The sequence below is a fragment of the Crinia signifera genome, chromosome 8 (assembly GCF_055691185.1).
Source record: "Crinia signifera chromosome 8, ASM5569118v1, whole genome shotgun sequence".
Taxonomy (NCBI): domain Eukaryota; kingdom Metazoa; phylum Chordata; class Amphibia; order Anura; family Myobatrachidae; genus Crinia; species Crinia signifera.
This window is the reverse complement of record NC_139224.1, coordinates 154846028-155134385: the sequence shown is the minus strand read 5'-3', so window position 1 is coordinate 155134385 and position 288358 is coordinate 154846028. Positions and strand designations below refer to the sequence as shown.

The 288358-nt window shown below is 46.2% G+C and overlaps 1 protein-coding gene across 1 annotated transcript; it reads left to right on the top strand.

Moving 5' to 3' along the window:
• Nucleotides 1–57692: 57692 nt before the first annotated feature.
• Nucleotides 57693–273658, top strand: ERI3 (ERI1 exoribonuclease family member 3). The gene is made up of 8 exons (XM_083157464.1): nt 57693–57844; nt 72829–73115; nt 99885–100001; nt 108055–108114; nt 108747–108838; nt 125485–125557; nt 178123–178222; nt 271139–273658. Exons 2-8 carry the CDS (start codon nt 72858–72860, stop codon nt 271219–271221), a joined length of 783 nt encoding a protein of 260 aa, XP_083013590.1. The 5' UTR covers nt 57693–57844; nt 72829–72857; the 3' UTR covers nt 271222–273658.
• The last annotated feature ends 14700 nt before the right edge of the window (nt 273659–288358 follow it).

Genomic DNA, 288358 nt, shown 5'->3' with positions numbered 1-288358 from the left:
GCGATACATGGGATATCATTGTCCGTACAGCGCTACATGGGATATCATTGTCCGTACAGCGCTACATGGGATATCATTGCCCATACAGCGCTACATGGGATATCATTGTCCATACAGCGATACATGGGTTATCATTGTCCATACAGCGCTACATGGGTTATCATTGTCCATACAGCGCTACATGGGATATCATTGTCCGTACAGCGATACATGGGATATCATTGTCCGTACAGCGATACATGGGATATCATTGTCCGTACAGCGCTACATGGGATATCATTGTCCATACAGCGCTACATGGGTTATCATTGTCCATACAGCGCTACATGGGTTATCATTGGCCAAAAAGCGCTACATGGGTTATCATTGTCCATACAGTGCTACATGGGTTATCATTGTCCATACAGCGCTACATGGGTTATGATTGTCCATACAGCGCTACATGGGTTATCATTGCCCATACAGCGCTACATAGGTTATCATTGTCCATACAGCGCTACATGGGATATCATTGTCCTTACAGCGCTACATGAGATATCATTGTTCATACAGCGCTACATGGGTTATCATTGTCCATACAGCGCTACATGGGTTATGATTGTCCGTACAGCGATACATGGGTTATCATTGTCCATACAGCGCTACATGGGTTATCATTGTTCATACGGCGCTACATGGGTTATGATTGTCCGTACAGCGATTCATGGGTTATGATTGTCCGTACAGCGATACATGGGTTATCATTGTCCATACAATGCTACATGGGTTATCATTGTCCATACAGCGCTACATGGGATATCATTGTCCATACAGCGCTACATGGGTTATCATTGTCCATACAGCGCTACATGGGATATCATTGTCCATACAGCGCTACATGGGTTATCATTGCCCATACAGCGCTACATAGGTTATCATTGTCCATACAGCGCTACATGGGTTATCATTGCCCATACAGCGCTACATGGGATATCATTGTCCATACAGCGCTACATGAGATATCATTGTCCATACAGCGCTACATGGGTTATCATTGCCCATACAGCGCTACATAGGTTATCATTGTCCATACAGCGCTACATGGGTTATCATTGTCCATACAGCGCTACATGGGATATCATTGTCCATACAGCGCTACATGGGTTATCATTGTCCATACAGCGCTACATGGGATATCATTGTCCATACAGCGCTACATGGGTTATCATTGTCCATACAGCGCTACATGGGTTATCATTGTCCATACAGCGCTACATGGGTTATCATTGTCCATACAGTGCTACATGGGTTATCATTGTCCATACAGTGCTACATGGGTTATCATTGTCCTTACAGCGATACATGGGTTATCATTGTCCATACAGTGCTACATGAGATATCATTGTCCATACAGTGCTACATGGGTTATCATTGTCCATACAGTGCTACATGGGTTATCATTGTCCATACAGTGCTACATGGGTTATCATTGTCCATACAGCGCTACATGGGATATCATTGTCCATACAGCGCTACATGGGTTATCATTGCCCATACAGCGCTACATGGGCTATCATTGCCCATACAGCGCTACATGGGTTATCATTGTCCGTACAGCGATACATGGGTTATCATTGTCCATACAGCGCTACATGGGTTATCATTGTCCATACAGCGCTACATGGGTTATGATTGTCCGTACAGCGCTACATGGGTTATCATTGTCCATACAGCGCTACATGGGTTATCATTGCCCATACAGCGCTACATGGGCTATCATTGCCCATACAGCGCTACATGGGATATCATTGTCCATACAGCGCTACATGGGTTATCATTGACCATACAGTGCTACATGGGTTATCATTGTCCATACAGCGCTACATGGGTTATCATTGTCCATACAGCGCTACATGGGTTATCATTGTCCATACAGCGCTACATGGGTTATCATTGGCCAAAAAGCGCTACATGGGTTATCATTGTCCATACATCGCTACATGGGATATCATTGTCCATACAGCGCTACATAGGTTATCATTGTCCATACAGCGCTACATGGGTTATCATTGTCCATACAATGCTACATGGGTTATCATTGTCCATACAGTGAGACATGGGTTATCATTGTCCATACAGCGCTACATGAGATATCATTGTCCATACAGCGCTACATGGGTTATCATTGTCCATACAGCGCTACATGGGTTATCATTGTCCATACAATGCTACATGGGTTATCATTGTCCATACAGCGCTACATGAGATATCATTGTCCATACAATGCTACATTGGTTATCATTGTGTATATACAGTGCTACAGTACATAGGTTATCATTGTCCGTACAGTGCTACATGTGTTATTATTGTCTGTACAGTGCACAGAGGAAGGTTATCATTGTCCGTCTAGCACTACAGAGGAAGGGTTATCATTGTCCGAACAGTGCTACAGAGGAATGTTTATCATTGTCCGTACAGTGTTACAGGAAGAGTTATCATTGCCCGTACAGTGTTACTGAGGAAGGCTTATCATTGTCCGTACAGTGTACTGAGGAATAGTTATCATTGTCCGTTATCATTGTCCGTACAGTGTACTGAGGAAGGGTTATTATTGTCCGTACAGTGCTACAGAGGAAGGGTTATCATTGTCCGTACAGTGTACTGAGGAAGGGTTATCATTGTCCATACAGTGTACTAAGAAGGGTTATCATTGTCCGTACAGTGTACTGAGGAAGGGTTATCATTGTCCGTACAGTGTACTGAGGAGGGGTTATCATTGTCCGTACAGTCTACTGAGGAAGGGTTATCATTGTCCGTACAGTGTACTGAGGAAGGATTATCATTGTTCGTACAGTGTACTGAGGAAGGGTTATCATTGTCCGTACAGTGTACTGAGGAGGGGTTATCATTGTCCGTACAGTCTACTGAGGAAGGGTTATCATTGTCCGTACAGTGTACTGAGGAAGGATTATCATTGTTCGTACAGTGTACTGAGGAAGGGTTATCATTGTCCGTACAGTGTACTGAGGAAGGGTTATCATTGTCCGTACAGTGTACTGAGGAAGGGTTATCATTGTCCGTACAGTATACTGAGGAAGGGTTATCATTGTCCGTACAGTGTACTGAGGAAGGGTTGTCATTGTCCATACAGTGTACTGAGGAAGGGATATCATTGTCCGTACAGTGTACTGCGGAAGGGTTATCATTGTCCGTACAGTGTACTGAGGAGGGGTTATCATTGTCCGTACAGTGTTACTGAGGAAGGGTTATCATTGTCCGTACAGTGTACTGAGGAAGGGTTATCATTGTCCGTACAGTGTACTGAGGAGGGGTTATCATTGTCCGTACAGTGTTACTGAGGAGGGGTTATCATTGTCCGTACAGTATTACTGAGGAAGGGTTATCATTGTCCGTACAGTGTACTGAGGAAGGATTATCATTGTCCGTACAGTGTATCCGCATCACTTCGCGGGCTTCAGAGGTATCTGCGTCCCCTCGCGGGGCTCACTGCGCTCGCCACGCTTCGGGCTTGGTGGCTCACTGCGCTCGCCACACTTTCTATTCTCAACTCCACGCCGACGTGGATAGTGGTGGTATGAAAAGGTCGGAGGACGCGTACCGCCGCACCTCGCGGGCTCGCTGTGCTCGCCACGCTTCGGGTTCACGTTTATAGTGGGGGGGGGGGCATGGGGGGGCATTTAACATTGTATAAGCACCCATTAGGGTGCTTATACAATGTTTAATCGCATCGCATTGTATGGCATTGTATGCCATATACAATGTCATACAATTTTAACATTGTATGACATTGTGCAATATCGCATCGCATACCATACCATCACATGCCTTATGGTATGCGATGCGATAGGCGCCGCCAAAATACACAAGTACCCAATTAGATTTCAGTTTCAACACACCCGCCAGGTCTCTGCAGAATCCATGCGGATGGCATGGAATCAGCAAAAACAGCCTCCCAAAAATGGGCATCACCTTCTAGAAGACAGACGCTAGAGGTCCCACTAGACCTAGCGTTTGTCAGGGTAAGGCAGTGCGCACAGCGCTACCTGGAAGTGCGGATTCTGGGAGCACTAGTGCGCTCTGAGCAGTAACCACCTGGCAATGAGCATGTAACCCCATGACAATGAGAAGAAACCCCCTGCCAATGAGCATGTAACTCCAGACAACGAGCAAGTAACCCCTGGCAACGAGCACGAAACCCTTGGTAACAAGCACGTTATCCCTATAAATTAGCAAAAAACCCCTGGCAACGAGCATGTAACCTCCAGGCAACAAGCACAAAACACAACTTAGGTCGTCATCCATTGGGTCGACAACTGATGGTTGAAAGGGGTAAGATCGACACATGAAATAGGTCGACATGGTGGGATTTTAACTTTTTATTAATTTAGCCGACATGTGCCGACAGGCGGTATTTCATACCCTACCATCCACTACAGTGTGGTGGGAGAATAAAATAGTGTGTCCAAAGCATGGCGAGCACAGCGAGGGGATGCAGTACACTTTGACGGTGTCCATGTTGACTATGTCAAATTTCAGGTAAAAAAAAATGTGAAAAACCCATGTCGACTTTTAGACTGTCGACCTTTCCATTGTCATCCTAATGCTTGTGACGACCATACAATCCTGTCAACCTTAGACACGTTGACCTATTTCATGTGTCGAACTAATGTGGCGTACACACCAGGACGATTTGTCACAAAATGAGCCAATTTCGACCGATTGTATGTAAATTGGCCGTGTTTTGGGCCATTTTGCTGCCGTTTTGATGCGATCCCGATCCGATGCACGGCCCCGCGGGTCGTCAGGTCTTTTCTGAGATTCTACCTGCAGCAGGTAGGATCTGAGAAACGAGCATTGTAGTGGGTGTGGGTCGCAATGGTGCCTTTTCTGTGCAGGTCGGCGGCTCCGTCAGCTCGCGAGCGAGTCGTACGTTCCTGTGATGACCCGCTTAGGAGCAGCATCGTGCTGGTGTGTACCCAGCATTAGCCCTGTCGATCTTCAGTGGTTGTCCCAATGGATAGACTACAGGAATAGGATCACGCCTCTCTCCGGCCACTGACAGTATATGCAACTAGTTCTGTCTGAGTATTGGACTTGCCACTGATCTGATTTCTTATGCAGGAGCCGGGCTAGGGGGCCACAGTACGTACAGTATCTGATCGCAGCTACAGTATATAGCTGTTATATGACCTATTACATCGTGACAAAGAAAACTGGTGCTGCAAATTTGGCCTTTTCCCCGACTAATTTGGGGAAGCAAAAATGTTAAATAGTTACAGCAGATTTTATTACAAAAAATAAATAAATTTAAGCCTTGTGTTTTATTCAAAAACTTCATTTTTTGTTTTGTTTTAATAAATGTGTAAATATTTTATTACAAAATGATGATTCAATAACAGAATAGATGTACAGATATCACCACTATACATGTTATTAATGTTCCGCCATGCAAAGCCAGTGGTATCGCTGAAGGAGGTCACACACTTGTGTGACTTCTCCGAGAAAAGAAATTGCACGCGATCCCCCTTGAGCTGCCCGGTAACTTCCTGGCCACCAGGATTGCATACGATACATCGTATGCGGTCCTTTTTGCATTGGATGATTCGTATGAGATCCCAGACCTTAACACTAATCCGTAGGTATATTATACTTGCCTACTTTTGAAAACTAGTTTCAGTGAGATTATAATTGGTAATAGAATTATAGAATTTTGCAAAGTGCCCCATTGTGGGGGGCGTGTCATGCTCCTCCCAAAGGGCGTGTCTAGTTTCATATATGGAAAAAAGTTTGTGAAAGTGGCACCTAGAAGCGTGGGTGTGTACTGCTACATCTGAGAGGAATCTTATAAAATGACTTATATCCAAATGTAGGTGAGCCCCAAAGCAGTTGGTAAGAGCTACTGTACTTGGTAATGTGCTGGGAAATGGTGCAGATGATTCAATGTAAATGTATCTCTCATTCCTTTTATTCCCAAAAATGTAACAGTGTAATGTGGGCTAGCTGAAATGAGGGAGATTGCTAGACTAATGATGGAGAGAGGGAGATCGCTGCTTTGTCAGGGAGTCTCCAGCAGAATGCAGGAGGGGAGGTAACTATGATGTAACAGTGTAATGTGGGCTAGGTGACATGAGGGAGATTGCTAAACTAATGAGGGAGAGAGGGAGATTGCTGCTATGTCAGAGAGTCCCCTGCAGAATCCTATCTCCAAACATGAAAAAAAACAGCCGTCAGATGCTCATTTGTCATGGGTTGTACCCGGGAAACATCTCTCTGTGACTGTGACCAATAGTAGCTCAGACTGCTGTCGTGTATTTCCTCTGTAGCTGTGTAAACAGTCCTGATTTTATTTTATTTTATTTTTTCACTCTATAGCATAACTTCAACCCTCCCAAGACCAAGCTTATCAAATTCCAGACCCACCCATGTAACCTCCGTAAGCTAGATCTAGAATTACCTCCGTTTTACACGGGTATGGCATACCTTACAGACAGTCAGGATTCTGACGGGCATTTCTCCAACATCGGAATCCCGACTGTCAGGAGCCGGACAGGGGGTTGAACACATTCAATCCCCTTGTGGGCACACTGCCCTCGCCACCTACTCTATTCTCCCTCTATGTGGGTTGTGGAAGGGAAAATAGCCCGGTATTCTGACTGTCGGGCTCCTGCCAGTTGGGATTCAGATGTCAGAGAAACGGAATCCTGACTGTTGGTGAGACACCCGGCACCCCTTTTACACAGTCACCATCATGGGCATGGCTAGGAACTTTGTGGGCCCCCTAGCAACATTGTGAAGGGGCCCCTGATGCTCCTAGAGAACCACCCAGTACACAATCCTTCTAGAGGGCCTCCTCTCCACAGCAATTGTTGTGTTATACCCCATAGTAGTGCCTTAGTTCCTATTATTCCACATTGTAGGGCTGCCAGAACCCATTATGTCACACACTATCCCCAGTTCCCATTATAGTGTCATACAGTGCCCCAGTTCATATTATGCCACCTGATAATGCCTACACATCATATTATGTAATGTATTGTATACATCCCAACAGTTCTGATTTACGTGGAACAACCCAATGCATACAGGCGCGCACTAAAAATAGGTCATGTCAAGGGGCATGGCCTATGATCACAGCACTCCTGCAAGGTAACACCCACTTTTTGCCACTGTGGGGGTATGGCCAGTGCTCCTTAAGCTGATGGGCATGCCCCGTCTATCTGTCTTCTGTAAATAGACGCTGAGCACATGCGCACAGCATTTATTCCCCACTGCTCTAACCAAGCAAAACAATTGGGGTGATTCAGACCTGCTCGCTGCATGCCGAATTTGCTCCCCTGTACGATGGTTGGGGTTTGCACATGCGTGAATATACGCTGGGCCGTTCGCTTAGTGGTGGGCGGGAAGGGGGCGGGCATGGGTCAAAAGCAGCGGTGGAATGCCCAGCGTTTTATGGGCGTGCCAATAACATCGCTGGGCGTACCCCTGCAGATGCAGGCTTCTCGCTGCCTGCTTAGTGCGGGTGGCTGACATCACATGACGTCAGCACCTGCCCCTTTTTCTGCCATCTCCGTCCAGGATAAAAGTAAATATAGACTTACATTTGTCCATGAATGGAGACAAAAATCATTTGACGGTGAGTGCGCATCGAATGCCTTTGCCCCCGTGCGGCAGCATGCAAGTAGATGTGTAAGCGTACACATCCACCCGCATGCTAAGGAGCAGATTTGGGTGCCGTGGGCTTGCGTTCGGCAGGGCAGAGTTTTCCTGCTCGCTAGGCTGCGAATACATGGAGCCCAGCAAACAGGTCTGAATCACCCTGAATGTTGTTTGCAGGGCTGAAGATGTTTGAATGGACGCAGTGAAGGAATGGGTTGAGAGATGGTGGCAAATAGCGCGCTGGTGCACCTCGATTTCCAGAAATGAGATTTCATGTTGGTAACCCAGATGACCATAATGAGGGTGGACTTTATACTTGCACTGGCACTCACCAGGCTAAGGTCGGGTAACGCCCTGTAGTTTTAATGATGCATTCTTTGTCCAGTGTGAAAGCAACTTCTCAATACCCAGGACTGCCACGTGCACTAAAGTCCTGATGTCCCCACAATCTCATGATTCAAATAAGCCATAAATGATTCTAAACCAAGCAGTCTATAACGAATACAAATGACAACTTTAGTGAGAGGTATGTTGCTAAAGTGGTCAGAGGGTTTAAAGTCATGTGACTTACCATTCAAAAATCCCCCCCCCCCCTCTGTTCCGTCATATTGGTGACCCTCTATTTAGAGGTGTCTCTCTCGTGTTCTTCTCTAGTTCACGGCCCTAGACCCCATTGGAACAAAGTTGTGACTAAACTTTTATGATAGTCAAGAAACTTTATAGTTGTCAAATGTCTCTATTGCCCAAGGACAGTGCCACGATTTCCAGAACCTCCCTTTCATTTCTCTTTTCTTTTTATGTTTAGTATATTTGTTTGTTGTTGTGAGGTTTGTGGTGCACTGGAGTGGAGGAAGGCCATAGCTGTCAAAGTATTTTCCTGTAGAGGGCCACATTTATTTGCCATCTCGGTGGGTGCACAAACAATGTATGCCAACGATGTTGAAACTGTGAGTGCCTATTGATGGTTTAACCCATTGATGGTCATCCCTATCCTTTCAGTGAATGGCCTTCAGACCAGTCTTTGCCTGGGGGCTGGGCTTTGAGGGTATAGGGGGCGGACCTATGCTCCGTGTCCTGCCACCTTTGCCATCGATGGAGGGTAACCATCTGTTTTTCTCACATGAATGGTAAAAGCATTCAGCATCGGTCATAAACTATCAATGATTGTGAATCATTGATAGTCAATGGCCATTCCTAGCTTCCATCCCGATTCCTCTCGCCCTGCAGTCCCCACAGCTAACCACTTTGGGCACAGGTTGCAGGACATAAGGAGTCCCCCCTAGCCATGACTGCTGTGTGCCTGGACATAGCATTAGCAGTACAGGGAAGATGTCCAGAGCAGGATGCCATAACGGCACAATGCTGTCATCATTTCACATGTGGAGCCAGTTGTGAGCCCTGGCTATGAGCCAATCTTAGTTTGCAGACCAGCAGCCAATAAGGAGCTGCAGCTTCGGATTGGAAAGTCCACAAGCTCCAATTGAATCTGTCCGGTACCAATTTCAAAATACCATTGGCGTTATCCCTCTATTGCGGTCATCCCGGCCCCTTTGCAGCCTGTGACTCCATAGTGGCCCTCGGCTGCATGTGGCAAGGGCTACATGTGGCATGCAGGCTGTCACTTGAACAGTCCTGATCTACACATTACTATACACTTTGCTTTCATATAACAAGTGCAGATTCCCGTTCTGTTCAAGTGTTGTGAAATAAGTAAGATGGAGCAGGGTACATACGCCAACAGACACAATGACAGACTGGTCATCTGAGCAGAGCTGACAGTGGGAGATGGATCCAATATCTTATTTTACTATAGGGAATTTTTCAATCATTCCATTGACAAACACTTTACACCAGGCAGCTGCATTATTTCTTGGTAACAATAACGCACAGCGGTCTTCTGCAGAAAATCAGGGACAGAAACATGTGAAAGGTAACAATTTCTATAACAACTGAACGTAATATTAGTGTAACATACTCTATTGTATGTGACTTTTAGCAACTGCCTTTCTTTTGTTTAAAGTTTGTTGGCTTTGAGTTATTATTAGCTGTTACGTGTTCTGGTTAATAAATACATGTTATGGACCTGGTGTGGCACGGGTGTGGTATGCCGTTCTGACAGTCGGGATCCCGACAGTCATTAGGCCGACGTTGGGATCCCGACTGGCTGGACTCAGACAGCGTGGCCAGCGCAACAAAGCCCCTTGCGGACTCGCTACGCACGCCACACTGGTAAGGTGGTTTGCTACGCGAGCCACCTATTCTATTCTCGAATATCGCACTATCCCCGTGCGCTAAAGCAGGGGATAACGTTTCCCCTCATCTATTAAACCTGCTTTACTAATGGCGGCGCTACGGGGGAGGAGGGATAACGTTATACGTTATCTAACAGTGGGCGCCTGCCTAATATTCCTTATATATTAAGCTCCTGGATGGCTGCGCGCTCCTTCTTTTTAGCATGTACATAGCGCCAGAATTATCTGGCGCTGCGGGCGCACGCCACACTGGTAAGGTGGTTTGCTACGCGAGCCACCTATTCTATTCTCCCTCTATGGAGGTCGTGGACCCCCACGAGGGAGAATAGCCTCCCTCGTGGGGGTCATGGACCCCCACGAGGGAGAATAGCCGACGGCCATCGGGAACCCGGCCTTCGGTGTTTTAACAGTTGGCATAGCGATGTCGGGTTAATGACTGTCGGGATCCCGACTGATGGGATCCCGACTGTCGGGACCCCGTCCGGCACCCCTGTGGCACACTCTCTGCTTCACACCTTGGGGTCGATTCTGGGTCATTACCAATGAACCAAAATCACCCCCTGCCCCAATGATCGGGGTTTGAGCATGCGCATTTGTGCACATGTGCAAAAGCGAATGCTAATGGCCTCGCCGATTTACAACATCGCCGGGCCGTTCACACCGGGAAAGGAAGGGGGCGGTATAGTTGCAGACAAGGGGCGGTGGTGGCGATGGGACATTTGAATGCCGAGTGTTTCATGGACGTCCCCATAATAACACTGGGCATTCGCATGCAAATGTGGACGGGACAAAGTGTGCTGTGGGCAGGCAGCTTACCAAGTCAGCCAGAACCAGGCCCCTTGTCCAGCTGCCTATGCAGTGATTTTAATTAGGCCACGCGCCGACTCTACGGACCTGGAGATGGACGTAGTTGCATCATTTGTTGATGAGTTTTTACACTTCGCAGATCTGTGAAAATATGTGACTGACTCAACCGCAGGGATTTGTACAGATGAACCCGTCACTTGTGTACAAAGATGACCAGTGCTATTTTTCAGCAGGAACTAGCAGGAACTCTGGGGTAGATTTATCAATTGGCGCTGTGGGGCATATGCACTATCCCTGTGCGCTAAAGCAGGGGATAACGCTTCCCCTCATCTATTAAACCTGCTGTACTAATGGCGGAGCTACGGGGGAGGAGGGATAACGTTATACGTTATCTAACAGTGGGCGCCTGCCTAATATACCTTATATATTAAGCTCCTGGATAGCCGCGCGCTCCTCCTTTTTAGCATGTACATAGCGCCAGAATTATCTAGCGCTGCGGGTCTCCTGCTGTGTTCGGCGCCGCTTGCTGGTCTCCGGCGTCTTCAAATTCAAACTGCGAATGCGCAGGGTGCACAACATCCCCGGCGAACATTACCAGGCACATGCACAGTTTGAATTTGAAGATGCCGGAGACCAGTAAGCGGTGCTGACCATGGAAAACTGCGCTTGCGCCGGTGACACAGCGTGTGTCAGGGAAACTGGCACATGCGCAGAACAAATAGCCAGGGAGGAGCGCACACGTTATGGGAGGATGCGTATCTCCGTCCGCAGGGGATAACGCACTCCCATAACGAAGATTAAATGATTGATACATCAGGGCGAACTGCGGGGCCGCTTCACCACGAAAAAGTGGTGAAGTTAAAGTAACTTCATAAAGTACGTTAGGGACAGGTTAGTAAATCTACCCCTCAGTTCCTGCACCTCTTATTAAATATGACATCATCAGGAACTGGCTTCCTCAACTTGCTCTGGGCCAAAATGTACTTTGCAGTGCCTTTGTTTCTAAATACAAGATATACATCTCTCTCTCTCTCTTTTTATTTCATCGACCACCCCCAAACCCTTTCCTGGACCTATTTTTCTAGAAAACTAGTACTGAAGATGACCCATCGGTTGCACCGTTGGACCATTGAGTGATGACCATCACACATGAGCCACTGGAGCTTTTACAGTAGTGAATCCAGTCACATGACAGGGAGGGCTGGACGGCGCGCGCAGGGGCGGAGCGGGGGCCATGCTGCATTGAGCAACATGGCCAGCCTTTCCATCTAGCAGATCGAAGCAGAAATAGACTTTCCTGCATAGTCTATTTCTGCTTTCACTCCCGATGCCGCAGACCGCCGCTGTACATGTGCGATTCAGGGTCACTTTCTATTCGGTTTGGACTATACAGTCCAAATTGAATAGAGAGTTCCCCTGAATCGCACCGTGTGTACACAACATTAGACGCATCCCTGAAACGGTCACAGCACATCTGCATTACTTTGAAGCCACCCCTTTTACCACCAAGAAATGGTCAATCACCTTGTTAGTAAATCCCTACTGTGCCCACTGCGGCAGATGTATTAAGCCTGGTGAAGTGATAAAGTGGGCGGTGATAAAGCAGCAGCCAATCAGCTCCTAATTGTATTTTTTTCAAACACAGCCTGTAACTGAACAGTCTGATTGGCTGGTGCATTATCACCGCCTACTTTATCACTTCACCAGGCTTAATACGTCTCTCTGTACCACTGTATAAAGTGCGGTTTTGATGCATGCAGTGTACAGGAAAATCGCTCAACTGCGCAGACATCGGCATTGCGTGCACCACAGTGTCAGCTGCGTACCAGGCATTCCTCCTGTCACTCCGTGGCTGGAAACTGGTCACTTGTGACATGAAAACACAACTAATAAAAGCAAGTCATCAATTACCATGTGAGAAGTGGGAGAAGGAGTCATTTGTATTCCAAGCAGATGTCACTGTTAGCACTGTGCCCCCTGATCTCTGATTGTCTCCTCTCCCTTACACATTGGAGCATCTATCAGGGACAGACGGAGCTCTCAACTGTAAGAGCCGTATAACCTGCAAGGGTTAAATAGTCCCATTCTTTGTGTCATGTATGTGGCAGAACTACCCAGATAACAAAGCCAGCCAGCTGCCTGTAGATGGGGCATCAGTAAAGACCTACAGTATTACACAGGTAGTGGAAGGTTTAATAAAAAGTGACCATTTCTGGCACTGACCTTTGATGTGGGAGGTGTAAGTCGTTAGCTTTGATTATGTGTCACTTTTGTCGTCATTCGAGCATTGTAGTGCCAAACTATGAAGCCATACATTGTTGTTATTGCGGGATTTTTCATGTGCATTGATTCATTTACCTGGTTACATGTTGGTAAATGCAGATGAAGAAAATCTACAAAAAGTGTTTATATTTTATGTCAAATTTAATACAAAAGATCTGAATTTCTTCAATTATACTGTGGCTATCATTTTATCATATTTACATTGAGTAAATATATGATCTGTTAAATGTCCCGATTAAGGGCCAAATGCAGTGGTGTCTAAATGAAGGGGGGGGGTTATGCAGGTACTAATTACCCAGGCCCGGGCTCATTACCTGTCAATGGGGTGGATGTATTAAACCTTATCAAGAGATAAATGCAAGGGTGATAAAGTGATAAAGAAAGATAAATGTCCAGCCAATCACCTCCTAACTGCCATGTTACAGGCTGTGTTTGAAAAAAGTTAGTAAGGAGCTGATTGGCTGGATGCTTATCTCTCTTTATCACCTTTTCATTTATCTCTTGTTAAAGCTTAATACATCTGCCCCATTGTGTGGAAGAGCTGGCTGCGGGCCAGATGCACTAAGATCTAAAAGTGATAAATAACAAACCAATCAGCTCGTACCTGACATTTTTCAAACACAGTCTGTGACATGGCAGGTAGGGGCTGATTGGCTGGTTGTTTATCACTCTCCATTGTATCACTTTTGAAGCTTAGTGCATCTGGCCCTGAGTGAGGAGCAGATACTGCTGCTGTGGCTCCACTCTGTGTGGCTGAGCTGCCTGACCGCCATGCCTGCCGGCGTCTGATTGTAGTAAGGTCTCCCGCGGTTGCGTGCTACCCCCATAGGACTAACAACAGTGTTCTGGGTCTCGGCAGGCCTTCCCTGTGACACGCCAATCTGGCAATCATTGCCCAGTTACCTGAACACCGACATTGGTGTGGTTACCAGTGGCCCCAAGATTACCCAACGCTGTACTTGTTGGAGGAGAATGGGTCCATGCTCCCCATCCATGCTCCTCCCCTTACATGTCAGGGGATAAGGATGATGCAGAAACACAAAAAGGAGGAAGTACAAGGAGAGGGGTGGCCATAATTGTGTCATTGTAGCCACGCCCACTGATTTACAATGCTGCATTGTAAAGGGGACGTGGCTACAGTGACACAATCACGGACACCCCTCTCCCTGTCCCATCGATGGAGGGAAACCATCTGGTTCTCCCCCATCAATGGCAAAAGTATTTGACGTTGGCCATAAACCATCGATTTTGAATCATCGATGGCCATCTCTAAACTGACCTAATTATTGCTATCCTGGAGAGTGCAGTCCAGAGGCTCACGATGCAGGTTCAGGTCAGCACATTAATATTTTTTTGCATATTTTTCAATCTAATCATGGACATGTGGACAACCCCCCCCCCCTTTAAAAATATCTACAAAGAATATGTGTGGGTCCAACAAATGTGTCCAACTTTATCTGGGACCAGGCACTCTCTCTATGGCCCTGGCCCCACGGGCTTTGACATAAAATGCATACCCTCCAACATGGCCCATTCCATTAGGTACAAAATGCTCTGTTTCTGGCCTCCTTACCAGTGGCAGTTGTAGAGGTGAGGCTGCTATCTGTATTGTACAGGGGCCGGGGCCATGATATCCCTTCTATGGGCTGTTGCCAAAGCAGCCCATAGACGCTGGCCGCGTGCACAGTACAGAGGTGGATATGTGACAGTGCCCCTGTACGGTGTGGTGCAAGATGGCGTACCTTAAAACTGGAGCTGGTGACGGCGGCGGCTTCTGGATTCTTCGCGGCTTCTGCTGGAGAACCTGTGGCAGGGAACAGGACAACCCAAAGAGACCCACAGAAGACAACACTAAAAACGTTTAGCAGCGACAAATATTTATTAAGGAAAACACCTGCACTAGTCACTGTGTTACACTCGTACACATATGCAAACATCAATAAACAAGACAAAAAAACAACCACAAAGAAAATGACATCAAAGAGAGAAATATTAAAGACAATAACATGACATCACTAGAATGCTTCACTACACCTGTAATACTATAACTCAAGGTGTCCAATGGGTGGCGCTGCACACCCTTTAACTACAGTCTCAGATATCACACGCAGTTCCTGAGAGCAATCATGGTCCCACGACGCACAAATCCTCACAGGTGAATTAGGCCCTAACAGTGTGCACACTACTTTTAGAGATATCAATAAAACAATCCTCATTCAGAGGGACAAGCCGATTCCCGTTACCTAGGGTAACCGCTTGTATTTAAAGGCGAAAAGACAGGCTTCAGGCACACTCTCTTTTATAAAGCTCTATCAGCAAGGAGTCTCACTGGATGCCTGGTGCAGGGCTTTCAGGACAGCAATGGGACAACACAATATCCCTGTAGCTGGGGGTGACTTGGGGAATCTGTGATGGGGCAATATGGGTACAGGCTGGGTGGGGTATAGAGCACTCCAGTACCTTATATGTTGCTGGCTCCTGCCAGTTGGACCACCAGCTGTGCTGCTCTTGTGTCTCCAGGTGCACCATGCACCACCATGCGGCTCCCAGCTCTCTGTATCACATGCAGGGGTATGGGTCTTGATGTGTGCCTCTCCACTGTTCTCCTCTCTCCCTCTGCAGGGTCACTCTTCTGCCTGCTTCCAGGTTCAAGCTACAAGCTGTCCTCTTCTCCCATTACTCTCTGGGCTGCTCTTCACATATCCAGCACACTGCTCTGCTTTGATGCTCTCTCTCTTGGTCTCTCCTGGCTGCTGCACTTCACGCTGCCCAGCTCTGGCTACTGGACACACACACACTACACAGTGTCTCCTCTCTGGCAGCACATGAGTCTCTTCTCTCTCACGCTGCTGCAGACTTCTCCCTCTCATCAGTTTCAGTTTCAGTTCCTCCTCATGCTCCCTCAGCCAGCTAATCAGGAAGGTGTCAGGTTCTCTGCACGTGGATGTGAGCTGGGTCTGTTAACCCCTCACATCCCTGCAGTGTCTATGAAGATGCAGTCTTTCCTAACAGCAGCATTGGCTTCAATTAAATCCTTGTGGCACAGGCACACCTCTGGGGTGGACTGCCACATACCTCCCTGCTGGAAATTTGCCTGTCCGCAGGCAACTTACCCGGACCAATAACTACTTGACAAAGTCCTGTCAATAAACATCCTAACGGCAAAAATAAAAAAAAATTGCAAACACTTACATAATAATACAAATGTCAAATTACTCCCTATCACCTGATATCTAATGTGGGCTCCCCGGGTCAACCATCCCTCCGCCACAGGTCTCCCATCCCTCTGCGGTCCAGGTGCTTCATCGACGTCCATGGATGGCGCCCACTCTCACGGCATACGACCGGCACTTAAGCACGTCTCGCCTCTCGATCTTGCCTCTTGGATCGCAGAATCGCCTGCTGTATCTGGAAGGCAAATTCTTCCCCGGAGATGGTCGTGTACTCGCCGTCCTTTATAGGCTTCCCATTGATGAAACAGGTCTCGGCCTTCTCATCTCTCTCTGCTGTTTCTATCTTGGCCTTGGGTTCAGGCAACGGTATAGCTGGTTCCACTTCTGATGGCTCCACGGTCTCTGTCACGGCCATATGGACCACAAGTTTGGGGTTTCTCTCCGGTTCAGCCATTCTGACATTTCTTGGCCCTAGGTTCGCCGCTCGGTAACCGGCATCATCCATCCTGGGCACATACTCCCGCGTCGGCTCTGGAAGTTGAGGCCTGGTCGCTTCTTGCCAGTTCTGATGGACTGCCTCACTCCGCACGACCGGTTTCTTGCTTGACCTCGTGATGTCAGGTTCTGGTGGGCGGGTCATCTGTCCTGGTCGAGGAGGGTTGCTGTTCACTCTTTCTTTTTCTAGCTTGACCTCTCTCAGTTCAGCTGTACTTCCGGTGTATTGGCGGTATGGTGGAGGCTCTTTACGGTGCGGGTAGTGCCACTGTTGTTCTGGGGCATGTCTGTTGCGTAGCACCGGCGTTCCATTCGGCCCCGTCACTTTTGCGGCCTTGGTGCCTTTCTTCCCGCTTGTTAATTCGAATTCGACGGCTTCACCATCGCTCAGGCTCCGAAAGCAATTCTGGGGGTCTTCGTTCTGTATGGCGGTGTAATGGACATAGACGCTACGCCCGTTGTCTGCACGTCTAATGTATCCATATCCGCGTGGCACATCAAACCACAGGACACGACCTGTGATCCTTCTTGGGCCGGTTCGCGGCCTATCAGTCATCTGCGTTACACCGGATGCTCTTGACGTGTTCTGGAACACTGCCGGTGGACCTCTTCTCCCATGCCATCTCACAGTCTGTGGGCATACATCGGCTCGGTCACGGTGTAGTCGTTCCGACCTCCATTGGCGATTCTGTTGCCATCTATGCCTTCTGCCACCTTCACGTTGCTGTCTTTCCTTTTCATCCTCCGCCCATTCCTGACGCATCTCACGGATCATCCTGGTCATTTCGGTCATCGCTTCGATGATGGCCCCAATCGAGTTCTGATTGGCTTGGGCTGGTGGAGTGGCGGTTCTTCGCATCTCCAGCGGTTCTATGTACTGCGATCGCCACATCTTGCCGTTCACAGGGGTCTTGTGCAATCCTGTTCGTAGACGCCAAGTGTGACAGTGCCCCTGTACGGTGTGGTGCAAGATGGCGTACCTTAAAACTGGAGCTGGTGACGGCGGCGGCTTCTGGATTCTTCGCGGCTTCTGCTGGAGAACCTGTGGCAGGGAACAGGACAACCCAAAGAGACCCACAGAAGACAACACTAAAAACGTTTAGCAGCGACAAATATTTATTAAGGAAAACACCTGCACTAGTCGCTGTGTTACACTCGTACACATATGCAAACATCAATAAACAAGACAAAAAAACAACCACAAAGAAAATGACATCAAAGAGAGAAATATTAAAGACAATAACATGACATCACTAGAATGCTTCACTACACCTGTAATACTATAACTCAAGGTGTCCAATGGGTGGCGCTGCACACCCTTTAACTACAGTCTCAGATATCACACGCAGTTCCTGAGAGCAATCATGGTCCCACGACGCACAAATCCTCACAGGTGAATTAGGCCCTAACAGTGTGCACACTACTTTTAGAGATATCAATAAAACAATCCTCATTCAGAGGGACAAGCCGATTCCCGTTACCTAGGGTAACCGCTTGTATTTAAAGGCGAAAAGACAGGCTTCAGGCACACTCTCTTTTATAAAGCTCTATCAGCAAGGAGTCTCACTGGATGCCTGGTGCAGGGCTTTCAGGACAGCAATGGGACAACACAATATCCCTGTAGCTGGGGGTGACTTGGGGAATCTGTGATGGGGCAATATGGGTACAGGCTGGGTGGGGTATAGAGCACTCCAGTACCTTATATGTTGCTGGCTCCTGCCAGTTGGACCACCAGCTGTGCTGCTCTTGTGTCTCCAGGTGCACCATGCACCACCATGCGGCTCCCAGCTCTCTGTATCACATGCAGGGGTATGGGTCTTGATGTGTGCCTCTCCACTGTTCTCCTCTCTCCCTCTGCAGGGTCACTCTTCTGCCTGCTTCCAGGTTCAAGCTACAAGCTGTCCTCTTCTCCCATTACTCTCTGGGCTGCTCTTCACATATCCAGCACACTGCTCTGCTTTGATGCTCTCTCTCTTGGTCTCTCCTGGCTGCTGCACTTCACGCTGCCCAGCTCTGGCTACTGGACACACACACACTACACAGTGTCTCCTCTCTGGCAGCACATGAGTCTCTTCTCTCTCACGCTGCTGCAGACTTCTCCCTCTCATCAGTTTCAGTTTCAGTTCCTCCTCACGCTCCCTCAGCCAGCTAATCAGGAAGGTGTCAGGTTCTCTGCACGTGGATGTGAGCTGGGTCTGTTAACCCCTCACATCCCTGCAGTGTCTATGAAGCTGCAGTCTTTCCTAACAGCAGCATTGGCTGCAATTAAATCCTTGTGGCACAGGCACACCTCTGGGGTGGACTGCCACAGATACTGCACATGTGCTGGACCCGGCGTCTGCCATCATAGTACAGGCACTGGGTATGAGAAAGCTGCGGCGGGGACCAGGAGGAGTGGACGGGGGGGGGGGGGGGGGTGCCGGTACTTAACCATGGAAGAATTGTCAAAGAGGGGAGGCAGAAGAGGTTGGGGGGGGGGGATTCTCTAACAATTGCTGCGAGTCGTGCTAATTTCCGGGTATTTACCACTTGTGCATCACCGCATTATGTCTCCCCTTTTCTCCATATTCTCTGTCCTTTAGCTTAACACTTGCAGTTAGCGTTATAGAGTGCTGCGGCTTTGTGTTGCACCACACATTCTGCATCCATTTCTTGAATATCTGCCCCTCTAGAGTCCCGCATTGTAATTTTTCTGGAGTCCTGCACATGCGGAATAGTTTCTGGCACAGCGCTAGGGTCTTCTAGTGACCCTAGTGTTCAGAAACGAGTGTGCTACCAGCTAGAGAGGAGGGGGCACAGATTAAGCCTGGACACACCAGAGTGGGTATGAGAAAGCTGCGGCGGGGACCAGGAGGAGTGGACGGGGGGGGGGGGGGGGGGTGCCGGTACTTAACCATGGAAGAATTGTCAAAGAGGGGAGGCAGAAGAGGTTGGGGGGGGGGGGATTCTCTAACAATTGCTGCGAGTCGTGCTAATTTCCGGGTATTTACCACTTGTGCATCACCGCATTATGTCTCCCCTTTTCTCCATATTCTCTGTCCTTTAGCTTAACACTTGCAGTTAGCGTTATAGAGTGCTGCGGCTTTGTGTTGCACCACACATTCTGCATCCATTTCTTGAATATCTGCCCCTCTAGAGTCCCGCATTGTAATTTTTCTGGAGTCCTGCACATGCGGAATAGTTTCTGGCACAGCGCTAGGGTCTTCTAGTGACCCTAGTGTTCAGAAACGAGTGTGCTACCAGCTAGAGAGGAGGGGGCACAGATTAAGCCTGGACACACCAGAGTGCTCTAATATAGACTTATGGATGGTCTACGGTGATAATAAGTATCATTTAGCTCTACAGCTCTGATGGAGCAGATAGGGGAATGGTTCCAAGGCAAAGGCACGATGACAACTAGGGGTCTCAATACTATGAAGGGGGAGCAAAGACAATGACAGACTAACGCTTGTGGAAGGAGAACAATGTCACAATGACACTTTGAGTTCCAGAACAATGGGACACTGACCAGAGGTCCTAGAACAATCTCACACTGACACTTGGGGCTCCATAAAAAAGACATGCTGACAGTTGGAGATCCCGGCACAATGACCTGCTGGAACTAGAGGTTCCAGGACAATGGTACACTAACCCTTGGGGTCCCAGGACATATATTGCATGCGATCCCAGCCAAGCCCTCCAAGGAATGTTTGTGCAGCCGGTGCGACTCACAACTTACAGTACGATGCGCATAGGACTGCGCATCACATTGGACCTGCTGTCATTACTTGTAGGTGAATGCCATAGTGTATAGGAGGCCTCATATATATGATAAATATAAAAGAATACCATTGTCCAAATCAAATTCAAAGAAAGGAAAAGTGTCTGGAAATAGGTAAACCTGGATGTAGTTTTAATTTTTTTAACATGGAGCACTCATCAAAGGCGCTTCTTGGGAAGGGTTGCCTACTTTTATAGTCTCCTCTCTGGGAGAAGCCCATAGAGGAAACTGTCAGCAGCACTTCGGGGGGCGGGGCCTGATGTAGACGTTATAAAGCCCCACACACCCAGTACTGAAAATCCCGCAATTTGAGGGTGTTTGAGGAGGAGGTGGGGCTAAATTATGCAATTTGCATCTTTAGCCCTCCCTCTCCCCCCCCCCATAAAAGTATCAAATACTAGTAAGTTACCTAGGGAGATTCAGGGGTGCTGCCGGTATCCGTTAGGGTTGCCCACCTTTCCGGCATGGCCGGGAGGGGACCCGATTTTCGGGAGCCACTCTGCCATTCCGGGCGGGTAGCCAACCCTATTCTAGGGGAGGAGACCCATGTGCAGACTCAGTCTGGCCCTCCTCCTCTCTAACCGGCAGTGCTTTAGACTTTTTTGTCGCAGTGGCCATGTTCCCCAAAAACGGATTTTCAACTAAAACCCCTGGATCATCGAGTAATTTGCAGATCCTCATGTTTTCCGACCGTGACGATTTTCCCAACAGTCACCAGCCTCAAACAACCTACTTCTGTTGCAGATTTGTGGAACGGTCAAACTTACTCACATTTGCACAGACTGGGAAAATCATTTGGTGGTTCTTGAATTGCGTATGGATGTGGGACTGGATACTGGAGAGCAACCATTCGCAAATCACTTGCAGACTTGCACAGTGTGCGTTTCCTTTCTGTCTGGTGGCGGCTATCGACTCGCAGTTATCTGCAACTTTGCGATCCAGTCTGAGTTCAAAAGAACTATAGAGTAGGGATGGCCATTGTTGTGCACACCTTTGATAGGTAAATCAATGTTGATGCTTGGAGTGGCCATCAATGGTAAAAATCTGTGCTGTGGACAACCATCTTTGGTTTCATAAACCAATGGCCTTTTCTATTTTTTTCCCCGCTGATTGACCTGTAAGCCAATCACAGCCTGTGGGGGGCAGAGGTGAAGCTATGCCAGTGCTCAGATTGTATTGAGAGGTGTTGTGTACGATATTTATATAGAATATAATAGAAATATTATGAAATAATCTCCAGTGATTGGATCATCTGAGGGTATAGTGTCCTATGTCTATATAACATCTAACATAATTGTATGATGATTATCTTCAGTGGCTGTGTAACATTTGTAGGAAGGTCCGGCATCTCTTTAGAGGGTTGTGCTGAGACTACATATTCATTGCTTTGTCTAATAGGGTAGGGATACATACCTGGATATTGGTTGGAATGCCGGTAATTATGCTCATCAATCCTATTTATTTAAATATGTGAACTCACAGTTGTCCAATCTCTGGTGATGACTTTGTCGCCACAACTACGGAAAAAGTGCTTAGTTCCACATAATGATATATGTTAAATGGAGCCACAGCATTATCCTAATAACTAGAAAACTGTGTAATTATTTTACGGACATCATTAATATTATCTTGTCACCACAACAGCCCCTGTCTGCTCCTTGCATGAAAGATTTGATGGCTTGGTGAAATATTAGCATACATAATTACATTTGATTAATACAATTATTGCATGGTATGCTAATAGTGTGCTAGTCCAGTGTAAAATTAGATTTTCAGCAGGCGTGTGTGTTTCTGCATGTATATTGTTTATTCAATGTACAGTGACAGCTGTGTATATAGCATTATATAGGACAATGCTTTGTGTATAATGCAGACAGGCCCTATAGGGCTCACATACCTATTGTACTAGGTAATATGGAGTGGGGAATATGGGACAGCTACTATGCAATAAACCACTGACTAATACATACCCTCCAACTGTACCTTTTTGGCTGGTACATTATTGTTTTTTTTTATGGCCTGTGCCATTTTTTATGGCCTGTAGGAAAGGGGGCAGATCACTTTATCTGTGGCCATGCCCCCTTTCAGAATTTGTAACGGTTTTTGCTCTCCAGATGTTGGAGGGAATGGTAATATACTCCAGGTAATAGTCACTGGGTAGTATGAACTGGATAATATGCGCTAGGAAGTAAAGGCCATGTAATATGGGCCAGGTAATACTAACTTATATGAACGCACCATCCCTGGCTACCATTAGTGATCCCCTCGAGACCCAGTCATTGGCCCCTACACTTCCTCACTTTGGGAACTTGCTAGCTATTTTAATCTGCATTACTGTCTTTATGCTGATTATGTCTAAATAGGTGTGGTGTAGCTCACAGACAATGTCAAGATAGGCAGTCAATAAGTTTGACACCTAAAATTAAGACATGCACTATTTAGACAATGACAAAAGTTAGACATGCATTAGTTAGACAATGACAAAAGTTAGACATTTATAAAAGTTAGACATGCATTAGTTAAACATTTATAAAAGTTAGATATGCATTAGTTAGACATTGACAAACAGACGTGCCTTAGTTAGACATTAATAAAAGTTAGACATGCATTAGTTAGACATTGACAAACGTTAGATGTGCATTAGTTAGACATTTGTAAAAGTTAGACATGCATTAGTTAGACAATGACAAAAGTTAGACGTGCATTAGTTAGACAATGACAAAAGTTAGACATGCATTAGACACTTACAAAGGTTAGTCATGCATTAGTACTACCTGGGTCCGCAAATATCCCCCGCCCTCCATACCTGTCAGCAGCAGCTACGTTCTCGTGCCAGCAGAGGGCAGAATTTGACCCTGGCTAAAGGGCACTATAGCGCCCTCCAAGTCTGTGCTCAGTGCTGCTTTGCAGCATTGGAAATCATTTTTTTTACACACCCATTTGCATAAAGGGGTGTGGTCACTCCTCCCACAATTAGGTCATGCCCCCAAACAATTACCTGGGCCCACCACAGCTTTCCACACCCCTGCATTGACAGCAGCTATGTACACTACCTGTTTCCCACTGCTCTGCTGTGCAGTTATCAAATTGTTCTATTACTGAGAATGTGGCTGGTTGTGGATTGTGTCATTCACAGTTTATCGTGTTACACACTAAGAACATACAATATAGCGCCATTGTCTGTCTACTTTGATGCTTTGCCAATTATAAGGGTTTAATAAACCCATATGTTGGCAGATTTCTGATGTGCTACATAAATGTGGAGCAAGCATCAGATCTGGAGTCATAAAAATATGTTACAAGAGGTGTTACCTCCAAGTATTGGGGTTAAGGTGTCTGACTTGGCAATATGTGGGTGCAGAGACAGGGGGTTCTGTGATGGTAAGTAAACATGGATTTATATAGTACTTTAGAGCATACACAGGAAGATCTTATGTGCAGTGATTAACGTAGCATACATGTACTGTACCAATACCTGATATTTATATTGTACTAGACAGGAGCTGATTTATATCGGATGAGAATCACTGACAAACATCTGACCGTCTTAGGATTCCTGATTGAATTCTGACCCCTGAAAAGCTTTCCATTCCCTTATGAAAATAAATGGGTTAAACGGCAGTGTGTCCCCCCCCGATCTGTCATTTTTGGAATGAGAAATATAAATTGATGCTTTCTGTAACACACACAAAATCAAATCTTTGAAGCTTCACAACATCCCTCTAATGTGACACAAAATTAAGAAAAACAAATGTTTAAAAGGGCTTTTTCCCCAGATTTAATATTCCCCTGCCATGTACTAGGTTGGAATTAATCATGGCATCTCAAATCTAATTGGTGGTTGGAATTCCATATCGCAGCTTATTTTATGACCCTATTACATTTATTCGTTATTATTGCATTATTTTATATTACAGAGGAAGATTTGAGAACTCCCATAATGGCTCATTTCTTTCAGGTTTTTACCTGGGTTCCTCATGTGCTAAATATACAAAGGTCCTTTCTGTAACCCACGCATAGCTCATCTGGTTTTTACAGATTGTACGTAGGATTCGTCATCATTAGGGCAGATATCCAGGAATAAAAAGGGAAAAATTAAAGAGCAACATTTTTGTTAAAAGGAAACTTTTTTTTTATATAACTGCCAAGAATAAATCAAATAGACAAATAGAATTTTTTCTCTTATTAAAATTAAGTTAAAATACAACTATAATGATCTGTTTGCTAAAATGTTTAAACCCCTAACACAATATGGAATATTTACTATTGTCAGTAGACCATTGCCGGAATATTAACATTGATGAGGATGCTGGGATCCTCATCATATAGTACTGCTATAAAGTGCAGTACTGGTGTTCCTGACCACTTATCTTATTTAAATGTTTGAAACAGCCTATACTAAGTATAGGCCATCTGTACTGTTATAAAAAATACCAATTTTCAGGGCTGTTACCACTCCCCCAGATTCCTGTACTTACTCCAATGTGCTGCAGAGTCAGAGATTTTGGGGTACATTTGGAAACCCCCCCTCTAAAAATCATGCATTTGACACTGGGTTTCGGCACTCAGGGGAAATTAGGGTTAGGCTGTGTAGTGGGTACAGTTAGGCTGTGGGGAAGTATGGTTAGGCACTTAGAAGGGGCGGTTAGGCTTGTGCTGTGGCAGGTGGTGGTGTTAGGATTATGTTGCAGGCAGAGGCAGATTTAGACCTCATGGGGCCCTATACACGATACTGGTTTGGGGTCATCCTCCCACCCACAATCCGTAATACTACATATATATATATATATATATATATATATATATATATATACTAAATATATTTTTGCTGCTGATTGCAGGTGGCATCCATAGAGTACCTTGGTGCATGCACAGTCTAATGGAAGCTCTGACGAGCAGGGCCCTCTGCCACTGTTATAATTGCATCAGTGTCCGTTGCTGCAACTGGCTTTTATTTACCATGTACTTGTCCTAATTTGCATTTGTACTGTAAATCACTATTTTCTTGTTTTCTACGCATTGTTGGGCTCTGCAGAACCCTTTATGCATCATATAAATAAATCATAATAATAAAATGCTCAGCTGTGTGCACATCAGCATTGTGTACATATTTGAATAAAGGCTCTAGGCCTTTTGGAAGTAGGCCTAATGTCTGTGCCACATTTAAAGTAACCTGACGACCCACATACAGTGAATAACAGGTCATGACGACTTGCATCTCTGGGAACATTTGGGATGGCTACGATATCTTTATGGGGCCCCTTGGGACCTGTTGGGCACTAGACAAGTTGACTTGTGTAAAGTCTGCCTCTGGTTACAGGGAGGGGGGAAGGTAAGTATATTTATGTGACCCCTGTCAGGATTCTCTCCATCTGGATGCTGTTGTTGGTATTCTAGCCAATGGTCTCCCCGTCACCAGTCATCCTTATGTATCCCCCTAAACTAATACCCCTGTACCTCCTAACTGTCCACATTTTTTGTGGGAGCTCATGATGACAAAAATAAAACACGAAAGATAAGAAATTACACGCTACATTTGCTGATAAGTGTTCGGATGAATGGCCAGGAGGCTCCCGAAAATCAGGTCCGCCTTCCAGCCCCCCGGAAAGGTGGGGAAGTCTCCCTCTTGCTGCCCAGAGCCCCCCGCACACCCCTTCCCCACTGATTCAATGACCGTAATGCCCGGCTGTTCTTGACCCGGCATGTGGCCTGGGCAGCGTGACCTATGACCAAATCACGTTGCGCAGGCCGCACCAGAACCCTCCACCATATGACCTCTTCAGGCCCAGGATTGAAAAAAGACCCCAGGATTGGCATCCCTAATGAGCAGCCCCCCCCCACCATTGGAACGGGGCCAAATATGTCCCCTTCCGAATGGTATTGAATCACCCCCTATGTCAACATTTCATCAGTGCCGACATGTCCGCCATGTCATCATATGACTAAGTTGTTATTTTTATGTTGATGTGATGCATGTTGACTAAATCTATTGCATCCCCGCCAAAAATCCCACTCCATTATATTTCCCCACCAAGTTCTACCCAAGTGCTTAACTAGATATTCGCAGGCCCAATAGCAAAAATTTGTAAGGGCCCCCACAAGAAAATGTTGGTGATAAATGTATGTAGAAATCTTACTTAGATAGTAAGGATGGGCCCCCTTCAGCTCTGGGCCCCATAGCAGCGGCACCCCTTGCACCTATAGTAGTTACTCCCTTGCCTCCCAGTTTGATACAGCAAGACAACAATGAGGAGTAAAGAAAGAAGACGCAGCCATTGTGTGCTCTGTATACACCTGACACATCATCGCACTCTGCTTAGTTATGGCCCAGAAACCTGGTTAACAGTTACCAGCAAAGTTATGTATCATCTGCGGCCAAAATGTGTATTCACAATACGTCTCCTAATCCACAAAGAGAAAGGTTTTATAGAATACTTAACAAAACTGGAGGAATGACAGAGATACATTCACCGCCGTTCCTGTGTGTCCTTGGGCTGCTTTATAAAGAATGGATGAAACTAACCATACTGGAAAGAAATGAAAAGACATAATTTGATTCTGACCCGAAAGGCACTTTTAAGAAAATCGTGATTTAAAGAAAGAAAAAGTTAAAACTTTCCTGTGATGTCGGTAGGGAGTAGTGCTGGGGTATTTCACAGGATTCGCACACCGGAAGGAAAGAAAGAAGCAATTTTCTAAAAAAGAAAAAAAAAACGGGGGTCTGCGATCGTGACTTTATGTGACTCAAACAAAAAATACTTCCCTCGGCTGGTTACAAACTGCACTCATTAAAAACCATTGTACATCGAGTCTGATGTTTTAAGCCCATTAAACACATATGATATTGCTTAAAAGAATGCAAGGAGAAATGTTGCTGATTGGCACAGCTGAGCGCCCTCTTCTCCGCCCCTGCTACAGAGACTCGTAAAACACTGCCTGCGTAGGGGGCAGGTCCGCTAAACTCTGCTACAGCTGAACCTCGCGGCCTGGACTAATTGCTCTAACACTGTCCATTCGATGGCAGCCTGGCGTAATGAGGATTAGGGGGAGATGTTGGGCTGATAATGTAAGGTGGTGACTATAGATGTCACATATCAATTAGGACACACATAAACAATTCGCTTGTATATCATATAGGAGACAGAGATGTCGCTGCCTGGTTTGATTATCAGTTCCAGAGAACAATAAAAGCTAGCTGACACAGCCATAATCTATTAGATCTTTTTCAAGGGGGTGTTTTTTGGGGGATTGTGGAGGAACAAGCGGAAATGGGGTTTCTGTTAAAATAAACACAAAACCCCCCAGAGATTTTAGTAACTAAATTGTATGTGCTGAAGAACACACACACATACACACACACACACACACACACACACACACACACACACACACACACACACACCTGATCGCAGGACAAATGTGTTCTCAAAATGGACAAAACCATGCTTCACTGCAGGTGTGGCAGATGTAACATATGCGCAGAGTGTTAGATTTGGGTGAGCTATTTTGTTTCTGTGCAGGGTAAATACTGACTGCTTTATTTTTACACTGCAATTCAGATTTCAGTTGTAACACACCCCACCCAAATATAACTCTCTCTGCACATGTTACATCTGTCCCACCTGCGGCGCAGCATGGGGCCTAATTCAGACCTGTTCTCTAGGCTGCATGTAATGGCCTAGACTGACTTTTCATTTACATGCTGTCCTCTGAATTCAGGGCGGACAGCATGTGACTTCAGCCGCCGGCCCCAAGCAGGAACCCGACACACCTGCGTGACTTCAGCCGCCGGCCCCAAGCAGGAACCCGACACACCTGCGTGTGCAGGGGAACGCCCAGCGTTTTTATGGGGACGCCCAGAATACAATGGACGTGTGAAACTCGCCGAAGGCGTTACGATCAGGGGGTTTGCACTTGTGCATATTCACACAGGCGCAAAACCCGTACAGCGAGTACTTGGCCGAATTCGGCCGCATTTTTTTTTCCATTTTGAGAACTAATTTGCCCTGCGATCAAGTCTGAATTAGACCCTGAAGGTGACCACACACGGTGCGATTATCGAGTGCGATTTGAACTTTTGGTACTTGTTTAGTTTCACGGCGGCCGATACCGCATCTGATATATTGGCCGCCGTGAAACTATATAAAATCAACGCCATACGTAGTGGATAGTGGGGTTATGAACAGATAAAAAATTGCATCGGATCGCATCGGATCGGCCGATATGTATATATATATATATATATATGCAGAATTGCGCGCTCCCGTAGACTACATACGAGATCATACGATTGACCGTGCTTGCACACTCAAATAATGGGCCTAATTCAGCACTGATCTCTAATCTGCAAAGTTGCAGTTTACAACCAACCGCCACCTGGACAGGAAGAAAAAACGACCCATGCAAATCTGCACATGAATTGTGAATGGAACACGGATGCACTCGCAGATCTATATGCAATTCGAAAGAACTTTGCCACCCGTTCAAATCTAAGTAGCTCTGAAACTTCCACTGATCTGCAAATGAGACAGAATGGAACTGGCCGGAGCTGACGTCACAGACCCTCCGTTAAAACGCTGACACTCCTTGAAAAACGGCAGGTAAACCCCCACGAAACACCGGCTTTCTGTCAGTCAAATTGCGAGGTGATTGCGTTTACAATCCATACGCGTTTTCTGTTGCTATTCATCCTCGCACATAATCACTTGATTTGCACATTTCTAACTAGTGATACATGCTAGGCTGAAAATCGTGTGCAATATTGTATATTAACGAAGGACTAAATGAAAGATATTATATAGTTATTTATTAAATCACTCGGTACAGGCAATCTGTGAAGGTCTGGGGTGAAGGGCGAGCACCCCCACCATCATCACGATTACCAGACTTTCTAATGTGTATTTGGCCTTAGCCAGAAGTTAGCAGAAATGGTGAAACACCCAGTGGCGTAAGTTTGTCCCAGTTGCCCGGAGGCAAGATGAATATTGGTGCCCCCCCCCCCCCCACACACACACACACACACCACTTTATTCAAAATATATATAGTCTGTTATGAAATATATATTATAACTGTATGTAGATACAGAAAGAGAGGAAAAACACATATATATTTCAGAAACTATTTTGATGGCTTTCAATTAATGGATTTAAACTGGCAGTGGTGGAGAGGTGCCCCCTTGAAAGCAGGAGCCCGGAGGCAGATGACTCCATTGCGTCCCAGAGTTCTGCCTCTGGAAACACCCCTTCACTTTGATCTCCCCTTCTTTCCCTGGACTTCTCTCACAAGACTCTTCTGAGTAGTACCATGGTCAGAAGAGGTCCCGGCACCTCAGAGAAATAGAGAGGGGACCACAAGGCTAGACAGGCGTCATCTGACCCCTACTCAAATATTGTTATTGCGTCATACACTATTCTGCCCTGGACATATAGATGACCGGTTCGGATTTACTCGTTTTTTTACCAAAAAAAATTGCACCACATGTTTTGAATAGCCAATCTCCAAGATCCAGCTTTGAGATCATAGTAAATTGGGTAAAATCGAACTGGCACATCTCTAATACCCCCTTTCACATCTGTGACCCGGAAATTACGCTGCATTTTGAGTGACGGGTCATTTTGTCAGGTGCAGTCTGACCCCCTTTCACACTGAGCAGCAAATTACCAGGTTAAAGCTTTTCAACCACGGTAATTTGCTGAATAACATGGGTTTTTCTTCAGTGTGAAAGGGTCAATCCAGGTCTTAAATCCTGGGTCACCAACTCTGGTAAAGAGCAGGATCGGCAAACCGGAATTTAAGACACGGGTTGACCCTTTTACTGTAAGGAAAACCCGTGTGTTAGTAAATGACCAAGTTGAAAAGCTTTAACCTGGTAATGTACGAAAAGATGATTTTCATTGATATTTATCAAATCATAATTGATTTGAATTGATTTTGTGTTATCAGGAATACAGCACACATTTACTAACTGATGGTTTTTTTATATTAATTTTTTAATGTTAGTAAATGTGTGCCCTGGAAACACAACATCGATTTAAATTATTTTCATAGAATGAGACAAAGCAATAAAATCAACCTGTAGTAAATAAACATACACCTTAATACATTATTATTATTGTTTATTTGTAGGGCAGGACAAAGGTTCCACAGCGCCTAACAATACACAATTTAGCAAAAACAGATAACGAATTACAGTCCAAGACAATTTTGGACAAGTACATGGTAAATATGGAAAAGTTGCATCAGGGACAGGACACTGAAGCAATCATTAGGGTGGCAGAGGTTTATATATTCTAAGAAAGGCACATGAGGAGAGAGGGCCCTGCTCATGAGAGCTTACATTCTAATGGGGAGGGTTAGACAGACAGGGGTGACACAGAAGGGGAAGAAGTGAGCATAAACAGAAGGTTAGGATGAGAGATGGTCAGGTTTTATACAGGTTTTCAATAAGGACCATGGCCCTTACTCTGGTTCACTCGCAAAGGCAAATTCATTCTGAAATTCCTTCTGCACGTTACATCTGCCCCACCTGCAGTGCACATGGTTTTGTCCATTAGATAAGGAATTTGCCTTTGTGAGTTAACCAGTATAAGGGCCCATGTTTGCGTTTGTGAATAAGCCTCACAAGATACGTAATTGCGAATAGCAAAAGTGCAGTTCGGGCCAAAATATAAGCATCTGGGCTATTGTAAATGCACCTCTGAATCAGTCATTTCATTCAATGAACATTGGAAATAAAACTACAAAAAAAACACCTTTGTTTTTTCTACTTTTTTTAATAAGAGTCATATTTTCTTTTCTGCCTGTGTGTCACTGGGGAGCATTTACAAAGCTGACACAGTGCAAAAAATAGGGTAGCTGGTATTGTGGTGAAACAGGAATTCCTGTTCTTCAATAGCCAGTGTTTATCAATGAGTTAAACCGCTCCATTCATTGTTGCCATTTAATGTCCTCATTTAGTTGTTTATTTATCTTTAACAACGTTGGATCAATATAATCTACCCCATTTTACAACTAAAATTGCAAAACAGGTGCAAAAGTAAAAAAAAAAAAAAAAAAAAATGGAATAAATAAAATTTGTATAGTCAGTACTGGTTTCCTAGCACGGTGCCCCCGATTTTGATCGTAGTGCATCTTATGCAATCGCATCGCATGCCGCTATATTGCATGCGATGCGATTGCATAAGATGCACTACGATCAAAATGATTTTTAATGGGTGCTTACAATGTTAAATGCACCCCCATTGTTAACACCACCCCCACTATCAACACGAACCCGAAGCGTGGCGAACGCAGCGAGCCCTCGAGGGAGTTGATTTTGGATAGTGAGGGAGCGCAGTGAGCCACTGAGCCGAAGTGTGGCGAGCGCAGCGAGGGGACACGGATTACTTTACATGTATTCCGCGTCCGCTCGCCACACTTCGGGCTCGTATTCCGCGTCCCCTGCGCTCGTCACACTATCTAAAATCAACTCCACGCTGACGTGGATAGTGGAGGTATGAAAAGGTCAGAGGACGTGCACCGCCGCCCCTCACGGGCTTCCCTGCGCTCGCCACGCTTTGGGTTGACGTTGATAGTGGGGGTGTCGTTGACAATGGGGGTGCATTTAACATTGTAAGCACCCATCAGGGTGCTTGTACAATTAAAAATCGCATTGCATCGCATGCCATTTGCTGGCATGCGATGCTATGTGATATTTCATTGTACAAGCACTCCTGGTAATTTAATGGGAATATCGCATCGCATACCACAGAAATACGGTATGCGATGGGCGCATACAAGTACCGTATAGTCTACAAGTACCGTACAGTCTACACAGGAGAGACACATTGCATTGGAGGTGCATTTTTTGGTCCATTTAAGAATAAAGTATCACCCGTTCCTGATTAAGTAATCAGGGGCACATCATTTCACTTTCTTCACAAAGACTTTTCTATTCTGACTTTTATGAACATCTGTTTGATCCATTGAGTAAGACCTGAAACAAAGAAATGCCCCTGATGAAGTCTTGTATCGACGAAACGAGTTGGTTTATTACCGTTACACTCTCCAGGGAATTGAAGATGTATCTTCTTTATGAAAGCTTAAACCTTAGGTGTGAGAATTGCCAAGCAAACTGTTTTATTAACCCTTTGAGTACCAACGTTGCAGTGAGAGATCCTCAAAAAATCCGTAAAACTGCCAACGCCGCCCACAGCGACTGTTCTTTTTTTTTGGGTGCAATACTCAACTAAACTTCAATGAATTGACTTGTCTGTATCTGTATTTATTAATTCTAAAAGAACAGTCGCTGCGAGTGGCACTCAAAGGGTTAATACATTTGTATATATATATCTATATATCTATATAGATATATATATATATATATATATATACATAGAAATCCGCACTCCAGATAATAGTTCATCCAGGTAGTGCTCACTCCAAGGCACTCGACCATCACATAGAATATTTGAAAGGAGGGCACTCACCAATTCGCAGTTAAAACTTCATATTTATTCAAACCTTTAAAATATTGAACATCAGGTTGTTGTCAACGTTTCGGTCCGCATTTCAGACCTTCTTCAAGACAGAACATGCAGCAAGAGATCTTACTCCAATAGAGACCTAATTGATACTGGTTCCATGGTGAACTTATATACCCACCCACTCAGGAAATGCCTTATTCTGACCAATGTGCAGTTATTTAACCTAATTAGGCTGAAATCTTTAGAAGCAAAAATTGCTCAACACAAATCCCCAATTCATATCCAATAGTTACATCTCCGAAAGTCACATCATTATATCTAAGCCTGTTAAGTAATAAACTGGCGTAGTTATATCAAATAGAATATACTGGCGTGCGTTCCAAATCAATGGAACGCACCGCCATTTTGTTTCCTTTATTTACAACAAACCACGTATGAGTATATTAATATCTCCATTCAGCCCCCACTCAAATAACAGGCGCTCCACTGTAGCTACTATTTGATATAACTACGCCAGTTTATTACTTAACAGGCTTAGATATAATGATGTGACTTTCGGAGATGTAACTATTGGATATGAATTGGGGATTTGTGTTGAGCAATTTTTGCTTCTAAAGATTTCAGCCTAATAAGGTTAAATAACTGCACATTGGTCAGAATAAGGCATTTCCTGAGTGGGTGGGTATATAAGTTCACCATGGAACCAGTATCAATTAGGTCTCTATTGGAGTAAGATCTCTTGCTGCATGTTCTGTCTTGAAGAAGGTCTGAAATGCGGACCGAAACGTTGACAACAACCTGATGTTCAATATTTTAAAGGTTTGAATAAATATGAAGTTTTAACTGCGAATTGGTGAGTGCCCTCCTTTCAAATATTCTATATATATATATATATAAATACTGTATATAGTGTTTATTGGAGTTGGGTAGGAAATTCTGTCATCAGAAGATGACAACTGAGTCCAGATGGACAAAATCCTGATACAAGCATTTAACCCTCCCCCTAACCTACCCTTCCCGCAGACTTACCCTGTGCAAATTTTTTGGTCATCAATGTCGACATGGACCCCCATGTCGATCTTGTCATGTGTCTACCTTTTCATTTTGACCTTTTGACGCTGTTCACATTTTGACCCTGCCGACTTCTGGGGTAGATCTTTTGACTATTTATACACTGCAGATCTATCAACCAGATGCAGTCTGGGTAACTCCTTCGCCGTACCAGTTATCAGAACTTTCCCTGCACATGCAGTTGCCAATAACAACTGAACTACACGAAGATCACATTACATAAATCCATAGAAGTAATCATTCAGTGATAAAAATCACTTTAACACCAGTTTCTGTCTCTTATGTTCCAATGAGCTGAACTTTCTCTACGTCTAACCTCTGTGGTCACACAACTCCACTGGTGACATCTGCTGGCTGTCCGACACCTGACATCAGGACACTGGAAAATCCTAGCTGTGCCACATTGCAGAGTTCTAGAAACTCTTCTATCTGGGTATCTGCAGAAACCAATGACAAAGTAAACTTTAATTTGGTTCCGCTACATATGACATCACTATGAATGCAGTGCCAGTGTGTCTCTATAAATATAAAACACAAAACGCAACTGCAGTGCTGATACGAACTGATGGGCAGATAAATGCAGCAAAGAATATGATAAAGTTGGATACGCCTTGACATTCTGACCTCAAACTTGAAATAAATCCTTTATGTGAATTTATCTCCTGTGATATTCTTGGATAACAATGATTTGCCCGCCCCGTGGTCTGTGTAATATTAAATGATATTGCTGAAATAACTTATTTTTACCTAAATCTGACCAGCGGCTTTTTTTCTGTCAGGAAAGTTGACTTCTGATGATGGTGACAGGCTTTTCAGTCTTACATACCTCCGAGGGCCTACTGTATTGCCTTTCAGTCTCCTAGGTAACACATTCTCTGTGCAAACTAGAAGTATGTTAAAAGGACTGACATAACTGGCATGCTGAGCTTTATTATTTCACTGTTTTTACTTTACCTAATGCCAATCCAGACTGCTGCTGGAGCGATTTAACCTATTTATCATAGTTCTGCATACAAACCAATACAGTTGTCAGCCTGTTCATCTGATATTGGGGGGGATGGGCCCATGGACCAGTACAAAGTTGTTCTCAAAATGGGCAAAACCATGTGCACTGCAGGTGGGGCAGATGTAACATGCAGAGAGAGTTAGATTTGTGTGAGTTATTATGTTTCTGTGCAGGGTAAATACTGTCTGCATAATTTTTACACCGCAATTTAGATTTCAGTTTCCACACACCCCACCCAAATGTAACTCTCTCTGCACATGTTACATCTGCCCCACCTGAAGTGCAGCATGGTTTTTGAGAACAAATTTGTACTGCGATCAGATCTGAATAAGGGCCCAGAATAGTTACAACTGTCGCTTTTAAAGGGAACAAAGTATTTATATAATCTGTAGTGGATGTAAATTGTAAGGATTTCCATTATCCTTTACATCATAAATAAAATTAGCAATTTTATTTCAACATTTATTAAAGCATTTCAATAATAAAAAAACACAGACCTAAAAGTTAAGGGGCATACACACGGGGCGATTTTGACCCCATTTCTAAGTGATCTGACTAGATTGCTTATAGATGGAGATCTGATCGCTGGTCCCGCGAGTCGTCATCGCCCGCAGAGACAGACAATGCTTGCACCGTCTTTCTTGATAGATCCTGGGGCTTTGCCCCGCTCTGCACAGATTGCTCAGCTCACATTGCTGTGTGCATCGTGCGTGTGCCGCGTTGTGCGCTGAGCAATCGAGCTTTAGTCCGTCGCTCAGCGCAGGCTCCCCAGTCGCCCCATGTGCACGGGGTTTAATACTGAATAGAAAGTACAATTCCCAAAAACAGACAAAAAAACAAAGAACATTGGGCCTAAATTATTGGAGGATTGTGCGGGTTCGTGGTGAGGGGCGGGGCTAAAATGATGCAAATTGCATCATTTCAGCCCCTCCCCCAATTAGCGGACCCGCAAATTACGTTGTTTGACTGTCATGGGGGCAGGAATTGATGACGTCTGCCTGTTCTGCCCCCCTGACATGCTGCTGTCGGGTCTCTACTCCGGGCTTCTACCGGAGAGGAGAAATAAAAAGTCGGCAAGTATGATTTTTATTGATTATTGCGAAGAAATAGCGTATGACAGTGGTTCCCAAACTGTGTACCGCGGCACCCTGGGGTGCTTTGGAGGACATGCAGGGATGCCCTGGATTGGTGGTCCATGACTAATCCAAATTTTTTATGTGGACAATCAAAAAGGTAAATTGTGGACAAACAGAAGAGGATCCTGTCAATTACTATAAAACTGACCCGACGGGTGACATATAAACACATTTTACTTAGCTTAATATTTTTTTCTGACTTTATTAATGAGAAACTATTGACCCCAGGGTGCCTTTAAAAAGATTCTGATACTCCGGGGCTCCGTTGTTCAAAAAAGCTTGGGAACCACAGGCCTATGTATAACAGCTGCAGAGCAAGTCGGCATTTAAGGGGCGTGTACATCACATTCTCTGGGTGCAAATGCATATTTGGGGTGAATTGCAGGCGTTCCAAGGCATATTTTGGGTGACTCTCTGACGTCAGTGATGACCATTAGGATAAAACTGCTTGATGCCTCAGTGTTTGTGAATGGATGTGCGAATACATTGCTATTTGCGATGCATTCCCAATTTTGCAAAGGGCGTTTATGCTCATTCTAGTTTTGATTTTGATCACAGGCTTTTTCTCTAATTAGCGATTCAAGCTGAATTAGGCTCATTGTTTGAGGGGGTGGCAATAGGGTTCTATAGCCAAAAGTATATATACTTTGTTTTCTTCTGTGATTGACGTGTTTGACCATCACGCTCATTTCAAGCTGCACCTTCCGGTGTGATTCTCAGTAGAGTCATTTGGTGTATTTACTACGAGTTCATCTATGAGCCGGCTGACACCTTATCGTATGCTCACCTCCCAGTATCCCTGATGCTTTTAATGACTGTGATGTAACGGAGATTTATGCCCTCTCCTCCAAGCCTATGGAGGAGCTGCTTGATGCAACACTCAGTGATGACCACTGCCAACAGTTGTCTTGTATTTTGGAAGGAATCTTCCCACAGGCTTCACCTTCTAGGGTCGTGTGAGCCATTGGCGGATTCAGGGGGGGGGGGGGGCACCTGGGCACGTGCCCCCCCTGTCATTTCATTTTGTAGCTGAGGACCAGAGCTTTCCAACGAGCCCAGCCCCGTGTCTCTAGCCCCCCCGGGAACCAAAGATATCGCCTGGCAAAGCTCTAACGTTTTTTCCCCATAGGATAATATGGGACCCGGCAATTCCGATCCCCACCTAGTTCCGACGGCTGTCAGTTCCCTCCCTGGCATCGCAGATCTCATTCAATTCCAAATCGCTGGGCCATCAATATGATACCAGGCTGGTCCATATCGGTCAATCGGTTCTAGAGATATTGCATGTAAACCGATTTTTTATTTTTGAAATGTAATTTCATGGCTGTTCATGTTCTTTGATGGCAGATTACTCTGGAACCAAACGTTCCAGTTTCACTGGACCAAAATTATTCAAAGCCCACTCAAATCAAATCAATATGATACTTGTCTCATGTAAATGGGTCAGTTGGTTCCGAAGATATAGCCGGTTAAATGAGATAACTGGTTAAAGAGGGGGAGGGGTGATTTTCTCTCCCCCTCACACCAGAAAATGCAGGGACTAGGCTGGTGTAAAAGGGGCCAACCTGGGAATGCATTTTCTGGTGTGAAAGGGGTATTATTTCAATTAGCCGGGACCTGCAGTGCTCTGAACAAAGCCAGGCTCTGCCACTGTCAGTGGCTGTCACTTCTGCCTGGCGGCGGCTGTCACCCATTTACCGCGAGCATATATTCTCCCTTGGCAATGAGCATGTAATCCCAGATGGCAAGGAGCATGGAACCTCTGGCAATGAGCATGGAACCCTTGGCAATGAGCATGTAGATAAGCAGCACTTATGTAGCATAATTTTTAATAGGCATTATGGTGTTTGGCATAATACATAATGGCATGTGACTTAATGTGTAATGGACATTATGGTGTAAATGTTTAATGCGCACCTTTGATGGACAATGTCCCTGTTTATGAAGCGTATTGGGAATTTTGGCTTAATCTGTGTGGCATTATGTGAATTCTGGCTCAATCCGTGTGGCATTTTTTGAATTTGGCTCAATCTGTGTGGCATTATGTGAATTTTGACACAATCCATGTGGCATTATGTGAATTTTGGCTCAATCCATTAGGCATTATGTGAATTTTGGCTCAATCCATGTGTTATTATGTGAATTTTGGCTCAATCCGTGTGGCATTATGTGAATTTTGGCTCAATCCATGCGGCATTATGTGAATTTTGGCTCATTCCATGCGGCATTATGTGAATTTTGGCTCATTCCATTTGGCATCATGTGTAAGGGGCAAGTATAGTGGGGTCTAGTATTTTGTTGCATAATGTGTAGAAGTTGTATATAGTGTTGTACACTACACTTAAGGACATGCCCCTTGTTGAGTGGCCACACCCCCTTTTCCGGAGCGCGCCTAACTGCATCCTTCGCTTTTGTCGCCATGGTGAGCCTGCGTACTTTAAATGCCAGGGCCTATTTTTAATCCCATTCCCACCCTCTCTCTGCCGCTCTCTTAGCATGTACACTGGCATTACTAACACCGCCCCTCCCCCACCTAAACCCTCTTTTATCATGGTGCCCCCCCTGTAATTTTATCCTGGATCCGCCCCTGGTGTGAGCCAACATCCTCCCCCTCGCCTGACAGCAACTGAGGATGTCAGAACACCCATCATCATGGTCAATGAGTCTGCTGAAGAAGGACCTATTGGGATGCAGGACAGTTCCATACCTGTACCCAATAATAAGCCTTATTAGACACAGGGCACACCTTTCTTTGCCACCAGCTCTGGGAGAATCTTCAGACCTAATCCAACAATTCTGGACTGTGTTATTTCCCTTTTTTCCAATGTCCTCGCATCAGACACATGTCACAATGTATTATACCCACACATCTGGTAATTGTTCTTTATGTGTATGGTACAAGCTACATCATTAATGTTTGTTATATATGATATCTGTAGCTATTGTTCAGCAGGGCTGATTTGCAAACAGACTACTTTACAGGCACCTCACCCCCAAATAGAAGTCCTGCAAATTGGCTTCCCATTGCCCCCTACAACAGAAGTCCCTCAAATTAGCAGGAAAGGGGGAAGACCAGGGGGGGGGGGGGGGGGGGTGAGGTGACAAGAGGAACAATGGTGAGAAAGGTGGAAGACCATGGGGGTGGAGGTGACAAGAGGAGCAATTGTAGGAAAGGGTAAAGCCCATGGTCAGGGGAACAAGAGGGACAGTGGAAGGAAATGGGAAGGAACTTGGGGAGATGGTAGGAAAGGTGGAAGACCATAAGGGATGACAAGAGGAACAGTGGAAGGAAATGGGGAAGAACTTGGGAAGATGGTAGGAAAGATGGAAAGAACATGGAGGATGACAAGAGGAACAATGGGAGGAATTGGGGAAGAACATGGGGAGATGGTAGCAAAGGGGGAGGATTGTTGGACACACACACAAGAGTAACAGTGGGAGGATATGGGGAAGAACATGGGGAAATGGTAGCAAAGGGGGAGGGTCGTGGGTGGGGGGCACACAGAAGAGTAACAGTCGAAGGAAATGGGGAAGAACTTGGAGAGATGGGAGGAAAGGGGGAAAACCATGGGGGATGAAAAGAGGAACAATGGGAGGAAATGGGGAAGAACATGGGGAGATGTAGGAAAGGGGAAGATTATGGGGGGGGGGAGAAGAGGAACAGTGGAATGAAATGGGGAATAACTTGGGGAGATGGTTGGAAAATGGGAAGACTATGGGGAAGACACAGGAGGAACAGTGGAACGAAATGGCGAAGAACATGGGGAGATGGTAGGAAAGATGGAAGGCCATTGTGGGGGTGAGCGAGAGGAACAGTGGGAGGAAATTGGGAAGAATGTGGGGAGATGGCAGAAAAAGGGCCGGATTATGGGGAAAACAAGAGGAACAGTAGAAGGAAAGAGGAAAGATTGGAGGAAACAAACTAAGAGGAAAGGCACAAAAACATGATGGAGATTGATGAAGAATAGAGGAGAAAGAAGGTACAGGGGGAAGAGAAGGGTTTGATGGGAGAAAGTATGGGAATAGATCTATCTATCTGCAGAAGACTAAGAGTAGACTTTATCTAGAGCAGTTGTACTGTGCATGTCCTGCCATTGTGGACCTGAAGAATTACATTCAGCACATAGAAAAAGGTGAGTGATACTCTGCAGTTCTAAGATCCAGAGATTGTACCTGGCATTGCTGTTGTTAAAGCCGCACGGGATCTGTCTTCCTGTGTCAATGTACCACTTCTCTTTCTTCCTCGCTCCAGGCAAAAGCAATTTCTCCTGCTGTTAATCTGATTTCACCTGACCTTCCTCGTGTGGGTTTCTGTAGGCCCACAAATTTCCTCATCTCGGTTCAGGATAGTGCTGAGATTACTGTGATTGACAACACCACGCTGTTGTAGATAAACTGGGTTACAACCACCCTGGCTCTGCACTCACACATATGAACATAGCGCTCCATAGCTTGCAATAGGAATAGCTAAACTCTTTGTGACAGAAGTTGTCATGTTATATTGGTGTAGCATAAGCTGGATATTAATTCTGCCTCCGTGACGCCAGCCGAGGCTCATCTGAGCATTAGGGGACCATAAAGGTTTCTATTTAATGTAATTTCTACCAAGATTTGACTGTGATTTGAAAGCAAGTAATATGTTTGCTGATAAGTGCGGCATTGTGTGTGCTGTTATTATGCTCAATGTAAACCACCTCGGTACCAGACGACAGTGCTGGCACACCAAGGCAACCCGTGTCTATAGACAGTGGCGGATTCAAGGGGGGTGCCCTTATGCTAATCTGCATCCAGCAACCGGAGCCTAACATACAGATCAGTGATTCGTTTGGGAAAACGACACTGTATGTTCACTCACTTGAATGGAGGACAAAGGTGCTAAAATCGCCAATGGTCATCAACATCCCCCATATACCTGTAATCCACTTAGTAACAAAGTGGGGGTCATTTATGAAGAATATATAATGCCCAAATAGCCCTCTTTTTCCTCTATCGTACTTGGTGAGGTTTTGCAGTGTAAATAATTACCACTTTTTAAAAGATGGGAGGACAAAAGGCCTAATTCAGACCCGATCGCGGAACAATTTTTTTTTTTTTCAAAAATGGAAAAAAACATGCTTCACTGTAGGTGGGGCAGATGTAACATGTGCAGAGAGATAGATTTGGGAGAGTTATATTATTTCTGTGCAGGGTAAATACTGGCTTCTTTATTTTTACACTGCAATTTAGATTTCAGTTTGAACACTCCCCGCCCAAATCTAACTCTCTCTGCATATGTTACATCTCCCCCACCTTCAGTGCAGCATGGTTTTGCCGATTTTGAGAACAAATTTGCCCTGCAATCAAGTCTGAATTAGGCCCAGAATCCTGTACTGCCTGCAACTTGCGGACTATTCAATATCACCTTTGGGATCTCATTTGAACAAACACTTTTCCCAATGTTATTCTAATTAATGGAATTAGAGTTAATTGCATAATGTTCTGCTTAATTAACATTATTAATATCATTATTATATAAATTCTTGAAGCTCCACATATGGCATACATACATATCTCACCACATAGTACAATTTTACATACTGGCTACCACATTTTAATAAATCAAATACCTGACTCAGGCTGCAATTTTTACAGATGGACAAATCCAAGCTGCGCTGCAGGTGTGGCAGAGCAGAGAGTTAGATTTGGGGTGTGTTCAAACTGAAATCTAAATTGCAGTATAAGAATAAAGCAGCCAGTATTTACCCTGCACAGAAACAAAATAACTCAGATACATCTAGCTCTCTATGCACACCTCACCTGCAGCGCAGCATGATTTTGTCTATCTGCAAAAATGGCAGCCTTGATAACAGTCGAATCAGGGCATATGCTTTGATTTACCAGCATCAGGACATCTTAATATTATTATACATTTTATAAATATATTATTGTTTATTTAGTGACACGCCTGCACTAAGTGAGAGGAGTAGTTCTAATTATTCAGGACTGTGCCTGTTAAATGGCCTGACGCTGGAACTAAGGATGAAAAATGGGCTATGGGTAAAAACTGGACCAGGACAAGACCCCCCGGACCGAACATCAAAATCTGCAGTTTGGAGCTTGTAGCGTGCGGTCCAGGGGGTGTCCTGTTTGGGGGGCTGCCTGTGACACCTGTCATCAGGGAGTGGAGGAGGGGGAGAATAAAGTCTCCCTGTATGGTCCGGGCATGTAGAAAAAAAAGGACGGTCCGGAGCCGGGAGGCTGTAATCTCCCCTTACCCATGTCCCTAATGATAGCTATCACAGGGACCCCCCCGGACAAGACCCACCAGACGGGACACCGCCCGGACCGGACACTACAAGCACCGGACTGCTGATTTTGATGTCCGGTCTGGCGGTCCGGGGTTTAGTCCGGGTCTGGTTTTTACATAGTCCCTGAAAAATGTGCTTCTTGCAGCCCATCCAGCTAATTCACGGCAGTGCGTATACATTTTTATTTTCTTGCCATGCCCCTCCGATTTCAGAATCTGAATCAACTTCATTGGTCATGAATACTCGCGTATACTAGGATTTTTTTGCGGATTACAGTGCAGCTACAAGCAAGGGAACACAAGGCGAGGCGTGACATACAAAGACATTGCATCTTTTTCACATACATGCAGTGGATGTTTTACGTTTCATTGATAAGCATGGTTAGACAATCATAGTTAGACAAATCGATTAGCATTAGTTTGTTAGTACATTGTTCAATAGCTATCGGAAACAAGCTTCTCACGGTTCTGGATGACTTGGCAGGGACCGACCTGAAACGCCTACCCAATGGGAGAATGTCAAACAGGTTGTGTCCAGGGTGGAGCTTGTCTGCCGCGATCTTCACCGTACGCTTCTTTACCCAGGCTGAGTGCAGTTCCTGTACAGGGGGGAGGTCAGCACCGATGTTCTTCTCTGCTGTAATCACCACCCTTTGCAGTCTGCAGACTCGTGTGCCCCTCCGTACCAAATTGTGATCGAGGAGCATAGGACGGATTCCGCGACTGCTGTGTAGAAGATACGCATTAGCTCTTGAGGGATGTCAAATTTCCTGAGTTTTCTCAGGAAGAATAGCCGCTGCTGGGCCTTCTTGATGATAGTGTTTATGTTGGGGCCCCATTTGAGGTTGTGGGATATTTTTGTCCCTAGGAATTTGAAGGTCTCGACCTGCGGTACCACGCTGTTGGAGATGACTAGTGGGACCACGGTGTTCGGTTTTCTTCTAAAGTCTACCACCATTTCAAATTTCAACTATCTTGGTGGGTTCAGGTCAAGGTTGTTCGTGGCATACCATTTGGTTAGCCTCTCCACCTCCCTTCTGTGTGTGGTCTCGACCCCTTCCTCAATTAGGCCGACGACTGTGGTGTTGTCTGCAAATGTTATGATTTGTACTGGCTGCTCAGCCGAGGAGCAGTCATTGGTGTAGAGGGAGAAGAGCAGGGGGGAGAGGACACAAGTGATGTTTATTATTTATTTATATACAGTTTCTTATATAGCGCAGCAGATTCTGTTGCGCTTTACAATAGTAGACAGTGATAAAACAAACTGGGTAACAACAGACAGACTTGGAGGTTAGAGGGCCCTGCTGCAAGCTTACAATCTATAGGAATATAGGAGGGAAAAACAATGACAGGCATCAGTAAAAGCATAGCAGTCCCACCAAGTTACAAGTCCAAAAGGGAAGCTATATAATACATAAGTGCCTTAGAGGGTTATGCGTGTAGAACGTAAATATGATAGGCTTGCCTGAAGAGGTGAGTTTTCAGGGAACGCTTGAAAGTTTGGAGGCTAGTGGAGAATCTTATTGTGCATGGAAGGACATTCCATAGGATGGGAGCAGCCCGATGAAAGTCCTGTAATAGTGAATGGGAGCTAGTGATCCGTTCAGAAGAGAGATGCAGATCTTGTGCAGAACGGAGTGGTCGAGATGGGAGATATTTTGTGATAAGTGCAGAGATATAGGCTGGTGCAGTATGGTTAATAGCTTTATATGCGAGTAAAAGTGTTTTATATTGAACACTAAAAGATACAGGTAACCAATGGAGGGACTGTTCAATAACCTAGGTTAATTTTCCGAGCGCCTATATATGAGTTGTTGCCTTATTAAAAGCAGCTGCTTAAGGGGATGGTCAGTTCCCCAAACACATAAAAAAACAAAACAACCAGAAAAAGCAGCTCTAAAAAATAACATAAAGTATATGCATCAATGAAAATGTAACAAATGTAATGGCATATTAAAAATACATATGTATAATATATAAAATAGCAATAAATTAATTAGTTGGACCTAATTTGGAGAGTTATAGTCACTACTGGTAAGGTTGATGTAACCGGCACTGATCAAAGGCTTGCGTCCAGAATAATTCAGAGGAAGTCATGTGTTTTACATGGATATCCTGATGGATTCTTGGTTTCAGACCCGTTGTCAAGAGTCTTGTTCAGCCCGCCCAGGGAACCTTTATGTGGATTACGGTTTCAACACTCAGGCGGTGTCTGGACCAAGAACCAGATGTAGTGTTTATCCAGCACCTTTGCTGGGAGAGGACACAACCCTGGGGCACGTAGGCGGATGTGTAGGCTCTGGCTTTCACAACCTGATCCCTAGCTGTTAGGAAGTTCACAATCCAGAAGCATGTTGGTTCTGAGACTCCAAGGGCAAGACGTTTGGGCTGCAGGATACAGTGTTAAACGCCAATCTTTTGGCCCCACCCTCACCATATCACCCAGGGTATGTCTTGATGACCAGGCATAAACACTAGGGTTAATTTGGCCAGTATGCATTTGTAGTTAATAAATAACAATATTTCCTTGATTTCCCTACATGCTCGTGTGACTCTCAATTTTATATAATGCAAAGTCTATTATGGACATTGTAAAGTCGCTTATCTTCTCAGTGTCCATTTTTAGTAGTAATCAATGGCCACATTCCTTCCGTATTTCATTGGTTGCAGTTTCATGCATGTACTGGATCAATTAGTCCATTGATAATGATTGCTTCAGATATCATACAGGTAGAGTATGCCTTATCCAAAATGCTCGGGACCAGAAGCATTTTGGATATTGGATTATTCCGTATTTTGGAATATTTTTATATTTGAATGAGGTAATTTGAGGTATCTTGCATTTATGTTGTACAAACACATCAGACACATGAAATACACACAATATATTTGAGTTGTGCTTGAAACAAGGTTTTAAAACATGAAACAAAATTTGTGTACAATAACAGACACTGACTTTGAATGCTAAGCAATCATTTTCTTACACATATTTAGTGCCAGTTACATCTAATTTTTCCAGTAGTGCCAGTTACATCTAATTTTTCCAGTAGTGCCAGTTACATCTCATTTCCCCAGTAGTGCCAGTTACATCTCATTTCCCCAGTAGTGCCAGTTACATCTCATTTCCCCAGTAGTGCCAGTTACATCTCATTTCCCCAGTAGTGCCAGTTACATGTTATTTTCCCAGTAGTGCCAGTTACATATCATGTCCCTAGCATTGCCAGTTACATATCATGTCCCCAGTAGTGCCAGTTACAAGTTATTTCCCCAGTAGTGCCAGTTACATATCATTTCCCCAGTAGTGCAAGTTACATGTTATTTCCCCTGTAGTGCCAGTTACATCTCATTTCCCCAGTAGTGCCACTTACATATCATTTCCCCAGTAGAGCCAGTTACATGTTATTTCCCTAGTAGTGCCAGTTACATCTCATTTCCCCAGTAGTGCCAGTTACATATCATTTCCCCAGTAGTGCCAGTTACATGTTATTTCCCCAGTAGTGCCAGTTACATGTTATTTCCCCAGTAGTGCCAGTTACATATAATTTCCCCAGTAGTGCCAGTTACATGTTATTTCCTCTGTAGCGCCAGTTACAGATGTTCCCAGTAAATTTTTAGCAAAAAAAAAAAGTACATTCGGGAGACTATGGTTTTCAGAATAATTTGGAGAACAGATATTTGGATAACAGATACTCAACCTGTATCTACAACTGGCCACACATCTTAACGTATATTTCCAATGAGTTGGCTGGTTGGGATGTAAATCTGGTAATTGATGAAAGCAAATGACAGTCGCCCATTTGCTTACAAATGCCGAAAATGGTCAAAAATGGTTCAGACAAATTGGTTAAATCCAACCTGCCTGAATATATTTTTCTCTGTTTTTGGATTATGGTTTGTTTGCATTCATTGCCAGATTTTTGTTCCAACCAGCTAGCGAGTTGGCCGGCTGGAACGACAGTCCATCTTTTAGATAATAATTTTTCAGCTTTAGAACCCAATTGTAGATTATCAGTGAAACTTTCACAGAACTTGTGATGCTTCCAGCTCCAAGAGGGAATCATTCTCCAACTATCTGCTCTGCACAACAACCTCATGCGGTGAATATCTGTAGCTTCATATATTGTCGGACCCAGCAGGCTGCAGCTCTGGAAGTTTATCATCTTAGCCGTAGAAGGAAATTTACAATAACGGCATATAGCTTCAAGTTCGCCTTTTAAGGACACCAACAAGCCTAGGGCAAAGATCCAATTAGTGGTCATGGAATACTTTGTGAAACACAGTGGGCAGCTATAACCCAAAATAATAAAGTAAGAGTGAAGACACAAGACATAAAATGGTACGTTTATAGGACTCTTTGTAACTGCATTTTACAGACCTATGTTACATACCAAAATGTTTTTGAGTTTTCTCTAGGTGTAACACGAGGGTCGGGATTTGGAGCTGGGCTAAAGCCTTAAATCGCATTTCTCTATTTATTTGACCAGTAATATCTATGCATCCTGCTGATTTATTTCATGCAGATGGTAGCTACAGATGGTTGGACTTCTGCTCTGTGTCTGTTTCCCACCTAATCTTCATCCCACAAATATGTAACATACTTGTAAATACAGTGGGCAATTAAAGTTGGTGCAGGGGGTCACACACGCTTAGACAGCGGTTTTTAACTGTAGAGTGCCTTGAACTGTTCTCAAGTGTTCCACCAGAGGTAGATATGCTCACTAGCACAAAGCAGGGGACACACTAGATCAGGGGTGGCCAAACCGGTCCTTGAGGTCTACCAACAGTCCACGTTTTTCAAATCACCTAGCTGGTGCGCAACTGTAGTCCTTACTAACTGTCACATTGTCAAACCTGCTGCATTCATTCCTACTATAGATCCACAGGTTACCTGAGACACATGAACTGTTGGTATATCTTAAGGACAGGTTTGGTCACCCCTGCGCTAGACGATACGATATCATTGAACGATATCCCTTGAACTTCGTCTTGGACAAACAATATAGTACATACCCACTGAACGATATTGTTCAGTGATGTCATTATGTACTCATAAATGCATTTGTTGATGATATTGTCAAATAAACTGACGGCCTGTTGAGCCCTTCTACAGCTGCTGTGTAGCAATGATAAAGATGGCGCCGCTGATGGGTGCCTAGGAACTGTATCTGCTTAGTCATATGTAACCCTGTGTCTCCCCTGTCTTGTCCATCAACCTCCCAGGGTACATCTAGTGCACATCCGTATGTATCTGTATGTGTCCTATATCTATACCTATGTCCTATATCTGCACTGTCCACTGTTTACTTGTTACCTATCTGGCTGTTGCAATGACCAATGGCGCCGCTGATGCCTAGGCGCTGTGTAGCTCGGCGGGTAGATGTTCCCTGTGTGATAACTGTACTGTCTCTGCTTATATTGTTACCTACCTGGCTGCTGCAACGACCAATGGCGCCACTGTTGGCTGCCTAGGCGCTGTGCAGCTAAGCAAATTTATGTTCCCTGCGTCTATAACCCCCAGTGTACATCTATCGTATACCTGTATGTGTTATGTATATATGTACTGTCACTGTTTAACTGTATTAACTGGCCGTTGCACAGCAATCCAAATCTAATTTCTAGTATATGCAAATATACCTGGCCAATAAAGCTGATTCTGCTGTACAGATGATTAAGGACATTTTTAAAAACCCGCTGGAGCACACGCCGTCGTCTATATTGAGCATACACAGAAAGCAATATTACATTGCTCAGAAGGGCAAAATGAGCGATACTGTTTTAAATACGGACGGTGTAATAGTTAGCATTACTGCCTCACAGCACTGAGGTCATGGGTTCCATGCCCACCATGGCCCTAACTGTGCGGAGTTTGTACATTCTCCCCGTGCTTGCGTGGGTTTCCTCCGGGCACTCCGACTTCCTCCCACATTCCCCAAAAATATACTGGTAGGCTAATTGGCTCCCAACAAAATGAACCCTAGAATGAATGTGTGTGCGTGTACATGTGGTAGGGAATATATTTTGTAATCTCCACTGGGGTAGGGAGTGATGTGAATGTTCAAATATTCTATGTAAAGCGCTGCGGAATATGTGTGCGCTATATAAGAAACTGTTAATAATAATAAATAATAATAAAATAAATAAATATTGCTTAGTGTGTATGAGGCTTATCCAATGATTCCCAGATGTTCATTTTTACTTTCGTAATCGGTCTTGATTATATATATTTATAAGAAGTGTATACAGCCTAAACAATGATCCAGCACGATGTGTATTTTTACCTATAGCTCTGCCTGACTCTGTAAAGAATTTTGCATTACGTAAATAATATAAATGTCACAATGAGGAACCTAATTCCAGCTGCACAGGACTCTAGTGTGATATTTAAATTGGAAGGGATGGATTGGGGCAGGAAAAGAAAAAGATATTGAGAATAATATCATTGCACGGTATACTGTCCTCAGGAGAGCTCGCACTGTAATCATCGAGCTCTATATAATACTATTTGTTTGCTAGTGTGGCAGGTTTATAGGTACTTGTAGGGCTGCAAATAAGGACACCAATTTGCCACCGCAGTATGTTTTGATAACCAGCCCTCTCCATAAATCTGTATTAAAATCAAAAGGGAAAATTTAAGGGGGCTGGGGCGGGGAGACAGATGGAAGGTCGCCTGTCTTCATGGCTTCAGTGTCACCAGTGCGGAGTCTTTGCTGCGGTTCAGGATGCGGTCACAGAGCCTGGAGATGTATGGGCAACCGGGGCGAGAAAGAGGGATAGTGCAGGTGTCTAGGGCAGGTCAGAGGTCAATCAAGTGATTGCATCTCCCTGTGAGTGCATCAAAAGAGACCGGAACATAAAAAATATGGGATATAATCAGCCGTGAGATTTATTTCCCTGCCCCTCCTCCTGTTACTCCGCGCAGACTGTGGGGACAGAAATGAAAAGTCCACATCCGTTTCAAATTTTAAACTGTCAGCACGGAAACGATAGTAATTCTAATGGCTATAAAGTAACAAATCTGCCTTGTTAGGGGTGTAAATAGCTGTATTAGGCAGGTTCTAAGAAGCAGCAGAAATATAAAAGAAATGGAGAGAATATTTATATGAAACTTGACTAAATGAGGTAAAGGGCCAGACTAAAAGCAGAGTGGTGGTGACTATGCATTATATACAATGATAGATATAGATATATAGGACACCCGCAATAATGTTAAATAGCGCCCAAATGAATTGTATTATAATTACATTTTTATAAAAGAAGAATCTGCACCCCTGATGAAGTCTCTTCGCAAGACGAAACGTGTTGGGTATATGTTTCATCTATGAAGCTTAAGGATTGAGAAAAATCACTCCAATTACAAGGATGTACAGTGGTATAAAAACATTTGACCTTTTTGTGTTTTAAATAAATGTTTTATAAAAACGTACTTATGTTTTTGTGAACCATGAGAAGACGTTACTTATGAAAAGGTTATTATATTTGGGCGCTAGTTAACATTATTGTGGGTGTTAAAGGATTATAGCGTTCCTACTAGTCGGGGACCGAGTGTTATCAGCCACCAACATTCAAATAGTGCGATTTTGTCTTGTATCTTGTATATACTGTATATATATATTTTTTAAATGTAGGTACATATAGTCTGACAACTATTATTTAAATATAAAGCCTTCTTTGTTTGCAAGAAATATTTGCTAATACCACTAACAACCTGTGTATTATTCATACTAGGTGATTCATTGCGCCCTACGGGAGCTCTTCACACCGTCGTAAGGGGCTGCGCCCCCTTAATTTGTGAACGTTTGTATTGTGAGAAATATGGTTAGAATTGTATGAAAGATGGCCTGTATTGCAACTTGGGTTATAGGTGTGCGGTGTGGCGCGAATTGTGGGGGGGGGGGGGGTTGGTTGTCACGGGGTGGGGGGTGCTGCGAATCGCGGGGTGTGTGTGTGTGTTGGTGGCTGCCTCGAATCGCCACGAGAATAGATAGACACATAAAGGTCAACACATGTAAATGTTGATATAAGTGTGGCACTTCATTGGTGTCCATGTCGACACATGAGAATGAATCTGAAAACATTCAAAAATGAAAAAGAAATCTTCAAAAACTCATGTCAACCTTTTTCATTGTCCACCATAGCCATGTCAGTGTTTTGCTTGTGCCATTTAATCCTGGGGTTGCCGTGAATCGCGGGGTGGGGGGTGTCCGCGAATTGCGGGAGGGGGGGTGGCGGGGTTGCTGCGAATCACGGGAGGCGGGGTTGCGGGAGTGTGTGTGCCGCGAATCACGGGAGGGGGGATTGCCGCGAATCGAGGGAGGGTTGGTCACGGGGGGGGGGGGTGTGTGTGTGTGGTGGATTGCCGCAAATCGCGGGAGGGGGGTGGTCACAGGGGGGGGTGTGTGTGCCGCGAATTGCGGGAGGGGGCGAAATGCGGGAGGGGGGGGGGCGTGAATCGCGGGAGGGTTGCGTGGGGGGGGTGCCTGGAATCGCGGGAGGGGGTGCTGCGAATCGCGGGAGGGGGGGTCGCGCGGGGGGGGGGGGGAAGTGTTGCGGGGCGCTCACCTGGTGGCTGTGGAGTAGGTTCCTGGGCAACATGGGGAGGCAGAGGGTGTCTGCCACTGCGGGCTCACTGGGCTGGTTCTTTGTCATGTGAGTCAGTCATGTGAGTCAGAGGCTTAGAGGCGTTAGAGACACACTCACACACTTTGAGTGACAGATGTAGCCAAATATATAAGAGATGGTGCCAATGTACATTTATGGGATGCATTCAGCTTCCCGGTGGTCTATAGAAGACCGGTCCCGAAACATTGAACATTTCAGGATGCCAACACTGGAATACCGACAAGGCGTATGCAGTTCGGGTTAGGGTCAGACTGGGGATGGAAGTTAGGTTTAGGCACTAGAGGAGCGATGTAGGATTAGGCTGTGGGGAGGGGTTTAGGTGGTGGGGTGCTGGGGGTTAGGCACTAATTAGAAAGATTAGGGTCAGGCTTCAAGAGGGGGTGGAGGGGTGGTAGAGTTAGCCCACTGGAAGGCAGGGTGGGCATGGGGAGAGTATGATTCTGAACTTGTTGGGATTTCCGTCAGGTTTTTTGACCACCTACGACGGTCATCCCTATGAGTCCCATATTTACATAGTATCTGTATTTAGCATTTTCCTACCCTCATTCTGCACCACATAAATGCTCTAATGGTTAGGATAATCCAAAATAAATTAGCTACCATTATATTCTTTGATATTAAAGAATAAACCCACACAAGCATTGGTCTGTCCCCACACATATAGGCATATAGGGCCCTGGATTTAAGGAACTCAAGCACTGAACAGAACTGCTATCCACAATGCCACCGTGCCATAACGCTCTATTTTCATGGACCACTGATTTGTGACATTCTGCCCAATGTCCACCTGGGAGTTGGTAGAAGAGTAGGTGAGTCTCATGCATGATCTACACTGTCTATACCAGGGATGGCCAAACCGGTCCTCGAGATCTACCAACAGTTCACATTGTCCAGACCACCTAGCTGGTTCACAGGTGTAGTCATTACTAAAGGGCCCATACACTTATCCAATTTGGGCCAATTTCCCTTGATTCAGTCTGATCAGGCCGAGAAATCTGCCAAAATCAGATGTGTTAGACACCCCATCCAACCCGATGCGCATCGGGTCTGACCCTAAAAACTGAACCTGCTGCAGGTTCAATCTGTTGAATCGGACCCATCAGAGGCACATTGTGGGTGATTTGTTGTGTTGGTCCGATCCAGAGGTGTGTGCCAGCGGTGAAGCACCACTGGCACACACCTATGTAAAGGGGGCGGGCAGCATGGGGTCCAGGCTGCAGGTGCAGCATGGGGTCCGTGTGTGGGTGCAGCGTCGTGCAGGGCGGGCAGTCCGCAGTGTCTGGGAAGCGCTGACTGGACACCACGGACAGCGGCGGTAGATCGTAAAAAAAATAATTCAAAAGATAGGCCTATTGCTGATTGGCTGAGAGTGCTTTCTCTCAGCCAATCAGTGGTCCTGTTCAGCGTCTTCGTAGGTAACTGCTATCTGCAACACACCCACAACACATCTGCAACACTGCTATAAGACCCAACATTTCCCTGCATCCGCCCGTCAGAGTGTGGCCACCAGTGTAATTGATTAAACACCTGAGTTTGACAGTTCTGCGGCACACCCTTGACACATCACACGCCCATATACCGGTGTATCTGAAGAGCCCCCTTGTAATCACTGTCTAGGGATGCCGAATACATTTCTGATATGGTGCATCACAATCTCTACTGCAACATACAGACTATGCCAGTGACTGAATCAGGCCCAGCATTTCCCCCCTGCTACGATATTCTCTAGACATTCTATAACATAATGGAGATATTCCCTGACACATATTATTCTTCTAGTTATCCTTTAAAAATGAGGCAGAACAGTGTCTTGATCAGATGTCTGGGTCCTCTCATCAATAAATTAAGCTCTTGACATTAAAGTGAATTCATTTAATCAAAATTTTCTGTGTTATAAGTTATAACCTATAAAAAGATCTATACATCATAGTGAAAAATCTTTTAATGCACAGATATTCGTTTTTAAAATCTGCTGATGTCTGTTATATGATTGATCTGCGTGGAGCGCGTACTGGAAGAGGCCAGGTCACCGGGAGATGACGATTAGCCAGTTCTATGCTTGGAAAAACCATGTACCCCAATTAATATAAGGCATGTTCATGTTGGGGCGTGTTGTTCTAGACTAGAGTCTTTCATTGTGGATTTTTGTTTCTATTATACAACTGGTTGCGTGTTGCAGCGACTGCATCCAGAGAAACGCTATTAGATATTTATAATGCGCCTATTCACTTGTGAAAAGAAAGGCTCTAAAAATGTTTCGTTTGTTAATCTATTTTACCAGCACAAATGTGTTTGTGACATATATTGGGGAATATTCAATGAGTGTTGAAACTGCCGTCTTGCAGAAAAGATGGCAGTTTTTGCCATGAATAGATCGGAAGGGGTTCCGAACTATTCAATGCTACCTGTTATTTTGCGGATGCAGAGTCCAAGAAGACCCTTCTTGGGAGAAATGCTCTTTGGTCCAGAATTGGACAAAATTGTGGCTACAGTGGCCACAAATGTAGATGGAAATGTTAACTGGATAGAAAATAAAATATTATAGAATCAAGATAAGGGAGAGGTAAAAGGAAAGAAAGATGAAGAGGTGGATCGGGGGGGGGGTGGGGGGGGGGGGGGGGGGGTGAGAAGAGGTAGGAGAGGCTGAGTCCGGGTTTGAATCGTAGGAAATAAATAAAGAAATCAATCAGGGTGTAAGTGGCTACTCTTAATGGGGACCATAAGAAACATGTATTCTAGTTATAACAAAAGGTCTGAAAAACCAGACGGGAGGCACCATGGGGGGTAGTGTCATTATACAGGAACCAAAGACACCAAACCTTTAAGAATTGATGGGACATATTGTGAAGCTAAGCCAATATTTTCTCCATGGCTGCCACATGCCATATTTTATGTATAAGTTGCTGGCAAGAGGGAGGAGCAATACATTTCCATTGTTTGACAATTAAACAATGGGCTTTGTTCAGGATGTGCATTGATAATTTGTCAGCAGTCTTATCTAGACCCTCCATAGGACAGCCCAGTAGAAAAGACCAGGGTGATATGACTGTGTACATGAAGAGCCTCAGAAAGTAGGTGGGAAACAACATCCCAAAAACTAGCCACCAGATGTGTATGAAAGTGCCCTCCGCACAACAGCCTCTCCAACAACGGTCAGAGGGGGTAGTATACATTTTAAGTAGACGGGTAGGTACTAGACACCAAACACAGTAGATTTTGATCTTTGATTGAAGAGGAAATAGAGGCCTTGGAAACCCTTCTGCGAATAGTGGGCCATGATTCCTCATCTCGTGGGTCACCCTGGTCCTTTACCCACTGGAGCTCATGTCTTGGTGCGTCTGGGAGTTTGTTGTGCAGCAGAGAATTGCATAAATCTGAAATAATCCCTTTACGAAGAGGATGGTCTACATTTGGAGATGAAACCAAGAGGTAGAGAATTAAAAAAAATGGCAAATTTGGATATATGAGAAACAGCTAATAGAGAGGAGGTTTAATGATCACGTAAAGAATCCAGAGAGGCCCAGCGGTTGGAGTCAAGGAGGTCATGGATGACCCTGATACCGTCTTCAACATAAGGGGCAAAACATCTATAATTGAAGCCCAAAGGGAATGCTGGATTACCCCAAAGGGGATCAAGGGGACAAGGATAGGAAGTAATATCAAAATGGGATTTGCAGTAATCCCAAATGGAGCAGGTAAAGGCAATAATGGGGTGTGAATTGGTAATTGAAGGTCGGTACTTGTTTCCTAGCACGGCGCCCATCGCATACCGTATATATATAGTGGTATGCGATGGTATGTGATGCGATATTCGCATAAATTAACAGGAATGTACAATTAAATATCGCATAGCATTGCATGCCAGCAAACGGCATGCAATGCGATTTTTAATTGTACAAGCACCCTGATAGGTGCTTACAATGTTAAATGCACCCCCATTGTAAACGCCACCCCCACTATCAGCGCACACCCGAAGTGTGGCGAGTGCAGCGAGCCCCCGAGGGGTGGCGGTACGAATCCTCCGACCTTTTTATACCCCCACTATCCACGTTGGCGTGGAGTTGATTTTAGATAGTGTGGTGAGCGCAGCGAGCAACCGAGCCCGAAGCGTGGCGAGCGCAGCGAGCCCCTCGAGGGGACGCGGAATACATGTAAAGTAATCCGCGTCCGCTCGCCACGCTTCGGGCTCGGCGGCTCGCTCTGCTCACCACTCCACGCCGACGTGGATAGTGGGGGTATGAAAAGGTTGGAGGACGTGTATCTCCCCCCCTCGCGGGCTCTCAGCGCTCGCCACGCTTCGGGTTGGCATTGATAGTGGGGGTGGCGTTGACAATGGGGGTGCATTTAACATTGTAAGCACCCATCAGGGTGCTTGTACAATTAAAAATCGCATCGCATGCCACTATATTGCATGCGATGCGATGTACTGCGATCAAAATCGGGGGCGCCGTGCTAGGAAACAAGTACCTGAAGGTCTTTCTGAGGGGGTTACCCTATTATAGAAGACATCAATAAGACGTTGCAAGAGTTAGCTTCTATGGAGACCCAACTAGGAGAGTGAGAGAGCATAGCTATAGCTTGGATTAGGTGAGTTGCATAATAATAGAGGTTGACATCAATCAGAGTATTTCATTTTTGAGGGACGCCAGTGGGTAAAGGTCGGAGGTCTAAAACTGGCGGTGGGACATTAAGAGCTAAAGCTATCTGGTAGCCTGACAAAGCACCATCTTTTTCTAAGGCCTGAAAGAGACTAGGAAGGGATGAATGCAGTTACGTTAAGGTGAGGAGGACATTGTCCGCAAATAGAGATATTTTATATACATCAGTACCAAGGGCTACTACTCTAATATCGTCATTAAGGCGTATATGGGCAGCGAGTGTTTCCTGCGCTCAGGTGTGTTCCTGTGCTCCGGCATTTGGGCGCGTTCTTGCACTCAGGCGCATTCCTGCGCCTGAGGGGGGGGCGGCGCGCAAATTGTGGGGAGCGGGGCAAATTGCGGGGGTGTGTGTGGCGTGAATTGCGGGAGGAGGGGGGTCGCGGATCCTCAAATCGCGGTAGGGGGTGCCCGCGAATCGGGAGGGGGGCGCGCGGAAAGGGGGGGCCTGAAAATTGCAGGAGGGGGGACCATGAATAGCGGGACGGGGGGGGGTCCGTGAATAGCCAGAGGGGGGCCTCGAATAGCGGGTGGGGGGGGGAGGGGTCACAGGGGTGTGTGTGTGCCGCAAATCATAACGTAGCATTATCAGCGTAGGCTGGCGCCGTGAAACTACACAATTAACTACCGTACTGTTGCCAGGAACTGCATCTCTGTCCCCGGCAAGCCTAGTCAGCGCCTCTCTCACACCGCCGGCGCCAGCATGATCACCTCTCTTTGGTGGAGAGGTGATCATGCTTTGCGCTGGTGGAAAGGCGCTCCATCTGTTTGTGACGCAGGAGCGTCTCAGACGCTCCAGCAATGCGACGCTCCCACGTCTGAGGAGCTATTGCTGAGATATGATATGACAGGTGTGAATGTGATCCTGAAACACCCCCCACTATCCATGGCAGCCCGAAGCGTGGTGAGCGGACGCGTTACGCGTCCTCCCGACCTTTTCATACCCCCACTATCCACATCGGCGTGGAGTTGTTTTTATTCAGTGTGGCGAGCGCAGCGAGCCACCAAGGCTGAAGCGTGACGAGTGCAGCGAGCCCCGCGAGGGGACGCGGATTACATGTAAGGTAATCCACGTCCCCTTGCTGCACTCGCCACACTATATAAAATCGACTCCCCGCCGACGTGGATAGTGGGGGTATGAAAAGGTCAGGAGGACGCGTAACGCGTCCCCTCGCCACGCTTCGGGCTGCCGTGGATAGTGGGGGTGTTTCAGGAACACATTCACACCTGTCATGTCATACATCTCAGCAATAGCTACTCAGACGCAGGAGCGTATCATTGCTGAAGCATCTGAGATGCTCCTGCATGTCAAACAGATGGAGCGCCTCTCCGCCGGCGCCAGCATGATCACCTCTCCGCGGTGTGAGAGAGGCGCTGAGTAAGCTTGCTAGGGACGCAGGGGACAGAGATGCAGTTCCCGGCAACAGTACGGTAGTTACTTGTGTAGTTTCACGGCACCAGACTACGCTGATAACGTAGCTTACGATGCCGGAGTGAAACTACACAAGTGAGCACAAGGGACGCTACGCTACTTCTGACTGACTACGCTAACTATGCTGGGTGCGGGAACACTACGCTGATTCTGACAGGTACGCTACACTGACGGCGTAAGCTGGCTCCGTGAAACTAAACAAGTACCAAAGAAAACCTTTAATTTAAAAGAACACATTCCAGTTGACCTAAAAAAGATGAGAGAGAGAGATAGAGATGTACCAGCTCTGGAGATCACAAGGCTCACTTGCAAGAGTCATAAAAGGGGCATGCGAAGCCTCTCCCCCACAATGTACACACAGCACCTGGGCTTGAGACTCAATTCTGCTCAGTACAAGAGAAGTGATTCTTCCACCATTCTGCTCAGTACAAGAGAAGTGATTCTTCCACCAAACCACCTAGCCGCCCTGAAGCCCGGCCTGAGCTAGCACAGCACAGTCACCTCTCGGAGACCCAGGCGAGGACACGACACAGGGCCATGTGGAGGAAGACTACAACTCCCGGCATGCAGCGCGGATGACGCCATGTTGAATTGACATTCCCACATGAATCCATGCAGGAGAGCGGTCTGAGCGCTGGACCCGCCCTTCTGATCGCTGATTGGATGAGCTGACCGGCGGCGCCGGCGCTGGTTGGCGGGGGACGTGTGCTCGTCACGGCCGTCTCCATAGACAGGGGGAGAGTGAGAGGTGAGTCGCGGGTTGTTCTGTGTGTATGAGGAGGGCTGAGAGGCCTATGTGTCGCCGTCATGCACATGTATGTGCCCCTCCTTAGGGGGGTAGCTCGGTGGTCGTGCTACAGAGGGGTCCAGGCCCGTGCAGGGGCCTGGGAGCTCCGAGCAGCGTGTGGGCCTGGTGGGGGGCGAGCTGTGAGGGGCTCCCGTACAGAGCAGGGCACTTGCAGCCACCCCAATGAGGAGTCATGGTCAGGAGGTGCATTGTGCATGTGCTCATTTATCACGTGGTCTGTGCCATGCTGGGGCCCCACATGTTCCCTCTAGGGCCCAAGCCTTGCCACAACTCCCCTCCCTCCTGTCTTGGCCTAGTGCTGACTGTCCCTCAGTGGCCATGCTGACATGTAACATATTCTTCCCAGAAGCCTCCATCCTGCTGCATATACTGTGTCTCCTTACCTTGCTCTGTGGCTGTTTATAGCTTGTGCACTACAAGTCTAAGCATGGAAAGGCTTGAATGCCGCCAGTTGCCTCTGTTGGATTTTTGTGGGATGTGTACCTGGGGACTTGTAGGTGGTGAAGTTACTATACTGTGCAATTCTGCTGTCACATTGGTTGTGGTATCTTCAGAGGTTACATGCCTGTACTTCCACCTCTGGGAAATGTTTTCCTACCAGTTGCCTCCGCTGGATTGGTGTGTAGCATGTGCCTGGAGGCTTGTAGGTGGTGTGGTCACTGTACTGTGCAATTTTGCTGTCCCATCGCTTGTGGCATCTTCCCAGCACCCACCACACTACTTCCACCTCTGGGAAATGTTTTCCCACCAGTTGCCTCTGCTGGATTGGTGTGTAGCATGTGTGTGGGGGCTTGCAGATGGTGTGGTCCCTGTACTGTGCAATGCTGCGGTCCCATCGCTTGTGGCATTTTCACAGCCTACATACCGCTACTTTCATTGCTGGGAAATGTTTTCCCACCTCTTGTCTCATAGATGAATATTGCTAGTCTCCTAGTCACAGTCCTACCTTCTGGTACACAAGGTAGATTGTAACTATAGCTGTGACTTCTTCCACCTGCCACTGCAAGTAGTATCTGTAAAACATTTCTACAAACCAATTCAGCCCAGTTGTCAGTTACTCTGTGCCTGCTGTTGGAGAAGCCCAACTTTCCTAATATGTCCGCCTGCTGCAGGCCAGTGACTGACACTTAAACATACTCCATAGGAGTTAAACATAGTCCACCCAGATTTTTTGTGCCCTGTCAGCTCGACACCATCCACTTGCCTCCATTTATAGTTGATGTGCTTTAGTCATTTACTGGTTCTGTGGTAGAGTTGGCTAATCTTTGGCAAAATGTCTGTCTGCCCAAGGGGCTCTGATTTATCTCAGGGTCTCCTGCATAAAATATTTATATTTAAGTATTAAACCTACAGATTATATAATGTGGCTAGTGACCATGTGACATAAACACAGTTGGCCAGACTATTTTTGTGGTATGTCCTGTAACATTGCAGCGCTGCACCTTCCGCAAGGCAGGGGACAGCCTTACTCAAAGTGGCAGCACTGCAAGGCCCATGCGAGGGGCACTGCCATGTTGGTCGATTGCTAAGTTACAGATGATACTGTATATAGGCAATGTATCTGCTTCCAGGTGTCATCACCAGAGTTTGGGTCATTCTTGTTAATCATAATTATTAAATCAAACTTATGCACGTTCTTAGAGGCTCTGCGCAATACATACATGTAAGATGCAAGACTGATAACAGCTTGAATAAAATTGATTACGGTATGTCTTTATTGGGCATTCTGGAAGACCCACATGCATTATAATGATCAAGGATTTAAATAGCCTTGAAAAGAGAAATGTGAATGTGATATACGCCCAGTCAATCAGCACCTTACTGTCATGTTATAGGCTGTGTTTGAAAAATGGCAAGTAGGAGCTGATTGGCTTTGTTTATCACTTTTTATCCCCCTTGCATTCCATGGTGTTAATAAATGATGCCTTTTCCATGTAGTGCAGCTTTTCCACAAATTTCCTTATGGTGCAATAATTGCGTGCATTTTGGCCTAGATCACATCGCATGCGATTTCGGTACCTACTTCAAGAAGTATGTGCAGCACATACTTTTTGAACTGTGCAATGGGATGTGCGCGGGAATGCGCATCGCACCCGCGAAACACACCTTTTTGGTGTGTACACACGGTGAGATTCCTTTTCTATTCGACTAGATTTGATTGATATGCAATTTTTGCTAACTCGTTCTATTAACATACAATTCATACTATCTACATTCAATCTGCACCATATAGTCATTGCTGCACTGTCTATTTGCCTTTTGGTTTTCAGCTGAACGGGAGCGCGCATCTGCAACGGATTGGAATAGAAAGTTTAAAAACATGTTCCATCTCCATTCGATGTCTATGCAATTCCGATTCGATTTTGACTATATAGCCAAAATCGAATGTCAAATTGTACCTCGTGTACACAGCATTATTCTTCCTTGTAATGTCTCTTTATATCATTTGCCATTTTAAAACTCAATATATGACTTGCATGAATGATATGCGTGATAGCGGATATATGTATGTACCCACTATATTGTTATAGTCGTCAGTGATTGCATGTGTGGCGAGGGTCCCACGACACTGAACGATATCATTATATGGTTCAGTGTTTAACGGCGGGTCATTCGTTTTCCCGACACTGACGATATCAGCGGCACAGCATCTTGTGCTTTTGTTCGGACGTTAAATGTGGCTAGTACAGCTTTAGCTTTTGCCCTAGTGTACGGTGTCCGTGATGTGGGTTGTTTGGCATTGATTCAGCCCACAAGACAGTTTGCCTCCACTGGCTGCCTGTACATAATGCTGTTTAATATTATATGTGGCCTCCCCTATATTTACACATGTAATATGTCACATAATTTTCATTATCATGAGTTCATTGTCAGTTCATGAGTTCATTGGGTCCATTACTTTTTATGTGGCTTGTTTGATCAATGGAGGTAAAAGGTGGCTGCTACCATACCAATAATAGCACTCAGAATGATAGTGAAGGCAGGTTGATCCGGCCTTTTCATATGCTCTGAATTTAAAACTGAACCAAACTCCAAACTGTATGTATCACTTGTAAGTTTCTTGCTATGTCCTAAGGACAAGTCGGACCTAATTCCCCTTGAGCTCCCCAGGAGAGTTCACTGACGATATATCCCATGTAAAACTCCCCAAGACCTGCAGGTGAATTCAGGTCAATGTCCAGTCCATCGGGGATGCAGAGCGGGGGGAGCGCCTCTTCTGCCCGGCGCTTCCCCGCTCTGCAGATAGGTGTTTTCCATCGGACTATATCGGATGCAATAAATCGCGGGTGCTAAAAAGCACCCACTACGTGCCAGTGCCAGCTGCATGCACATTATCTTATGTGCAGCCTGTCCAACCTCTGAATCCAGTCCAATGCGCACATGACTACGCATCGGATTGGTATGATTTCACACGATTTCTCTGCCCAATCCGACAGAATCTGGTAAAATGGGGGCTTTTAAACTGGGTATGCACCTAAGGATTTCTGTATAATCTGTCTGGGGGAAACAAATCTGGGAGTGTATGGGAGCAAATGACAATAAACCATTTGTTCCCTAACGTGGTAAAATGGACAATGGATGGTTCCTCAGACAAATTAGTTAAATCTGTTTAATTTAATAAAGTTATATGAACAAATTTTTTTTGTCCATTTTTCAGCATTTGGGAGCAAATCGTTGATTGCCATTAGCTCCAATGCATTACCAGATTTGTGTTTCCAGCAGATAGATTGGACAGGTAAATCTTATGGTGTGCCCCCAGCTTAGCTCACTCTTTCCATGATGCATCTATACTTAGTACAGGCATGTTCAAACTATGGCCCTCCAGCTGTTGTGAAACTACAAGTCCCATCATGCCTTGCCACAGTTTAGCTATTAGAGAGTGCTAAAACTATGGCAAGGCATGCTGGGACTTGTAGTTTCACAACAGCTGGAGGGCCATAGTTTGGAAATGAGTGCCATAGTATCTTGTTAACACTGCTTTGCACAACGTGCAGTATGTGAGGTGCATTGGAGAGTGGGGTTAACCATTCTCAGCCCCAAACCTGGCTGTTACTGGCCATACGCAAAGTATTGGAGGCAGCTGGATGACACCAGGTGGCTGATTTGTGTTACTTCTATAAATAATAGAAGAATAATAGCCGACAAGTGTATTTCCCACAAATAAAATTCCCCAGAGCATTTGGAAGTATATTACAAGATCGCTGAAGTTATTGGGAACTTTGTATGGTACTCTTTACCTAGCACGGCGCCCATCGCGGGCATCGCGGCCATCAAATGCACTAAAAAACGGGTGGGACGCGATGGCAGGGATGCCCGCAATTTCCCATAGGGAACAATGTTAAAAGTGTGATTGGACGCGATTTTACTGTTCAATGCCCGCGATTTTTCCATAGGAAACAATGTTAAATGGGCCACAGAGCCCAAATAGTGCCCCTGAAGTCTGAAATGGCCCCCACAATTGTTAACGCCACCACACGATCAACGTGAACCCGAAGCGTGGCGAGCGGCGGTGGTACGCGTCTTCCGACCTTTTCATACCCCCACTATCCATGTCGGCGTGGAGTTGAGAATAGAATAGTGTGGCGAGCCACCGAGCCCACAGCGTGGCGAGCGCAGCGAGCCCTGCGAGGGGACGCGGATACCTTCACAGGTAAACGCGCCCCTTCGCGGGCTTCACAGGTATCCGCGTCCCCTCGCGGGGCTCGCTGCGCTCGCCACACTATTCTATTCTCAACTCCACGCCGACGTGGATAGTGGGGGTATGAAAAGGTCGGAGGACGCATACCGCCGCCCCTCGCTGCGCTCGCCACGCTTCGGGTTCACGTTGATCGTGGGGTGGCGTTAACAATTGTGGGGGCCATTTCAGACTTCAGGGGGACTATTAGGGCTCTGTGGCCCATTTAACATTGTTTCCTATGGAAAAATCGCGGGCATTGAACCGTAAAATCGCGTCCAATCACACTTTTAACATTGATCCCTATGGGAAATCGCGGGCAACGCTTTTTTAGTGCATGCGATGGCCGCGTTTTTTTTTCCCCCGATGACCGCGATGGACATCGTGGGTGCCGTGCTAGGTAAAGAGTACCCTTTGTATATACAAAATATTGTTATCTTCCTTCTGCAAGTTCCGAAGCCTCTTTCCCATCAATACAACACTTCTGTATACATGCCCCACGGCGGCATTTGCTCCTCGACATACCTGCATTTTAGAGGAGAATGACTTCAAAAATGCCCTTTTAATCAACATTGTAACGGAGCACTAAAATATATCAGCTTCACTATAATATTGTTACTCTTATGGAGCTGCTCAAATACACAAATTGGCACAGTTAAACTTTTTGTAATCATTTTTAAATGAATGAAAAATGCCTTAACTTTATATGTTACTATGTTAAAACCCCTAGTTATGTTATTATTAACTGGGAGGAGTGTACCATTGGTACTGTACCGTACTGTGCCACTAAAGCAGGGGTTCTTGAACTTAGTCCTCAGGACCCCCCCCCCCCCACTGTTCACATTTTCCAAGTCATCCAACAGGTGCATTCGTTACTCACTGACACACTTTAAATGATCCACAGGTGGAGCTAATTATTTCACTTGTGATTCTCTGAGCAGACCTGCAAAACATGCACCGTGTGGGGGTCCTGAGGACCGTGTTTGAGAACCTGCGCATTAAAGCAATTGAATTGCCCCCATAGTGCCCACTTTGGTCTCGGTATTAAAAATGGAATTAAGGTGAGACTGTGTCCTATTTGTCCACGCTCAAGACCTAAAGTGTATGCTATGCTCAATAAGGGCTTATGGGCCCTATCACAGCTTTCAACACAGAAGTCCAAAATTCGCAAATGGGCGATTTTTATTTATTTATTTTAAAATTTTTATTTTTTTATACTTTTGCAACGGCTTCAGGGTGCCTGCGCGATCGCATCCTGGACGATGGTGGACAAGGGGTACAACTCAGTATCCATACACTTCCTGCTTGCAATAATGGCGTAAGAGTGTAGACTTCACTTTAATTCTCAGGAGTTTATTTTTTTTTTAAAAACTCTTTCTGAACTGGCGCAGGGCTCGTGCCAAAAAAACTGCTTCTCTCGGCCAGCCTGGATTGTAGACTGCAAATGGAACGCCTACAATGTAGAACGGAGATCATTTCGCTGTATATCAGTTGGAGATAATACAGTTGAACATACGTGTACGTTAGGAGATGTGATTCCTCTATTCCATATGTTACAAATCAGCGCCTTCATTCTCCCCTGAAGATACATTCTGATTAATTTTCTGTTAATTTCTGATCAGATTACTTCATTTAAGAGTGTGACATTTTGAATATTTGTCCCTAAAGCCCTAACCGGGATATCGTCTTGGTTTAATCAGATCTTATCCTGACGTTTCGCTGTTTTTCTGTTTCTCGTGGTTAATGAGCAGACCTCATTAGAGTCGGGGGGAAACGAGGGGCTTGGCGATGTGACTGAGAGTATCTCAAAGCTGTAGCTGTTTTGTACGGTAGCTCCTTATACCAACTTCTAGCACTGCAGGCATTGTAAATGTACACCACGTAATATACATAGGGTGATATATGAGGGTGGGACACCTCACTCAGGAGTGGCGCTATGAAATCACTGGGTCACACGTTTATTAGTTGTGGGAAATAGATCACAAATCATCTCTTTCTACCCAGGGCTCATATGGTCCTTTGTCCAGTGTGGATACTTGAAGCTCAAGGTAATATATCTTTTCTACAGGGCTCTACAGAAGTAAACTTCAACATCAAAGATAGTGTTTTTTTTTTTTCATTGAGTATGATTATTTAAAACCTCACATTAAGGGAGGTATTCAATCCCTGCCGATATTTCCAATGGGGAAATAGCGGCGAGTGCCAATGCTGTTGTTCCTGACAGCATTGAAGAGGCAGGTTGACAGAACAGACCCGACTTTAAAAGCAATCTGGCCAGTTTTGCAGAAACAGCCGTGGATTGTTGAGATCATGGCTGGATTTCGACAATATAAGGCCGTTTACGCCTTTTTTCGCCAATTGGCAGATGGAACATGGAATCCCGTTTGCTGATAAACTGGCGAGCAGGACAAAAGCGGGCCAGGGACCCGATATTGAATAACTCCCTTAACCTGCTACCTCTAATTTACTTGTGTAGTTTCATGGCGGCCATTACATAGTCAGCGTAGTGTCCCTGTCAGAATCAGCGTAGTGTTCCCGCGGTCAGCGCAGTCAGCTTGTGTTTATGACTGTGTGTACCGGAGCTTGCGCAGTCAGCGTTGTCAGCGCTTATGACATTGTGTGGGAAGCATTGACCATTTTTAACCTGCATGACATGACAGGTGTGAATGTGTTCCTGAAACACCCCCACTGTCCACGTCAGCCTGAAGCGTGGCGAGTGGACGCGGTACGCGTCCCAACCTTTTCATACCCCCACTATCCATGTCGGCGTGGAGTTAATTATTAAAGTGTGGCAAGCGCACGCTGATTACTTGACGTGTATTCCACGTCCTCTCGCCACGCTTCAGGCTTGTTTTACGTGTCCCCTCGCGGGGCTCGCCACGCTTCGGGCTCATTGGCTCGCCACACTTTATAAAATCGGATCTGGCGGTTACTGGTGCTGTGTGAGAGGCGCTTACTAGGCTTGCCAGGGACGCGAGGGGCCGAGCTGCAGCTCGCGGGGACAGTCCAGTGACTACGATGCCTGGCGGGGACACTACGCTGACTACGCAGGGCTGCCGCTGGGACACTACACTAACTATGCTAGGCTGCCGTTGGGCTACGCTGACAGTGTAGCTTGCCGCCGTGAAACTACACAAGTACCCCCACATCTACTCTACTCTCGCTGATAAACCTTCACCAACCTTATTTCCACCTATACTGCATGTATTGGTATACTCACACACCTACCTTACTTTCTCCTACTCAAACTGGTTCACCAGCACCCGTGCTTCTCTCACCTGTTCTATTGTAATTTATACACTTGCACACATGCCCTTTTACACCTGTAATACCCACACTGGTATATCCTCACAACTACCCTACTTATTCCTAACGATACACCTGTATACCTGCCCTACTCCCACCTATACTATTCTCACACCAATCCTACTCCACATATACTACTCGTGCACCCATAACCTGGCTTACTCCAACCTGTACTGCTCCCACCTGCCCTACCCCAACCTGTACTGCTCCCACCTGCCCTACCCCAACCTGTACTGCTCCCTCCTGCCCTACCTCGACATGTACTGCGCCCACCTGCCCTACCCGAACTGTACTGCGCCCACCTGCCCTACCCCAACCTGTACTGACCCCACCTACCCTACCCCCCAACCTATACTATTCTCACTGATATACACTCACACCAATCCTACTCTAGCATCTAGAGTAGTGCCTGCTCTACCCCAACCTGCACTGCCCCCATCTGTCCTACCCCAAACTATACTGCTCCAACCTGCCCTGTCCCACCTGCCCTACTCTGGGATCAGTATGAAATCCCGACAGTTGAAATACCAATGCCGGAATCCCGACCGCCGCAATGCCGACAAGGGGGGCTGTGGACCGCCTCCCCCCATCCGGGCGCGCTGCGCTCGCCACATTTTTATTCTCCCTCTATGGGTGTCGTGGACACCCATAGAGGGACAAAGTGCCGATCTGGGCGTGGTGGGTGAATAAAATAGTGTTCTGAGTGTAGCCCAAAGCATGTCGAGCGCAGCGATGCTACGTGTCAGTGTCCATGTCGATTGTGTCGTCATTCAGGTGAAAAAACCCATGTCAACCTTTTGACTGTCGACCTTGCCCATGTTGACCTAGTGGTGTAGACCAAATGATCCACACTTGTGCACCCTTATGCCTATACTGCTCCCACTGGTGCACCCTCATACCTACCCTACTCCAACCTATACTGCTCCCACTGGTGCACCGTCATACCTACCCTACTCCAACCTATACTGCTCCCACTGGTGCACCCTCATACCTACCCTACTCCTACCTGTGCTGCTCCCACTGATGCACCCTCACACCTGTGCTGCTCCCACTGGTGCACCCTCATACCTACCCTACTCCAACCTGTGCTGCTCCCACTGGTGCACCGTCATACCTACCCTACTCCAACCTATACTGCTCCCACTGGTGCACCCTCATACCTACCCTACTCCTACCTGTGCTGCTCCCACTGATGCACCCTCACACCTGTGCTGCTCCCACTGGTGCACCCTCATACCTACCCTACTCCAACCTGTGCTGCTCCCACTGGTGCACCCTGACACTTGTGCTGCTCCCACTGGTGCACCGTCATACCTACCCTACTCCAACCTATACTGCTCCCACTGGTGCACCCTCATACCTACCCTACTCCAACCTATACTGCTCCCACTGGTGCACCCTCATACCTACCCTAATCCAACCTGTGCTGCTCCCACTGGTGCACCCTCACACCTGTGCTGCTCCCACTGGTGCACCCTCACACCTGTGCTGCTCCCACTGGTGCACCCTCATACCTACCCTACTCCAACCTGTGCTTCTCTCCCACTGGTGCACCCTGACACCTATGCTGCTCCCACTGGTGCACCCTCACACCTGTGCTGCGCCCACTGGTGCACCCTCATACCTACCCTACTCAAACCTGTGCTGCTCCCACTGGTGCCCCCTCACACCTGTGCTGCTCCCACTGGTGCACCCTCACACCTGTGCTGCTCCCACTGGTGCACCCTCATACCTACCCTACTCCAACCTGTGCTTCTCTCCCACTGGTGCACCCTGACACCTATGCTGCTCCCACTGGTGCACCCTGACACCTATGCTGCTCCCACTGGTGCACCCTCACATCTGTGCTGCTCCCACTGGTGCACCCTCATACCTACCCTACTCCAACCTGTGCTGCTCCCACTGGTGCACCCTGACACCTGTGCTGCTCCCACTGGTGCACCCTGACAGCTGTGCTGCTCCCACTGGTGCACCCTGACAGCTGTGCTGCTCCCACTGGTGCACCCTGACATCTGTGCTGCTCCCACTGGTGCACCCTCACACCTGTGCTGCTCCCACTGGTGCACCCTCATACCTACCCTACTCCAACCTATACTGCGCCCACTGGTGCACCCTCACACCTGTGCTGCGCCCACTGGTGCACCCTCACACCTGTGCTGCTCCCACTGGTGCACCCTCACACCTGTGCTGCTCCCACTGGTGCACCCTGACACCTGTGCTGCTCCCACTGGTGCACCCTCATACCTACCCTACTCCAACCTATACTGCTCCCACTGGTGCACCCTGACACCTGTGCTGCTCCCACTGGTGCACCCTGACACCTGTGCTGCTCCCACTGGTGCACCCTGACACCTGTGCTGCTCCCACTGGTGCACCCTCACACCTCATGCCATCTATAGTACTTTGTTACATTACTGTTACCTAACAACTGTCTAAATGTTCACACTGAGCAGCACATCGCTCTGATCTCCGATAACTATTTAACATGCCTGGATTTATTTGGCCTGCCTTGTATACATCCCTGGTAATGTATGTCCTCTGTCCAGCGCTTCGTAGCTTTGAGGTTCCTAGAAATGAACAATGAATAACTTGTTATTAACAGACTCCTGTTGGGCTCCTGATCTTTGTATAGGTGCACACAAGTAGTATAGTAGAGTTGTGTCACTGATGCTCCTATAAACATGTAAAGCAAGTAGGAGGCAGCAGCTGTCAGGGTAAATATGAACCTGTGCACAAATAGAATCCTTCGCACAATGTGCATGGGACTACAGACATAGTTCTGCTTTTATAGGATAGACATTCCACCAGTAATGTCTCTTGTGTATTCCGGTGTGTGCTGCCCTATCTGTGTACACAGCATCCACACGTTTCCATTGCGCCACGGTCTAGTGTCTTTACACCACTCAATTTGACACTCTGCATTTGATTTGCCGTGGAAACCCGTTCTTTTAAGCTCAGTTATGGTTCTTACTTATTTATTTTCAGTTTCTTATATAGCGCAGCATATTCTGTTGCGCTTTACAATTGGAAACAACAGTGATTAAACAAACTGGGTAGAAACAAACCGACATGGAGGTAGGAGGGCCCTGCTCGCAAGCTTACAATCTATAGGGATCCATAGCATGGCAGTCCCATCAGATTACAAGATCGTCCTTATGGGATGCAATTAGATATGAATGCTACTGGAGGTTGTGTGGGGGTTCCGGAATATGGTACGCTTGCCTGAAGAGCCAGTGGAATTTTGGAAATCTTCAGCTATGGAATCAGCAGAACATTGGAGACTTTTACGTACTATGCGCCTTAGCAGCTGTGATTATGAGATCTTCCACTTTGTGGCTGCATTGCTGCTGTTCTATATGCGTACACTGTCATTTTTTTTTTTAAATAAATATTTCTTATGGAAGCAAATCGTATATCAGATAGTCAAAAGATTCAGCATGTTTACAAGTGTACGTTGTTGAAAGAAACATCGGTACTCTTTACTTAGAAGGGCGCCCATCATGGCCATCTCGGGCATTGAATGCACTAAAAAATCGGGTGCGATGCGACCGACGAGATGCCCGAGATTTCCCATAGGGAACAATGTTAAATGTCTCAATTGACCCGATTTTCCTGTTCAATGCCTCAATTGACCCAATTTTTCCATAGGAAACAATGTTAAATGGGCCACAGAGGCCAAATAGGCACCCTGAAGTGTATAAAAGCCACTTGAATTGTTAACGCCACCCCACGATCAACGTCAACCCGAAGCGTGGCGAGCGGCGGCGGTACACGTCCTACGACCTTTTCATACCCCCACTATCCACGTCGGCGTGGAGTTGAGAATAGAAAGTGTGGCGAGCCCGAAGCGTGGCGAGCGGACGCAGATACCTTCACAGGTATCCGCGTCCCCTCGCGGGCTTCACAGCTGTCCGCGTCCCCTCACGGGGCTCGCTGCGCTCGCCACGCTTCTTGCTCGGTGGCTCGCTGCGCTCGCCACACTTTCTATTCTCAACTCCACGCCGACGTGGATAGTGGGGGTATGAAAAGTTCGTAGGACGCGTACCGCCGCCCCTCGCGGGCTCGCTGCGCTCGCCACGCTTCGGGTTGACGTTGATCGTGGGGTGGCGTTAACAATTCGGGTGGCCATTATACACTTCAGGGTGCCTATTTGGCCTCTGTGGCCCATTTAACATTATTTCCTATGGAAAAATCGGGTCAATTGAGGCATTGAACAGGAAAATTGGGTCAATTAAGACATTTAACATTGTTCTCTATGGGAAATCGCGGGCATCTCGTCGGTCGCATCGCACCCGATTTTTTAGTGCATTCAATGCCCGAGATTTTTTACTAACGATGCCCACGATCAAAATCGTGGGCGCCGTTCTAAGTAAAGAGTACCGAAACATCAATGCAATTACATCAAATAATCAGTGTATCCAGGATGGTTGCACATATACGTTGTTAACAGGAGCATAAATGCAAATGTAAGAATCTATTGTCAGTGAAGACATAAATACATTAAAACATTGTTTTAGCACTCACAATCCAACGTCTTATGATTTGAATAAAAGAAAATAAATTGTACGAATTAAAACAAAGAGCAAGACGTCCTAATAATATCACTTACAGTTCATCCAGCAGGGATGAAATTCAAAAACGGTTTTATCTCAAAGGTGGCATCCTACCCCACAGTACCACGCAAAGGTGGCATCCTACCCCACAGTACCACGCAAAGGTGTCATCCTACCCCACAGTACCACGCAAAGGTGGCATCCTACCCCACAGTACCACGCAAAGGTGGCATCCTACCCCACAGTACCACGCAAAGGTGGCATCCTACCCCACAGTACCACGCAAAGGTGTCATCCTACCCCACAGTACCACGCAAAGGTGTCATCCTACCCCACAGTACCACGCAAAGGTGTCATCCTACCCCACAGTACCACACAAAGATGGCATCCTATCAGAGTGCCACGCTTGAAGTTACACAACAACCATTTTGTACCACAAATAGTTGCAGACTGTATGGCCAGGTGCTTAATGTTATACACCTGTGGAAACGGGTCTGATTGAAACCCATGAATTCCATAATTAACAGCTGTGGTAAAATACTTTTTGTCCATGCCAACGGTTCTCAAACTGTGGGTCCCGACCTTCTCAGCATCGGGTCACGACTCCATGTTGCTGACCATCAGGCTGATGACTTTTCTAATCTCAGTCATACTACTTTCAGACCGCAAATGCCGTGTCACACACGGGATTAGGACACGGGTCCCATCCCCAGAGCAACACGGCAATGCGGTCTGAAAGTTCCGACACCGACACGGCATATTCGTGACGTCACATGGGGCGGTGCTGGGCGGCGGCGCGTCATCGGGGGCTCGGGAGGAGGCAGTACTTGGAGCTGACAGTGCTGCCTCCTCCATACTGTGAACGGGACACGGGTCGCTCGACCCAGGCACCCGTTCACACTGCGCTTGACACGGGTCATAGCCGTGTTCAACCCTGGTCATTACCAGGGTTGAACACCCGTGTTGCTCGACCCGTGGTGGCCTTTTCAGACCGCACCGTGACCCGTGTTTAGGCCCCACTGCCGTGTTCGGAGTGCGGTCTGAAAGCGGTATTAGTGATTCAAGGAGTCTGAAAAATCGGTTGCGTTGTCTGTTATGTTAGACTCCTCCCATTATTTTGTGCCTCCACAATGCTGCCATGTATGTGCTGTCTGCTGACCTCACATGTGATGTGATGGCATTCTGCAGTAACTTGCTGGGGTCCTGTCATTAATTTATTGTCTGATGGGGTCCCAGAGCAAAATAGTCTATGGTCTATGTAGTGTTGTTTCCAAAGGGCTAAATAGGGAATATAGTAAAACAATGGTACAGTGACTGTAAGTGACATAACTGTGGTACAGTGCAAAGTAAAAAACCTTGAAATAGGAGGGTATGCATCATTGGACAGACACTGACTAGGTCGACATGGGTTAGGTTGACAGGGTCATTTGGTCGACACACGCATTGGGTCATTATGGGGAAGGTCAACAGTCAAAAGGTCGACATGGAGTTTTTCACATTTTTTACCTGAATGTCGACACCGTGGACATGGACACTGAAATGTAGCACCGTGTCCCCTTGCATGGCTTGCTGCGCTCGCCATGCTTCGGATACGGTGCTTTTATCCTCCCAACACGCCCTAGTGGATGGTAGGGCATGAAATACCTGTTGGCACGTTGGCTAAAGAAAAAGGTGAAAAACCCCATGTTGACATTTTGACTATCGACCTAATGCTTGTGTTGACCTAATGACCCTGTCGACCTAACCTATCTCCACCTTGTCAAGTAGTGCTCACTCTAGCAATTAGAGCGGGCAAGGCGTGTAGGTGGTGGACCGGGCCTGCCGACGTCACAGCTGGGGGTGGTCCTGGGCTGCCGACGTCACAAGAAGGGCGTGCCTGGGCCGCAACGTCATCAAAAGAGGCGGGCCCGGCCACAGCCGTCACCAAAGGGGGCGGGCCCGGCACCACCGAAGTCGCCGTGCTGCCGGGGAAGCACCGGGCATCGCCGTCTACGGCGGCGCTGGGCTTCCCAGTGAGGCTGTTTTAGCGGGGAGCTGCTAGAGCTGCTAAAACAGCCTAGCGGGAACACTATCAAGTCGACCTTCCTGCATGTCGACCTAGTGACCGTATCCCAAATAAGAGTAGTAGACAAGTAGTCGTGGATGCAAGTATAATGCTATTGATGCAATATGAGGAAGGAGGGCCCTGCTTTTAATGGCTTACATGCTAAATGGAGGGGATAATAGTTGCAATGGGATTTGGGAAAAGTATAGGAAAGGGCAGGAGGGATGGTCCACAGTCTGTGCATTGATCAGAACATTGGATTATTAGGATTACCATGTGATGGCAGCCCGTTTATCAGTGTTTAAGCAGTGTTGTTGTATCTCACTCTGCTTTCATTTCTCCACAGGTTTCCATGTAAATGCAGCAGGGGATTCAATGCAGTTATTGTCCCTCATCCGGCCACCAAGACTTCCCTCGCTACTGCTCTACAGATCTCTGGGTTCTTCATCCTCCGACCCATTCTCTGTCCTCAGCCTTGAGACAGGATTCGACCCAATGCTCAACAGAAAGCTGGGCTGTCAGGGGTTCGGGGCGTCCGTGGCCGCGATGACCTCCTTCCCTCCACAGAGATACCATTACTTCTTAGTGCTGGATTTTGAGGCGACCTGCGACAAACCCCAGATCCATCCTCAGGTAGAGTGGTGAGATAAATGGGAATTATCTCTCTGTCCTATATCATTGTGCTGACAAACTATTTATAATGTTATAATGTCTTCCAAATACATCCTGCGACGTAGGTACAGTAGTGTCTATTTTGGGGAGCACATATAAACTCCGTTCTAACACATGGTCCCATTCACACAGTTTCAGACCTGTAATCCTTCTGTAGAATATATATTTCTCCATATGATGCAGTAAGCACGACGTCCAACAGAGACCTCCTACCATAAGAATGGATGGTGTCTGCTGCGTAGCCACTTTATCTGCAGCGTCCTGAAAGAATGAAGTTTGGTTTGGAGCATAGAAGTTAAACATAATGATTTTGGTTTGTTGAGGACTGTGCGGGAGTGACCAAATTAGGGTAAATGGTAAATGCTGATGTAATGTTTTAAATTGCATTTAAAAGGCAATAGGTTTTGACTTTTAAACAATTGCCCTTTTTAAAAATTCAGCAGGTTTCCCTATACCCACAACTTACATATAAGCCAAGGTCTTTGATTGAATTAAGTTTGATCTGGGTACTGTTGGAGGAGTATGGCTGCTACTTTAATTGATTTGATTGGGTCTTTGGGAATTTTTTTTTATCATGAGGTATCTTTGGGTACTTGTGTAATATCTGGGCACCCGATTTTTTCATCGCATCGCATTCAGTATAGTGGCATACAATTCATGCGATGCGATTTTTCATTGTAAAGACCCGATTTTTAATTGTATAGTCACCCATGGGTGATTTCATGCCCCCTCTATCCAACTACGCATGGAGTTGATTTTATATAGTGTGGCGAGCGCAGCGAGCCACCGAGCCTGAGGTGTGGCGAATACATGTAAAGTAATCCGCGCCCCCTCGCTGCGCTCGCCACAATATATAATATTAACTCCATGCATAGTTGGATAGTGGGGGTATGAAATCACCCATGGGTGACTATACAATTAAAAATCGGGTCTTTACAATGAAAAATCGCATCGAATCGCATCGCATGCCTTAAGTAGTGGTATGCGATGAAAAAATCGGGCGCCTAGATAATACACAAGTATCTATCTTTGTTTTAATCACTTTGATGTTTAAATCCGTTGTTCGGTCCTGTAACATTGGGCCAGATGTATTAAGCCTGGTGAAGAGATAAAGTGAATGGTAAAAACACACCAGCCAATCAATTCCTAACTGTAGTTTTTCAAACATAGCTGATTGTTTGCTGCCTTTCCTTCCACTTTGGGGAGGTTTCAATCTCCTGCCGCTATTCCCGACTAGGATAATAGTGACGGGGCCCTAATCAATGCAGAACGGGCCCGTTCTGCCGAGAACGGCCATGGATTGTCGAGCACCCAGCCGCAGCTTGACGATCCACGGCCATATCTCGCGGCCACGCCCCAGGGCAGGTTTGTCCAGCCCCAGCAAAACCGACCACAGATCGTAGGAACCCCCTCAGCCCCACCTAACCTTTGTATGCCGGAGGCTGAGCTCCTGTGCCATTGCTGCCCCAGCCGCCAGTCACAGCAGTGACCTTAGGTGGCAGGCTCAGCCACCACGAACATCCCCGAGCCTGCCGCCTACGTCACGCTGTTAAGTGAATGTTGGCTGGGGAAGTGGCAGTCAGGGGAGCTCCGGCGTACAATCACCGAAGTAGAGGTGTTGGGGGGTGTGACGGGGTGGGGGGCTCTAGAGGTGGTGTGCCAGTGGTGCACACCTGGACACCACTGGCACGCACCTAATCCATATTAGTGGTATGCCCGGAAATTTTCCGAGACAGCCCGCTGCTGCATTTCCGGGCATACCACCCAAGGGGTTTATACATCTGGCCCATTATGAGGTATAGGTGACATTGATATACTGTCTATGGGAGCTAACGAGGGATTTGATGAGTCTCCTAATGGCAAAGTGATGTTTTGTGTGAGCAGGTCATGTCTGACGTCTGCAGGTAAAAGGTGCTGGTGTACTAAGTTCAAATAACACTATTATTCATGTAAACGCTGCAAATAACATGGGATAATTGAGATTCTTGGCTTATATTTGGCCAGATATGTGAGCCCATCCACCACGTCAAGTTGACCCCCAACAGATGAGTCCCTAACGTTACCAGCCCTATCAAATCGGGGGGAATTAATTTGTGATGCTTGTCACCTGCTCGCTGTATATGGTGATGACGCTTATCTTAGCTATTCAATTGTTTCTCCGATAGATGGCCGTTACCTGCAGCATTTTTCCTTGCTGCTTCCACAGGTGCGAATAAAAAATGTTTTTCACCCTAGTTCTCTAGTGTGTATGAGGCTGTAATCCTATTAGAAAATGACTAAAAGACACCATGGTTTCAGTGGGCACCAATCTATTATGGAGCCAGGAAGTGTAATGGATGGAGGATGGATAGATGCAGTACAAGGAGCAGCCCCTGCCACAGGTCAGCAGTGGTGAACTCATGAAACATAGCATATGCAAAGGGATAGGAGGAAGTGTAGGGTAAGAAAGTGAATAAGGGGACTGAAGGAAGTGGTATTAAATAGGTGGGAGTGTAAACGGTGGAAAGTGAAAGAAGGGTGAAGGTGTGGAAGAAATAGAGTATAGATAGGGTAAAGATGAGAGATGAGGGGGAGGTCAAATGTGTAGGTGATGTATTAAAAGTAAGGTCATGAAATATGATTTCGGGAATTTGTATTGATGGTTCTTTTTTCCCCAGACTCCTGGTTAGATCACAGACCGTTCAGTATAATAATATTCTGGGTACAGATGTGTCCTACTTCATCCCACCTGAATACACCATACAGCTCAAGATGCCTGGCGTGAGTGAGCATCAATTCTGCTAATGCCGGGCATCTCTTCTTGAGGAAATGCTGTTAGGAGTCTGTATACGGAGCAGAACAGAGCCAGAAACAGATATAGCTGCTACATTGTTACAAAGCATCACATTAAGCAGCACCGTCCCCTTGTGCGTACGAGTCATATCTCGCTGCAACAAAGACACATTTTCTGCATAACAGGGACCCTATGTTAGGAGAGTCTCACAGGACCTGGTGCGCTGTGATGGATTGTTTGGCGTGACTGCAGCAAATACATTTGGGGTCACAACTGTATGCCCTGTACAGTTCCAAGAGCGCTGAGTACAGGTTGAGCGTCCCATGTCCAAAATTCTGAAATACAAATATTTTTTCATTCTTTTTATATTCTATTGTATTACAAATTATTAAAAATATTGTATTAAATGAGCTTTGGGCTGTGTGTAAAAGGTGTATATGAAACCACTTGTGACCGGTATTGTACTGTATTATAAAATAATGTTACTCACACACAAGGCCATAAACCAAACACCAACGTACATGTCAAATGATCTCCTTACCCGATCTCTCCACGATGCTTAAGATCTACGTTTCTCATCTACACTCATTTCCCCATACATGATTGCAGCACTTTCTTTGGGCTGCACCCACTCTGTGGAATGCCCTCCCACGCACAATAAGACTCTCCTCCAGTCTCTAAACCTTCAAGTATTCCCTTCAGGCAGCTTATGAAATTTTGGAACCGCCTATAACCTTTATAAACATTCCGATCAATTACATCCCCACTGTACAGTGCAAACATATCCTCACATTTTAGTTTTTTTTTTTTTTTTACTTAAATCCTCCTGACCCCAGGCCAACATTGCTGTGTGCTGTATCATACAGCCCACCAAGAACGTTTGCTATAATAGTGGACCATTAGATAACACCTATCCTTGTGTATCAATCACTATTACCCTAAAGCAGAGGCTGGCGGACTGGGACGCGCAAACATCTCACTCGTGCGGCAGCTAAACGGCGGGGAGCAGTGATCGGTGGTACCCCTGCTCATCTCGGCTTCAGCCTGCTGGGGGCAGCCTTTTGTGGATAGGCAGGGATTGAGCGTGACGGATGGAGGGCTCCGACAGAAGGGGACATGCGCCCCCTTCTGACGGAGGACGGCGGATGGCGATTGGTGATGGATTCGCCAGGAACAGCTCAATTGAGAGCTGCTCCATCCGTATGTGATCCTTTGGTTCATTTATGTGGTAAAGGACACTATGTGGTTCTGTGTGTGCACATTTTTTATGGCAGCCACCAACACTGGGTTTGTCCATGAAAAATTGACCATAAATATTTGAATTGGTCCAGGTTTTTGTCTCGTGGACCCAGGTCAGCATCAGTGTAAAAGTGGCCAACCTAGGTCCATTTACACTGAAATCCTACCCTGGCGCACATGGGAGATTTATTAAGCTCGGTGAAGTGATAAAGCAGTGGTCAGGGAACTCGGTCCTCATTACCCCACACAGTGCATGTTTTGCTGGTAACCCAGCAGGTGCACAGGTGTACTAATTACTCACAGACACATTTTATAAGGTCCGCAGGTGGAGTTAATTATTTTACTTGTGATTCTGTAAGGAGACCTGCAAAACATGCACTGCGTGGGGTAATGAGGACCGAGTTCCCTGACCACTGTGATAAAGTGTCTGGTCTTTATCACCGGCCAATCAGCTCTTACCTGTCCTTTTTTAAACCAAGCCTGTAAGTTCACAGTTAGGAGCTGATTGACCGATGATAAAGTACCAGCCACATTATCACTTCACCAAGCTTAATAAAATCTGCCCCTCTGTCTGTTGCTGCAGGGGAAGGGGGCTGGGGGGAGCACATGGGAGATGCTGCACTTTTATACCGCTATGTGTGCTTGAGCACTGATTAAATCTTTTTGAAAAAATATTTTACAAAATAAACAAACCAACATTTTTCAATGCTAACTCGTCATGTCTTTCAATTTTTTTTTTTAATCATTGAGGGAAGGTTGGCTGACAGTTTATCAGTCCTAAATCTGACATTTTTAATGTCATCCATAGGGAAAAAGCAGGGCTGACCCGGGACCGACCTGGGTCACAGTGCTGTGTAATAAATGGGGTATGAAGCTGAGTCCGACCCTTGAATCTCCCGTGTTTCGGGCTCGGTGGCTCGCTGCGCTCGCCACACTTTAGAAAATCATCTCCACGCCAACGTGGATAGTGGGGGTATGAACAGGTCAGCAGAACGCGTACTGCGTACCCTCGCGGTACTCGCTGCACTCGCCACGCTTTGGGCTGACGTGGATAGTGGGGGTGTGCTAAATCGCATTGCAGATCAAATCATATGCAAATCGTATGCAAATATTGCATACGATTTGCATGCGATCCGCTGGGGAGTGCCGCCGTACCTATTTTTTGGGGGGTGCAAACCAGTGTTGTTGGGGGAGGGGGGGGGATGGATATGGAAATAGCAGTCTCTCAATTCGTGTAGGAACATATTGTGGGGGCCAGAATAAAATCTGCAGACAAATACAAGTAATTGGAATGATGGCCTGGGTTCTCCTATGCACTGTACAGTTCCAGCTGATTCCCGATGTGCGTCAGCGCAGGATTTGGTGATTGTCACAGGTGTCGTCTTTGAACTTTTGGTGGCAAATATGAGGTTCTAGGTACGTGCGTCACTCGTGGGGAGGAATTCAAAGGATTGGCAATTTGTTATGCTTCTGGGACCAAGTGCCCAGAACCTGCCTGGCTGTGTCCTGCTACTAGCGGATTTCTGCCTGCACCCTACTGATTTGTGAGCGGAAATCCACGCTATCTAGTACACTGGGACTAGCACCACGCCCTGCACGTGTTCTCAAACGCAGTTGTGTGTAGCTAAGCCCCAGCATTAACTACATCTCCTGACTCAAATGGGTTTGTACGCCGCGGGAAAAGCATGCCGGGTGACCTAAAAACATGAACTGTGCGGGGTCCTGAGGACCGAGTTTGAGAATCCCTGCTTTAGGGAATCTTAGACGTGCTCTGAATAAGTTTCTCTCCAAAGATATTTAGGTGGTCTCCCGGTTATCAGGTTCTTGTGTATGGTGGCCTTGCACACAGGTTCTCAGTCCTCATGACCCCTGACAGTGCATGCTTTGCAGGTCTACACCTGTGCACCTGCTCGGTGACCTTTAAAAAAGGGGAGCATAGCGTGTTACATGTTCCTGTGGAATCCAATGTGCAAGGTCTTGGAATATTTGGCCAAATGTATTAAGCTTTAACAATTGATAAAGTGGAGAGAAAAGTGACTTAGCTGCCATGTTACAGGCTGTGCTTGAGAAATGACAGGAGCTGATTGTCTGGTCCTTTATCTCTTTGTTACTCTCCTCTTTATCACTTGTTAAGGGTTAATACATTTGGCCCAATGTCCCCTTACAGGTGTTCAGTGGCCCTGTCTCAGCTCCTACATGATCGGTGCCACATCAGGGAGAATCTGCTTAAATTGCTGTGGTCAGTACAATTGTGTGCATGGAAGCGCCAACAGCAAGCCAATTGTGTGTGTCCGATGCAGCCCTAGTTAATCATTGTGCGGGTATAAATCAGTTATGACTGCAGTGGTTTTCATTTTAAAGTTGGCTTGGTCCGATGTTTGTCCTTCACATGGCGGCACCAAGATGTGACATTTATGTGACAAGAGCAGTGATGTGTTTTTATAGGTCTATTTGCAACAATCATTCAGTGCTGGTAAGGGAATCTTCCTGATTAATGGGCAATTCAAACTGATCTTCATGTAAAAAATGTACACGTCACACCCCTAGTTTGATATAATCCTGTGGATCCTCCCCCCCCCCCCCCCCCCCACTGCAATGGTCTGCTTTACGTGCATTTGTATTACAGTTCCGAAAAATCTGCTTGTTGGCTTGACCCTGAGTCTACCGCTGCTGTTACGGTGCTGTGTGGGTCAGACAATGCTGGTGGCAGATATTGGGGAACACCTAGTACCAATCTGCAAATTCATTTTTTACTTAAATAACCGCCATGCAATTTTTACTATGGAGTTTTCTATTGTCAGACCACCGTATGATCAGTGCTTGATATTATGAGGGTTCAGACCCGGGCAACGTCTGCAATGCTGAATGTCACACATCTGTAAATAACCCTTCACCCGCCCTGAGAGTAACGCATCAGTTTTCATCTGTCAATGTGAAAATCAGCAATTAAAACCCAAAGAGGCAAATGTCAGAGATGACCCGCAGCACAAGGCAGCTGACAAACAAGGACGGACAAATCGACGGATAATTTATAAGCTTTGCCCTAAAATCTAATTATTTGGCAATTTGACTTTCCCAGCCAGCTTGGGCTTTGCAATAAATTTAACCCACCATAAATTATTTAGGGGACTCTGCCCATGGTGTAAATCAAAAAAGATAAAAGAGTGAAATGAGTTTTGGTTTAGTACATCAGCTTTGTGTCAGCCCTTCTGTGTAATGAAGTGTAGGGTTGCGTCCCCCATTTATAGGCACAATTGAGGCTTATTATCCGGTACAATGCGCAGGGTGTGTCTATACGGAATCAAAAAATAGTTTTCTTTTTGTGTTCTATGTTGAATGTTTTTTTTCCCCTAGTTTAAAAAAAATATATATTTACATTTTTTTTGTTTAATATCTATATATATGCAGCAGAAGGATGGCTATTATGAAGTGACATATTTGTACATGCAAGGCACATCAAGCAAATTAATACCCCTTTCCCACTGCTGCTCTTAAACGGTAAACTGCCGGTTTTTCTGCCTTTTTTTAAACGGGTAGAGCTGCAGTAAAAAGCAGTGTCCTACACGTTTAAGACCCATTTTTTTTGGCAGTGGGAAAGGGTCTTAAACGGTATTTAAGATCCCACACTAGTCTTACCCCTCCCCTGGTACCTGTCCTGCCCCCCCCCCCCCCCCCCCCCGGTACCTTGCAGCTGTACCCCCGCAACTCCCCCTCCTCTGGTACCTGGCAGCGATCCATTCGGGCAGCGGGGAAGCACGGTAGGCAGAGTGGGCAGCAGGCGTGCCAGGGCTCCTAGTCCGCAGGTCCCGGACTGATGCATGAAAACATCATGCAGGAGGCGGCTGCAGCTGGTGCACAGACAGCAGGGGTTACGGGCAGGTCTGTGCTCAGGAGGAGGAAGTGGGTCCATTAGGAGATTGTCATTTCATCGGCAGGGGTCCCTGCCGCAAATGGGAAGTAGCGGAGCCGCTCATTAAATATGTGCATATTTATTTAGCAGCTCATTACATATGCACATATGTAATGAGTCGCTCATTACATATGTGCATATGTAATGATCGGGCCCGATGATCGGGCTCAAGCTGTCCCTACTGTTTTTTTTCTCAGACCCGGTGTGTCATTTCACAGATCCCTACTTGCTCTAGCTGCCAAGTTGGGACCTAAATTCTTAGATTCCCAGAAGCCTTATAGGCCCTACATACCTAGCGATGTGTGTAGGGGGACCTAGCTATGCTGCAGTGCTCTCGCTCAGCACACATCGCTGACAGCCCACACACATCGCTGACAGCCCACACACAGCGTGAACTGTCAGCTTTGTGTGCTGAGCGAGCTGACGGCGCCGGTCTTCTCCGGTGGAGAATACTGGCGGACAGTGACACGCAAGGACGTGCTTTGCTCTCGCTATAGCCCCTACACACACACACACACCGATGTAGGGGCATTTTCAAAGTGACTTTGCCAAACTAAGCAAAGTCTCTTACAAAATTCCTTAATATCAGCATCTGTGTAGGCCCTATTAGAGAGACGGCCATGTCTTGCTGTGTGCTTGGTCCACTTTGTATTTCTCTATTCAATATGTAACCTGGCTCTCCACAAGTCATACATCCCCAATCTATCCCCTAGTCATACCGCTATCATTCCACAGCGCTGTGTGTTATTGTGCATCTGGCCAATTCAGCAGCCAGAAGTATGCAAAGGAAGCGCTGCTTGCATTCACATGAATAAAAATAGGAGCCAGCAGTAATATTTTACTTGGATTATCAGTCGGACTACTGGGATTTGTTCTGGCTTTAGGTACACCATTTCATTATTAGGTTTTGTTTGTTGTCGTGAATCATCTTTTTTTCCCGCCTAACCACATGTTTTCCGACTGCCGGAACGTTTCCGTCAGTTGGAGATTGAATAGCTTTTTATCAAATCTGCTGATATTTCTGACTGCCGGAAATGTTCTGACAGTGGCAAAAGAGACTGTAATACCCCTTTCAGACAGAAAAAAAGACCCGGGAATTTCCCTGCTCTTGCCGTGTCGACCCGGGTTTTTCTTCTGTCTGAAAGGGTCAACACGGGTCTAAAGTTCCGGGACTTCGACCCAGGTATTTACCTGGGTTTTTCCCGGGCCTGTATTCCAAAAACCCGGGTCGCCGGCTGTCTGAAAGGAAACGACCCTGGTTTTTGGGATTATGACACATTGTTAGGCACTGATTGGCTCTCCTGGTGGGGTGCTGGCTAATTGGTTGTGAGGATAGGCTTCTCTGATTGGCTGGGATGGCATGGCAATGGAGCTGGCCTCTGAGGTCATTAGGGAGCTGAAAAAAGGACAGCATGACCCACTGGTAGAAGCAAGAGGTGAGAGCTGCTGGCAGTGAGAGGGGAGGAGGATATCGGCAAACAGATGACTGGGACAGTCAAAGATGCCACAGTGTACTCAAACATTGCAAATATACTGACAGCCATGTCAGGTAACATGTACCTTTCAGTATATAAAAACAATAAAACTTGTTTACAACATATCCTTGTGTCATGCCATGGTTAATGCAATGCAGTGAGCAGACACCTGCCACTTTTGATGACCTCATCTCTGTGTGCCTTTAAAACTGTCCTATTCTTATGACACACAGAGTTTTGCAGGAAAAATCCGGCTTCTGTGTGAAAGGGGTCGACACGGAAATACCCGGGTTTTTGCTCCTGTGTGAAAGGGGGTCATTACCTTGCTGCCTAGTTCTACCCGGGTTTTTGTATCCGGGAAATACCTGGGTTTTAGGGATTTTTCTGTCTGAAAGGGGTATAAGATGATTCAGATAAACAGCCCTAACAACCAATAGGAGTCCTTATCTGGAGACTGCTTCCTATGCAGAGCATGTGTGTATGTGGGTCCAGTATAGAAGCAGTACCAGGAAATAAGCCGAGTATCTATGGAGAGTGGATTTAGTCCGACCATACGATATATCGCCCAGTGTGTGCCCGACTTTAACGAGAACCATTGTGTGGCGATCTTGTGGCTGGTACCGCCTGCAAGATGCCTTATGTATGCTGGGTAACCGGATTTCTCTTTCAATGGTCCTGGTGACACAGCTTCACATTGGGATGTAGGAGGGTCCGCAGGAGCCAGGCACCTATCCTAAAGCTTTTGGAGGGTAGGCTCCTCCCCTACTGCATCCCAGATTCCTCAGTTCGTGTTAGGTGCCCACTGGAGTGGGTGCTATTCTAAAGGGCTGCTGGAGCAGCCGAAGGAGTAGAGTTAGTTAGGGTTTTTATTATTTTATTAACTTCTACACTAGCTAGGTAGGCACAGTGTGAGGATTCTCATTAGTGAATCCTCACACTGCTAGCGCAGCAGGAGCTGACAGAAACGAGTCCTGTCAGCTCACTGTGCACGAGGGAGACGCTGTCTGGCCTCCCTGTGCAGCGCTTACAGCTTCTTTTAAGAAGCTGCCTGGGCTCCGGAGCGCTCTGAAACCGGCTTCACGCTAGGTGGGGATCATGGGGGACAGGCGCTCCGTGATGGCGGCGGCCATTTTCTGCGGAGCTTACACACTGAGCTCCTATACTGAGAGGACAGCAGTGTTGTTACAGGCATGTTCCGAGTGGTCCCCAGCTGAGGGGGAGATACTGGAACGAGGAGATCCTACAATGGGAGCGGCTGTCTGGGGGTAGTTGGCGCCAAAAGTCACAGACCCCGCAGCAGCAGGGACTTGGTCCCTTCCCTCACTCTGTTTTTGGCGCCATTCAGAACGCTTGCAGCGGAGCTGAGCTGGCTTACTGATCCTGACAGAGTGATTGGATTTCCTGGGCTTCGCTTTCCCCATTCTGAAGACTACAGAAAGCTAAGTGGCTGAGTACACTGTATATAATGTATGTACATTTAATGCTGTGACTGTGTTATTGAGAACATCATGTCTGAGCAACAGTCTGTGGTTTTGGGGGAGGGAGCCTTTAATGCAATGAGCGCTTGCAGTGGTTGTACACTGAAATTTGTCCCTAAGGGGGGCTTTTGTATTTTATGCGCTGCTGTGAAACCCATGGGGAGTGAACCCCAGAGGGTAGTGCATCGGACCTTGCGAGGGTTAAGTCCCTGAGACAGGTCGGAAAATGCTTTGGTGCATTACTGGACAGGCAGAGTGATGGCTGGTAATTCCCCTAGACCAGGGCCATTCTCTCAGCAGTCCGGCCAGCTCTTTGCCTCGGACCCAGACAGATCCTGACTTATACAAGTCATGCAGGATACTGCTATGGGAATCAGCAGGTTTAAATTACTTGTTTGACAAGCTTTATGGTTACTCTGGGGGGACCCCTAAAAGGTCTGATTCAGTGCCATTATTAGCTGCTGATGAGGAGGGAGAGTACACAGACATACCCTGGGTTCAGGGTGATGTTTCTGTAGAGTCCTCACCCTCAGGGGTGGAGGATTGGATTACTGCTGTAAACAGGCATTGAATTTGTCTGTGAAGTAAAAAAACTCCTGCTAAGGTTGTTTTTAAGAGACAGCGTGAGGGATATGATATCTCTCTGCAGACAAGGGTTTACAAGATTTATTGGAAAACCCCTGATATCTCTCTGCAGACAAGGGTTTACAAGATTTATTGGAAAACCCCTGACAAAAGGCTTTAGATGCCAAAATAGATGGTTAAGCCTGTATCCCATGCTTGAGGATCATGCAGACCTCTGGGAGAAAGTTCCAGTGGTAGAGGCTTCTGTGGTATACTTGTCAAAAACCAACTGTGCTACCAGTGCAAGCCTTCAAGCAAGCAAGTCCTCTGATTGGCTTCAGTCTGGGTCTCTAAGGCCAGGATTGGTGGGTCAGTGACCTGTGCTCTAGTTGACATACTGTCTTTTGTGTGTTGTTACTAGGCAGAGAAGTATAATGCTGCTGCAGAAATGTGATTCAGGCTGAGCAGAAAGCTCTCAAAATGGCTGCCAGAGTTTCCTCAGTGTTTGGAATGCCAGGAGAGTGCTCTGGCTTATAGCTTGGAAGGCAGATAACAAGTCTAAAAAGGCTTAGAGGCATTTGCTTTTAAAGGAAAGCTGTTATTGGTTTACAACTGGAAGAGATTAATAAGCAGGCCACAGGTGGAAAAAAGCACTTTCCTGCCTACCCCTGCAGCCATAGCAGACATCAAGGTTTTCTGCTTTCAGGCCATCCTTTCGGCCCTCCCCTAGAGGAGGTGCGTCCTTTTGAGGACAGTCTTTTAAGGGATAGTCTCAGTCCTCCAGGGGCAAGGCCCCAAAGTCAAAGTTTGGTTCTTTTTATAAGAAACCATAGGAGAGGAAAAATCCTCCGCATACTGCCAGGGGTTTTGCCCGGCGGTGTTTAAGGAGGGGGGACGTCTGTCACTGTTCAGAGACGCAGGGGCACTGTTAAGACCGGAACGCTTGGGTTAGAAATATAACCCAGGGTTAAAAGATTCCCTTCAAAGTTCTTCCACCGAGAAGGTTCATTCCTACACCACTGCCAAAGGAGGCTCGGCTCCGTACAGCTCTCTTGGGAGCGGCTCATTCTCTTTTAGAGAAGGGTGTGGTAGTCCCGGTCCCCAGAGCGGAGGGAAAAAAGGCTTTTATTTCACTCTGTTTTTGGTGCCCAAACCAGACGGGTCTTTCAGCTGATCCTAAACTTAAAGGCATTAATAGCTTTTTGTGGGTAGACCATTTCAAAATAGAGTCTCTACGGTCTGTGCTGCTAAGCCGGGACCAGGGAGAATTTTTAGCGTCCATGAAGGTCCAGGACGCATACTTGCAGGTTCCTATCCACCCGGAACTATTGGGGTGTGCAATAGGAGACCTTCTCCTGTAATTACAGGCGTTGCCTTTTGGTCTGGCCACAGCGTCAAGGGTATTCACCAAATAATGTCAGAAATGGCGGATGTGCTTCGACTGACGGAAATCATGGTTATTCCATTTTTGGACGACCTGCGGTTTAAAGCGGAGTCAGCAGACAAGTGAAGAGTCACTTGGCAGAAACCATCAGGTTTTGCAGATTCACGGCTGGCTTTTAAATTTACAAAAATCTCAATCGGTGCCGTCACAGAGACTCCAATTCTTGGGGATTGGTCTGGATACCCAGTTGCATTGGGTGTTTCTACCAGAGGCATAGGCCAGGGATCTGGCTGCCTTGGTACAGGAGATCCTAGGGTCTCAGAGCACAGCAGTATGGAGGTGACTCAAACTGCTGGGGAAGATGATGGCGTCTTTCGAGACGTTACAGTTCACCAGGTTCCACTCTAGAGTGTCCCAGCGGACAGGGAACTCTCAGACCATGAGGTCAGAACAAATGGTGTTGTTTTCAGAAACACGATCCTTCCTAAAATGGTGGATGGAGGTGGATTCCCTTCGGGGGAGTCGGTCCCTGCAGTCCTGGAGCTGGGTGGTAGTCACTACCGACGCCAGTCTCAGAGGCTGAGGGGCAGTTGTCGTGGACCTGCGTCTGCAGGGCTTGTGGACTTTAGAGCAGAAAGACTGATACTTTACAGTCTGCCTTACTGATCAACATCTTGGAACTGAGGGCTGTGTGGAAGAGGTTTTCTCTGGCGGGAGAAATTACAAGAGCTCCCTTTTAGGCATTCAGACCGACAACGTCACAGCTGTGGCGTATCTGAATCACCAGGGAAGCACACACAGCAATCTGGCCATGTGGGAGGTGTCCCGAATCTTCTTGTGGGCGGAACAGAATGTTCTAGCATTATCAGCAATCTTCATACCAGGAGTGGAGAATATAGAGGCCGACTTCCTGAGCAGGGAGAAACTGATGGAAGGAAAATGGAGGCTGAATCCACAAGTATTCCACTAGATTACAATAAGGGGGAAACCCCGGATAGGGACCTGAAGGCATACAGGTTCATCCATCAGGTACCCAGGTTGTATGACAGGACGTGGGATCCACTGGCAGAAGCAGTGGATGCCATGACTATCCCCTGGGAGGGGAAGCTTCTTTATGATTTAACGCCAGTTCCAATGCTGGCAAGAGAGTTGAAAACAATACAGGCCCAGACAATTCCAGTAATTTTAGTGGCCCCAGATTGGCCAGGGAGATCCTGGTACTCGAGGCTTCAGAGATTCTCTGTGGACTCGTGGCGTCTACCTCTGAGGTCAGACCTTCTAAAACAAGGACCGTTCAACCAGCTGGATTCAGCTCGATTAATTTTGACGGTCTGGCTGTTGAAAACGCCATTTTGAGGAATATAGGATTCTCAAAGGCGGTGGTTAACGCAATGAGGAAAGCCAGAAAGTCAGTGTCTTCTGTAAATTATTTTGGGGGCCTGGAAGACCTATATTTGGTGGTGTGTAAGACAGAGGTCACGCACATCGAGATTTAAAATGGCTAAATTGTTGGAGTTTTTTACAGGAGGGCCTTTCCTCTGGGTTAGGCCTTCAGTCACTCAGAGTACATATCTCGACCGTGTCAATTTTTCTTTCCAAAGAAGGATTGCGTTAGAACCAGAAGTACAGACCTTCCTGCAGGGGGTTTATCTATTGAAACCTCCCTACAACCAACCAGTAGCGCCAGGGGAATTATCTCTGGTTCTGGAGTACCTTAAAGAGGCGCCTTTTGAGCCGTTAAGGTCGGTTGACTTTAGTTTCCTTTCAGGGAAGCTGGTATTTTTGTTGGCGGTGGCGTCAAGAAAAAAAAAAAAAAAAAATATCGGAGTTGATTGCTTTGTTCTTCAAGTCTTCCTCCCTTATATGTCACGATGATAGGGCTGCCTTTCGGACAGTACCCTTAGATTTTTACCAAAAGTAGTCTCTGCTTTTCATCTAAATCAGGAGATTGTTCTGCCTGTGTTTCAACCCTCAGAGGGTTGTTAGGAAAAGGGACAAATTAAGGAATTTGGAGGTTGTGCGCGTCTTGCGCGTTTATGTGGACAGAGTTAAGAGTGTCAGAAAGACTGATACTTTACTGGTTTGTATGACATACACAAACTTAGTTGGCCTGCTTCTAAGCAGACCATTGCTAGGTGGTTGCGCTCTGTTATTGCGTTTGCATATACTAAAGTTGGTAGGCCTGTACCGGCCAGGATTAATGCGCATACCACCAGGTCGGTTGCCACCTCTTGGGCGGTTCGACATGGGGCAACAGCTGAGCAGGTTTGCAGGGCTGCCACTTGGTCTTCTGTTCATACTTTTGCCAAATTCGATAGGTTCCGTGAGTTCGCGTCGGTGGACGCATCATTCGGGCAAGCAGTGATGAAAACTGCAGACCTGAGCGTACCCACCCAAAAGGACCGGCTCTGGAACGTCCCAATGTGAAGCTGTGTCACCAGGACCATTGAAAGAGAAAAAGGGATTTTTGTAAGAACTTACCGTTCGAATCCCTTTCTCTGATATGGTCCTGGTGACACAGCGATCCCTCCCTTACGCTCAGTAAGTATGCCAGTGTTCATGATGTTTCATGTTATAATTGGTTGAAAAGTTAAATTTAAAATTGTGCATATAATATGTGCAGGTGTTTGTACTGAGTTAATGTATTCCAGTGGCTTTGAAAGATTGAACTGAGGAATCTGGGATGCAGTAGGGGAGGAGCCTACCCTCCAAAAGCTTTAGGATAGGTGCCTGGCTCCTGCGGACCCTCCTACATCCCAATGTGAAGCTGTGTCACCAGGACCATATCAGAGAAAGGGATTCGAACGGTAAGTTCTTACAAAAATCCCTTTATTTTATGTATGATTAACGCAGGGACCTTGGGGTATCCTTTACTGATGGTAATTGCTTCATGAGTATATGGCATAGAGTCGCAGTAAACCTCATTTAATATTTCTCTGAATTAGCTGTGTAACTCTGTCTGTGGTTACATGCTTCGTGGTGTCTAATAGCTGACACATAAACCTGTCTGCCTATAAAGACCTTTGTCTGGCAGAACACTAACATCCCATGTGCATTATCTCATTCTGGTTGGGTGGGAGGTTTCTTTTGTCTATTTAGATGTGATATTTAGTTTTTACCCAGGAATGTCAACCTGTAATTTCATAACCGAGTGCGGCTTTAGAAAATTGAATTGGATAAAGAGATGAGATGAATTGAACCTTCAAAAGGTCCTAACACTTGTCTTTATTAGCCGGACTAACAGAAGACCCTCGTCTCTCTCCCAGGATGGCTTCCTTCCTAATGAAAGTTTAAATGAAAAGTCCCACCGTGTCACAGGTTAAATGGCATTGTGTTGCTGCATGTAAGTGTTGCGGAGGCGCCTGCATCTCTGATGGTGACCACCGACCGGGAGAGCTTTGTTCTATTAGAGATAAATCCTTCCCTGAGACCCCACAGAGCAGATGCATGTATTTTTAATGTTCTGCGCTAATCCCCTGCGGAAGGTTTCGACACCAGAACATTATTTTACAGAGGATTTTTGTAATTGTTAGCGTGCTCTATCTTCTGCCTGGCCTCCCACTTCCTGATGGGGTTTGGTGGCCGTGGTACCGCTTTTCACTGTGTATGCCTGACCGTGGAAATAAATAGCTTTATATTTTATTATGTGCATTCGTTACTGCCCCCTATCTGCTGCACTTACAGGAGAACAACCAGTTTCTTGGGAAAGCAGTTGAGCAGTAGGGAGGGGTCAGCATTACTACCCATAGATCTGGTTCAACCGTCATGAAGGGGCTTATCTGTATGGAGTTTGTTATCTACATATTTGCGTCACTTTATATTTTTCACAATCCGAAAACCACTCTAGTAGGTTTATTCAGTGTTCATTGTAGCACCCAGCAATTGTCACAACCACCTGCAGTTCCGCTTCCTGCCTGGGGTGTCACTCCCTGCCTTGGTGCTTTTCTACTCTGGTGCTTCTAGCACACAGTGTGCTAGAAGCACCAGAACAGAGAGCGACACCCCAGGCGGGAAAGATGAACTGCAGGTGGTTGTAACAACTGCTGGGTGGTAGAATGAATTAATTGGTTGATTGGTTCCTGACAAAAAAATAAAGCTTAGCGTGTTGTGTTTCCATGTAATAGGAAATATAGATAGTAAGCTCCGCTGCAAATATGTCCCATTTTATATGTAATTAAATTTTTCGAATCATGCCCTTGACGCAGCTCCGCATTGTTAAATTCTATTGAAATACAAACATTATGAAGCCAGCACTTCTATGGGGCCCTCCCACCAGAGCTGCCTTAGACATGCCTACGGTTTGCTTATGGTTACAGCTCCGAGGGTATTGACAACCGTAGGCATTTAATTGTAATTCTACAATTAAACTTGAGCACGTCCTCCTATAACGTCCTCCACGTGACTTGCGCCCGTCCTCCTATACCGTACTGTCCATGTCCTCGGAGATCACGCATCTCATCTCTTCATTGAGAGCAAGAAAACACATAACTCACATCCACTCTTTACACAGGGATAATTGGAGCAGAAAAATACCATCAATCTCTCCGACAATAAATCAAACAAAATCATATTAGTCCATTAAAAGACAGTTCCATAACATTTAAACCCAAACTCTACTGTTGATTTTCATTAGTCTCTTCCATTTCTCAACCTTTCCACTGTGATTTTACAAAACTAAATAAAAGCTGAATCTCTTGACCCCTCTCTTGTGCGGGAGATGCAGCCGGCGAGATGTACACATGGCGCTCGTAGCCGGCGTAGATGTGCGCGGATAAATTACCTTCCCATTAACCTGGCATTAAACATACACAGCAGGCCGCATACGTCTCAATTTACCATTGCCTGGAAACGGACGGACCATATATCTCGGGTAAAACTGTTCCACCCGTCTCGCCGATAATGTGAGATCTGTATTTACTAATGGGGTCTTTGTACAGCGCAGTTAATCGCAGCTGACGGGTCTGGCTGGAGCACCTCGCTGTGAAGACGGATAGGATACATTATACATTGATATGTCTGCTTATCTGCGCCATACATTTGCATCGCCCCCCCCCCTCCTCCTCCTCAGTGCACAGCGTGAAGGTTCCACATTGAAAACAGCTTATTTTTATATTGCGTTTCTTTTATGTTAATTGTCTAGTAACAAATGAACATAGTTTTTAGCATGTGGAGAGCATGAAGCCGTGCGTGTGTCTATGGGCGCTGCCATATTGCTGCCTCCTCGGAGGAGGAAAGGAAAATGTGCAGGGTGAACACTCTATTTAAAATGTATATACCACAGGGCCTGACCAGTACTCCTAAGGATCGGCCTATGCATTGAGTACAAGCTTGTGGCATCACTACGGAGTCTGGGTAGTTAGCATCTGCAGTGTTTTCCTAGAGTACGGTGCATTGTTATTTAAAGAATTCAGTACAAAGGGCCTGTTTCCTAGAAGTACACAAAAGCAAATGTCGCTGCCATCTGGATTTGTATTGAGACTCCTACCTGGCAGCTTTGTATATCCCAGCGACTCCATACAACGATCAGTCGGTTATAGTAGTTCTAAGCAGCTGGCCACAGGAAAATAAAGGCCTATACACACTAGACCCATCGGCTGCGGACGATATTATTAATATCGGCCGCAGGTCCTGATATTGTGCATAGAGACTGAATGATATCAGTAAACGATAAGTGACTTCACCCGGACCCGCTGAACATGCATGTATACCGACCATACCTAGTGCAGACCACACTAGCAGCAGTATACCGACCGTACCCAGTGCAGACCACTCTACTCTAGCAGCAGTATACCGACCACACTAGCTGCACTATACCGACCATACCCAGTGCAGACCACTCTACTCTAGCAGCAGGATACCGACCATACCCAGTGCAGACCACTCTACTCTAGCAGCAGTATACCGACCATACCCAGTGCAGACCACTCTAGCAGCAGTATACCGGCCATACCCAGTGCAGACCACTCTAGCAGCAGTATACCGGCCATACCCAGTGCAGACCACTCTAGCAGCAGGATACCGACCATACCCAGTGCAGACCACTCTACTCTAGCAGCAGTATACCGACCATACCCAGTGCAGACCACTCTAGCAGCAGTATACCGGCCATACCCAGTGCAGACCACTCTAGCAGCAGTATACCGGCCATACCCAGTGCAGACCACTCTAGCAGCAGTATACCGGCCATACCCAGTGCAGACCAATCTAGCGGCAGTATACCGACCGTACCCAGTGCAGACCACTCTAGCAGCAGTATACCGGCCATACCCAGTGCAGACCACTCTACTCTAGCAGCAGTATACCAACCACACCCAGTGCAGACCACACTAGCGGCACTATACCGACCATACCCAGTACAGACCACTCTACTCTAGCGGCAGTATACTGACCATACCCAGTGCAGACCACTCTAGCGGCACTATACCGACCGTACCCAGTGCAGACCACTCTAGCAGCAGTATACCGGCCATACCCAGTGCAGACCACTCTAGCGGCAGTATACCGGCCATACCCAGTGCAGACCACTCTACTCTAGCAGCAGTATACCAACCATACCCAGTGCAGACCACTCTAGCAGCAGTATACTGACCATACCCAGTGCAGACCACTCTAGCAGCAGTATACCGACCATACCCAGTGCAGACCACTCTAGCAGCAGTATACCGGCCATACCCAGTGCAGACCACTCTACTCTAGCAGCAGTATACCGACCACACCCAGTGCAGACCACACTAGCGGCACTATACCGACCATACCCAGTACAGACCACTCTACTCTAGCGGCAGTATACTGACCATACCCAGTGCAGACCACTCTAGCGGCACTATACCGACCGTACCCAGTGCAGACCACTCTAGCAGCAGTATACCGGCCATACCCAGTGCAGACCACTCTAGCGGCAGTATACCGACCATACCCAGTGCAGACCACTCTAGCGGCAGTGTACCGACCATACCCAGTGCAGACCACTCTAGCAGCAGTATACCAACCATACCCAGTGCAGACCACTCTAGCGGCAGTATACCGACCATACCCAGTGCAGACCACTCTACTCTAGCAGCAGTATACCGACCACACCCAGTGCAGACCACACTAGCGGCACTATACCGACCATACCCAGTACAGACCACTCTACTCTAGCGGCAGTATACTGACCATACCCAGTGCAGACCACTCTAGCGGCACTATACCGACCGTACCCAGTGCAGACCACTCTAGCAGCAGTATACCGGCCATACCCAGTGCAGACCACTCTAGCGGCAGTATACCGACCATACCCAGTGCAGACCACTCTAGCGGCAGTGTACCGACCATACCCAGTGCAGACCACTCTAGCAGCAGTATACCAACCATACCCAGTGCAGACCACTCTAGCGGCAGTATACCGACCATACCCAGTGCAGACCACTCTAGTGGCAGTGTACCGACCATACCCAGTGCAGACCACTCTAGCGGCAGTCTACCAACCATACCCAGTGCAGACCACTCTAGCGGCAGTATACCGACCATACCCAGTGCAGACCACTCTAGCGGCAGTATACCGGCCATACCCAGTGCAGACCACTCTAGCGGCAGTATACCAACCAGACCCAGTGCAGACCACTCTAGCGGCAGTATACTGACCATACCCAGTGCAGACCACTCTAGCGGCAGTATACCGACCATACCCAGTGCAGATCACTCTAGCGGCAGTATACCGACCATACCCAGTGCAGACCACTCTAGCGGCAGTATACCGACCATACCCAGTGCAGACCACTCTAGCGGCAGTATACCGACCATACCCAGTGCAGACCACTCTAGCGGCAGTATACCGACCATACCAGTGCAGACCACTCTAGCGGCAGTATACCAACCAGACCCAGTGCAGACCACTCTAGCGGCAGTATACTGACCATACCCAGTGCAGACCACTCTAGCGGCAGTATACCGACCATACCCAGTGCAGACCACTCTAGCGGCAGTGTACCGACCATACCCAGTGCAGACCACTCTAGCGGCAGTCTACCAACCATACCCAGTGCAGACCACTCTAGCGGCAGTATACCGACCATACCCAGTGCATACCACTCTAGCGGCAGTATACCGACCATACCCAGTGCAGACCACTCTAGCGGCAGTATACCAACCAGACCCAGTTTATAACTTTGTAACATGTATATAATATGAATTAACACCAGCAGTAATTTTCCACCATTTCTGTATTTATTCCAGCTGCAACTTTTGTGCCATCCCTTTACGTAACCCTCTTCCATACAGTCCGTCTTAATCGATGCCACCGAAGGGTTAAAACATTCCTAATGGCAATTTCGGTTAAAAAAAAATGTGCGAATTTGCTCATAAAAGTGTCAGCGAGTAAAAATGTTGCTTTTGGCTGCTTTGATTAAATTTTGCTAACTGTTTTTGAATATTAAAGAGCCGTCGTTATCAGTTGTTTTGCTAATGCAGCAGCCCCATTTACATAACCCCGGACCCTGGCATAGAAATATATAGGGAGCGGAGCCTCATTGCTATGCGTCTTTATTAGGGAGAACTGACCAATTCATCTTCTGGAGGCACAGAACAAATTGTCATTCTTCCTTTAGAATGTGCAATCGCCGGAAACACAGGGACATAAAAAACTGGGATTAACAACCAAAAGTAATGATTATGCTTTTATCTCCTTTGGTTTCTTGCTGTTTGTTTTATCTCCCTGCTATTTGTTACATGTATATTGTTATCATTGTGAGCGATCGGCTTTTTATTTATTAGCGGTATCCGCTTGCTAACTGGCTGCAAAATAAAACGAGTCGTACAATATTAAATGAGGCCTCGTTTATATATGTAGATAAGTTTTATTTACATCTAGTAGTTTATATGGCTCTCCATGGGGACAGCGCACAGAGGCTGGAAATAATAAGTTTATGTAGATATTAATGACATGCTCGGTGCATCTAGATGTTTTCTGCCACTGCACATCCGCTCATTAATTCCCTTCTCTTTTGCCTTTGTGAAATCATAGAAAGTTTATTGTTTGGATCTGTAGATTGCGTTACCTCGTCCTCTACTCGGCGGCTCCCGGGCGGCTGGACAACATCCAATACACTGTATGCGGTTCTTTTGCATACGATTTCATGGCTGCAGGATCCCACAAATATTCATGGTAGCCATGACGATCCGTGACTCCGATCTGGTGAGCACAGGAACGCACCTGGGATCGGAGTCAGAGGAACATCACATGGTGATGTGACACTTTACTTTCGATCGCAGATCGGAATCGGATGAAAAGTGGCCATATTGCACTAGTGGATGGGGGACCTGAAGTCTTTCTGGTCATTCTGGGGGATTGGTATTGTTTTGAGGCCACAATTTTGAGGGTACTGATAAAGTTAGAGGCCCATCGACTCTCGTGTGCATGTGCCTTGGTGCAATTTTTCTGTCTGAGTATTACCTCTTATGTGAATGATGAAGAGTCTGTGAGTGTACTTATGTGGTGTATCCGCAACACTTCCATAACTATGCTTATTCGTGTAATTTCTGCTAATAATGAAAACAATTCCATAGCTTTTTTGTTATTCTGGGATTAAAAAAAAAAAAATCTCAATCCCGGGTGTTCCTGGGATTGAATTATTCAAAGACATATGGAAAAAACACACACACATACACACAGGCTCCCACAGGGAATGAAACAAATGCACACATTCGCCCCAACTCGAATTGAATCATGCATGCATCTGCCCCCTCAGGAAATTAAACGCACACGCATCCGTCCCCACAGGAAAGGAAACACGCGCATCCATCCCCACAGGAATAGAAACACACACGCATCCGTCCCCACAGGAAAGGAAACACGCGCATCCATCCCCACAGGAAAGGAAACACACACGCATCCGTCCCCACAGGAAAGGAAACACACGCATCCGTCCCCACAGGAAAGGAAACACACACGCATCCATCCCCACAGGAATAGAAACACACACGCATCCGTCCCCACAGGAAAGGAAACACACACGCATTCGTCCCTACAGGAAAGGAAACACACACGCATCCATCCCCACAGGAATAGAAACACACACGCATCCATCCCCACAGGAATAGAAACACACACGCATCCATCCCCACAGGAATAGAAACACACACGCATCCGTCCCCACAGGAAAGGAAACACACACGCATTCGTCCCTACAGGAAAGGAAACACACACGCATCCATCACCACAGGAATAGAAACACACACGCATCCATCCCCACAGGAATAGAAACACACACGCATCCATCCCCACAGGAATAGAAACACACACGCATCCATCCCCACAGGAAAGGAAACACACGCGCATCCATCCCTACAGGAAAGGAAACACACGCGCATCCGTCCCTACAGGAAAGGAAACACATGCGCATTCGTCCCCACAGGAATAGAAACACACACGTATCCATCCCCACAGGAATAGAAACACACACGCATCCATCCCCACAGGAATAGAAACACACACGCATCCATCCCCACAGGAAAGGAAACACACGCGCATCCGTCCCTACAGGAAAGGAAACACACGCGCATTCGTCCCTACAGGAAAAGAAACACACGCATCCGTCCCCACAGGAAAGGAAACACACGCATCCGTCCCCACAGGAAAAGAAACACACGCATCCGTCCCCACAGGAAAGGAAACACACACGCATCCGTCCCCACAGGAAAGGAAACACACACGCATCCATCCAGACAGGAAAGGAAACACACATGTATCCATCCCCACAGGAAAGGAAACACTCGCATTTTCTAGGGGCAGATGCGTGCGTTTCCTTTCCTGTGGGGAAGGAGGTGTGTGTGTTTCCTTTCCTGTGGGGAAGGCCACAGGAAAGGAAACACACACCTCCACCCCACAGGAAAGGATTCACACACACTCCATCCCCACAAGAAAGGAAACGCACGCATCTTCCCCTTAGAAAATGAAACACACGCGCATCCCCCCCACAGGAATTTAAACACACATTTATAACCACATCCCCCAATGATGACTGACCTGTCACCTGACCTCACCTGCTGTTGGTTTCTCACTGCAGAAAAACTAACTTGTGGTTGCAGCTATCAGTGTGGTTTCAGGTAGTGTGTTTGCACTATGTTTGCTTTTCTTGTATGTGTACTCTCCACATGGATCTATCACTCTTCCTATAATCCCATGTTCCCCCAATATCACTCTGTGTCCCCATATTTCCGCAACACTCTTCGGTTGTCTTGATCTCTAGAATTATAATATTTAGTGGTCACGTCCCCTGTTCTTATCCCTTAGCCCAGGGGTGGCCAACCAGTCATAGACAAAGAGCCAAAAAATATGCTTTGGGACGACGAAGAGCCAACATCATGCGCATATGTACATATATACATCGCCAACCTCATACATACATTTATACACCGCCATTCACATACATACATACATACATACCATTTATACACCGCCACCCTCATACATACATACATTTAGACACCGCCACCTTTATACATACATACATACATACATTTATACATCGCCACCCTCATACATACATACCATTTATACACCGCCACCCTCATACATACATACATACATACATCACCACCCTCATACATGCATACCATTTATACACCGCCACCCACATACATACATTTATACACCGCCACCCTCATACATACATACATACATGCATTTATACACCGCCACCCTCATACATACATACATACATACATACATACATACATACATTTATATATACACCGCCACCCTGATACATACATACCATTTATACACGCCACCCTAATACATGCATACCATTTATAAACCACCACCCACATACATACATGCATGCATACATACATACATACATTTATACACTGCCACCCTCAAAAAAGTGTGTTTGTGTGTGGGGTGGGGGTTAACACTATAGAAGCCAATGGGGTTCACATTGCTATTCTCCCCCACCCACCCAGTACTAGCAGTCAGGTCTCATGTGCCCTGATGCCGGCTTCCATGTTCCGCAGCAGTGGGGATGGACCATGTTAGAGCGAAAGAGGTGGGGCAAGAGAGATGACACAAAGAGGGAGTAAAAGGCAGGTAGATAGAGAGAGGTGTGGGGGAAGAGGGGTGAGGGGAGGAGTGCGAATCTAAGTAAGGCAAGGCAAAGGGAGAGAGCATGGGTTAGAAAATGGTTGTCCCACCCCCCCAGATCTCCTGGACTACTGTACGTCTCCTTCTCACCTGCGGCTATGTAATCAATGTCAGGTCTTCTCTATGCCCCGGCGCCGGCTCCCGCGCAGTAGCTGGCCTCCTCTGCTTCAGCAGCAGCTGGACTTCCCTGCAGCAGCAGCTGGCTCTCACAATGGTTGCTGTTCCCTCAGCCCTGGAACCTCCATCGGCTGGTCTCCTCGGCCCCATCGCTGGCTCCCGCAGCATTATCTCCTATGCGCCGACGTCTTCTCATCGGCGTGGGTAAGGGGGCGGGGGGCAAGATGATGGATGTCCATCATATATTAGGAGGGGGGAGGGGGCTTTCTCCGCGGCTGGACCTGCTATGCAGCCGCTCACTGTGTGGGGAGACGCGGGCTGCCTGATCACTGCTGACCACAGTGATCGGGAAGAACTTTAGCGCTGCGACGGGGGGTGATTGAAGGAGCCTCAGCTCCTTAAGCAAAGAGCCGCATGCGGCTCGAGAGCCGCGGGTTGGCCACCCCTGCCTTAGCCCTTTCACATTGCATAAATAACCTAGGTCGGACCCTGATTTTGCAATCTGAAAGGTGTATTATTAGCTGGATGTGTCCAACTTTAATGCAAGTCCCTCCTGAAAAGTTTTCTTATGCAGCCATGCACAGTTATATTCGTCTATCACTGAGTTTTTGTTTAATGTACTTTGAAATGGAACTCCAGTCCTGCACACAGTACATTGGATGAGGTCTGACAGATAGTAGAATTATTGACTGGTTATGAATGCCTGATGGATAACCTTTTTGACCAATGGATTTATGACTGCATCTGAACTAAATGCTAATGCAGGCTGGTGTAGAATTCCTAAATGTTGTAATTTTAAATCCATTGGTCAGAGCTGCCAATCGCCAACGGCTTTGGAACCCCTTTACCAATCGTTCTCAAACTGGGTGCTGTGGCAAACTGATGTTCCTTGCAGGGGTGGCCTGGCTTGGTGGTCCAGGACCAATTCAGATTTTTCATGGCCGATGCTTGTGAATCCCGTCCTTCACCGCATAACTGAAACTAAAGGGGCCCATACACGGTCCATTTAACGGATCCGTTTGGGACTTACCGTATATACTCGAGTATAAGTCGACCCGAATATAAGCCGAGGCACCTAATTTTACAACAAAAAACTGGGAAAACGTATTGACTCAAGTGGGGACCCTCACTCGAGTATAAGCCGAGGGGGGCTTTTTCAGCATAAAAAATGTTCTGAAAAAGTAGGCTTATACTCGAGTATATATGGTAATTAGCACACATCGTATCGTATCGGATCCCTAGTGCATGCAGTGTGCATGCACTGTGATCCGATGCGATGTGTACCTAGTACAAAAAGTATGTGCAGCACATACTTTTTGTACCGTACGATGAGATGCGCGGGAGCGCGCATCTCATAGTACAAAACGGACGGTCCGGGAACGGACCGTGTATGGGAGCCTTAAGAATGACCTGTAAACAAAGTTGACTTAATTTTATGTTTTTCTGTGCAATTCTCAATAAGAAACCTTTGCCTGAGGGTGCCGCGATTCAAAAAAGTTTGGGAACCACTGACCTATTCTGTAGTAAATACATTTTTGACTACAGTACATACATCATTATAGTAGAACTGTTGCTTGTACAGATGTTTCCTTTGTCTCCACCATATTTCATTCCACGCATATAAATATGTTCTGTAATAAATACATTTTATTTTGTTTCTTACTCCTAGGAAATTATTGAATTTCCCATCCTGAAGTTAAATGGCAGAACAATGGAGATCGAGTCGACGTTTCATACATATGTGCAGCCTGTGGTGCACCCACAGCTCACCCCATTTTGCACGGAGGTAAGCAGTCCGGGAACTGGTAGATGAGAGGTGGGAGTGACGGGGATGCATACGTGTAATTTGGCCAGTTAGGTGCGTTAGTCTGGCCTGACCTTGAAGTTTATGAACGCAAATCTTCTCAACATTATTCCAATTTGTGGGATCAATTCAGCATAGACCCCCTGTGCTTATGTAACAATGGAACAGATGTATTAAGCCTGATAAAGTGGAAGATTATAATGGCTACCATGGCAACTACAGTCACGTGGCACATGATGCACTAAGGCTTTTAACACTCTCCTGAGCTCTGTCTTGTCCTCCCCGACAATCCCTCCTAACCCAACATATGACCTCCTGTTTTGCAGTCACCCCTCAGAGAGGTCTTTGAAATAGAGATAATTTGTAGGAAAGCTAAAAAACATCCGGATGCTTTAAAGATGCTGAACCTATTTGTATAATAAATATGTATCTTCTATATGTGTGTATTGCTTTAAAAGTGTCAACAACAGATTATAAATACAATTAGATCTGTTCTTAATAGTCGATATTTGTACACTGTTTTGTGTCATATGCTATCTAGTTTTGTACACTAAACACAATGTTATGTCAGAAGGTCAGTTCAGTCAGGGGGTATTTGTTGGGATTAACCACCTGTATGATAAGGTCAGTCCTATTGTAGTAACCTATGTTCCAGTGTCAGGAAATAAGAGACGTATCCATATGCTTCACTATAAATCAATTCACCCGAAGCAGAAGAATCGTTGTTAGTTTCTGCTACAATTAAAGCTTTGGAGACGAAATACAAGGGAGAACCTTTGTAGACATAAAACAAGGTGTAATATTTCTGAGGAGCGTAATACATGTACTATGCTTAGCTGTATACCACTAGACAGCTTGGTGATGCTTTAGAATAATTAGATGAAGAAACCCTTTATTTTGTTGCTTTTGATTTTATAGCCTTTAAAGTCTGTTTTTGTTGTTTGGTCTCATTATGCGATTTTCTGTGTCTCGGTCAATGTGGCGAAAGGGAATGTGTCGTTGGTTGAGATCATTTCTATTCAGGAAAGAGAACGCTGCTATTTGCATATCTTTTTTATATCAAACACAGTATTTTTCCACCTTAAGCTTGGGGAGAGAGAGAGAACCAACCAATCAGCTCACAACTGTCACTTTTCAAACACAGTGGTCTAATCACTAAACTTCAGAGAGAGATAAAGAGTACGGAGATAAAGTACCAGCCAATCAGCTCCTGAATGTAGTTTTTTGGCAAACAGGGTGTGTAAAATGACAGTTAGGAGCTGCTTGGCTGCTACTTTGGGGTAGATCCTATTAAATTAGATAAATTCGCCAGTACGAAACATCTTGGCAGCGGCCGCATTTTGTGGAAGCTGGAATTCGCACAAAGATGCTCCCTGCCCCACAGGGCCATGAACAATTTTGTTTGAATTCGGGCCGAAACCAACCCATGATAATAACAATTGGGTGCCGTTGGCAGCGTTTAAACTTTGTGACAACGGCATCTTGCATCCTTTGCATTTAATAGTATCCACCCCTCACGGGGTATCAATTAGCGCCAGTTTGTGTGCTACAAGTGTGGGGTGGGGGAATCGGGGTCAAAAAAGGCAATATCTTCCAACAGAGTTTTTAAAAACCATGAGACCAGGGAAATGCCAGATTAAAAATAGGGTACTTATGTAGTTTCACGGCGCCACGCTACGCTACGTTGTCAGCATAGGGCAACTGTAGCCCAGCATAGTCAGCATAGTGTCCCCACGGCAGCCCTGTGTAGTCAGTGTAGTGTCCTCGTTAGGCAGTGTAGTCACCTGTGAGCTGCAGCTCTGTCCCCTAGTGAGCGCCTCTCACACAGCGCCGGTAACCGCCAGATCCCCTGCACTGGTGGACGCCGGCGGAGAGGCGATCATGCGGGCGCCAGCGGAGAGGAACTCCATCTGCCTGGGATGCACGAGCATATCTCATACGCAAGTGCATCTCAGTAATTCATGCGGCAGGGTACAGCAACCCTGCCCATGTCCACTTCAGGGAGACAGTCAGGGTTAGGGGTTTGGTAGTACATGCACAAAGGGGGGGGGGGGGGATGGCACAAGTGCGTCTCATGCACAGTAAAGGATGCATTTGCCAGTGCTCTATGTTACATGGAAAAAAGGGGGTATACCCTCTCTAGGACAGCTATACGGGCGATACCCTCAGGCTCCTTTTTTTTTTTTTTTAAAGCAGCAGCTACAAAGATGGGGGTTGTCGGTCCCCTGTGAAAAGCTTGTACTAAAAAAGAAAAGTACAAGGCTCCATGTTACATACTGGCAAATGCCTCCATTTCAAACCTCCACTATCCACGGCAGCCCGAAGCGTGGCGAGCGCACGCGTTACGCGCCCTCCCTACCTGTTCATACCCCCACTATCCACGTCGGCATGGAGTTGATTCTTTAAAGTGTGGCCTCAACTCCACGCCGACACGGATAGTGGGGGTATGAACAGGTCGGGAGGATGTGTACCGCGTCCACTCGCCACGCTTCAGGCTGACGTGGATAGTGGGGGTGTTTCAGGAACACATTTACACCTATCATGTCAGGCAGGTTAAAAATGATCAATGGTTCCCACACAATGTAATAAGTGCTGACACAACACTGACTGACTACGCTAACTGTGTAAGCTCCGGTTAGGCGCAAACTTACACACAGTTGCTGACTACGCTTACTACGCTGGCTGCGGATACATGATGCTGATGCTGACAGGGACACTACGCTGACTAAGTTGCGCCGTGAAACTACACAAGTACCAAAAATAGTTAATTCTCGGGTGGGTGTCGCCAGATCTGACTATAGACCAAGGGTTTTATAACCTTCTAAGCGCTAAAGGAAGATGCTGCTTCATCATCATTATGTGTCGCTAAGGAGGGCAAATGCACAGACAGGTATAGTTTAAATTTGTCAAGTAAACTGGGCCAAACTTTCTTGTGGTCATTGGAAAAGGTGGGGTTGGAAGAAGAGGCTATACCCGCGATTGCTGTCTTTATTCTCTTTTCTGAATGCCATGTCGATACAAAGCCAAGCTGGTGTTCCGTCAAAAGAGCAGGGAGAGTAGGCTCGCCAAAAGTTTGCCCGCTCATAGCCCCATTTATAAAATCAAGACGTACTATCCTGGAATGGAGAAAAACTGTCAAGAAGTTGTCTAGCCCAATGGTTCCCAACCCTGGTCCTCAAGTGCCCCCAACAGTGCACGTTTTCCAGGTCTCCACTTAGAATCACAAGTGAAGTAATTCGCTTTACCTGAGGATTTTTCTAAATATGTGTCTGAATAATGAGTGCATCTGTGCACCTGCCGGGTGTTTTGGGAAAACGTGGACTTTTGGGGGTACTTGAAGACCAGGGTTGGGAACCACTGGTCTAGCCTGATAGAGTTCCTCAGTCTGATTAGGCACATAAGGATTACATCTACCATACACCGGAATAACTTTCCTTAAACCTTCCATACCATATGCTCCCATACATTTCCATATTTTCATTCCAACCAGCCAACTAGGCCCCTTATTCTAGTTCACTCTTAGAGGCAAATTCCTTCTCAGATGGACAAAACCATGTGCACTGCAGGGGGGCAGATGCAACAGGTGCAGATAGAATTAGATTTGGGTGAGTTATTTTGTTTCTGTGAAGGGAAAATACTGACTGCTTTATTTTTACACTGCAATATAGATCTCACTGTGAAGAAAAACCCCACCCAAATCTAACTCTCTCTGCACATTTTACATCTGCCCCCCTGCAGTGCACATGGTTTTGTCCATCTAAGAAGGAATTTGTCAGAGTGAACCAAAATAACCCCCTAGGTGTAAAGTATAAAGTTGGTCTTTGTGTGGCCAGCTTTTGAGGCATTCAGACAAAGGGGTCGATCTTATTAACCCCGAAGGGCACTCGAAGTTGCCGTTCGAGTGCCGTTTTAACGCTGAAAACTGCACCCGAATTAAACCTATCACGCACCCTTTACAGGGCCAAATTAGCTGAATATTGCTCACACCCCTATGGAGGTGTGAGCACTTTTCAGCGAATTCAACCCACCTTAAAGTGCGCCCAGTGTCGTGTTGATTCGCAACTCACAAATCATCCGCACCCTTCGGGGGTCAATAGGATGGACTCCAAAGGGTGTCTTAGTTTAGTCCTATATTCCTTAATGGAATTAGAAATATATAATATAGCCACATAGAACCACCTTCGATGCCTCCTAAAATAATATTGGAGTGTCCCAGATTCAAGCCACTTATGCCTAAAGGGGCATACACATGGAGCGATTTTGTGCTATTTTCTAAGCAATCTGACTAGATTGCTTAGAAAGTAAGCACAGATCTCTCCATGTGTATGCCCCTGCTGGCATTAATTATATCTTGCTAACTAAGTCAGTGCATGCAGTCAAAATCTAGTAAAATGCTTAGGAAGTGACTGCAAATCTCTCTGTGTGTACAGAATGAGAGATACTGATCACAATCTCTCATTCTGAACCCACTGCCCGGACTTTTTTTTTGCTTAAGCAAAATTGCTTAGCAGAAATCATTGCATGAGTTATGTGGTCCACATGGGAGATCTGGACACAGGGAATCGCCTACCCTAAATAGCTTAGCACACATCTCTATGTGTGTACGCCCCTTTAGGTATCGCTGAAAATCCTCAGAGCGATGCAGGTGGGCAGGCAGCATCTAAGATCAGGACTCAGGACCGGGCAAACACAGCTGAACAGAACTCATGGTGTGAGATTAAAATGACTTGTGTATGTCAGAGTCAAGTGTTTCTTACCAGTTTGTCAGAAAAGAGCAGGAAAGAACATTGTGGACCTCCGAATACAATGTACCCCTAGGATGACGTCATTTCTGTGGTCCACTCGCCCCTGAGTGACTTTCAGTCGGAAGATGGGACAATCCCTGTAAGATTGTGTAATGGGCCAGGACAAGGTCGATACCCTGATTTAAAGGCAGGTCGTTTTAATGCAGCGGCTGATCGGGGGAATGTCACAAAGTCGTAACTTTCTCACTATAGATATCTTTGATCTCAGCAGTTAAATGGTTGATCCGTGTGGAGGGCGCTGCCTCACTCTGCACCTGATTCCAGATTGTCAGCTTACGGCATTAGGCCCGGCTTACGGGCTGATCCCTTGCTCTCCACACTACGGCCCTGATTGCTATAAGTGGCAGAAAGGGGCTTTGCCACAACACCTGCCCTTGTGAGGCTGAGATTTATCGCTTCCATTGTCACAAAGAACGGCAGTGCACCGCTATCAGATGGAGCAGCCGAGGGGAGCGTTTAGCCGGCACTGCCATTCTCTGCAGAGAAAACGTCACCGCAAATCCCACTAGTAACCTGCTGCTGGGTGCACGATCCTACGTGTGTGCCTGAATATTGGCTTACTGGTCAAAAATCAGGTCTATAATAAAACAAATCTGAGAGTTTATAGATATCAGGCCCAGCTCTTTTTTTTTTTATGTCTCCTACCCCCCCCCCCCCCCGAATTAACATCGGAAGCCCGTGTTTAGCAATCTAACCCAGACTAATCTATAAGGCTGTCATTCTGTTGGCAGTAGAAGGGTTATAACCAATTACAGGTGGTTATTGGGCCAGTTCACAGCAGATTAAATGGAGTTTGCAGCAATGTTCCCTCTAATTTTATGAAGCCTGTGTGTGGCAAAAGATTTTGGCTGTGCAACTTTGTAAGGAAATTTTAAATTTTGTGCGTCACTTACATATAACTGGAAAATGATGTTCAGCATTTGTGTTAACGTTACTTCAAAATGATATTAAACATTTAAACATTCAAAACACAGCACACAATGTAGTTATTGGGTGAAACACACATTAATTGAGTCCACAACTGCAAAAAGGGACCACTGCTGCTTCGTGCGCTCTGTTGTAATGTCTGTGCACACCCTCGTCGAGTTGTGTGCGTGCGCACGTGCGCACAGCTTAGAGGGAACACTGGTTTGCAGCAACATTTACCATTCAGTGACTGACCTCATTCTCTCTCCTCCGGGTGCTCAGAGGTCAGTGATTTTGTGGATTCCCCTCCATTGATGGACCGGTAACTTCTTCAGAACAGTTGAACTTGTGTTCTGTGTAGGATTGTGCCTCTTCCTAGCAGTGTGTAACACAGACCTGTATTAGAAATAACACAAATATAATGCTGGACATTTCCATGTTGAGTCCAGATGAATTTACATGTTGGCAAAATATTTCTTTATGCTGAATATGATTTTCTTGTAAATAGCAGCGAATGGTTACATGGATTACAGGGTTTTTCTTTTGCATATGGGAGCTCTCAGATTACAGATATGTATAATATGGAATCCAACACCATGAATGCAGAATCTCTGTGCAGTGCAGTGTACTGTATGTGATCCTTTGACATGCAATCAGGAATGTGCAGTTAGCCCTGACTGATGTGTTATCCCATCCATGTATAATAGTTTAGTATTTCCTGTAGTGTTATACTGAGGACAAACTTTGTAAAACTCTCTGACTGGAATTCACTCCCGATGCTGGGTCAGTCCAATTAGGGCTGATCATCGTTGCCTTTGCCATCGATAGTGTATAACTATGCAATGGATGACCATCGATGTTTTTACATATTGATGGTCATCCGTTTTCTCCATCATATCTGCCCCACTGATGTCAAAAGTATTCGACATCAGCCATAAACCATCGATTTTTTTTTTCTAATCATTGATGTCGATGGCCATCAAGACCAAGAAGATGTGAAGGGTGCACGTTGCAGCAGCGTTTTAATGCTGGCAATTGCACCAAATCTCGCACCCCCTGCATAAAGCAGCTTGTGCTACACTAATTCATGGGTGTGAGAAACTCGCACCTAATTGGATTGTCCCTATGAGTTTTATTTTTTTTTGGGGGGGGGGGGGGGGGGCGGAGTTTAATTTAGTAAATTATTTTATTTACTGCACAGCGCGTTATTTGTCCATTCACATCAGTCCCTGTCCCAGTTTTATCTTATTCTTTTTCCCTGCCACCTGTACCCACACAAACACGGGGAGATTATACAAACTCCCCAACACAGTTACTACTACTACTAACCCATCCACCCTGTGTATTCATACCTCCCAACTGTCACGATTACAGCGGGACAGTCCCGATTTTCGGGTCCTGTCCCGCTGTCCCACCCGCGGCAGGCATTGTCCCGCTGCGGGGGGTGGCAGTTGGGAGACCCCCCAATCTAATAGAATAGACGCTGTGCGCATGCACACAGCGTCTATTCTCGTATGAAAATGAGGTAGTGGCTAATTAGCATAAGCCACACCCTCATTTGCATACACCCGCCCCCTTTTCTGGCCTGCGCGAGTGTCCCTATTTCCCCAACACAGAAGTTGGGAGGTATGGTGTATTGTGTGTTTGTATATGTGCTCACTGTATAGACTTCTCATTTATAATACACTGAAAGGTCTCACATGTGTCTGAATTGTATAGTGTCCGGGTTTTAGGGTGCGGGGTTGTGTAATTACCACCTGTAACCCAGACAAGTGCTGATGTTTCCATGGCAGACCTTTTTAAGTTCCACATCGTAATGATTTAATGAACTGCAAAGGAAAATCCTAGAGCGTCCTCTCTCGTTTTAATTAACATTTTCTCTCTGAAAGGTATTTATTACCGTTCCTCGTTAATCATTAGTAGAAAATAAGTTTGCCTTTAAGTCTGAGTTCTGGTATTCATTACAATTAATTAAACTCATATTGTGAGTTAATAAACGGTCTCATAGATAGAATGAGGTTATAATGAAAGCGCCGTGTGAAAATGAACTTAATATGTATTTTAAGTCTTGTTTCAAAGCAATATGTGAGCTGCTTAAATTAGACTGACGCATTCAAGGGAGACTTCCCAATACAAATCCAGTTGCTCTCAGAGAGACGTAAGGACCTTCAGGACCACCTAGCCTGCCTTTTTTTTTTTTGGGGGGGGGGGGGGAGACGACGACGACGAACGACACGTATAATAGCACCTTCCCTCGGATTGATGCTGAACAAAGCACTTTTTATTGTCCTTTTTAATGATTCTCAACCTTTTCCTTCTCGCAGCTGACGGGCATCATCCAGGAAATGGTAGACGGGCAGCCGACTCTAAGTCAAGTTCTGGAGGTGAGTTCCACGTCTGTCCTAGAAGCGCAGGGTGGGAGGGGTTGGTTTACTAGTCTGAGCCACAATAGAGCAAATTGGGGCTCATCTCCCACATTTCGTGCACCGTTCCGTGATCTCTCTGCGGCACCTGCGAGGCTGCCGTGTTGCAGGTTCTGTGTGAAACGAGGCCGCGTGTTTTAATTGCGTGTCAAATGCCGTGAAGGGGTTACACAATGTGGCCGGAGAATGTCACACAGGGAACAGAGGACATGTCCCTGCTGTGTCACCTTGATGAAAGTTAGAACCTTACTATGAATGAATAACCTATAAGCAAAAGTAAAATGATCAATGATTCCCGCTGGTCACAGGCTGATCATAATCACAGCAAGTTATGATAACATCCTCTGTTTATTGCTGGAGGATTTGGAAGAGTATTGTGACCTTCTAGCTTGTCCCCCTCCTGGACTCCCACCTCCTCTACCAAACAAGCTCTGATGCTTGTTAATAACGGAGAGAGTAGAGAATGGGACGGATAAGATCACAATTTTCTCCCTCTTCTGATTACATTGTCTTATCTGTGTAGGAACTGGTGTCTCTTCTAAAGCCAAAAGCGGCACCTGACATTTCCTTTGTGTCTCCGTCCTGTCTTTCAGAGAGTTGACGAGTGGATGGCCAAGGAAGGCCTCTTAGACCCCAGTGTCAAGTCGATCTTTGTCACTTGCGGAGACTGGGACTTGAAACTTATGTGAGTATAATATGTGGGATACCCTGTATCTGGAGGGCATCATTTTATCTAAGCAAGATTATCATTAGAATGAGTGGTTTCTAGGCATCCCCTTATAGATGAATGGACTGTCTGGACTGAGGGCCTTTGTAGCCCATTTTATAATCTTTTTGTATGGGGATTTGTTTTATAGTCCTTTCACCCTCATGGGCATCTGGTCACATGGTCTAGAGTGACCATGCCAACGTTCATAGAGGTGAAACAAGTTTGTCTATTACTCCAAATGTCAACACATTCACTGAGGATAATGTTGGTTAGGGATCTGCCGGGGGGTGGGGTTTTGGGCTGTAAAGGGGGAGGAGTTACGGTTACTCTTAGGGATAGGAACCGAATGCTTGCTGGAACCCTCCTCATCATTCGCCTGGGACAGAACTGCACGTCACATGACTTCTGGGACCGCTGCAGCTGCCGGGACCATCAGTGCTCAACATTCTGTAGTGCCGACATGTCATCCATGTAGACATGATGAATGTCAACATGGGAACTGATGGCCGAATACACCACCCCCACCTTCTCGAGCTACCCATTTACCATATGTAGGTTCCCATCAGCCACGAGTGTAGCAACTTTTCACCTTCGGTGGCTGACACTAACTGTTCTACTTACACAGACGTTTATTAACTTCTTATGTTACGCTTTTATCTTTGATTATTATTTTTATTATTTGTTTGCATAATGCTAGCATTCAATCTTTGCACTTTACAAATAGGCAGGAACACTTAACAAGTCAACACAATTTAAGGTCGAAGTGCACGTTGCCGACACTCAGCACGAGTTTTTTAAGTTTTTTTTTTGTGTAGACCAGGCATGTCCAAACTATGGCCCTCCAGCTGTTGTGAAACTACAAGTCCCATCATGCCTTGCCACAGTTTTGCTATTAGGAAATAGTTAAACTATGGCAAAGCATGCTGGGATGTGTAGTTTCACAACAGCTGGAGAGCCACAGTTTGCACATGCCTGGTGTAGGCCGACTTGGTTCAATATAATAGTGTGCTGAGCACAGCAACTCATGCGAGGGGAAGCGGTACACTTATATGATCGTGTCGACATATGTCGTGGAAAACACCCTAAGAAAGTGGAAAGAAAATTCCCGTCCATGTCGACATTATGTTTGTTTCCACCATATGTCATTGTCGACCTATTGTATGGTATGTCGACCATTTTCAGTTGTCGACGTAGACATTGTCAACCTACTATACCGTAACAGATAAAAGAACTACAATTTATTTTGTTACACAGCTAGGACCCCAGTCCCATACAGGATGGACAGCTGCAAACCGCTTTCAGGCGGTCATGGTTTAAATGCCCCGAAATCCTGTGCAGTAGCTGCCGCTAATCCAGGAGGTCCCGTCTAGCGTGTATCATTTGTACTTCAATGTCCTCCCCACTAAACTCCACATTAGCCCAGCAAAAGCCCTGCTCGTATTACCAGAGACGTTCTCCTTCCAGGCCAGCGGACGCACCTCGCAGATCACCCCCCCCCCCTTCCTTCCCCTCTCTCCATTCTTCAAACATTATGTTTAATGATGCTCCTGCTGACATTAATCATGTTTTAGGTGGGAAGTGGAGAAAAGTGTGTGTTCTCGCTGTTATTTTTATCACATGTTGGAAGGACCAGCTGACAAACGGCAGTAAATTGATATCTGGAATGTGTTAGCGCTGGTTAGTTTTATTTTGACATCAATTTTCAAATTTAGTGCTTAATAAGAAAATAAAAAAATAACAAGGGGCAGACAGCAGATTGCTATTCTTTACGGCGTCCTCTAGAGAGAGATGGAAACTTACAGCGTGATTAAAGGAGACTTAGCAAGGAATAACGAGATAACGCCGCACGGTCTGCCTACGCAGAGCACGGAGGAAGCCGGGAATACAGATGTAGAAAAATAATTTCACTGGTTTTCAACAGTTGAGGAAGTCATGTGACTGTTATACCCATTAATAAAGTCCGGCTCAGAGAGAGGTCAGCAGCGCCCGGAGAGGTCAGTGTGTTGCATTAGAGCGAACGGTTTCGGCAAGTTTCGCATTCGCTGGGCGGTTCGCTCAGGGAGCGTAGGGAACGGGTCGGCTCCAGTGCATCCCCATAATAATGCTGGCAGTTCCCCTTCAGTCGCAGACGTGGCAATGCCTGCGTCTGAAGGCGCTGCCATCACCCCAAATTCGGCACTGCCATCATGTGATGTCAGCCGCCTGCCCCAAACAGGCATCGCCGTGTCTGTGTCTGAAGCGCACATTTACGCATGTTCTATCTTTGGTTCACCATGCATCAGATGGACGTCTTTTGTGCTTGCAACTCAATGTCCACCTTCACACCCTCTCTCTAAATGTATCTTGCATGCAGTCGTCCTGTCGCCACCCAGTTATGGTAATTCTGCCACAAATGGAGGCGCATGCAACTCGTAATCTCTCTTATACCGTATGTGTATGCTTGGACAAGGTAGAGCACTAATACTGGTGAGATTGTCTAGTGGCCACCTTAAGTACTACGCCTGCTTATTAACTCCAATCATGGGGCAGCCACTCGTTTCATTAATGTATGCAGACGTTTACATTTACCTGATCGTTGGGCTCCGAAGATTCACAGCCCAGTGATCAGGTCTGAATGAGGCCCATTATGTTGAACTATGTGGATTGGTTACAGCAATGGTTCTCATGTACCCCCAACAGTGCACATTTTACAGCTCAGTTGGCAGGTGCCCTGGTGCACTCATTTATTCACTGACACATTTTAAAAGATCCACAGGCGGAGCACTTATTTCACCTGTGGTTCTGTGTGGAGACCTGCAAAATGTGCACTGTGTGGGGGCCCTGAGGACAGAGGTTGAGAACAACTGGGTTACAGCAATAAAAAAACACAGCGGGTTCCACTGCTGTCAGTAAGGACAGGACACTGAAGCTGCTGTGGGTTTAGCATCGCTGGGCACCTGAGGCCTGGATAACGTTACCTGGCTGGCGTCTCTTTGTTTTCTGCTGCAACATTTCAGTGCTATCTGGCATAAATAACATGAATACATTTATGGACCGAGTCGCCCCATCTTCTAATGGCTGCTTCCAGCAGGATAATGCACATTTCAGATCATGCTGGTCCCATAAACGTGATACAGTGTTTGGTGTACTCTAGTCGCCCCACCAGAGTCACCAGGCCTCATCCAGTTGTGTAACGGGAGCTTTGCAGTATGAATGTGACACCAGCAAATCTCCAGCAACTGTACCAGAATCTCTTAAGGAAAGTGTTCATGTCTTGAAGAATTCAGGCTGTTCTGGGGGGCCAACGGTGGTGGGAGAGTGTCATACTGAGTTTGAGGAGGGTGTGCAGTCCTATTTGACTGAGTACGTGCTTCGGATGTGTGAGATTCACAATAGTAAGTCAAAGGGCAAAACTTGTGCATTGGAAGCAATGGTTTTCTGTACCAGGCGTAATATAACCTTTACAGCATAGCTGAAGAACTGCCAGTACAAACTTCTTTAGGTCACATACCTGCCAGAGCATTAAATAACTACCGTAAATGTATATAACAGGGTGGGGGGAAATTCAGTTGCTTTTATTGTGGTCGTTTTCAATGGCTGCCTGATGGATCTATTTAATTAATCAGCTATGTTAGCGCAATTTGGCTTTTTTTTTACCCAAGTTGGGAGCGGGTGTGCTCAACAGGGCTTTACATAGGGTAATGCTGCTTTCACATCGCAAAATGTCAGTTTGCATCGGCCCTTTGAAACGTGTCAGCCCCGGCGCAAACCTGCATTTTGAGATGTTCACTTCCCCACAGCGAACCGGCATTATTGCCGGTTCGCTGACGTCATCTGGGGACGTGGCGGGGAGTCGGTGCGTCATCGGGGGCAGGGGAGGAGGCAGCAGCGCTTAGAGTTGCCGCTGCTCCAAGCGCTGCCTCCTCCATAGTGTGAACTGGAAACTGGTCGCTCGACCCTTTTAACCCGTTCACATGGCCAAGCAACACGGCAACAAAATGGTAAGGACTCTGCATTTTTACCGGTTCGTTTTGCCATGTTGCTACCCATTTTCGGGACATGGTAGTAACCAATTTCACATCGCCGTAATTACCGGATAAAACCGACTTGTACGCGGTAATTAGTTGCGCTGTGAAAGGGATATTCGTTGCTTTACACGTCTAAACGGGTGCATTTTGTTTACATAACAAGTGAGAAAATTAATCCAATAACATCTGATTTAGCAAAACAATCAAGACACTCAGTCAGCCACCCATTACTTATCGCCACACAAAAAAACAAATTAATATCCCCCCCCAAGAACCACAAATATACTGAAGTGTGTTTTAACTTATTGACTGGGATCTTACACCTAATGGCAGGATACAGTTTCTTGATTTATGTATTATTCTTTATTTAATATTTTTTTTATTTTAAAGAATATTTATTTGTTGTGCATGTCATGTAAAGTCTTGGGAGGACGATTGTTGTCAAAATCAGCACAAGTTTGGCGAGTGCGGCGGGTAGCAGGGGGTCTACGTTCAGTGCAGTTCTTCTTCCTACAGCAATAGCTGCAGCACCTGGAGGAGTTTGGAACCTGAGTTACAAGATGGGCTCAGGGTGGTTAGGTAGTGTGCCATTGGTGCAGGATGACTGCTGAAGGGTACCATACACGAATTAGGCAAGTACGGGGTCCCTACAGCCGGAAAGATGGAGATGTGTCGCACAATCCAGGTCGCTGTTGTGACATCAAACATGAACCAGCAGAGAGCAGGAACCAGCAGTAATGATCTGGCAATCAGGAAGCCATATATATATATATCTCACCAGGAACCTGGATAACAAGAAGCAGGTGCTGGCAGCTCATTAAGGACCATTGATTGCTCAGGCACCGCTCTAGTCCTGGTCTGCTCTAGCGCAGTGATAAAAGGGTGTCATCACAATACGCACATTCTGCACAGCACCCAACACATGTTTCTTGATGATTTTTCGCCTTTAATAAAGGACAATGTATCCGGCACAGGGAATATGTCTGACACCCAGGGCGAGGAACGTGGCGCGTTTTACTGACTATTGGGTGTGCTATGCAGTTGCTCACACTTTAAGTGAGTATTAAATGGCAAGTGCTGCTGTTGTTGCTTTTAATACAGTTATAAAGCAGAGTCTGTGCTGAAGTGTTTATAGTGCGGATCCCTCCTCTTATGTGCACATTAGTGAAAGCTCGTCAGTAAATTATGCCATTCCGTTCATTTTATTTCTCTGTATAATTCTTCTCTCGCAAGCGCTGCTGCTGGCTGAGAGGCCCTCGGAAACGCCAGTAAATTAAGGCCTTTCCATTTGTTTGATATTTATTAGTGTTTTTAGATATACAAGTGAAAAATTTATTTTTTTAGAGATTTTTCTGCTGGAGACACGTGAGTAGGGGCAGCGGATCTTTGTGGTGTTGGGGATGATGAGTAGAATCAGACGCATGAGGTGTTGGGCTGGTGGGGGGGGGGGTATCAGATGGTTGGGCTGGTGGGGGGGGGTATCAGACGTTTAGGGTGTTGGGCTGGTGGGGGGGGGGGGCGCATGTCACATTTTTGGGGGGTTCAGTTGGTCGGGCAATGTCAGGTGTTTGTGGTGGGGGTCTGGTAAAGATTTCTCATGCATTACTAGAGATGGAAAAGACTTAAGTCAGGTCTCCTAAAATCGAATATTGTTGTTGCTTAATTGTAAGTTTTAAGTATGAACAAGTTCTTATATAGAACATATATAAAATAAAAGGAATTTTGGGCCCGATTCAGACGTACTCGCTAGGGTGCATATATTCAGAGCCCAGCTAGCAGGTTAACGCTATCCCGCCGAACGCACGCCCACCCTGCTGCCCGGATCCCCTCGCAAGCGCCCGCGCAGAGGTAAAACCATTTGATGGTCGCTCACCATCTGTTCGCAGCAGAATGGTATGCCAGGACCTTTCTGCTGCACATTCTTGTCCGAATTGTGGGGGGGGGGCGTGCTGATGTGGTGCCATCCTTTCCCCTTGAGCAGGCAGGCCCGCATTCCTAGGGGCCTGCCCAGTGCTTTTATGGGTGCGCCCAGCGCTTCTGTAGTCGCGCCCACTGTTTTTGTGTGCAGGCCCATGAAACGCCAGTTGTCCACCCCGGTGTGCCCCCTGTAATAGCACTGGTAAGCGCTTCTCCCCATATTCCGGAGCAAGCCCTTCACTGGTGGTAGCTAACCGGTTCCCGAGTCTCGGTGCGCCCCCCTTCCCCCAGGAGCAGACTATAAAATCTGGTTGGTCCTTTGTGGGTTTGGGAGCTGGGATCAGGACTCCCACTATAGAAACATGGTTAATGTAATATTCGGGTGAAGCAGTCGGTGAACCTCGGAAGAACAGAGTTCGATCTCTGAGAGTAAATAAATAGAATCTGAAGATAGAGCCGACTAGTTGAAAGGACAAAGCAGGGGGAGATTGAAGAGGTGGATTCTTCTCTAGGCTCATTGTCTCTTGCAGGCTGCCTCAGGCGCGCTCTGTGTCTTCCAGAGAATGACAGCAGTGTGACACCGGGAAAATAATTACTAACAAATCCCACTGACTGCAAACAGTTCCATGTCTTCAGAAGCGTGTCATGCTGCATTAGAGATGGAAGCGTCCAGGAGTTGCCTTTCCTAAGCTGAAGGCCTGTGTGAGGTGTATTCACACTGCTGCTTTCATTCCCCTCTCCAGACTTCTAACTAGACCAACGCTACCGAGCGCGCCACCTAAGGAGAGACAGGCGACCTCTCTATTGGATGCTGTGGGTCCGCTACTACAAACCGTTCTGCCCTGAGACGGCTTTCAGTTGCCAGATCTTTACTCACACAAGTAGAGTACGTCGCACTTTAAGTCGCGGCAGATATAGGACTTAGACGCGTTACATTTGATAGTCGATCGTATTTTGTTTATTTGTATAATATATAAAACCACAGTTGTGAGACTAAAGGGCTAATTCAGAAAGGATTGCACAGGTCCGAATTCATCTTCGTCCCCAAAGGCGGGGTCAGCGCATAGTTGTTAAGGCGCATGTGTAAACCCCTGGTGGGAACGCTTTCGGAGAGTTTTATACTCGCCGGGGCGTTTGCAAAATGATTGGCAGCCAGGGGGGCGGTTGCTGAGGTCTACCGAGTGTTTCATGGGGCGGGTGGTTGTCGTCACATGACCTCAGCACCCGCCCCTAATTCGGCGGAAAGGAGCCATATGAAAAGTAAGTCTAGGCTTGTCATACCAAAAAGAATAAAAATCGTTCGATTTTTCTTCTGTGCATCCGCATGCCACTGGATGTGTAAGCAGCGTAGCACGGGGGTCGGGCAGCAGAGTGGACGTGCCTTCTGCGGGTCATTAGTTACCTGTTTGCTAGGCAGAAAGTACACGCTGTAAAGCTATCTGGTCTGAATTACCCCCCCCCTTTGGGACACATGGCGACTGCACTCTAGCACCAGTTCCTGTTCCTGCCTCAGCCTTTCGCTATTACATTGTATCATCGTTCCCCTTTATACACATAATGAAGGCCAGGGTGGTCCTGTCACAGGAAGCCCTATCCCTTCTGGTGGGATTTGCCCTTTCCAAACACATTATATTGTTTTTGAGACGTAAATCCAATCATTGGTGTCAAGATGCATTTACGTCTCAGAAGATGATGGACTCATTGAACACGACGCAGGGAGCTATATGGTTCACGTTTGTTGTAAAGTGTGCTCCTATTCGCTCAAAATCCTTGTTTTATTAATTACCTTAAACATTGGCATGTCTAGGGGAATACAAATCTTAATGGGTCATGTGTGAGTGTTGGACTGATAAGGCAGATAGCTGGTGCGACAATGGCATGGAGGTAAAGACTGTCTGGATTGCTACATTATAAATCCCCTTAGCTGTGCATGTATAAGGTCATGAGACACCATTAGGGGCGCTTTGTGTTGTGCTTACAGGGTCCCTTATTGAGGATAGAGTGCCATGGTAGCTGTAGCTACTGTAATATAGGTATAAGAGGAAAGCAGTCAGACATATACATTTCCACCCAAATATAAACCTAACCCTCCCCCTAGTGCTTAACACTAACAGTCCTCCAGGTGCATAACTCTCCCCCTAGTGCCTACCCTTCCACTCCCTTTAGTGCATAACCCTATCCCCCTACCTAGTCCCTAACCCTTCCTCAAGTGCCAAACCCTAACCCTTCCTCAAGTGCCAAACCTTAACCCTTCCTCAAGTGCCAAACCCTAACCCTTCCTCAAGTGCCTAACCCTAACCCTTCCTCAATGCCTAACCCTAACCGTTGCTCAAGTGCCAAACCCTAACCCTTGCTCAAGTGCCTAACCCTAACTCTTGCTGAAGTGCCAAACCCTAACCCTTCCTCAATGCCTAACCCTAACCCTTGCTCAAGTGCCAAACCCTAACCCTTGCTCAAGTGCCTAACCCTAACCCTTGCTGAAGTGCCAAACCCTAACCCTTGCTCAAGTGCCTAACCCTAACCCTTGCTGAAGTGCCAAACCCTAACCCTTGCTCAAGTGCCTAACCCTAACCCTTGCTCAAGTGCCTAACCCTAACCCTTGCTCAAGTGCCTAACCCTAACCCTTGCTGAAGTGCCAAACCCTAACCCTTGCTCAAGTGCCTAACCCTAACCCTTGCTCAAGTGCCTAACCCTAACCCTTGCTCAAGTGCCTAACCCTTGCTCAAGTGCCTAACCCTAACCCTTGCTCAAGTGCCTAACCCTAACCCTTGCTCAAGTGCCTAACCCTAACCCTTGCTCAAGTGCCTAACCCTAACCCTTCCTCAAGTGCCTAACCCTAACCCTTCCTCAAGTGCCTAACCCTAACCCTTGCTCAAGCGCCTAACCCTAACCCTTGCTGAAGTGCCAAACCCTATCCCTTGCTGAAGTGCCAAACCCTAACCCTTGCTGAAGTGCCAAACCCTAACCCTTCCTCTAGTGCCTAACCCTAACCCTTCCTCTAGTGCCTAACCCTAACCCTTCCTCAAATGCCTAACCCTAACCCTTCCTCAAGTGCCTAACCCTTCCTCAAGTGCCTAACCCTAACCCTTCCTCAAGTGCCTAACCCTAACCCTTGCTCAAGTGCCTAACCCTAACCCTTCCTCAATGCCTAACCCTTCCTCTAGTGCCTAACCCTTGCTGAAGTGCCTAACCCTAACCCTTCCCCAAGTGCCTAACTCTTCCCCAAGTGGCTAACCCTCCTCTAATGCATAACCCTAACCCCCCCCCCCCATCAGTGCCTAACCCTAACCCCCCTAGTGCCTAACAGTCCCCCTAGTGCCTAACAGTCCCCCTAGTGCCTAAAAAAAGCAGTTAAAAAAAAAGTGGTGAAAGAAAATGAGGGGAACTAACAGAAGAGGGCATAATCGGTGTCGACCCAGGTTGAGCTGTGGTGTGCAAGAGCCACTGTTAAAATTCCTGGGTCAGCAACCTGGCATTTCCAAGGTTGGACACGGTTTTGACGGTGCAGTGTGAATGGTTAACACGGGTCAAGCGACACGGGTCCCATTCACACTATGAAGGAGGCAGCGCTTGGAGACAGCATCATTTCCAAGCGCTATCTTCTCCCCGGTCCCTGATGTTGGATGGCCGCCCCAATACACACCTGACATCAGCAACCCAGCAATATGCTGTGGGGAGCTCCCGGGACACCCCGTGTCCAAGTTCCACATGCGATCCGGCATTTGACGATATTTCAACCGGATACTACTGCACATGCTGGAACCGGGCGGCTTCTCTGCTGTAGGAGTTCAAAATAATTTGTTTCCAGGTTTCCCAGTGATGGAGATACAGCTGATATAATACATACTCCAGCTCCATCAAGATCTGCTCTGGTCAGCTATGGCTTGAGAATGAATGGCTGGTACCAACACATCTCACTATAGAACAAATAAAAGGTAGGTAGTGAGATTGCCGGAGCCCAAATATTGATGCTTCAATTCATTAGTGCCGGCTGACAGCAGATTGAGCCCCGGATCCGTGTATCTCCGTTGTCATGTTTACAGTTCACGCGCAGTGATATTTAAAGCTGACACTCCGCTTATAGACTTGTTGTACCGTGACAAGTCATCCTGTCACACACCCAGTAATAAGCTCCATCTCTTTATGCATGTGTTGTGGTAATTATTTATTTGATACAAGGCTGTCACTGTAGATGCTGAACATGTGTATGGTGCAGGGCAGGATTAAACAGGTAGAAGATTGGGGATAAAAATAGAAAAAAAATAATAATCCAATACAAATGTACAAGGTATCTGACAGCTACGAGGAAGAATTGTCCCAGCTAGACTGTCACCGCCCGGCAACGTGAGCAGTAACTTTTTTTTTTTTTTCTTGAAGTCCAAATCGCCAAATGAGTATTCCTGCCATACATACTGACAGCGCGGGACCGCCAACCTCTCCTGTAAAGGGAAAATCATACACTTATCCAAGGGAGTCTAAGGGGGGTATTCAATTTTGGGCGCTTATTTCCCACAGAGGAAATAGCACTTGCGCCTCTTCACTGCTGTCGGAAAACGGCAGTCGGAAGCCTGGATTGTATACTGCCCTAAAGGTTCATATATACGGTGCGATTTGTATTTACGATTTTGACTATATAGTTCAAATCGTAAGCAAAATCACAGCTTGTGATAACGATGCGCTGCCCCGTGAGGTCGGTATCGCAAGTAAAAATAGACTGTGCAGGCAAGACAATTCTGACTATATTGTGTACAATATATTTGGCCATCACACTTAATGTGTGTACACACGGAGCAATATGATTGCTGGCAATGTATTGCTCATCATATTGCTCAGTGTCTCCTTTTCATCAGCGACCAGAGACCAGAGATGAAAAGAAGCCACTGCTGGGGGAAGCTGAAGAGGGACACAGCCAGGGCCGGCACCGCTCACCTGCTCCACTGGGGGAGGTGCAGGCCGCCATCGACATGCTGCTCCCCGGGGGGTGCGGGCGCCGCTCACCTGCTCCACGGGAAGCAGCATGTTGGCTTGCGGCAACCGCCACCCCGTATGCACGGGGATATAGTCGCTCAGCGACCTTATGCCCAGCGATTCTTGCTAGAATCCCACCGCGTGTATGGGGCTGTAGTCCTTTTCGCAAGTAAATATAGTCAAAATCAGTGATTCCATGCTCTGGGCAGGTCAAGGGAAATTGCATAGTCAAAATCAGCCACATTTCGCACTGTAGGCATGATCCCCTGCTGGGCTGGGAGTGTTCGGAAGTCAGTAAGCAGGTAGCCGCCCGGAACCTTCAATTTGTTGTGATGGATCGCATGCGTCCCCGCTCCCCATCTGGTTCGGCGCCGGGAGGGAGTTCCCAGGTCGAGTGGTTGGACGGCCAGCAGGTCCGGCCACCAGCTCAGGTCCGATGAGCACATGACCGCGCATCGGACATCAAACTGACCTGATTTGGGACGATTTGACGGCCGATTCGGCCCAAATCAGCTCAGTGTATGGGCACCTTTAGGTATAATCTCGCCCCTGTTTGCTCCTAAAACTTGATACACATTATAAAATTATCTTTCCAATCTGGTCGGTTGTAATTTGTTCACAGACATTACCAGATTTTCATTCCAATCAATCATTTTTTCCCAAAAGATGGAAAACAGCCAAAATTGGTTAAATCAAAATTATTTAACCAATTTGTCTGAACGACCATTTTTTTCTGTTTCTCATGTTTGGGAACAAACGGTCTATTGTCATTTCCCAGATATTACCAGATTTTCCTTCCAACTAGTATTTGTAAGGATATCCATATGCTAATCAGAAGCACGTTTAACTGTACTTTTATAAGGTCCCCCATACACTATGCGTTTTGGGCCCAATTTCACCAGATTCTGGCAAATTGGGCTGAGAAATTGGATGAATCGGTCCAGAACGCATTTGTATGACCTCCGATCTGATGCGTGGTCTCGTGCGGATTGGAGCCGGAGATGATACGTGCTGCACATAAGATAAATCAGCCGTCAGCGACACATCGGGTGCTTCTTACCACTCGTGATGTATCGCATCCGAAGTGTGTGGGGGGAGCCATTGTTTAAAAAAAAAACAATGCAAATGAATAGGCGGCGGCTGTTTGGCAGGGAGAGCTCTCTCAGCCAATCAGTGGCTACCCATTCATTTGTATGGGTTTATTTGTATTCTCCTGCAGCTGGGCTCTTGCTGTGGCCAGGCTCTTGCTGTTGCCCAGCTCCCTCCTCCTCCAGGCTGGCGTTTCTGGGCGAAAACCTGACGTTTTCTGGGTGAAAACCTGACGTTTTCTGGGTGTGTCCGAAAAAAAGCAGGTGTGCCCAGGCGGTTTTGGGGAGGGACTTTGATGTCAGCGCTGACCACTTCCACCCAGTCTCAGAGCAGATTAGTGGCTGTCTCAGACCTACTCACATTTACTTGCATGGGATTTGCATATAGAACTGCGTGTGGATAGCAATCTGTGATCCACTGCAACTTCTCAGATTAGCGACCCAGGCTGAATTAGGCCCATTGTGCAGTACATGGAGACATTATTGATATAAATACATTGTATCTGTGTATTCGCACCAGTTATGTTCTGAATGCGCCGTCTACTGTATCTTTATTTAAGGGTTTGTTGCTACAGAATGATGCTGAATAGTCCATAAAATGTGTAGTTTCATTGATTTTATATGTAACTATTTTGGCAACGAGATATTGTGTATTCAAGAAATATTTTTTCCATTATGTTGTGCCGTTAAATAGAAGCTCGCCTCCCTCACGGTCTATAGCACATCGAAGCATTATTGTAGATTCCTATTTCGTTTGACTGACGATAACATATGGGATCGGGCGCTTATCCCCAATCCCATGTGATTTTTTTTGGCAATAAAAAAGGCCGCTTACTGGACACCACAGTAATGACCATCTGTCACTAATCACAATATACGGCCATTTTTATTGTCCGAAACGGCATTGGGTCTAAAAGGATACCGCCCTCTTCTACCCCTTTCAGATCGCACCTAATTACTCGGTTTGTGGCGGTTTGTTGTCGTTTGACCAGGTAATAGTCGATCTGAAAGGGCTTACCGGGTCCAGCAAACCGGCACCAACCGACATTACGAACTGGTAAGTAAAAAAGGGTTCTTACCGGTTTGTTGCTGTGCAGTGTGAATGGGTTAATCGGTTAAAGCGAGCCGGTTTCCGTTCGCACTAATGGAGGACGCAGTGCTTAGAGCAATGCCAGCACTGAGCGCTGAATCCTCCCCCACCGCCGCATGACGTCAGCTAACTGGCAATATTGCCGGTTCGCTGAAGGGGCCAGAAAGAGCAAAATGCAGGGTAGCACCGGGACTGACCCATTTCAAAGTCCCGGTGCGACACTGCATTTTACGATGTGAAAGCAAAATTTTACTTATTAGATGATACAATATCATACAGGACAATAGCACTGTATTGCCATACTAGTAACCCCACTTGAAGCAAATGCTTCGAAAGCTAGTCTGCTACCTTGTGATTGCCTCTGTGTTTGTGCATGTATGAGGGAGATGTAGTTTCACTTACTGCCAACAGATGGCAGTGTTTTGGAGACACACAGACACTAGACATATGTATAGATGATAAGTTGAGTGCTGCGCTACTTAGCTTGTACACATGAAGTCTATGGCTTTATACCCCATTACCTAGGGACAACTTGTATTCTGATACTTTCTCCCAGTTGTATTAGATATTTATTCCGCTCCCTCTCCCTAGTGCTATAATGGTGTTTAATTCCAGTCTCTATGGAGGGACAGTCATGTTGAAATATGCCATCTAAATATCTGCAGTTTATCATATAAATATCTGCAGTGTCTCCCACTCTGTATTTTACATCCGTTCCTCGCACCGACCCCACCCCATTATCCCAGGCAGCAGATGGACATTAACCTGCTTTGATTAGTTGGTAGACGGCAACATTAATTTTTGATACGCTGGGACCACCTGAGATACAGAATTCAATTACTGCTGCCTCCCCCACCTCCCTCTTCCCTTTCACCCCTTCTCGCATTTTATTTCAGCAGAGACCTGCAGAACCTGTTGAAATTCAAAACCCTTATTTCCAGTGCTGACCCGCAAGATAATTAGGGTTAAATTGATAAGCTATCACCTCAGTGACACGTTTTATCATCCGCTGTTTGTATGAGAGGATACAATACAAAGGGGAGCCGCAATTCATGCTGCGCTGTCACTCTCCGGGCCTAGATAAAGGTGTTACAATTTAGATAACACGCTCAGTGTTCTCCCTGCTATTGTTGTTCAATTAGTGTCTCCACTCGGCCTCCCTCCCTCGCTCATTCTCCTGGTACCCGCCGCAGTTTTTCACCTCGTGCCATCTCTTGATAATGACGCCCTGCTAAGTGTGCGATGAGATAGGGCCATGTAACTGCTGCTTGCACAATATATTCCGCTCCAGCACTGTACTGGCTCTGTGTTCACGTAAGGAAAGTGATAAGGAAGATGGTGGCATCTATCACAGGGAGCTCCGGTTATCTCCTGCGGAGGGGAAACACGAGCTCCTGTGTGTCAGTAACTTTGTGTGTTGCCTGTAGGTACAAATTATTAATGCAGTGAAAATTATAACTGTTCCATGTAAAAGTATAAACACTTTCCAAGTACTTGGTCCTTTACTGGACTGGAACGCTTTTCATTGGGCATTAAGTGACTATTGGTTGCTGTACCTCTAAGGGTATGTTAGATTAGAGTGCAATGCTCTCCCTGGGTACTTATGTTCATAATACGGTAACACCGGACAAAGTTTGCAACATATGGACAAAGAGTGGAATAAGACGGTTACTGGGGCACACCTCAGTGATGGGGGTAGATCACCAGTAGATGGCGGAAGCAGGCATATCTCGGTGGTGGGAGTAGATCACCAATAGATTGTGGAGGCAGGCGTATCTCAGCGGTGGGAGTAGAACAACTGTAGATTGATGGAGGCAGGAATATCTTGACATTGGGAGTAGATCACCAATAGATTGTGGAAGCAGGCACACCTCCGCGGTGGGAGTAGATCACAAGTACATGGCGGAGGCAGGCACACCTCGGCTGTGGAAGTAGATCACCAGTAGATGGCGGAGGCAGGCACACCTCGGCGGTGGAAGTAGATCACCAGTAGATGGCGGAGGCAGGCACACCTAGGCGGTGCAAGTACATCACCAGTAGATGGCGGAAGCAGGAATATCTCGGTGGTGGGAGTAGATCAACTGTAGATTGACGGAGGCAGGCACACCTAGGTGGTGGGCGTAGATCACCAGTACATGGTGGAGGCAGGCACACCTCGGTGGTGGAAGTAGATCACCAGTAGATGATGGAAGCAGGCATATCTCGGTGGTGGGAATAGATGTCCAGTATATGGCGGAGGTAGGCACACCTTGGCGGTGGGAGTAGATGACCAGTACATGGAGGAAGCAGGCATATCTTGGCGGTGGGAGTAGATCACCAGTACACGGCGGAGACAGGCACACCTCAGCGATGGGAGTAGATCACCAGTAGATGACGGAAGCAGGCATATCTCGGCGGTGGGAGTAGACCACCAGTATATGGCGGAGGCAGGCACACCTCAGCGGTGGGAGTAGATCACCAGTAGATGGCGGAAGCAGGCATATCTCGGCAGTGGGAGTAGATGAGCAGTACATGGTGGAGGCAGGCATATATCGGTGGTGGGAGTAGATGAGCAGTACATGGTGGAGGCAGGCATATATCGGTGGTGGGAGTAGACCAGCAGTATATGGCAGAGGGAGGCACACCTCGGCGGTGGGAGTAGATCACCAGTAGATGGCGGAAGCAGGCATATCTTGGCAGTGCGAGTAGATCACCAGTACATGGTGGGAGCAGGCATATCTCGGCAGTGGGAGTAGATCACCAGTACATGGCGGAAGCAGGCATATATCGGCGGTGGGAGTAGATCACCATTATATGGCAGAGGTAGGCACACCTCGGCGGTGGGAGTAGATCACCAGTAGATGGCAGAGGCAGGCACACCTCGGCGGCGGGAGTAGATCACCAGTAAATGGCAGAGGCAGGCACACCTCGGCGGTGGGAGTAGACCACCAGTATATGGCGGAGGCAGGCACACCTCGGCGGTGGGAGTAGATCACCAGTAGATGGCGGAAGCAGGCATATCTCGGCAGTGGGAGTAGATGAGCAGTACATGGTGGAGGCAGGCATATCTCGGCGGTGGGAGTAGACCACCAGTATATGGCAGAGGGAGGCACACCTCGGCGGTGGGAGTAGATCACCAGTAGATGGCGGAAGCAGGCATATCTAGGCAGTGCGAGTAGATCACCAGTACATGGTGGGAGCAGGCATATCTCGGCAGTGGGAGTAGATCACCAGTACATGGCGGAAGCAGGCATATATCGGCGGTGGGAGTAGATCACCAGTAAATGGCAGAGGTAGGCATACCTCGGCGGTGGGAGTAGATCACCAGTAGATTGCGGAAGCAGCTGGTTCTCAGTGATGGCTGAATTACTATGAATCTTGGATCACAGTAGAGGCCTCTGACTGTCTGACAATGAGTACACCGTAATGCTGACCTATGTACAACATGGTTTCCTAAGTGTTCAGCCTTCCGTTATGTACTGATATTACTGCCAGGGGCTGAGGGGTTAATGAAATGGAGGCCTCTAATCCAGATGAGACTAAATGTGTGTTTTTCTCCTTTATACCCAACAGGCTGCCAGGACAGTGTGAATATTTAGGCCTACAGGTTGCAGATTACTTCAAGCAGTGGATTAATCTGAAAAAGGTACTTTCTTTACCAAATCCCCTTTTCTTTTAAATGTATTTGTCCTCGGGGAGGTGTTTCACAGTCGCTGTCATTTGCATGGAAATGAAGTGTGATGATTTTTTTTTTTTTTTGCTGCCTCTCCTCTGGGATAGTTCAGGTTTCATTGTGCACTGCTAATGGGAGTGTGGTGCCACTTAATGCACTGTGCCAGAGGTTCCCACATGTTATTATATATGTGCTCACATCATACATCTTCTCGCAGTTATTAGCATATACCGCTATGGGCTTCAGTCATGTGACTCGAACTACGTCAGACACTATAGAAATATGCAATGTATGCAGTCTAGCAGCCAACAGGACAAATTGTGATTTAAAAAAATAATAATAATTGTCGCCCTTCTAGGGGACAGTACAGCTGCCTGAATCTGCATAATAACCTATTTTCTTTTTACTATCACCACCTCAATTCACTTCTTCAGCCCCCTCCCCTCAATCCATTACTTATGTGTGCTCTAAATTGTTAATCTTATAGCCCTCCTCCTCAATATCTTCATTGCTCAGTCAATCATCTCATTGCCATCTCATAATACCCTCCTCTGAATGTCCCCTAATCACCTTCTTCCGCACTCCTAATCAAACCAACCCCCCCCCCCCCCCCCCCCCCCACAATATCTCATTATCACAACCAAAACTAGTAAATTGGAACCAGCATATGACTGGACAATAAAGTTTAAACCAAAACTCCTTTTACTCCCTACTATACTTACCGGTCCTCCTTTCTGTGTCCCATCTCAGCTAACCACTTTTGGAGTAGGTGTTCTCCCACTGAGCATGTTGGAGATATAACCGATAACTCCCCCCCCCCCCCCCCCCCCTCCCCTCCCCCACACACACACACACACACACACACACAATTCATTCTTAATCTACATTTCCTCTCCTGATCTCTCTGCCTCTCTCCTCTCCCAAGTGTCTGACCACCTGTCTCCACTTGACGGGCTGTTGCCTAAGGTTCCACATATTAAAGACTGAGAGGCAGATTTTTTAAGCCTGGTAAAAGTGATAAAGCAGTGATGAAGTTGAAGGTTGATTGGCTGATGCGTTATCCCCTTCCACTTTATCTCTTCACCAAGCTTAATACATCTGCCCCTGAGTTTGTGGTGTGTCAACTGCTCAGAATCACGTCACCTTCTTCTGTCGCCCTTTTTAGCTTTTCCGTCTTCCAAATTCCCCATATGGTCTATATGGAGGTCATCATGGACTCCGCCCTCAATCTCACCCTACACATCACGTGTTCCGTGCCCAGTCCTGTCTATTCTATTTTTGACACATTGCCAGGATCTGACTTCTCACCTGTGGCACATTAGAAATCCTTAGCCTTAGTTGGACTTTATGGTTTTTGGTTATTTTCACTAGCAGTTTCTTATATAGCGCAGCATATTCTGTCTTTCTCTTTACAATTGTAAACAACAGAAGAAAACTGGGTAATAACAGACAGATGTAGAGGTAGGCGGGGCCTGCTCGCAAGCTTAAAATCTATAAGGAAATAGGCATTGGTACACAAGGATAGGTGTTCCCTATTGCATACTAGTCCACTAGATGGCAAAGGTTCTGGTGGGCTGTGTAATACGGTCATGCAACCATGTTGGGCAAAGTAAGAAAGAGAACAAATAATGAGAGGGGATGTTATTGGCAAACTAGAGGCGAGTCTTGAGGTGACCATATACCTGAAGGGTCCATCCCCTGAACCGCTCACACTGCTGTTCCATCGACCAGATGCGTCGATCTGCTGGGGGATCGGGTATTAAGCGTGTTATCTGTTTGCGTGGTTCCCACCAGAATTAGTTTATCTGTATTTTTAAACATGTTTAATATACCTGACAAGGTGAAAGTTTATGCTTATTCGATTCTTGTTCCACATACCCTTCCCAACCACATGAGGGCAAAAGCTGCTGCAGCAGCCGCCAGAGCAAGTCTCCAACTATCCACCTACCCTTCCCAACCACAGCAGGGCATACGCTGCTGCAGCATCCAGAGCAGGTCTCCGACTATCCACCTTCCCTTCCCAACCACAGCAGGGAATACGCTGCTGCAGCAGCCAGAGCAAGTCTCCGACTATCCACCTTCCCTTCCCAACCACAGCAGGGCATACACTGCTGCAGCATCCAGAGCAGTTCTCCGACTATCCACCTTCCCTTCCCAACCACAGCAGGGCATACGCTGCTGCAGCATCCAGAGCAGGTCTCCGACTATCCACCTTCCCTTCCCAACCACAGCAGGGCATACGCTGCTGCAGCAGCCAGAGCAGGTCTCCGACTATCCACCTTCCCCTCCCAACCACAGCAGGGCAGGAGCTGCTGTAGCAGCCAGAGCAGGTCTCCAACTATCCACCTACCCAACCACAGCAGGGCAGGAGCTGCTGCAGCAGCCAGATCAAGTCTCCAACTATCCACCTACCCTACCCAACCACAGCAGGGCAGAAGCTGCTGCAGCAGGTACAGAAGATCCTGAAAACCCTCAATGAATAAGCAAACAGTCAAGAGAAAAAATAACTGACTGGGGATCGATCTTCACAACGACATCTACAGTGTTCCATTCACAGACCACTCTGCCGATGAGTCGCTTATTAATTTCAGTTTGTCAAAAGTTTTGTAAAGTGAGACTGTTTTTCATTTAATGGACCCTTATAGGCCTTTAATGGTCCACTTAGGGGAGTCTGTTTTATTGTGTTGTAGTCAGTAAGTCACAAGCTTTCCAACAACATATCACAATGCATGAAAACAACAGATATCATGGACCCTTAGGGCTATTTCACACGCTCCAGCTCCTGCCAGGCGGCGAAACCCCGTACAGCCAAGAAGCCGTGCCTCACACAGAAGTTTAGAATGGTGGGGATGGCCACCATCCCGGCAGCCGTCCTTTCCAGTGGTGATATCCGGCTGCAACCGTGGCCGTCCCATGTGAATGGACACAATCGTGTCCATTATTAACTACTGTGTGCGGTACAGTTTTTGGCCGTGCGGGGTTTAGCCGCCCGGCAGGAGCCGGAGCGAGTGAAATAGCCCTTTTGACAGCACCCTTAAGGGCTCGTCCGATTAAATAAATTTTCGAACTATGATTGTCCCTTAAGATGATAAGGTAGTGTGCAAAGTTTGAATACTATTAGTTAAAGCGTTCGATAGTTATCGTGAAATAAACACACACACACACCGTTAAGTTATACTTCTGTAGATCGCACGACGGAACTGTCAGGGTATTGCCCCAATACACCACTAGTGTATGGACACCATTACTGTGTATGGGAGGGCATTCCACAGAGTGGGTGCAGCCCGAAGAAAATCCTGTAACCTTGCATGGGAGCAAGTAATGCCTGTGGATGAGAGACATAGATCTTGTGCAGAGTGGAGAGGTCTGCTTGGGAGATAGTTTGGGATTAGCGAAGAGATATATGCTGGTGTAGATTGGTTAATAGCCTTGTGTGTAAGTAAAACTATTTTATATTGAATACGGAAGAAAACCGGTAAGTAATGGAAGGACAGACAGAGCGGATCATAGCCTTTTGTCATGAATCCCATCTTTTACTATTCGCTCCTCAATCCTAGACCCCTTCCCTTTATGCACTGCTGCTCCGAGGTTACACAGAGGCAAACCAACCCTTGGTTGCTGCCACCCTGCTACCTATTTGGTTGGTATGCCCTCTGATGCGGCAATGTTTATGAACCACGTCCTTGTTCTGCAATGTTTTGTACAGTGTGACACAGTTTTCTTGTTTAACTCATGTGTTTATGTACTCTGTAAGGCCTTGCGGAACCCTTGTGGCACCATATAACGATAATAATAGGTCCTCTATGATGTAATGACGGAACAGTAATTTCCGCACCAGCTGTTTTGCATGCCCAAACAGGGTAACACTTAATTGCTCCATTGTGCACCATCTACTGGCCACCCACAAGCATAACACTTAAATCTCCCCCATAGAGGTGAGGAGCAGTGTTTTCCTTTTAATTATATATGATGTGCAATTTGTGCATGCCCAGACCACAAAGGGTATCTGGAAGCGACATTCTTTTGGAAATCTAAAATGCTGATCTTATAACGTGGTATAAATAAACTGCTCAGACAACAATCCAGATGGAATTACCGGGATTATACTGCAAGCTCTGCGATTGGCCGATGGACGGTTATCATCAATGTGGCTCCCGATCCTTACCAGTCACATCAGATTACATTGTGTCAGGTTGTCTTGATGGTCAGTGTTTGCCATTTTGGGCAAAGCCAGACCGCACATTTACACAGGCCCTCAGGCTCTCCTGTTGCACCACCATTTCTCTGCTGTTATGTTTTTATTTCTGACTCCTCTTATTCACAACAGATGACTGGTGGGGAAGTCACGGATCAACCCAGTAACTCCCGAGAGTAGATTTACTAAAGCTTCTGAAAATAAAAAGTGGTGGTTGTTAAAATTAATCCACCATTCAAAATATTTCATTTCTCTGTAGCACCCTAGAAAACTATAGAATCTGGTTGTTGTGGACAACACAGTCCCATGGACAGCCCCCAGTGTCATTGGCAGCCTACACCCTGTTTAATTATTGTTCCTGACACTGCAGCTGCAGTGATGGGGTAAGCTTGGTAGTCATGATATGTCTAATGGAGTTTTCCAGTTGCTGTTTGTTTTTAGAAATGTTTTACTTTTTACAGTTGCTGTTTGTTTTTTTAAATGTTTTACTTTTTTACAGTTGCTGTTTTTTTTTTTTTTTTAAATGTTTTACTTTTTTTTTTTTTTTTGCTCTATCATTTAGGGTTAAATATTAAATCTGGCTCCTTGTATTAGTGCATTTGTTAATCGCTGCCATCAGGCAGACTTGCCTTCACATCCTAGCCAAGCACATGCCGCATGTCCGTGCCCCGTCTGTCTAGGAGACGTGATTGTCATGTGCTGTCACAGCAGATCTTCTCGCTGATTGCTGGCCCTGTGTAAATGCAATGTGACGGCACACTGAGGCATTGTGCAGTTCACTGACCATTACACATCGCCATTTGAAGTTCAGTAAACTTTTGCTCAGCGCATAGCAGCTTGTAGCTGGCGAAGCAAGTAACCTGGGCTGTGACTTGTGTAATCAAGAGCTGGGCGCCAAGCCTCCACCCACCTTCTTTCTCCCCCCGGAGGAAGCATCCATGCCCGTTCCCCATTTGTCTGGAGCTACTGGCACAGTCACCAGCGTCTTGCAATTATTCTGACATGGCATGACAAGCAGTGACAGATGATGGGTTGTTGTGTGCAGGCAAGAAGGGAGATTACGGTTACGGTATAGATGATAGACAATGTCTAGGTCGACAGTCACTAGGTCAACCACTAATGGTTGACAGAGACTAGGTCGACACCTAAGAGTGATCGACATACCCTACGTCGACATTGACAGAAGGTCGACACAAGATTTAGGTTGACATGGTCGGCATGATTTTTTCACGGTTTTTGGGTCTGTTGACATGGACAAAATATAAGTGTGCCACGTCCCCTTGCATGGTTCGCCATGCTTCGGGCACGGTGCCTCGCAGCGCTTGGTGCATTATTATATGTTGACCATTCTTAGGTGCCAACCTAGTCAGTGTCGACCAGTAGTGGTAGACCTAGGACTGTCGACATTGTCTACACAGGGACCGCATGCCGTGGGCAGATGGAGGCCCGCTGGTATCGTCAGCTGCCCACCCTCCCAGAAGCTGGGCGCCACCTACGTTTTCCTGAACTTACCTAATTAGTGTTTATACTGTATGTCATCCTTATGTGGTGGGGACAGGATTCACGTCTGTTGGTCTACATATTTAACCCTTTAGGTGCCAACGTTGCTGTGAGCGGTTCTGAAAATATCCGCTAAAAATGCCGGCGCGGCTCACAGCGACTGTTCTCTTAGTATAAATAAATACAGATACCGCCAAGTCAATTCATGGAAGTTTGGTTAAATATTGCACCCAAAAAAAAAAGAACAGTCTCTGTGAGCGACGCTGGCATTTTTGACAGCAATTTTGAGGATCTCTTACAGCAAAGTTGGCACTTACAGGGTTAATGACCGGAAGCCACAAGTGCTGGTTTTGCCTGTTACATTGACCATAAATAATTTGAATTGGTCCTTGACTACCAATCCAGGATACCCCTGCGAGTCCACCAAGGAGCCCATGATGCCACGGTACCCAGTCTGGTTTATATCATTGCTAAATGGTTTCTGTCTGCACACATTCCAGTTTTGAGCGTATACAATAAAACATTCAGCGCGTAATGTAACAAATATTATGGGGGAGATGTATCAAAACTTCTAGAGCGATAAAGTAATCAATCTGTTCCGAACGGTCCTTTATCAAACAGACTGTAAAATGACAAGAGCTGATTGGTTAGTAGTTTATTTTTCTCTGCTTCATAGCTCTCCAAACTTTGGTAAATCTCCCCCTTTGTATGGTGTGATACATGCAAAGAAAAACAAGAGCTGCAATAAATTCCAGGTGATACATGCCAATAACTAGCCGGTACACCGTTCGTCTCTTTATTTTCTGTTCAGTGGATTGAACTAATAACTGCCTAACAGGTCGTCGCCTTACATATCAATGCATGAAAGCGGTTTTCTTCTAAAGTGTCCTGAGGTCCGAAGCGGCGGCTGCTGAAGTGTCGCCGGCAGATTGCGCGGCTAATTCCCCCTTAATAAGGAAAGTTTATTAGCTGTTGTATGCGCTTCCGACGCGCTAATTAATAAGACAATGTGAAATAACACCTCCAGTAAACATAATCACGTGAAATTAATACACAATTACACGGGTCAGCGTGCTTCGGATAATATTATGTAAGAGCAAATTATTTAATTAATGTTTAATTGCAGAGTAAACATAATTACAGGTAATGAGTGTATAAGTATGTGCCGCGTGAGTATATACTCTGTAGCCACAATGTAATTAACAGCCAAAGCAGCGGAAATCTGTCGCCGTGTCTTCTGGCCGGGGAGATTTGTTAGTGGAACCCGGCTAATTTTCAATTAGACATAAAACCTTCACCCTAATAGAAGCGAAAGCAGAACAATAGCAAGCAAAAGCTGCGGTAATACAGGGAAAAGGACGAGGCAATAAATTACACTGCATCTTTTTTTTTTTTTTTTTTTCATTTTTCAGTCGCAGAAAAAAAGAAATTAGATCTCGTCTTTTTTTTTTTTTTTTTTTCTTTAAAAAACGCCTCGGAGAAAAACTGAACTCTGAAAATCTCTTTTCATTCCCTCCTTTTCGTCTTGTTAACATGTGTTGCCTTTGGGGTAATCAGGGAAAAAATATTATGTCCTTTTACAATTACCGGGGTTTTGGAATATTAAAATGTCTCAGTGCATCGCTAGTGTTAGTTTGATTGGTATTCTAACCTTTGACTAGACCATAAAGTGAGCCGCTCTTCCAGCCAATATCGCTGGCCTGAAATTTAATTCCGAAATCATTCCAGATAATAGGCAGACAGATAATATATGCATGAAGGATATTATGTTTGGTATAGATGCAGCAGGCTGGGGCTCAGGAGTTGAATAATAGCCCAGCGTGAGTTATAATCTGTGGGGTAGAAATACCTAACTGTCAGCACTGGAATAGGAACCATTAAATCAAAAGCTGATCACTGAGTGCCGTTGGATATGAGTTTACTGGCCTTTCCCGTACTTGCTCCTTCAAGTTGGGAATCTGAATTCATCCGCCGACTACATATCCCGGAGTTCTACTGTGCCACTGCGACTAAGGGAAATAAATACCCCCGCCGCCTCCTTTATTTTCACCCGCTAGAGGCTATTGTCGACCTAACTCAATATTGGTTTGGAAGCCGAAGCTCTCTCCCACCTTCTACGTAGCAGGTTTGATTGATAGCTTATGTCCGTTGCTGATTCTTACGGTGCGATTTGACCGAACGACGAGAGAAGACTTTTCAGCTGAACAAGACTGTGCGTCTGTGGCCGGCTGATCTCTTGCGGTTGACCCACACATTGTTAGATTTGATCGGTTTACCCTTTCGGCTTTTATTTTTTTAGTTCCCTAAACTAAATCTGTGAAAGTTTGGTACTTGTTTCCTAGCACGGCGCCCATCGCATCGCATACCATAAGGCATACGATGGTATGCGATGCAATGTTAGCCGATGTTATACAATTTAAAATTGTATACCATCGAATTGTATGGCATATACAATGGTATACGATTTTAAATTGTATAAGCACCCTAATGGGTGTTTTCAATGTTAAATGTGCCCCCTATAAGATAAATAATTGTATGAGCACCGTAATAGGTGCTTACAATGTTAAAAGCACCCCCACGCCACCCGTACTATCAACGCCAACCCGAAGCGTGGTGAGGGCAGCGTTACGCGTCCTCCGACCTTTTCATACCCCCACTATCCACGTCGGTGTGGAGTTTAATTCATATAGTGTGGCGAGCGCAGCGAGCCACTGGGCTCGAAGCGTGGCGAGCGTACGCGGAATACATGTGAAGTAATGCGCGTCCCCTCGCGGGGCTCGCCATGCTTCGGGCTCGGTGGCTCGCTGCGCTCGCCACACTATGTAAAATCAACTCCACGCCGACGTGGGTAGTGGGGGTATGAAAAGGTCGGAGGACGCATACCGCCGGCTCGCTGCGCTCGCCACGCTTCTGGATGGCGTTGATAGTGGCTGTGGCGTGGGGGTGTATTTAACATTGTAAGCACCTATTAAGGTGCTTATACAATTAAAAATCATATATACAATTTAAAATCGCATCGCATTGCATTGCATTGTCTGCCATTGTATGCCATATACAATGGTATACGACTGAATATCGTGGGCGCCATGCTAGGAAACAAGTACCAAAAGTTTTATAGGTGCACCTATATAACAGTTATTTGGGGTCACTGGGACTGACTGTACAACAGGGTCATCCAACATTTTTAGTTTTTAAAAATAATAGACCTAAATTTTATTACTAATTACAAGTTATTATTAAGGTGTGTACTCAGGTGCGATATGGGCTATGGCTGATTTTGGCTACATTTACAATTGATTTTGCCTATGTCTATTTGTTCCATGGCCGAATACACTGCAGGTGACTGTTGAATATAGAAAACAAAATATTAATTTGACAGTACAAAAAATAGGGGAAAAAATGGTTTATTTTAGTATAAACCTGGGGCGATGTGCAACAATAGACATAAAAGATCATACAATTGCTAAGCTTATTTGGAGGAGGAGGTAGTATGCAGCTTCCAACGCGTTTCGTCAAATAGACTTTTTATATTATATATTTTATTATGGGTGGAAAGTTGATGTGAAAAAACAGATGAATTCTTAAATTTGACAATACTGGAAAATAGGGTGCTGTACAAGGTAAAATGTATGGTAAGGTACAAAATTGAATAGGACAAACCTAAAATTAAATTTCACACTTATTTTTAAACTTTTAGTGAAAACTGTAAAAAAAAAATACAATTAAAAGTATTAAAAATATAAACATTTTTTACTTTACTGAAGTTTTAATTCCAATACCAAAAAAACACTTTTCAGATTTATGCAATTTTTATTTAATTATTTTTTTAATTAAAAACAATATATATTTTTAGGTGTCCCAATTATTTTTTCATTGGTAACATTTTCGTGGCCTTACACCTTGTGCAGTGCAATTTTCTCCCCTTTGCAGGTATAAAAAATATCATATTTTATAGCATACTATTCATGCCTTGTGTTGTACACTCACTAAGGTCCTTATTCTAGTTCACTCTTACAAAATCCTTCTTAGATGGACAAAAGAATGTGCACTGCAGGGGGACAGATGTAAAATGTGCAGAGAGAATTCGATTTGGGTGAGTTATTTTGTTTCTGTGCAGGGGAAATACTGACTGCTTTATTTTTTCACTGCAATATAGATCTCACTTTGAAGTAAAAACCCCACCCAAATCTAATTCTCTCTGCACAAGTTACATCCGCCCCACCTGCAGAGCACATGGTTTGGTCCATCTAAGAAGGATTTTGTCAGAAAGAGTGAACTAGAATAACCTCCTAAGTTTGGTGGCATTCTGCCCATCAGTTAAGTTAGCTGCAGATAACTTTGTATAGGAAAACTTTGTGTGTGTGTGTGTGTATATACTGTATATGTGTGTGTGGCTATTTTGTGTCTTCTTCTAGATATGCCAAGTCCATTTGTGTTGTACAGGCTCTGCTTGTTTATCTGTGTTATGGAGCGTGCCATGCTGGTGATGAGCCTGTATTTATTCCGATGACTTACGGAGATCATAACTCACGATGAATGAAGAGATTCCTTGTAAATCTTCCTCTGTCACCCTCTCCGCCTCGTGTCTTGTGCTTCGGGGACCTTGTGATCCATGGAGCCCACCACATTTTGTTTAATTATTATAACTTCAGATAAATATCCATTGATCTGTAATTAACATTAAGATGATTTAATGTGCCCCTACAGCATAAAAAGCTCTTAAAATGGCTTAAGCATGCTACATTTAACTTATACTTACTCCCAATTTTTCTTTCTGAGCGCAGACTAATGTTTATTGGACGTGATAGAACAGACGTTCTTGCATTAAGCGGGATGTGGAAGTTTGGCTTCTGAAATTTGCCTTTTGGGGTCAACATAAAGTCGTCTTATGCTTTGTAGCTCACGGATAATCTTGCCAAGTCCTCAGCCCATTTCTCCAAAAGTTTCTATCTGGCTTTAAAAGTGAGCAGCTGGTACGTGTGCGTACACATGGAAACCGAAATCTGTGCAGGAACGGTGTAGCTCATGTATATGCCGTTATGCCTTGCAAATACCAGCATATTACAGCCATTGTGTCCAGCATATTCTAGTTCTCAATAACCAGCATTTCAGGAACCGGTGTTTTATAGCCAGTAATAAGTATGCTCTGTGCCCAACCTTTTTGTAGTAATCAGAGACCAGCATATTAGTCCAAGTATTTTATAGTCCTAAATAACCAGCATAGTATATCTAGCATATTATAGTCCTCAGTGACCAGCATTTTATAGCGAGCGTTTTATACTCAGCGTAATATATCTAGCATATTATAGTCTTCAGTGACCTGCATATTATAACAATCATATTATGTTTATGTAAATACTGACATAAAACGATTGGCATAATATGCTGGTCACTGAAGACTATAATATGCTAGATATACTGTATTATGCTTGTTAATGTTGACTATAAAACGCTTGGTATAATATGCTGGTCACTGAGGAATATAGTATGCTAGAAATACTATACTTGTTATTGCTATCTATAAAGTGCTTGCTATAATATTCTGGTCAGCGACAACTATAGTATGCTAGATATAAAATGACCTGCTCCAGTAACCAGGGCTGGCAGTCCCTGGAAACATAAGCCATCTCTGGGCAATATTCAATGTTTCGGCGAGCGCAGCACAGCGTGCGCCGTTTTTTCCACCCGTCGACATGCCTCCCACTCACACTATTCAACGTGTCAGCTGCTTGCCGCCCCTGATGACGAGCATTGACCAATGCGGCGTACGAGGAGTAAATGGCTCCATTTGTAGACAGTGTTCACATGTTGCAGATTAAATGCGAAAAAACGCAAATTAGCCTAAAAAAACGACTCCTAATCAGCAGACTGCTAATGCCATGTGTTTTTCATTAAAGGCCAAACGAAGGTCTGAGGAAGAAGAGGTGAATCATGGGTAATGACTGAGAAGAATCATGGGTAGAATAAACAGTGAGAGAAAAAAATGCATCATGGGGGGGGGGGGAGAAAAAAAGAATATAGATGCATCAAATAATAAATAAAAATAGACTTGTAGAAACCAAAAAAAACCCAAATTAAATTATTTTTTAAGTATGTAAGTTGAGTTCACCTAAAAAAATGCAGAGAGGAAAACGGAGAGGCATACCATAAAAAAAAAGAAGAGGTGAGCAGCCTTCTCCGTTTTTAGCATTGAATACACAAACAGCGAGGTACGCAAAATTTCTCCTAAGAAAACAACGGCGAGGAACAAGTAGCGAACAGGGCAAAGCTTGTTCATTTTTGGCCGGGAGCGTTGAATAGGGCGAGGACCATTTTTAGCGAGAGGACTGGCCTGCTCGCCCAAAAAAAAGCGGTCCTCGCTGGAAAGAAAACAGGGTACTTGTTTCCTAGCACGGCGCCCAACGGGTTGATCGCATGCCTTAAGTTTAAGGTACTTAAGGCATGCGATCAACCCGATGGACCCGATTTTATGTCAATCACCAGTGTATTTGCCGGTTTAAGGTACTTAAGGCATGCAATCAACCCGATGGACCCGATTTTATGTCAATCACCAGTGTATTTGCCGGTGAAAGACAAAATCGGAGGTACGCGTCCTCCGACCTTTTCATACCCCCACTATCCACGTCAGCGTGGAGTTGATTTTATATAGTGTGGCGAGCGCAGCGAGCCACCGAGCCCGAAGAGCGGCGAGCGCACGCGTATACCTGTGAAGTTATGCGCGTCCCCTCGCAGGGCTCGCTGCGCTCGCCACACTATATAAAATCAACTCCACGCCGACGTGGATAGTGGGGGTATGAAAAGGTCGGAGGATGCGTACCGCTGCGCTCGCCACGCTTCAAGTTGGCGTTAACAATGGGGGGCCATTTCAACCATCGGGGGGTTTGCTATTAAAATGGGGGGTTTTGGGGCTTTTTACATTGAAATCAATGTAAAATCGGGTCTCAGGGACCATTTTACATTGATTCCAATGTAAAAATCGGGTCGGCCGCATCGCATGTGATTTGGTTGGTATGCGATCGACGCGATTTTTCCGACCCGATCAATACCATCAAAATTGGTGGCGCCGTGCTAGGAAACAAGTACCGAAAACAGCAAACTGGGAGCATTGAATACTGTCATCTATCAGGAGAGGATTGGCTGGTAATACCAGCAGATGAGTGGCATGGCCAGCGATGAAGCGGTAGCGCACAACAGCTCACAGCTCATCACTGCCCAGTACACACTTGGCAGCTTTCGAGCTGAAAGCAGCTCAAACGATTTAACTCAGCAGCTTTCATAGTCGCGCAGTGTGTATGGGCCTATAGCTGCACAAGACTACTTTCATATGATCTAAAGGGGGCTAAAATAATTTTCAGTCAATGGATTCATCATAGATTTAAGGATTACAGGTTGTGTTTGAAAGAAATGAGAAGAGCCGATTGGTGCTTTCATCTCTCTGCCTATTCATTTGTAAACTTTATTAGAAGGGGAACTACCTGAAATGATTGTGTAAGAAGCAAAAGTTTGTCATGTTCCTGTGCTCTGTATACTCCAGTGAGAGAAATCCGCTCCCTGCCTGTCCGCCTGCCTCTCTCCACTATTGTCCTGCGTACGGGTGTTCTGTCTCTTTTGCACAGTGCTGAGGGAAATGTTGCAGCTTCATAAATAAGTGGTCAGAATGCTAATTTGACACCGGCGGTAGATTGTGCGCAGGGCTGGTAATTTCCTAGATAAGATTAACTAATCTCTTTAGGTGTTGGAGATTGTCCGGTGAATTATTATAGATTGGCAAGTGTTTAATTATTGGGTTTTCGTAACAAAGAAATCTTTGTTTAAGTGTTAAAAGAAATATCTGTTCGGATGTTCTTTATTGGGCTCTGTAATGAGTCATAAATCCCGTGCTCCGATTCAGTCCATTTTTAATTGTGTCCGAACAATGAATCTTATGTCTCTTTGTCCTGTCTGTTTCAGACCTTGTGATGAGTTTGGAATCCGTTATTATATGTATTCTGTGACCGAGGAAGGAATAGAAAAGTTGTCTCTTCTTGTCTTTAGGGTCATCCTTATTTTTTGATTCCATAAATGAGAGCACTATACCACCGCTAATATTTTGGACCCATGATTTGCTGGGTTGGGGTTGCTTCCCTATACGCTCTCCTCTTGTTCCTCCCCATCCCTCTGTTCTGTCCCTCTACCCATGTTCGTTGTGTTTTCCCAATATTCTTTCCCTTTCCTCCAATCTAATCCTGATTTGCCCATTTCTTCATTTTCCCTGTTTTTTTTCCTGTTCTTTGCCCATCTGAACCTTTTTCCCCCCTCTATTCCCTTTCCTCCTATCTCATTCTATTTTTCCCCATTCCTCCCCTTTCCTCCTGCCTCCACAATATCCTTCCCATGTTCCTCCTGTTTCATCCCTTTCTCACCTTCCTTCACCCTGTTCTTCCCATCTCCAGATCTCTTTTCCATTGCCCTAGTCTTTATCCTCCTTCCATCTACCCATGTTTCTTCTATCGCTCTGTCTGTCTAATCCCATATATATTGTTGTCAGCCGTAGATCAGCCCGTGTGTAGGCCCTATTACAGTTTTCTTCGATCGTACTGCTCTGTCCTGTTTCGTCTCTTTCACTACGTCCTCCTTGAAGCAGTGGATTAAGCCCATGGCACTGCAGGTTCTGAGAATGTGATTGGCTGGCTCAGTGGGTGGTTCTCTCCAGCAGCTGTGTAAGAGCTCCTCCTCTCTGCAATCTTAACAGTTGATAGCCAATAAGATCCTGCTTATATCAGAGTAAATCAGAACCTGCTCATCTCTAGTGGAAATCACATATGTCGACAATGTGACTTCATATCGTTTGATATCAGTTAGGGATTCGTCATTGAGGGGCAGATTTATTAAGCTTGGAGAAGAGATAAACTAGAGATAAAGCGGAGAAAAGGTAAAAGGAGATAAAGCACCAGCCAATCAACTCCCAACTGTCTTTTTCAAACACAGCTGATTGGCTGATGCTTTATCTCCTTTTACCTTTTCTCCGCTTTATCTCCAGTTTATCTCTTCTCCAAGCTTAATAAATCTGCCCCTGAGTTTCACTTTATGTAAGAGAATTTTTTGTTTGGATTTGCGACCATTTAGGACTTACCCCTAACTAGGAACGTATTCGCCTCACCCCTGTATTGGCAGATCATGTTCCAGTTCACACGCAGTGTCAATGCCACATCCATTTGGCCAATGTATAATGTCTGCGCCTTTTGTTAGCACTCAGAGATGCAGAACAGGTTTGGATGCAGTCTGTGGAATTCAGCGGTTGTTCCTGGGAGGTAAGAGAGCGGTAGGGCAAAAATGGGCGTGTCACTGTAAACGGCTGATGTAATGTGAAGGTATGATTGGGCTACAGCAGGCATGTGAGGAAAGAAAACTAAAAGAAATGAGCGCACACTGTATTGATCTATGAAAGAATTTAATCAATATAATGATCAATTTAAAAACATAAAATAAAACACTGTTATATCATATACACTAATAAAAAACTATTATAAGAACACGAAGATGTAAATGTCCAATATTAATCCACACCAAGTGAAGTTATAACCCCACACTGTCTTATAAAGTTAATATTACCGGATTGGGTAGCTCCAAAGTAACGTATTTGTGTCCACACAAGGTCCTTAGTACTTTATGGCAGTGAAGTTTTGTTGCTCCTTGATTTATAGGGCACTTGATGGTAAAAGAGTATAATGAAGTCGTCTGAATAAGTTTTTTCCTGATCGGAATGAGTATCCCCAATTTGGACAAGTCACGTCACAAGCTGGAGGGGGGGGGGGAGAGTGATAGCTGGCGTTTTCAGGTCGTTACTACTGGCGTGGCTTCGTTGTAGTGGGAGCTGGCACCGGGAGCAACCGCTGCCGCAGATGAGCCGCCTCTTACCAGTGCAGGGAGCGAGTGTCAATCTCTGAAAATACCCGGTCAGGTAAACCGCGAGGATCGCCGCAGGTCTCCTCTTATGTACGTCCGCCCTTGAAAGGGTGCTCCTGGGGCACTGCTGCCAAATAATCCGGACCAATTGGAAAAGGTTGGGGGGGCTTGGTGGGTAATAACGGATGGTGATAACCCCGGTCTTGATGCGTTTCTCCATCTACAAGTGCTGACGGTTTCCCCAGAAGATGTGAGGAAAGAAAGTGATTGTGTGATGGGGCTACATAGTGAGAGGATGGGACTATGTGGTGGTATGAGCATCACGTCTTGTGCTAGAAGGATTCCAGCAATGTGTATGATGCTGAGCGTGTGGATTGTTGTGTGGTTGGGTTGCAGATTTAATAGCAAGCTTGGTGGTGGGTTGTAACATGGAAACAGAGACACAGTAGCATATTTACAGCTATAAATAAACATAGCGGGGGAGCGATAGTTCTCACAGATCTGTGACCCTGTGTGTGGGATGCTTATAGCCACATGACACATCTTAGGTCGACACCTCAAATAGGTTGACATGCTTAAGGTCGACAGGGTTGGAAGGTCGACACAAGCATTAGGTTGACAGTGTCTAGGTCAAAATGTCGACATTAGTTTTTCACCTTTATTTTGTCCCGAATGTCGATATGGTTGTATCGTTTCACTGCGACAACTCCATGGCTCGTGCCCGCCATGCTTCCGGCAGTAATATCCCCTGTCGGCACACGTGGGCTCAAAAAAATAGGAGAAAGCCCCATGTCGACCTTTTGACTGTCGACCTAGACACTGCTGACCTAATGCTTGTGTCAACCTCCCAACCCTGTCGACCTTAAGCATGTCATGTATTTGAGGTGTTGACCTAAACTGGGTTTAGTGGTCAACCCAATGCATGTCGACTGTATACTGTATGGCAGGGATGGCGGACCTTTGGCCCCTTCAGCTGCTGTTGAACTACACATCCCAGCATGCCCTTCTACAGTTTTTATATTTGGCAATGCTAAACCTGTTGCAGGGCATGCTGGGATGTGTAGTTCAACAACAGCTGGACGGCCAAAGGTTCCGCATCCCTGCCGTATGGGAGTGTATATTCATTCTATAGGTCAGTGTTTAGCAGCCATTAATATCAATGTCATTATTTGGCATCATTACTATATACGTATACAGACTCCCTTACACCTGTCGCTGTCAGGAGATTTCGGCATAAAAGGATGTCCTAGCTGCATGATATGAAGGACGTCCTGGGGAAATATGCGTTTTATAGTCGCCTCATTCAGTCTGTAACAGTGTCACATCAAAGTGCTGAAATTTATAGTCCTCTTTTAGGGTAATTCCCTTCTGTAACGTGCTGTGAAATGAGCAGCCCACACAATGACACCTCGACTTATTTATTTGTATTTGCCGGCTCTATTTTTTTGGTGTCACATTTAATCTGACTGTACTTTACATAGATGTGTGTGTTTTATGGAGCAGCGTGCGTGCCGGCATCGTAATTCTCGCTCTCGTCAATCCTGACACTTGTCCATTGGATGCAACCACTTCATTTGCGGCTTTTATGGCAGAATGAAATATATATGAGTATCGCACCGAGTCTTTTCTTCCAGGCTGAGGGGGCAGAGCAGCACCGGGGTGTAATGTAGTCTACCTGCTCCTTCGTTACATGGCTATCTGCTCTGGGGTCAGTTCCTGCTGGTCAGTGGCATCTGATTGGAAACTGAAATCGGTTTAACGGACCACTCTCTGTAGAGGTGATCACTCTTATGAGGACCAGCAAAAAATAAAGTAGAGCGTGGAGAATATAGCAAATCTTGGTGAATTTGCTGTTTCCAAGAAAGATCTCGCCCCCCCCCCCCCCCCCCCAAGAATAATTATAATATTTAAAAATAAAATTGACTAAAATTATTAAAGATAACAACAAAAAAATAAATAAATGTGGTCACTTCCCATAGTGGTTACAGATTCCATAGTTAGTTAATGACAATTGTTCTAGTCTCTATCCCAGTCATTCCCAAACCTTCTTGACCAGGGTGCCCTAGAATATCAGCATTTGTTCCAGGCACCCCTTATGGATAAATAAAAAAAATACAGTCAATTGTGCTTAACTGTTAAGGCCCATTCACACTGGGTGACTTTAAAGTCGTTCAAAACAGCTAGTTTGAGCAGCTTTTAGCTCAAAGCCACCCAATGTGTATGGCCCAGCGGTGAGTGCTGCTGCGCTCTCCCGCATCATCGCCGGGAAAGCTGTTCATCTGCTGGAGCAGCTTTCAGGACGGCTTTGCATAGCGCTGCGCTATGCAAAGCCACCCCCCACTCCGTCAGCTGCCAGCAGGGGGAAAGCCGCTCAGTGTATATGCACTGAGCGGCTTTCCCCGCAGCGATGATTGGCATCATCGCTGTCCATACACGCTGGGCATAGTCACCCAGTCTGTATGGACCTTAACCCTCAGGTTCAGTTATGTGGTGGGGAACATAGACTGTAAGCTTGCAGCAGGGCCCTCCTACCTCCAAGTCTGTCTGTTGTTACCCAGTTTGTTTTATCACTGTCTACTATTGTAAAGCGCAACGGAATCTGCTGCGCTATATAAGAAACTATAAATAAATAAATAGCTGTGGTTCTAATTGTCCATACATTTTATAATTGGCAGCCACCAGCACTGGTTTTGCCTATCACTTTAAACATACATAATTTGTTTTGGTCGTGGACCCCCATCCCAAGGGGTTCGGGGTCCCCGAGACACCCCAGTGTGCCTAGGCACATAGTTTGGGAACCACTGCTCTATACTGTACTCAGGCTACTTTAGCGGACTCTAGTATAGGAGAAGTATCTTGTGCGGACTGAAACCCTTGGTGTTTGCATACATAAGAAGAATGCAGATATCCTCTCAGACACGGTGGTGGTGGAGGGAGTGTTACACATGGGAATGGGAGGGTTTGTACTTCAGCGTTATCCCGATTTAGCAAAACAGTAAAAAGTTGTATGCTACACCTGGAGGAATTTAGCCGGTTTGTAATTATAAATGATTTTTGCAATGCAAGGGGTGCTCTATAACAAGGCTGAAAGTAGGATTTTTGTAATTTGGTGAAACAGATTACTGCACACAGCAGGCGCCAGGAAATCCTGCCTGTAACAGATTACTGCGCACAGCAGGCACCAGGAAATCCTGCCTGTAAAAGATTACCGCACACAGCAGGCTGCCTGTAACAGATTACCGCGCACAGCAGGCACCAGGAAATCCTGCCTGTAAAAGATTATCGCACACAGCAGGCACCAGGAAATCCTGCCTGTAACAGATTACCGCACACAACAGGCACCAGGAAATCCTGCCTGTAACAGATCACTGCGTACAGCAGGCACCAGGAAATCCTGCCTGTAACAGATCACTGCGCACAGCAGGCACCAGGAAATCCTGCCTGTAACAGATTACCGCACACAACAGGCACCAGGAAATCCTGCCTGTAACATATTACCGCACACAGCAGGCACCAGGAAATCTTGTCTGTAACAGATTATTGCGCACAGCAGGCACCAGGAAATCCTGCCTCTAACCGATTACCGCGCACAGCAGGCACCAGGAAATCCTGCCTGTAACAGATTACCGCACACAACAGGCACCAGGAAATCCTGCCTGTAACAGATCACTGCGCACAGCAGGCACCAGGAAATTCTTCTAGGGATGGCCATCATTGGCAAAAGTGCAACTGGACATCGATGGTGTATAGCTATGCAATGGATGACCATCAATGTTTTTACATATTGATGATCATCCATTTTCTTTGGATGATTGGCCCGGGGGGGGGCGCAATCATAGTATGGAGGCGGGGCTTCACAGGTTGTGGGACGGAGCTATACTCCGGGTCCCAGCCCCTTATGCTTGACTTCAATGGTGGGAAACCATCTGGTTCTCTCCCATTGATGGAAAAACTATTTGACATCGGCCATAAACCATCAATGTTTTAAAAATCCTCAATGGTCGATGGCCAACCCTACACACAGCAGGCACCAGGAAATACTGCCTGTAACTGCAGTATAGGACGACAAGCATTGGGATGACACCATTAGGTCGTCAAGGGTCTAAGTCGTCATGGGTCTAGGTCGGCATGGGTCTTTTTAACCGTTTTTTTGAGCCGACGTGCCAGGCGGTATTTCATGCTCTACCATCCACTATGGCGTCGAGGGAGAATAAAATAATGTGCCGAGCGCAGTGAGGTACTGTGCCCGAAGCATGGCGAGCGATGCAAGGGGACGAGGTGCTACATTTCAGTGTCCGTGTCGACTGTGTCGACATTCGTGGGGAAACCGTGAAAAACCCCATGTCGACCTTTTGACTGTCGACCTAATGCTGGTGTCGACCTAGACCTTTCAGCATGTCGACCTAATGGTGTTGACCCAGTGCTTGTCGACCAACTTCTTGTAGACCTAATGATCCATACCCGTAGCTGCATACAGCAGAGTATCCTGTAAGTGCAGAATTCCCAGTGTCTGAAGCTGCTTTATACCGTCCTCAGGCAGCAGCAATATTGCAGCATAACTATGTCACTGTGCTGCACTTTTGACCCCCTTTTGCAGCTCTGGTCACCTTAGAACCCGCAGCCAGGAGGAGAGCACCTGAGCTATACGACATGATCCGACCACAGGGTGACCGAGCGGCTGAGAGACCTTGTGATTGTATTACTCCTGAGGCATTACCTTCACTCAGGCCTTTTATTCTCCCCATTTGCACATTTATGATATATTACCTGTATGTATAAAATGGTGATGGTCCCGTGGAACAGCCGTATTTATTATCATTGTTCTTTTCTGTTTTTACTTTATTAAATACATAAAGAGTTTGCTCACAGCACAGACTGAATATTTCCCATAAACCAGCAGTAATGTCCCAGCTTCTATTCTGCAGCTGTGTCCTGGGCAGAGAGAGGGGATTCTCTGGTTCTCACTGGCTACACGGAATCATACTGGGACCATACAGGGATAACAATGGATCATTTAGTGGTATATGGAGGGCATAGCTGATAATTGCCTAATTTCCATGTGGTGTAATAGTGATGTCATCACATACAGCTTTCCGTGCATGATAACACACATTTCCTGGAGAAGCCGTGTGGACTGTCCAGCTTGTGTGTGCTACCAAACCATTTCTAGAGCAGTCCTGGCCAACCTGCGGCTCTCCACCTGTTGTGAAACGTGGCGGCGTTTACCGGTGTATTGCCAGCCAATCTGCTCCTAACTGCCATGTCACAGGCTGTGTTTGAAATATGACAATTAGGAGCTGATTGGTAGTTTATATCTCTCCAAGGCTTAGCAAATAGACGACACGATTATTTTTGGCTAATTTGACATGTGTCTGCTTTGGACTGTTTTTATAAGTTTAGTCACTGATATTTATGCATGGTTTTACCTTAGGGTGGCCAATCGGATTTGGCCTCCAAATATCCGTGATTTCAATCCCGGGATTGGCGTATCCAATCCCAGGATTTCGGGATTAGACTACGCAGTCTAATGTCGGGCAGCGTCTGAACACTAGCTCAGACGCTGCCCGGCTGTTCCCGACCCTGACCTGCGGCCTGCACAGCGTGACTTGGTCATAGGTCACGCTGCGCAGGCCGCACCTCCGCCACCGGAACCCTACAGTGTACACTATTGCACTATTACTGTTATTCTAACACTTTTTATCCTCCAGATGTCTGACAAAGTGTCAGCAAACTATTCTTTTTAAACATATTTTTATTAAAGCACTGCACAATAAAAGGTAAAGATAGGTCATTATTAGGAAATTGTCAGTATTATAGGTACAACTATGATACAAAATTTTCACATACATAATAGATGCCGGTATATTTACATATTAATAATATTATAGTACATATTTCAATTATACAGACATAATAATAATAATGGTATAGTGAATGCTATTTATTTGACATAAGTAAAGAGAATGCTGCAGCATAATCTAGCAGTTTTAGTCACAGTTACATTCAACATAGAAACAAAAAGAATTAAAGTTAAAAACAAAAAATACTTCGGTACTTGTTTCTTAGCACGGCCACAATCGCGGGCATCGTGTACCTTAAAGTTAAGGTACACGATGGACCCGATTTCCTTTGAAATCAGGTCCATTTTGCCGGCAAAGGCAAAATCGGGGGCATCGCATCGGTCGCATGCATTAACATGGACCCCGACGCGACCGATGCCCCGATTTTTCCATAGGCTTCAATGTTAAAATATTTTTAACATTGAAATCGGGAGCATCGCGTCGGTCTTGTGCCATTATAATGGCACAAGATGAGATGGACTTGATTAAGTCCATTTTACATAGGAAACAATGTAAAATGGGCCAATATGACCCATTTCACATTGTATATGGCCCCGTCATGGGTAAGCGTCACCCCACGATTGACGCCAACCCGAAGCGTGGCGAGCGGCGGCGGTGCGCGTCCTCCTACCTTTTGATACCCCTACTATCCACGTCAGCGTGGAGTTGAGAATATAAAGTGTGGCGAGCGCAGCGAGCCACCGAGCCCGAAGCGTGACGAGCGCACGCGTAAACCTGTGAAGTTATACGCGTCCACTCGCGGGGCTCGCTGCACTCGCCACGCTTCGGGCTCGGTGGCTCGCCACACTTTATATTCTCAACTCCACGCCGACGTGGATAGTAGGGGTATGAAAAGGTCGGAGGACGCGCACCGCCGCCCCTCGCGGGCTCGCTGCGCTCGCCACGCTTCGGGTTGGCGTCAATCGTGGGGTGGCGTTGAGGGGGTAAAATTGGGTGTCTGGGGAATACTTTACATTGAATCCAATGTAAAATAGGGCCCCAGGGGCCCTATTCACATTTGATTCAATGTAAAAATCGAGTCGATCGCGTAGGTCGCATCGCATGCAATTTGGTTGCATGCGATGCGACGACGCGATTTTTCCGACACGATCACCCCGATGCAAATCGGTGTGGCCGTGCTAGGAAACAAGTACCAATACTTCTTTGTCCAGAGTGACCTCAACCCACCCAGTCCATTCTAAAGGATGGAACAAGGTATATTTTTTTTAGCAGGAATGTCGAAGGGGACGCAATGTCCACTACTGCAGTTGCACTACTTTTATATTTATTTCCCTCTCCTTGTAGCACTACCTTCCTCCAGTCGCACTACTTTTTGTGAACCTCTATTTTTACACCTTTGGTGAAGCATTCACAGCATCACCACAGGAGTAAAGCAGACAATGTACATTACACCACTAGACATAAGATTTAAAGCTATAAAGCAGGGATGGCCAAACCAGTCCTCAAGATCTACCAATGGTCCATGTCTTCCAAATCACCTGGCTGGTGCACAGCTGTAGTCATTACGAACTCACATTTTGCTGCATTCATTCGTACTCTAGATCCACAGGTTGCCTGATATACATGGACAGATCTCGAGGACAGGTTTGGCCACTTCTGCTACAGAGGAGGTAGTTGCAGAAACCTTGAAGTGCACCATTACATATGCGTTTGTAAATTACCTCAAGTGATAACGCAGAGAGGAAAACACTCATTCGTTTTGCACTTGGCAGTTAATTCCTATATCTATGGTCTGGGCTCCGCTCCCATCATCCTTTTGGTTAATTGAGTACAGATAGGATTCTTGGATGCAAAACATTCTGCCCCTACATACTACTGTTACATGAAGTGGCTACCGCAGAGTACTTCTGTGCCGCAGACTACAGTATACAGCAGGGCTGGGCAACACCGGCCCTCCAGATGTTAATGAACTACACATCCCAGGATGCTTTGCATTAGTTTTGCTATGTGGCCATGCTGAAACTGATGCAAGGCATGCTGGGATGTGTAGTTCATCAACATCTGGAGGGCCGGTGTTGCCCAGCCCTGGTATACAGGGTCGATATCCGGTCGATTTATAGGCAATTATGGAATTTTTTTTATTCTTTGGACTTTTTCATAGTTCACCATCCACCCGGGTTCCGATTGGGAGCAGTAATGTGATGACATCTAAAAATTTACACCCAAAAAGTGCACGTCGACCTGTTTCACGTGTCAACTATTTCCATGTCGATTGAACGAGACATTTTAGACCGTGTATACCTTTTCCTAAATGGTCATTGGAACTGTTTACGTTTTGAATCGAACCTCCTGATTTTACACATCCGGGCACCACATACACCCACACTTATGTGTTGAAATATTCCATAAAACAATGGTTGCACTCTACGCACTGGTATTCGTGTATTAATAACCTCACTTCAAGCAGCGGGCATCACTTTTACTGGTCTGCATTTTATACGTATACAGTGCAGCTGCTAAACAGCAATAACGTCTGGGTTTCTGAGCAGCACCGTGGTCATTGTCATCTGGTTTTGAGGTTTACTACATAGCAGGAACATTCCTGTAGCCATCGCCGATATTCCAAAAGCTCTAACACCTATTCCCAACCCCCTCCCACCTCGTCTTCTGCCTGTGACCCTCTGCAGCAACTGATCCCCTAGTGATCATCAATACCCCTTTCCTACCTGAGGGCAATACACCCGCTCCCCTGCAGACAGACACTGGCCCCTTCAGTCATCGTATTACACATACGCAGTTGCACCCACACTTACCGGCCTCTTAGAACCTAAGCAAAATTATTCCTCACAGCTAAAACTGTGGCATCAATAAAACACCACAAATTACGGCATAAAAAAAAGACAGCGAAGAATAAGAAGCGGTGCCATAAAGCGCTAGTTGCAGGCTGCGTATGAGAAGTGTGACCATTTGGAAGGCGTCATTACAGCTAAAATGCCTAAATTTCTTTTTTATATATTTTTTTCTTTTTTGCAATAATCATTTTTTCTCCATATATTTTTTTTTTCTTTTCATTTTTTTTTAATTATTGCAATACACCTGCAAGTTCATTTCTTCCCCTGCATGTAAAGACATTATAATATGTATAAATTGGTTTATTATCGGCCTGCAGCTGTACTTTCTACCTAGAACCCACCGTTCTTTGCGGCTTCACGTGCCTGATAAAATATATAGCCTTAGAAAAAACACAGGATGATGTTTGTTCTGCCTAATTATCAGAAGTGTTACTTTACGAGGATTCCTGCACATTATACTTTTATTGTGGTGTAATTATACCAGCTGCCTGTGGTCTGTGTCATAAAAATAGGAAAAAAATGGCTCATTATCCCTCCAAAGAAAGCTTTTCCCTCCTGTTTTTATTATTGTTATTTTTTTCCCCTCTCCCGCTTTTGTTTTAATTTTCGGAGCGTAGAATTGTCTGGAGATCCCGGGGGAATCGGCTGTTTTAACTCCTGTTCAGCCGCGGTCCTAGAAGTGTAAGCTTAGATAGACGCGTAATCTAAAAATACATTTATAATACGTCCAGCGCCACCATAAAATGTAAAACCTTTAACTTTGATTATACCCTCGCTGGAATCTGCTACTGTTCTCCATATGTGTTTTTAAACAGTTTTTGGTACATCTTTCAAGATCACTAAAGACAGGTAAATATTAGAGAGAGATCGGCATTTGCCGTATCGAAACGATAAATTGTGCATATTGTCTAACATATTGTCTAACATGCATCTTTTGGTTGGCCGTGCTCCATGGCCAATCAGAAAATATCTTGTGCGACCCTGTACAGTGTAATGAAAGACGGAATGAAGTTTCATTCAGTCGTTAATTGCAACATGTTATGGGTAACGGCAATTTGCTAGAACGATCATCGGAACGATTGCTAGTCGTGCATGGTTGTATAACTTACAGAAAGTCGGGATTCCGATGGCAATTAATCCAACATTGGAATCCCGACTGTCAGGAGGCCGACAGGGGGGCAATCACATTGGGGCCCCTTTCGGGCTTGCTGCGGACAGCTCACCACCTATTCTATTCTCTGTCTTAAAGGGGGGGGGGTCGTGGACCCCTATGAGGGAAAATGGGCAGTGTAAATCAGGATTCCGACTGTCGGTCTCCTGACAGTTGGGATTCTGATGTCGGAGAGTCATCCAGCACACTTCTGAAGATCAGGAAGTCAAGGGCGCGTAGCAAAATTACCTCCCCCATTTAGAATTGGCTATCAGTGTGGTTGCCATCAATAGTGATATGTCACGTGGCCAGCATTGGCCACCAACTATGCAATGGATGCCCATTGAACCTGGGGGCTTGGCTTCTCAGGTTTCTGGGGTGGCTGAGCGATTCTCTGTGTCCTGGGAAAAAAAAATTCGGTTATGCTGTGCCATCGATGGAGTTGAAACCATTTGGTTCTCCCCCATCGATGAGAGAAAGAAAAATCAAGCCCACCCATAACCATCAATGACCATCCCTACCCCAAATGAACACAGGCTTTCTGAAATATTCACCATACAGTAGATAAGAGGCTAATTCTGAGTGGGATGCTGTTTCTTTTTGCAACAAGGATATCTCAGGGAACAATCATCTATATATATATATATATATATATATATATATATATATATATATATATATATATATATATATATATGTGTAGTGTCTGTGTGTCACCAAAATGCTGCCATCTGTCGGCAGCAAGTGAAACTACATCTTTCGCTCTCTCGCAAAGGCTGCCTTACTAGCTTTCGAAGCATTTGCTTCGAGCGGGCTTACTAGTATATAATAATAAAAATAATGATCTCTTTCAGTGTATATGCTCTTAATCTATTATCGATGTTGTGAGCGATCAAATCTTTATTCGGTTAATAGCTAGAAATATATTTATATAATTCAGTAGAAATAGTAAATCACTTACTAGTCGGGGAATCAGTGAATAAAAATAGATAATCCTGATCAATGCCCTATAAATCAGCACTTAAGAAGTATGTGGTCCGAGTGTAACATTGTACGCTGGTAGATTCTATAACACTGCCTTGTCTATAGATGGACACATAGCACCAGTTACCTGTCTCTCATGTGAGATCCACTTGTGAGGATTATTGAAATAGTAATGATACCTGCCGCTTGTGTGCCATATCTTGTTCACCGAGCGGTTCCGTACACGCCTTTATCTCTATATACAAGCGGCAGGTGACCACCGTTCACAATTTGCGATGGTTTCAGGCAATCGGCAGCCTGCGTAAGCTGAAGTTTACTGGACGTAGGATCTGGACACTGGGGCCAGGAAGTCAATGTCTGGTGATGCAGACCCAGAACCTGTGACGCTCCCGGCCTCAAACCTTACTGCATGTCAATCATGCTGCGGCTGACGGTGCTGCCAGACACATCCGTTCGGGGTATGGTCGCTAGGTCGACGGTCAAAGAGGTCAGACAGTCGACACAAGCATTATGTCGACAGCCAAAAGGTCAGCATGAGTTTCACACTCTACCATCCATTAGGGCACCGTGCCCTAAGCATGGCGAGCGGACGCGGTACTCTGCTACGGGGTCCATGTTGACTTACGTCGACATTCTGGACTCAAAAAAGTGAAAAACTAGATTTTGTATTTTGAAGATTGCTCATTGTACACAAGTGTACTGAGACACTGGCTGGTTGTCACTCCTGGTTCTAGCTGAATCTAGAGTCCCCATTGCACATCTTGTATTGGGATGATACAATGATGGTACTGCAGGCATGTCCAAACTATGGCCCTCCAGCTGTTGTGAAACTACAAGTCCCATCATGCTTTGCCACCGATTTGCTATTAGGGAGTGCTCAAACTATGGCAAGGCATGCTGGGATGTGTAGTTTCACAACAGCCGGTGGGCCACAGTTTGGACTTGCCTGCAGTATGTAGTTTGCCCAGGTCGCTACAGTTTATGAGCCAGTGGAAAAGACAGCTAGTGTTAAATATCAGGATGACCCTGATCCGTACTGGGGAATTCTGAGCGCTGTAACCTGTTCTTCTCAGCAGGACCTTTAGTTCAGGTTCTCTTTACTACTGAAAATGCTCCACTTTCTGCGACTCCGATAATGCTGGCATCCTCTCCTTTTCATGCATGTAGCGTCTGTGTAGAATCACAGAGATACATATGTTCGGTGCCCCCAATCTTGTTTAATTCTGTGGGGATTACGGACTGGCGGCAGCTCCTGAATCCATTCTCCAGGCAGCTGGTAATGCATTGATTGACTGGGTAAATGCTGTGCAAGTTCGGATCGATGAGTTATTGAGATAACTCGGAGTTTCGCATTCACATCATGCCGGATGAGACATGTTTTCTATACAAGGAAGATTCCTCTTTGTGACAAAAGGTCAATGTCCAAGCTGGAGTGAGCCCAGAGGGCTGCAGCGTGACTCGGTCAGAAGAGGGTAAGCTCCTGTGTCCGGGCGTTCTGATGTAGTTCAATATTTCAGTGAATGTTTAATCTGTCAGCTCCTCATACATCTTGTCTGTTGTACCCTCTTGATAGAACAATGTCAATAATTAACTCCAGCACATCTGTCTCTGAGCAAAGTAAAACTTCACAGGGCTGCAGTATTGAAATACAGATTTATAGCAATTAGACTTAAGCCGGTATTCTATTAGGAGCTATCCTTGTTCGGGACAATTTAAACGGCCGATGGTCATTTTCGTGCTATATAAATTGTAGGTCGGCCTATAAAGGACCCATGATCCAACATAACTTCCCGATCCCATGTGGTTTCCCGACTGTGATGGCTGCTTATCACATGGGGTACTAAGAAGCACAAAGACTGCAGTGAGACATCGGGATTAATAATTTTCGGAAAAATCAGAATAAAGGCCCATACACAATGGGCGACTTTGAGCTGAAAGTCCCTCAAAACAGCAGGTTTGAGCGGCTTTCAGCTCAAAGCCACCCAGTGTGTATGGTCGGGCGATAAACGGTGAGCTCTGCTGCGCGCTCCCGCAACATCGCCAGGAAAGCCAACTATATACCAGTAGATGAGCGGCTTTCAGGGCGGCTTTGCATAGCGCTCCACTATGCAACGCCATCCTCCCCCCCCCCTCGGCGCCGGGAAGGCTGCTTAGTGTGTATGCACTGAGCGACTTTCCCCGCAGTGGTGATTGTCATCATAGCTGTCCATACACGCTGTGCATAGTCACCCAGTGTGTGTGGACCTTTACTCCGGAAGAGGGAGAATAAAGACTCAGTCATTGCGTACCAATGTGGGTTTTCAAAATTCACTCTGGCAATTGAAATAGCCATATACAGATGGAGCCCTCCTCATTTAACCTGTTAATAGGATTAAGTGAGTAATAGGATTACTATGCTAATCCCCTACTGTATTGTAGTGTTCATTCTAGCACCCGCTATCTTATATAAAAATAAATAAAATTTTACTAATTAAGTTTTTTATTTATTATTATTTATTTATTATTTTTTATTTTATTTTATTTAATTTTTTTTATTTTTAATTTTATTTTATTTTATTTTTTTTTTACTTTTTTTATATTTATATTTATTTTTTTATTTTTATTTATATTTATTTATTTTTATTTTTACTTTTATTTTTATTTTATTTATTATTTTTTTTTTTTTTTTTTTTTACTAATTAAGTTTTTTGTGCCTTTGAAAATTTTATTAAGGGAAATCAAGGCACATTTGGTCTTTTAAATCTGTTAAATACATCCCAGCTAATATAGGGGACTGTAATAAGATACGAATCATCCTGCTAAATGCCATATATTGTCCCTATAGGTATTTGCCACTTGCTTCCTGTGGACAATAGAAAAAAACTCTCCATCAGATTGTGAAATATTTTTCTTTTATGCGTGGTATGTAAAACTTATGTCTTCACATGTTCCATAAACACAGTAACAAAGTGGCATCTATGCTAATTATATACTATCTCCCAATTGATAGGCTTATAGCCTTTTTAAAGGTTGTGGAAAACCCTCACTACTAGTGGGAAGGATCCTTCTACCCAATTGTTGGATAGATCTCCCCCCACATGCGGTACGTAAGACCTTTGTATACTGCTTATATACCTTAATCAAGCAGTTTAGGGTTAATATTACACATTATGCGGTACATAAGACCTTTGTATACTGCTTATATATCCTAGTAAGCACTTTAGGGTTAATACCACACACTCTTCCTACAGATAGGCTACCTCGCCTCTCCTATAATCCCTCAAAAAGGGCCACGAATAGTGAAAAGAACGATCCGGGCAGTTCTGCCTTCGGACCCCATATTACCACCGTAGGTACCATCTAATTCTACATGCTATCCTCCTCATAGGTTTTTTCCTCCTAAAAACCAGATTAAGAAAATTACTTTATCTCTCTAGATTGTGGGAAGTTCTACTAAAAATCTACACTTCCGTCAGTGATTGATTTTACACTGTTCTTTCTCGGTATGTACCTACTTCATTATTGTACCACATCATTGTATATTTTTAAACCAAAAACATTGAATGAATAGTGTGATTTATTTATTTATGTTTGGCATTCTTTCTACCACTTGCAGTGCATGTGTGCATAAAAAAACCCCTGATGAAGCCTTCCTGATAGGCGAAACGCGTTGGGTTATTTTTGTTGATATCTCGAAAGAACACAACATTGGATTTTTAAAAAAAGTTTTAATAAAACATCCTGTTTATACTAATTCGTATGTATCAATTTATGAAGTGAATAATTACACTCATATCAGGTGGTGGAATACTACTTATATATATACTCTCTATATTTTGGTTTCTACATTTCTCAGTTTTGTCTCCCGCTAACAAGGGTGACATATAGAGTAGCTGCTTCCTGGTGGCGCACTTGGGGTCATCACCCATTTTATATATATATAGGTGTATATATATATATATATATATATATATATATATATATGCAGATAAGAACAAAGGGCCCTCAGGGTCTTTTTTCAGGTGAAATAAGTCTGTTTATTCAGTCATAGAAAACGTCCGTCTACGTTTCGGGGTCTCCCCCTTCGTCAGGACAGGTTAGTGGTGTAGTGACTACACCACTAACCTGTCCTGACGAAGGGGGAGACCCCGAAACGTAGACGGACGTTTTCTATGACTGAATAAACAGTCTCTTTTTTCACCTGAAAAAGACCCTGAGTGCCCTTTGTTCTTATCTGCATGTACCAGGGGCTGCAAGGTCCCAATTGTAGGCACCGGGGCAGATCAACCATTCCTTGGCTACCCTTAAGACCTGCTGTGCCGGATCTATCTTCTGTCTAATCGATGTTTCAAGACCTACAGGTCTTTTCTTCAAGACTCGTTCTGTAAAGTGAAATTAGTGCTGTGCTCATGACAAAAAAGGTGAGTTGTATACACTCTTACCTAGCAGATGTATGAAATGTGAGGTGTGCCGTGTCTCTCCGGCTCCTGCGTTTCCGGAAGTGCAGGTGACGTCATCTGAGTTTAGCTTGGTGATGTCACCTGCACTTCCGGAAACGCGGCCGCCGGACGCTGGAGAGACACGGCGCACCTCACATTTCATACATCTGCTACTTAAGGTAAGAGTGTATACAACTCACCTTTTTTGTGACAAGCACAGCACTTATTGCACTTTACGTGATTAAAAATGTTCTCAGAAAATGATTGTAGTATCATCAAATTCAAGAAGACTCTCTTCCAATATTCTTTACAAGTTGGTGGTAAGATTCAGAGTCCAGCGCGTTTCATCTCCATAGAGACTTCATCAGAGGTCAACGTGGACTTCTGTATATTTTACTTGAAGGAAAAAAGTCCCTCTAAAACAAAGGCTCTAATCTGCCCGACATACGGGACGCAATTGGCTCCATCCTACTATTGTTTTCTATATTCTGTATTTGATCTCTAACCACAGGGAATTTTAGTGGGGAAGGCTGCCATATTATAATTGGAGACAACATCAGAAGTGTGAGATAGGATTTTTGTATGTATGGTATGTGTGTGTCCTAGTGACGAAACGTGTTGGTGCGTGACCTGGCGACGGAGAAAGATTGAGAGTGTTACCGCTCCAACAAAACCACTGCGTGGAGCAGATCTTGTATGCTGTAATCACCTGCGGTTGTGCTAACCGCCTCTTGCGGTACGTTGTATTTTATCCAGTGTATTCCTGGAAGGATTTTTATAGAATAAGTCTTTTATTAATGCTGCTTTCAGACCGCATATCTGGCTTTGACCCTGTATTTGGAAACGTTTCCAAAAACGGGTCTGCCAGATAAAACCCCTTTCACACCACAGCACTTAAACGGTATATTACCGTTTAAGTGCCGATTTTTTGACACTGGCAGACCCGTTTTTGGAAACTTTCCAAATATAGGGTCAAAGCCAGTGCAGCCTTCAGCCCTCCCCTCCGTGCAGCTCCCCCCCCTCGCGCGTGTCGACCGAGAGCGTGTCGACGCCCCCGCGCATGTCGACGCCCCCGCGCATGTCGACGCCCCCCGCGCGTGTCGACCCCCCGCGTGTCGACCCCCCCCCCCGTGTCGACTTACCCCGTGCCGGTACCTCCGTTGTGGATCCCGGCACTACAGCTCAGTATGCTCGGAAAGCACTTATGAAAAAAGTGTCTTCCAGAAAATGGCTGCCCCATAGGAAACCCAGTTTAAAAAAAACTGTCTTCCGTATGGGGGCAGCCATTTTCTGAAAGACACTGTTTTCATAAGTGCTTTCCGAGCATACTGAGCTGCAGTGCCGGGAACCACAACGGAGATACCGGGGGGGGGGGGGTCGACACGCGCGGGGGGCGTCGACACGCGCGCGGGGGGTGTCGACACGCACGCGGGGGGGGGCTAAAGTGCTGTGAATACTTAATAAGTGCTCATTAAGTATTCACTGTGCTGAATTTAGGACCCAGCTCATTGGCTGGGTCCTAAATACCGTTTCAGAACCGATTTTGAGCCTAAAATACCGGTTCTGAAACGGGTAGGACCCTGCATTTTAACCGGTTAGAAAAAACGTTTTTTTCTAACCGGTTAAGTGGTCCTGCCCCTTTCAGACCGCACACATTACCGTTTTAAAACGGTAAAAAAACGGCAATATACCGTTTTTAAAGTGCGGTCTGAAAGGGGCATAAGTGACTTTTGTATATGGTACTGGTGTTCAATGCGCAATTAAGTATGAATTAGCAGCCTGCTAGCTTCCCCAAGGAGAGATACCGTCCTCCTTAAGCAGAATATTGGTACAAAAAAATTGGGAATAGCTTGGCGCACATTCATAAATAAAATGTGAGTTGTTTAAATTTAAAAACAACAATTTATTGTAAAATAAATTAAAATACAAACATATTTACACCAGGACACTTGTACAACACTGGGAACAAACAAAGCAGATATTTGACCTCACCCTGAATGGTGTTTGCGGTGGGCTTTTTCTTAAAGCAATAAGATCTGCGGCACCACCGCAGAAGACTTGAGGGTAAGGGTCCCAGGCGAAAAAAGTGCAAAGTGCGTCCTTTCTTAAAGTGTCCAAGTGGCAGATAAAGTGCTGGTGCACTGGCAGTTGAAACAGCAACGCGTTTCGGAGAGTGCTTCTCCTTCCTCAGGCTGTGTAAAGTGCCTGTGCTATGGGAGGTAATTTATACCCCTATACAGATAGCTCACCGCCAATGAGCATTTGCGGGCATAAGTGATGCTGTGCACTATGGAGCGCTCCTTTGTTTTGTTGTTCTAGGATGTATATGTATATATACACACTAGTAAGCCCATTTGAACCTAATGCTTCGAAAACTAGTAGAGATGTAGTTTGAGTGAACGTCACGTGATGTTTGGCAGCACAGAATGGAATCTGGCTCTTTAACGTCTGTTTTCACCTGAATTACATTGAATCAAGTACATCCTGCACGTAACAGCCGCTAAATGACAAACTGCGCATCTTTTCTCCAGACCTTGCGATCTGCCTGGTAGAATGGAAGTTTAGGCAACAAAGTAGACAGACAGCAGCAGATGTATACAGTTTGCACATACAGATAAATGCTTCCCCGCTTTCCGCGTCTCACACAGCGCTATTCAGCCTTCCAGAACGTAGCTAAGTTTTCCTGTAACGTGACACAAAGTGGATTCATTTCAGGAGCTTGTTCACTAAGTAGTGAGCGTCTTTGATGGTTTTGAATAGCCAGTAAATGGCCATCACTGCTTAATAACTAACCCCCTGCAAGAGGCAAGCCTGGCATCTCTTGCCCTGCACAGCTACCCGAGCATCCTTCTTCCCCCAACACTCGCCTTTTGTCTGGGACACGCTTTGAAGCTTGGCCTGCTCCAGACACTGCTTGGGATTTCATTAGGAGCAGAGATGATACCGGTTTCTCTGTCTCCTTTCATCCTCCTTTGCTCTTCATTATTGTGGAGTCACCGTGGCTTTCCTCTCACTTGTACCGATCCTTTTGTTCTGTCTTTGTCTATTTATCACACTGTGAAGGTTGAAAGAGATGTTATTAATCTGGGAAAATGAAGGCAGGATTAGTGGTATGAATCGGATTTTGAGAGGTGTAATGATAGAAAGACTCGCTCGGCTGGCGGGCCGGGCAAGTTTGATAAATGGGGAGCACACTATACTGACTCACATTGCCGATGCTGCTCGCTCTTGCCCACTGGGGCGAACCTAGCTTCTCAGATCTGCCAGCCGTCCCACGGTCCCCTCACCTGATCCGAGACATTGGAACATCAGCCACAAATATCTCCCCCCCCCTTCGCAGCAAGTTTAATGTGAAACGAAGACACACAGAGTACGAAGTGTCATTATTATTGTGTCTGCTGTGACATTCCTCTTCTCCAGTCTCTCCCACAAACCTAATTCTATTATGTGAATTCTGTAACATGATGTCGGATGCCGCAGTATCTAAGAGCAACATCGATCAGCGTATTGTGCTTGTTAGGGCTAACCCTAGTCCTGGTATTCCAGTCAGTGGGAGATAGCACTGGTTTATAATGCTGTAACATTTAGCCGGTCCTAAAGTCATCCTGCTGCTGTTAATACTTTATGCAGTTCACACGCTACACTGTTATTTCATTATAAAGGCACAGGGTGAAAAGCAGCAGCACACGACACCGTAATGATGGCACTACATACCCTGTACATCACGCTTGTCATTACATCCTTATACGCAGGAAAACCTTATAAGCTTTCTGCGCCAAAACCTAAAGGAAAAAAATATCGTTGTCTGACCTTCGTTTCCCATTGTGTACCGTTCCACGCTGACTGCGGCGCCAACAGTCGGTAAAATAGAACGGAGTATTCTGGGATCTCAGAATGTAAACTACATGCCTATGTGTGGGTGGCCAAAGGATGTCCTAGAAACATGAACAAGATGGCCCTTTAATGGCGCTCTTATCACCTGGAATCCAAAAATGTAAAAGTCCCCTCCTGGTAAAGTTCTCCTTTGCCTAGTTTTTTCCTATTTAATTCTTTATTCCTCTCCAAAGTAGTTCATAAAGGGAGGAAAAAGAAAAAAATATAGAGTGTAGTAGGTCTATGAGTTACTGTAGTAGATGAGTTACTGTTTTTTTAATAGTTACAATGTATACAATGTATAGTAATACTCGACAGATACGTATTTATACTACACCCTGAACTTGGTTTGTATTATACTACATACATTTATAAACCCTTTTATCAAAATTCGATGCAACAATGCTTTATTACATATCTATATCACTGCATTGTCTTTCCGTTTCCTCCTAGTGCGTCTCCTTGAACCAGTCTTTATTAACTCACCATTTCCTATTAATACCACGCTGGACTTTATTCTAATTGGCTGGATAATGCTGGACCATTAAATGAAAACTTTTGGTTAGAGATCATAATTAGCTTCTATCCTATTTAATGTTTGTGTTTCCCGCACAAAGCATTTACTTTTTGGCGGGAAAAACCTGGGTCTGACTAGAATTTAAATCGTTCCTGTTTGTTATGGTTACCGCCTATTTTATCGTTTAACGTGAGACGGAACAAAATTAGTATATTTTAATTAACCTTGTCAGAGTGTCCCGCTCCTGTTGTGTCCCGCTCCTGTTGGAGTATTTTTCTGTTCCCTTGGGGAGAATGTGGGACTTTGTGCGGGTTCTAAAATATTTTTAAAGCGACAATCCTTGGCAGGACAAAACAAGGTTGGGTTTGCTGCGTAAATGATTGCCGCTTTGAAAACACATATGAACTCGCTCTCGTTTACATTACCCAGTTTGGTAGAACGGTTGGATTCCCCCTAGTTACAATGACTGAAATAGTACCAGTTTTGTCATAAGTGTATTAGGGATGTTCCCTGATACTTTTTCCATCCACCCAAGTTCTCGTGCCAGGATTGCTGTCCCAGCGGGAAGATGTCAGAACTGATAACGAACGCTAAAAACGTTGTTTGCGGAGATCTGTTTTTCAATTGGAGAGCGTTGTCTTTTGTCCGCTTTTTCAGTGGGTGATTTAAAGTATACCCTGCACGATACCCACCCGTTTTAGAAATGAACGATTTAATCTGCTGCGCTTTAATTGTGCCGTGAATAATTAATGTTGTTTATGTCCTGGGGATTATAGGAGACTTGGGATACAAGGGGTTAAATAATTATCTGATCAGCCGGTACGATTGGTTGGCAGACTGCGCTGTAATCTTCTTGTTCCTTGTCACAGCAATCATAATTTTTTTATTTATTTATTTTCAATTAAACCCTCTGTTTGTTGTCAGCACTAATCTGGAGCTTGTGTGTCAGAGGTTGCGAGATAAGACCCCCTGACAGCGTGTAACCAGCCTGGCAGGACTTTATTCAGGGGGAGAGTAACAAGATGTAACGACAGCGCGCTGCGTGACAGTCCTGTGACAAACGGCCTCTAAATATGCTAAAATCTTCCCTGACTATTTCACCTTCACAGGGCAGCCAAAATAAATTGGGGAAGTGATCAGTGGAACATTTCCGAATGCCTCCTCTAAAAGCTAACAGCTTGGGCACCACTTCCAGACAGGTAATGAAGCTCTGTCTCTGGGTATAATTTAGCATGGAAATTACCTGACACAATGGCTGGAGCTGGCGCTGGGTGCTGAGGGTTACGCAGCCCAATGTCAGGAGTGACTTGGGGGGGAAGGGGGGGGGGGGGGTAATTCCACAGTTGTCAGTTTCCAGTGCCCAGGTGCAAAGCTACATGGAATGTGTCTGAGTACAGTACAGTAGAAAGATGCAATTCAAGCAAACGATCTGTTGGGTGAGGAATGCAAACACTTAAAACAAAGTTGAATGCCATTGGTTTGCATTGAAGTTTTGTCCCATTATAGTCCTGAAATGTCGCCTAAAACTGTCCGTGTAGGTTCCAATTTCAGTATCCATTTTTCTGTGACTTGAGAGAGGCCGCGAAATGCGTTAGCCTGACATTGATTCTCCTCAAGGCACCTCTGTATTTTTATTTAATTCACTGCTTATTTCCTCTTATTTGGTTTACCGTTTCTCCTTTACACAAAAGAACATTGGTACAGCTGCATTATTCTCCATGTAATGGAATACACTGTAACCTGTATGTTGATTTTAATAGATTTGTTCCTTCTTGAGAACATTTTTACCAAGGTGTTTGAGTTGACCCGTGTCTGTTCGTTTAGCTGTAGCATATTTTGTGTGTATGTATGTTATGTGTATGTATGTGTGTGATACTAATACTACTATTTAGTTGATTGTTGGTTTACTTTCCAGCAAAACACAGGAACACAGCTGTTAACAGTCACATGAGGGACTCTATGCAAAGTAAAGGCAGGGACTTCCATACAGGATGAGATCATGCATTGGTTAAGCAAAGAACATCCCGCAGTGATCATGCTTACCTATCATGTATATGTCTAGTGTCCGTTTGTGTGTCTCTGAAAGGCTGCCATCTGTAGGCAGAGAGTGATAATACATCTTTCTTTCTCACACATGCACAAACACAGAGGCAATCACAAGGTACAGTAGCGGCCTAGCTTTCGAAGCATGTGCTTCGAGGGCGCTTACTAGTGTGTGTGTGTATGTGTGTATATATATATATATATATATATATACACACTGTGCGCCCGGTGCCTTCCCAAGCTCTAGCCCGGCATGGTTGGCAAATATAAACTGGAAGACTGGCGGCACTCAGACCACTTGAAATAATAGGAGACCACACAGGTTCAAGATCTTTCGAGATTTCCTGATGACGAGATTAAATCTCGAAAGATCTTGAACCTGTGTGGTCTCCTATTATTTCAAGTCGTCTCTCAATAAAAGGCTAACTACTCCTGACCACTATGAGGTGAAGTACCGCCTCTGACCACTATAGGCCACTCAACAGATCAAATTACGCAGAAGGTGAAACCAATTTTTGCAGGGACACTGATCTGTTTCAAACTTGCTGGATATGGAAGGAGGGAGCTGTGAAGACAGATATTGGAGGTAGGAGCAGTTAGGGACTGGGGTGGGGTCGAGAGTTTGGGGGCTAAAACGGTCACAGTGCAAAGTGAAAGTAAAAACTGTCACAGCTTTGAGTGCGGAAGCCGTAATTTTAACTAGTGTATAATAATACCGGAATACTCTGGTTATTACAACTGAAAGAGAAGAGTTCTGCGGCTTTGCAAGAGGGGTGTTGGTTGGAATGAATGTGAATTGAATGTGTATGGCAGGCAGGTGGCTCATTGGTCAGCAGCTCAGTAACCTGATCATGTTCAGTTCCTTGAGAGCTGGAAATGATTTCCTATACTATCGGGTGTTACAGTTTACTCTTTCTGTACCATTTGATCAGTGCCTTATTTACCTGCATTTTCTATGGCAGACCCTGTACAACCCCTTATTCCATTAATCTGTATTTAAAATGTTCCTGTGTTCAGGTTGTTGAAACTGACTATTTATTTGTTTTGAACCCGGCAAACCTACTCGGGTAAAAAAGAAAGGTTCTACCTGGGTCGGGCCCAGGTTACCGGACAGTGTGAACAGATAACCCGGGGTGAGCGTCACTTATTACTGCCTACTCCCTCACCTAACCCGCCTCTGCGCCCCTTTGGATGACGTCAGTGACTGGGCAATAAGCGGGGTCACTGTGAGCCCCAGTTAGCACAAATGCCAGGTCGCTCCGCGGGATGGTCCCTTGTCCATATCCCAGGTGTCATCCGGCATTTGCGATGTGAAAGCAGCAGTAGTGTTCATTGTAGCACCCTGTATCTTTCAATACCCTTGCAGTACCTCTTACCTGCCTGGGGTGTCGCTCTCTGCTGTGATGCATCTAGCACAGTGTTCTCTGTATTTCAGCACTGATATGCAAACCAGACCTGAAGCACCACAGCAGAAAGCTACACCCCATGCAGGGAAGAGGAACTGCAGGAGTTTTGAAAGATGTACAGTGCTAGAATGAACACTATTTGTGGAGAATGTACAAACTCCACACAGTTAGTGCCGTGTTGGGAATCTAACCCATGACCTCAGTGCTGTTAGTAATGCTAACCATTACATAGGATCTGCTGTGCCATCAATAGAGGAAAACCATCTGGTTCTCCCCGATCGATGGCAAAAGAATTAGACATCGGCCATAAACCATCGATTTTGAATCATCAATGGACGATGGCCGTACCTAGGTTAAAGCGCATTGTTGACCAAAGGGGCAGCAAAGGTCCCATAATGACTAGGTGACCATGTTTTAGTGCGATATGGCAATGTGTTCTAGGAGCTGGGAGAAGGGGACTACAGCGCCTCCTGTTACACTGCATTATTTATACTGTGGGGTAACCCTAAGGACTGCACTGTTATTTGTAAGTCTAAAATGAAGGTCAGTTTGCTCTGTGGATATGAAGGCTGCTCACGCACAGGTCCTGAATGTAAGCGTTTAGCGCTGAAATTGGCGGCTCTTAGTAAACACACGTGTAACCCCACAAAGATAGATCTTATTATTATATATCCGTAGATAAACATCGACGTTGGCAGCAGCGTTTGCCTTTCTATAATTAGATGACTTGTAGTGTGGACCCTCCGTTATGAATGGTTGAATAAACCGGGGCTTGATAACTTTCCCATAGAATTCTGTGACAGCGGACGTTCTTTATTTATGTTTATTTGAGTGCGGTATGAATCCGTATTCTTCCACCCTACACTTATGCGCTACAGATAAACAGCTCCCGCGGTGCACACAGCTCCCATAATGGTGGGTGACGGAGGTGATATTGATACAACCTAGTGCAAAGGCCGGTAAGCAATAGACAAATATTAAATGTCACTGACGGTTCTTTGTATACGGAGCGGTTTTTTTGACACTCACCAGTCGGATTAAATTACCGGTGTAAGCAAATATGGTAATGTTACAATAATTCCCTTGTTTAGCCAAAGTGAGATTCTAGATTTCCCTGTAGATAATTGACAAAATGACATCAATTTACAACAAAATAATTTTTTTTTTTTAGTGAGGGCATAAAATCGGATCATGGATGTATTTTTTTGCGGTTTCAAGACCCATAGTTCTAGATCGGGACCCCGGCAGAATTTCAGGTGTTGGGACACTTTTTCTGCAGATTTCTGTTCGCTAATTATTTGGGTGCGATAATGCAGTTAGTACTAATAAAAAAAAACAACCCCTGATATGATTAGTATGGATTTAATATCACATGATATATCATTATATCGTTACACGGTGACAGATGTAATTGAAACTCACTTATTGCTACCGCGGGTCAACTTTCATTCAATCACCAGCACCTCAGGGGAGATCCGGGACATGTAAAAATAATCGTCAGGAGAGAAAATTGTAATAAAAATAAAGAAAGTGGCAAACCCCTCTTTCATCTTCCTTACATTATTTGCTAGCGACCCCCCCCCCTAATCCCACCACACTGGGACGTCCCTGCCACTCAGGGAGCTGGGATACAGCTTCGGAAAAATGCGCGCAGATAGTCAGATATGACGGATATCGCCGCCGTTTCCTTTTATGTGCCTAAATTGCCTTTTTTTCATTACGTATGTAAATAAAACGTGGAATTGGGATACACGGAATATGAGTTTAACTGTCAAACCTCGTAAGGGTGATTTCTTTTTTAAATTTATTTTTGTTTTATTTTTTTTATATTTGGCGTAAATAGAGATCATTAAACTCAACATATGTCATTGGGAAAATTGCATCGTTTTGATTATATTTAATGTTTCATCATAATTCTGTTCATAGGAAATGCTTGCAGAGACTGATGCTTTCTACAGGCGGAGGTGTTATAAGCCAGGGAGGGAATTCACAAAAGGCCCATTTATTATTTATTTATTACCAGTTATTCATATAGCGCACACATATTCCGCAGCGCTTTCCAGAGAATATTCGAACAATCACATCAGTCCCTGCCCCAGTGGAGCTTACAATCTATATTCCCTACCACATGTACATGCACACACAGACATTCTAGGGTTAATTTGCCGATTGGCCTACCAGTATATTTTTGGTTTGTGCGAGGAAACCGGAGTACCCGGTGGAAACCCACGCAAGCACGGGGAGAATATACAAACCCATGACCTCCGTGCTGTGAGGCGGTAATTGTTAACCATTACACATTGTGCCCCCCGATTTTGCCGCTTCACTAGTTTTCCTGTTAAAAGATGAACGAGATTTTAGATCCTAGTTGCAAATACAAAGAACCAAACACATTATAAAAATCAGTTCTTTAATAAAAGATAATTGAATAATGATTTTAAAATGTAATTGTTTCGTCAGTTACAGTATTACAAAGTGGTACAGATATTTTGAGACTTTCACTTTTTGCCCCAAGGTTTGTTTTAAATGTTGTGCATTTGGGCAAATACCTGTAAGAACTGATTTTGTATGGAAGGTAGCCTTTGTCTGTAATTTGTCAATGTGTAGCCGTACTCCAGGACGGCAGGAACAATTCGCTGCCCTACTTTTTGCAGGAATGTTTTCTCTCGTGTACCAAACTCCTGTTATTTCCTTATTATTGTTGCTAACCATTTTTGAACAGTATTTTGGCAACATTATAGTTGTTGGACAACGTGTTACACGCCCGAGCACTCTCAATTTATTGCACAGCGACTGTGTGCAGCTAAACAAGGCTGGCAGCTTAACAAGCATCAGTCTAACTGGATTTTGATCCCTCTTCTTCCCTAACAGAACCTTGTTCTGGGGGGAGGGTGTGCTGATCAATATTTCAGAGAGCCTGAATTTACAGGGCCCCATATTAATCATATTCCAGTTTGTGTTTATACTGCACGGTGTGTGATTTTTCCAGTGCTCCCCCTTGAGGAGAGACCCCCAAAGTCAGTCACCCTTAATGTGCAAGGTCTGTCAACATGAGCCTACGACACCCCTACAATCCACAGCTATGTAAAGGTCCCAATATTAGTGTCCCTCTAATGCTCATTCTTGGAATGTTTTTGCATTTTCCGTTGAAGGTTCTTTGCAGAATTCACGTAAAATAAATACAAGATTAATGACTGACGACTAACTATTGTAGCGACGTTAGTGACTAGTTACTATGACCGCAATATATATTATATATATATATAATAATATATTAAGAAGGGTTAATTTGTAGACCTTTCATCCCAGTTGCTACGACGGACGTCTGTCATCTGAAGTTATGTCCCATTATACGAGGGGTAGAGGCGGTGCCTGTATTTAAATGAAGAACTGTAGTTACATTTTAGAACATTAGACATTTAATTGTTGTACATCTCCCACACGTGTAGATGACAATTCAGGTCCCTGCAGGATTGTTGTTGGGTTTAATTGAGTGGAAAGCTCCAATCACCATCGTTAGACAAGGTTAATTAGGGATTGTATTGAGAGAGCTCCGTAATACTGAACAGTCACGTTGAAGTTCAAAAGGCTGAGAGGCTAGGAACGGATCACCCCTCTTTTTTTCACTGAGCCGTACGGGGGTGGTCCCATAATTATATTTGGAAATGCGGGACATCTGTGGAAATGGAACCGTATAGTGCACTAATATATAAATCCACCCGTATGCATTTTATATGGCAGTAGAATAGCACATTGACTTTTAATACCCATAGATTTTGCAGTCCAGTGACCATTTTGCCAATACAGTAATACAGTAAAGGGGTTCTCCGAGGAACACACTGGGATATGTATCATTCTGTGGCAGTAAAGCGCACAGGATTTCTGTATAGTAACTGGCACAGGATAGACTCTGTAGCATTACAGTAGGTGTCGGCTCTGCTGTGCCATTAATATTAGAATAGGGGCTTAATTCCCCCGATTGTCTCATTGTGTCCCGCAGGCTTCCAGACTATCATCCGTCTACCGTGAGACAATCGCTCAGGATTCTCTGGCTCCGTCTATTGTAGCAGCAGATGAGTTAAAGCGACACTAGTTTGTGATTGGCAAACAGCGTAGCAATAAGTGAAACGTCTGTAGATAAATAGGTGTAATCTACGTGTAATCTGTGTTAGCGCACACTTGTAGCCGCGGCAGGCCAGAGCCAGCCGTAAGCCCTTCCTCGCTGCATGTTTGTGATGCGGCTGACAGTGCATAGAGCAGGCTGATTATACACAATTCCATTTTAGCAATGTAATTTCACAGGGCGATCAGTCTGTGAATGTAATGGCAGCCTGTGCCGGGTGTCGGAATATTAAAGGGGCTAATGGAAAAGCTCCCTGATACACAGGAGGGGGGCGGGGGGAGCATGGAGGCGAGGGAGATGCCACACATGGCTGGGCACTCAGCTAATGGGGCAGGAGGCAGGGAGTGTTCCCAGAAGCCCAGGGCACCTGCTCCCCACCACTGAATCAAAATTAAACCTTTTCCAGCCTCGCAGGCGGATATTTGGCAGATAGACGGCTGAGCCTTATGCAGACAGGAGGTAACGTTTATACCGCAATCAGCTTTCCGTAGTGTTACCGTTATAATGGGACAGTTGCAACATAATTAATCCTTTTATTACAGCGCAACCTCTTTTATATCGTGCCCACTAATTATGCACCGCCCTCAATATAGTGCCCGCTCTACCCTGTGTACAGTAAGGTAAATAAATATCTTTGTGATTATGTATCATCCTTATATAGCACCAACCATATATGAAACGGCTTTATAGGTGTTGTATAATACTTCACACCATCCCTGCCCGGTCGGAGCATTCTATTGCGTTATTTCCCTCTGTTACGCTTCCCAGTCATTATTTGACAGCATCAGGCAGAGTCCTTCTCTCTGGCTGCGGGATATAACGCCCAGCTGCTCGCTGGATACTTATGAGGGGTTTTCAAACCCAGACGATATTCAATCGGATTTCGGCCTGGACTCACCGCTACTATTTTAAAAGTTGGATCTGCATCGTCAGAAATGGATGATAAATTGACGATTTAGCAGTCGTTTCCGGCAAAAAAAAGACGCGGATTCGCAGATCCACACCGTTTTTGCGTTTTGGAATGGACTTTGAATAGTTCGAATGTACATTCGGCCCATTCTTGTCGATAACGGACAATATTTGATAGAAGTGGAAATATTGTCTTGGAATGAATGTGTGAGTTTTTAGAAGTGAGAAATATTGCCATAGCAACCAGTCAGATTCTAGATTTTATGACCCACCCCTGTTCTAGAGGATAAGCGGCCTTCAGCTGTTGATCAACTACATATCCCAGCATGCCTTGCATCAGTTTTAGCATGGCCAAATAGTAAAACTAAGGCAAGGCTTGCTGGGATGTGTAGTTCATCAACAGCTGGAGGGCCGCTTATTGCCCCTGCCCCCTGCTGTAGAAGGTGCTAGATAAATAATATGAGTTTGCTTTGGGCAACATCTCTTACTTCTAAAAACTCACACTTTAGTAAATTGACTCCTTAGTAGGGGGTATCTAAAGCTGTAAATCGGTGAGAGTTGCAGGAGAGCACACAGACCAGTAGAAGGAAGACATGATAAGGTGGTAACCCTTATTGCAGGCATGTCCAAACGGTGGCCCTCCAGCTGTTGTGAAACTACACATCCCAGCATGCTTTGCCATAGTTTTAGCATTTCCTAGTAGCAGAACTGTGGCAAGGCATGATGGGACTTGTAGTTTCACAACAGCTGGAAGGCCATAGTTTGGGCATGCCTGCCATATTGGATTTCGGAGGCCTGGATACATTTCAGATCTGTGCAGTACTGCATATGTTTTAAAGTCCGTGGATGTGTTTGAGGTCGATGGATTTGTGTGACTGGGGCCAGGGAACCATACTGGTGTTAGGGTCTGTTATTGTCTCCATATTTGTATGTGCGTTGCTACCATGTAATGCTCTCCTCCATTGAAATACAGTTTTATCCTACAGTGCAGTGTCCAATAGGGCCTGACTCTACGGAGACCGCTTGATGACTCACCGACAGTTGGGATTCCGAAGTCGTTTCTCCGACTTCGAAATCCCAACTGTCAGGAGCCCGACAGTCGGAGTCCCGACTTTTCCCTTATGTGGGTCCACGGCCCCATAGAGGGAGAATAGATAGGTAGCCCACAGCGTGGTGAACCTGCAAGGGGCTTGAATTCGCTCACCCCCCCTGCCGGGATTCTGATGTCGGAGAAACAACCGACTGTCAGGGAATTATACCGTTAACCTTTATACTCCTATACCTAGCAACTAACTGTGCGTGTTTTATGTCACAAAACCAGGGACACGGTCATGCACCTTCTCCTTTGTGACTATGTACTCCATATAATAGATGTCTTTATACAGTTGGCCCCTCCTACATTATTGGAACAACCCTTCTCGCTGCAGGCCAGGTCCCAGGAGAGTCTGGTAGCATTTGGTGTCTTGTTTTTGGGGGGCGTAAAATCTGTCCAATCGCAATGCAGTGTGACTAGGATGCACCAGGAGACTCTGCTGATTCATTTGATAGGCAATATTTTTATATCTGTGTGCAAATGAGTCTCTTCATCTGCATATGAAGTGTTAGGGTTCAGCCGCCGTTGTGCTTCATATCACACAGACTCAGGCGCACAAGGATCTTACAAGTTTCATATATCAAAGAACTCCACACGGTCTTCTGATGCGTCCTGCTCGTTTCACATTGCGACGACTATTCGTTTTCGGCGAATAAAAAGACCCCGATGCTATCAGGCTTGCACAGGACCAGGCGTATCACTTGAGCGAGGCATCTCCCGCTGCATGGCATATTGAGAGTAGCTATATCAGGACACATCTGTATATACCCATGCATGGTACCTCTCCTTTGTCTTCTTTTCTCTTTATTTTACAGTTTACTTTATATAATGTTGGGGTCTTTAATCGCACCCATGTAATTGCCGAGAACCTCTTTGCACAGGACATCAGCGTAACGCTGATTCGCGGGAAGGGTTTTGAGCTTGCAGCGATGGAAAAGAACAACTCTGGTGTCAGGATTGCGATAACGCGGCGTGCTTTATTTGGGAATATTAAACTGCATTGCATGAGATCCAGAGGCAGCCTGAATAGATGCGCCAATTCATCTCCCACTCAGGCTCTGACAAGCTAGACTGCCCTTCTTGAAAGACATCCGTCAAATTGGTCTCCCCACTTCTACCCCTCTTAAGATTCCCATGCACACAAAAAATGTGGAAAGCCACAAAACAAGGGCAAACATAATAATGTAAGGAATAAAAATCCTTTAAATATCATTTTTTTAAGTATCCCCCCCCCCCCCCTACACGCTGCTCTCTTTACAATAGAAAATTGATAAGAGCCCAAGTGTATTAAGGAATGTTTAGATAACATTGAAAAGACCAGAATGGCTGAAACCAGGACAGAATGAATAAGCCGGGGGAAAGTGACGGCACATCGGCTAATACAGGCGTTTAATATTTGATGTGTTGGGATAAAGAGGATCACCTTCGAATCGAATGGAGTGTCAGTCTGAGAATCTATTACTGAAATTCCAGTGTGATTTGACAGAAAAGCACACTGTGTTATTCTTGACTAGTTACGGCAATCTTCTCCCTCACTTAAATATTTTTTCCTTTGCATGAGTAAACACGCATTATGCCTGTACTCTCCCCCCTCTTCCTCTCTCCCCGTGCCTGTAACCTTAAATCACAGCTGCCTTCCTTATAGCTGATGGGGGAAGATTGTTATTTCATTATTTGCCCTGATAAATTGAATCTCGGACCATTTACTGTTGCCATTTCTCCCCTCTGCTTTTTGTGACTTATAACGGAGGATGGCCCCGGTTCCATCGATTGCAATTTTCTTTATTGCGGAGCGATTGCTTCCTCCCGAAAAATTTCTACCAGCCGCCGTGCGCTTCTGCACCCGGGAGATGAGTACTAGTTTAGCCGGGACGGGACGCGACGCTATATGTTTCTTAAATAGAGGATTATTTGTTCCCACAAATGTTGTTTTTCTCTTGGTCGGCGTGAAAACGTCTTCGATTTTCGCTCAATAATTGATACGGCTTGATGTTCAGCGGCATTCCAGATCTCGCCCTGTTCCGATATTAAACCCTCTCTGTATTTCTCTTTAACGCATTTTGCCCTCAAAGTCCTGCACATTTGCATTTAAATGAATAACGGATGGGGATTTTATCCCTCTAGCGGGGAGAGTTGTTTGTCTGTTTGACAAATAAATTCTGACTCCCCCGAAAATCGTCAAGTTACACTACTAATAGCTCATCCAACGGTACAGCCGGGTTGAAGCACTTGCTCTGCGTATTTAGAAGCTTGCGTATAATTATGCAAATAAAAGTTACAGGGACGTAACACTCAATCCTATAGGCGGTATAGTTTGCCGATCCTGGCGGAAGGTGCGATACGTCTCTAGTAACAGCCGGTGGGATTATAATAATTCAATCAGTAATAAAACAAAGTAGAGACGGCTTTCACTCTCCCGGACTTCCTTACTAGTTAACCTTTAGGTTCTCTGCCTGTTACCGGGGAACTCTGCAATTACCCCTCATATGAAAATATGTCTGGTGATAAATTAAATCATTTGAAGGCATCGATTAACAGTTTAGTGTGCTTCCTCAGTAGGGATCCTCATCAAAATGTATGTATCAATGATTTATATAGTGATTCATTAGGAGGGCTCCTGTCTGTGTAGCCATGTCCTGTCCCCCCCCCGCTACATACTAAGGATGAAATCGCTGCTCGTCGTCATCCCAAGCATTCTCCTTATCTCGCTTGAAGTGTGAGCAGCCTCGTCTGGAGCTGATCAATGCCCCCAGCACTTCCTTCCAACACCCAGGAAAAAAACAATTAAAAGCCGATCGATCCGGCAGGCGCACTCTGAATATTCATAAAATGCTACCTGACCTTCAGTAGAGGGGCAGCTGCTGCCTGTGCACGGACACCGGGGGTCTGTACTGAGAACTGAGCCGCAAAATGCATAGATGGACCTGGCGTATAGACTCTGATATATACCCACACACCTGACCAGTCACCATACACCAGTCATCAGCCACATCGGATACATTCAAGGGCTGCATTTTATTTTATTTTTGGGTTGGGGGGGGGAAGGGGGGTGCACTATCATGTAAAAAATGATTCTGAAATATACTTACCTGTATTGAATAATGATTCAGAGGTTGTCCGTGTGTTCAGTGGAACACAGTTGGTAATTTTATGGTCTGGACTAACATTAAACACGAGGTATGGAACACAGAGAACCTCAAGCCTCAGTGATTTATCCGCTTCCTACTGATTACGTGCCTCACACTTCTGAATTGTTACTGTACAGCAGGGGTGGCCAAACTGGTCCTCGAGATCTACCAAAGGTCCACGTTTTCCAAATCACCCCAGCTGATGCACAGGTGAAGTCATTACTAAAGATGCCCATACACGGTACTATTGTTGAGTGTGATGAGACGCTCGCTCCCGCACACATCTCTTCGCACAATTCAAAAGAATGTGCTGCACATACTTTTTGTACTAGATTGCATTCCAAAACATGCGATGTGATCTAGTCCAAATTGCATACAATAATAATCACCTTAACTGTCACATTTTCAAACCTGCTGCATTCATTCCTACTGTAGATCCACAGGTGGCCGGAGACACGTGAACTGTTAGTAGATCTTGAGGACAGGTTTGGCCACCATGACATCAAATAAAATCTCCCCTGTAAACTTTAATATTATTTCTTATTTGGTTTATGCCACTGAATTGGTAAAGTCAGATCATTGAAACCTGGGTGTAGATAAATCCTCCTACCTATATGAAGAGGCGGCAGGATGCTGGCATTTATGCAACTGGCCTCAACATCTGTTCTTACACCACAGTCACGAGCGTGCGCGTAACCCAGCCCCGATGTACAGCAGGCTGAGGTCTAGGCTGGGGGAAAATAATACACAATAAAGATATCAACACATATTTGTGTAAGGCCAGACAAAACCAAACAAACTCCCCTTTGTGTACATAAACTGTAATTCCAGTGAATTATGCACAGACTTAATTAGGAGTTTTAATTGGTAATCATCTCCCAATAGGATTAGCACTGTTATCTATTAATTATCCGCAGAGCCGCATGTTTGGCTAAGAGGGAAGCGGGGTGGCTGCAGAAAGTGGTAACGTATGCGGGCACTTAATTATGTGCTAACAGGGAAGTAAGAGACAGGAAATATGGCATTATTAGGTTATAAATGACAGGAGATCTCTGTCTGTCTCCCTATATCTGTGGCTGATCTTCTCCTATATCGTGCCATAGAACAAAGCACATTTTATTATTGCGGTTAAATGCTGAAGACACTGAAGTGAAATGAAGGGACGAGACCTTTAGGGCCTTATTCAGAGACTTTAGGGACCCCCTGCCTAGGATATATTGACATCTCCAACTGATGGCAGCCAGATAGAGACCGCATTGACGGCATCTCTCATCTGGATTTGGCCTTGAGCCAATTGGAGCTCGCGGACCGACAGCCTCTGATAGCACCTGATTGGCCACTGGTCTGCGTGTTCTGATTGGCTCTGTATTGGAAATACTGCCGATGCTGTCTCTGCCTGGCTGCCACCTAGTGCTCCAACTGCAATAAGTTGGCAGCACCAATAAACACTTTTGCCCCCTCTCTTTTCTGCCTGGAACGCCAGCCCCCATAGTACCCACCTGGATATGTGTACCCAGCCAATGTAACAATACATCGGCCGTCCCATACACACATAACGCGCACGTCCGGATGGGGTGGCGCTTGAGCCTCAGAGTGTGCGGTAGTAGGTAAACACTAGACAATGTGCTTGACATGTTGGACCGATCCGTTGGATATCACTTAATGTGTACACAACTTTATGGTTGGGCTGCAGGAGTGGACAGTTAGGTTTAGGCTGTGGGAAGGGTACAAGTAGAATTCGGCATTGTAAGCATCGTGATTCTGTTCTTCAGGATCCCAAACACCGGGATTTCCTACCCAACCCCATACTTGTGACAATGGTGCGCCGATGGTGACATGTCAGGTTATAGTGTACAAAGACCCTGAAAGTGGCATCAGATCTCAGACGCAGGCCACTATACCAAGGGAAAGCATATTCCAGCCGGAACTCTTGCAACAGCAGTATACACCTCTGAATCAGGCCCCTAGCCATTGTTTATACAGCGATAGCCCACAGTGCCTATAAAAATGGAAAATAGGAAAGTGGTAAAAGTACATCTACAGAATTGTCCATAATTGAGAGACACTGATACATAATACCAATCAGTTTTCAATGTACAAAAAAAAAAAAAGGTAGTAATGGAGTTGGTGAAGATGCAAGAGGTAAATCCTGAACTCTGTGCTGGGGGTTAGAATGCTCATCATATATTACATTGGGACTGAAGGCGGTGTTTGGAGATATCTGGTGTTATATACATCAGACCTGCCACCTATGGGCAGAAAACATATCGTCGGAGGCAAATCTACACATACATATCAGTACATGTGCAATGGGTGATCTAGCAAGCCCTGGGTTAGATTAGATCGCTCAGCACACCAGGCTCAGACGCACCTCCCTGTGTGTACGAGCCGTTACTGTATATCGTTTTAGGAGCCTGAATTCATTATCTCCTACTTTTTATAGCTAGAATTATGTTTTTCAGAAGAATTCTTCTTCTAGACCAGGGATGGGGAACCTTCGGCCCTCCAGCTGTTGTTGAACTGTGGTTCATCCCAGCATGCCCTGCAACAGTTTTAGATTGTCCAAATAGCAAAACTGTTGCAGGGCATGCTGGGATGTGTAGTTCAACAACAGCTGGATGGCCGAAGGTTCCCTATCACTGTTCTAGACAGATCAACAAACGGAATGGGTTTTATACTCCTGTGTTTTACGGTGACTGTATCCAGCAATATACATGGGACAGTTTATATGGACCGGTGGGTTATTTTATAACATGGGTTTGCCCACTTTGTACGATAGCTTCCTGCCACCTCCATCAGCTGCATGAGACGTGCACTGCTGCTTATTTATACAGTAAGGAGATTGTGTAGGGGTTGACTCTGTGCCAGCTGCTTCCTTGGCATCCTTCCCCGAATGCCTGTCCGACCACCAGGAATCAAATTCTTTGTGTCACACTCTTCTGGCCGCCTCGGTAACCACCGATACCTATTGTGCCCTTACACGCTTGACAACACCTATTGTCTGCCTGTGCCAGCCTGGTGACACTGTACCTACATCTCCAAGACCGCCGGTGCCACTCTACAAAGCGTATCCCCCCCCCCCCCTCAGACAATTTACATTTCAATCTGCAGAGGGCCGCCGTGCCCGGGGAAAAGGGTTTACAAATGAAACAGGGATATCTGTTGCCAAGTCAGAGTCTCTCCTCTCACATTAACAACTGTAGCTTACCGTGGAACAGGCCAGAGAATATTAACAAGTTTAGTATCCTGGCGATACTTTGTATTATGTGCATGTACCCATCACTCACTGTCATCTTTGTTTATCCGTAAATGGATTATTCCCTGAGCAAGACATAACCGCGTCAGGTCTGCCATAAAGCAGGATGAGGCCTCCGCTGTGGAACTACAAGTCCCAGCAGGGCATGCGGTAAACATTTTGTAGAGCTGCGGGTCTCTTTCCCGGAGTGACAGCCGGCTGTGATTCTGGCTTTCTGTCACTTACCTGTTGTAGATGTTTGTGGCCACTTACCTTCCTCAGAACGGCGTTATTTGGCACAATGGCTCAGAAGGAAGAAGAGAGAGAGAACCCCAGCGCGGGAATGAGGCAGACGGGATTTGTACGGCTTCGTGCCTTCTCCTCGTCACACTTATCACCCCCTGGAGACACATAAACATAGTGCTTTTATTATGATCAATGACAGGAGCCGTGTTGGCTGTACAAATGTCAGATATGATCTTAATGCTGGAGAGGCACTTTACAAGTCTGATGTTATATCATTTTACTATGTTTCATCTCCTTCCTTACTGTGCTCCACACAGCAGTAACGGGGGGCCTGGAGCAGTCAGTGTGACTTATGTGTGGAGAAGCGCACATCGCCCAGTGTAAAGTATTGCTAATTTAGCACACTCAATCACCACAGCCTCTCGATGCTGTTACGTTAATGTGGGTTTGCTTCCACCTGCCACGGTCATTTGGGGATGGTTGGTGTTCGCAGTGTTCTATTAGTATTACATACATCATTTGGGAATGCATATTGCACCGGGATCACGTTGACAACATCTTAAGGTGCCCACACACTAGAACGATTTTTTTGGCCGATTTCTGATAAATCGTCCGTTGTTTACCGATAATCGTCCGAGATCGGTCCGATGCCCGCTCCCATGGATCTTTTGCTAAATTTTCTGATCTTTCATTCTAAGATCAGATGATTTAACAGAAGATCCATAGGAACGCACATGGGATCTTAAGAAAAATCTTTGGTGAAGATCTGAAATCTTTTGTCCAGGACGGACAGATCACAGATCTTTCTAGTGTGTGGGCACCTTTACTCTGGTACTGTAATTCTCACTCGCACCAGTTTACTGTAAGCCTACAATAAGTATGAAAGTGACGTTCCCCCGTCATGTCTCCCACCCTGGTGGCTGGTGCCATTGGGGCAGATGTACTAAGCCTGGAGAAGAGATAAACTAGAGAAAAAGTGAATGGAGATAAAGCACCAGCCAATCAGCTGTGTTTGAAATATGACAGTTGGGAGTTGATTGGCTGGTGCTTTATCTACCTCTCCAGGCTTAATACATCTGCCCCATTGTGTAATATATAAGGCTGCCGCCAGTTATAGGGTAGATGCATTGCCCTATATGATACAACATTCGATGCTGACATCTTTCTCCTCTCCTTTCAGGCGTACAGTTTTGCCATTGGCACTTGGCCTAAGAACGGACTTCTAGACATGAACAAGGGTATGAGCCTGCAGCACATAGGGAGGCCCCACAGTGGAATAGGTGAGTACAATTTACGGCTCCGGGACTGATGTGTGCAGTGCCGTAATCACCTGTGGAAGAGATGGTGATAATAAGAGACCTGGGGGCAGCTTCTAGAACAGCCTCTACTGGATGAGGAAGCGCAGTGGAATCACACAGCCAACACCTGGTTTATTACCATACTTACCTACTTTTGAAAACTAGTTTCAGGGAGATCCTAGTTAGCAGTAGAATTTTGCACAGCACCCCATTAAGGGGGCGTGTTATGATCCACCCAAAGGGCGTGGCTAGTTCCATATATGGGCGTATATGTGCTTAAATGCTTATTGCAAGATATTCCTAGATTATATTGTTAACTATATACTATCGGTAATGTAGCGAGTATTGATAATAACAGTCCTGCCTGCAATATTGGATTATTAGTTTGCAATTATTTATTGTGATATTTATATTTTTCTCACTCAGCATAATATTCCTGATAGTAAATGTGATGTCTATGCAATAAATTCCAAGTGCTAATGCCAAACAAAGAATGCAGCTGCATTATCTAGGTTAGGAGAAATCAGGGAGATTGCTAGACTAATCAAGGAGGGAGGGAGATTGCTCCTATTTCAGGGAGTCTCCTGCAGAATGCAGAAGGGGAGGTAACTACGGTTTATACTGGTGTGTAGGCGATGCTGCTATTGAACGTCCGTGTACGCGTTCGCTCTCCATACCAGAACCTAGACACAGGCCCTGAGATGCGCGTAGAGGCGAAACAATATGGACGGGCATATATACAGTATAAATGTCTCATTAGAGTCCATCTCCTGCCACCTTATTACAGCCACTTCTATTACATAGTGATTCCCCTATACTGCTGGCTGTATTGGTTATTGGCTTAAACAAGTAATTTTTGTAAAAGTTTAGTTCTGCCAAGGTCTGGTGTACTTAGCATGTATGGTTTTTCCTGGGTGCTCTTATTGAATATACTGGCAAAGCAGCCTTTAATGTACCTTCCCCTAAACAAGATCCTGCATCTCCAACCAATATAAATGTAAAGGTGCCTACAAACTGTACAATTTTTTGACCAATTTCTGAACGATATTGATCAAAATATCTTTCAGTGTGTACACTGAAAGACACTGATGACCAATTCCCTTGAACCCAGTGTCCTGGACAAAAGATGTTGATGAAAGATGTTGACGAAAGACGAATGATATCCAATTGAGCTGCATGCACAGTTGACAAATAACTGGCGGGTATGCACATCATCATGATTCGTTCGTCACATACACACTGAAAGATATTTAGACCAATATCGTTTAGAAGGGCCAAAATGAACGAAATTGGTCAAAAAAATTGTACAGTGTGTATACACCTTAATAGTCTTGAGTTGCTGTAAGTGCTGAGGTTCTGGTAGTTTTGCAGGCTGTTATATTTGGCCCCTGAAGTCCTCGGACCCAGTCTGAAACCCCCAGATCTCATCTGTGCATATATTTGCAATGACCAGAAAAGCTGTATACAAATGATGCTAGTTAAATATGGTGCATTAATGTTCCGAAAGTGATCTATTTAATATTGTGCGCAGTATATGAATCACCTCATGTTTACAAACCCTAAATATGCAGAGACTGACTTCGTGGTTAATGACCATCCATCTGCGCTGTCTGCGTCCCATTACCAGCGAAAGGGTTAATTTTGTTCTCAGCCTCCAACCGCAAAACTCTCAAATCAATACACGTTAAGGAGATGAATTATTTAAATCTCAGCAGCATTTAATTAGTGAGACTGTTCTGAGGGATGGCTCTGCGAGCGCTATTGACAGGACTTGCATTAAAATTTGGTTTGGGCTTTGAGTGGGCATTCATTTAACTGGCGTGTGGGGACAGCCCTGGAGGAGCCCAGTGCTGAGATTACCAGCAAGATCTGCAGCTCCAGACATCATTTCACTCCACGTCCTCCATGCGTTGCTCCGTAAACCAGACACATGCGAGTCGTCGCTCCTTGTATCCTGTGTTATGTAACGAGCGTTCAGCTTTTTCTCACTTTCAAGCTGACACAGTATTAGTGTACATCGTATTACATTGCTGAGTGCTTAGATTGCTGGGCATTGAGGAACTACTGTACACACATGGACTAATGTGTTGTTTGTGTACAGACGGATCTCACGTTTGTACTGCGCAGCCGACTGTATACACTTACAAGCGATACAGGGTTCTAGGCAACTGTTTGTGATTCCACTCACGCTGGAGCGTGCAAGGCCCGAGGCCTGTGCATTAGGGCGGAGTGAAAAAACTGAAATTGAGAAATTCAAAATCGGCTAGTGTGGGAAAGTTGTGACTTGACCTGAATAAGAAACGTGCAAAGGCATTTTGATCTGAGTCAACATCTTCTGTTCTGGCAAGAGGCCTAAAGTTTCACTTTTTAGGTGAAAATGACGAAACCTATGAAGATGCTCCAATCTAGTTATGATGTCTTAGAGTGGTTCATTAATATACTTTAGCATAGTAAAAAACAGTACGAGCTTGTCCTAGTGCAAAGTGACTGACTGGCGGGAGAAAAAATCCCTAATAATTGACCCATTTTCATGGTCACAATTGTGAATATTGTGTGTTTTCTCCTGAACGTGTTTATAATAGAAGAAGCACAAATACTCTAAATGGAATTTCATTGACACTGTGTGAAATATAACACTGCATAATAGCCCTTAATCAGACCTGATCGCAGTACAAATTTGTTCTCAAAATGGGCAAAACAAATGCTGCATTGCAGGTGGGGCAGATGTAACGTGCTGAGAGAGTTAAATTTGGGTGGGGTGTGTTGAAACTGAAATCTAAATTGCAGTGTAAAAATAATGCAGCAGGTATTTACCCTGCACAGAAACAAAATAACTCAACACAAATCTAAAGGTGGCCATACATCTACAGATCGATTGTCAGATCTGGCTGGTTGGAACAAATACCTGGTAATATCTGAATGACAGTTTTTGGCAGTTTTCCAGCATTTCAAAGCAAAGTTCTCTCATCCATTACCAGTATTTTGTTTCAAACAGACAGATCGGACAATAAATCTGTAGATGTATGGCCACATTAACTCCCTCTGCACATGTTACATCTGCCCCACCTGCAGCTGCATTACAGCATATAATTATGCCAAAGATAAGCCAATATATTAACAGTTAAATACATTAAAGTGCATTATGCTGTAATAAGTATTGCTGATCAATACTCGCCTAGCAGGGCCGTCTTTTTGTATGGGCTTAATGGGCACTTGCCCAGGGGCCCCAGGCGCATAAGGGCTCTATGTTGATAGCTGAGGATCCCCTTTTTCCAGGGATACCAGAATTTTGAAAATCGGCCCTGGGGAACTGCAGATATCCAACTTCAAAGCAGCAGTCCACATCCAACCTGTTAAATACAATTTCCAGTCATATTTCTCAGGTTCTCTCTGACACTAGCGGCTTGTCTCTATCATGCCCAGAACCAGAGATATCAGCCTTCAAGCAGCCGGTTCCTGCTCCAGCTCCAAACGTCTGGTGTAGTTTTATATTTTTGTCAATGGATTGCTCTGGCTCCTGATCTCTGATACCCAAGTTCCCAGCACCTCCTGAAAGTTGGGACTCTGGGTTTTTATACTAGGCTAAGAAATCTATTTCCAGATAATGGCGATATCTGCAGTCAAACAAGCTGCCCTTCCAGTGGAAAATTACGAATATTAAGCCCACTCCATTATCCAACCGTCCCCTGTGTATAAAACACCCCCTACCTCCCTGGAAGTCATTTACAAGGGACCCTTCATACAGCTCAGTGCCCCCTTCCACACGTTAGTGTTCACCCTCCCACCACCTGTGCAGTAAAGGAGTAATTAGCAGAAGTTACTGCTCCAGGTCCTACATGTTGAATGGAAGATAGAGCACCCCCTGCCACCCGTGGGACATCAAAGCTGCTGCTGATACCACCCCCCACCCCTAGGAGGGGAGAATGGGTAAGGGCGCCAGTGCATTGCTTTGCCCAGGTGCCCACACTGCTGTTAAGACGGCCCTGGTGCCTAGAAATGAACACAGTGATTGGCATATATGTACTGCTGGACACCACTCATAGAATGATTAACCTGTTATTTTTTGAATCAATGTTCTTGTTTTTTTTCCCCCTAAACATTAGATGTATTTGTTTATTTATTTATTTACAGTTTCTTATATAGCTCAGCAGATTCCGAAGCGCTTTACAATAGTAGACAGTGATAAAACAAACTGGGTAATGACAGACAGACTTGGGGGTTAAGGCCCCCATACACTAGGGCGACTTGTCCTTAGGACAAGTCGCCCCCGACTTCCCCCTGAGCTTCCCCGGCTGCTCCCTGGGGGAGCTTGATTAGATTGGCACTTGATGTGCCATTTTTTACATGTGATAAATCGTCTCGATTTATCACATGTAAAAAACCCAGGGAGCAGGGGGGGGGGGGCTAAGAGGTGAGAGCAGGGGGGCTGGGGACGCTGCGGGGGACACGTCTGTGTCCCCCGCTGCTGGGGACGCTGCGGGGGACAGCGTCTGTGCGGCGAGAAGGTAGAGGGAGCAGGGGGGCTGGAGACGCTGCGGGGGACACAGGCTGCATAGAGCAGGGCAGGGGGAGCCGGCCGGGAGCTGTCAGTAATGAATAAAAAAAAAAAGCCCATACAATGAATGGGCAGCCTGTGATTGGCTGCTGAGCGCTCTCTCAGCCAATTGCTGACTGGCTGAGAGAGCGCTCAGCCAATCACAGGCCGCCCATTCATTGTATGGGCTTTTTTTTTTTTATTCATTACTGACAGCTCCCGGCCGGCTCCCCCTGCCCGGCTCTATGCCGCTTGTGTCCCCCGCAGCGTCCCCAGCCCCCCCTGCTCCCTCTACCTTCTCGCCGCACAGACGCTGTCCCCAGCAGCGGGGGACACAGACGTGTCCCCCGCAGCGTCCCCAGCCCCCCCTGCTCCCTCCACCGCCGCGCCGCCCCACTAGGTCCCAAGTCGGGTGGTCGGACGTGCAGCAGGTCCGACCACCCGACGCAGATCCGATGCGCACGGGACCGCGCATCGGATCTGAGGGGACATCAAAACTAGCCGATTTTGGTCCGATTTCGGCCAGATCCGACTGATCTGGCTGAAATCTGACCAAAATCGGCTAGTGTATGGGGGCCTTTAGAGGGCCCTGCTGCAAGCTTACAATTTATTACATCATAATACACTTCAACGTATTTAACAGTTAATATATTGGCTTATCTTTGGCATAATTATATGCTGTAATTCAGCCCAATCATGTTCCCAGTATAGGGGATGCAACACTGTTTTTCTGTCAATAAACAGAAGTGATGTGTAAAATGATACATTAGACAGTTTACACTTACTTGTAATACTTATTGTAACAGTTACTGTTTTTCAATAACATACTGCAACAGTTATTTCTTATTTATGTACACATGATTGTCTATCTTTGTATATGCACTGCAAAGAGAGCAGCATAAATCCAATTTCATGTATTTCAGTGACACTGTGTAAAATATAACACTGCATAATGGCCCTTAATTAGACCTGATCGCAGTACAAATTTGTTCTCAAAATGGGCAAAAAAATGCTGGACTGCAGGTGGGGCAGATGTAACATGTGCAGAGAGATTTAAGGTGGCCATACATCTACAGATTTATTGTCCGATCTGTCTGGTTGGAACAAAATCCTGGTAAAAGATGAGAGCAAATGACAGTTGACCATTTGCTTTGAAATGCTGAAAAACTGTCATTCAGATATTACCAGCTGTTTGTTCCAACCAGCCAGATCTGACAATCGATCTGTAGATGTATGGCCACCTTTAGATTTGTGTGAGTTATTTTGTTTCTGTGCAAGGTAAATACCGGCTGCATTATATTTACACTGTAATTTAGATTTCAGTTTCAACACACCCCACCCAAATTTAACTCTCTCAGCACGTTACATCTGCCCCACCTGCAATGCAGCATTTGTTTTGCCCATTTTGAGAACAAATTTGTACTGGGATCAGGTCTGATTAAGGGCTATTATGCAGTGTTATATTTCACACAGTGTCACCGAAATTCCATTTAGATTATTTGTGCTTCTTCTATTATAAACACATTCAGGAGAAAACAAACAATATTCACAATTGTGACCATGAAAATGGGTCAATTATTAGGGATTTTTTCTCCCACCAAAGTCATTCACTTTGCACTAGGACAATCTCGTACTCTCTTTTACTATGCTAAAGTATATTAATGAACCACTCTAAGACATCCTGACATAATTTTAACTAGATCGGAGCATCTTCATAGTTTTCGTCATTTTCACCAAAAAAGTGAAACTTCAGGCCTCTTGCCAGAACAGAAGATGTTGACTCAGATCAAAATGCTTTTGCACGTTTCTTATTCAAGTCAAGTCACAACTTTTCCACACTAGCCGATTTTGAATTGCTCAATTTCAGTTTTTTCACTCCGCCCTACTGTGCATGGTGTCACACCGCCAGTGGGTTTGTGTACTCCACAATCGCCGCACCATTGCGGGCACCACTGGAACTTGTAATGCACACACGCCTCTGTGACTCTGCGAATTAGAATGTATCCTCTCGTCCATGAGGGTGGCCTTCTCCTCACAGTCACTGCACAGGAACACCCACGGTTTTGTATTGCCAATTCTAATACCAGCGACTCCGAATGCAGTAGCGCATGTGCCATAGGGGGTTTTATAATCTTAAATACATGTGCAAACAAATAATCGCTCACATATTTGCTCCTTGGTACATAGATGCAAAAAAAAAATCATGCGATGCGACCGACGCTATGACCGCGATTTTACATTGGGAACAATGTTAAATGGCCCACAGACCCCAAATACCCACCCTGAAGTGTGAAATGGCCCCCCCAATTGTTAACGCCACCCCACGATTAACGTCAACCCGAAGCATGGCGAGCGGCGGCGGTACGCGTCCTCCGACCTTTTCATACCCCCACTATCCACGTCGGTGTGGAGTTGAGAATAGAAAGTGTGGCGAGCGCAGCGAGCCCCTGAGCCCGAAGCGTGGTGAGCGCACACGGATTACTTAACATGTATTCCGCCTTCCCTTCGCGGGGCTCGCTGCGCTCGCCACGCTTTGGCCTCACTTTCTATTCTCAACTCCACGCCGACGTAGATAGTGGGGGTATGAAAAGGTCGGAGGATGCGTACCGCCGCCCCTCGCGGGCTCGCCCCGCTCGCCACGCTTCGGGTTGACGTTGATCGTGGGGTGGCGTTAACAATTGGGGGGGCCATTTCACACTTTAGGGTGGCTATTTGGGGTCTGTGGGCCATTTAACATTGTTCCCTATGTAAAATCGGGTCAATTGGGCCATTTAACATTGTTCCCTATGGGAAATCTGTAATCGTGTCGGTCGCATGGCATGTGATTTTTTGGCCGCATGCGATGCGACCGACGCGATTTACATTTTACCATGCATTTCTATGTAAAATCGCGGACATCGCATCGGTCGCATCGCATGCCATTATAATGGCATGCGATGCCCGTTCTAGGAAACAAGTACCCAACGCTGTATATAGAACAATATCTGCATTTAATTTTGCCGACTGTGGGCGTACTTGCAGCTGACCGGCATTCAGCTCTGCATCTTCCTCAGAATTTCCAGCATAAGGGGAGCAAGTGCATTTTGACTTTTTCTCCCTGGCTTTGTCCATCTATAGCCAACATAAAAGGATGATGGCTACTTGGTAGTAAAGGTGCAGCGAGAAGTTATGGGGGACGTTGGACAGTGTCCTGTACTTTCTGGGTTTGTAAATAAAGCTGTCTTTGCTTCCCACAATGCACCAGGTTTTATTATGCTAACCACTAGTGGCTCCATGATATCGCCAGCAAATGAAAATGTTTTGCGCCTAAGTTATTTGCCGTGCAAATATAAGTACGGCGGGAAAATATTCCTTCTCCGCTTCTCTTTCACAATTCATACGTTTATTTCAAGACATTGTGTAGGGATTCAGGGAACTTGGTCTCTTTGTATCCATAATGAATGCATAACGTGTTCTTAAATCCAAAAGAAACGCTTATGTTCACAATTGTAGTGGAAGTGGAGTCTCCCGAATTTCAGGAGCTATTCTCTCTTGTGGGGGTTCACTACCCCCACAGAGAGACAAGAACCTGTGGCAAGCCACTGAGCCCACAGAGTGGCGAGCCTGCAAGGGGCTTCGTAGCACTCGCCCCCCTGTCAGTCAGGATTCCCACCTACAGGGGCTATTCTCCCTCGTGGGATCCACAACCCCCGTAGAGGGAGAATAAAACCTGTGGCGAGTGCAGCGAACCACCGAGTGGTGAGTGCAGTGAGCCCGCAAGAGGCTTTGGAGCAATTGCCCCCCCCCCCGTCAGAGTCTCGGCAGTCGGAATCCCGCCCGTCGGCAGCTCATGCCACACCCCAAACCACAAGGTCGCTTTCACTGTGCCACCTGAGTATTGCATTGACAAGAATTTTGATAAAGTGAACCCATCTGAATTAATGAATGGATTAATTATTGGATAGCTATACAGATAATATAGGGAGAATCTACGGAATGCCCCCCCCCCCCCCCCCCCCCCCTACACAGTTTTCAGATAAACTTTATTTGCGTAAAACGGTTGTCAAGCCTTCATTCCATACTGTTCTAAAGCAGAAGTTTTTTTTGTTCTTGGTCCATTGCAATCCAGTGGTAAATTATTCTGTTCCCAGTAGGTTCCCTGCAGTGAGTGTGAGTACCAGTAGCCCCTCAGCCAATCACAGGCTTAGTCTCTCATGCTTGCTGTTGGTTAGTGAAGTCCCGGCCAGTGCAGGTGACACTTAGCAATAGGAGCTTATGCTATAGACATTATTATGTATTACCGCTCCACTTCATCCTTTATCCCGGGATTAATTGTCAATGTCTGTTTGCTTTCAGTTTGTATGTATATGTGCAGTGTCCGTGTTCTCTTCGCAAGGTGTAGTACTCAGAATTTGTTCTTCTTCTGTATGCACCGATAGCTGCATGCATGGTACACGGTCTCTTAGCTTTGTTATATGCAGATTTCTGTGTCTGCTTGTCAGTATATTAGCATAGCTACAGATTAAACCTTCTCGTTTTCTGTGTAATGTAAGAACTCCTATATTCTTCTGTTTAATTACTGGAAATGGTAGTTGAGGGCAGTGGGTGATTCATAACCAGTACCTGGCACTGTCCACAACAGAGTCATCAGCTATACGTCCATTAAAGGACATTTATACTGTATTACACCAGAGAGGGCGCTGTTCCCATATGTCTCTGACCACTGGCTTCTCTTCCTGTCTCTGGGACAGCTGGGGCGAAATGTAATAGGGTGCGATTTTTAGACTAAAAAAAAATCGCACCAAATCGCACCTTTAAAAATTGCGTTTTTTGCCGCGAATTCGCATATGTAATGAGATGCGAATTAGCGGCAAAAAATGCGATTTGCCGCGATTTTTAGTCATGAAAATGTGCGCATTTTCAGTCATGAAAATGTGCGCATTTTCATAAATGCGATTTTGTTCCAAAAAAAAAAAGTTAAAAAAAAAACGGCGTAGGGTCCCCCCTCCTAAGCATAACCAGCCCCGGGCTCATTGAGCCGGACCTGGTTCCAAAAATACGGGGGGACAAAAAGCATAGGGGTCCCCCGTATTTCTGAAACCAGCCCCGGACTCTTGGACCGGTCCTGGTTCCAAAAATACGGGGGACAAAAAATCTGGGGGTCCCCCGTATTTTGAAACCAGCACCGGGCTCCAACAGCCCGCGGTGTCATGCCACAGCCGGGGGACACTTTTTATACAAGGTCCCCCGGCCAAAACATGAGCACCGTGGCTGGTCAGCCTTGGACGGGGTACCTGGAGGAGTGGGGACCCCCCCAATAAAGGGGTCCCCCCCCCCCAGGCTTCACCCGTCCAGGGCTGAAGCCCGGGGCTGTCACCGGCGTCCGTGGCCAGTGGACGCCGGCCTGATAGGGTTAAATTCATCATACATATCATTACATTGCTTTTTACCGGCGAACTACAAGTGCCAGCAGACCTCCCCCGCATGCTGGGACTTGGAGAACCACAAGTCCCAGCATGCGGGGCATTAATGGGCCCGCTGGGACTTGTAGTCCACCTGTAAAAAGAATGTTTATAAAAAAACACACACACAGAGAAGTACAAGTTTATTACACACACACACCTCAATTTTACACCAGCGCTACTTACCATTCCTGGATCCAGCGCTGGTCTGGCTGCTTTACAGCCGGCTCCCCCCGAACTGACAGGCAGCGGGGAGAAGCGGCTGTCTCCGTCGCTTCTAACAGCCTCTGTAGCGCTGTCCGAGTGCTACAGAGGCTGAGAGCGTGATTGGCTGAGCTATGCGTCTCCATGGAGACGCATACTGTAGCTCAGCCAATCACGCTCTCAGCCTCTGTAGCACTCGGACAGCGCTACAGAGGCTGTTAGAAGCGACGGAGACAGCCGCTTCTCCCCGCTGCCTGTCAGTTCGGGGGGAGCCGGCTGTAAAGCAGCCAGACCAGCGCTGGATCCAGGAATGGTAAGTAGCGCTGGTGTAAAATTGAGGTGTGTGTGTGTAATAAACTTGTACTTCTCTGTGTGTGTGTTTTTTTATAAACATTCTTTTTACAGGTGGACTACAAGTCCCAGCGGGCCCATTAATGCCCCGCATGCTGGGACTTGTGGTTCTCCAAGTCCCAGCATGCGGGGGAGGTCTGCTGGCACTTGTAGTTCGCCGGTAAAAAGCAATGTAATGATATGTATGATGAATTTAACCCTATCAGGCCGGCGTCCACTGGCCACGGACGCCGGTGACAGCCCCGGGCTTCAGCCCTGGACGGGTGAAGCCTGGGGGGGGGGACCCCTTTATTGGGGGGGTCCCCACTCCTCCAGGTACCCCGTCCAAGGCTGACCAGCCACGGTGCTCATGTTTTGGCCGGGGGACCTTGTATAAAAAGTGTCCCCCGGCTGTGGCATGACACCGCGGGCTGTTGGAGCCCGGTGCTGGTTTCAAAATACGGGGGACCCCCAGATTTTTTGTCCCCCGTATTTTTGGAACCAGGACCGGTCCAAGAGTCCGGGGCTGGTTTCAGAAATACGGGGGACCCCTATGCTTTTTGTCCCCCCGTATTTTTGGAACCAGGTCCGGCTCAATGAGCCCGGGGCTGGTTATGCTTAGGAGGGGGGACCCCACGCCGTTTTTTTTTTATAAAAACACTTTTACACATTTTTATTAACAGAACCATGCACAGATCTCAATGATCTGTGCATGGTTCTGTCAAAATCGCCTGTCAGAACCTGGTCTATTTTTTTTGCGATTTTTGGTAACATTGACCAAAAATCGCACCCTATTACATTTGCGAGTTGTATACTTTATAATGGGAAAACATCTGGATGCGAATTGAAATGTGACTAAAAATCGCACTTAGAAAAGTGCGATTTCGCGGTAAAAAGTGCGATTTTTTACCGCGATTTTCAACCTATTAAATGTGCGATTTTCGGAAAATGTGCGATTTCGGCCGTTTTTGACCAAAAATCGCACATGTCTAAAAAATCACACCCTATTACATTTCGCCCCAGAAGTCTCCACTAGATATTGGAAGCAAATCTCATTTCAGAATCTCTGGGCCTACTGGGCAATAATAGGCTGCTGATGAGAGTACCGCTGTTACTTAGTAAGGTGCTGTCCACCGCCATCAGAAAAGAGGGCCTAATTCAGACTAGATCGTAGGACAAGTTTGTTCTCAAAATGGGCAAAACAATGCTGCACTGCAGGTGGGCAGATGTAACATGTGCAGACAGAGTTCGATTTGGGTTGGGGTGTGTTCAAACTGATATCTACATTGCAGTGTAAAAATAAAGCAGGTAGTATTTACCCTGCACAGAAACAAAATAACTTGCCCTAAATCTAACACCAGGACGGTTTGGCCTAAAATGAGCCTATTTAGATACAATCTCGACCGATTGTATGTAAATCGGCCATGTTTTGGGCCATTTCACTGCCGTTCCGATGCACAGCCCCGCGGGTCATTAGGTCTTTTCTGAGATCCTACCTGCAGCAGGTAGGATCTGAGAAACGACCATTGAAGTGGGTGCGGGTCGCGATCGGATAGCGATAACATCAGGTGCATTTTGCATTGGTCATAGGCTCCACAAGATCGCGGCGGGGCGTACGTTCCTGTAACGACCCGCTCACGAGCTGCATCGTGCTGGTGTGTACCAAGCATAACTCCCTGCACCTGTTGCATCTGCCCCATCTACAGTGCAGCATGCATTTTGAGAACAAATTTGCTCTGCAATCAAGTCTGAATTAGGCCTTTTGTTCCTGATGGTTGTGGACAGCACCATTGTCAGTAACAGCGGTACTCTCATCAGCAGCAGCCTATCATTGCCCAGTATGTGCCCGCTGACACATTACCAGTCTCTGATACACAGCGTCCCAGCCATAGTAGATAATCTGGCGCTGTTAATAAATCGTCAGGAAGATTGCAGCACTGGCTCAGGGCTCTGCCTGGAAGATCTTAGTAAAAATGGCGGTCATAGGTTCAAATCCCGACCCGCCTGACCCAGCCGTTCATCCTCGGGAGGCAGTTATGGGGCTTTTCCAGTTATAATTGAGTCATAATATCAATCACTTGTCAGGCCGAGCTCTCTGCGACGCATCTGTGAGTGTCTTTTACCTCCATTCCGCAGCTTGGGATACATCCCATTACACCCTAAGAGTTCCCAGCACTCCTTCGATCGATGCTTTAATTGATACTTCATGCAGTTAATGTATCCAAGAAATGAGTAATATCGTCCCCTCAAATTGAGTTCTGTGGTGACACCGAAGTATAAAGCGCTCACACTTTGTTTGTCCGATCCGGGTGGTGCTTGGCGCTGTCTGGAGTTATTGCTGTCCCGGGATACTCTCTTCTTGAAGCTGATAACCCCCCCCGGTGCCCACTACCCTCACTCCGCCGCATGAGGCATTACAGAGGCAAGACGTAAATCCAGGAACACTGTACATTTCTGTTTTATAAATAGAAGAACTGGGGCTGCAGTGTGGATCTGCTGCATTATTTAAATCAGAAAGTACTAAAGGGTTCCTATTAAGTCATTGTTTTGTAGCACTGCACAGATATATAGCTATATGTGTCTGTTTGTATCCTGCCAATTTCCCAATAGGTACCACAGTTTCGTTTTTTCCCTGTGGGCATAGTGGTATCACTGAGATAATGTCCTGTCGACCTAGACACATGTCAATCTTGACCCATGTCGACCTAGATCCATTTCGACCTTGCTGCCTGTTGACCTAGTGGTGTCGACCCAATGCTTGTCTACCTAGTTGTTTGTAGACCTAACAACCCACACCCAAGATAACAATGTAACTGAAATACATTATTATGAGGTTTTAATTTATTGATTTTATTTATGTTCAAAACTGTGTCGATGTCCGTGTCCCCCCCCCCCCCCCCCCTCCGGCTTTCCCAAACCTACATACTTCCCATCCTTGGATTTAGTGTCAGCTATTTTGCCTTTTATTGCAGGTGTAAAGACATATAACATGTATCACTAGACCTGTCAGGCTGCTCAGGGAACTGGTATATCTACAGAGATCAGTCCTCTGATGCTTGGCTGTGATACTAGTGGAACACAAGGAAGGCAGCAGTCACAGTAGATAAGGAAGTTGGAGGAATAAAGGAACATCTTTTAAATGTTTGACATTCGGATCAATAATCTTTTTTTACTGCACACAAAACATTCACAATAATCGCAGTCATCTCGGTGACTGGCCGAGACCTCTGACCCGGTTAATGGTCACAGTCCGGTAACCATTGTCTAAGATGCAATAAATCGCTCCTGTTTGGTTAGAACTATTTCATTGGTTATTATCATTCGTGTGGAGTCGTTACTTTGTGTCCCGTCTCTCCTTTCGGGGTGTGGATTAAAAGATCAAATGTCAGTAGATATATATGGTAAATGTAGATGCACAAATGTTTGACACAAGTCTTTGGTGTCCCCCCCTCTTTAACCAGAGGTGAAGCTGCAGCACAGTCTGAAATTCAAATAGGAGAGCCACACCAACTGCCAGTGAGTCCAAGTCTATGATGTTGGAGTGGCTGTTGGTGTGACTCCCCTTGTTTGAATTTCAGACTGAGCTGCAGCCCTGCCTCTGGATCCGCCACTGTGTTTAACCATATTGAACCAAATTAGTGTATCCGTGTACTCTTGTGGGCTCTCTTCACTCGTCATTATTCGGGCAAGGTTATTGTTCTCAATCATAGCCCAGGTGAATATTAACTTATGAAAAAGTTAAGAATTGTGATAAAAAATGTAAAAAATCCTGTGAACATCGTCATGTTTACCGTTGTTCCTGTTGACACTGGCAACCTTTCAGGTCGACAGTCAAAAGGTCGACATGGGGTTTTTCACTGTTTTTTTATTTTATCTGAATGTCGACACAGTCGACATGAACACAGGTTGAGGTGCAACGTGTCCCCTCACATGGCTCGCTGTGCTCAGCGCACAATTTTTTTTCTCCCACCACGCCCTAGTGGATGGTAGGGCATGAAATACTGCCTGTCGGCACATGTCGTGTCGACATAGACACCGACACGTAGCACCGCATCCCCTCACATGGCTTGCTACGCTCGGCACGCTATTTTATTCTCCCATCACACCCTAGTGGATGGTAGGGCATGGAATACTGCCCGTCGGCACATGTCGGCTCAAAAAAACAGTCAAGAACCCCATGTTGACCTTTTGACTGTCGACCTAGACCATGTCAACCTAATGCGTGTGTCGACCTAATGACTTACCGACCTAGACCCATGTCGACCTAATGGTGTTGGCCCAGTGCTTGTAGACCATCATGTTGTAGACCAAATGACCGTATCCCATCCATATACAGAGAACTAAGGTTCCGTGTCCTGAATGCCTCTGTCCTTTGTGTTTGCAGATGAGCCGTGATCTATACTTATCACAAATAAACCTTACTTATAAATGTTTGTGTTTTCCCCCGCTGGGCCCTAACGCTGTCGTGAAGATAAGTGTCCTGATCCGCAGCCACTCTGCTGATTTCAGAGATGAGCAGCGGCGATAACACTGATAGATTAACACTTTGTACATGGGCCATTGATGGATTCTGGACATTATTCCTGAATGCGGCTGTTTGGAGTTTTTCTGGCATGTCACGGCCGAATGATGTAAGGACGCATCTTCATTTAGCTGATAGGGAATAATGTCTGATGACATCATGAGCTGGAGAAGGGATTATAGAAGTGGATGGCAGGATCCCAGCCAGAGTCATTTGTTCTCCAAGGAAAGCAGAAGATGGATCCGCAGAGACAGAACATCAGTCCATTGTTAGGGGGGTAAGAGTATGTGTCTAGGGCAGGTCACAGTGCTCTGACGGGGGCAGCCACGGTCATGGAGACTTGGCGAAGGGCTAGCGCTGTAGGGTGAGTTAATTCTAGTAATAAAGTATAAATATTATATATGGGGGCTCATTTATCATGGATCGCATTTGCAATGCGATCTGGGTGGAATATTACCACCCAGGACTGCAGTGTAAAATACAATCCTAACTGCGGGATGTATCATCTCTGCGATGTGCTGAGCCAGGCGAATCCACTGACCGCTCTCTGTAATGCAATACTTAAGTTTTGTTAATAAAGTTTTTATTGCACTGCAATGCAATTCCACATATAGGCTGTGTCATCCTCTAACGACAGGTGTTAGAGCCGGTCATGTAGAGCTGGTCAGCATGACATGTTAGCAGGATCAGCCGAGGGATTGCCGATAACTGGCTCAGCAGAACACCGAAGACTATGTCATTGTCACACATTGAGCCCCTCTCATGCGTGTGTAAGTATTGGCAGCTATGGACAACATGCAACCATAAGAATGACAGCAGAACATACTTAACAGCCCAGTGTCTGTGTCCCTTTCATCTGAGCCAGGAGAATGTGGTCTGCAGACATAAATGGGACTTCTTCCTTCTCATTTCCATTCCTGCCCTTGATGTAAAAAAATCTGATATATATTAAAAACCTGAAGAGATATTGCAATACGAGGCGCAGCTTCTTTCTTAAAATAAAATAAAAAAGTGGCTTTGTGCGAATGGCATATTTCCCTGCGCAAAACCCACAAAACACATTCTTCAGTAAAAACCTGATCATTATATATATCCTTACACCTGTCTGTTTTCCTGTAGTGGAGACGGAACATACAATAGAGGAGCCAGTGCTGAGATAATGGCATCCTATCCCTCTTATTTAATGTATGCAGCTAAGACCTCTTCCAACCTCCATCTGCCGCCTCCGTCCCGCAGTCGCCGCCTGCCGCCACCACCGCCGCACACAAAACTTTCCACAAATCAGAGACTTTCTCCTGTGCTGGAGGAAACCGACAAAATCTGCATAAGACGGGTGCGAGAAATTCAAATGAAAGGCTTAGTCCTTCCAGGTGGCAATTAGGCAGACGGTCTGCAGGGAACGAGAGGGTAGAGATCACCGTGTATGTTGCGATGATCCGCTGATAATGTGGCTCTGCTCACAGGAATACAAGCGTTATGTTTATGCATCAGATATACAAGGTGTCCTGTTCCTGCCTGGGGTCAGTGTAAAAGTGCCTGAGGTCGAGGCTCTAGAACCCAGGTAGCGCTGACACTGAGTCGGGGAATTACTGATGTGACTCCGGTAGTATTGCTTTATCCTGGCTGCGTAACATAGTTTGGGTCTTGGACTTATTTTATTTCTCGCTAGTTTTATGCCCCCCCTCCCCCCCCAGATTATATAGTGCAGGAACAGCAACGTAAATATTAGAGACAGGCAGGCAGGTATGCTGTGCCATAGACTTTATTGTGTTGTGGGTTCGCTAAGTTTTATGTATTTTCTGTGATTCTTGAAGACACTTTGGGTGGTATTCAATTGTTTTTCACCAGCATTTCAGTTTGCTATACCTGGGGTTGGCAAGCTGAAATGCGCAAATGCGTGGCTAAACCTTACTATAATGAGCGCGATACGTGCAAAAAAATGTGATCAATTGAATATCGCCTTTTGATGTCCCGTCACTTTAGATGGGAAATCAGGTGCTATAAAACAATTGAATACCACCCTTTATTTGCTGATGCTTAGCTCCTGCTCTGGACTAGAGAACAGGATGGGAGAGAGATGGAGGGGCGATGTAATGTAGACGGAATACAGTAATGGTGTAAAATGTCTGTACTCCTTTGAGTTGGCGTATCGCTTGCAGGTTGCTGAGAACCGGCGTAAATACACACTGATTGTGGCAGACCCCATGGGGCAAATGTCATTGGGTCTTAGTTTACAGAAGGTGCTGTATGTCAGCCAATCTAGGATGTTTATGTTTTTTTTTCGTTTAATCCTTTATAAGGCCATACAACGTTGGTTTTGAATAGTAAAGGCTTGCCCCATTAAAATAAAAAGTCCAACATCGGCAAACTCGGACCCTATTACATGCGCCCCTCAGACTGCTCTAGATAGCTGACTGGTTCTTGTAGTGTACACACCAGAACGATTTGCCCCAAAACGACCCGATTTAGATACATCTCTCAATTGTATGTCAATTGGGCATGTTTTGGGCCATTTCCTGTGCAGGTCGTTTTTCAGATTCTACCTGGAATAGATCGTGAGCAGGTCATACAATCGTCTCGCGACCGGCTCCCGATCTGCATCGTTCTGGTGTGTACCCAGCATTAGACTGCTAGGTGCTATATGTATTGACCAGGCCGCTACCGTAGTATATGATGCTGTAGGCATATTTTACATTAAATAGTTTTTAGATTACTTTTTTATTTTCTGCTGTAACTTACAGGTGAGGAGAAAGATTATAGCTGCTGTTCTTTAGAGGATTTTATTTTTTTAAATCAAATAGCAAAGTTTGTGTCACTACGGAATATCACGTGTACAAGCTTTCCCTGTTCTTACGCCTTGCGGCCTTTATAAGTGTATGTGACGTAGGTCCAATGATGTTTTTATGTGCTCCTGTATAGCGCTACATTTTTGGGCGCACACGTGCCCTGCTCTGCGTTGGACCCTCAGTGTCAGAGCCATTGAAAGGTGTCATTTTTTTAAATGTATTTAACTTTTGAAAATCAATTACTGAAGCCACATGTGCTCGCTAAGCCGCGTTTTAAGCTGCGACCTGCTCACAGAACATGCCTGTTCCCTGACACTCTTTCATGACTGATAATAAATATTAATGAGCGGGGCCCAATAGGTGTAGGGCCTCCTCTGTTTGAATTTGTATTGTATGATAACGGTCAGAGTTGGGGGTGTAAGGCTTCTTTAAACCCCTCCGTGGATGGTGGTGTTGTGTCGTGGGCTGTCACATTGTACAACGCACACCGCTCCCTGTCCCAGCTGATGCTTTTATTAAGACGCTGGAGGTACGGGCGGGTCAGGGTGTTATATTGGTCCCAATACAGAGTATTAATTAGGCTCGGCAGTGAAGGGAGAGGAATAGCTTGTGTTATTTTCTGAATGAAGAGGTTAATGGGATGCTCGGAGAGGAGACAGTTTTAATGAGCTTCAACTGGATGTGCCGGGAGTTTACTCTTTGTGTTAAAAGGGTCACACTGCAGTAGTTTGATGTGGATTGTCTTTCGGACCCCCGGTGTCAGAGGTCAGCGTCTGTCAGATCCTAGGCAGAGCTGCATTCACTTAGTGACACCATTCTAATTAACTACTGGGGAGACAGGAGCGGGTCTGATGAGAGGTGCAGGCTTTTCACCTCTCCAATCCCGCTCTCCACATACAGATCTCTATTTATTTTCCGGAAGAACAACGCCATAGACCTCTGCGGTGACATTAAAGGAGTGAAAGGGAGGAAAACACATTTACTAAGTGCATGAGCCGGAGGACAGAGTGCGGCGGATCCTGCGACTTCGCTCTACCCTCAGTCCTTCTGCTCTTACTCCCGCTGTCCATCGTACACCAGTCAGTGTCATTCCCAGGCCGTGCCCTGTCACTCTTTCTTCTCGTTCATTATATGCCGGCGTGTGCGGTGGCAGTACTCAGTCTGGTACAGCGCTCGTCCCAGCCTGCTCTACCAGCCGCAACGCTCTACTTATCTCTGTCCAAAAACAGTAGCAGAACAGGACTGGATATTAACAAGGTGGCACCACAACAAGTGGGGAATATACTAAATCCCACATGGCGTACGGTAACCAGATTGATCCTATTTATCATGGCTAAGGTCAACAGGGTTGGAAGATCAACACAAGCATTAGGTCGACAATGGCAAAGTCGACGGTCAAAAAGTTGACCTTGCCATTGTGGTTTTTCACTTTGTTTGTTTGAGCCATGTGCCAACATGCGGTATTGCAGGTCCTACCATCCACTAGGGCGTGGTAGGAGAATAGTGTACCGAGCGCAGTGAGGCACCGTATCTGAAGCGAGGGGATGCGGTACACTAAGATGGTGTCCATGTCGAAAATTCGGGACAAAAAACCATGTGAAACTCATGTCAACCTTTTGGGTTGGGATCATTGGGTCGACCTAATGGTAGTCGACAGTCATTAGGTTGACACTGTTGGGTGAACATACTGCAAAGGTCGACAGGTGTCTAGGTCGACATGGCACAAGGGCGACAGGTGTCTAGGTGGACACATGAGTTAGGTCAATGTTTTTTTTACCCGAATGTTGACACAGTTGACATGGACACTGTTTTACATGCACCGCGTCGCCATGCCATGCTTTGGGCACATTATTTTATTCTCCCACCCTAGTGGATGGTAGGGCATTATACTAAAACCATCAATGCAAAAAACGCTCCTGTTCCCTGTTCCCACCTGTGACTAAGTCATGTGACTGATTGTTCTGCATCATCTCTGGTCTATATGTGTGTTACATGTCATGTGACTCGCCGACTGCTGGTCTTGTCCTCCCAGGTGTCCAGTTTCTGTTATGGCTGCAGGTGACCTCTGCAAGAGAACTGGTCTTCTGGCGCAGGCTAGTAAAGCCGCAATACCTTTTTCGCTTCCATTTGTCAGCCTCTGATCCCTTTTGATATAACACGTGTTTTATAGGGAAGCGTAAGGCAGCAGATGCCTGGTGATAATCGGCACGGCAGAGGTCTTGCTAGTCTCCAGCTAGGCTTGTGTGGGATTTTTACACAGTGCTGTCAGCATGGTGTGTCAAAGGTCGCACCTGAATCCACAGACCAGATACAGGTGATGTCAACTTCATCTTCTCTGCCGACTGCGAGTCATTAAATAACCAGACAGCTCTCTTAACCCGTGGTCAGCCGGGGGAATGCGGGCAGCGGATCACAGCATCCAGCAAGGAGACAGCAGAAGAGGAGGGAGGGGGCAATGGAAACAATGAAGGAAGCAGGTGGGACAACGGTCCATCACAGTCCAGTCAGAGCACATTAACTTAGTGACATGTTTCTCATTAACCAGCCTGAGAGGTGTCACAGCTGGGATGACAGCACAGCTAAGACAGCTTGAAAAGGCGGAAAGAGACCTGACAGCACCTTCCCCCCCTTCCCCTCTCCTTCACTACCTCTGCTTCCTTTAATGCTGCCATCTCTCCTCCGTGTGGGGGTGTAGCTATGAGATAATTAGGATACCTGTCTTCTTTGGTAGGAAGTCTACGGGATGGGGAAACATCTTCCTGTTCCTTTGCTGTTCAGTGCATAGGAAAGACACCGTGGAGATTTTAGTTGTAACCCACAGTGCTCTGTGGTCACCATGTCCTGCCCTTACTGTGACATAACAGTAAGGCTGAGTACATAAATTAGACAGTATTTTGAATGATATGCATGATAACAGCCGGTCAGAACGAGAACGCCATTTTTTGCCTATCATTTAGTGTGTACGCGCTATGGGAGTTATGTAATCCCGGATCACGGTTGTCGGTCCCTCCTGACAACCGTGATCCTGGCACGTTTGCGGTTTGCCCGATAGCAAATCGGCAGGCAGTATTCAATGTCCCATCTGCCTATCGGCGAAAAGGGGGCGTGTCTGCGTAAACAGGCATGGATTGTAGATTTACGGCTGGGATAGTGATTATCTATGGCTCTTATTGGCATAACGGGCCCGACGGCTTTTAAAATCGAGCTCGTTCTGCCACGATGCCTCTTCATTGCTGTTGGTAAAGGAACAGCATTGAATAAGTGTCCGCCGCTATTTCCCTTGTCAGAAATAGCGGCGGAGGATTGCATACCTCTCTATGGGCCAGATTCTCTAAGCTTCAAAAGTGATAAAATTGAGAGTGATAAACAGCTAGCCAATCAGCTCCTGTCTGACATTTTTCAAACACAGTCTGTGGCATGGCAGGTAGGAGCTGATTGGCTGGTGGTTTATCACTCTACATTTTATCACTTTTGAAGCTTAGAGAATCTGGCCCTATATCTTTAACGATCCACAGTACCGCAAGTCGTTAGCGTGGTTTACTGACGTCGGTACATGAAGCTCAATATGATGATGTCGCCAGCGGCTGCATATTATTGGATGTGGCACTTGCTCAGTGTTATGTACTATATCGTTTGAGTTCAAAGGAAATCATTAATGACATTGCACCATCTGCAGTGCCATCTAGTACGTTCCCAGCTTATTGTGATGCTTATCCTTCATTTTACTAATTATTCCTTATTTTAATGGACAGTTTATAAAGGCCCTAAGTCTTGTGTGACCTCAGGAGATGAGTCTCTCGTTGTCTTGTGTTTTTAGGCATGTTTACCAGAGGTCAGTGATGACTCCCCAGGAAGTGTGTGTAGTCCATTACATTGTCTGGTGCCCTGTGCCCATGTATCATCATTAATATCACTGCTTCCAACTGCATTGATTTTGTATTTCTTCCATGGTGGTACAATTGTCCTTAATATTGTGTATATTTATATATTGGTTCAATTCAATTCAATTTTTTCTTTAGGTCACTACATGGTTTGCTTGAGCTGATTCGTTGTGTGCAGTCTCTACTCCTCCTGGTGTTGCTGGGCTTGCTCTTAATGGAACATCTAGATATTTATCACATGATTTGTTTTGGTTGGTTCTTGGTGTGGTGTACGGTCCTTAATTGGTTTGGTCATTTTGATTATAGCTGTCTTTGACCTATTTAGTTATTTTGTGTGCTGACATCTTGTAGTGTGTGGTGCATGACACCTCATGGCACGCAGTCATTGTTTGATTTGGATGTGTTGACATCTCATGGTATTTGTTTGGCAATTCCTTGGTTTGGGTGTGTTGGCACCTTGTGAGGTTTGTGTGGTAATTCTTGGTTTGGATGTGTTGACAAGCCAGGTGGTTTGTGGTAATTTTTTGGTTTGGGTGTGTAGGCACCTTTTGGTGTTTGTGTGGCAATTCCTTGGTTTCAATGTGCTGGCACGTCATGGTGTCTGTGTGGTTATTCCTTGGTTTGGGTCTGTTGGCACCCCAGGTCTTGTGTGGCAATTCCTTGGTTTGGGTGTGTTGGCATGTCATGGTTTTTGTGTGGATATTTCTTGTTTTGGGTGTGTTGGAACTTTGTGGTGTTTGTGTGGTAATTCCTTGGTTTGGGTGTGCTGGCACCTCTTGATGTTTGTATGGATATTTCTTTGTTTGGGTGTGTTGGGACTTTGTGGTGTTTGTGTGGTAATTCCTTGGTTTGGGTGTGTTGGTACCTCATGGTGTTTGTGTGGAAAGTCCTTGGTTTGGGTATGTTGGCATCTCATGGTGTTTGTGTGGCAATTCCTTGACTTGGTTGAGTTGACTCTGTGGCGGTTGTCAGTGTAACTGACCATGGCAATGTTTTGGCATACCTTTTTGCTTTTCATATTAGCGTTTGAATTTCTACATACACACATTACAACAACCTACCTGAATCGTACCTATGAGTGAAAGTTCCGACATGTGCGAGTGTCTGATCCCTGCCAGCAGGACTCCGTGCGAGGGTTAATGGGTGGCTCTGCCGTTGTAACTACCATTGATCTGTTGCTGTCTTCCCCATCCTTGCTGTCTGCTTCCTATTTCATCTCACAGCAATGCTTGCACACACAGGCTAATCAATGTCAGACAAATTATTACTTGCAGATAGAGACTTCAGTTGGGGGATAGAGGACACACATTTACTGATGACCCTGCACTTCATCCAGCAAGTTCCCTCCTTCCCCGCATGGACATTGCATTAACTCATTCACTGCCACCGCTCAGCAATGTGAGTCCCGGTCTGGACTTGGATGGCTTGGGTTTGGGGGTGTCATTATTCTCGGGGGTGCCAGCAAATAATACACTTATTAGTTTTTTTGCAATCCTCTTGGAGTAAGGCGTATACAATAAGAGTTAACATCTCCGCTTCTGCCATTGTATGGGGTAACATGTTCGTTACCACATGTACACATGCACTTGGAACTTTGCAAAGAAATATCCTAGTATTCTATGCATGGGTTATCTCCATTACCTACCTGGCCTTACTTGCCCTGTCCATTGTTCTGCAGTATCTATGTAATGTCTGTACAGTTTGGTTTACCTGTCATCGTTTCTATAAGTCCCCCCCCCCCCCCCCCCCCCCCCCGCGCTCTTCGCTCAGTTCCGTGTCACATACGGCATGATCCGGGCGCGCACATCACAAGAAATTGAAAATCACACCTGACTCTGTTAGATGAGAGCCTGCGATTTCCCTGTGTCCATATCACCTCCCTGTCTCTAGGTAGAGCGGAGACACTCACCCCACAGCAAATTCCAGCAAAGCTCTCGCTTCATCAATATTCACAAGTCATTACCAGCAAAGGCAGTTCAAGGTGAGACGCCGGAGTGTCAGCAGCCCGGCCGTGCCTGTGTGCAGAGCTACTATCCACAGCCTCCTTCTCCTTTGGTTAAGCCTAGAACGGCTTTTGGGGTGCCCCATGTGATCCTCTTCAGTTTCGCAGTATGTGTAGCTCGTCCTTTCAGAGTTAAACCGTCACTTTAATTTCTGCTGAAACATTTTGCCAGTGAAAAGTTCCCATTTGCAATATGTCTTAAAGGAATAGGGGCGTTTAGTTGAGATCCAAGAACACGAACAAGATCTCTCGGATATGCACATGGTGTACAAGTATCAGTGATAGCTGCATGTATGTTTCCCATGTAACAACCCGGACTGTAAACTGACAGTTTGGAGCAGAGTGGCTGCTGCTTTATCGCCGGCCACTATATCCCTTCACCAGGCCCTCTGTCTCATACACAGGCGTGATGGAGTCAGGATGATCTGCCTGATTCATCCATTGGGCCACATACACAATCCTATGTAACGATCGTCCAATCGCGTTTACCCTCTGTCTGTTGTGACCAGTGATAGAACAAGATCAGTTGTTGCCTGAGATCAAAATTCTTTATGGACCTAAAGGCTGTGCAATTTGCGACCATGTCTGGAAGATTGGAAGTATAGGCAGAAGAGGCTTTAAGGCCAGATGTATCAAGCTTCAAAAAGTGATAAACTATCAACCAATCCGCTCCTACCTGTCATTTATCAAACCCAGCCTGTAGCATGGCAGTTATGAGCTGGTTGTTTTTTACCTCAGTTTTATCACTTTTTGGAGCTTGATACATCTGTCCCTTAGCCCCGTACGCACGGTTCAGTTTTGCTTATATAGTCAAAATCGAGCTGTTTTCATCCGCATTTGATTCCGATGCGTGGCCCTGCGGATTATAAATCGGAAAATTAGACTGGGCAGACAACACTATATATAGTACAGATCTGTACTATGTCGTCTAAATTGAATGTGTTAACTGCGCCGTGCGATTCGATCCCATTTGAATCGGAATTGAATATAAAATTAATCGCACAGTGTATACAGGGCTTTCGAAGCTTCTATCTGATGTACTTTACAACCACAGGGTCACACACTATTAACAGTTAATTATATATCGTAGCATATTCCATTGCGCTTTACAATAGGAGACCGTGATACAACAAACTGGGTATTTACAGACAGCCAAAGGTAGGAGGGCCCTGCTCGCAAGCTTACAATCTATAGATCTGTGTTGAATGCCAATAAATATGATCAAATATTTATCAGATGCTGCTGTACGTAGAAACATGCCCAGATCATTATATACAATTATATACATTTTTTTTTACTATGTATAAGAGGAAATTCTCCTTTGTCGACACCAGAAATAAGTCTAGTGGCTGAGGAACCTATGACTCTGCATAAGTCCCATTATTACCTCACGATTTGCTGGTATAAGATCATTAAACGGGAAGTGCTTTGTGTAAACTAAAGGTAATAAAACCGGAGAGAATAAACAGCCTGACATAGAAGCCGTTCTCCACACCTACGTTTCAGGCAGAAATCAGAACACGCTGAGGACCAGGCTGGCCTTGCTGCTGCTTTCTCCTGGGCTCCTGCGGTGAGGACCCTCCCTTAACAGAGACTTAACAAGAGCTTCTGGTCTGCCTGGTGACCTACTGCCTCCGTGTCTGCTGGAGCTTTCCTTCATTAAGCCGGACTTGAAGATTCCACCTCCTTTAACTAGTTTTACATGGCGAAAAAAAAAAAAAAAGGTTCTCTTAATTGGTGCTGGCCTTTTTGTGCTCTCCATGAAAGCTCTGATCAGGGTAATGAAGTTGGAGTGTACAATCAGGAGCGGGCAGGAGGAACACGGCGGAGCACAACTCTCCGCTCTCATTACAGGACAGCCATCTTGTGGCGCACACAGAATTCTGTCCACATCCCACGCATGTTATGTGGATGCGGGATGGTGGAATTAACAATAGTATTGATAGTATTTTCTCTGAGCTTTGATGCTAAAATTAGAGCCTTGTAGTAATATGTAGGTGTAACTCTTATTCTAGTTTATTTTTCATTTATATCTACAGTAAGGGTCCGATACAGTAAGGGCCAGCCTAGCGCCGCCTGGCTAAACACACCCCCCCCCCCCCCCCCCCCCCCATAGCACATCACCTTGCATGCGGCTGAAAGGGAGAGAAAACATTCGATGGTCCATTGAAATATTTCTCTCCCCTTTGGAAATAAGACCTTTATTTCCGTCGGAGTCCGCCAAAGAGGGGGCGGAAGCTGATGTCATGCCCAGCAGGCATCGGGCTGCCTGCGTTCCCAGGGCCCCTGCCTGTCCCCTCCTACCCTTGCGAACGCCTCTGCCGCTGTGGTAGTATACAAATAGGCACGTGCTAGCGGTTACATTTTGGAAATCACATAATTATCCAGATAATAGTAAATAAATAACAGGTTTCTGATGTTTTCTTTTTCTTTTTTGGAAAGTTGCAACAGACATCGAACTCTTTAATGATATCATTGTGCATAATGTTCGCTGTGTGCCCACTATATCGTTAACGATAACCCCCGATCGGCTGAACATGCAGTCCAACCTGACCATGTCCTCAGTGTGACTGCATGGCTGCCAGGGTTCCGGTGATATCACCGAACGATACCAATAACAATATCGTAGAGTTTTTATCCGCAGGGTCATTTGTTTTCGCGGCACTGTCATTAACGATTCTTATTAAGGCGCTCATGCTTCCCTCTCATTTGCCCTCCACATACACAAACTTCTTATCTATGTACATAGAGGTCATGTCTCCTAGTATAGTCTCCAGACTTCACTGACGCGTTTCGCCACTCCAGGTGGCTTGATCAAAGGTGATAATAAGATTTGGACCACCAACCCCCGGAACCCAGCTTGGAATGATAGATCTGGAGAAGTTTTGTGTTTATAGTGTCTAATTGCGTTTGAGTTATGTTTTGTATAAAAACATGTATATTATAGTATATAAATATGAAAAGGTTATATTACGTAAATATGTACAAGTTACGCATCAGGAGAACAATTCGGTGCGATGATGTTAAATGACTGATACCCACAATGTACAGGGCAGCAGGCGGGGACAGGGTTAAGAAGATACAATTATCACAGTGCTGGCTGGCTGTATGCAACAGAATGGGGCCAGCGCTCCCAGCCAGTGATAATAACTGCAGGTGTGACCTAAGTGGGTTACAGCAGAGTGATTGACAGCGCTTCTTCCCAAGAGCTCCTGCAGCAGCTTGGTGCTTAGGGTTTTGTTTCTCCCCCCCTTATTTATTTATTTTTACATGTTAATACTTAAACTGAATCCTGAATCATTAAAATAAAGACACATTAACAATCACAGCCACCTCATGTTAGCTATTCCCCACATTGATCAGCAGCTTCTAGAATAACACCCAATAAGGCACATGTAAAATGCATGATATCTAGTGTGTGCAGTAGATGGTGCAGTTCTGCCTTTTATCCACTAGATGGCACGACATTTGTATTTGGTGGAAAGCACAGCAGGTGAATGCCGCCTAGGTGTGCGGAGACCGTCGCTACAGAGCAGTGTAACACACTGCACTTATCCTTCCACAGGATTTAGCTGATGATTCCTGCACACACAACAACAGATCATAGGGGCGGGCGAGGGGGTGTAATCAGTAGATGAGAAGAGCGTGCTTGATCATATTATAGAAAAAGAGCATGCTTGTGTCATATCTGGCAGCCAGAAAACCTGCACTGTAGAGAAAATTGTGGTCTGTTCATACAGCGCCGTGAGAGGTCGTGGAAAAGCTGCGAATAAAACCGCACAATTATAGGTTTTCAGGTAAAATCCTCACATGCACATTATATAGTTAATGCGCATTAGGGATCTGCAAAACACCTGGCATGCAGTGATACAGCGTCTCTTTGCTGGGCTTGGCATTTGTCATACGCTCAGTGTCCCCTTTTTTTTTTTTGTTATTGCCATGTAGTGGTCATTGGACTGGCGTCGAGGGGTTAACAAAAGACATTGGGCACGTTCCTTTTTTTTTTTTCTTTCTTTTTTTTGCTGGCTTGTAATCTCCACTCTCCTGACAAATGGGGCTTCTGATCACAGTTATTTCGGCACAATCCGATCTCCTATAGAGCCGCTCTCGGCAGGCCCGGCTCCCCGCCACACACAGTCCAGCTCCTAATGAGGAGACGGCAGCTAGTTAGCAGAGGGGTGTGTGTGTCGCGCTAAAATGAGATAGTTAAACTGCAGTGATTGAAGGTGGAGGTCGGAGGTCAGCTCAATTATGTGCTTGCAGAATAATCGCTGGGTCGTTTGATATGGAGGTTCTAAGCTATCCCAGCGGCTCCGGCAAGCTGCTTTTTGTCTGCGCCTGTGTGTGTGTATGTATGTGTGAGAGAGAGAGAGAGAGAAAGAGACGTACATACAAAACGAGAACTATGAGAGTAGTTAAAAATCATTAGAAGCCATTCAACTGCCTACCCCGATACGACATGATTTCAGCATCAGGACTCCTACTGCGAGTGGAGCGCAGAGTCTGTTACTCGCTCCAAAATAAGCCTTACGTTCCCCATCATTTACTTTGTAGAAACTTTGCCGGTAGTAAATAGGTCTAGTCCGCATTAAAGGCGGGCACGTTTACTGTAAACGAGTCCAGAATCGCCAGCGCGTGTCTTCCTCCTTCATCAGCGTGTCTAAAAATAAACACAATATTCCATCACGGCATTAAGCACCGGAGACTGCTGTGACATACGTGTTAATAAGCACTAACGCGGCAATTTGTTTGGTTTGATGAGAAATCCCTGCGCGCATTGTGCATGAGCTCAGATACATCACCAGAAAACAAGCAGACGGTCAGGTATTTGCATACACGATGAAGTTTATCAGCGTTCTAGCCTCTTGCTTTGACCGTTACTGGTGACACGGACAATTGCAACGCAGGCCTTCTAATTGATACCAGATATGTGCCACATTAACTTAAAAGGAGACCAGATATTTCAGTTTTGCGGAAACAAAGCGAACTCTGTTATCCAGGGCCAGCGCCACCACTAGGCAGCCTTAGGCATTTGCCTAGGGCGCCGGCCACTGGAGGGCGGCAATTGTGAGCAGGACCCCCCAGGATGGAGGTAAGTGCTGCCGCTGCTTCACCAACCCCCCCCCCCCCCCCTCCGTGGAGTGATTTGGCGGCATCGCCCATGGAGCGATGCAGCATCACCCGCCCCCCACCCCCGTGAAGTGACCCTGCGCACATCCCCCCCATGAACCAACGGAGCCAGCAGCGCTGCATCACCCGGCGGCAGCTCAGCATCACCCGGGCACATCGCACCCCACCATGGAGCGACGTGTCGGCCGCAACACAGCTGTCCCCCCGCCCGTTGGAACAGGTGAGCACCGGGGCGCCCCCTCCCTATCCCGCCTGGGGCGCTCCGGTGACTTGCACCGGCACTGCTGTTATCGCTTCTTAACCCTTTGAGTGTCGACATCTCTGTGAGAGATTCACTAAATATCCGCTAAAATGCCAACATCTCGGGTGAGAGATGCGCAAAATATCCGCTAAAAATTCCAGCGTCGCTCACATTTGTTATATAAATTCAAATAAAAAAAAAAATGTGTAAAAATGACAATTTCCTATATAAGGTAAACATCACGGTTCATTACGATGAATAAAAATGTTGGTGTAGCAATTTTCACACCTGTTTTGACAAATTCACTTGGCACTCAAAGGGTTAAATGGCCCATTTTTTTGGGAACAGAAAAGGATGACAAACTTGCTTGTTATATGGTGCCACATTGATGAGAAAGTCCATCCCACATCACAAGTTGCTGTCTTGGATCGATAAATTAAAGCGACCAGTCAGTGCTAATGTGTATAAGAGGGAATGATTGGATTATGTTCTGCTTAGGTGTTCCGTGAGATATGAAAGAGTCGAGTATTTGACTCGTTAGCCCAAGCATTCCCAACCACGGTCCTCAAGGCACACCAACAGTGCAGGTTTCAAGCCCCGTACACACGGGGGGAGATATATTGCTCAGCAATATATTGCTAGCAATATATTGCTGAGCAATATATTGCCCAGTGTCTCCTTTGCATCAGCGACCAGATATGGTCGCTGATGAAAAGGATCCTCTGCTGGCGGTGCCGCAGAGGTAATTAGCTGGTCGCAGAAGCAAGCTCCTGCGACCAGCGATTAGAAAGGGGCTGAAAACGGGAGCGCGCACCTGTCGATTTATCGCCAGGGCACACTCCCAATCACTGGCAATATGGTGGCCAGCGACCATATTCCCAGCGATTATAGCCCCTATCGCCCCCGTGTGTACACAGCATTAGTGATATCCAGGCTTCAGCACAGATGGTTTAATCAGAATCACTCAGGTACTAATTAAGTCACCTGTGCTCAAGCCTGGATATCACTAAAACCTGTACTGTTGGTGTGCCTTGAGGACCGTGGTTGGGAATGCTCACGTTAGCCCTAGAACTTCTTACCGGTCGGTACTGTAAATAGTTATCTAGCGTAAGAGCGTGTGTTCTGATTTTGGAAGTAGGCAACGATAAATGACAAAAGAAGACAAAGCGTGCTTTGCTTGGGTCAGTATGGAAAAGGGATTATATTTATAAGTTATTAGAACTTTCGCAATGTCTAGATCAGGCATGTCCAAACGATGGCACTCCAGCTGTTGTGGAACTACAAGTACCATCATGCCTTGCCGCAGTTTTGCTATTAGATAATGCTAAACTATGGCAAGGCATGATGGGACTTGTAGTTTCACAACAGCAGGAGGGCCACAGTTTGGACATGCCTGGTCTATATGTATAATGAGAATCTATTGGCTACTGCTGTAGGTACAGAATGAAAGCTGGTTGCAGGTATTCCGTGGTCGGCGGTGCAGGATGTCCGGCATTCCCTGTGATTCCAGTCCTTTCTCTAACCACAGCCCGGAATTCTTATTGTGGAGAGAGGGGAGGGGGGGGGGAGGCCCTGTGAGATAAATGTTAGCTCATTTCTTAAGTAATTAGTTACCTCCTCATCCCCGTGTTGTAATTGTGAAGAAGCTGTAATGTTTAATTAGTCTGTAAATGAAACCCCAATTTCATAATGGCTGCGTTGACAGCGCTAAGTGAGACGGGCACAGAAGGGGACGCATTGTTTCAGCAGGAGATGAAGCCGTCCGTCAGGAAGCCATGCGTCTCCGGGAGAAAATGGAAATGATAAGCAAAGTGAGGCTAATTAGCAAAATCATACAGGCCCCTGCTGATGGCTCTCAGGAAAGAGGGGAGGTAATGGAGCCTGGCCGCTGAGAGCTGGATTAATTTAGGCTGATCTCTGCTCCTGTGCAGAACGGAGAGGATATAGGCAATGTCCGTCCATTCACCTTCACCGCACGCTGCCGGGACCTGATACCCCAAGAGCTGCTTTTCCGAGTCTTCTCTTTCCATATTTAGCATTGTGGCCGAAAAAGTTTAATTAACGATCACTCCCAGGCAGCGTGCAGCGAGAACTACCATAGCTACGGCAAGAATCCTGCAAATATTCCTATACACCAGGGCATGCTTACCTACCTGACCCTCTCCAGGAGGGAGAACACGCTCTGTTCCTGGACTTCCCTGGTAATGTATGATTGCCATCACCTGTGTTGACACACCTTTCTTATAAATTTACTAGATCAACACAGGTGACGGTAATCATACATCATACTTGCCTACCTGACCCTCTCCATGAGGGAGAGCACGCTCTGCTCCTGGACTTTCCTGGTAATGTATGATTACCAGCACCTGTGGGAGTTAGGTGCTGTGGTGATGGCAATCCTACATTACCAGGGAAGTCCAGGATAAGTGAATTGTCTCCCTCATGGAGAGGGACAGGTAGGCAAGTATGCGCCAGGGGTGGCCAAACCAGTCCTCTACTAGGGATGCAGTCAAAATCCTGACGGACAAAATCTTGAAGGGGTCAAAATACCGACAAGGACAAAATCCCGACATTTAAAATCCTGACAAGGTCAAAATACCGACATATAGAATGTACAGGTTAAACAGTCAACATGACTTTCGGTCGACATGGGTTTTTTCAGTTTTTTGAGTCGATGTGCCAACAGGCGGTATTTCATTCCCTACCATCCACTACGGCGTGGTGGGAGAATAAAATAGTGTGCCGAGAGCAGCGAGGCACCGTGTTCGATCGCTTTGCGAGGGGCTGCGGTACACTTCCAACTGTGTCCATGTCGACTGTGTTGACATTCAGGTAAAAAAAAACCAGTGAAAATAACCCAAGTCGACCTCGCGACCTGTTGACCGAAAGTCATGTTGACTTTTTCACCTGTACATTCTATATGTCGAGATTTTGACCTTGTTGGGATTTTGACCCTGTAGGGATTTCACACCGAATCCGTCTACTAACGGTCCATGTTTTCCAAATCTCCTAACTGGTGCACAGCTGTAGTCATTACTAACTGTCACATTATCATACATGCTGCATTCATTCCTACAGTAGATCCACAGGTTTCCTGATACACATGAACTGTTGGTAGATGTTGAGGATAGGTTTGGCCACCTCTGCCATGGGTGTGGTATAGGTTTCCAACAGTCGGGATCCCGACAGTCATTAGCCCGATGTCGGGATCCCGACTGCCTGGACTCAGACAGCATGGTGAGCACAACAAAGCCCCTTGCAGGCTCACCACGCTGTGGGCACGGTGGCTCGCTCCGTTCGACACCCATTCTATTCTCCCTCTATGGGGGTTGTGGACGAGGGAAAATAGCATGTGGCCGTTCGGAACCTGTCTGTCGGAGTTTTGACAGTCGGGATCCCGACGTCGGGTAAATTACTTTTGGGATCCCGACTGTCGGGCCCGCGTCCGGCACCCCTCTGCTATACACTAATGGTCTTCAACCCAACACTTAACTTCCTGATTACCCAACATTTCCAGCATTATTTCCCAGTAAGTAGATAAAGATGATCTATATACTGGCCAGTACCTGTGGCCAGGAAACAGCGCATAGTGAACTTATAGGAGCAATGTTATTTATTTAATTCCAACTTTTTTTAAAAACTTCCAGCAGTTATTTAGAATCTCTGTCAGCCATAGACAGTGACGCCAACACTGCTCTTTATTGTGCGGGAGACAGTCAAAAGGTCAACATGGGGTTTTCACTTTTTTTTGTCTCAAATGTCAATATAGTTGACATGGACACCGCATTGGTGCATCGCGTCCTGTCGCAAGGCTCGCTGCACACGCCATGCACCATTTTAATCTCCCTCCCTAGTGGATGGTTGGGCATGAAATACCTGCCGCCTGTTGGCACATGTCTGCTCAAAAAATCCCAGAGAAAAAGCCATGTCGACATTCCCAGTGTCGATCTAATGCTTGTGTCGACATTAGGCATGCCGAACTTTTGTCTGTGTCGACCTTCAGTGGTTGACCCGATGTAAGTCAACTTGAACCCCTTCGCTGGTACTCCCACAAATTTTCTGGGTTAAGTTTCAGTGTACAGACTGGCAAACCCAGAAAATTCTTGGGAGTGCCCCTGCCTGCGCTCCCTCCAGGGCTGATCCCTGCTCTCAGCTCAGTGGTGCTGCCCGGCTCCTGCTCCTCCCCCCCTCCTCCTCCTTCCCCTGGCTGTGTGCGGCATGACCTTGCTAACGTCATGCCACATACTACCGGGGGCGGGGCAGTGGCTGAGTGAGTGCTCAGCGGCGCTGCCCGGCTCCGGGAAATGCGGTGGGGTGGGAGGTGTTTATGGAGCACTCCTAATCAAAAAAACTTGCCCAGTGGAGAGCGCCCCCCCCCCCCCCCCCCCCCCCCCCCAAAAAAAAACAAAAAAAAAAACAAAAACAAAACACCACTGAAGGGGTTTTTTGGTTTCAACGGTGTCAACCTAATGTCTGTTTCCCGATTTAAGTATATTAAGTGTCATTTCGTTAGCGGTCTCCCATAGCAGCGCACTGTTAGGCTTTAGAGCACAGTACTAGAGAACATATCGGCTCCTCCTCGCCTGTCCGGGTGAGTCTAATAAGCTCTTCCAGGTAATCACCATTCCCGGGAATCGCACCAGTCACTGTCTCTGACTCCTGGTAAATGGATAGAAAATATTACTTATTCAGATGTTTACAGAAGCCTTTGACATCCAACAGTTGCTCACTGCCAGCCCGTTGTGTATTATTCATTGCAATAATCTCGGCCGATTGTTATAAAGTGTACGAGCGCCGGGCTCAGAGCATCGCCACGCTGGGTTCAGCCGCTCCCCTGCCCTCGCCGCGCTGAAATATTGGCATCTGCAGCCATAAATCTCAATTTACAAGTGTGACTATTGCATGGGGAGTTATGGTTATACTAATGATTGCTTCGCAGTCTTATTTTTCATGTTGCAACAGAGTAATAAATTTTTAAGAACAGCACAAGCAGAGGTTTTAGCAGAAGTGTGTTCCAGCTTTAATTCCTGTGTAGTGTAACCCTTTGTAGTCTGTCTGTTAATTGGAGACACTTTTACAGTTCTCAGGGTGCTGGTTATAAAAAAAAGAGATTGTCTTGCCCTGTCCGCAGGGGAAAAAAACCTATGTTAATTCTTATACCGCAATCTGCAGCTTTTTTTAACTAGTAATAGATGCCTAAAAATAGAGATCTAGAATCAGGCATGTCCAAACTGTGGCCCTCCAGCTGTTGTGAAACTACACATCCCAGCATGCCTTGCCGTAGATTTAGCATTCCCTAAAACCAAAGCTTTGTCAAGGCATGATGGGACTTGTAGTTTCACAACAGCTGGAGGGCCATCGTTTGGACATGCCTGGTCTGGATTGACCGAAACAGTAAATTGTCACAAGCAAAAAGGTCGACAGGAACGGGGCTGGCAGTGAAAATGTCAACACAAGTTTTTCGGTGTCGCCATGTCACCGTTATATGCGTACTGCGTCCCCTCACGTGGTGGGCAGCGCTCGCCCTGCTTAGGGAACCATGCCTCGCTTGGCACACTATTTTATTATCCCTCTATGTCCACTGGGATTGTAAGGCATGAACAAGTTGGTCAAAAAAAATAAAGAAAAATCACCTGGTCAGTGTCAACTTTTTGACTGTTTCGACCTTTTGTCAATGCCGACCATTTTTAGGGGGGGGGGGGGGCTATTCAAACCCGGATTCCGACTGTTGTATTCACTGTTCCAGTTGTCGAGTGTTGAAAAGTCTACCAATTGGCGGAAACGGACGCGGATTGTCGAAAAATGGCGGTGAATTTGTTAATCCTCGGCCGTTTTCAACACAATACAATCTGACTTGTTTTGTCGGAAACTGCCTTCAATGCTGTCGATAACGGCAACATTGAATAAGCGATGGCCGCTATTTCCGCTTGCGGGTCCGGGTTTGAATACCCCCTTGGCCGTCTAACTTGTCGCGGTCGTCCATTGTCGATCTATACATCGGCGACCGGATATGGGTAAAACTAATGCTAGTTGCTGGCAATCCTATTATTATCCTGTTATTTTAAGACATCCTCCCTATAAAAGTATGTATATCTATAATTCAGCACAATAGCCCATTTCTGTATTCTTTACGCCTTCCTGTAGCAGCTAACAACTGTGCTGAATAAGCATTTATTGTGGTGCCTGAATCCCAATGTATTTTACACCCCAGTGGGTATAGCTACAATGAAGCTATTCTGGGGTTACCCTTAATATGGCCTGGTGCGAAGTAGGTTCTGCAAAGGTTTCTGCACTGATATATCCGCAGTAAATGATAAAGAACAAGATATAGTCCACACACGCGCGCACACACGGTTAATGTCCTTACTGCTGACATGTGTTGACTAGTGTGTGTACATCTCCTAAGGTGCAGTCTTCCAGTAAAGGTATTAGGTCAGGGATACGGTTGTATTGTCGACAGCACTTAGGTCAACAGTCATTAGGTCGACACCGTTGGGTCGACAGGTGGCAAGGTCGACATGGGTGAAGGTCGACAGGTGTCTAGGTCGACATGGGACAAGGTCGACATGGTTAGGTCAACACGTCGTTGGGTCCACATGGGTTTTTTCACTTTTTTTTCGAGCCGGCATGTGCCGACAGGCGGTATTTCATGCCCTACCATCCACTAGGGCTTGGTGTGAGAATAAAATAGTGTGCTGAGCGCAGCGAGGCACCGTGCCTGAAGCATCGAGAGCGATGCGAGGGGCTGCGGTTCACTTCCAACTGAGTCCATGTCGACATTCGTGCCAAAAACCCCTGGAAAAAACCCATGTCGACCTAACGACCTGTCAACCTAACACATGTGTCGACCTAAACCCATGTCGACCTTGTCCCATGTCCACCTAGACACCTGTCGACCTTCACCCATGTCGACCTAGAACCCTGTCGACCTAGCCACCTGTCAACCCAACGGTGTCGACCTAATGACTGTCGACCTAAACGATAAAACGATCCACACTCATTAGGTCAGGCATGTCCAAACTATGGCTCTCCAACTGCTGTGAAACTACAAGTCCCATCATGCCTTGCCACAGTTTTGAAATTGGGGAATGCTAAAACTATGGCAAGGCATGCTGGGATGTGTAGTTTCGCAACAGCTGGAGGGCCATAGTTCGGACATGCCTGTATTAGGTGCTCGCCTAAAGTGGCTAAACAGGTCTATATTGGAGATTGTGTGTTATTATACATAGTATCATCATAGTGGGCTCTGTATAGGTGATATCTCCCCATCGTTTATTTTTATTTTTTTAAATCGATATGACAGGTGTTAGTCATGTGACCCTGCTTTGGTTTGTTCCTTAACAACATTCATTCATCGTGTTCTGTATTGAGCTGCGGCCTCCGGGTCCAGCCTCAGGTCTCTGCTGATAAATCACCGGAGGTTTCCCAGACCAAATCCGAGATAGGCCAGGCTTCAGCAACCTGCGCCTTTTACATCTCGTTAAACTACAAGTGCCAGCAATGCCGGGCCGCCGCCTCTGTAAGTACAGCATTACGCCCCACAACATCTACAACGGCCGATCTGGACACTTAACATTTGCTGTAATGGATGAGGTGAATGAACTGGACGATCTTACGGTCATTTATCTCCTGATTGAGGATAGAAAAGGAATAAAATATAATGGGATTATATCCGGCTTCATTATCTAAGAATTTATAGGCAAAACAGAGCGTATCTTTGGGGGGTAATTAACTCTGCACTTTTCTAAAAAATGATTGCCCTCATTTGCTATTGTTTAGCCTGTCCGGGGAGCGTGAGTAATCGAGCGGCTGGTTTCGCGCACGTGGCCGATGCAAAAATTCCGCACACGTTACCTAGGAAACGATCTGCTAAGCGTGTAGTACATACAGGTGGCACACAATCAGCAGCCGCATAACCCAGTGTATATATAACGGCACATGACCGGTGATGTGTGCACATAAACTGGTACCTCCACCTGTTGTGCAATAAGTGCTGCGGGCAGGAATTTACCGCAACGCAAGACAGAAGTAACAGATCAATCCCAGAGCAGACGTTCCCGCTCCCGCTCTCACCGAGAGATGTCTAATGACACATTCATTCTTCCCGGAGAGCCGGACCGGTCATTGGATCAAACATCGCATCGGAATACAGAACCTGGACGCATTATTCCACGTGGAATCCTCTTAGAGATGCAGCTAAAGGGATCTATCCCACTGAGATGCCACAATACTTCTCAGCACACGGCCATCCATATAACGGGTGCCGGACGGGGTCCCGACAGTTGGGATCCCGACAGGCATTTACCCGACATCAGGATCCCGCAAGGGGCTTAGTTGCGCTCACCATGCTGTCTGGGTCCGGCCAGTTGGGATCCCGACGTCGGGCTAATAACTGTCGGGATCCCGACTGTCGGACCCCTGTACCACACCCCATATAACACATTATGGGCCTTGTTCTGAGCTGTATTTCCCAACTGTGCAAAAGGGCGTGTCGTGGGTGTGCCTTGCGGCTACATTATCAGATGCAGGAGGAGATAGACGGACACTGCAGCTGCGGAATTCTATTTTCGAGGGCGTGTCCGATGGTGGCGTATAAGAACGCAGCAATCTGTATTACAGCGTGCATGGATGTTCTTTAGAGAAGGCTGTTGTAGCATAATTATCAGAAAATCTTAGATGTGCCACCACCAGTAGACCCGAATCAGCCACCTAATGACCATCCGCTTTGTTATCCCGTGTACTGTCACACTACAGGATAAGGATTTATGGAGGAAATTTACTAAGATGGGAGTTCTATTTTACATGAGATGTTGCCATGGGCAACCAATCAGAATCTACTTCTTATTTATTTGGCACATTCTGGAAGATGGATCTGATTGGTTGCAGAGACTATTTCAGTCATTCACATCAGTACCTGCCCCATTGGCTTTGAAATCCTTAGAAATGCTAGGAAAAAATACAAACGTCACACATATCTACATCTTGCTGCCGAGTTATGTAAAAGCCTTTTAATTGTAGTGTCAGCTAAGCATTCAAGTGTCCAGTACCATGTAAGTAGACATTGAGGAATCCAATATACAGGTCCCTCCATGGCATGGAAGGGTGCCCCTAGAGTGCCATCTGTTGGTAGCATAGCCTCTAGCATTACATGGTTGTATAATTGTTTATTTATCAGACAGGTATAAATGGGGGTGTTTCCACCTGAGTTGCTATCCTGAACACTAATGTGTACCTGTCATTCTATAGGTGATTCGCCGCTTTGTGACATCACAGAAAGTTTTCAGGTCACTAGTCACATAAGCACGCTCTCTGACATTCCCGGTGAGAGACCATTGCTCAACAAATGGTTGTTTTGCAGACAGGGGCAGTGACAGATTTGTAGCTGGCAGGGCACAGCCATTAAGTCAGTATTGTGACTCTGACCTACGAGCGATGGAGTGATAGATGCAAGTAATTTGAAAGCCAAAGCTGCCACAAGGCTGGTCCTGCGAGTGAGACGTACACACGTCGCCAGTGCATAAATAATGCACATAGCAGGAAACATACCCGCTAACAGAATTAACCCCTTTCCCCCGGAGAGCCGTGTGTCATCGCATTCCTGTCTGTCGTTTCCATGCAGCAATGTAACGTCACCTACAAACGGTGCACCTAAATAACTTCCGCAATACTGTCCTGACATGTCCGCATAATGATCCCTCCCATCCTGTGGGGATTCATAGTGATATAGCATTTCATGCGTTTACAAGACCAAAGGCCCCCATACATTAGGCCGATTTGTCCTAAGGACCCAATTCTCCTGTGAGACACCTGGCAGCTCCCCGGGAGGCTCCCGTATGATTTGGCACTTGATGTGCCATTTTTTACATGTGATAAATCACATGTAAAACTGGGGAGCTGCAGTGGGTGGTGAGGAGAAGCAGGGCGGGCGGCAGTGCTGCAGCGGGTGGTGAGGATTAGCGGGGCAGGAGCTGAGTGCTAGCGGGTGTTCAGCAGGACAGGCAGCGGCTGGTATTAGAATTTTAAAAAACCTGTCAAATGACAGGTTGGCTAAGAGAGAGCACTCTCAGCCGATCAGCTGCCTCCCTTCTGAGCAGCTGCTGATTGGCTAAGTGAACTGTCAGCCAATTAGAAGCCGGCTAGTTATTTAACAGGTTATTTTAAAATTCTGTTGCCCGCCGCAGCATCCTAAACCATTTCTTAGCGTCCATATGTGATTAATCCGCCACCCCTTTTGAATTTTTGCCTATATTGTCAAAAACTGCATGCTGAGCTGGGTCCAGGGGTCGTCATTAAACAATATCGTTAGTGAGATTATTCCCTTTATATGTGCTAAATCTGGTGCTCTGGCGATATCAATTGTGGACCCAGCTTAATTAATAAAAGTTAAAATCTATTACAGAACCTAGAAAAACACTACTAATTTGAAGTCTCCAATAATCCTGTACATCAGTATATGCATACAGTATTTTATTTTTGCATTTTAATAAAATTATTTTAAACCTTTGAGTGGCAAGTTAATTTTTCAAAATAGGTGTGAAAATTGGCAAGCACACGATTTTATTTGTCATAATGTTTACCTTATACAGGAAATATAATCTTTCTTACACAACATATTTTTTTTCATTTGAATTTATATAACAAATATGAGCAATGCTGTCATTTTTTTAGTGGATATTTTGCATCTCACAGAGATATTGGCACTCAAAGGGTTAAATAATATTTCTGAAACCGTTACAGTGAAGCTCCACCCACTACCCCATAAGCACCACCTGCTATGACTCATGGTAAATTCTCTTCTCTGTCCCATTACTATAAGGTTTCCCTTAACCCCTTCACGACATTTGACGTATATATACGTCATGGTCGGGAAGTACTTCCCGACACATGACGTATATATACGTCATGACTTCTAACTGTCCCTGCGTCTAGAGACGCAGTGACAGTTAGGTGATGTCTGCTGTCCCTGACAGCAGACATCCCCCCTCGCCGCCCAGGGGGGGCAGGGGTGCCCCCCCCGGTCGGCGATCGCTGTGATTGGCTGTTCAAATCTGAACAGCCATTCACAGCGTTTCCTGTGTTACCGGCGGCTAAGCCGCTCGGTAACACAGGGATCGGTGGTGATCGGTGCTGTCAAGTACAGCACCGATCACCTCCGATGTGCAGCACCCCCCTCCCACCCGCCGGGCACTCACCCGGCAGCAGCAGCAGCTCCCCCGGCTCCCCCGGAGCGTCTGAAGCGCACGCAGCGCTGACCTCCTCCCCCCTCCCCCCCGCAGCAGCAGCAGCAGCATCAGCATCAAGCTGCAGAAAAAGTTCAAAAAATAAATATATGCACCGAAAAACTATATATATATATATATATATATATATATATATATATATATATACACACACACATATATATATATATATATATATATATATATATATATATATATATATGTGTGTATGTGTATATATATATATATATATATATACACACATATATATATATGTGTGTGTGTGTGTGTATATACCGCACCGCCAGCCCCCCCCCCTCCCACCCGGCAGCCCCCCTCCCTCCCACCCACCCGGCTGCCGCAGCACCAGCACCCCTCCCACCCCCCCGCCAGCCGCAGCGCCAGCCCCCCTCCCAAAGCTGGTGACTAAAATGGGGTCACTTGTGGGGGGGTTCCACTGTATTGGTGCTTCGGGGGTCTTGCTAATGCGACATAGCACCCACCATTCATTCCACCACCAAAAATCACTCCTTCCCTTCTGAGTCCTGCCATGCACCCAACTGGTATTTTTTGGTCACACGTGAGGCATTGCCGTACTCGGGAGAAATTGGGGCACAGATTTTGGGGTGCTTTGTCTCCTTCATTCCTTGTGAAAATAAAAAATTTTGAGCCAGAACTGCATTTTTCTGTAAAAAATTACATTTTTTTACACAAAAATGCAGATCTGGCTCAAAATTTTTCATTTTCACAAGGAATGAAGGAGACAAAGCACCCCAAAATCTGTGCCCCAATTTCTCCCGAGTACGGCAATGCCTCATGTGTGACCAAAAAATACCAGTTGGGTGCATGGCAGGACTCAGAAGGGAAGGAGTGATTTTTGGATTTTGCAGCACAGATTCTGGTTGAATGACCCCCGAAACACCCATACAGTGGAACCCCCCCACAAGTGACCCCATTTTGCAAACTACACCCTTCAGGGAATTCATCAAGGGGTATAGTGTACATTTCAAACCCCCCGGGGTTTCACCAATTTTGATACAACTGAGCTGTGAAAATGAAAAATTAATTTTTTTCATTTTCACTGCCCAGTTGTACCACAATTGGTGAAACCCCTGGGGGTTTGAAATGTACACTATACCCCTAGATGAATTCCCTGAAGGGTGTAGTTTGCAAAATGGGGTCACTTGTGGGGGGGTACCTAACTTTTAGCATCTTATGGTGCCTAGAAACCTACATTGTGCCTAAAAAATAATCTCATAAAAAGGAGGCTCCAAAATCAAGTAGGTGCTCCTTCTATTATGAAGCCTGTGGTTTGGTCACCGTGCACACTAGGGCCACATATAGGATATTTATGAAAACCAAAGAATTGGGGGAATCAATTTTTAGTCACATTTCTCTAGTAAAATCTACTGTGTTCCTTAGAAAAATGTATTAAAATTGCAAATCTGCAAAAAAAATGAAATTTTGAAATTTCACCTACACTTTCTTTTAATTCCTGTGAAACACCTAAAGGGTTAACAAACTTCCAAAATGCTGTTTTGAATACTGTGAGGGGTGCAGTTTTTGAAATGGTATCATTTATGGGGGTGTCTCACATACAAGTCCCTCAAAGTCACATCATAACTGACCTGGCCCCTAAAAAAATCAGAGTTTGAAATTTTCTTGAAAATTTGAGAATTTGCTATTCATATTTTAAGCCTCCTAGTGTCCAAAAAAATGAAAATGAGGTTGAAATAATGATGGCAACATAAAGTAGACATATGGTCTATGTTAGTTATTCACTATTTTGAGTGGTAAGATTATTTGTCTCACAAGCAGAAAATTTAACATTTTGCAAATCGCAAAATTTTCCATTTTTTTACGACATTTTGGTATTTTTCACAAAAAAACACAGACTGTATCGACGAAAATTTACCACTAACTTGAAGTACAATGTGTCACGAGAAAACAATCTCAAAATCACTGGGATAAGTAAAAGCAAAAAAAAGTTATCCCCACTTAAGTGATACCTGTCAGATTTGAAAAAAAAGGGCTCTGTCAGGAAGGCAAAAACTGGCTCTGTCATGAAGGGGTTAAACACTGCTCAATCCCAATTACTCAACAGTCTGCAATATACTAATTCATAGACTCCAACTAATAATGTGATAATGTAATAATGTGCATGTTATTTCTTTTAATTGCAAATTTGCATAAAACCCATGTGACCATGGCCAGCCAGGAGACTGAACTAAGCTCTGACGGCTATCCTCACCAGGAGCTGCTGAACTGTGCATTGCCCAGATGCTAACAACATGGGAATTCTATTTTTGAAAACTTGGTTGGGTGCCCAAAAAAACACAATTTAATTGATGTTGTTTTGGGTACCTAAAGTCAATGTTTGGGTGTCTAAAGCCTGCGTGTCTCTAACATGGGATTTAAAAAGTCACGAATGCTTCTTTTTGCGGGTCCGTAGGTGCTTTGGTCATGTTGGGTGTGAGGGTTTTTTTCTTTTCTTTTCACTTTATAGTTTTAAAATTATATTTCAATTGCCTGGAATATATCTTATGTGAAATAAGCCCTCAAGGACAGAATCGGACATGCAGGGCTGCTGGGAAGCTGGCGGGGAATTCAAGGGAAATCTGATGCAATTTCAAGGCAGATTGTTGTAGTGCATGCGGGGACCACAACGATCTGGCTTGAAATTGCATCAGATTTCCCTTGAATTCCCCGGCAGCTTCCCGGGATTTCTGCATGTCAGATTCTGTCCTTGAGCGCTTATTTCACATAAGATATATTGCAGGCAATTTATCAACCCGTGCCAAATCGCATGCAATGTTGTCTTACTGCAAACACTTGTACCATGCAATTTATGTGATGGGCTGTACTACAGGGTGTTAGGGGGGCTGGCCAAAATAGGGCTATTTAAAGCTATGTAGAAGAGGCTGGTAGCGACCCTATCTTTGGGGCCGATTCAGATGCGTTTGGTCGGTCTGAAAACTTAGTCAGACCGATTATCGGTCAACCACGCATGTGCACAAAGCCAGCGAAAACATGGGCGTTGGGAGGGAGGGACGCTGACGTCAGTGCCATCCCAGCCACGTAAATACAAACCTGGAGAATACGGCAGCTTAGTAAATGTTCTGTATTCTCTATTCGGCCTTCTTAGTAAATCACCCCCCCTCCCCCTCTGCACGGATCAGCCAGATCGGTCAGATCAGTCACATCAGACAGATCCGTGCAGGCTTCTCTGTGTAATAACAGATGGTGTGGGGTCCCCCTGCCCGGCTATATCCAGCCCCGGTCACAGAAATACAGGGGGGGGGGGGGGGGGGAGGAAGCTGGGGTCCCCCTATATTCCTTTAACCAGCACCAGGCTCTTGGCCATGTTCTGGTTCCAAAAATATGGATGATAAAAGGAGTAGGGGTCCCCCGTATTTTGGAAACCAGCACCGAGCTCAAACAGCCAGCGGTGTCATGCCACAGCCGGGGGAGACTTTTTACATCATGTCCCCCAGCCAAAGCATGAGCATCCTGGCTGGTCAGCCCAGGCCGGGTCACTGGGGTAGCGGGGTTCTGCCTTCCAGGGGAACCCTGGCCCGGGCCGTCAGTGATACATTGATGATAGGCTCGGACATCTTTTTCTTCAGGCTAGTGCCGACCAGGGGTCGCCATGACGGTACCTTTTCAGGTAGCCTGTAATGTGTATTGACTGGGAGCAACGTTTTACCACAATGATCGCTGAGAGGATTATTTGGTGTTATAGTTGCCCAAAGATGGGAACCAAATTGAACACTTCTGTGTAATATTGACAAGGCCGTTTGTGGCACACGAATATATGGGACATGTGAGTACAACAAAAGGCCTTGCATACCAGCAGTAATAATGCCTGTCACACAGACGCAGCCTGATAACTGTGATCACTGCTTATACCGGAGCCTGGTGTTTACTGATAGAGCAATAAATGGGCCTAGAAACCTCTATGACACTGTAACAGGTAATCAATGCTAAGAGCAGTAAAGCAATTAGCAGCTTGTGACAGTGACCAGCTGTTGTGTTTGCGCTGGGCGTACACGTTACCCAGTACCGTGGAAGCTGCTCAATGACGAACGACTTCAATGTGCATTTGTACATAGGAGTCCTTTCATCTACACCTTTGACAGGACACAATGGAAGATCCCCAATCTCTGTGTATCATTGTTGGAGAAGACCTCCAGATCCGAGGTTTTGTAGCCCGCTTCCCTTATTAAACATGGTAAAAAGCTCCCCGAGGACCTGTGAGGAACAGATTTGTTTGTTTCTCCTGCGCTGGAGCCCTTAATGAGATGTCTATCGGAGAGAGAGCAATAGTCGGGCTCCCATCTCATGCCGGGTATCTTCAGCTGCGAGGCCTGGCTGTAAACAAGGCCTTCTGTCTTAATGGGCCTATGTGTAAAATCTTCTTCCACTCTATAAATCAAGCTGTGCATTCATTACTGCGCCGCCTGCCACACGCTCGTCCCGCCCGCTACAGCAATTTGTTCCAGACAATTATTACTTTCCTCCTTGTTCTGTTGGACGGTTTTACTTATTACGTTGCCACCAAAGGGATATCTCCTGGTCTGGTGTTAGTCATTGTATGATTTCACTTACTGACATGGTAAAGAAGCTGGTCTTACTAACGTATTATATTTTATCTATGTCCACAACAACTATATTCATCTAAATTAATGTGAAACCAATGAAATTTATTGTTGCATCTCTGCAGAGATGTTTTCCTTGTCTGTGAAGCTTACAGTCTAATCTTGGTGCCAATGCTGCTTTTGGAATCAGCACCAAGCTTAAAATCAAGGCTCTCAAACACTCGGGGCCTTATTCTGCTTGCTACGGTGGGACCTTAAAGGGCGGATCGTTTTTTTTTTTAATCTGCGCATGCGTAGCTTTCGCAATGCGCAGGTGCGGCGACCTCACACCGCTCACGGACGGATCTCTCCGTGCGAAAAAACCTGTCCGCAAGAGTACGGTCATTGTGGGCGGCATAGGGGCGTTTTTATGGGAGCGGCCGGAATAATGAGGAAAACTGGGCGTAAACATGGGCGTACACGGGGGTGTGCACCAAAAATGTACGGTGCTACAACCGCTCGATCGGCGAATGCACCGTGCATTTTGGGCTAAAAACAGGCGGACGCCAAATATAGCTCCAGACCACCCCTAGAGATACCGCATGAGAGCGGACGCCTGGGTCTGCTAATTAACGCTGATTACTACACCTGAATGTAATAAGCAATGCTGCAGCCTATTAAGTGAAAACCATGATTTCACTACCTGCAAGCCACACACAGCCCTCAAACACATTGGAACCTTATCTTTCTACACTTCTCTACATGTAAAGGTTGTTTTAATTTTAGGTAAGATTCATTCTAAGACCTGCTTATATATGTCAAGGTAGTTATTTTATAACCATCTACACCCATTCAGTAAGTGTTTTTGTAAACTTTAAAAAGCAGGACACTCAATTCACAGAAGTCGACATGTGTCAACTTTTTCACTGTAACACCAACATAACTTTATTTAAAAGTAAAACCAATGTGGGGACACATAGATAGTGATTAAAATGCAACATTAGAACATAATAAATATACATGTAATGAGGGTTAAAATGTTGTTTTATTAGGGTGTTTATTAAGGTAGACAATTTAGTTAATAGAAAACAATTATTGAATAATTAATTAAATGTCTTAATTATAGTTGAAAGGGAAGATTTGCAGTGCCATATATGTGAAGGGTATGCCACCCTGCACGGACGTAGGCTCATTCTAACGATCGGTGACACACGCTGAGTTTTCCATTGAAAAAAGGCGAGACCCGTCCATGCATTGTGACGTACGCTACGATATACGGAAGATGTCGGTGTGAAAACGGACAAGACCCGTCCGTATACGGTGGCGTACGCTCTGTTGTACGCCAGTTAACGGTGTCTAAGAGGAGACCAGTCCGTATACGGTGGCGTACGCTCAAGTGTACGCCACTCCCCATTGTCGGTGTTTGTGCCAGTCCGTATGCGGATGGTTTGTGGGCGGACTTACGCTCACCGTCCGCATACGGGAAACGTACGGTGAAACGGGCCGTACGTACGTTGCACCGACCGAATCCGAATAAGGCCCTCAGTGTATGGACTGCTGGGATGCCGAACGGTAAATATACGGGCAGCATGTGGAAATGGGGAGTTAGGTTTAGGCACTAGTGGAGGGACTAAGGGTTAGGCTGGGGGGGGGGTTAGGCACATTAGTGTTCACTCTAGGATTTTTTAGGGCAGGGTGCTGACCACCAGGCAGGGCACCTTTCAATCGGGAGGGCACATTTTATATTAGAAATTTTACATTAGAAACAACCCCCCATAAATAAAAAAATTGCACGCTGCACTAGGGTTACGCCCATTATACATGGTCATACCCTGCTATGCCCATTGCATATTCTGTCGTAATGACAATTATACATTATGGCACACACTGTAATGCCTCTTACATATTACACCACACACCGCAAACTGGAACGTGAACTGTTGGGGAGTCCCGAGGACAGAGGTTGAGAACCACTGCTTTGTTGGGATGTCGACATCGGTATTCTGACAGCCGGTCATCTGTATGTTTTACCACTAGAAAGTGTTGACCTGAGGCCTTTATTTTACAGAGTGGGCTCGAGCTCTGAAGCACTTTGGTCATAACTAGGACAGAGAGTGAGGCCCCACAGATTCCTGGGCCCCTATTACTGTAGTGCAGCCTTGAAATGGGTCCAAAGTCAGTTTTCATTTCAAATTTAATGACCATAGGATCATAGGTTCATAGGATCTGGCCCCAAAATAAAAACTTTGAATCTAAGCTAGACAGACAGACAGACAGACCCCAAAAAGGAAACTGTGTTCTTATGTCAGAGCGGGAATCCACCATTATATCTATGCACATCATAGGAAAAAACTTTTAATAAGACCGATATTCTGTACATATCTGTACCGATATTCTGTTCTACTTTTGCTAACTCAGCTCCACGAGGCGCAAATGTCAGACAGACTGCTGGTTAATTGTTAACGATCATTAAGAGAGCCTTGCACATTCGTTACTTCGCCCTTTGTCTGCGAGTAAGACGTTTCCTGGGCATATGACATAGATTTCGGCACACGGATTGCCCCCCTGCCAGGGTGTTTCAGATGTTTAGGTGATATAATATTGGAGGGATACCGTTCAGAGTAACTATCTAGGTTGCTGGCCTTCTGCGGGTCGCCATCCTCCTCTTCAGAACCGGTAATGGAGACGTCCGCTCGGCACGTCTTATGCAGGTACTCCCCTGCCAGTCTTCTGCAAGGCCAGAGCTGTCACTTACTGTCAAGACAGATGGCAGAAAACATGGCAGCCGGGGGCTATCTCTTTCTCCCCTCTCTAATCGCCTCCTCCTGCTGACATTTGAATAAAATAGTGCTGCCTGTTCTCTCTATGAACGCTTTGGCTGATGTTCCCGGGGCGGGAGGGGGGGGGTTGTGAATGAAGGAGAGGGCGAGCCGGCCTCCGCAATGCTATCACATCTAGTCTATCTTATCAGAGGGGTAATTTGATGATAACAAATAATCCGTTGCTGGAAAGGAAACATGTGTATCCAACTAAAGATTGGATGTAGGTGGATTGTGCCCTGGAGCTGAGGCAGAAAGACGCACAGGCAAATGTCCTTCTGTTTGACATACAACAAGGAGTGAAACCCTTCAGTGTAAGATCAGCTCGGATTAACCCTTATACTATCCTGTTACTCCTTGTGTCTGTAGCGCAGGCATATAGTGTAGCGCTGCTCAGAGAAGGCTTCATTCTGCGGCAGGGAAAGCTTATTTCCCTAAGACAGACATAGAGACCCCTATACCCGCTTAGTTAGATACCGTCTACCAGTATGTTCTCAGATCTGGAGTATAAACCACAGAACACGGGGGAAGAAAATAGGAACTCCAGACAGGAGATATCAGCTGGGTCGTATCCACATTCACAGCGCCGGTACTGAAGGGACGGCAGCGAGTAAAACTACATCTCTTTCTGTGCCACACATGCACAAACACAGAGGCAATCACAAGGGTAGCAGACTAGCTTTCGAAGCATTTGCTTCGAGTGGGATTACTAGTTACAATATATATAGCCGTGTAATAACGTCCACTGTGTTATATACTGCCTATGAGAACATATATTGCAATGTGATATCCTGCACTGCGTTATATACTGCCTATGACAGGCAAGTCCAAACTGTGGCCCTCCAGCTTTTCTGAAACTACATATCCCAGCATGCCTTGCCATATTTCTAGCATTAACTAATAGCAAAACTGTGGCAAGGCATGGTGGGACTTGTAGTTTTGCAACAGCTGGAGGGCCATAGTTTAGACATGCCTGGTCTATGAAAACATATATACTGTAGCCATGTGATACCGCCCACTGTGTTATATACTGCCTATGAGAACATATATTGGGCCAGATGCCAACCAATCCGCTCCTGCCTGACATTTTTTAAACACAGACTGTAACACGGGAGTTAGGAGCTGATTGGTTGGCTGTTTATCACTCTCCGTTTTATCACTTTTGAAGCTTAGTGCATCTGGCCCGTTGCCATGTGATATCCTGCACTGTGTTGAACACGTAGCCAACCCGGTTTGTGGTGCAGTATAAACAGGTAACCTAGGTTGATGCCACCCAGGATCTATTCACAGCAATGATACAGCCAGCGCTGAGAGATGATATCTCCAAGCGCCAGCTCGGGACCCTCCTCCAGTGACATCACCCATCTGGCATTAGTGTAATAGGGGTCTCAAGCTGGGTTGATCCGGAGTTGAGGCCTGGTACAGCATCCCAGGTGTGACCCGGCTACACAGTGTAAACCCTTATTATCTTATATCTTGTATCTGTGAGTTCATTCTCCTGTGTCCGCATTGAATTGGGGTTCATCTGTTATCTCATTACCTTTATCACTATGGTGCCTGCTGCAAGTAACTGCTGAGTGTTTCTCAGACTCGCTTTTTTTTTTGTAAAGTTAATGGGGTTTATATAAAACTTATAATGGGAAAGTACTGCTGTGTTTTATATGTGCAGAATGGAGTCGCTGATTCCGCTCTCATAACAAAGGATCACTAAGTGGCTCTTCTAAGTGGAGTTTTAATGCCATTCAATAGGAGATCTTAGTGTAATGTATGGCCTACAATTACCCCAGAATTGCTCACATTTTCATGTATGCCAGCCTTGTTCTATGGTCAGATTATCGCAGATATTTCCTTTATTCTAGAATCAGAAATCACTCGTAGCAGGAAGACCGGTTCCACTTCACAACCTGTCCTATCAGGTGTCGGGGGTCACATGTCCGATCTAAGGAGCTGATTATAGGCAGTAATGTAGTGAATGTTATAAAAAGGCGGGAGTTAGTGTGGCACGGCTAATGCTCCTCTTCACCTCCCTCATTCCCTGACACTGGGAACAACGTAGATACTAAATAGGGTTCATTCTAGCACCCGCTATCTTTGAAAACCCATGCAGTTCCTCTTCCATGCCTGGGGTGTCGCTGTCTGCTGTGGTGTTTCTAGCACAGGATCTGGTTTGCATATCAGTGCTGATATACAGACCACACTGTGCTAGAAGCACTACAGCAGACAGCGACACCCCAGGCAAGGAAGAGGTACTGCATGGGTTTTCAAAGATAGCGGGTGCTAGAATGAACACTAACTAAACACTGGAGATAAGAATTAATACAGAAACAGATTGGGGGTCAACTAATTGTGCCAAATGAGAGCATAGGCAGTTCTAGTACTTTGGACCGGACCCTGTGGCAGGTGTGGTACAGGGGTCCGACAGTCGGGATCCCGACACTCATTAGCCCGACGTTGGGATCCTGACTGGCCGGACCCAGACAGCATGGTGAGCACAACTAAGCCCCTTGCGGGCTCGCCACGCTGCGGGCACGGTGGCTCGCTACACAAGCCACCTATTCTATTCTCCCTCTATGGGGGTCATGAACCCAAACGAGGGGAAATAGCAGGTGGCCGTCGGGAACCCAGCTGTCGGTGTTTTGACATTGTGGAACCCATCACATTTCCTCCCAGATATTTGTGACTCTCTGAGGGGCCTACACACGATGTCAGGCCATTTTCTGTGCGATGTTACTTCATTTAACTGCACCGCTTAGAAAATGCCCCTACATCGCTCTGTGTATAGAGGCATAGCAATAGCGATGCGCTGCCCTGTGTGTTGCTATCGCCATGGCGATTAATACCCAGCAGCTGGATAAATCTAGTTAATCGCCAGGGCCAGTGTTCTCATGGAGAACGCTGTACCAGACAGATCGCTCAGCGGCACATTGCTATGCAGCGCTGTGTGATGAGCGATCTAGCAACGCTCGGAATGCTCATCACTACGTATATTGGGTATACGGTCACTATTATACATTGGGTCGACCACTGAAGTTCGACATGGGGAGGGTCGACAGTCAAAAGGTCGACATGGGCTTTTCACTGACAGGCGGAACTTCATGCCCTACCATCCACTAGAGCGTGGCGGGAGAATAAAATTGTGTTCGGAGCGCAGCATGGCAAGTGAACGTGGTGCACCGATACAGTGTCCATGTTGACTGTGTCGACATTTGGGGAAAAAAGACCTTTTGACTGTCGACCTTCCCCATGTCGACCTAATGACCCTGTTGACCTAACCCCATGTTGACCTTTGGTGGGTGGCAACCTAAGGCCTGTCGACCTTCAGTGGTCGACCTAATGTATGTCCACCTTCCTGTGCTCAACCCAACGAACCACACCTGTGTGTAGGCCCCATAAATCCGTGTACACACGGGACTCCGCCCCGTCGGTTTTGGCCGAGCCCCATGTGCATCAAGATGTAGTTAAGCCAATCAGAGAGATGGCCAACTGCATCCTGCCAGCCCGGGAGCCGCGGCCAAATATTATTTATTTATTAACAGTTTCTTATATAGCGCGTATTCTTGCCTGCACTGTTTGGCCGGGCGATATCGACGTTGCGCATCGCTATCGCCCACTGTGTACACGCGATACAACTCCGGTAAACCTACTAAGCGTTTTAGACGATGTAGTCAAAAATCGCTTAGAAGAATCCCGTAGGATATTTCTGGATCCTTATGCCCTGTGCTCCTGTGCACAGTTCCGCATATTACAGCACTGTAAACATCACTATATTGTCTGGCACTTCTACACAGCAGTGTGTTACTACTGCACTGCGCAGACAGAACCGCGGGATGCAGGAAATAGTCCCAGAACTCAATCACACCTCAGACTCAATCCAGAGCGTCACTTTATTTCTGTGATTAGCAGCTCACTAGAAGCCATCATTATAACTCTATAGAGGTCCGAGATCTTTCATAGGTTCTACCTTTCGTCTCTATGAATATGATGTGTATGAATGTGTGCATGTGAAGGATCCGCACTGCCCATGTGCAGTTCTGTGGAGGTGACCGTGATGTCGTTGTCCCCTGAGCTGCAGCAACATACACGTGCTGTTTTCTTTTGAGCAGGGGCTTACTGGGCAGCGTTCTCGAAAACACTAGCATGTTGGCCCATTCTTAAAACGTGCCGGGGCCTGTGTTTGCACTTGCCCTGGATACGTGAATACCCGGCCGCCCTGAGTACTCTCTGGGGTTACTCGGGTGACCCATGTTCACGCAGAGTGATCCGATATCTATATCATATCTCTGTACGTACTTATGTTTATCAATCTATACCAGAAGTATCTGTCCATAACTAGCATCTACGTCACACACACACACACATATATATCTGTTTGCCTCCCTCCTATATCCTCCTCATACTTTTCTGCGAATTGTAAGACTATTGAACGGTCATTTATCAATGTCCCCGGAGACTCTGACCCTATCTGATCTCAGCCCCCCCCCCCCCCAGCACAGCACGAGTCACATATAACCAAGTGAGGTTCCTTTAGAGATCATCCACTGCTAAATTGAGAAGCTGCTGTTCCATGAGGGTGCCGCTGTGTGACTATGTCCTGTCCTCGTTCTTCTACTTGTATCGATCAGTATAACCTCATAAGACAGTGCTTGCGAGGAGTGATCAATACTGAAGCCCTCCAGAAACAGGGTGTCCCGCAACTGTCATCCCATGGCCTCTCTTTCCTCGAGATGATGGGGGGCGGAGGTCAGGAATTGCAGAATTGAAGGTCCTGGCGGCGACCTCAACGTCAGGACGGTTATTTATGTAGGGGGCTGTAGTATTGTCACACTCTGCACACAGCAGGCATCGCCCTATAACCGTCTCATTCAGTCTGTATATTATAAGTGTTGTAAGCGATCAGAAGCAGATCCTAAACTCTGTTTCCAAGTGCAGTCCCAATAACCACAAGTTCCATCTGTACTTTGTGTATTAACCCCAATTATTTGCGGTGCACGCACTGCCCCCTGCAGAACGCATGGCTTTGCTGCTGTCTGTATGTCTAGCCTAACCATTTACTCAAGAAATAATTATGAAATAATATAGTATTAGCCGTTTCCTCTGCCTCTAATGCCAGCGGCATTCTATGCAAATGAGAATAATGAGACAATCTTAGTAAAATGCCAGTGTAGCCTCGGAGAGATGAACGAAGATGTAAAGACAATAGTTACTCTCTGTCATTTAAAAGTATTAGCACACAATGGGGTGACATTTGTTAAATGCATTACATGAGCACAAAAAAAAAATTAGATTATTTAAATTTAGATTGCGCGTAGCCCCCGTTGTGTCGCGGTGTGCGAGGTTAGCGACCGCTTGCCACTAAGTGCCCGCACATGCCGATCATTTACAGAACTCCTCTCAACGAAAATAATAAGGAAGATATATATATATATATTTAACTTGGTGCGTGCGTATGTACTGCGATCATTCAATGATTTCTTTTGTTCTGGTACGTTCTATAAAACCTATACTGGGAAGTAATTATGCAGCTGCCATTGGAAGGAGTTTATACCTGCGCCAACATTTCTAACATTTGCTTGCCCCGCCTTTGGGCCCAATTCAGAACTGTTCGCTAGGCTGCATTCACTCAATGGTTGAATTTGATTCCAAAGGTTGAACTTGATGGATGCACATCTTTATTTAGCCTTGTCTACTGTGTAACCTAGCGTACAGAAACACCACACTGCTGGGCGAGCGGTTGTCCGCCCCCTTCGCAGAGCGAATGTCCGCGTTCTCATGCATGATTTTTTTTTTCAACCGTTCACAAATTAAAGTCAGTCCTGAGTGGCTTTTATTTGCAACAGATATGGCCAGATTCGGGGTGGGCACTGGCGTCATGTGACATCAGGCGCCCGCCCCTGTGTTTGAATGGGAACGTCCAGCGGTTTTCTGGGCGCACCCACCGTTTTTTTGGGCACGCCTAGTTCAGTGTGATACTCACTGAAGGCATTCGCCTAGCCGGTCTGCTCATGTGTATTTTTAACCATACGCGAGCGGAGACCCGCAACATCGGTTCCTGGACCTAATTTGCAGGACACCGCACAGTCCTGAATCTTGCCCTGTGTCTGTTCTCTGCGTTGTACAATATAGCACTACGCCCAGTGTTGGTGCTGTCTAGAGAACTGGTAGCAGTGAGGTAAACCTGCGCTGTTAGGGATCATGATGGGAATGCAGATTCTGAGGGCCAGTAGTCACATGCAGATCAGATCACGGCTCAGAGATCCGAATGAATCCTCCGCTACTTGGACTTTTGCAAAGAACGGGAGGAAAAAAAAATAAACTGTCATTTTCCCATTTGAATATGTGTCAGTTGTAATGCAAATACTCAGCCGTGCCAGTCCTCTTCATATACAGGGGGCTGAATGTATAATCTTTTCGACAGAGCAATAGATAGGTTTATAGATACTGAGCCCGCACCCCCTCGCCGTTTTGCTCTCCGTCCATTGTTCAGGCGCCATCACCTCTTCCGACAGGCGTCAGGGAAAAAGTTCTGCCGCTAATGCATTTGTCCAATACCTCAGCACACAGATTAGGGTGAGCCTTTATGAGACAGGGAAACCTGATAATAGCTTACAACAAATCCTCGGGCTGTCACAGATTAAAACGTGCGAGGCATTGGGCATTAGCGAGCCCTGCGACTCCTTCTTTTATCCTCTATCACTTTCTCCATTGGATTTCCTGCCAGTTCTATTGTAGCCGGGGTCCCTGTACAGATAGGAGAAGGAGTCAGTTTTAATCTGATCTGCGATTGGTTTTCCTGCAGCTGATGTGTGTTGCAGTATCGATCCGTGTTCCCCTTTGAATGCTAGTCTCCTTGTTTGTCTGTAGGAAGTGATGGGATGAGAGATGTGCGAGAGGGGACAGTTGGGCCTGGAGAACACCAGCACATCTTCACGTTAAACTTGATACATACAATTGATCTGCTAGCTCGTACACAAAGGGTTCAGCCTAGGCCAACATGATAGTGAGACCTAATCAAGGCAGTTTAAATGGCCCTGACCTTCTTATTACATAGAAAATATATTTAAAAAAAAAAGTACATCAAAAGGATATCATTACATTTTCTGGTTGGCGTATATTATAAAAAGGGGTTCAATTCTTTTTTTTTTCTAGAAAATTGAGCTTTTATCTTGATAGAACACTTTAAAGCCCCTATTAAAATCCCTAATACAGGTTTGTAGAAATCAGGCATGTCCAATCTGCGGCCCTCCAGCTGTTGTGAAACTACACATCCCAGCATGCCTTGCCATAGTTTTGGTATCCCCTAATAGCAAAACTATCGCAAGGCATGCTGGGATGTGTAGTTTCACAACAGCTTGAGGGCTGTAGGTTGGACATGGCTGGTATATATGGTTTCATGTTAAACGTAGAAATTGTTGTACTACATTGTCTAAACTCTGACAGCAAGCGTTCCAGAGGCACAGTTGCACCCAGGATTTTGTACCCCGCTCCAACCTGGGTGCGACCGGCTTGTGAACCCATTCACACTAGAGTCCCCACCCGGCATAGTGCCGGACGGGTGACGTCATCGGAAGGTGGGGTCGGGAGGCGCTGGGAGATGAGAGCATCTCACAGTGCCGGCATTTGCATTGTAGTGAATGGGACTTGGGTCGCATCGACCCAGGTTACCCGTTTACACTACACAGTGACCCAGGTTGAACCCGTGTTCAACCCTGGTCACTACCTGGGTTGAAATGCCGGGTCTCACGACCTGGGTTATTTAAACTGGGAGCGTTTCCACCTGCCTAAAATCTCGGGTTTTGCGCACTCCTGTGCAAAGACCTGGGATATTTAGGCTAGTGGAAAAGGGGTATTACTTGCTTATTCTGCTTTAAAAAAATCAAAATCAGGCCCCCCACAATCGCTTTTTTTTGGCACATTCACAGAGGAAGTAAAATAATTCCATAACATTCTAAATGAAAGGAAATACAACTAATAACTTAAGCCGGCTGTACGTTTCATCACCAGCCTTTGATGCAATACCAATCCCATCTGAAAATACATTTTACAGCATGTAAAAAAGGTAACGGATTTGATTGCAAGCTGATCTGGTGGCTAAAGGCCAGAGTGTACTTCGCATGAGACAAGAAAGAGCCAATTAGCAGCCTCAATACAATTCTCCTACAAGATCTGACCTAGAATCATGCTAAATTGTTCAGCCAGCTAATTTTATCTGCAAGAAAAGTCAGAAACCTCTCACTTGATAGAACGCATTGAACTCTGTGGGAAATGGCAGACGCGCGCGTTTTCCCGCTGCAGCGGCCCACAATGCAAACATCGCCTAAAAAAAACGGCCATTTCTGTGCATTGTTTTGCCCATCACAACACTCGGCACGGAACCGGCGTTAATAAACCGTATTTCACTTTAATTTTGACATATAAGGTAATGATCTTTTTTAAGCTCCTCTCATATTATGTGCTTGGATGGCTTATTGAGCTCTCATCACCTCTAGATAACTTTATAGCTGAGATGAGGCCCAGAATTTATTATCAGTCAATGAAGCTCAATACTCTAACAAGGCGTGTAATAAGATATACATATTTAATGATCTGAAGTAAAACATTCTGTTAATGGGATGATGAGAAGGTGCGAGTTTTAATTTTCTTCCCAAACCCTGGTTGTTCTGTGCTCTCTATAATGTCTCTATATAATGTTTTTATTGCGGGCGATGTCTGCTGCTGGCCCCAGCCGTGCCCGATTTAACCCCGATGCTGCTGGGGAGGATTTTTGTTCACTTTTGAGCTCATTGCATTGCAACATTATTATCGCAAATCTTTTAATGCGGCATCCGCAGAAATGACACCATTCTCCTATTATCTGTCTCTGTTTTTTCAGACCGTGGCCCTTATTCTGATCGGTGCGGAAATTCCCGCATGCGGACGGACCGCCGATGTTGATCGTCTGCGCATGTGCAGAGGTCAGTCTGCGCATGTGCAGGCGATTTTGCCGCACGGATTCTTTATACGCCGCACAGGGGGCGTAGAGGGGCGTGAGGGGCTACTTAGCCTCATTACCCTATGCATACGCCCCCCGTTTCATGGGCGTTCCCATGCAAACGCGGGGCGTATGCATGGTAATGAGGCCGTGACGCGTGGGTACGGGGCGGGCATCTGACATCGCCGGATGTCAGCTGCCCGCCCCTATACATGATTTCACACGGACAAGTGTCCGTGTGGTCTTGTGTTGCGGGACCTGGTGGAGTGTGCGGCCCTGCATTCGATGTTCGGCGACCATCGAATGCAGGGGCTGCTCCCACCATGGAGGAGGCGTATCCCCGTACAATTTCATGCGGATCGCCACATATCCACATACGGACGGCAGGTGGCGATCCGTATGGAAGGCGGGGATTCGCCTGCACGGTTGCGGCCGCATATTCTGATCGGGCCGCACCGATCAGAATAAGGGCCCGTGTTTTTTTATTGATCATTGAAGAAAGTGAGCTGATTGCATTTACTACTAGGGGGGGGGGGGGGGGGGGCACAATTTCAGGCAAGTGTGTGCCCCCTTTTGTGTTAGAGGAGGTAGGGCACCTATCCTTTTGAATAAAGTATGTAATTTTTCTGGGAATGGTATAATCCCCCGACGGTCGTTTCTCCAACACCGCAATCCCAACTGTCGGAAGCCGTGTGCTCACCACCTATTCTGTTCTCCCTCTGTGGGGGACCTCGGCACCTCATCGCACAGTACAAAAAGTGCATACTTTTTGTACTTAGTTTTCATCACATTGCATCGCATTGCATGCACAAGGCATGCAATGCGATGTGATGGATGCTAGTTAAGAAGAGAATGCACGCCCGCATCGGGACGAGTATGGGCGGCATTATTATTTGTCATGGTTGACCCTATTAGGCAGTCCCATGGAGTGTCAGTTGACTAATGAGGTCACTGGTAGGAGGAGCATGATTGACCATTCTGCTATAGCTCCTCCCCAGTAGGCGGTCCCATAGAGTGTCCGTTTGCTAGTGTAGTTTCTGGCAGATAGAGCAGGAAAGAGGAAGTGAACAGAGAAGGAGAAATCCTAGTAAGCGATATACAATGTAGACAGGATTCCAAGGTGATAAAAGCTGCAATAAAATGACATTATTTGGCCCATACATTACAATAAGTTTTTCATTTTCTCATGATAGAACCCCTAGAAGGATGAAATTCTATTTTTCAAGGTCTATTCTTCTTAAAAAAGATGTATTCCACATGCCTGTAATGAAACAAATGTGTGTGGTCCAGGCTGCCCTAGAGGAGAGGTATGATCAATCCAACTCGTGTTGGACTGTTCCAGCGCGCCCGTAGCCTAGTGTGCCACAGGAGACAGTGCTATTTATTCATGATAAAGTTCCACTTGCCAGCGGTTTGTATTTATCTGTATCATATCTGTAATAATAACATTCCTTTCTCCCTCCCTGTTACTGCACATAAACCTGTACAAATCCTTCTGTACATCGCTTTCTCATTGAGGGATGTGTAGCACAAGTACCTGTGGCAATGATCTGCTTTTCTGGATCCCTCTGTTCTAGTTTCATTCAGTTCTATACATGTAATCTTTACACGACAAGCTAATATGATATGGATAGAGCATCTTTGTAAGTCTAGAACCCCCAGGCTTCTCACTAGCCACTTTTATTGGACAAATAATAGGTTTCCAGGCAGCACTTATGAAACCAGATAACGGTGTCGCTGTATTCCATAGCATTGGATACCTCACATCACTACTCTGTGCTGCTGTCCCCTCCCACTTATCTACAATATGCGCGCAGGAAGTGCTAATATACTCTGCACTGCTGTTAACATCCTAAAACCCTGATGGGGTGAGAAAGTCCCTCATTTCCAGGACAGGCCAACCTGCGGCTCTCCAGATGTTGTGAAACTACAAATCCCAGCATGCCTTGCCACAGTTTTAACACTCCCTTATAGCAAAACTGTGGCAAGGCATGATGGGATTTGTAGTTTCACAACAGCTCGAGAGCCACAAGTTGGCCAGGCCTGCAGTCTATTCCATTTTAAAGGACAAATGCAATAGGCGCTCTGACATGGCCAAACGCGTTGGGATATGTTATTAGTTATTTCATGCAACATTTCTAATGTTGGTTGTGGCAACAGAGCTTCATTGTTGTACAGTGTGTATGTTGTGTGTTCAGCGCTAGATTGTATTAATCATTGCACTAATGTGAAAGCAGGGATTTTACAGTTTTTCTTTTAAAATGTAGGGATTTTTTCTTTTTTCTTTTCTTAAGAGCGGTTATATTTTTTAAATTCAAACATAAAGGGGACTACACACTGGGAGATTGGCTGTGCGTTCTGAGCAATGCACACAGTGATCTGTTAGGGGCAGTGTTCTCCGGTAAGAACACTGGCCCTGACCGGCAATTAACTAGATCAGACTACACATCCCAGCATGCCCTGCATCAGTTTTAGCATGGCCAAATAGTAAAACTGATGCAGGGCACGCTGGGATGTGTAGTTCAGCAACAGCTGGAGTGTCAAGGTTAGCCATCACTGAATTAGATCTATCCAGCACGCTAGATATTAATCGCCGGCCCCCCCCCACACGCTATGGCCCCCACAAACGGAGCGATGTAGGGGCATTTTCCAAGCAATCTAGTGAGATCACTTAGAAAATGCCCTGAAATCTTCCCGTGTGTGGACCCCATAACTTTGCTATCACAGTTTAAATCTATTTGATTAAATTCCTTATTGCGCCATACTCATTACTGAGGCACTGTGAATATCCCCACAGCAAACCCAACCTTTACAACCCTAGGGTCTGTGAAACACAAACGTCACCGGGCCGGGGGTGACTATATCCTGCCTCTGCCAAGATTTTAAAGGCGAAAATAAAACGGCGGGACTTTTTCTTCCAGCGTGTTTTGCATGAGTTGCAGGACCCTGCTGAATGACCCCTTGTAAGTTGCTTTCTTATTACCATAGCTTTCTGGGGCAGCGGTTCTTGCTGTAGCTCCTACTGACTTTAAATCAGTTTTAGAACTCTTTTAATAAAACAGTTTGCAAGGCTTTCAAAGACCTGTCTTTGTGTCACAGATTCCTCGCACCAAGCCAAACTCTCCGGGAGAGAAAGGAGGACTCGGGGAATAGCGGGTTTGATCTGTCTCCTGTAGAATGGAGACAAAGGGAGCGCGAGTGATATGGTGCGAGCTTCTAAAAATAGGCCCCTCTCCCTGTAAGATAAAGGGACGCGGCCCTCTGCAAAATCAATTTTTTACTTCTCTGCTCAAACCCACTGAAATGCACCTCTACGCTTTGAGGTCCGCTCCTCTACTTTTTGATTTATGTATAAAAGTGAGAAATGAAGATCATGTGGTGACATTTCACTTAACCACCACAGCTGCAGCCAAATGAGAACTTTTCCAGCCAGAGGAGACTTGTGGTTAAAGTGGCAGCCAAATACCGTGGGCCATTCTTATGTACTAAGAAAGTGCAAATGTGCAGTAACCCACAGCTGGCGATCTCCAAGAAAGGCAGCAAACAGCTGATTAGTTGTTTCCTCCGTTACACTCCCACCTTATTGGATACACGTTCTAGTTTTATATTTCTCTAATGAGCCAATTGTGTGGCAGCATATTGACATGGTCGGTAGGTTCGGTTGTTGTTCAGACCAAACACCAGGGGCTGGCGTAGAATTGTGATCTAAGTGACTGCGGAGTGATTATTAGTGATTGCAGTGATTATTAAAGCATCACTTAATGCATGGCATATCGATCCTTGAAGTGGATGGGCTTTATTAGCAGAGGACATGTTCCTCTCAGCTAAGAACAAGGACACTGATACCCCTTACACATCGCAATGCCACGTCAGACCCAGGATCTCCATCCTGGGTCTGGCTGTTTCACATTAAACAGCAACCCGGCAATCACCCGGGTCTGAGGTGCAAAGTGAAAGGGAGGGGGTGGGGTGGGGTATGAGGCTACAGTGGGCACAAGCCACCAACACTGGTTCGTAAGAGAAAATGGGTTTAAAGTTTATTTAATAAGTTTGTCTGTTCTTCATCCTCTGTTCTATGTTAGAACTCACCTGGGAACTACTGATGATACAATGCTATTAGGGCAACTGGGAAAAATAATTTTTTTTGTAAAAACATAGGTTCAGTGACTTTTTTTTTTTTTTTTTTTAGCAGCCGCAGCCCCAGCCCCGTTTTCGCACGTTGTCCTTCACCTTCCGTACATGGGTCTGGTCTTTCATGCTTTACACTTTATTCTAGTTAATTCACTCCCCCATTTGGCATTTATGCGCATGTGCAGATGCTTGGTGCGAGCGGGCCTAGCGGTGAGGGGCGGCGCCCATGGGAACGCCCATCGTTTCATGGACGTTCCCATGAAAATGCTGGGCGGTCTCATGCTAATATGCCCATGACGCACATGCATTGGGTGGGCAACTGATGTCAGTAGATGACAGCTGCCTGCCTGCTTCCCGCACAGGGCGCCCACATCTAAGGACACTACAGAATCATTCCATGGTTGGCGACCATCAAATGCTTTTGTCCCCGCACGCAAGGCGGCGAATGCATGTTTATGCAAAACATCCATTTGCATGCATGCGGGAATCGCAGCGCCCAAGGTGGTGCAGAGCCAGGCAGCGTTTGGTGGACTCACAAAGCTGCGAAATTCTCAGCTTTGCGTGTCAACCAGAATAAGATCTTTAATGTGTTTTTCACGATTCTGCTACTTACACTGTTTTTATATCAAATAGCCAGGTCGCACCTGGGATATTGTACCCGGGTGTGATCCAACTTGTGACCCATTTACACTGCCGTCCTTACCCGGCATAATGCCAGACCGGTCCAGAGCTCAGCGCCGACTTTTTCATTGCTGTGAATGGGTCCCAGGTTGCATTGACCCGGGTTACTCGTTTATGCTGCGCCGTGGGAGCATTTCCACTGCACAGATGAAGATGTAGAAGATCCACTTGAAGATGTATCGAGGCTTCTAAAGAATGGAGAATTGGACCAATGAGCTTTGAGTTAGCATAAAAGCATAGGTAGAAGCCGATTGGTTGCTGCTCATATAGGCAACTTCTCCAATTCCCCACACTTTATAAGGCTTGATCCATGTCTCTCTTTGTCACTATTAGGCACGCGCACAGTGCACATGGACCAGATTTAGGGATCAGTTGGGTACAAGCATCTCTTGGTCTGTAATTCAGGTCAGAGGACACTCGTGTGTTAACCCCGCAAGCGCTGGAGACAGCGGAACATATTGAGACTGATATACTGCTAGCTGGGGAACAATTGATTTACACTATAATGGAATTGAATCATCAGTGACAAATCTGTCTGTGACACATATTGCAGATAGCGACAATTATAATAAATGTGTAGAGGCCATTTCTGGACGCTCTGAAAGGATACCCGGACCGCGGGTGGTGAGATCCGGACCGCGGGTGATAATATCCATGTCATACGGACATTGCTAGACCCTGCACACAGTCGGTGGAGGATTATATCTGAGCGCATTGTCTAGAAAACTGTGCAGCTGACATTAATCATTATAAGAACAGCTCTTCTGAATCTACGAAGATAAATGGATCAATCAATCACATCTTTAAAGGGAAATAAAACACGGTAGCATAATGCACAGCAAAATAATGTAAAAGGGGATTTAAAAATGGCCGCTGCCTGGAAAGGCATAGGCAAGACCTCATGTCCCTCATGTAGGACAGACTTTGGGCCTAATTCTGCTTGCTACCGAATCCCCTACCATGCGTGCCTCCGCTAGCAGGACAAATCATTCGATGGTTGCCGACCATCGAATGTTTTCTCCCGCCGTCGGAAATGAATGTCAGTCTGAATGACTTTATTTGTGGTGGGCGCTGACGTCCTGTGATGTCAGCTGCCTGCCCCCCCCAGCAGGTATCATCCTGCCTGCGTTCCCATGGAAACGGCCAGCATTTTCATGGGGATGCCCCTAAAATGCTGGGTCTTCCAATAGGATGAGCCCCGTTTCCGGCCCTCCCTCCCTGCAATGAACATTCCGGCGAGTGTGCAACTTGCTGAAGCCTTTCGTTGCTTGGGTCTGCACGTGTGCAAATATGCACTTGCGCAGACCCCTTATCATCAAATTTGGCCCCTTCCAATAGTTATTGAATTAGGCCCATAGTTTATACCTACAACATTGATTTTATTTAGCTTCATAATTCGAGTCATTGTATTCACTTTCCAGTAACAAATATGGATGCAGATTATTATTAAACATGATATCTCTGCTTATTTCTGAATGTGAAAGAGTGGAAGCTGCCATGCTTTTTGCTCGCCCAGCTGTATGATCCAGTTGTTGCACAGCACCCCTAGTGGCAGGATGACCATGGAGAAAAGTTACTTTTATGCAGCAATAAACTTTTGAACTATCCCTCACAAATGCGTTGAAACAAGTTTACAAAATGTGATGTTGCAGTTCGGCAGCTACTCAATGTGTATAAGGTCAGTACCTGCAATATAGCATTGAGATGTATATGTACTTGCAGATTATTCCGTGACACGTGACCTGTTCGATAAATGCTGCGATTATAACCCCACAGCCATGATTTCCATGTTCGTAATATCGGTAGTAATTGATTAACCCTTTGCGCCCATGCCCGATCCATATTTGAACATCATTAGCAAATCAGCAGCTTGTTGACTAACCGCCCGAACCGTCTGACGGGGAGACCCTGTCGCGCTGTGCTCACCCATCTCTGGGACGGAGTAGGACCCTATCCGTCAGGATGAGCTGATAAACAGGGAGCTGATGCTGTCTCCGTATGAATAGAGCTGTCCGGCTGATTGTGATATATTGTTTTTCATTACCGCCTCCCCTGCTCCTCTACGCCCCACGTGTGGAAATCCTATTTATTCCTTAATTTGTTAAGAAGACGGGGAGGAACACCCTCCTCTCCTTATCTGAGCCCAATCAGGGAGGGGTAATTGGCTGAGCCCAGCGCGAGGCTTAGGCCTTGATGAAGAGATATGTGTCTGTTCGCACTGTCCAGGCGTACTGCCCCCGCTGAACAAGCCTCCCCGGCCTCAATTAATAATGATTTGCAAATGGCAGACAAGCAGTAACGTAGAAGGATGGTCGCCCAGCCTCTCTCCCCGCTCCCCTTAATTTCCTCCTGTAATATAAATTGTGCGGTAACGGAAAACCAGCATCATAAATTCTCAGATTAGTTATTCACCATAATAAATGACTGGCGGTGCGCTTCTATCTCTCTTCCACCTTCATGCTCTTTCATTCCCCCTCTATTTCCTCCTTAGCACTCTGCGCTTCCTTCGCTATTTGTATTTCTGTCATCTTCCCTCTCATTCCTTACACTCTAGCGCTCGTTATGTGTCATTCCGCTTTTTATGTCTCCTATCTATCCAGCCGATCATGTGTTCCTCCTGCCTATCCATCTCTGATTCTCATTGGTCGGCCTGTCTGTCTCCCACCGTCCGTCCGTCCGCCTGTCTCCTAACTGCCTGATGCCGCGTGCGGTGCCACTGACTTCCTGCTAGTCCGTGGTTTGTACATCTGGCGAAATACTATATTGGCCAGATGTGCAAAGCTTCAGAAAGTGATAGAATGTAAAGTGATGACTCACCTGCCAATCGGCTCCTAACTGTCATGTTACAGGCTGTTTGAAACATGATCGTTGGGGGCTGGATTTTTGTCACTCTCCACTTTTTTGTGTGTCTATATGTTTCTGAAGGTTCAGGTCCAGTAGACACACAACACTACGGATTTAGAGGACAAACAAGTATTTTCTTTAATCTTCACTCTTAGTTTATTTCGGTGCAAGGCAACAGTATACATTTCAGTGAATCGATATTATAGATCCGACTCCCCCCGCCTGAAAGCCGGGCCAATCCTCTGATTTGTTACATGGTATTTACGATCAGCCGCAACTCTGCAGGTTGGACTGGGCTTTATTTTATTTTATAGAGATCTGTGTATATCGGGATAACTTCATGAACAGAGGGGGGGGGGGTTTGCAGGAAACCCAGCTCCTGCCCCATTGGGCTATACGTACTTACTATATAATGTGCCAGGAGAACTAGGCAGTACTGAACTGTCAGGGAACCAGTTATCCCATTGAGGAGACAGAACCTTAACAAGTCACTGTGAGGTGTATAAGTGGGCCCCGGGAGGTGAGCAGAACACTAAGCTGCAGGACAGTTCACTCCCCATTCCTCTGCTCATTGTATTGTATTACTAATACCCCCTCTCTGTTTCCACTCCCCGTGCTTTAACATTGAATATGCAAATGAAGTCATTTAGCCGAATACAGAAGTTGATTTTCACTTTAACTTAATTACTGTGATTTATGGCCAGGCACCCCCCCCCCCTTTCCGTAGCTATGTAGTGCTACGTTATTATCCAGACCCCAATCATGGACAGCCCCCCCTCTTTATTTCAGCTCCCTCCCCTTCATTTGTTTTTTAATCCTTAACAAGTTTAGTGTTTTATTAGCTGGCTTTAAGTGGGTTGAAGTCCTTCCACAGTGCGGCAGGATGGGGGTAGAGAGCCAGCCTGCCACGCTTAATCGTGCCAGGATAATGGATGTATAATTGAGTCATTTGAATGCTTTTTTGCCTACAGGAGTGCATAGCATTAAATGTATGATAGCCCTAATTTTGAAACACATCATTATGCCTTCCTTAGCCTCTCTTAATAAACACTTTACGAGGGGCGTCAGGCGTACACATGGCGTCTCCTGCAGACACGACGCCATACCCCGGGCCGCACTCACTTCTGCAGAGTGATAAACTCTAATTAAGTCTAATATTTAAAAATATGGTAATGGGGACTTGTTTGAATAAGTAGTTTCCATTTCCATAATTTCATTATTACGTAAAATACGCTAATTATTCCAAGTGAGCTTATTACGGGAAGAGAAATTAGCTCTTAATAGTGGGGGGGTGGGGGGGTTCCTTTCGCTATGCTCTCCGGAGATGGGTTACCCTGTTCTTTTGTTGATATATTACACATATTGAGGGGATTATACCATCCAGTCCTTCCTCTGTGGTCATTTGGAATGCAGGGTGGGAGGGGGTAATTAATATTTAATTTGTTTATGTGGTCAGAAAGGTCCAAAGTAATGAGGCACAATAATTTGGCTTTGCAGCATTACTCCTGTTTGGAATGTTGCTCGGTGCATCTGTTACTGGAGTTTATAAATGCTGCTGCTGCTGCCGCCTTTATTGCGGTGGACAATAACATAATCATAGCCGCTTCCTACCATGAGCTGTGTGACTAACTCTGTTAATATCATCCTTTTCTCGTTATTACTAATAGCTCGGTGCTGCTGTGATGAGGATCTTTTGATAGTAAAACAGAAGTGAATGACTTTCTGTAGGACGATTGTGCGTATATGTGGCACTCTCCTCACCTAACTATAGGACAACTTGCAGGTTTCAGTGAGTGCCGTCACCTCCATAGAATAAACAGAACTGATTATTTCCCATTTGTAGGCATAGATCGGTCACTTTAATAACTTGCCCAATGTAAAGAATAGGTGGCATCATTTACCACAACATGAGATTATATTACTCTTCAATGTCACCACTCTAATATATGTTGTATATTAATATTACGTCCCTTTCCATCTTCTCAGTTTTTACCACAATGATTCACAATAGTCGCAGTGACTGCCACATGGACTTCTGGTGATAGTGAAAGGCAAAAAGACTAATGGTGACAGTCCGTGGGTGATGGTGACAGGCAGGAAGGCTAATGGTGATGGTGACTGCTACCTAAGCTCTGGATGATGGTGACAGGCAGGAAGGCTAATGGTGACGGTGACTGCTACCTAGGCTCTGGATGATGGTGACAGGCAGGAAGGCTAATGGTGACGGTGACTGCTACCTAGGCTCTGGATGATGGTGACAGGCAGAAAGACTAATGATGATGGTGACTGCCACACAGGCTCTGGATGATGGTGACAGGCAGGAAGGCTAATGGTGACAGTGAGTGCCACACTGACTCTGGATGATGGTAACAGGCAGGAAGGCTAATGGTGACAGTGACTGCCTCACAGGCTCTGGATGATGGTGACAGGCAGGAAGGCTAATGGTGACGGTGACTGCCACACAGGCTCTGGATGATGGTGACAGGCAGGAAGGCTAATGGTGACGGTGACTGCCTCACAGGCTCTGGATGATGGCGACAGGCAGGAAGTCTAATGGTGATGGTGACTGCCTCACAGGCTCTGGATGATGGTGACAGGCAGGAAGGCTAATGCTGATAGTGACTGCCACACAGGCTCTGGATGATGGTGACAGGCAGGAAGGCTAATGGTGGCAGTGACCGCCACACAGACTGTCAAACAGGGTCACTATGACTGCTGGGGAGGCTTGTGGTGATGGTGGCAGAGTAATGGTGATGGAGCACCCAGGTGGTGAGTGCCGGGCAGTGTCACAGTAGTGAGAGTGGCTACTAGGGAGACTCAGAGGGACTGCCACCACTACCTACCATGACTATCTCTGCCCTCCGGTTATGGCTGCAGCATTATTGGAGTCTCTCTGGGAAGTCATGATAATTCATGGTGCAGCCATGAACAGAAGGAAGGACATCAGCCGATCCCTTACATAATATCACGCAGACACATAACATCTTACCATTGACATAACATATTACATGTTACCTGGACTACAACACCAGACTAGCACGCCGTGACCAAGCTGACATGAGATTATTGTCTGACATCTTCTTTCAGTTCTTATTTGTCTGTGGGGACTGTGGCCAAGTCCTCACCCATCGTCACTATCTTCCTAGAACTGTGTATCCCAGATGCCTGATCTATCTGTGCTGAGAAGATCCAATGGAGGCTTTTCCTCCACGTCCCCGCTGCAGCATCTCAGGGGGGTGAGATGAAGAAGATTCAGTTTTGTGAATTGTAACATTGGTATTACTCTGCCTCAGTCAGGTCACGGGGTTAATAGTTTCTCGTAATGCATCTGCCCTTCTCATTGTGAGCAATCTGCACGAGATACAAGTGTGTCTCTGATGACTGGTCGATATTTTGTTTATTGGAGAACCTGTTACTCGCACCCTTTGTCTTTAGGAGATGCTGCTACATGTTCAGAATGAGACTCTCTCCAGCCCTGTAAGAGAGAACAGGCCGCAATCTGCAAGCACATACCCAACATATGGGGGAATAGGGGGAAGAGGTACCAAGACTTGAGAGTGATAAAGTACCAGCCAATCAGCTCCTAGCTGTCATGTCACAGAAACTCCTTTTACACCAAAATCCCTGGTCGGACCCTGGTCTTTGAACACAGGAGTTTCCAGGGTCGGACCCAGCTTCATACCCCATTTACACAGCACTGTGACCCAGGTTGGACCCGGGTCTGCGCAGTTTACACTGAACCTGGGTCAGCCCTGCTTTTCCCTGTGGATTAAAAAATTGCCATTTTAGGACAGATAAACGGGTTTGGATCATTTGGTCTACAGCATAATGGTCGACACCATTAGGTCGACATGGGAAAAGGTCGACATGGTTATAGGTTGAAAGGTCATTAGTTCAACAATGTCTAGGTCGACAGTCAAAAGGTCGACATGGGTTTTTACACTTTTTTTACCTGAATGTCAACACAGTCAACATGGACACAGTTTAAAGTGCACCGCTGCGCTTGCTATGCGTCGGGCACGGTGCCTCGCTACGCTCGGCACTATTTTATTCTCCCACCACTCCCTAGTGGATGGTAGGGCATGAAATACCGCCTGTCGGCACATGTCGGCGTGAAAAACCCCATGTCGACCTTTTGACTGTCGACCTAGACACCGTCGAACTAACGACCTTTTGAACTAACGACCTTTCGACCTAGAACCATGTCAACCTTTTCCCATGTCGACCTAATGGTGTCGACCTAATGACTGTCGACCATCATGCTGTAGACCAAATGACTGCATCCCAGATAAACTGCCAGCCAACCTTCCCTCAATGGTTTCAAATAAAAATTAGAAGATATGACAAGTTATCATTAAAAAACATTGGTTTGTTTATTTTGTAAAATATTTTTTCAAAAAGGAGTAAAAGAAAAAGTAAGAACATAAATGATACTGCATCCAGTTATGATTTCTGTGTGCACTGTCCGCACAGGACCTGGGTAGGATTCCAGTGTAACTGGACCTGGGTTGGCCTCTTTTACACCAACACTGACCTGGGTCCAACCTGGGTTGTTGCCTCAGTGTAAAAGGGGGGTAAGACTGTGCTTGAAGAATTACAGGAGCTGGTTGATTGGTAGTTTACTACCCTTTACTTTATCACACAAGGCTTAGTACATCTGTCCTTAGGCCCCTGCACTTTTATCTTAGACTAGCCACCTATAACAGGAAAGTCCTGGCTGATGTCTCAGGGCTGGTTTTCTGGAAAGGCCAAAAAGCCGCCGTCTGGTGCTGTGTTAAAATGACAAGTGGCCAACATCTGTTCTATATTATAATTTGTGGTAACGGGGGCAAGAGCAGGACTCCTAGAGCCTGGAGGCAGGTCAGTGTCATCTGTAATTTAGAACAATGTGTGACATTTCTCTTTAGTCAGGCTAAATAATGGCAGACCCAGGAATTAAAGAGAAATGCTACTTATTAGCACTTATTAAAGTCTGAAATAAAAGTGCACAGTCTGCTACTAACATCTCATGACTTCCAACGATTGTTACCCAGTAACTGAACTGATATGTTTAGTTCTGTGTACTCTCTATTGATCTAATATGCGCTCTTTGAACAGCGCATTCTAAATAAAATGGAATTCTAATAATAATGGAGTACAAGTTTTATAAGTTCCTCCTCAATAAGAGCTTCTTTGGCTGCGGATCTACTCTGCAGCTATGGGAGGGACAACACTTCATTTACAAAATGACGTTACAAATTCTGTTTTATTTTGTGTAAAGTGGTTAAAAACACTTATGTGGCCATATTACTTAGCACACATTCTCTATAGGGAAACACAGTCACTGTGGAGGGACGTTTCGTACTCCCTGTATGTGAGTAATTAGAAAACTGGTCCGCGTTGCACCTACATTGAGTGCACAGTACTAAATGCACATATTTGCTGATCCTCCATTACCATATGCTGGATTTCTTCGCCATCATTATTAGTTCTCTGTTCTTGGTGTAATATATATGCAGGACACTGCATAATTCTTTTTCTGCTGATACAGTTTCCGTACACTTACCCTATGGGCAAATATCTATCCAGTTACGCCCCTCACGCAAGTGGAGAGGTGACTGAGTCGCATACAAAAGTGAGTCACCTGTACTTGTTTCCCCAGTGTACATGCAAAAACCAGGGTTTCCCTCCCATGTAAGTATGGAATACAGGTTGAGTATCCCTTATGCAAATTGCTCGGAACCACAAGAATTTTGGATGAGGGATTTGCGAATAATTTTTTTGCCCACATGCTCATCTGGTCCCCTGTCGGTCCTCCAACGTCCGCGCTGTAACCTGGCATCCATAGGATTTCTCTTCAATGGCATCCCCGCTCCCAAGAATGCATTGTGCGGGTGCACTGGTGACGTCACTGGCGCAATTCATCCTTGGGACCAGGGATGCCGCTGAAGAGGAGTCCCATGGCCACCGTGGACACTGGGGGACGAGGTGAGTATAAATAAAGGTGCGGGGGAACAAAATATTCTGAAAACCTACGTTTTTTACGAATATTTCGGTTTTGGGATATCCGGATAAGGGATACCCAATTTGTATATAAAAGGCTAACTACGCCTCCCTTGTATGAGTTCAAGTACCGCCAATGTCCACTAGAGGCCACTTGACGGACTAAAGGCCCCATACATTATGCAGCTTCTCAGAGGGGAGAAGTGGCATCTGATCCCCCTTAAACTCGCGTGCGATCTCGTTCCCCGCCGCTGGCAGGGGGTCTGACTTGGAGGTCGGACGTGCAGCGCATCAGCTCGGATGTCGTACTTAGGCCATTTGGGACTATTTCACCCAATTTCTCCTCCCAATCCGCCGGAAGCAGGCCCAAAACGCATAGTGTATATAAGATGTTATAACAGAAAGTGAAAGCAATTTTTGACCGGACACTGATCTGTTTCAAACTGCTGGATATGTAGGGAGGGAGCTGTGAAGATAGAGATTGGAGGCAGGAGTAGATAAGGACTTGGGGTGGTGTGGAGAGGTTGTTGGCTAAAAACTGTCACAGCTCAAAGTGAAAGTTAATTGCAAAAGCGTCATTTTGGCGGGCTTTTAACTAGTATAGTAATATTAGCTGATATTATTGTCACGCACAATTGGAGTATACCCAATCTCCCTTTTACAAACTACATGAAATACTCGGCAGGTAATCTGGTCTGGTAATCAAAACAGTAGAATGCCCTGAAGGGGGCAGTGGAGAGGTATTGCCCCATCCCTCATATTTGGATAGAGTACAGCCCAGCAATGTCTTGCCAGTAGTGAGGGATGAGTAGTAAAGTCCATTTGTTCTACAAGGAAGGGTCTAATCCTGATTGTGCGGCCAGGTCCGCTGCTCCCGGCCAGGGCTGGGGTGAGGTGCACAATCGGTAAAATGAGTATTAATTGCACAATTATAAATCCCCAGCGATGAAGCTGCTCCCGGTGATCTTTGTCCACCGCCAAGTGGCCATGTCAATAGAAAACTAATTTCCTTTCTTTGGCAGAGAAATGAGGTGTGAGGCATAGCAGTAATTGGGGATAATGAGCTAACTTATTCTTAATATTCGTCCAGTGGCTGTCAGCGTACCTTGCAGGGGACAGATGTGCCGGCTCTGCATTAACCCTTTCTCTGCACTGAGCTTTCTGCACATTTGTATCTGATTTGCATCTGTGTTACTGATACAGAGGTTTTAGAGGTTTTCATTAAGTTCCGTTATGCTAGGTTAGGTTATGGGCACTGACCTTAAAGGGGAAACATTTTTTTTTTTTTTTAAATGTTTTTAATTTCATATCACACAATTCATGAAGTGGCAGAAGGCTCTGTTAAAGCTGTGGGGTGTGGTCAGGTGGTTGGGATCATTGGGTCTACCGCATTATGGTCGAGAGTCATTAGGTCGACTTGGCTCTAAGTTGACATGGTTCTAGGGCGAAAGGTCATTAGTTCGACAGGTCTTTAGTTCGACATTGTCTAGGTTGACAGTTAAATGGTCGACATCCGTTTTTTCACAGTTTTTTTACCTGAATGTCAACACAGTCGACATGGACACAGTTTAAAGTACACTGCATCCCCTCACATCGCTCGCTGCGCTCGGCACACTATTTTATTCTCCCACCACGCCCTAGTAGATGGTAGGGCATGAAATATCGCCTGTCGGCACATGTTGGCTCAGAAAACAGTGAAAAATTCCATGTCGACCTTTTGACTGTGGAACTAATGAGCTGTCGAACTAATGACCTTTCGACCTTTTCCCATGTCGACATAGACCCATTTCGACCTAATGGTGTTGACCTAATGGTGTCGACCTAATGACTGTCGACCATAATGCTGTAGACCAAATTACTGTATCCCGCGGTCAGGGAGAGATGGGGTGGGGGGGGGGGAGGGTGTGACACAACAGGCTTGATGAATTCTTCTGCAGATGGGTGTTAGAAGTGGTGCCCAGACACACACAGGTGCCAGCTGCAGTCCTCATTTATCAACACGCCTAGTGATAGCCAGTTGGTTTCTGTCAGATTACCTGTGGGCCGGCTGGTAGGTATTTTGGCCACTTCTCTGTAAGCTGCTGGTACGTGGCCATCTTTACAGATGGGGTGGGCGAAGTTTTAATTTTCATCGCATAGAAAGATCCCAGCAGAAAAGACACCTATGCTTGTTACAAGTGCTGTAGTGTCACAGGTTCTCCCTGATTGGTAGATTATTATTGTTGGCTTGTTGTAGGGCAGCCATACAGAGTTTGGTATATAACTATGTGGCCTACACACGGAGCGATTTGACTAGATCGCTTAGAAAATTACCCAGAATTGCTCCATGTGTAGGGTCCATATCGATAGCAATGTGCGGTGATACCACCATCTAGATTTGCAGTATAAATCTACTTCTACTGTGTATACACGGTGAGATTTGACGTAGTATGGCCAGTGAGGGTGGTAACACTGGGGAGGATTTTATTGACTTTAATGAATTCTTCCCCTCTTTTCTTTGTAAGTGTCGGCTGATAATTTGTGCCCAGTATGTACAAATCATTTCTTTCATTAGATAAGTAATAGGAATGCCCAGCGCTCCAAGTATATCACAAATTTTACCAGTACTTCGGACTTTTGCTAGAACCCAGAATCCTCCTCTGCCGTACTTGTTGTAATGCAATATAGGGTAAGGTATCTAGACTGCGCAATGTCCATTCCCGAGCACTGGAGCCCCACCTGTCCCCCCACTGATCAGTACGTATTGCCTAGCCTCTGTCTCCCCAGAACTGTGAGCCCCAGACACAGGGTGACGGGAGAGACGTGTATGACCTGCATTGTGCAGGAAGCCAGCCGCTGTATTCATTAACCAGGATCTGTCATTTTAACATTGATGGATGGCTCCTCATCCCTCTGAGGCACAGCCCTTGTACAGACCATAAAACATGGGGACAGCTTAAATATGGACCTGTTCAGCTTCACACCCGCCAGCGATCCGTCTTTCTTCTGCAGGCCCTGCTTCCGCCAAATGAACCCATTACAGTGTCCCCGATACTGTTATAAGTGCTGATGGTTTGCGGTGTTGGTACATGACCCTTCTGAGTACTGGGGGGGGGGGGGGGGGGGGGGGGGGTGTATGAGAAACAAAGGGCTTCATATTTCATCCTCTGCATTTTGTGCAATCTGACCAAGACATCATGTCGCAGGTAACACATAATACCTCTCATCTGTTTCTTAGATTGCTGATATTTGTTTTATGAAATCGATAAGCATTTCAGGTGAGATACCAAATAACTGTCTGTTGTCGCCAAAGGTTCTGCTCCCGGAGACATGGGATGAAGCCTCAAAGCTATTGGTGAGACTTCATATAAACTACAGGGGCAGCACGGATGGTGTAATGGTTAGCATTACTGCCTCACAGCACTGAGGTCATGGGTTCGATCTCCACCATGGCTCTAACTGTGCGGAGTTTGTATATTCTCCCCGTGCTTGCGTGGGTTTCCTCCCACAATCCAAAAATATACTGGTAGGTTAATTGGCTTCCAACAAAAATTATTAATCCTAGAATGTCTGAGTGTGTGTGTACATGTGGTAGGGAATATAGATTGTAAGCTCCTCTGGGGCAGGGACTGATGTGAATGTTAAAATAATCTCTGTAAAGCGCTGCGGAACCTGTGTGCGCTATATAAGAAACTGTTAATAAATATATAATAAATAAATGTACAAGGCACACCGCATATGCGATGGCTGCTATGTACTGTGCAGAGTGATTGGACGAAGGCGCTTCGTGGCCAGTAACATCATTATTTTTCCCTCCCACTATTTAAAGGTGCAGATAAGTTAATCTAAATATATATAAATTATATGAATGAAAGGTGAAGTACGAGGTGAAGTACCGCCACTAGATGCCGCTCAACGGACCAAATAACTCCTTTGGGTGCTGAAAGATGTCATAACAGAAAGCGAAAGCAGTATTCGCAGGGACACTGATATGTTGCAAACTTGCTGGATATGAAGCAAGGGAACTGTGAAGACAGAGATTGGCGGTAGGACCAGATAGGGACCGGGAGTGGGGTGGAAAGTTTATAGGCTAAAAACTGTCACAGCTCAAAGTGAAAGTAAAAACAGTCACAGCTCAAAGTGAAAGTACATTGCAGGAGTAATGGTATGTATAAAGGCAAGCATTGCATCTGCACACTGCGCTAGATTAAATCCCCTCTAGATATGTTAAAACATATGTAAATCCCTTTCACAACGCATGACTTGGTATGTAACGAACACACCTGGGAATTATACGTCTATGGGAGGATACACCATTGCGTCCTATGCGAACATACAGCCATACGGTCCGGTGGGTGCCAGGTGACTGGCCAACAATCGGGATCCCAACTGTCAGTGTACCGACGTGGAAATCCTGGCAGGGATCCCCCAGCACAGGATTCTGTTACAGAACTTGCTATTATGGAGATGGTTCTATGCACTACAGCAGGGTTTCTGCGTCTTATCAGAACTCTCCCCTCCACCGATACCTTGCTATAAATCTGCCAGATGCCTCTTATTCAGAGCAGGTATAACAGGAGACCCTTTTTATAAAGTCCAATAAATAGAATTATCCCATAACAAGTATGTACAGTATAGGAGACTGTGTGATTTGGCTGCACGGTTCTGCCCTAGATATTACCCCTGGTTGCTGGGCCGTTTCCCCGTCGTCCCCGTCAATCCAGCTCACGGCATCGCTCTCTTTATGTGCACATTCTTCTTGTCAGCCTGACAGACCTGCTAAGTGGATTTCTCCCTCATACATGGACGGATTATCACATTACCTCAATGTCCTACATAAACATATTACTTTATATTCAATAGCCTAATGAATATAAACTACTGCCAGCATTTTGGTTATCTATTTTTTTTGTGTGTGAGTTAAGACTGATGGTTAGAGTACAGATATATTATAGCCAGATACGGCCCCCCCCTTCCCTCCCTCAGCTCACGCTGCCGTTCCGCATTTCATAGACCGCCGTGGAAAATCAATACATTTATTGTAGGAATATTGTCTATTGATATTGTAATAATAAGACAGGATTGATTTAAGACTTGGGCTGTGAATGAAATGGGTCAGCCCAGGGTTAGGGAGAAAAATTGCAAAGAACATTCTACTCCAAAGCTCCCGAAACTCCACGTGAACGTGGCGCGGTTATCGCTTGTCCAGTAACGTGACTCGCGCCTTCCCAGCGACGTCTTAAATATATTTTGCGATCAAAAGTTCAGCATGACTCACACCTTTCTTTTTTCTTTTTAAACGCGATCATGAATCAAGTTATTTTATCGCCCGTCTGATCTGAAAAGTAATGTGAATGTTTCAAGGACTTTAGTCCGTTTGGTGCAGCGCACGCTCATTAATAATTTTTTTTTATTTTCACAGTAGAGATTATCATTAGTGTCCGTTCTAGGCTCCGGCACCGGGTGTGTGAGGTGCAGCGAGGTGGGAGTAATGTTATTGTATCGCTAACCTCTGCCATCGCTGTAAAGCTGGGTTACCATAACAGATTGCCTGATACCGACTCATCTCAGGCCACAAAGATATCATCCAGTCTGATCAATATCGTATTATATCTGTAACCTGTATGCACCATCGTTATCCGGCACATTGGATCCACCCACCCACTAACCATATGATGTCATATAGCCATTATAGTTGTGTCCAAATACATCTTCAGGGATGTAAACATGGTGAGATTTTGGCAGGAGGTTCTGACTGCATAGTCAAAGTCTTATAGAAGGGTAATCCAACATCTCCTGGTTTTTCCCAGGGTCATTGGATAGACAGCAATTAGGTCAACCAGCAATAGGTCTACACCACTAGGTCAACATGGGCTAGGTCATTAGGTCAACCCAAGCATTAGGTTGACATGTGGAAGGTCGCGAGTCAAAAAGTCGACATGGGGTTTTTCACTTTTTTGTACTGAATGTCGACTCCTGCACACACTTCTACTCCTCTCCTGCCTCCAGCACACGCACCTTGTACATCTCCTCCTGCACACACTTCTACTCCTCTCCTGCTTCCAGCACACGCACTTTGTACATCTCCTCCTGCACACACTTCTACTCCTCTCCTGCCTCCAGCACACACACCTTGTACATCTCCTCCTGCACACACCTTACTCCTCTCTTGCCTCCAGCAGACGCACCTTGTACATCTCCTCCTGCACACACTTCTACTCCTCTCCTGCCTCCAGCACACGCACCTTGTACATATCCTCCTGCACACACTTCTACTCCTCTCCTGCCTCCAGCACACGCACCTTGTACATATCCTCCTGCACACACTTCTACTCCTCTCCTGACTCCAGCACACGCACCTTGTACATCTCCTCCTGCACACACTTCTACTCCTCTCCTGCCTCCAGCACACGTACCTTGTACATTTCCTCCTGCACACACTTCTACTCCTCTCCTGCCTCCAGCACACGCACCTTGTACATCTCCTCCTGCACACACTTCTACTCCTCTCCTGACTCCAGCACACACACCTTGTACACCTCCTCCTGCACACACTTCTACTCCTCTCCTGCCTCCAGCACACACACCTTGTACATCTCCTCCTGCACACACCTTACTCCTCTCTTGCCTCCAGCAGACGCACCTTGTACATCTCCTCCTGCACACACTTCTACTCCTCTCCTGCCTCCAGCACACGCACCTTGTACATATCCTCCTGCACACACTTCTACTCCTCTCCTGACTCCAGCACACGCACCTTGTACATCTCCTCCTGCACACACTTCTACTCCTCTCCTGCCTCCAGCACACGTACCTTGTACATTTCCTCCTGCACACACTTCTCCTCCTCTCCTGCCTCCAGCACACGCACCTTGTACATCTCCTCCTGCACACACTTCTACTCCTCTCCTGCCTCCAGCACACGCACCTTGCACATCTCCTCCTGCACACACTTCTACTCCTCTCCTGCCTCCAGCACACACACCTTGTACATCTCCTCCTGCACACACCTTACTCCTCTCTTGCCTCCAGCAGACGCACCTTGTACATCTCCTCCTGCACACACTTCTACTCCTCTCCTGCCTCCAGCACACGCACCTTGTACATATCCTCCTGCACACACTTCTACTCCTCTCCTGACTCCAGCACACGCACCTTGTACATCTCCTCCTGCACACACTTCTACTCCTCTCCTGCCTCCAGCACACGTACCTTGTACATTTCCTCCTGCACACACTTCTCCTCCTCTCCTGCCTCCAGCACACGCACCTTGTACATCTCCTCCTGCACACACTTCTACTCCTCTCCTGCCTCCAGCACACGTACCTTGTACATCTCCTCCTGCACACACTTCTACTCCTCTCCTGCCTCCAGCACACGCACCTTGTACATCTCCTCCTACACACACTTCTACTCCTCTCCTGCCTCCAGCACACGCACCTTGTACATCTCCTCTTGTACACACTTCTACTCCTCTTCTGCCTCCAGCACACGCACCTTGTACATCTCCTCTTGTACACACTTCTATTCCTCTCCTGCCTCCAGCACACGCACCTTGTACATCTCCTCCTGCACACACTTCTACTCCTCTCCTGCCTCCAGCACATGCACCTTGTACATCTCCTCCTGCACACACTTCTACTCCTCTCCTGCCTCCCACACACACACCTTGTACATCTCCTCCTGCACACACTTCTACTCCTCCTGCCTCCAGCACACGCACCTTGTACATCTCCTCCTGCACACACTTCTCATTTTCCTGCTTCCAGCACACGCACCTTGTACATCTCCTCTTGTACACACTTCTACTCCTCTCCTGCCTCCAGCACACACACCTTGTACATCTCCTCCTGCACACACTTCTACTCCTCTCCTGCCTCCAGCACACACACCTTGTACATCTCCTCTTGTACACACTTCTACTCCTCTCCTGCCTCCAGCACACGCACCTTGTACATCTCCTCCTGCACACACTTCTACTCCTCTCCTGCCTCCAGCACATGCACCTTGTACATCTCCTCCTGCACACACTTCTACTCCTCTCCTGCCTCCAGCACACGCACCTTGTACATCTCCTTCTGCACACACTTCTACTCCTCTCCTGCCTCCAGCACACACACCTTGTACATCTCCTCCTGCACACACTTCTACTCCTCTCCTGCCTCCAGCACACACACCTTGTACATCTCCTCCTGCACACACTTCTACTCCTCTCCTGCCTCCAGCACACACACCTTGTACATCTCCTCTTGCACACACTTCTACTCCTCTCCTGCCTCCAGCACACGCACCTTGTACATCTCCTCCTGCACACACTTCTACTCCTCTACTACCTCCAGCACACGCACATTGTACATCTCCTCCTGCACACACTTCTACTCCTCTCCTGCCTCCAGCACACACACCTTGTACATCTCCTCCTGTACACACTTCTACTCCTCTCCTGCCTCCAGCACACGCACCTTGTACATCTCCTCCTGCACACACCTTACTCCTCTCCTGCCTCCAGCACACACACCTTGTACATCTCCTCCTGCACACACTTCTACTCTTCTCCTGCTTCCAGCACATGCACCTTGCACATCTCCTCCTGCACACACTTCTACTCCTCTCCTGCCTCCAGCACATGCACCTTGTATATCTCCTCCTGCACACACTTCTACTCCTCTCCTGCCACCAGCACATGCACCTTGTACATCTCCTCCTGCACACACTTCTACTCCTCTCCTGCCTCCAGTACACGCACCTTGTACATCTCCTCCTGCACACACCTTACTCCTCTCTTGCCTCCAGCACATGCACCTTGCACATCTCCTCCTGCACACACCTTACTCCTCTCTTGCCTCCAGCACATGCACCTTGCACATCTCCTCCTGCACACACCTTACTCCTCTCTTGCCTCCAGCACACGCACCTTGTACATCTCCTCCTGCACACACTTCTACTCCTCTCCTGCCTCCAGCACACGCACCTTGTACATCTCCTCCTGCACACACTTCTACTCCTCTCCTGCCTCCAGCACATGCACCTTGTACATCTCCTCCTGCACACACTTCTACTCCTCTCCTGCCTCCAGCACACACACCTTGTACATCTCATTCTGCACACACTTCTACTCCTCTCCTGCCTCCAGCACACACACCTTGTACATCTCCTCCTGCACACACTTCTACTCCTCTCCTGCCTCCAGCACACACACCTTGTACATCTCCTCCTGCACACACTTCTACTCCTCTCCTGCCTCCAGCACACGCACCTTGTACATCTCCTCCTGCACACACTTCTCATTTTCCTGCTTCCAGCACACGCACCTTGTACATCTCCTCTTGTACACACTTCTACTCCTCTCCTGCCTCCAGCACACACACCTTGTACATCTCCTCCTGCACACACTTCTACTCCTCTCCTGCCTCCAGCACACGCACCTTGTACATCTCCTCCTGCACACACTTCTACTCCTCTCCTGCCTCCAGCACACACACCTTGTACATCTCCTTCTGCACACACTTCTACTCCTCTCCTGCCTCCAGCACACACACCTTGTACATCTCCTCCTGCACACACTTCTACTCCTCTCCTGCCTCCAGCACACACACCTTGTACATCTCCTCTTGCACACACTTCTACTCCTCTCCTGCCTCCAGCACACGCACCTTGTACATCTCCTCCTGCACACACTTCTACTCCTCTACTACCTCCAGCACACGCACATTGTACATCTCCTCCTGCACACACTTCTACTCCTCTCCTGCCTCCAGCACACACACCTTGTACATCTCCTCCTGTACACACTTCTACTCCTCTCCTGCCTCCAGCACACGCACCTTGTACATCTCCTCCTGCACACACCTTACTCCTCTCCTGCCTCCAGCACACACACCTTGTACATCTCCTCCTGCACACACTTCTACTCTTCTCCTGCTTCCAGCACATGCACCTTGCACATCTCCTCCTGCACACACTTCTACTCCTCTCCTGCCTCCAGCACACGCACCTTGTATATCTCCTCCTGCACACACTTCTACTCCTCTCCTGCCTCCAGCACATGCACCTTGTACATCTCCTCCTGCACACACTTCTACTCCTCTCCTGCCTCCAGTACACGCACCTTGTACATCTCCTCCTGCACACACCTTACTCCTCTATTGCCTCCAGCACATGCACCTTGCACATCTCCTCCTGCACACACCTTACTCCTCTATTGCCTCCAGCACATGCACCTTGCACATCTCCTCCTGCACACACCTTACTCCTCTCTTGCCTCCAGCACACGCACCTTGTACATCTCCTCCTGCACACACTTCTACTCCTCTCCTGCCTCCAGCACACGCACCTTGTACATCTCCTCCTGCACAAACTTCTACTCCTCTACTACCTCCAGCACACGTACCTTGTACATCTCCTCCTGCACACACTTCTACTCCTCTCCTGCCTCCAGCACACACACCTTGTACACCTCCTCCTGCACACACCTCTACTCCTCTCCTGCCTCCAGCACACACAGCTTGTACACCTCCTCCTGCACACACTTTTTCTCCTCTCCTGCCTCCAGCACATGCACCTTGTACATCTCCTCCTGCACACACTTCTACTCCTCTCCTGCCTCCAGTACACGCACCTTGTACATCTCCTCCTGCACACACCTTACTCCTCTCTTGCCTCCAGCACACGCACCTTGCACATCTCCTCCTGCACACACCTTACTCCTCTCTTGCCTCCAGCACACGCACCTTGTACATCTCCTCCTGCACACACTTCTACTCCTCTCCTGCCTCCAGCACACGCACCTTGTACATCTCCTCCTGCACACACTTCTACTCCTCTCCTGCCTCCAGCACATGCACCTTGTACATCTCCTCCTGCACACACTTCTACTCCTCTCCTGCCTCCAGCACACACACCTTGTACATCTCATTCTGCACACACTTCTACTCCTCTCCTGCCTCCAGCACACACACCTTGTACATCTCCTCCTGCACACACTTCTACTCCTCTCCTGCCTCCAGCACACACACCTTGTACATCTCCTCCTGCACACACTTCTACTCCTCTCCTGCCTCCAGCACACGCACCTTGTACATCTCCTCCTGCACACACTTCTCATTTTCCTGCTTCCAGCACACGCACCTTGTACATCTCCTCTTGTACACACTTCTACTCCTCTCCTGCCTCCAGCACACACACCTTGTACATCTCCTCCTGCACACACTTCTACTCCTCTCCTGCCTCCAGCACACGCACCTTGTACATCTCCTCCTGCACACACTTCTACTCCTCTCCTGCCTCCAGCACATGCACCTTGTACATCTCCTCCTGCACACACTTCTACTCCTCTCCTGCCTCCAGCACACACACCTTGTACATCTCCTTCTGCACACACTTCTACTCCTCTCCTGCCTCCAGCACACACACCTTGTACATCTCCTCCTGCACACACTTCTACTCCTCTCCTGCCTCCAGCACACGCACCTTGTACATCTCCTCTTGCACACACTTCTACTCCTCTCCTGCCTCCAGCACACGCACCTTGTACATCTCCTCCTGCACACACTTCTACTCCTCTACTGCCTCCAGCACACGCACATTGTACATCTCCTCCTGCACACACTTCTACTCCTCTCCTGCCTCCAGCACACGCACCTTGTACATCTCCTCCTGTACACACTTCTACTCCTCTCCTGCCTCCAGCACACGCACCTTGTACATCTCCTCCTGCACACACCTTACTCCTCTCCTGCCTCCAGCACACACACCTTGTACATCTCCTCCTGCACACACTTCTACTCTTCTCCTGCTTCCAGCACATGCACCTTGCACATCTCCTCCTGCACACACTTCTACTCCTCTCCTGCCTCCAGCACACGCACCTTGTATATCTCCTCCTGCACACACTTCTACTCCTCTCCTGCCTCCAGCACATGCACCTTGTACATCTCCTCCTGCACACACTTCTACTCCTCTCCTGCCTCCAGTACACGCACCTTGTACATCTCCTCCTGCACACACCTTACTCCTCTATTGCCTCCAGCACATGCACCTTGCACATCTCCTCCTGCACACACCTTACTCCTCTCTTGCCTCCAGCACACGCACCTTGTACATCTCCTCCTGCACACACTTCTACTCCTCTCCTGCCTCCAGCACACGCACCTTGTACATCTCCTCCTGCACAAACTTCTACTCCTCTACTACCTCCAGCACACGTACCTTGTACATCTCCTCCTGCACACACTTCTACTCCTCTCCTGCCTCCAGCACACACACCTTGTACACCTCCTCCTGCACACACCTCTACTCCTCTCCTGCCTCCAGCACACACAGCTTGTACACCTCCTCCTGCACACACTTTTTCTCCTCTCCTGCCTCCAGCACACGCACCTTGTACACCTCCTCCTGCACACACTTCTACTCCTCTCCTGCCTCCAGCACACACACCTTGTACTGTACATCTCCTTCTGCACACACTTCTACTCCTCTCCTGCCTCCAGCACACGCACCTTGTACATCTCCTCCTGCACACACTTCTACTCCTCTCCTGCCTCCAGCACATGCACCTTGTACATCTCCTCCTGCACACACTTCTACTCCTCTCCTGCCTCCAGCACACGCACCTTGTACATATCCTCCTGCACACACTTCTACTCCTCTCCTGGCTCCAGCACACGCATGTTGTGCTGGAGGCACATCTTCTCCTACACACACTTCTACTCCTCTTCTGCCTCCAGCACATGCACCTTGTACATCTCCTCCTGCACACATTTCTACTCCTCTCCTGCCTCCAGCACATGCACCTTGTACATCTCCTTCTGCACACACTTCTACTCCTCTCCTGCCTCCGGGATGCAGTTACGATCCCGGCGGTCGGGATCCCGGCGTTCAGAATCCCGACGCCGGAATCCCGACCGCCGAAATGCCGACACATTCTCCCTCCTGGGGTGTCCACGACACCCCTGGAGGGAGAATAAATTAGTGTGCCGAGCGTAGCGAGGCACCGGGCCTGCTGCGTGGCGAGCGCAGCGAGCCCGCAAGGGGGGGCGATCCACGTCCCCCCCTTGTCGGCATTTCGGCTCTCGGGATTCTGAACGCCGGGATCCCGACCGCCGGGATTCAATACTGAATCCCTGCCTCCAGCACACACACCTTGTACATCTCCTTCTGCACACACTTCTACTCCTCTCCTGCCTCCAGCACACGCACCTTGTACATCTCCTCTTGTACACACTTCTACTCTTCTCCTGCCTCCAGCACACGCACCTTGTACATCTCCTCCTGCACACACTTCTCCTTTTCCTGCTTCCAACACATGCACCTTGTACATCTCGTTCTGCACACACTTCTCCTCCTCTCCTGCCTCCAGCACACGCACCTTGTACATCTCCTCTTGTACACACTTCTACTCCTCTCCTGCCTCCAGCACACGCACCTTGTACATCTCCTTCTGCACACACTTCTCCTCCTCTCCTGCCTCCAGCACACGCACCTTGTACATCTCCTCTTGTACACACTTCTACTCCTCTCCTGCTTCAAGCACACGCACCTTGTACATCTCCTTCTACACACACTTCTCCTCCTTTTCCTGCTTCCAGCACACACACCTTGTACATCTCCTTCTGCACACACTTCTCCTCCTTTTCCTGCTTCCAGCACACGTACCTTGTACATATCCTCCTGCACACACTTCTACTCCTCTCCTGCCTCCAGCACACGCACCTTGTACATATCCTCCTGCACACACTTCTACTCCTCTCCTGCCTCCAGCACACACACCTTGTACATCTCCTTCTGCACACACTTCTCCTCCTTTTCCTGCTTCCAGCACACGCACCTTGTACATCTCCTTCTGTACACACTTCTACTCCTCTCCTGCCTCCAGCACACACACCTTGTACATCTCCTCCTGCACACACTTCTACTCCTCTCCTGCCTCCAGCACACGCATCTTGTACATCTCCTCCTGCACACACTTCTACTCCTCTCCTGCCTCCAGCACACGCACCTTGTACATATCCTCCTGCACACACTTCTACTCCTCTCCTGCCTCCAGCACACGCACCTTGTACATATCCTCCTGCACACACTTCTACTCCTCTCCTGCTTCCAGCACACACACCTTGTACATCTCCTCCTGCACACACTTCTACTCCTCTCCTGACTCCAGCACACGCACCTTGTACATATCCTCCTGCACACATTTTTACTCTTCTCCTGCCTCCAACACACACACCTCTATACCTCCCTGTATGTTTTGATCACTAGGGGGCATCACTAGGGGGTACTGTTTCATAGGTGTCTGTGGCTGATTTTTATGTCATTTTGGCAATCTAATGTTGAAAGACAGCACAACGATAAATACGTAAGTAAAATGATTTCTGGCAGACACTTAGTAAATTGCCCATGCCATGTTCATGCCACAGTATGCCTCCTCTCCTGTGTGTTAGTGATGGGGACTCGTCATATTCCTGCAGCCAAATGAGCATCCGCTCTCTAGTTAGTCAATTACATGGTAAATTAATATTCATTAATTTAAATGAAATGTCCCAATAGTTTGAAAGTGTAGTAGTGCGCTGCTGGTGGTGTCAGTGTGCTCCTCATGTGCCAGCAGTGGCGCTGTGCATGTCTGTGTGACCCCCGGAACACATCTGTCTGGAGTCACTTTAGTTTATTTTTACCTTTTGACTTTTTTTTTTGTTTTTTCGTTTATAAAAATATTTTGTCTCATATCCCCTGAGCCCGGCGTGTGATGTGTTATTAAATCAGTCGCTGCGGATTACATGGTAAAATCAATGAGGACCTGTAATTGCATATTAGCGGCGTGTTCTTCCATTGTATTTTTTTGATGTGGGGATAATTATAATAAGCGTGTTTACCTTCCTCTTGATGAGAATCTGTCTTGCAAAGTGATTTAGTGAGTGAGACGATGCCGTCTTGGCAAAGGCGAGTAATATACTAGCCAAGAATTAGCAGCTACCGGCCGCCAGGAGCTGCTTCATAGTATACCGCTCCAAGTGCCCCAGTCTACATCATTATAATGTCAGGTTCAGAGACGTGTCCGTGGGTGTAGAAAAATTCTATATCCTATAGACATCCTGCTCTGTACACTGGATATAAATCTCAGTATCTGTTACTGGGGTTGCACTGGGCAGCTCTGTATGCTGGATATAAATCTCAGTATTTGTTCCTGGTGTGGCACTGGGCAGTTGTGTATGCTGGATATAAATCTCAGTATCTGTTCCCGTGGTGGCACTGGGCAGTTGTGTATGCTGGATATAAATCTCAGTATCTGTTCCTGTGGTGGCACTGGGCAGCTCTGTGTGCTGGATATAAATCTCAGTATATGTTCCTGGTGCTGCACTGGGCAGCGATGTATGCTGGATATAAATCTCAGTATCTGTTACTGGTGTGGCACTGCACAGCTCTATATGCTGGATCTAAATCTCAGTATCTGTTCCTGGTGTGACACTGGGCAGCTCTGTATGCTGGATATAAATCTCAGTATCTGTTCCTGGTGCTGCACTGGGCAGCTGTGTATGCTGGATATAAATCTCAGTATATGTTCCTGGTGCTGCACTGGGCAGCGATGTATGCTGGATATAAATCTCAGTATCTGTTACTGGTGTGGCACTGCACAGCTCTATATGCTGGATCTAAATCTTAGTATCTGTTCCTGGTGTGACACTGGGCAGCTCTGTATGCTGGATATAAATCTCAGTATCTGTTCCTGGTGCTGCACTGGGCAGCTGTGTATGCTGGATATAAATCTCAGTATCTGTTCCTGGTGCTGCACTGGGGAGCTATGTATGCTGGATATAAATCTCAGTATATGTTACTGGTGTGGCACTGCACAGCTCTATATGCTGGATATAAATCTCAGTATCTGTTCCTAGTGTGACACAGGGCAGCTGTGTGTGCTGGATATAAATCTCAGTATCTGTTCCTGGGTTTGCACCGGGCAGCTCTGTATTCTGGATAAAATCTCAGTATCTGTTCCTGGTGTTGTACTGGGCAGCTCTGTTTGCTGGTTATAAATCTCAGTATATGTTCCTCATTCTCTGATGGATGCTGTAATTAAATGCGATGCAGGGGTAGGTGGGATCATAGTGTTATTCATGAATAGCAAATGGTGCAGCAGTGTCAGTGTCAGTGCTGCCAGTGTCAGTGCTGCCTGAATACTTACATCAGCAGTGAGGCAGCACTGCCATTGCAGGTGCATGCTGGCTGTATGACATCACTTACATATAGCATGCAATGCACCATTGCATGCTATATGTAAGTGATGTCATACAGCCAGCATGCACCTGCACCTTACAAGCTTGGAGGGTTTCTTTCGGCCTGGTCCTGATGGAAAATATATAACCTCAATGCTTTTACCTATTTCAGGCATATTCACCTTGTGGCTCTCACCTACATGTTCTGGGGCAAATAGCTGAGGGTCACTTCATAAGTAACATATAAAACTTTCCTGTGACCTGGTGGCCAGTTGTCCGTCTGGCCTGGCCATACTACAGCCCTCCCTTCCTGAGTATAGGTAATTTGCTGAATGAATAGATCAGGTAATCCGCACAAAGTCAGACAGAAGCTGTTGTCCCCTGATCCCATGAACGCCAGAGACGTGCGCAGTGTTACCGCAGCTCCCCGTTCTAAGTATATCGACTTGTTTGAGTCTGATGATATGGAAGTTCACGGTGCCCCTTTGTGTGCAGGTCAAAGAGCAGGAATGAGTGTTTGTAATCCTTCAGCCCCTGCTAATCCCTGCCACTCACCTACGTGCAACACTGAGTAATTATCTGCCACCAGCCTCCCCCCCCCTCACAGGGTCTATCTACTCCATGGATAGAATAACTCGGTAAGTAATGGTCAGCCACCTCCTGATGTTCACTCTCCTTTTATGCTTCACGCACTTTGGGATCTGCACCGTAAACTGAAGATCAAAATATATCTGTGTCAGCATTTACTTATTCCCCAAAGTGTCAGAGAGTTCACAGAGTTCATTCCTGATGGGTACTCTGCGCTCTCTGCACCACAACCCATCCGCCATGCCCCGCCACAACCTCACCATAGCAGGGGACGGATGGTAAAGACCGAGAGCTACCCAACCTTCATTTACTCTCATATCCAGCTTCGAATGTCCATCAATGGTTTTTCAAGCATCGTAGGTCTATGCCCAATGGCATGTATATTTAACATCAGTGGTGCGGCCTGGATGCTGCAACATCAGCGTGAAAACATTGCCAGCGCCAGTCCAGCGGCCGAGGTCTGTGCATGTATATCGATCAACCCTAGAAGGCAAACCATCTATGTTTTTATAACAGTGGTTTAGAAGGGTGTGGTGTGTCGACAGTGACATTCAGCATGTCTACCCATATTTACCCATATGATATTTAAAGAAACAGTCCCTGGTGGTCTTCTCCCGGCGTCTGCGAGGGCTCCATCCTCCTCTTCTGGGTACCGGTGGCCACATGATGATACTTTCCAGTGCAGGCATTGGAGGGTTAACGTTCTGATGAGTATTTTACCCCCTAATCTAACCCTCCCCTAGCGCCTAATCCTAGGACCCCATAGCATCTTAACCCTAACCATCCCCTGCAGCCTAACCCTAGCTGTCAACATTTTCAGAGTGTGGACATATCACATGCAAAATTTCAGATGTTGACATTGAACCTGTTGACAGTTTGGGGGTGTTGACCTGCTGCCGGTCAACTGTTTTAAACATGTTCTGATGTCTACACTGTGAATGTCAATGTGGCTACTGTTGACCTTTCAATCAGATACCAGCTTAAAACCATCGGCTCTTGATGGTAGAGACATCTAAGGCCATCATTAATACAACTATCCCAACAAGAAACACACACAACTCCCCTCAACGACTTTCCTCCACAACTCAGCTAACACGTCCTCCCCACCGCTCCTCCCGATTCCCCTGCAATGCTACCTCCCTTGACCCAGGCTGCCCCACAGTGATAAAACCTTTACGAACACAGTTCAGGCTGGCATCATGATGAACATTGCTCTAACCGTACCGGATTCCAAAGCAGCTTAGAATTAAGAAACCTGTATAGAAAATGTTCTGTTTCACAGATCTTAACGTTTTCCAGCTCCTGCGTTTGTGCAGCAGATAAAGATGTGGCCATTAGGAAGAGTTAATGTCAGCGATGACCCTCTGTCTCCTTAGCGGTTCCCTGAAGCCAGTGCACACTATCTGCGCCGTAATGGGACCTGGGTGCTGTCAGTCCAGAGAGATGATCCCGCCACTGTACAGCCCAATTCATTGCTAAGTTATTGGGGACATAACCCTGTCCATTAGCTAAAAATTACTGAAATTACTTCTCGTCCCGCGCGGAGAGCTGTGGGGCTTTGTCGTATGCGGAAATTTAACTAGACTTGGAATGCATGGCCCTAGGCGGCCGGGAGAGCTTTAAGTTTAATTAAAAGTTTTTTTTTTTTTCCCTGTAGGTGACCTTAACTGCACGGTTCTAGCAGACTGTCCTCTTTATCCTTCTGACACACTCAGATTTACATACACACCGACTGTCTATGTACACGATTGCACATTAGTATCCATGCTTTTACCTTGACATTCTGCACGTTCAGCTAGGAATTCTGTTGAAAAATAACTTTATTTGTTAAACGTAACAACAAGAGCTGACATTAAGGTCCCTAAGTGGGCATGGCTGAAAGAATGACGCAAATAAGGACACACAAGACAAAATGCCAGTGAGGTGAAAACAAAAAGTTTGGAGAAAAAGTCTTATCACTGGTTAGTGAATGGCGGGATTTCACCCTGTTGCAATCAGACCATTTGTCATGTTTTTCACAATGTTCCCTTCTATAGGCCCATACACACTGGGGGATTTTGAGCTCAAAGCTGCCCAGTGTGTACGGGCCAGTGATGAGTGCTGGTGTGCGCTCTGGCATCATTGATGGCCATCGCCACTCATCTGCTAGTAGTACCAGCAGACGAGTGACGAGGTGGATGGCTTTCCATAGCGTCCTCAAAGGAATAACTTCATTAAGTGTTTCCTGGTGACTGCAGGTTATCTGTAGTATGATTTGCTCCTGGGTTGGTGCACCTATAGTGTGCATTCTAGCACCCGCTATCTGTGAAAATCCATGCAGTTCCTTTTCCTTGCCTGGGGTGTCGCTGTCTGCTGTAGTGCTTCTAGCACAGTGTGGTCTGTATATCAGCACTGCTATGCAAGCCAGACCTGTGCTAGAAACACCACAGCAGACAGCGACACCCCAGACAGGGAACAGGAACTGCATGGGTTTTCACAGATAGCGGGTGCTAGAATGAACACTACACCTATATGGCAGCAGCTGCAGAGGGAATAAGTACATTAGATGTTTCCTATTGAAACATTAGGTGACTGTAGGTTATCTGTTGTAGGATTTGCTCCTGGGTTGGTGCACCTATATGGCCGCAGCTGCAGAGGATATAAGTACATTGGATGTTTCCTGGTGACTGTAGGTTATCTGTTGCAGGATTTCCTCCGCTCTATGGATGCAGCTACAGAGGATATAAGTACATTGGGTGTTTCCTGGTGACTGCAGGGTATCTGTAGTAGGATTTTCTCCTGGGTTGGTGCACCTCTATGGATGCAGCTACAGAGGTAGTAAGTATATTGGGTGTTTCCTGGTGACTGTAGGTTATCTGTAGTAGGATTTGCTCCTGGGTTGGTGCACCTAGATGGCCGCAGCTGCAGAGGGAATAAGTACAGTGGATGTTTCCTGGTGACTGCAGGGTATCTGTAGTAGGATTTCCTCCTGGGTTGGTGCACCTAGATGGCCGCAGCTGCAGAGGGAATAAGTACAGTGGATGTTTCCTGGTGACTGCAGGGTATCTGTAGTAGGATTTCCTCCTGGGTTGGTGCACCTAGATGGCCGCAGCTGCAGAGGGAATAAGTACAGTGGATGTTTCCTGGTGACTGCAGGGTATCTGTAGTAGGATTTCCTCCTGGGTTGGTGCACCTAGATGGCCGCAGCTGCAGACGGAATAAGTACATTGGGTGTTTCCTGGTGACTGCAGGGTATCTGTAGTAGGATTTCCTCCTGGGTTGGTGCACCTATATGACCGCAGCTGCAGAGGGAATAAGTACAGTGGATGTTTCCTGGTGACTGTAGGTTATCTGTAGTAGGATTTCCTCCTGGGTTGGTGCACCTATATGACCGCAGCTGCTGAGGGAATAAGTACAGTGGATGTTTCCTGGTGACTGGTGGGTATCTGTAGTAGGATTTCCTCCTGGGTTGGTGCACCTAGATGGCCGCAGCTGCAGACGGAATAAGTACATTGGGTGTTTCCTGGTGACTGCAGGGTATCTGTAGTAGGATTTGCTCTTGGGCTGGTTACAACTGCAGAGGGAATATTTTCACATGAAAAGTGATGCAATTAAAACAATCAAATGTGGAAATGTGAAGCCAAGCAATAAAGAACTCTTGCCAATGGCAAATGGGACTTCAGTAAATCAGGGTTTAAGGAAAACACGCACACAGTTATGTGCACGAGTGGTGGCGAAGCAAAAGGCGCCTTGCGCAGGAATATCCGCTAATTTCTTTGCAATTAAGATCATCAGTAAATTAGTGCAAACTGTCCAGGCGCGGATGTTACTGTGCAGCTACATAGTTCGGGAGCTTCATGAGGTTCTAAATGTACTGTTTTACTGGCAGTTTAATTACACAGAGAACAATGTTTCCTTATTTAGAGGGAGGAAAATAATTTAGAGTTAATTGAGTAATAATCACATGAAAGAATTAAGAAACCATATTAATTTTTGCACTAATTACTGCTTCATTCCGCCACGCTGTATAATTTCTGGCTAAGCGCTGCGTGATCTTCAATGTGGGATTTTTGACGAGCAAAAAAAAAAAAAATTTTTTTAAATTCCGACAGCAGTTTAAAAAAAAGGAGAATTGGGGGGGGGCAGAACTGTACCCCGATGTTCCGGCTAGAGGTGCAGCTCCGAAATCCTCCCAGTCTTCCCCACCTCTCCTGCTCCCGGCACTGGTGTCTCTGAGACAGTGAAATATGGCTGCAATTAGCCTGGATACAGTTCAATTATGATAAACAGAGCTCGCACCCTTTAAGCCGTGATTAAAAGGCCTCCCCCTTTGATAGAGAGACCTAATTCCACATTATTATCGCCTAGGCTTGATTATAAAGCACTCTGCAGGTTTGCAGGGAGAGATGGATGTCGAGTCGTCTTTATCATTTACACATCACTAGGAATACAGCCTGTTCTAGCCCATACATTCATTTTCATTTCATCTCATCCTCTCCCTGACATAGCGCACCCCCCCCCCCCCCTTGACACCCCCCTTCCTTGTACCATGGCACTGCCTCGCCGCCTGCCACATGCAAGCTGGCAAAGTCACCCTTACGGTAACAGCTTGATAAATGGCTGTGGCGTAATGAAATGGAGACATCAAGGCGTGGGGGCGAGGAAGAAAAAGCGTTAATCCGACACAACGCAGCTGTCCCAAAACGGAGGGGAGAGGGAAGAAGGATAGCCATATCTACCGTGTTCTGTCAAGGGAGAAATTACACATTTACTTTTGCTTTTTCTTAAGGAGACGGCCCCCATAGATCAAAACATGGATTTACAAGCCAATTTCCAACATGAAATATAGACAGCAGGAATCAATTTAAAGTCCGGTTTCTATTTTAGCGGCTGATGCTGCTGTCCTGCATGGGTCCCTCTCCGCTGTTAGTCACTAACCGCTCCCTCCTTCCCTGTTTAACCCCCTCGAGCGAGCGACCTCCATACAGTGTGCACAGATATTAGTGAGCAGTTTGTTTTCCCAATGCTAACAGAGCGTGTCAATGTTTGTAGAGGGTACTAAGCACCGATCTGATTACAGTGCTTTATAATGAGGGCAGAAATAATATAAGCATAATACATACCTAACAACAGCCATTTATCCTAATGTCACAGTAGATATTTACATTATTCCAAGGCTGAGGTTGTCCTTGTATTAAAAGTGTGCGGAGAGGTCCGTGTTAGCAATCCATGCTAGAGGTCCTAGCATTGGCATTCAGAGAAAATGAGTCGGAAATAGCATAAAAAGCCCAAACTCATCTTTTTTGTGTGAATAATGCAGCAAAGGCGGTTATATCAGTTAAATGGAGGTCAACTTCCCCCAATCAATTAAAGATTGACTACTTAGATTAAATATGCACTGTTTATGGTCATGGAGGAGATCTCAATCGGTTACAGTTCCACATTTCACTCCACCTGGCTTTATTGTTTAAAGAGACCTTAATGCTTTTCCTTGCGGTGTCTTTGAATGAAGAGTAGATGTCTAGTGGAGACCTGAAGTGGAGACCTCTTCAGCCCTTCCCCTTCTTTCTCTCCTCTCTGCCATCTTCTCTGCCATCTTCTCTGCTTTTCCTCAGGGTTTGTTTTACCCTCAAGTTTTAACTTTAATCTGAAAATTGGGTGCACTGTGTTCCTGTCTGAGATGGCTTCATACTCTTTGTTGTGACAATGTTTTATTGTAGTGGACATGTGTAAACTTAAAGATATAGGTTGACCAGTAGTAACAGACTTATTTATTTTACAAGTATAGCTTACGTGTATATTTTCAGACTCAACTCGAAGAATGATGAGTAACACCCCTTTTCTTTTCTTGACAGATGACTGCAGGAACATCGCAAACATCATGAAGACCCTTGCTCACCGAGGCTTCATCTTCAAGCAGACCTCCAGGCGCATCTAATGTAGTCAGGAGAAGGGCTTGGGGGTGGGCGCGGGGCAGGAGGCTGCATGTAGCTCTTCCTTTTAACATGTGTTCACATGGGTGGACAGACTCAAGATCCAGGACTCAAGGTGGAGGGGCAAAACAACCTGATTGTCATGGACTGACCGCCGATGTGAGAATCGAGCCATTGCTGTATATATATATAAATATATCCACCATGAAATCTACATACCTGTGAACCCCCACCGCTCCATCTGTCTAACCCTAGATGATGACTTTTCCACTCCCCATCCATCCTACATGCTCCCCCGTGTCTTCTCCTAAATGTCCTAGGAAGACTAGGGTGGCCTAGTAGACCTCTGTATTATACGCACCACCTGGCATCAGATCTTCTGGACAGGTTGAGATTGTACACGTTAATAGACTGGATTATTTAACAAAGACGCCCAGTTGGGCCGACAAGTACATATGACAATAGAAAACGGTGGAATGAAGACATAAAATGGAGTTAGTTGGCGGAGTCTGAAGACGTAACCGGGTTAGTGTTGAGTTAGTAGTGGCATGTTCCACCTAAAACAATGATGAGTTTGTAGAAGTTTTTTTGAAAGGACTGAGTGGAATAATGGTCTAATTGGGCCTTTTCCACATATGGCCTACACACAGTGGCAAGGTATGCGCGGAAATCGAATAACCCAAGCAGCTTAGAGAGTGAGGAGCACCTCACCATAGTAGATGCTCTTTCCGGTACTCCTTTCAACCAATTTCTGGTCTGGCAAGTTCTAAATTCTATTGCAGCTTTTTGGGTTCCTCCACCCTCCACTGTGTATCTATATATCATTCTTATGTGTACTTTAATTATTGATTTCATTACTAGATCACCACAGTTATCTACAAGGATTCTTTACATTGAGGCTTAGAAATGCCTTTTTTTTAACCCCCCCCCCCCCCCCACACACACACACACAAAAAAAAAAAAATCCCCCAAATACAATTGATTTACTTTTTAGTAATTAATTTAAGCAGCGTATGCACCTTTATTTTCCAAGTTTCTGATTGGGGGTCAGTTCTTTTTGCTTGTTACCTTTTTAGAATCTTTCCATTGCACTCCGGAGCCGGACTTCAATGGAAGATTACTCAGTATTCAGCGAGAACGCAGTTGTCACATACTGTCATATCCTAGGGCCGGTAGATGGTGGAGTGCGTTTTGTATCACTCCTAACGGCCATCACTGTGGAACATGTATCCAGTATTCTCTTTATTTATGTAATAAGTGATCCAAGCTAGACACGGTTTTAAGTTCTGCTTGGCCGTAAAGACCATAGGAAAATAGCCTGATACCCTGATTGACACGCGGTGGATAATAGACCATTGGGTCTATTATGTGTCCCCTGACCGATCTTAAAGGAGAAATCCCTCGACCGGCAAAATATGCCTATTTTAGGCAAATAAACCGGGATGTTACATTACGACAGCCGTGTTCCAGGTTGGTGTCTTGTTTATGATTGAGACAGCGGAGATTTCAGTCCCCTTACTTTCACGTGGACATATTAATTCAGCGACCGCCACTCTCTCCACACGGGCATCCCTCTCGTTTCTTTTTGGGTCCTCTTTCCTGATGTGAGAACCTGAATTGCAACAGCTGTTCTATCACCTGGTAAATCGCTTTCACTCTAAAGGTTATGAGCTACGTAACCTCAGACTACGACGCAGACTAGGTCAGAAACTTGATATTTCTATAGTGAGAAAGTTGTGGGATTTGTTAGTATATTTTATTTGCGTTTGAGACTAGTTGGCGTGAGAGTTTTTGTAAGAAATTCTAGACCTATTTTCTAGACTATTACTATTTAAATACGTAGGTTCCGCATGCCTATGGTTGAGCGTGACCTAAGGAAATCCATTACCCAGATTTATGAGTAATGGTCAGATGGGTGACCAGGCAGCCGATGACAAATGTTAGATTGCCTTGAACTATATGCATGGAAAGGTGATCATAATTCGTTTTGTTCTTTTAGCCACTGCCAATAACCTGCAGTGTTTCTCACCCTTCATTTATCGGTATCCCCAATACCTTAGATTGTCATCTCTGTCCAATGTAACAAGCGTTTTATTCCATAACCCCCCCGGAATGGGAACGGGGTCTGTAGGCCAGTGGAGACAAAAAGCCTCAAAGCATAGTTCCATTTCATTCTGAGAGTTTGATGTCCAACCTCGACCTCTCGACACACAAAACCGATTTGTCCCCTTCCTCTGTGACAATCCATTCATTAGCCTCCTGCCCCTCACTGAGACCCCTGACGAAGACGCGGTAATTTCACCTCCTACTGCGGAGAAACAGGAGTGTCCTAACGCTGACCTCAATGTTACATTACATGCACGGCGGTTGTTGTCGCTCCAGTTACGTGAAGATTAATAAATGAACAAAATAAAACAAGGAAAAATAAAAAGAAGTCAAATTAATGTGTTTGTGCTGGTTATTGTGTGAGGCTGGGGTGATTGTACATATAGGCAACACTCCACAACGCGTTTTGCTCTGAAGACCATGTCATTCTGAAGGCGTTAGAAAATGGAGAGTAGACTACATACAATGCAATCTCTTATACTGAATGCTTATGCAGCCTTATTCCCCAAAGTACAAAGGCTTTAAAAAAAAAATGTTAATAAACATTTTTTTACGTATTTTCTATGAGCCATAAATTAAAACTGAATATTATTTTGTTTTGATACTAATGGGGTATATATTCCGCCAGTGGGAAGAAAGGAGTCCACATTGAATGTTGGACTCGCACGCTATTTCCGCCCAACAAAAATAGCGGCTGGGATTGAATATCGGGGTAAATTTACTAAGGTTTCTAGAAATGAAAATAGGTGATGTTGCCCATAGCAACCAATGAGATTCTGTCTATCATTTTCTAGGATGCAATAGACAGAATCTGATTGCTATGGGGCAACATCACTACTTTTCATTTTTAGAAGCATCTGAGGGCAGAGCGGCGCTAGCATCTGAGCGCAGAGCGGCGCTAGCATCTGAGCGCAGAGCGGCGCTAGCATCTGAGCGCAGAGCGGCGCTAGCATCTGAGGGCAGAGCGGCGCTAGCATCTGAGGGCAGAGCGGCGCTAGCATCTGAGGGCAGAGCGGCGCTAGCATCTGAGGGCAGAGCGGCGCTAGCATCTGAGGGCAGAGCGGCGCTAGCATCTGAGGGTAGAGCGGCGCTATCATCCAGCTTTTAAGGATGGTCACACTTGAGCACAGGTACCTCGGTTTGACTTAATAATGTGTTAACGCTGCCATTATGGCTATTAATACTTGAGATCAGGTGACTGAATTAGTACCTCACTCGATTTGATTTATCCATAAATCTGGACTCAAGCATGGATATTCTCAAAACCTGGACTGTAATGGAGGAAACTATGATTTAGATTTTTCTCAAACCTGCTCCTCGTGCCCACGGTTTAGGGCTATCCATACTAGAAAACAGAACCAGTAGTTTGAGGTAAGAGGTTCTCATTAAGTCACATGGTGTTAGGCATGGATATTACGTGATCCTAGCGCTAGGGGATTCTCCTAGACCACTTCTGCTGTTCGGTTTATGGGATGAGAGCCTATAAGGCCAGAAAATATATATAGACTGAGAGAACTCCAGGTTCCTGTCAGTTGAAATCAGGATCCGTCTCTCTCTTGTCTTCTATGGAACGTCTGTCGCATAACTCTGTTGAGTCTCAGCCATTATACGCGATGTATTGTATAATCACTCAAGAAGGTTACGTGGGCCTCACTGTGGCCCTGTTACACCTAAAACCTTGCAAGGTTGAACTACAAGCCCTCACAACTCCGAGACACCCAATGCACAACCAGCGTCCAATTTTTTCCTGGGATCATTGCCTTCACCTTCAGCAGAGCTTGCAATAGATCCTCAAAGACTGCGGATCACAGCTTTCCAGTCCAGCGGGCAGCACCTGAGAGATGGAGAGAGTTGTCAGCCCACCATGTATCTGATGTCCGTGTCACGATGATGGACTGGTGCCTGCGCAGCTCAGAAACCAGTTACTTCACCGCACAGCGTGACCTTCCATCTGCAGCTTTGAAAGACAGAAACAAGTCATTAGTGGCAATTACACAGACAGGGCAAGGAGACGAGACTTGTGTATAAAGAGATCGTTTATCAAGGCTGGGGTGCAGGACCCATTTGTAAACTATGAGCTTCCAACCACGGTCTGTGAATGATGAGAAACCCACATCTTGCCTAATACAGTGCGCACCGCCGATGCTGGGTCCATGAAGTGAGAAGTACAACTCATTGGTTTTACGTTGAGGATTACGGTGTGCTGGGATGGAAAGACAGAATCGTTTGCATAGAAGCTGCCCGGTTCTGCCTTGATACACAGAAGCCATAAATAATAATGATCCATTTGTACAGTCGCTGTCTTTATAGGTGTCCATGTAACTGACATGCAGCCTTTTGGCGGTAATGATAATTGCACATGTGAGACCATGACCAGTAAGTGTGACCCACTAGCGTGTGCGCCTTGCACCCATCTGTAAGTTCTGTGTTCCCACTATCTCTAAGGTGAGCTGATTTTATAAACCAGAAAAAGTGGGATAAGGGGGATAAACTTGACTAAAATATACTGTTATTGTGGATAATAAACCCCGTACACCAGCGGTTCCTCAACTCAGTCCTCAAGGCACCCTACATTCCAGGTTTTAAGGATATCCATGATTACGCACAGATTCTTTAATCAAAATTACACATTAATTAACCCCTGCGCTGCCGCAGCGGGCTGTCCCGGAAAATTTCCAGGCATACCACAAATATGAAATAGGTGCGCGCCAGTGGTGTCCAGGTGTGCACCAATGGCACACCACCTCGAGCCCCCCATCGCATCCCCAAGCCCCCCCAATCACCTGTGCTCCGGCGATCATACGGCGGAGCTCTTCTAACCCCTGCCCCTCCTCTAGCCGCCAGCCGCCTGTCATTTTGCAGCAGTGACGTAGGCGGCAGGCTCGGGGATGTTCGGTGCGGCTCGGGAGCACTCTTTCGCAAAACATCTTCGAGCCTGCCGCCTGTGTGATGATTGACAGGTGGTTGGGGCAGCAGCGGCTGGGGAGCTCCGACGTACTAACACCGAAGGGGAGGGGGCTCCTAATGGTCTGTGGTGGGTTTTGCTGGGGCAGGACAAATCTGCCCTGGTAGGATTGTCCTGCCCCAGCAAAACCCACCACTCAAGGGGTTAAGTCACCTGTGCTCAAGCATGGATACCCTTATGATGCCCTGAGGCAAAATTTGGGATCCACTGCTGTATACTAATAAATTGTCATGACATTAAGACTCGGCGGTAATACCAGCGACAACCTATATAGATGGGAACTGGTTAGCATAATGGCGGTTGAGACGCTAGACGTTGGAATAACAATGCCGGAATCTTGACACTGGTCCGAGGTTCCCTGCATCACTGACAATGCTGGCGCCAGTATCCCAAGTGTCGGCATCCCGATCGTTAGTACACCTGTGAGGGAGGGAGAGAGAGATAAACAGGTTAGACACGAAGTAAGGGGGGGGGGGGCAGTTAGGGATAGGCTGCTGGGGGTGGGGGGGTTGATGGAAGGTTAAGAAGCTGAGTTCAATACCTACAGTAGTATATAGTGTACACCGATGGTAGACATCTGCTGCCGCACTGCATAACGCATCACAGGACCTGATCCGCACATGTGCAGTACAACAGACCTCTTAGCTGTAAGCAGGGCCACCAATAGGGGGGTTCTGTGGGTACAGCTGTCCAGGGCTATGGAAGAGCCTGGGCAGCTCATTTTGCCTACCGCAACCCCCCTGACTGCCTCCGCCGCGCTCATTGCGCTGAACAAAGCAGGTCCCGGCTTATTCAACACAGGACTCTGGTGGCCAATTAAAATGTTGCACCAGCTTTTGAGCCAATCAGAACTCACATACCAGCAGCCAATCAGAGCGGCTGCTGTTACACGAGCTGATGCTGCATTTTAATTGGTCGCCAGCATCCTGAGCTGAAGAAGCCTGCGCTCCAGGACCTCCGGGCTACAGCTGAGCGAAAGAGGAGATGGGGAGCAGGAGCCGGGTTACGGTAAGTCAAGTAACGGGGGGGGGGGGGGGCTGGGCCCGGACTGGAAATGAGACTCGGGACGGCGAGAATTCCCCAAAACAGCGAAACCCGCGGCTAGTGCAGAAAACTCGCTGTATTTAGCCGCGAGTCTCGCTGCTTCTGGAGCCGCATCCGCCAATTCCCCCCTCGCTCAAAAAATGGAGCGAGGGGGAATTGGCGGATGCGGAGGCTGTGTTGAATACTGTCAGGGTGAGTGGTGACAGCGAGCCTGAAGCCTGCTCGCTGTCACCACTCGCCCACAGCATTGAATACCCCTATATTACATAGCTGTGGAAAAGTCATTAGTATTTTTTACATGCTGCTATTTCATTGACTTAGCGAGAAATATTCTGCTAGAACAGGCAGCCATCCTCACCGTTCTGTAAAGCGGTTTTTGTCTCCCCTATCGGGGCTTTAAATAATTCACTGCTAGTTTTTCCATTTATGACACTTGGGGTTCTGAGACAATTTGTGCTGCAGAAAAAGAGCCCGTTTAGCTGAAGCATCAAATCAATACAGCAAATCCTTTGATAACCATTTGCCAGCCTGAAATATGGGATGTACAGAGCTTGGTTTTGTGACCCTGGAGCCGGCGTCCTTCTCGCTTTTCCTTCAGTCCTGTCTTTATGTTTTATAAGCTGACACTGAGCTTCATAACTGCCGGGAAACCGCTGTGATCCGCCCGTCTGGTGCTGCAGGGAAAATTTACTGGACACTTTCTCCGCTCTGCCCCTTTAACGCTAACATCATATTAATGGGCAACTGACCAGCAATAAAAACAAATTTAACTTTTTTCTATAGAAAGGGGTAAACTGTGACTGTCAAATAAGCTTAAATTAATTAGGAAATAAAGTTGCTCACTGCATGCTGCTGAGTGCAGACATTGTGCCAGTGTTTCTATTTCATTTCTTATCACTGCTTAATGCGATAAGACGTTATCTACCGCCAGCATCGTTCAAATATAAATGCAGAAACTGGCTCCGGTAGGCCGTCCCTGTACTGTGCAGAAGTTCTGTGGTCGCTAATGTCTTCCATATTGCAGATGGCGGATGCTATACATGCATGGTCTCCTGCAAGTGAGAGTGGACAGTGCCAGTACCTTCCGCAGAGTGTCGCCCATAGACTGCAGTGGCATCAGCTACTGGGGCAAAGCTTCGGTATGCATGGTTTTCTAGCAGTAGATATGGGGCAGGACATATTGGCACATATAATCGATGCAAATATGGTTGATTGCGAGACACATGCAATATGTCCAACACTAGTGACACCCTATATTTTAAGCAAAGTATTAAAAAAACATACAAAAAATATTGGAACCGCTTAAAAAAGAATATGTACTACACAAAATTATATTACATAGGTGCCCATATTTCCTTATTCATTTTAATGCCAATTTTTTATTACAGCAATGCTGTATCCTGCTCTGAAAATATGTTCAGTATTACAGCTGCCACTGTGTGAGAGCTCACCATTACAGCTGCCACTGTGAGAGCTCACCATTATAGCTGCCACTGTGTGAGAGCTCACCATTATAGCTGCCACTGAGAGCTCACCATTATAGCTGCCACTGTGTGAGAGCTCACCATTACAGCTGCCACTGTGTGAGAGCTCACCATTATAGCTGCCACTGTGTGAGAGCTCACCATTATAGCTGCCACTGTGTGAGAGCTCACCATTATAGCTGCCACTGTGTGAGAGCTCACCATTATAGCTGCCACTGTGTGAGAGCTCGCCATTATCACTGTGAGAGCTCACCATTATAGCTGCCACTGTGTGAGAGCTCACCATTATAGCTGCCACTGTGTGAGAGCTCACCATTATAGCTGCTACTGTGTGAGAGCTCACCATTACAGCTGCCACTGCGTAAGAGCTCACCATTACCGATCCCAGCTTGAGAACCCTCACCAGTACTGCAGCCAGCATGAGAAAGCTCGCCACTACCACTCCCGGCATTAGAAATGTTGTCATTACTGCACCCAGCATGAGGAATCTTGCCAGTACCACTCCCAGCATGAGGAAGCTCACCATAGCTGCTTCCAACATGAGAAAGTTTGCATTACCGCTCCCAGCATGACAAAGCTCACCACTATTGCTTCCAACTTGAGAAAGCTCGCCAGTACTGCAGCCAGCTTGAGAGAGCTCACCATTACTGCTCCCAGCTTGAGAAAGCTTGACACTACAGCAGCCAGCATAAGAAAGCTTACCACTACTGATGCCAGGGTAAGAAAGCTAGCCATTACCGCACCCAGGATGAGAAAGCTCGCCACTGCCGCTTCCAGCGAGAAAAAGGTCGCCATTACTGCTCCCAGCATGACAAAGCTCACCACTACTGCTTCCTGCATTAGAAAGCTCACCACTACTGCTTCCTGCATGAGAAAGCTCACCAGTACCGCAGCCAGCATGGGAAAGCTCGCCATTAGGGCTTCCAGCATGAGAAAGCTCGCCATTACTGCACCCAGGGTGAGAAAGCTCACCAGTACCGCAGCCAGCATGAGAGAGTTCGCCACTACTGCAGCCAGAATGAGAAAGATGCCCATTACCGCTTCCAGAGTGAGAAAGTTCCTCATTACCGCTCCCAGCTTGAGATAGCTCACCGTTACGGGCAGTACGGATGGTGTAATGGTTAGCATTACTGCCTTACAGAGCTGAGGTCATGGGTTCGATTCCGACCATTGCTCTAACTGTGCGGAGTTTATATTGTCCCCGTGGGTTTCCTCCGGGTACTCCAGTTTCCTCCCACTCACCACTATCGCTCCCCGGATGAGAAACCTCGCCACTCGCTCCCCGGATGAGAAAGCTCGCCACTATCGCTGTCAGCCACAGAGAGCTTGCCAGTACCGCTCCCAGGATGAGAAAGCTCGCCGGTACCACTCCCAGGATGAGAAAGCTCGCCGGTACTGCTCCCATCATGACAAAGCTCGCCGGTACCGCTCCCATCATGAAACTGGTCTACCAATAATTACCAATCTGCTGCTTTATTCTTACACTGCAATTTAAATTTCAGTTTGAACACATCACACCCAAATCTCTCTCTCCACATGTTACATCTGCCCCACCAGTGCAGCATGGTTTTGCCCATTTGCATGCTTTTTTGCTTTGTTAACAAAGCTGAATCAGACCCTGAGTACGGATATAGCAATAACGTTCTTAACTGGAAAATTTAGACAAATAAAGGGGCTAATTCCTTCTTCACATCACTGCCGGGCAGTGGGACAGCTCTGAGGTTTGCAAATAGTTAGGAAGGCCTTGTCATATGTATATGTAGTTTTATTTTCTGTTATGGCACAAGCCAGGGCCAGATTAAGCCTTCAGGGGGGCCCGGGTCACTTTAGACAGGGGGGCCCCCTACCACTTGTCATTACTGGGCACAAACTGCACGGGAGAATATTGTATTGTCAAAACACAAACTAAAGGCAGTATAAACTTGGTCAATGGGTAACTGCAGGGGGGATTAATATAAACATAAATATATATAAAATACCACATGAAAAGCCTGTGTTTGTCCCTCTGTACCTTACTCTGTATGAGCCCTGACAGGCTCTAATTAAAAACCATCCCATGATGAGGCTGCTGCTGCTGTCGTCCTCCTCCATGGGGCCGAGAATCATATGATGAGCTCTACCAAGCAGAGCTCAGCACAAGCCTCTCAGCCTCTGACCTCTTGTGCAAAGTCTCATGGGACATAGTCAACTCCCGGTAATGCATTGCACACTTGTCTAGTCAGTGTACCTTGGCTCCCGATGCTTAGCACCATTATTTACTATCACATTGGCAGATAAGCAAAGCTACAGCACTACCCCACTCCCATGCACAAAACCTTTAGCTATTAAAAAAAACAAAACATTTTTTTCCCTTAAAATACCTGCTGACCACAGGGTGCCACTAGATAGAGGTGGGCCCAGGGGTACTGGCCCCTTTATCTGGCCCTGGAGCAAGCCAAATGAAATAGGAGTTTTACAGGTGCCTGCGTAGGCATAATCCAGGCATGACGTAAAAAACTATGGTGGTGCACAGCGTAAACCGCTGGCTATAGATACACCCAAATACAGACACAGCAGGAAAGGATTTGCCACCGAATAATTGGGGAGAAGAACGTTGATCTAATAAGCCCCCAATTATGAGCTGCGTGCAGCCAGACTGAGGCACAGGGACCATCACAGCTAGAAGACGCCCGTCTCTAGTTCCTCAATAGCAAGGTGCAGACACGTCAGGAGACAACACGACAGGCCTGACGGGTGGCATGGAATATTCCTGCATCTCTTTGTTATTTTGTCAAACAAATGAAGTGTCTGGAACTATAATTCAGGTGGAGTGACATCCCGCACGGCCATTTGTACCAGGTATTGATTGTGTCGGGGAGACGGTGCACGATGGGCAGCTTGTAATAACGAGTGAGAGGGAGAAGACACAAAACATCCAATGCAGCAGCAATAACTGAGAGCTGACGCCGCCTGCAAACTACCAACCAGCGGCGCACAGACCGCGCTCACATCATACAGAGAGGAATTTATATCCGGTGCTACAAATGATTTCACGGAGTAAGGTGGGGTATTATTACGGTTAGATTAGGTTTTATATTATTACCATACCTCCCAACCATCCCGATTACAATGGCACTGTCTCGCTAATTGGACACAGACCCAACCGCCGGTCCCAGTGTCCCACGGACTGGGGAGACAGTTGGGAGAGTGAGCACTGAACAGATGCCGCATCTGGAAGTGTAGGGAGGGGAGCTTGGGACAAACCTCCGCCCCTCCATACCAAATTGCGTAAAGGAGGGGATGGTCATAGTGCTAAGCCTTGCCCACCTGTGCCCAGACCCCTTTTCCAGATATGGGTTAGATTACATGAGCAAGCTTAATAGTACATTAGTAAAGCCAACATTTCTTAACTAACTCTATACAACATTACAATAATACCAGACTTCCCTGCAGGGGCCTTAACCAGACAGGACAGGGGCCCGATACATGCAGTTGGCAGGCAGCAGGAAATGTACTATGTGTCTTGTTCCTTGGAAGGGGCCAACAGGAAGGAATACCAATGCATCAGGTGGCCCCCTATAGGCCATTTCCCCCATGCCAGTCCACATGCAGGGGGAATCAACAAGTCACAGCCTGCACCCATGCCTGATGTAGGAAGGCTGATGAGGATCTATTGGTATATCTCTGGGATCCACCCTACAGCCTTAATGGCGAGGGCCATATTAAAAATAATGACCAATATGTAATAACATAATTTATAACATACATATATTTACAGTATCTCTTATATATTTGGCTACATCTGTCACTCAAAGTGTGTCTGAAGCTGTAACGCTGGGTGGAGCCTCTGACTCACATGACAGAGAACCAGCCCAGTGAGCCCACAGTGCCAGACACCCTCTGCCTCTCCATGTTACACAGCAAAGACACAGCTACTCACCAGACACACCAGGTGAGCGCCCCACACCTCCATACCTCCCAACATGACCCTCTCCAGGAGGGACAGAATGCTCTGTTTGTGGACTTCCATCTTAATATATGATTGTCATCACCTGTTTTAAACAGGGTAATTGATAAGAAAGGTGTTTAAGCACAGGTTATGGTAATCCATAAATTAAGAAGAAAGTCCAGAAACAGAGCAATGTATCCCTCCTGGAGAGGGTCATGTTGGGAGGTATGCACCTCCCCCCCCCCCCCCCCATTCACGGCAACCCCACGATTAAATGGCACATGTAAAACACTGACATGGCTATGGTCGACAATGAAAAAGGTTGACATGAGTTTTTGAAGATTTATTTTTCACTTTTTCAATGTTTTCATATTCATTCTCATGTGTCGACATGGACACCAATGAAGTGCCACACTTATGTCAACATTTACATGTGTTGACCTTTCTATGTTGATTTTTTCTTGTGGCGATTCGCGGCACCCCCCGGCGACCCCCCTCCCGCGATTCGCAGCACACCCCCTGCAATTCGCGGCGACTCCCGCGATTTGCGGCCCCACCCCGTGACCCCCCATCCCACGATTTGCGCCAACCCCCCGGGCCCCCCCTCCCACGGTTCGCGGTACCCCCCACCCCCCGCGACCCCCCCTACCGCGATTCCCCCCCCCTGACCCCCCTCCTGTCATTGCGGCAAACCCCCTGCCCCCGCGACTCACCCTCCCACGATTCACTGCAACCCCCCGCGTCCCTCCATCCCACGATTCGCGGCACCCACACCCCCCCCGCGACCCCCTATCCCGCAATTCACGGCATCCACCCCCGACCCCTCCTCCCGTGATTCGCGGACACCCCTCATCTCCTCCCCCCCACCCCCGCTCGCGATTCACGGCAACCCCAGGATTAAATGGCACATGCAAAACACTGACACGGCTATGGTCAACAATGAAAAAGGTTGACATGAGTTTTTGAAGATTTATTTTTCTTTTTTGAATGTTTTCATATTCATTCTCATGTGTTGACATGGACACCAATGAAGTGCCACACTTATGTCAACATTTACATGTGTTGACCTTTACATGTGTTGACCTTTCTGTGTTGACTTTTTCTTGTAGCAATTTTTTTCCAGTGACAACTATGTGCACGTCAACCTACACATCATCAACCAATTCTTTGTATAATATATAACACCTGTTTTGTTTTACTGTAGGTGTTTTAAGTCAGATCTTTTACTGCTACTATTACTGTTTATGTAAATGCATTCTCAATGACAGCAACATCCTACCATCCTTCTACAAGAATATATAACCAACTAGGTGATTCATCGCGCCCCGTGCCCCCCTCTCCCGCAATTCACGGACCCCCCGCGCACCCCCCCTCCCCACGATTCACGCCCCCTCCCACGATTCACGTCACCCCCCGCACACCCCCCCTCCCGCAATTCGCAACCCCCCCTCCCCGCAATTCACGCCCCCTCCCACGCTTTGCAGACCCCCGCCCTCTCCCGCGATTCGCGGACACCTGCGCCCCTTCCCTCCCTTGATTCACGGCACCCCCCGCGCCCCTCCCGCAATTCACGGCACCCCTAAGCCCCTCTTTAGTCCCCGTATACTCACACACCCCTATCACTACCCAGCTTCCTGCTCTCCTGAACCGTAACTTCCATCACTGGGGAGTCGCTGACGCTGTTTTGCCCACATGCCCCTATCATGCCTCATAGCCCAGCCTCCTGCTCTCATAGACACTAACTCCCACCCAGTAGGAGGAGACACTGACACGGCCACCATCCTGTACTCCTGTACTGCCACACTGGACCCTCACCCACTGGCAGAAGCTGCACAGTATCTCCCACCCTCCTCTTTAGTCCCCCTTATGCCCACACACCCCTATCACTACCCAGCCTCCTGTTTTCCTGTGTCGTGACCTCCGCCAGTGGGGAGCCGCTGACTCAAAAACACCCTACTATACTATTGCACACACACCTAAACAACATGCACACACAGCCCCCCCCCCACACCCACAAATGTCACTGTACCATCCACACTATCAATGTACATCTTACTCTGTAACCGCTTTTTAATTAAACAAAACAATACACACCCCCTTCCACATCATATGCTCTCTATTTAACACATTTCACCTATAACTCAATACAGGCATCTTTCATACAATTCTAACCATCTTTCTCATATACAAATGTTCACAAATTAAGGGGGCGCAGCCCCTTACGACGGTGTGAAGAGCGCCCGTAGGGCGCGATGAATCACCTAGTATATTACGTTTAAAACCACCCTCCACAATTCCACTTCCATTTCAGTGATCAATCTATTTTCCTGGCCAGGGTTAAATAGCTTTGAAACACTAGATTTACAGACTCCAGCAAAGTGTGTGATGTTACAGTCCCTGATGTGTGCTTCCTAAAGGCTACAACTTTATTTCTTTCCTGGGTGTAATAACCACTCTGAAGTAAGCATGCATGGGATAGTTATATGGGTAAGGGGCTATATATAGTGGTATGGATCATTGCATAGACATTAGGGTACTTGTTTAGTTTCACGGTGGCACTTCCCAGCAGATCGCATCGTATGCAAATTGTATGCAAATATTGCACGGGATTTGCGTGAAATTTGCATATGATTTGATCCGCGATGCGATTTGGCACACCTTCGCTATCCACATCAGCCCGAAGCATGGTGAGCGGATGCGGTTAGTGTCCTCCCGGCCTGTTCATACCCCCACTCTCCATGTCGGTGCGGGGTTGATTTTATACAGCGTGGTGAGCATACGCGGGAAAACGAGCCCGAAGCGTGGCGAGCGGACATGGATTACGTGACATGTATTCCGAGGCCCCTCGCCACACTTCAGGCTCGTTTTAAGCGGACCCTCGCGGGGCTCGCCACGCTTCGGGCTCGGTGGCTCACTGCGCTCGCCACACTGTATAAAATCAACTCCACGCCAATGTGGATAGTGGGGGTATGAACAGGTCAGAAGTATGCGTACCGCGTCCCCTCACGGGGCACACTGCGCTCGCCACGCTTCGGGCTGACGTGGATAGTGGGGGGTATGTTAAACAAATCGTATGCAAATATCGCATGCGATTTGCACACGATCTGCTGGGAAGTGCCGCCGTGAAACTAAACAAGTACCGACATTAGGTCTACAAGCATTAGGTCGACATGCATGAAGGTCGACATGGACATTAGGTTGACATGGGGAAGGTCGACAGTCAAAAGGTCAACATGGGGTTTCTCACCTTTTTTTTTTCAGAATGTCGACACAGTGGGCACTACAAAAGTGCACAGCGTCCCCTTGCTTCGGACACAATATTTTATTCTCCCACCATGCCCTAGTGGATGGTGGGGCATGAAATACCGCCTGTCGGCACATGGCAGCTCCCCAAAAAAGCAAAAAAACCCATGTTGACCTTGCCCATTTCGACCTAATGTCCCTGTCGACTTAACCCATGTCAACCTAATGTCCCTGTCGACCTTCCCCATGTCGACCTAATGTCCCTGTCGACATAACCCATGTCGACCTTGTCAAACTTGCCTGATTCAGAGATCTATGCTAATACGACCAGAGACAATTCTGTACCGGCATCAGCACAAAGCAACGGCTCACACAGACGCAGCGGTGATCGCAGATCCTCTGATACCTGCCCCCCTGCGCACCCTCATGGTCGGACAATGGCCTTAAGAATTGAGATGCTATTTTGTGCGTACTTGATCATAGCTATAGTCTGAGCCCCCCCCTAAAAACACACCCTGACATAATTTTGAATCTTCCACACAATCACTGTGTGGATAAGTCCTCATCACAAGGGACATCACAAAGGACCCTTGGTGCTTGGGTAGTGTGACCGTGACTCATGCTCAGTCAGGCGTTAATAAATTCCAATAAATATTGAGTAAGATCAGTGTCAGGTTCTGAACGTCACCACGTGGCAATGTACCCTCTGCCCCAGTAGTAAGCACGAGACTAGTTTTAAGAACTAAGGGTTATCCATTACCACATGTAGTGCAGGCCTGGTGTCTTTGGGGCACAATAGCCTTTTAGTATTTATCAGTTATTTAAGTTTCATGCCAGAGTCATTGATTGCACAGATTTGTTTCTTGAAGAGAGTAAATACTCCATTGCTCTTTCATTCTAGTCATATTGTCTTTCATTTCCAATGGCGTCCATTTAGCACAACCTATCTGGTTTGGGATTGGAGGCCACTGCAGGGTGTGTGACCAGAGGCCGCAGTGGAGACATGGAAATGGCGGAGTACCGGGGTGGATGTGTCAGTTTGTTATGCACAAAATTGCAGCTCATTATAGATCAAAGGTCAGTGCAGATTTGACGTCTGATGTGAGTTATAATTAAGAAGAAAAATAAGGAAGAATGAGCTACATGTCCAGTGACCTTTAGCCGGCAGGTCAGCGGGCGCCTCACACCGGGTGTCAGCAGGTATTGACGAGCGGCTGTTAATGAGACTTATGGAAAGTACGTTCCTGCAATGCAAATTAGCCCGAGGACATATTTACATCACGAAAATCAATTAACTGAGAATGATATTATTGTATTTTCCAATACAAATGAAAGTATTGGTTCATAATATAGTGGCAGGTGCCAGTATAGGCATACGTGTTACTGTGGGGAGCTTATCCAGTGACCTAGAAATATATATGTCAAGCAGAATTGTTAATACGCATTTAATTGGTTGGTGCCATTTATTGTTGTGAGAAACTATTAATGTTTAGGAGCATTTGGTGATTTTCAGCTGAGCGCTTTGTGCAGAGTTATTGGGCCAGATGCACCAAGTTTCAAAAAAAGTGGTCAGTGGAGAGTGATAAACAACCAGACCCTAACTGTAATTGTTCAAACCCAGCCTGTACCGTGATAGTTAGGAGCTGACTGGCTGGTTGTTATATGGGAAATAATGTTGGTAAAGGCTCCAGCCCTTAGTGTTGTAGTAGGTGGTTCTTCCACATTCTACCTTCTGCCAAGTGAAGCCGTCAGGATGTGTGATAATCACGGGGGTCCATGGGGAGGGGCTAAGGACAAGATAGTTCAGAGCTGCCCCCTGAAGAGGTTGGCCGTGTCTCTTTTCCAGGATTCTCTTCAAAGGGGACTTAAAACATAGGTATGTGTTTATGGGCGACATGCACCAAACTAAAATGCAGTAAAAACCCAGTTTTCGGTGTTTTTACCGCATTTTCATATGCAGCAAAGCCCCACCGCCGGGGCTTCGCTGCGGAGGGTTACACCGGTTCTAGATGGCGTAACCCCATGGAAGCCTATGGGCTTCCCTTAGCTCCACCTGTGATCTTTTCAAATGTGTCTGAATAATGAGTGCACCTGCCGGGTGACCTGGAAAACATGCACTGTTGGGGGTACTTGAGGACCAGTGTTGGGAACCACTGCTCTAGGAGACCATGGCCTAAAGAAGTTCTTGGGGACAGAATTTGGGAACTGCTGTCCTCAACTACTGGTACACTGCTATCTCTTTATTTAAATATTGTATTGTCTGTCTTTGTAGTGGGAGAATATTGGGGGTGGTTTATAATCAATAATCACATAAGCACTGTATGTATGTTAGCTTTTTCGCTGCATATTGGTTGAGTTCAAAGTGTGATTTT

Coding starts and splice junctions, on each gene's coding strand:
- ERI3 (XM_083157464.1), top strand. CDS start 72,858: ATGCAGTTATTGTCCCTCATCCGGCCACCAAGACTTCCCTCGCTACTG. Junction 108,115..108,746: donor CTCTAAGTCAAGTTCTGGAG/GTGAGTTCCACG, acceptor CCTGTCTTTCAG/AGAGTTGACGAGTGGATGGC. Junction 108,839..125,484: donor GACTGGGACTTGAAACTTAT/GTGAGTATAATA, acceptor TATACCCAACAG/GCTGCCAGGACAGTGTGAAT.